General features: G+C 43.9%; 4 protein-coding genes across 11 annotated transcripts in view; all 4 read right to left on the minus strand.

Moving 5' to 3' along the window:
- Positions 1-3,781: 3,781 nt before the first annotated feature.
- Positions 3,782-6,504, minus strand: LRRC15 (leucine rich repeat containing 15). Its single transcript, XM_034990254.1, has one exon. The coding sequence runs from the start codon at positions 6,477-6,479 to the stop codon at positions 4,737-4,739; it is 1,743 nt and encodes a 580-aa protein (XP_034846145.1). The 5' UTR covers positions 6,480-6,504; the 3' UTR covers positions 3,782-4,736.
- A 37,389-nt stretch (positions 6,505-43,893) lies between these two features.
- Positions 43,894-48,572, minus strand: GP5 (glycoprotein V platelet). Its single transcript, XM_034999844.1, has one exon. It carries the CDS (start codon positions 48,233-48,235, stop codon positions 46,535-46,537), a length of 1,701 nt encoding a protein of 566 aa, XP_034855735.1. The 5' UTR covers positions 48,236-48,572; the 3' UTR covers positions 43,894-46,534.
- A 3,820-nt stretch (positions 48,573-52,392) lies between these two features.
- ATP13A3 (ATPase 13A3) lies at positions 52,393-147,190 on the minus strand. Of its 4 annotated transcripts, XM_034999845.1 has the most exons (34): positions 146,998-147,189; positions 146,197-146,240; positions 120,695-120,793; positions 119,466-119,639; positions 116,721-116,903; positions 116,141-116,211; positions 114,012-114,092; positions 112,523-112,592; positions 111,063-111,197; positions 110,514-110,586; positions 107,471-107,602; positions 106,146-106,325; positions 105,870-106,027; positions 104,947-105,135; positions 103,154-103,215; positions 99,559-99,709; positions 89,051-89,167; positions 88,411-88,428; positions 88,169-88,322; positions 87,952-88,072; positions 82,957-83,081; positions 80,795-80,970; positions 79,716-79,838; positions 79,553-79,632; positions 78,959-79,001; positions 78,762-78,871; positions 78,361-78,457; positions 77,385-77,457; positions 75,761-75,938; positions 73,871-74,058; positions 68,832-68,920; positions 65,329-65,409; positions 63,710-63,799; positions 52,393-55,852 (listed from the first exon to the last, which is right to left on the minus strand). In XM_034999845.1, the coding sequence occupies exons 3-34, from the start codon at positions 120,743-120,745 to the stop codon at positions 55,655-55,657; spliced, it is 3,771 nt and encodes a 1,256-aa protein (XP_034855736.1). In that variant the 5' UTR covers positions 120,746-120,793; positions 146,197-146,240; positions 146,998-147,189; the 3' UTR covers positions 52,393-55,654. The 4 variants fall into 4 exon arrangements, with proteins under 4 accessions (XP_034855736.1, XP_034855739.1, XP_034855738.1 ...); XM_034999848.1 differs by lacking the exon at positions 119,466-119,639 and having other exon boundaries at positions 146,998-147,190; XM_034999847.1 differs by lacking the exon at positions 63,710-63,799.
- A 75,190-nt stretch (positions 147,191-222,380) lies between these two features.
- Positions 222,381-251,359, minus strand: part of TMEM44 (transmembrane protein 44) — a 33,507-nt gene continuing 4,528 nt past the window's right edge. For 2 of the 5 annotated variants that reach the window (XM_034999855.1, XM_034999850.1), the window contains exons 3-11: positions 250,314-250,407; positions 249,071-249,237; positions 248,790-248,876; positions 244,739-244,909; positions 242,827-242,955; positions 240,651-240,755; positions 235,282-235,440; positions 226,045-226,077; positions 222,381-223,347 (exon numbers count right to left, since the gene is read on the minus strand). In XM_034999855.1, coding sequence (XP_034855746.1) covers positions 223,198-223,347; positions 226,045-226,077; positions 235,282-235,440; positions 240,651-240,755; positions 242,827-242,934 — 555 coding nt within the window. In that variant the 5' untranslated portion in view covers positions 242,935-242,955; positions 244,739-244,909; positions 248,790-248,876; positions 249,071-249,237; positions 250,314-250,407 and the 3' untranslated portion in view covers positions 222,381-223,197. The remainder of the gene's footprint in view (positions 223,348-226,044; positions 226,078-235,281; positions 235,441-240,650; positions 240,756-242,826; positions 242,956-244,738; positions 244,910-248,789; positions 248,877-249,070; positions 249,238-250,313; positions 250,408-251,359) is intronic. The other 3 variants (XM_034999853.1, XM_034999851.1, XM_034999854.1) reach the window with 3 other exon arrangements.

The raw sequence follows: 251,359 nt of genomic DNA on the forward strand, positions 1-251,359 counted from the left end.
AAAGAAAGAAAGAAAGAAAGAAAGAAAGAAAGAAAGAAAGAAAGAAAGAAAGAAAGAAAGAACTCTAGGGACCTTCTGGGAAGTGGGATGAGGACCCTAAACCCTTTTCCCATTAGCCAAAACTCCTGGGACAAGCTTACCCCTGGCAGAGAGGATCTACGAGCTAAAAGAGCCCAGGAAAATACAGTTTGAAGTTCCTATCCTGGCACAGCAGTGGGATAAAGGAACCGCAGAGATCATCCCTCTCTCAAGCACTGAGCTGGCAGCTACGGCAGCCCCTGGGATCTGGAGACCTGAAAAAGTGCTGGGGACGCCTGGACACTTTGGAGGGAGTCGCCTTCACTCAGATGGGGTCTTCTGAGAGCCTGTGACACACCGAGCCCAGTGCGAGGCACACTAGGAATGCTGCGGTGTGCAGGAAGAGTCTGCCCACCTAAGACTGCGTGTGTGTGCGTGCTCACATACAGGTCAAATGAATGCCTTTCTGGTGACATAGAAGAACCCCCAGTCTGGGAGTCTGGAGACCTGCTGCATTGCGAGCTCAGGCATTAATTACACGAGGAAATTAATTTCCTGCCTTGATCTCACTTTCTTCATCTATAAAATGGGTTGAACCTATTCCTCAGGCTCCTTCCAGACACAGTGGCCTAGAGATATCATTTGTTATTGCATTTATGTTCCCCACTCACTTTTCAAAGGACTTTTCCCAGCTCAGAATCTGTTCTCCACGAGGGTCTGTCTGGCTCAGCCTCACATGCATGAACAAGAGTAGAATCAACAGGTGTGAGATTCCTTAGGCAAGACGTCCATCGAGCACATATGTGTCCTGTGTATACCGTTTATTGTTGATTCTGTACACCAAATTTGTTATAGGCAGCATCCAGCAAAGATGGACCCCCAACCCTGCCCACCAGGGCTCACACTCTATAAAACCCTGGGGGCCTAGAAATCTCTAAATGCATCACCAAGCACCTGGGACTATTTGCAATGATTCTCTAAGCGAGGCAAACATGATCTACTTTTGAAGGCATCATGAAGGCAATGGGTCGGTGAGAACGATCTCTCCTTAGGTGAAGGAGAGAGCATAGCTGGCAGAAGTTGGGCCTAGAGAAGCACCTGCCCCCTTCTCTGAACCACAGTGAGGGCTTCCTTCCCGAGCCCCCCACCCACTGCCTCCCCAACAGCCTGGGTTCAGTTCTGACTGCGAGATCCGTGGGCTGCACTCTGTGAGTGGCTTGTAGCTAAAGGCTTGGACACAGCCAGTGTCTCGTTACCAACTCTAGTGATCTAGTTATCTCCCTAGCTGTCTACTCTCCATCAGCTTCCTGAGGGTGGAAACAGATTCCTGAAACTGCTCTTTTTCTTTAGTGGATGGGTGAGCTGAATGTTCCCTGTATTGACAAAGCTTTTGATCCACACAGTAGCAAGTGAGGTTCCAATGGCTAAGACTGTAGGAAGCAGAAGGAAAGTGACTCCCATTTTCTTTACGGATGAAAGCCCAGGACAGGCCATGACGTCTTGTACAAAGTGTGAAGAGAGAGGGGCACCTGGGTGGCTCAGTCGTTAAGCATCTGCCTTCGGCTCAGGTCATGATCCCAGGGTCCTGGGATCGAGTCCCACATCGGGCTCCCTGGGGGAGCCTGCTTCTCCCTCTCCCACTCCCCCTGCTTGTTTCCCTGTCTCGCTGTGTCTCTCTCTGTTTCAAATAATTAAAATCCTTAAAAAAAAAAAAAGTGTGAAGAGAGAAAGAAAACCCACGGCCCACGGAATAATGTTGCAGAAGAAACAGTGAGTTTAGACCCATTTCCAGGGCATAACGGTAGTACTCATGCACAGAGGTGCTGTCAGGCTTAAAAAGAAAATGCTTGTTCAGTGCTTTAAAGGGTATCTACACACAGTAAGCATTTTTGAAAAACAGTGGTTCTAACTGGTTTTTATTCTCTTTTCTCCAACATTGACCCTTCACTCCAAATGGAGGCTGCTGGTACTGGCAAGGTGACCTAGGGGCCAGTGAGCAAACGGGGAAATTAAAGTGGACTCTGTACCCTACCTCAACTTGGGGGACCAAGCAGCTCACTCCAGCCCTGGAAAGTGAGCAAATGCAATGTCTTGTTGGAAAGGAAACTCCATCCAGCTTTCCCGGTAGCTCCTTGGCCAGACAACATGGTTCAGAGAGGCCAAAAGGCCTGCCATGGAAGAGGAGGCCCAATGGCTCCATCCAATCCACTCTGATGGGAGAAAGGACCAGGCAAGCTCCGAGCATCATGTAAAGAGTTCACCAGCCCCACCCGGGGGTGCTCCTGCATGGAGACATCTGAGGACAGATGCCCTCAGGCCAACCTTTGGGCTGGGGAAACATGCTGCTATCCTGGGCTCGGGAGAAAGGACCTCCAATGTCATGGCCAATGCCAGGACTACCCAAGGGTTCTGGGTCCAGAAGGGCAGGACACACTGGGTGAAAAGGACTCCTTCCTCACCTCTCTGCCATCTCTGGCCCACTTGCACCCTTGCACAATGAGACATTGGAGCCTACTCATAAGGAGCACCTTGACGAATACAGTGCTAACCCATGCTTCCTATCTGGAGGAAAGCAAGCCTCACTTCCCCCGATGGCCCCAGGATCATCAGGCAGGCCACCATCAATGGAATGATGCTCATGCCCCAAGCTCTGGGCTCACTTCCTTTTGGGCCCTGGCAAGTCTTGGTACACGTCCACCAGTTGCTACAAATCTTTGGTAAACCTTTTGGAGACCCAGATTTACCTCGGGGAGAAGATGTCTTTTGCCTTTGACAGGCCCCATCTTCCCCAGATTCTCTGGGACAGAGAAAAAAACTATACAGTGTACTAGTTCCTACACACATCCTTTCCTGGACCTGTTTTGTTGGGGACCTGTCAGCATCATGCCACTAAGGCCTAAGGCAATTTCTTATTTGTCTTGTGGGACAGAGAAAACTAGTAAGAGCCAGTCAGGATTTCCAAATCCTTACAGCACCAGCTGCAGCTCTTTCCTGGGCAGACACAGACAGCTGAAATTCTCCATTTCACTGTTTTTATTTCTGAACTGATAGACCAGTTGTCCAAAGACATGAGTTGCCATGAGCACAATTTCTTTACCAGTGTGAATACGTGTGTAGCAGAAAGGTGCTGAAGGCAGGGATTTCTGTGGCTAGCACTCAAGGAGGACGATAACCCTGCACCAAACACTTAACTCTTATAAGCAGGCCACAGGCAGAAGGAACTCCAAAGAGCCCCCAGACCCAGGGTGACTTATCTGTGCACCCTGATGTTGCCTCCCGTATGTGAGCATTCTGAATTTCAGTGTCTAGCTGACTGGAACGTTGATGGAGAATTTTACCACACTAGAAGGATTACCAGGTTCCATTACATTCAGCTGTTCAACTGAAGGATCTCATCTCCGAACTATTTTGCTTCCCCCAAATGGAAAGTGAAAATTAAAAACAGACAGAGGCAGAGCATGGCGATAAAGGCCATGTGTGCTTGCAGGGACCTCTGCTGTAGAGAGGCCTCTGACCTGGCCGTTCTGGGAGCCGCGGGTGTGGGGATTTGATTACATCTCTGGAACGTACCCACGTCGTCTCCTCTACCCCTAGCAGCTGGGCCTTGGCAAGGGCGGGCTGGCAGGGGTGGTGAGGGGCCATCCTGGCTCATGGGGACCCATCTCCTCAAGCCTGTCTTCTCCAGTAAAAGCCCACAATGGAGGATACTAGTAATAGCCTGTTTCTAGATCTGGATGCTGATTACATGGGTGTGAACTGTGAAGACCCATCAAACTCTACACGGTCACGCTCCCACATTTCTGTATGTGTTATACTTCAATAAAAAGTTAAAAGAGAAGAACCCTAAGGATGAACATAAGGACACCCCAGGTACCAGGGTGCTTTCTCCATCCAGTACTAGTAAGCTGATTTTCAAGGTTTTTAGGGGTCAGACATTCTATGTGACCTTATCCCTCAAAGGACCAACATTTTCAAAACAAAATTTGTGGTTCAGAAATCTCTACAAGGCCGACTTGTTGCACGGGTGCCGGTCTTTCTTTTCCAGATAACGATCCCATGAGAGATGCTGACAGTGGTTCTCTCTGCGGGAGCCAAGGGGCATCTTGCACAGCGACCCAAAAACCAGGTGCTTGTCAGCTCCTAGGAAGCCAGCTGAGTGGGTGGAAGCCTTCTGTGAGGAGAGAACTCACCCTGCCTTCAGGAGCAGAAAATCAAGGGAGACCTTTCAAGGGGACAGGGGAGAGCATGCCACGGACGGGGGTGGAGCGAAGGAAGGGAAATCAACTTCCATCCTACTTGGGAAAGGAGCTGTCCCCGTGGAGAACTATCCCCACAAAGTGAGCCGGCGTGGTAACTGAGTCTACAGAGGCCAGCAGGGCCGCGGGTGCAGGGAGGCTTGTTGGAGGAGAGCTGGTAAGGCTGTGGAGAAGGGCTTTCTCGAAGGAAGCCCAGGGATGTGAATTAGAAACCCCACGGGGTTTTTGCCATGGCCGGTTGGATCTCCCTGGTGGTAAGAAGCCCTGCAAGAGCTGGTTCTCCTGTAGTTCTCTAGAGGAGAACCAGACAGGTCAGGAAAAGGTGGGGGTGCCTTTCTCTTGGGGACCAGTGAGAGGGAGTGGGGGATGGCTCTGTGGACCCAGGGGTGGAGGCACAATAATGAAACTCCCAGATCCTCCAGTGCTCCCACTCTTCCCCAGCCCTGCCTCCAGCCCGCCTCTTCAACACTCATTGGGTGCCTTCATCTGCATCAGGACCGCGTGGTTCCTCTTCTTGCCACAGCAACAGCAGATGCAGGCAACCAGGGAACAGGCCAGGGCAATAATGCCAATGACAATGGCGGCAATGGCCAGCCCACTCTGGGCCTGGGTCATGCCCCACGTGCTGCGGTCATCGGTGACCTCAATGGTGGTCAGATCGGTGTAGTCCCCCACAGTGCTGGTGAAGTCAGTAGTGGAGATGGAGGTGGTGTCAGGGTAGCTGGGTGTGTCCGGGTACTGTGGTGTTTCCGGGTAGCTGGGCATCACTGGGACCTGGACGCTGGGGAGAGCAGCGTTGACGTTGATGATGATGAGGGACTGGCCTCGGACACTGGGTGGGCTGAAACATACCGGGAGAGCATCTGTCCCCAACCTGGGCTTGTTGAGCAGGAGCCAGTTGTGGAGTGGAAGGATGCCAGAGTCACACCTCCAGGGGTTGTCATAGAGCCTCAGCTCACACAGGTTCCCCAGGTGGTCAAAGATGCCCATGGGCAGGTTCTCCAGCTGGTTGTTCTGCAGCTGGATGGTCATGAGGCCATTGACATTGGCGAAGATATTCCCTGGGAGCTGTCTGAGGCGGTTATTCTGCAAGGAGATGTTCTGCAGGCTGATCAACATGCGGAAGACGCTCCCGTCCAGCTCTTGCAGCGCGTTGGTGTGTAGGGACAGCTCCCGAAGCTCCGCCAGCCCATTGAAGGCATCTGGGGAGATGTAGTTGATCCGGTTACGACTGAGGATCAGGACCTGCAGCTGGCGGAGGTCACTGAAGACGTTGTCAGGTAGAGAAGTGATGTGGTTGTCATAGAGCCAAAGCTCACGCAGGTTGTGCATCGGCCCAAAGATCCCCGGCGAGAGCTCCTTCAGGGAATTCCCAAAAAGCGTGAGACGGTTGAGCTGGGGCAGCTGCATGAAGATGCCAGGGGGCAACTGGGAGATGTGGTTGTTGGACAGATAGAGCTTCTGGAGGTTACGGTTGTTGTGGAAGAGGCCAGGGGAGAGCATACCAATCTGGTTCTGCTGTAGGGCCAGCTCCTGGAGGTTTCCACACCCATCAAAAGTGCCCATAGGGATTTCTGAGAGCCTGTTCTCATACAGCCGGAGGACCTGGAGGTTGCCCAGGTGCTGGAAGATCCTGGGCGAGAGGTGGGTGAGGCTATTCTTGCCTAGATTGAGCTTCGTGAGGCCCACCAGGTGGTCGAAGACACCGTCAGGGATGTATTCCAGGTGGTTCCCGTGCAGCTGCAGCTCTCTGAGGTTGCTGAACTGGGAGAAGTGTGCCGGCTGGATCTGCACCAGCTGGTTGCTAGACAGAAGGAGCGACTCGAGGTTGTTCAGGCCCTGGAAGAGGCCAATAGGCAGAACCTGAAGCTTGTTGTTGGCGAGGCTGAGGTAACGCAGTGAGCCTAGGTTTCGGAAGGCGCCGGGCATGATGTGGGACAGCTCATTCTTCTCAATCCTCAGGGCAATGAGGGCGGAGATGTTGAGGAATGGGGACTCGTTGAGTTCAGTGATGTGCGTGTTGAGGATCTGCAGGCTCATGGCATTCCAGGGCAGGGGAGTGGGCACCGCCACGATGCGCGCCCCGGTGCATTCCACCTGGGAGGCCCTAGAGCAGGTACACTCACTTGGGCAGCCATAGTAGGCCAGCCCCGCACTCCAGGCTTGGCAGCCCACCAGCAAAAGAAGATAATGTTTCAGTGGCATGGCCTCTGCAAAGGGAGAGAGCACACGTGATTCAGGGTTTTTATCTCACCGACACTGCAGTTATATTTAAGTCAACGTCTTTGGTGTTGAACACTGGCTTGCCTTTGAACTCCATCATCACATACCCCGACTTATGCTACCTATGATCTGGTCAGCCAGCCTCTTCCACCTTCTCCCCATGCCTTTGCCCAAGCAATTCCCCCCACCCAGAATTCTCTTTGTCCTCATCTAAATCTTTCCCATACTTCCAAGTCCAGCTCAAATGCAATCACCTCTAGGAAGCTTCCCCAGATACCGTGAGTCAGCATTAGTTGCCCTCCCATGCAGGTCGTCTTCCCAGCGTCCACTATGGCCATGCCGGCTCCGTATGGCATTTGTTGTGTTCCTGTCTGTGTCCTTCTCTAGTCAATCAGCTTTTCAAGGGCAGGGATGTTCATCTTTCATCCCTATAGGTTTCTTAAGGCAGGAACAGTATCTTGTCTGGATACAAAACCCCCGGATCAGATACATCTGTGTATCCCCCATAGCACCTGAATTTGCCGGTTGAACATGATCTCCTCAGGAGGAACAGATAGGAAATGAGACCAAATACATGGGGCCTGAGCCTGGGAGAAGATGCTGAGAGCACGCACTTGGAGGTCAGCTGGGAAAGCAGTAGCAGCCAGCAAAGTTGGGACGCACTGCCCATCTGGCAGAAAAGGCTACAAGGCAAGCTCCACTCTTCCCCCGCCTGGGCCATGCCCAGCACTGCCCTGCCCAGCCCCATCACCGTGACTGACAACCTGGCCCTTCCTGAACCCGTTCACGGGCGCTTCATGGAGGCTTAATTCAAACCACCTTCCCAATGAAAGAAAATTATCTGTGCCACTTCCTGTCTCACTGGAAGGGGCTGTTGTGGCCCTTCTGGGTCCTAGTTCCAGTTTCCACAAAGAAACATTGAGTAACCTCGAGTAAGACCCAGAAAACTTAAGATGCCCTTCGAGCTCAAAGGTGGTAGGGCCAGATGCTCCCGCAGGCATGGTGCTGATCTGGGGATGGAGCCAAATTCACGAAAGGTTCGATGTTTGAGGTCAGGGGTGGTGAGAATTATCTATCTACATAATTACAGATAATGTATACAATGTGGTGGGGACATGAGGTATGCACGGAGCCCTACCTACATGAATAGTTAAGAACCACTAGCTAGGGTCGCCTGGGTGGCTCAGTTGGTTAAGCGACTGCCTTCGGCTCAGGTCATGATCCTGGAGTCTCGGGATCGAGTCCCGCATCGGGCTCCCTGCTCGGTGGGGAGTCTGCTTCCCCCTCTCCCACTCCTGCTGCTTGTGTTCCTGCTCTCGCTATCTCTGTCTCTGTCAAATAAATAAATAAAATCTTTAAAAAAAAAGAAAAGAACCACTAGCTAGCTGTTCGACCTTGAAGGAAACTAGGAGCCTCCAAGCTCAGCTTCCTCATGTGTTAAGTTGGGATGATAACTTCTGCCGCCTCTTGAGGCCACTGAGCGGAGCAAACAGGAGAACGGTGTGAGGGTGTCCCACACAGTGCCGTTTAAATGTGTGCGAGGGTTCAAGTTCATCCGCAACACGGACTCTGTAGACTCTTGGAGGTAGGGAAGGCCTCAAAGTGTATTTTAATCTTGACATTCTTACTCCAGGGACTAAGGATTTCTGTGTGCAGAGCAGCATCTGTAACTTCCATCTGAGGTTCAAAGGAGTCTCTAACTTCCAAAGGGTTAAGAACTGCTGATCATACATTCCCACTATTTTATGGGGATGAATGAAGCAGGGAAACTGAGGCTCAGAGCTGAAGGCCTGGAGCTCCAGATTCTTGGGTGAGTACTTTGAGTGTTAATGCAATGCCTCTCCTTTTAATACACAAAAATCCTGAGTCAGAAGAAGGAATTTCAAATGATGGCATATAGGGTATAATAAACTGGCTGGGTGGAGAAGGTATTTCTCTGGCCTCTCTTCCTGAACTCAGCGTCCTAGGCCCAGCCCATAACTCAGAATAATCCAGGCTTCCCAGCCTGGCCTTAACTCAGTGCACTTTTTCCTGACACCCCATCCCCCACCGACAAGCCTGCTCTGAGGACAGAACCCAAGTTCATCCCCACCCGCCCAGACCTTGACTTTTTATTTCTTCACAGCCACCCAAGCCCTGACCAGTTGTACTTTTGCATTAAGGACTTGAGTAAGTGCATAAAATGATGGAGGAAAGAATGAATAATAACTTGGCCAACAGAGTCTAGATGCAGAGGCATGGGGCCAGATGAAGCTATGGACACATCTAGAAGGACGACCTCACGTAGACAAAAGTCCGGTTCAGAGCTTGAGAGTGGAAAATGAACAGCCTGAGCAGGGGGCACAGAAAAAGTGACTCCACACCCACCCCAGGAGAAAGACTTAGGGCTTCTTATTGCTAGTAACAGAGAAAGGAGACTGCCCAGAAAAATGACTGTGATCTTAGCTTCCACCAGTAGAAGCATGCAGTGTGGAACAAAGGAAGCGACGGTCTTCCTCTGCTCTGCCCTGATCAGGCCACACCTGTATTGCTGGGCCCAGTCTCACCCTGAACTTGAAGAAGACTAATAGCAAACCAGTCTCTTGAAGGCCTGGTAGAGAAGGGTAAGGGGACCGTCAGGGGACCAAGAAACCAGAACATCTGAGCACCCGTTGAAGGAACTGTGCATGGATAGCTAGAAGAAGAGCATCTGTGAGGGAAGCCACTAGCACTTTCCAAGGATACATGAAGGATTGCCCTGGGACTCACTGTGGCTCCAGAGGTCAAAAGTGGTGTGCCGAAGCTATGGGGCAGCATATTTCAGTTCACCACCGAAGGGAGCTTGTCTGAGTCAGAATGGACAACCCATGGAGGTAGTAAGCTCCCCATCACTGGAAGTGTTCGAGCAAAGGCTGAGCAACTGTCTAAAAAAGAAGCTGGACAGAAGATGCCTACACCTCTAAAACTAATGATGTAATGTATGGGGATTAACATAAGAATAAAAAAATAATAATAAATAAATAAAAATAAAATATGTATACCTTTTGGAAAAAAAAAAAAAAAAAAGAAGATGCCTACACCTGCTGGATACTGACCTGGATGACGGCTGATGGCCTGTCTAGCCCCAAGACTTCGGGATTCTAAGGCTGAGTCCCAGAGCCAGGGTATGAGAGCCATCTACCGAGACGATCGTGCCTGTGCTCCCAGGGGTCTGTGTGGGTAGGTGGGGGGTGTTTGCCCATCCTCCTGGTACATGCATGTGTGAGAGACTTACCCCCTGGACTGACTTTCAAAAGGTGGAGCTCTGGGGCGCCTGGTGATGTACTAGCTAGTACATGTTTATCTTTAATGTCTACTCCTATGCCCAGCATGTTTCAAGATGGTGTTGTAGCCCAAATGTCAGAGACTAAATTAAGTGTCCATAACGTGGCAAGCCCAAGGCAGTCTCTGTCAAATTGCCCCATCTGTCAGTGAGGGTGTGGGCTGAGGTGCCCTCCGATGACCCACCCCGAGCCTTCTCTGCGTCTGCACTCCCCAGCTGGGGTGGGGGCATCAAGCCAGCCCCGGGAAGGGCTCAGAGCCAGGGGAGGGTGCCTCATGGCCTGGGAGAAAGAGCGAAAAGATAATCCCCTTATTGGAACAGAGCCACTGTTGTTTAAAATGGACCACACTCAGCTTGAGAAATATTGCAAGAATTTGCAGATTTTCCTTTTTATAAATCCTTATGTCTGCAGAGTCTACCCCAGCACCACATGCGGCGGTTTCCTGTTTTCCAGCACTTGTTAGTGCCACAAGGCACTCACCGCTCCAAAGGACCTCCAAAGAGCCCACCTCAAACGCAGCTGCAGAGCCCTCAGGGGAGGGAGGGCCCGCAGAAGCGGGGCTGGATGGCCAGCCGGGCCCTGGGATCTTGAGCAAGCGAGGCAGCCCCTCAGCAGCCCGGCATACAGCAGCCTAATAGCCCACGCTGCCCAGGGCTGCTTGGCAGCCGTGACAAATGCCAGTTAAAGACCCACAAAGCTACCCTAATTATACTCTCCTCCCCCGGGGCGGCCGAACGCGTTCCCCGTCACTGCAGCAACTCAGTCCGGCCGCTGTCCTGGGAGGAGGGCCAGCCTGGGGTCTGTCGCTGGCCCAGGAATTCAGTGAGCCAAGTGGACAGACAGACAGCTCACCTGGACAGTCTGACGCGGTCCCTCCCCAGGACTAGAAGCACTTGGCCCAGGCACCTTGGCTGTGAGACTCTTCAGCGAGAACTACCTGTCATTCATGACTGAACACATAATTAGCCTGGAAGCCCTGGGCTTGGTAGGTTGGTTGGCGGGTTGGCGCTTTTTTGGTTTATTACCATCATTCACATCCCCTAAACATGACCCTCCCTGGGAGGAGATGCCTTCTTATGTCCATGCCACGGAGCAAAGCTTCTGGAAAGAGCCTGGTAGACAGATGTGCTACTCTGGTCTTGACACTAAATTGGAGGGTGAGTTTGGGTAAATTCTCCAGACCTTAATTTCCCCTCCTGTAAAGACGTCCAAAGGCCCTTGATAGCTCTGATATCTTCTGACCGGAGACAGAAAGGAAATCTGGCCTGAAGCCCCACCATTCTCTTCATCCTCCCTTCCACATAGGTCACCCCGGACGGCCGACAATGCCACCTGGCCTGGCCCCCTTCATGCCGAGCCCGGAGGAACTCAGACCCATTTACCTCGTTTCAAAGGCTTTCCAGGCAGGGCAAACCCACTTGTTAATCAGTGCATCTTCAAATAGCCAAGAGCCATTTCATGGGATTAGGGAGCGTCTGGTCCTGCCCCTGTCCAGTGCACCTGGGGAAACTGAGGCCCAGAGAGATGATCTCCCTCCCTGGCCTGTGCCCTCTCCCTAAACATGGCACCATCTGCAGTGACAGGTTGCCCCATCCAGCCGAGGGAGGTGTCAGGCTTGCAGTTGCTGATGGCTTCTGTACCACGCGCAGCAGCACCTCGGCTACTCCCTCCGGCCAGTATCCACCTCCATCAAGCTGCTCATCAGTGCTCGATCCAATGGGTCCCAAGTCACCAATTGAGAGGCTCAGTGCATCCAGACGTGTGCCCATCTCACTAAACAGGGGGTATCCACCCTATACCCCAAATCAGTAAAAAATCACCTAGAAGATCCTGGGACGCTTGTTTCATAGACCTGCCCTCACAGCATTGCAGCCATGAGGATTAAGTGAGTGCTCCCTTCGAAGCACTTAGAGTCCTTCTTGGCACAATATGACTACCCAATAAATGTCAACGACAGGGGCGCCTGGGTGGCTCAGTTGGTTAAGCGACTGCCTTCGGCTCAGGTCATGATCCTGGAGTCCCGGGATCAAGTCCCGCATCGGGCTCCCTGCTCAGGGGGAGTCTGCTTCTCCCTCTGACCCTCCCCCCTCTCATGTGCTCTCTCTCTCTCTCTCATTCTCTCTCTTTCAAATAAATAAATAAAATCTTTAAAAAGAAAAATGTCAACGACAATTCCTGTTCCTTCTGCTGTTGAGTAAAATCAGGATCTCCGGAGGCTCCACGCACAGAGATCCTGATTCCCAGGTCTGGGTGGGACCAGGACTCTGCACTGTTTAACAAATTCCCCAAGTGACTCTGATGTAGGTGCCTATGGTCTGCACTCAGAAGCACCCCTGGGAGTCTAGCCCAGCATAAATACATGCTCCTGACCTGTGTCATTTACTGCCAAGAACAAAGAGCCTGAACTCAGGATCAGGGAGGCTGAACGTCGAGCCACGACCTCGGCTAGCTCATGTGAGCTCAGTTTCACCTGAGTGGCCTGGAAGAGTCGAAGGAAGGAACAGAAGGGGTTGCCAGAAGAGGTTAATCCCGTAATCTCAACACACAGCCCCTTCAGGGATTTACCCGAATTAGGAATGCTCTACCCCAAACACAATGCATCCTGGAGCACCAAGGGAAGACTGGCCACACGGCCACACCGTCATTCCCCACCCAGCTCAGTTGCTGACCCCATCTCTCCTGGACCTTCAAAGCCAACATATTGTTCATTTGTTTAAAAAAGAAAATGAGTAAGAAAAAGCAAGTCCTTTCCAGCCCCAGGGTTTGGGGAGGTAGGGCTTCCTGCAGAGGCCAGAGCAGGGCTGTAATTAGCTTGGCAAAAGCAGCAGGAGATACGGACAAACTTGCCAGCAGAGCTGGGAGAGGCTCCCACTCAGGGCTTGAATGAAAGAAGCTACAGCTCTCTCCTCGGGCTGACACCTAGGGGACCCCAAATAGAAATGCATGAACCTCTCCACAAAGCATCTTGGAGACATTTGCTAAATCCTGTGTCCCCAAAGCCCAAGAAGCCATGAAACCAGAAGCCACAGTCGTTCCTTCGTGGTCAGGATTCTGGGAAAGAGTTTGCCTTGTGTAATCACAGCCTTGGGAGTGTTTGCTGACAGGACCGAGTTGGGACGAATTGGGACTGAGCTTCTCCCCCATCTCTCCCTATTTCTCCACATCTGGATCTACTCCCACCTGCAGCCCCCACCCCCTCCAGTTACAGAGCAAGCCCCACCGAGCATCCACCAGCCCTGGGGGAGCCTGGGGTGCCCCAAATTTCCGCGGGGCGTGTTCAGAACGCTCCCCCCGGCCCCGACCTCGCTCACAGGCTTGTCTCCTCACGGCCGAGCCCACCCGCTGACTCAAGACCACAGGCAAATGGGACTGTCTGGCCCCAAATGTACCCCAGATGTCCAATCAGTGCAGAATGAAAGACGTGACAGCCGTTAGAGGAGTTCTAAATTCTGGAGGCAATGGATGGGGGTGGAATCCCAGATAATCCCAGGGAAGCCGTAAATGATAGATGGGCATCCAGCACCTTCAGCCTGAGGGACACCTTCTCCAAGAGCACGGCAGCCTGCCCTGAGGTAACACATTTGACCCTGGCTTGCTCACACTCTGGCACAGGTGGGAAAGCTCTAGCAAAGTTCTGGTTTTCCACAGCTGGTTCCTGGGCCTTGCCCCTGCCTCCACCTTTGAGCAGAGATGCCCGTAAAGCTACCAGAATCACAATTTTAAATGCACCCCACCTTCATCACAAATCCATCTGCGGCCCTGAGCCCCGGCTCAGAACCGACAGCCCTGGCCACACCGGACACTTCCGGCTGGCGAGAGGGCAAAGCTGCCCGAATGGGGTCGCCTAAGCCACACACAAATTTAGAACCCGAAACAACTCTTGAGCCCACAGCTGAGGTCCAAACTGGAAATCCCAACCAGGCAGGGCACGTCGGCTGAATTCACTCTTGCAGCAACTCTTAAGTCCGCAAAAAGAGGACAGATCTGTCTTCTGGGAACCCCTCCAAGGGTCCTGCACAGACCCACACGCAGGGCTGGCCACCTGTGGCCACCGCAGTGAGCGCTAGCAAAAGGAGGGGTCAAAGAACCTGAATCTTTGAACAAGAGAAACTCTTCCCCCAGTGGAGCTAGTTCCCGAAAGAGGTAACCTCGAGGGGTCACTGGTGTGCTAACTTAAGTCAACTTTCAGGGCAACTTGCCCCCTGCAGAACGTCTGGGCAGCACCCCCAGATTGACCTCATGGGGCAGGAGGCTGGTCAGGGAGCCAGCCTTCGAGGGGGTGGGGGGCTGGTGGCCCCAGGCTGGGTGGGCGGTGGGAGGCCCGGCCCGGCACCCCTCCAGCGCCGCTCCACTTGGCCCCCTCCTGAGAGCATCCCGGTCCCCACCAGCCCTGGCAGCGGGGTCCGCGGGCAGCGGGGTGGAGGGGCGAGCCAGCGCTGGCGGGCCGATGGGAGGCAGGGAGGGCGGAGGCGGAGGCCGGCCTCCCCACTTACCAGCAGCTGGGCGCCCGCCCGCCGTGGACCAGAGGGAGCGCGAGAGCTGGACGCGGCCGGCTCACGGCTGCAGCATGAGTGCGGCGGGCCGGCGCTCGCCGTATTTAACCGGGGCGGGCGTGAGTCAGCGCCGGGGGCCGAGCCGGCGGCGGCGGGAGGGGCGGCCGAGCGGCCGGGCGGGGGGCCACAGCTTGCCCCGCTCGCATGCCCGGCTGCTCTTCCGCCGCGGGGTGTTCCAACGACACATTTTCCTCTTTCCCCCTTTCCTCCAGTGCAGTCCCAAAGGCGCTGCGCGGGCCATCCCGGCTCTAGGAAAGCGCCGTGGCTTGTGGAAAAGCACTGACTCTATCCTTTTTCGTTCAAACTTTTTATTGGGATGTAATTGCCGGAAATTTGACAACAGTGATACAAGGAAGGCTCTTGTTTGCCTAACCCAATTTACCTATTGTTAACATTTTGGCAAAAAGCACTTATTTTAAGTTCCAAAGAAAGATAAAGTTACCCGCCCCCCCCCCCCCCCAAGCAAGTTCTGCCTAAAAACAATGTTTCAATTCCCTCCGACATGGTCCTCTGTTCCCTCGCCTCCCCCTCCCACGGGTGGATGCAGTCATGGGGCATATTTAAGAATGAGAGGCTCCCGGTGTCTTTCACCTCTGCATTGGAGCCCATTCCCTGCCGCCCTAGTGGGGGACAAGAAACCATTTCTGTTCTTGGTATCACCAAGGGGCCCTGGGGAAGAAGAGGAAGAAGTGGTAGTTGGTTGGGTGAGGAGGCTGCCAAACCCCAGCTTGTCCTCCAAGAGGCAGCCTCAGTAAGGCAAGAGCTGCACTGGGCTGAGCCACCTGCCCTTCCCTGGCTCAGTTTACCCTCTCAGCCAAGTGGGGAGAGTGATATTTACACACCATGCCTCATGGAATGCCAAGAGCTTTAATTAATGTTTGCACTGTGCTTTGAGATCTGCGATGAAAGGCAGACATAAAAGTGCGTAGTGTTATTACTGAAATAGTCACTTGGGTGGCTTGCAGTGGTCAAGCCCTACCGCCTGAATCATGGCACATTCTTCCTCATAGGAGGCACCACGATACAGAGCCAGCAACAAAATGCACCCAGTCCATTAAGTGACATGATCCCAAGAGGGGCAAGCACTGCTTGGAGGGGTCTCCACACAATGCCCAGCCCCAGCTCTTCAACCACCAGCCTCCCTTCCAAATAATATTCTAAGTGGAGCACTCCCTCCCTCTTACTACCCTGGCACCTCTGCATCTGCACAATGGGGGTGTCAGTTGCCTTTCCATAGAACCTGCTCAAATAAGAATACCACACACACCCCCTTTACCTTCTTTCCTTCCTTCCTGATTCTAACATTCAGCCACCCTGCACTGGGAGTTGTGGACAGCAGGTATGAATCATACTTTCTTTGGCCCATGAGGAGCTGATACTCAGGGTGGAGAGAGGAAGAATGGACATTTATGAAGCACCTGCTGTGAATCAGAGAGCCCACAATCACCTTGTTACATCTATACAGTATTCTATCTATACCAAGTTTCTCAACCTCACCACTATTGATACTTGGGGCCAGAGGATTCTTGGTTGCGGGGAGCTGTCCTAGGTACAGGCATTCCTTGAAGATAATGCGGGTTCAGTTTCAGACCACCACAATAAAGCAAGTCTCACAATAAAGCCAGGCAAATGAATTTTCTTTTGTCTCCCAGTGCATATAAAAGTTGTGTTTACACTATACTGTAGTCTATTAAGTGTGCAATAGCATTATGCCTAAAACAGTGTACAGACCTTAATTAAAAATACTTTATTGCTAAAAAATACTAACCATCATCTGAGCTCTCAGCAAGTCACGATCTTTTTGCTGGTGGAAGGTCTAGCTTCGGGGTGTTGGTGGCTGTTGACTGATGAGGTGGTGACTGCTGCAGGTTGGGGCTGGCTATGGCAATTTCTTCAAATAAAGCAACAATGAAGTCTGCCGCATTGATTGACTCTTCCTTTTAGGGACAATTCCTCTGCAGCATGCAGTGCTGTTTGATAGCATTTTACCAACAGCAGAACTTCATTCAAAATTGGAGCCAATTCTCTCAAACCCTGCCTCTGCTTTATCAACTAAGCTTATGTCATATTCTGAATCCTTTGTTGTCCTTTCAACAATCCTCACAGCATCTGCACAAGGAGTAGTTTCCATCTCAAGAAACAACTCTCTGTGCTCATCCATAAGAAGCAACTCCTCATCCATTCAAGTTTTATGAGGAGATTGCAGCAATTCAGCCACATCTTCAGGCTCCACTTCTAATTCTAGTTCTCTTGCTATTTCCCCCACATCTGCACCTACTTCCTCCCCTAGAGTCTTGGACCCTCAAAGTCATCCATGAGGGTTGGAATCAACTTCTTCCAAACTCCTGTGAATGTGGAATCACGAATGTTATTAATAGCACCTAGAATGGTGAATCCGTTCCAGAAGGTTTTCAATTTACTTTGCCTGGGGGTACCTGGCTGGCTCAGTCAGTAGAGCACGTGTCTCTTAATCTCAAGGTCATGAGTTCAAGCCCCACATTGGGCATGGAGCCTACTTAAAAAATTTTCTTTCTACTTTGCCCAGAGCCATCAGAGGAATTACTATCTATAGCAGCTATAGCCTTATGAAATATATTGCTTAAATAATAAGGCTTGAAAGTAGAAATGACTCTTTGATCCATGAGCTGTGGAATAGATGTTATGCTAGCAGGCAGGAAAACCTCATTGTCCATCCCCATCAGAGCTCTTGGGGGACCAGGTCCTTTGTCAGTGATCAGTAATATTTTTAAAGGAATCATTTTTTCTGAGCAGTAGATCTCAACCGTGGGCTTAAAATATTCAGTAAACATGTTGTAAATGGATGGGCTGTCATCCAGGTGTTGTTATTCCATTTATAGAGCACTGGCAGAGTAGATTTAGCATAATTCTTAAAGGTCCTAGGATTTTCAGAATGGTAAATGAGCATTGGCTTCAACTTCAGGTCACCAGGTGCCTTAGCTCCTACCAAGATAGTCAGCCTGTCCTTGGAACCTTTGAAGCCAGGCACTGGCTTCTCCTCTCTAGCTATGAATTTCCTAGATGCCATCTTCTTCCAACAGAAGGTGGCTTTGTCTACATTGAAAGTCTGTTATTTAGTGTAGCCACCTTCATGAATTACGTGAGCTAGATCTTCTGGAGGACTTGCTGCAGCTTCTCCATCAGCACCTGCTGTTTCCCCTTAAACTTTTATGTTGCAGAGATGGCTTCTTTCCTTAAACCTCATGAACTCACCTCTGCTAGCTTCCAACTCTTCTTCTGCAGCTTCCTCACCTCTCTCAGCCTTCATAAAATTGAAGAGAGTTAGGGCCTTGCTGTGGATTAGGCTCTGGTTTGAGGGAGTGTTGTGTCTGGTTTGACCTTCTATCCTGAGCACTAACACTTACTCGGTATCAGTGGTAAGGCTGCTTCACTGTCTTATTCATGTGTTCACTGGAGTAGCGCTTTTTATTTCCTTCAAGAACTCTTCCTTTGCATTCACAACTTGGCTAACTGTTTGGTACAAGAGGCCTAGCTTTTGGCTTGTCTTAGCTTTTGACATGCCTTCCTCATGAAGCTTAATCATTTCTAGCTTTTGATTTAAAGAGAGACATGTAACTCTTCCTTTCACTTGGACACTTAGAGGCATTGTGGAGGCTATTAGTTGACCTAATTTCAATATTGCTGTGCCAGGGAATAGGGAGGACCCAGGAGAGGGAGAGAGACGGGGGAATAGCTGGTCAGTGGAGCATTCAGGACACTTAATGGATCAAGACCATTGATCTATGGTCTTACATGGGTGTGGTTTGTGGTGTTCCAAAGCGCTCCACAGCAGGTAATTGCTTTGGAGTGTCACAAACGCCACAGCGACAGCGATGTTACCATAGTAACATCAAAGATCACTGATTACAGATCTCCTTAACAAATGTAATCATAATGAAAAAATTTGAGATATTGTGAGAATTACCAAAACGTGACGCAGAGACATGACGTGAGCAAATGCTGTTGGGAAAATGGTGCCGATAGACTTGCTCAACGCAGGGTTGCCATAAACCTTCAATTTGTAAGAAATGCAGTATCTGTGAAGTGCAGTAAAGCAAAGTGCAAAAAAGTGACGTGTGCCTGTATTGTAGGATGCTTAAAGCATCCCTGGGCTCTACCCACTAGATACCACTGGCATCTCTCCCAAGTTGTGACAACCAAAAATGTCTCTACAAGTTGTGAACACACACACACACACACACATACACAGTTGAGAACTACTGATCTACCAATAATCCTGTGAATGGAGTAATTGCCCCCATTTTACAAATAGGAAAACTAAGGCCCAGAGCAGTTAACTAATTTCCTCAAGATCACATGCTAAGTGACAGAAACAAAATTCAAACCCTGGACTGTGGGTTGTGTGCTCTTCCCAGCACTGTGTGCTCATACGCACCTAACTGCTACAGATAGAAGTGTGGCTGTGTTTAAATTGGTGTAGAGTAGGGATTTTGAGAAGTCCACGGGAGTGAAGTCCTCAGAATAAGGTGGATAAATGTGGGTGCATTTGAAGGGATGGGGCTTGAGTTTCATGCAGAAGGTGGCCTTAAATGATGAGCAGGATCTGGAAGGGTGGGGGCAGTGAGTTAAGGAAAATCATCGAATCAGACCAAAGAGAGAAGGTTTTCCACCAACACGGAGTTTGGCAGGAGCCCAGGGGGTGGGGCAGGTCTCTCTGGAGAGAGCTGGGATGCCTCCCTGAGGGGCGTGATGTCCCTTGCCGGCAATAGGGAGACACTGAGGGTTTGGAGGAGAGTAGAGGTACAGTCAGAGTCACAGCACAGGAAACACAGTGTGGCAGGAGTTTCAGGTTTCATGTCGGACCCTTGGCTGTCCACAAGGCATCCGGTTCTCAAAGCACTCCTACCATCCTCTTTGGTCTTCATGACGGGACATGGGCTTCAATACAGCCACCCAGTCCATGCAGGAAGGACCAGTTCCCCAGCGACAGAACCTCTGAGCTTTAGCTCTCTGAGGCCCCCTCTTTCATAGGGAAGCACACTCTCTGCTACAGAGAAAACAAGATGGCCCCAGTAAGTCCCCGGAAGTGAGATCTGGTGGTGAAAGTAAAAGCTTGATTCACCAACCACAGGCCCTGTAAACTTCAGGGCTCACTTTCCAGCCCCCCTGGGAGAACCAGAAGGGCCAGGTTGCCCCCGGGCTTCAGAGAAGTCCAGTCTTTCTCACCCATGCATGTTTCTTGAGTTTAGTTAATAAGCATAGAGTCCAGGGAATTGGAGGTCATGTAATCCCTCCCCGGCACCCTTGAGAGACAGAGCTGTGGCCCTGCTTGATTCACTTCAGGGATGGGGAAGCCAGGATCACACAGGGAAATCCCCTGGGTAGATTGGCAGGATAAAGAAGATGGGCTGCTAAGGATGTGGGTGGTCTCACGCACTGCTGATGGGAATATAAACTGGTAGAGCAATAACTATCAAAATTCAAAATGTGTAAACCCATTCACCAGGGTCTGTGCCACATACACAGACATGATTGTGTGTGTGCACAAAGCTATATGCCCAAGAATCCTCGGTGCAGCGTTGTTTGTAACAACGGATTGTTGTAAACAATACAAATATCCATCCATAAGACAATAATTCCCATGCATCGTGAAAACCCACACCAAGTAGCCAATTTTAAAAGATGGGTTACATTGGTGCAGTTGGTTGAGCGTCTGACTCTTTGTTTCAGCTCAGGTCATGGTCTCAGGGTCATGAGATTGAGCCCTGTGTGGGGCTCCATGCTCAGCGCTGAGTCTGCTTAAGAATCTCTCTCCCTCTCCATCTGCCTCTCCCCATCTCTAAAATAAATAAATAAATCTTTTTAAAAAAAGATGGAATATAGCTTTTTCTGAAGAAGAAAAATATACCTGATGTATTAAGCAGTTATATATGTATACGTGTGTGTGTGTGTGTGTGTGTATGATTGCCCTTACTGGTTTTAGGGGGAAAACATACATGTATAACTCCTCAGTTTTATTTCAACGTATGGGAAACGTAGTAAGGAAAACAATCTCACTATTTGTCCATCATGATCACACAAAACACTAGAAGATGGTATAAAACATCAATTTTCCAACTGAATGGCTCACAGGGTCAGCCTCAGATGAGCACCCAAGGCTCTTGTCCCAGCCTGTCCCCCCACCACTCTCCTTCCCCAGGTCACTCTGCTCTGCTCCCACCCCCTGCTCCCCAGGCAGTGGCCCGGCTCTGTGGGAGGCAGAGAAACCACGAAGTCTCCACGTGGTTCCCAGCTCTTTCCCAAGGCTCTGGTTGTTCTCTGAGGGAGGAATTTTAGGTTGTTCCTCAGAGCAGTGACTCTCAAAGACCAACCGATAGCCATCCCTTTCACTCATGTGGACAGCCTCTCATAACAGGACCAAGAAAATTGGTCACCATCCAAGTCTCTGTCAATTTTCTCAGTTTTATTGAAAAATGTCCAGAACACAGATGAGGAGGAACAAGAAAGAACAGTGTAGGTGAGAGAAAATTTCCCCCAGTTATATCTCTGTATGTACGTGTGTGTTTCTATTTAAACACATGTATGCATCCACACACGTGTGTATGCAGACACATGCATATATATGATCTCTGTAGCTATGTATAAATGCTTAGGAAAGGGACAGAAGGGCACGCTCAGATCTGCTGCAGTGTGGGGTGGGAGGGAACAGTGATGAATGCGGATTTTTTATCACTGTGTGTTGGCTTATGTTCCATTTAAATAAAAATGCATTCCTGAGCTGCATCTCGTGGATCATTAAAACAACTATTTTCACAGACAAAAAAACAAAGTTCTACTCTTTCAAACATGTTTTTTTATTACACTGAGACCTGCCTCCCTGGAACCTCCACCCTCCGGTTCTCTTCCCCTCTTCACACCCCAGTATACCTCCCCTCTCCCGGGGCCCATCGCCTCAGATGTTTGGGACCCACAAACAGGCTCACTCCCTTCCATCTGCCCCTTTAGACACACCACACACAGTCCCTTCCCTCAACCGTCCTGGTTGCTCCCCATGGGGCCCCACATTCACTCTGCAAATGGAGCATTCAGTAAGTGGCAGGCCCTGGGTGAGGTGCCAGGAAACAGAAGTGAATTCGTCCTGAGAGGCACCCAAATACATGAATAGTCTTATTCAAGTATAAGGCATATGTGCGATGGGGCCACACAAGGGAACCACCCAGACTTCCTGGGCCATGAGAGGAAGGCTTCCCCAAGAAGGTGGTCCTGGGATGAAGCCTGGGAGAATGAATGGGCGTTCAGCCTCTGAGAAGAACAAATAGCATTTGCAAAGATTCGAAGGCACAAAAGACCATGGCACCTTCAGCATGTGGCAAATTGTTCAAGATAACTGGAGAGCAGGGTGCGAATGAGGGCTTAGGAGAAACCATCCTGGGACGAGGGCAAGATGCAAGGTAGGAAGGGCCTCACCAACTGGGATTCATTCTGTAGGTCACGGAGGACCACAGAAGTATGTGACCAGAGACAGACACAATCAGATTGGTGTAGGGTAGTTGTTTAGCAACTAGACATGATTCTGCCCCCCTCCCAGGGACATTTGTCAATGTCCAGAGGCATTTTTGGTTGTCACTACTTGGAGAATGCAAATGGCATCTAGTGAGTACAGCCAAGAGATGCTGCTAGACATCCTCCAGGACACAGGCAGCCCCCTGCAGGAAAGAATTATGTGGACTGAGATGTTAATGGTGCTGAGGGTGAGAAACACAGGTATGGAGGATGGATAGCTCTGGCAGCAGCATAGAGGATGGATCACTGCGGGGTGCAGGTGGGAGAGGGCAGGAAAAGCTGATAAAACATTATAGTAATAGCTCAGATGGGAGACACGATGGCCTGAGCTAAGACAGGGCAGTGAGAATGGACAGGAGACTGAATCAGAAGGTTCTAACAAGGAGTGAAACTGGTACAACATGACAATGGATTGGTCATGGTGGGAAGTGGCGTGATACAGTGGGACCATTACAATACACGTTAGGCCACCATAACAAAGTGAGCCCAAAATAGCAAGAGCTTAAATAAGGTGGATGTTTATTTCCCATCAAGCCTGGAATGGTGACTTGACTATATCAGGAACCAAGACCCCATCTATCCAATTGCTCAGCCATCCTCAGTCCATGCCCAAAATTGCTGCTCTAGCTCCTGCCTTCACTTTCATATTCCAGCCAAAGGAAAGGCAAGAAAGAGGAAGGGGCTCAGTCCTTCTTTTTAAAGGCATGACCTTAAAGCTATACACATCACTTCCACTCATAACCCACTGGCCAGGACGTAGTCATGTGGCTGCCCCTATCTACAAGGGAAATGTAGTCTTGAGTTGAGCACCGTATATAAATTAAAACTTTTGTAACAGTAGAAGTAGTGGGAAGCAGCCTTGGGAGGCTATTAGCAATCCATACCATGGGTGAAAGAGAAAAAGCCATGAAAGGAACAGCCGGGTTTTCAGCATGGGTGACCCAGTGGATGGTGGGTACCATTAAGAGGACCAGAGGGGCGCCTGGTGGCTCAATCGGTTAAAGCTTCCAACTCTTGGTTTCAGCTCTGGTCATGATCTCAGGCTGGTGAGACTGAGGCCCACATTGAACTCCATGCTGGGCATGGAGCTTGCTTAAGCTCTCTCCCTCTGCTGCTCCCCATGCAAATGCTCTCTCTCTCTAAAAAAAAAAAAAAAAGAGAGAGAGAGAGAGAGACCAGAGAACATGGAAATGGAGGTGGTAAGAAGCAAGGCGGCAGACTCATTTTGGACAGGCTGTGTTTGAGTCCTGTGAGACCATAATATGGAGTGGCCAGTGGAGCCTGAAATCAGGGTCTGAGCTCAGGGGAAGGGTCTGGGTGGGGATAGAGGTCTAAGAAACCCTAGATAAAGGGGAGATTGGCCAGCAACTGGGCTTAATCTGGAGTCCATAAGCCCCACCCATTAAAGCAGCCTCTCTAGACCTAAAGTACTGAAGGTACAGCCTATGAATTCCCTGAAATTGTATGTAAGATATGTGGAAATGTGCTGTACACTTTTCCAAGGAGACAGCTTGACCTTCATGACTTTCATTAGACTCTCAAAGGGTCTGGGTGCAGAGTGAGGTAAGAAGAGGGTTCAGAATGGCAGCCTGGGTATTTCTCCCCCCCTCCCTTATTACTGAGGGAGACAGAGGAAGAAGAGTCCACCAGAGGGACCGAGAAAGAGCAATGAGGGTGGCCTTAGGAGCAGCACGACAGACTGTTTGGGGGGCTGCAGGGAGCAGGACTTAAAAAGATTGAGTGGTCAATGGGTGAGATCCATGGGTCTCGGGAAGCCAGTGACAAGGACAGTTAGTGCTTTAGAGAGGAGTAGAAGGAGCAGGTGTAGGAGGCAGGTTCCCAGAAGGAAAGATTGGAGGGAAGGTGAGTCTTGGCTTTTTAGGATGGCAGAAGATTAAATACGTCAGAGATTGAATGGAAATGTCCAGCAGAGAAGAAGAGATTGAGAAGAGCAGAAATAGAGCAAATGATATCTTCTCGAAACAGGCTCCTGGCACCAACTTTAGCACTCGGGTGTAGTCCCAGCAGCAGGAGCAGAATTGCTCAGTCACAGAAAGGGCTGACTCATAGGGTACTTTCCACCTCTGTCTATCCCTGGTTGGGACCTTGGCAAGTGAATCCACCTCTCTGGGCAACTGAATCCACCTCTCTGAGCCTCTTTGTCCCCTGTGCGAACTCAGATAACAACCTGCCTGATGTGAATGATGAAAGGATTAGAAGAAAGATCATGTGTGAAATGCCCAGCTCAGGTCCTGATCACAGTCGATGCTCAGTAAGTGGGAGGGCCCTTCTCCCCTGCCCATTCTTCCCTTCTCTGTTGCTTTTTCACCCACATGAAAAGGGCAGTCTTTGAGGAAAGGACTTTATAGTCTTCCTACTTGTTCCAAAGGGGCAGAATTTGGTCCATTTGAAGTTCTGCACACCATCCTCTTGTGGGAAGAATGAAGCCAGAAACACTGACAATATATAGAATAATAACAATGAGACAAACAGGCAGTCACCTTCTTAAAATCCCCAGTGACAGCTGCCACACTCATCTCCAACCATACCCAGCTATTAGTGGTGTTTCTCCAAGGACAAGTGTCATGAGACTGTACTTGGTCCCCAGCGTTCTGTTCCTGATGATGATGATGGTGTGTTCAGAGTCATGAGTGTTCCAAGGAGGCTATTTGGTCAGAAGTTGTCAAGCCTGGGAGCAGTGGGTGGAGGAGAGAGGATTTCACACGTGAAAAAGCAATCTTCAAACAAACAACTCAATTAAAACACCAGCAAACGACTTGAGTAGACATTTCAACAAGGAAGATGTACCAATGGTCAATAAGCACATGAGAAGATGCTAGACGTCACTAGGCATCAGAGAAACGCAAATCCAAACCACAGTAAGATACCACTTCACACCCATTAGGATGGCTAGTATCCAAAAAAATAGGAAATAATAAGTGTTGGCGAGGGTGTGGAGAAACTGGAACCCCCACATGTCGCTGATAGGAACGTAGAAGTTGCCACTGCTCTGGGAAAACGGTATGGCAGTTCCTCCAAAAGTTAAACGCAGAATTAGCCCAGGATCCAGCAATCCCACTTTGAGGTGTATACCCCAAAGAATTAAAAGCAGGGATGAAACAGATATTTGCACACCTGTGTTCATAGCAGCATTATTCACAATACCCCAAAAGGTGGAAGCAACCCGGGGGTCTAAAAGCACAAACACGGTAAGATACCATTTCTATGGAGTGCCCACAGTAGTCAAAGTCAGAGAGGCAGGAAGCAGAACTTGGTCACCAGGAGGCCAGGGAGGCGGAAGTGGGGAGGTGACGCTTCATGGGGACAGAGTTTCGGTTGAGGATGACGAGAAAGTTCTGCAGATGGATGGTGGTGGTGGCACATTATTAATGCTACTGTGCTGGACACGGAACATGGTTAACATGGTAAATTCTATGGTAGGCATATTCTCTCTCTCTCTCTCTCTCTCTCTCTCTCTCTCTCTCTCTCTCTCTCTCTCTCACACACACACACACACACACACACACACACACACACACAGCAGTCCTCGGAGTGAATAATGCTGGACAGAGTTGAAAACCATTGTTTAACTCATGAAAAGTTTTCCTATGAAGTTAAAAACGAGGCCTTTCTGAAAACATGATCAAAAATAAAGAACACACCAACCCAATCTAGGTGGGCTGGGCCCTGGTTGCCCTGGCCATGTCCGGGTCGCAGAGCCCACCCTCCTGCTCTGGGCTGCATTCAGCTCCCCCTCGCCCAGCAGATGTGCCTGAGCCTTAGAGGAAGGCGGACTTGCCTCTGGGTGATGAGAATATGAGCCATCATTCCCTCCTCTATAATTTTGTCTTTTATATTTTTTTCACATTTTCTCTATATGACTTGGCACATTCTATAAGGAAGAAAACATTCCTTAAATTCTCCATGTTTCAAAGACCTCATCCTCCATGCCAGTCCCCCGTGAGCAAGGGCTCAGTGTTTCTCAGGAGGGACCCGCACTGCCCAGGATTAGCCCCCCTCCATGCGAAATGCTCTTTTCCTGGGTGAATCATGCAGGACAGAAGAGGGAAAGGTTTGCTCAGCCAGGATAGAGCCAGAAATGAGTGGTGGGTGGACACAGGCCTTTGGGGGATGAATGGGACTCTGAAAGGGTCTGAAGGGGTGGGGGGCATTCCAGGTGAGGGCCATCGGGTAAGCCAATGCCCAAAGGTAAGAACAGGTGCTGTGTTTGTGGGGAGTGGGCTTTTACAGAACTGGATTATGAAGCCCTTATATTCTGGCCTGGGAAACTTAAACTTTTTTCCATAGGTGGCTGGGAACCAGGAAGGGTGGTGGTCATTATTGTTTCTTTTTTTTTTTAAGATTTTATTTATTTATTTATTTAGAGAGAGAGGGCACATGCCAGCAGGGGGAGGGGCAGAGGGAAAGGAGAGAGTCCTAAAGCAGACTTCCTGCTGAGCAGGGAGCCCAAAATTGGGCTCAATCCCACGACCCTAAGATCATGGCCTGAGCTGAAATCAGGAGGCCGACGCTTAACCGACTGTGCCCCCCAGGCGCCCCTGTTTCATTTATTTTATCAAGAGACCAGGCTGCCTGGACCAAGAGGCCGCAGGGTCCGCCTTCTTGTCCCACCAGCATCCAGAACCATCTAAGCCCAACCAGTAGGTGTCCTGGGACCTACAGACTGACTCAGGTAAGTCTGCCAAATGTTTTCTTAAGAGCCCATCCATGCCTTTTCCTCAAAGGGATTCGGAGAGTTTGAAACTAGACAGTTAACAGAGGAGGTTAACAGAGGAGGAGTCAGGGCTGGTTGCAGGAGGAAGGGAAAAGTTCTCTTTGGCCTAAAGCAATTTATTCAAGTTACATTTAATTGCACATTTTAATCTGAGACTTCCAAATTTTATGCCACAATAAACAGGGCAGGCTTTGAAATGATTAAACTAGCAACTTCGCAGTCCTCATGGCTGAAACAGCTTCCAGCGCGTCACCACACCTAATTAAAGGTCAGGGACGGGTGCTGGAAGAGCTGATGTGTTTCCTTAATTATTACATGAATGGACAAGTCTGTTTTGAATGCCCTACATGACTGAAGTTCACACAGAAACACAGGGGCACGTGGGCTCAAGCCAGGGAGCCCTGTCCTTTCCCTGCTCCATCTCACTTCGAGAAGCCCGCCTTGCTCCTCATCTCTCTACAAATTCCTCACTGTGTACAATCCAAGAAGGAATAGGAAAATGTCACTTAGCCAGATAAACAAGTTCAAGAAAGACATGGAAACCTAGGAGCTCAGAACATGGACCACAGCAAGTCACCCTCCCCCAATTGGGTGTCAGTTTTCCTATCCATAAACTAGGAACAGGCATTACACTAGATGCCCAGTTATGGCAGCCTATTATTCTATGGGGAAAAAAATCCTCTTTTCTGCTCACCTCATCTGATAAAGGAAAGGGAAGGGAGTGAGGGAAGGAAGGAGAGAGAGAGGGAGGGAGGGAGGAAAGGAGGCAGAAATTAGAGTTCATATTTCCATCCATCTTGACTAATTCCAGACCTTCTTGACTCCTTGTACTGCCCACCACACACAGTCAGTGCCCAGACCAAATAGCTGTTTAATAAACGCTAATTGAGACCCTCTTTCCATCCTTTTCCCATGGCGCAGGCACAGAGAGTGAACCAAGATGGTGGCCCCTAAAGATCTGGAGTTGAAGAAGGTTAGAAAGGGTCTTAAGCACGGGAGATACTTCCATTAGGAAGCTGAGGGGATTGTGGACAAGAATTTCAAGTGAGGCCCGAGTCCTGGGGAAGGAAAGAGTCTCCAGGGGCCTGGGAAATGGCTGCACAGAGTCCTAGGATGGCCCTGGTCTCATCAGGCTGGGCGGGCGTTGGGGGCGAGCGGCTCTTGAGGGGTAGGAGGTGGTTTGCCTGGGTCCAGTTAAGACTCAGCTAATCAGGGACACCTGGGTGGCTCAGTCAGTTAAGCGTCTGCCTTCAGCTCAGGTCATGATCTCAGGGTCCTGGGATCGAGCCCCACATCGGGCTCCCTGCTCCGCGGGAAGCCTGCTTCTCCCTCTCCCACTCCCCCTGCTTGTGTTCCCTTTCTCGCTGTCTCTCTCTGTCAAATAAATAAATAAAATCTTAAAAAAAGACTCAGCTAATCGCTGGCCTGTCCTCTTGTTCTGAGCCTCACAGACTTCAGGGACTCAGTTCCAGAGTAAGACCTGAAGAAAGTATTTCAAAGTAGAGCCTCTTTGGAGGGCTTGCCCAAGCTAAGGCCTCTGTAATTCTGCCTCCTCTTTTGCTTTGAAAATCTCTAAGTCCAACCTACGTTTTCAGGCCATTTATCCGATCACATACTCTGAAAGGTCGCAGTAGCTACAGTTCAGAAAGTCAGACATTCTCATAGCCATGCTCATCTCAGACCTTTGCCCCACCCCCACACCCCACACCCCCTTTTCTGAAGAACTTGTCAAGAAAAGAAATAAGTCCACTAGAGTTTTCCAAATTAAATCAGTGTCAGAAGGAGTTGAGCTTCTCCCTTTGCTCAAACAATTGCTTAAAAATGTGTTAGCATCCAGAAACATTTTTGCCACCTTAGAGTGGTCAGGATTCTCGCACCACTACCGACCCCAAACCATATGTTTTTGGGAAGGGGAAGAAGAGGACAGGGATTGAAAGGGCCCTAGACTTTATCTAGTTTAAATATGTACTTTTCTCGGAGAAGAAACTGAATTCCAGAAAAGTATCAGTGGTTGGGATTAGCATCCAGTATTGTCTGTCTTACCCCACACTTTTTGACTCTCTTCTTCAGAAGACCAACATGGTACTTCTTAAGACTTCTGGTCAACCTTTGCATATGAACTAAGCTGAAATTGCTGTTGTTCCAACTAAGTGAAGTTGTTTGTTATTGCTCTGAAGGGGAGAGCAGGGCTGCATGACAGGAATGCATGTAGGTCCCATGGGAGAGCTGTCACCTGGATCCTTGGAATGACAGATAGTCATTCTGGCATTCTCTGGCATTGGCCATTTCCCTACTGGCAAATTAAGGGAGATGACTGAGCTTTATTTCTGACATCAGAGTATTCTGAAGACAGGAATGCCATGATGATGCTTATTACAGCTGGGAACCTAGAATGAGGGAGGAAGTGGTTAACAGTATGGATGGAGGCCCCATGATGAGTGACGACCCACTCACCCCATCTCTCCTGGGGGGCATTTCGTCACATCTAGGACGGAGTCTTGGTCCTCGGACTGGTGACTCTGGGTACAGGAGCTTCCTGGTCACGTCAGAGAACTGTGTGTCCATCCATCTACCCATCCATCTACTGGTGTATTCTTTCTTAGCTTATCCTGCCCGGTTCCAGAAAGGATTTGAGGTAGCTCAAATAAAATGTAACAAAATAAGTTAACAGCAGGAAGGAAAGGAAAAAGAAAAGCCAAAGTGAATGAAGGACTAAAAGGGACCTAGGAATAAGACCAAATGTCAATATCTCAAAATTCCTTTCACAATAGTTCATCCAGCTGCACACGTGTGATTTAGGTACTTGTCTGTGTGACTATATGGAGGGCAATTTTTTAAATTTATTTTTAATTTTTTTTTAAAGAGGCACACTAGCCTGACATGCAGTTTTGTCCTCCTCTTCTCTCTTCCCCCCACCTGCAATGCACACGTGAGGCTGGAAGGGCCACAGCCACGGGGCCAAACGCCACAGGCCACAGCTGGTGGAGTGGAACAGCCCACGGAAACAGGGACGTGGGGGCCACTGGCGTGGCCACCCTGCCCCCGGACGGTCCGCCTCTGCAGACCTCTGACGCGGCCAGACCGGTGTCCGTGGCGAGCCTGTCACTTGCGGTCCGCGTGGGTCTGAAACAGAAGGCAACTGGAAGAAGCCAAGGCCTGAGAAGAGAGGAGGGTGCAGACAGATGCTGTGGGGGCTCCCTGCATTTAATGGCTGGAGGGAGGAGGCTCAGCCTTTGGGGGAAACTGAGGTAAGGCAACCAGAGAGGTAGGAAGTGGGAGGGGAACCTTGCCAAGGTGGGCCAGATATTTGCCTCCAAACTTTTTAGCAGGCAGTGACAAGAAGGAAACCAAGTCCGTTTATCCCCCAGATATGAAGATCTGTGGCTGAGGAGGAGTGTAAGTAACCCTGGGACGCAGACCAGAGGAACCTTTCTCCCAAGGGTCTGTGCGCAGTGGCCACTTGGTACTCACACTAAGCATCCTCACAACACACAGAGCCATGAGTTCCGTGGGGTTGCTTCTTTTTTTATTTAAAGATTTTATTTATTTATTTGAGAGAGAGCACACACAAGCAGTGGGGAGGGGCAGAGGGAGAGGGAGAAGCAGGCTGCCTGCCGAGCAGGGAGCCCAATGTGGGGCTCAATCCCAGGACCCTGGGATCACGACCTGAGCCAAAGGTAGACGCTTAACCCACTGAGCCACCCAGGCGCCCCCCATGGGGTGCTTCTTACCACGTTCCTCCATGGGCCAATGGGAATTACCATAAAATAGGAATGGCCATAAAAACTCTGCAGAGGGCCCAGTACATGTGGTCTGGACCCCAGCTCTCTGCATCTCTGGCCTGTCCAAGGGACCGATCGTAGGCTCTCAGGAGGAGTGCACAGGCCACATCACATGTCTCCTTCTACCAACTCTCCCCTAAATGTCGTTCCCCTCATCGGAGCTTTTAAACAACATCAGGTGGCTAGGGGGCCACCCCTGCTCCTCAGCCCAGGATCGGGATGCTGGCTTCTCTCCAGAAAATACAAATCCACCCACACTGGAGTTGCCCTCTTAAGAAATTCAGTTGCCTAAAAAGAGAGAGTCTTTAAGTGCCTGACAAAGGAACCACCTGCTTAATCTGAGCAAAAACAGGAATTTCTCAAGAAGAAAGGAAGATGCAGGAAATGGTTTTCAACTGGGCCTTTAAGAGATACCCCATAACTCAATCTATAAACCGAGTCCCAAGGGCTGGGCTCTGTTTAAGAGTCTGGCACTGCGGGCCCATCAGGAGGATGACATGCTCCAGAAGCTGTGACATCTCAGGGGCCTGTGACTCAGCCCCACTTTCCTCACAGACACCTCCTCCTCGGGAAGGGAGGCGGGGGGGGGGGGGCAGCCTGAGCAGGAAGATCCACCTGTCCACTGCCCTGCTGGCCCCCTCATCGGATCACCGAGCCACTCAGACCACCCCAGGCTCCCTGCTGCCTCGCCGCCGCCACCTGTCCAGGGCAGCGTGGTCCAGGAGTCCCAGGGAGGCGGAGAAGATCCTTGAGCTCACAGAGCCTCACCCACACGAGGGATGTGTGGATGGCTTTGCCATCAAAAGGAACCTTCTCAATTTCAGGAAACTGAGTCCAGAGGGGAGGACTTGCCCAGGGTCATAGAGCGAGGGGCGCAGCCAAGGCGGGCGTCCACACGCTCGCGCTCTCTTTCTCAATCTCTCTCTCTCTCTTGCTCACTGTCTCTCCAGGAAGCACCTGACCTCAGCAGGTCCAACCCTAGTGCCACCAGCGAGTGACCACGTCCCGGGGAGGATCTGCCTCACTAACCATGGGTGCCCAGTGGACTTTGCGATGCAGTAATTCCTCCCACAGAGCCTGGCAGCTCACAGAGCACTTTCTCACCTGTGTCTCACCATGATTGTTGCAAGAACGCCCATTCCCGGCCATCTGTGGGGGTAGGAGCAGGACGTCTCTCGCTGTCGCACTAGGAAAAGTGAGACTCCATGCTTGATGCCGGAGGATGAGCTTACCTTGATTTCCCACCTGCTCTGGGAAAGGCCCTTTCCCACTTACATGTTAGGTGAGCAGAGAAAGTGCTCTGTGAGCTGCCAAGCTCTGTGGGAGGAATTACTGCATTGGAAAGTCCACTGGGCACCCATGGTTAGTGAGGCAGGTCCTCCCCGGGACGTGGTCGCTCGCTGGTGGCACTAGGGTTGGACATGCTGAGGTCTTTGTGAGCTGCGACTGGTCAGCAGGTAGCTGGGGACACACAGACAGTGACCCCAGTCAGCGAGGAGCCTTGGGCCCAGCCACAGCACAGACTGAAGGAGGGACTCCGACAGAACCTCTCCAGGGTTCCCTCAAACCAGGAGTCATGAGAACCACCAGGCAACGTGCGTTTCTGCAAAGCATGGTGTGGGCCGTGGGAACGCACATGGGGACAGGGACAGGCGCTTACCCTGATTTCCCACCTGCTCTGGGAAAGGCCATTTCCCACTTACATGTTAGGTGAGCAGGATCAGCCATTCAAGTGCCGCCTGGGGGTGGGAGGGAGCGTCAGGTGACAGGGATGTGTCTTTGAAGGGACAGAGGTGGATGGACAGACATGGGAGGGAAAGTGATTCCATTCAAGACCTAGACTCAGGGTTCCAGCAGCATCAGAATGGGAAGGACCTTCCGGTCCAGACCCCACCCCCCCCCATTTTATAGATGGGGATCTGAGGCCCAGCGAGGGGAAAGAATTGACTCAAGGTCACACAAGCTGGTCAGTAGCAGATGGAACATTTGGGTGTGAGAAAACCAGACATACACTTTGGCTAGGGGCCAGCCCTGTCGGGACCATGTGGGAACCTAGGACTGAGCCTTTCAAAGAAATCTGGGACTATAAAACCCAAGGAGGCCTCTGCAGGCCAGTGAGAGCCCCCCCCCACCCCCCAACCCCAGAACAGCAAGCTGCAGCTGGTTTTATGCGTGTTTGAGAACATGGACTGATTCCAGAGCACTAAGCACCCACGCCAACACAATGCCTGCAAACTGGTCCTCCACTCGGCACAGGTCAGCCCAACAAGGCCGCGACCAACGTCTCCAGTGGCCAGAGCCTAGGCCGTGGGTTACACCCATATCCACCCACTTCAACCCAGGGCTAGGTCGATTAATCACAGACCATGTGAGGGAAAAAGGATCTTAATGAGCATTCACCAGCCTCACACTTATCTCCATCAAACACTGGAATTCCTTCTATCTTGGGGTTGCCCAGTCACCGGCTGAATTCCTCCAGAGACAGACAGCTCACAGCCCCAGGTGGCCAGCCATTCCAACCCTGGATGGTGCTGACTGAGTTCTTCCTTGGACTCAGGCAAAATCTCTTCCCCTGCTCACCCTGTACTTCCTACCAACTAGTCCTCATTCTATCCCTTGAAACCTTGGGGAACGCATCCCTTCCTCTTCCCCGTACCAACCCTTTAACTGGTTATACACAGTGACCAGCACCCCCAAATCCTTGCCGTTCTGGGCTGAACACGACTGGCTCTCTAAACCAGTTTCCATGGGACTGGGTTGAGTCCTTCCCCCAGCCCCTCTCCATCCTAGTTATTTTCTACTACATGTTCTCTGCTCAGCTGCTGTGGATCCCCAGGATCGAACATGACATTCAAGTTGAAGGCTAGCATCTCAAATCATTACGCACATGCCCCTTCTCCTTTCTGTCATCTCGTGCTTAAACTCCCTGATCCGAGCTTCAGAGACCCACACAGGAAGGCCATACTTGCTCAGAGAAAGCAGAGCTATGGGCACCCTGTGGCTCACAACTAAACATGTGTGGCAAATCCTGATTTTCCCAAACATTAGTAAGGAAGTATATTTAATTCTGTAAAAGGCAATAGGGTCAAGGGTGAGACCCCCCAATGACACAGTGTGCATTGAAGCTAATGTGTCAGGTCCCACTGCGGAGGCTAGCTTGTGGGTCACATAAGCATTCAGGTGAGAGCTGACTCTCAACACCCGCTATGCACCAAGCCCTGTAGCTCCATGATAGAAAAACTACTTAATGGTTAGCTTTTATCCCAAGGAGCCCAGTTAGGGAGATCAGTACACATAGAATTACAGCAAAATGTGCCGGATGCTATGATGGAGGCAAGAAAATGGGAAAGGTTAGTTTCCTATTACTGCAGTAACAAATTAGCACAAACCCCACATGGGTCTCACCAAGCTAACATCAAGGCGTCAGCAGGACTGGGTTCTTTCTGGAGCCACTGGGAGACGATCCTCTTTTCCAGCTTCTAGCAGCTGCCTGCCTCCCTTGGCTGATGGCCCTTTCTCCGTGTTCAAAGCCAGCAGTGTTCCTCTCCAACCTCCTGCCTCCTCCTTTCACTTAGGAGGACTCGTGTGATTACACTGGGCTCCCCTGGATAATTCACGATAACCTTCCCATCTCAAGGGTCTTAGCCCAATCACTTCTGCAAAGTCCCTTTTGCCCTGTCAGGTAAATTGTGTTCCTGGGCTCTGGGGACTGGGACAGGGACATCTTTGGCAGGCACAGGAATCAACTAACTGCCCGTAAGAAGATACATTACATTTGAATGGATCCTTCGAGGCTCTACAAGGAGAGCCCTGGCACAGACAGGAAAAGGGATCCACACAAAGAACGTGCTTGTACAAGGCCTGGAGACCAGAAAGTGTGACTAGTATTTTCCTTTTATTGATGGCTTGCTTTTCTTTGTTTCTGGAAAGACCCAACTTCTGCCTGATTGCCGCTAGCATTTAGAGGCTTACTACCCTTCACGGCCGCTCATTTCCTCCTATGGATGGCTCTGAACAGAGAAGAATCTTCCTTAAATTGAACTCCGCTATCTTCATCATCACTGGAAACGTTAATAGATCTCACGGTGCCCAGGAGTTACTTTAGTTGGACCAGAAGGTGTACTGGGTAACGGGAGGGTCACGGCACACAGGGGTCTGATACATCCGGAAGGTTCTCCGAGGTTCAACCTTGGACAGACTGTTCCCACTAAATGCGTCAGAACAGGTCACCAGGCCAATGACTTATTAGAACAACACCACTCCCAAAGCTGATGGCCTGCAGAATTTCACTGACACCACATCCTCTACTCCTGTGCTACAAATCAACTGAAAAAAATTTGAGCTGAGGCTGAATTTGAACTTGAGCTTGAAGGGACAAAAACTCAGTAATGCTGACATTTTCCGTTTCTCTTTTGATGTTAGAGCAAACATAAATTGCTAGAAGTTTGGAGCCAGGGAGGAGGCCCAGCTCTCTGCCCTCTGCCCGAGACAAGCTGGGGGTCTGGCAGCCTCAATCCAGGTGGTAGCTGCTGTGGCCCTCGGGGCGTTGGAGGGAGCAGTACCGGAACTCTGGGGTTGTGGACCGTGGAAGGAGGACAGTGCCACAGAGAGGCTGGCCGAGAAGACACACCCAGCATCCCTGATCCCTCTGCATCCTCCGTTGACAATCGTTGCCCCTGGGTCTCCTCTGGGCCAGGCAGGACTCTTCCCAGTGATTTCTGGGATGTGAGACAATGGAGCAGATACCACCCTGCCCTCAGTGCTGAACAGTTTAGTTACAGTGCATTTTTATATCCATTACCTTCTTTAACTCTTACAACACCCTGGTGAGGGAAACTGAGTCAGTGGCAGAGCTGAGACCCGCATCTGAGACCAACTCTCCGCTGTTCCCACCACGCGTGGACGCCGCCCATGGGCTCTGGATCATTCTTGCGGGGTCAGGGCCGGGCCTGCAGCAAGTGCCAATGAGGGCCTGCACTTAAGATTTCCAGCTCCAGGAGAGACTCTTAACTCTAGGGGGCAAACTGAGGGCTCCTGGAGGGGAGGTGGGTGGGGGATGGGGTAACTGGGTGATGGGCATTAAGGAGGGCACGTGATGTGATGAGCATTGGGTGTTATATGCAACTGGTGAATCACTAAATTCTACCCCTGAAACTAATAATACACTGTATGTTAACTAAATTGAATAAAAAATTTGAAAAACAAAGATTTCCAGCTCCTTTTTCCCTTGTTTCCCCCCCTCCACCACCTCTCCCCTACCCTTTTTTCTTCTGTATCTGTATTTCTCTCTTTGTTTCCTCTTCTTTTCTCCTTCTCACCAGCCAAGAGCCCCACAAATGATGCTCAGCTCTCAGGGGCCCCCTGCTAGGCTGGAGGGACTAGAACCCCTGAATCAGGATGCCTACAACCATGACCATGAGCGTCCTCCTGGTGCCCGTGTCCCTCAGTCAACAGGTCCCAGCTTGGGCAGTTGAGCCATCCATGCCAGAAGCAGCAGTGGGGGTGGGCTCTTGGAAAGCTCTAGGCCAGAAGCCAGGAGAGGACCTCCCATGACAGACCTGCCAGTCATAACCTTAGATATGTTACTGCCCCACCCTGGACCTCAGTTCCTCATCAGTAATGTACAATAATAATACCCACCTCCCAAGGCAGTTGTGAGGGCTAGGAAAATTGGTTTCATGGTGCTGGGCACGTATTTGATGTTTAATCAAGGCTGGTTGAATGTGGCAGCCACTGGAGTACAGAAGCCTCCTGAGGGCTGGACTTGGAAATATTGATATCTGTGTCGGGGTAATAAGAACGAGGAAGCACCAAGAGAGAGGTAGAAAGGGATGGAGGAAGGGTGTCACGGGGCAGAGGCTGCTCATTGTTTTTTCCCCTAGGCATCTCAGGTTCCCGGTACTCTGGATCCAGACACTGAATGCAATTAATGCTTGTCTCTTTATGACATTGATGAGATCATCTTGTAACATTCCAAGTGCCTAATGAGGGTGTGTGCAGCTACTGGACAGAGAGTTCTGGCATCTCCCTGCCTTCGGCATGCCCTGGGAGTAATGGTGATTTTTAAAAGCTGGGAAGCCCAGAGTGACTTCTCCCCAAACAGACTTGCTCAGTCCCAATGTCAGTAGGGATTCAGAGCCCAACCTGCAATGGTTCCAGAAAGAGAAGCCAATTACAACTCTCAGTAGGTGGGGGGTGGAGTGGAGGATGGGGGAATAGGGGGATCCCAAAGTACAGGAGGAACCCAGGACCCAGGACAAGGAAGACTCAATTTTGCCCAGGGCAGTCAAAGAAACTCCTGGGCTAGAAACCTGTAAACTAGAAATGGATGGACTTTCAGTTAAACATGCAAATTGGTCACACCCAGTTGTCCCCTCTCTCTCTCTCCTTGGATTTCACTTAGATGGCAGTAAAGGCACTGAAATGGTATAAACCCACAACATCATAGGGAATGGGAGAGGAGGATCAGTGGATTGGAGACCTCAGCAAGTTTATGGACCAGAACAGTTGAATGCAGGTGAGGAAGAAGAGGAAGTGACAGCCAGCGAGCGTGAGCAGATAGAGCCCATTTTCCTAACAGAGTCATATGGAAGCCTGAAGATTGATTACATCAGGACAGATGAGATGAGCTGTGGAAGTAAAAACCAGCCAGTACATGGAACAGTTGCCTCTACATCCATCCCTTGGAAAACAAACAAAAAAGTTATTTAAAGAAATTACAAGGTCCTGGAGAAAACAACCCTCTACGAACATTCTTGCTTATAGAGATTCCTAAGATAATACTCAGCTTGCTACCCCAGAGCCCTAAAATGAAGCTTGCCAGCCCACAACACTTGCCCACATGTACAAAGTTCTCAAAGTTGGCTGCCCCTGTTGCCTCACTTTTAAAATAGGAACTGACAAACAAGGATCTAAGGGAAGCAAACAACAAACAACAGCAACAACCACAAATCCCAGAGAAAACAGATAGTTCAGAAAATAAAAGGGAACTTTAAAAACTGCAAAATTTAAACTCTAGTATCCTAAGAAAAATCCAAAAGAGACCGCATCCATAAAACAAGAATAAGTATCTAGAAAAAGGAACAATTAAAGAACAAGAACACAGAGATTAAAAATACAATTGCAAAAATTAAAATTTTAATTCAAGTGTTAGAAGACAGCGTTGAGAAGTCTCCAGAAAATACGAGAGAGAGAGATTAAAAAGAGAAGAAAAAAGAGAAGACAAGAAAGATTAAAAGAGAAGACAAAAAATGATGAAGGAAGGAAATAGTAGAAAAGAATTTCACAAAACTTAAGGACACCAGTCTCCTGAGAACCCTGGATGTTCCCAGCAGGTGTGAATGAAATAAAGAGCAACATGTGGTGCATCATATTGAAACCAGAACATAGGGGTGCCTGGGTGACTCAGTTGTTAAGCGTCTGCCTTCGGCTCAGGTCATGATCCCAGGGTCCTGAGATCGAGCCCCGCATCGGGCTCCCTGCTCTGTGGGAAGCCTGCTTCTCCCTCTCCCACTCCCCCTGCTTGTGTTCCCCTCTCTTGCTGTCTCTCTCTCTGTCAAATAAATAAATAAAATCTTAAAAAAAAAAAAAAAAAGAAACCAGAACATAAAGGACATAGAGAAGATCATAAAGTCTTCTAAAAAGAAACAATGAGTCAATTCTAAATAATAACAAATTCTCACTGACAACCTTGGTGCAAGAAGATCATTTGAATTCAGAATTCTATTCTCAGCTAAATTAGCAATCAGGTGTGAATGAAGAATAAAGAAATTTTTAGGCAAAGACTCAGAAAAGGGGATACTCTGTGTATCCCAGTTCTTAAGAAGTTATAAAATAAGGTGCCCCTAAGGTGGAATTTAAGTATAAACGTAACCTTTAGAAAAACGGCATGTGGTGCTGGGACTTTAAAGTTGAACCACATGAAACTGTTGTTTTTTACGTTAAAAATGGTTGAATATCAGAAATTTCATTTGGTTCACCCTAACCCATATAAGCAGAAATATACAATAATCAGAAGATTAAGTTCAATTACAAAAAAAGAAAAATCCTTAACCAAGTTTGAAAAGGTCAAACCTGAAGTTAAATAACGAGATACTGGGACACCTGGGTGGCTCAGTCAGTTAAGTGGCTGCCTTTGGCCCAGGTCATGATCCCAGGGTCCTGGGATTGAGTCCCACATCGAGCTCCCTGCTCGGCAGGAAGCCTGCTTCTCGCTCTTCCACTCCCCCTGCTTGTGTTCCTGCTCTTGCTATCTCTCTCTCTGTCAAATAAATAAATAAAATCTTTAAAAAATAATAAAAATAAATAAAAAAAGAACCAAACCAAATGAAACCAAACAAATAAACAAAAAAAATCCCACATAAAATAAACTTTAAAAAGAAAATGCTATAGGGATAAAGACTAACACTACATAATATAACTTTTTAAAAAACCTATAAAACCTCAGAACCTTAAAAAAAACTACATAAATAACCTTATAAAATATTAAATTTACCGGGAATTTTAAATTTCTATTTGGCGGGACGCCTGGGTGGCTCAGTCATTAGGTGTCTGCCTTCAGCTCAGGTCATGATCCCAGGGTCTTGGGATCGAGCCCCTCATCGGGCTCCCTGCTCAGCGGGGAAGCCTGCTTCTCCCTCCCCCACTCCCCCTGTTTGTGTTCCCTCTCTCGCCAACTCTCTCTCTGTCAAATAAATAACATCTTTAAAAAAATAAAATAAAATAAAAAATAAATTTTTATGTGGCTATATAAAATTATATATAATATATAATACTTATATATACATTATATATACAATATATATAAACTGATAGACTTATAATAGGAACTTAAGAAATTCACAAACTTTTTTCTGTAGGTCAGCAAACTAAAATTTAGTAAGGTTACAGAAGTCTTTTTTTTTTTTTTTTATTTGAGAGAGAGAGAGCACATGAGAGGGGGGAGGGTCAGAGGGAGAAGCAGATTCCCTGCTGAGCGGGGAACCCGATGCCGGACTCGATCCTGGGACTCCAGGATCATGACCTGAGCCGAAGGCAGTCGCTTAACTAACTGAGCCACCCAGGCGCCCCAAGGTTACAGAAGTCTTGAACAACATAGTTAACAAGCTTTATTTATTTGTTTAAAGATTTTATTTATTTATTTATTTATTTATTTATTTGAGAGAGAGAGAGCATGAGCAGGAGGAGGGGCAGAGGGAGACGAAGCAGACTCCCCGCTGAGCAGGGAGCTCAATGCGGGGCTCGATCCCAGGACCCTGAGATCATGACCTGAGCCAAAGGCAGATGCTTAACCATCTGAGCCACCCAGGTGCCCCGACAAGCTTTATTTAATGGATGTATAATAACCTGAACCCAGTTTATTTATTTATTTTTTATGTAACTTCTACACCCTGCCTAGGGCTCAAACTCAGGACCGGGAGATCAAGAGTGGCACGCTCCACAGGCTCAGCCAGCCAGGCGACCCATGAACCTGATTTAAAAGAGAATTTTTTTCTCAAGCACATAGAGGCATTTACAAAAATTGCCTATGTACTAGGCCATAAAACAAGTCTCAAAAACGTTCAAAGAATTGGGATCATACAGGGGCGGCTCAGTCAGTAGGGCATGCGACTCTTGATCTCAGGTCATGAGTTTGAGCGCCATGTTGAGTGTAAAAACTACTTAAAAATAAAATCTTTAAAAAACAACAACAAAAAAATGGAGACAAAGTATGGGATCATACAGACCACAACTGAGTTAGAAGTCAATACAGGAAAGTTTCTTAAAAATCGGAATAAAAAGCACACTTCTAAATAAGTGAGTTCAAAGGAAAACTCGTAGTGGAAATGAGAAAATACAGAAGGGCCAATATGGAGACCAAACATGAACAGCAATACCCCAGCCTGAAACAGGAGGTGTGGTAGAGCAGTACCTCGGGAAGACGGATATCCTGAAGAAGAGGAACAGACGAAAACTAATGGGCTAAGAATCCCATCTACAAAGTCACGAGGAAGAAACAACTACATAGACTCGAAGGAAACAGAAGGAGAATAAAGATGAAAGCTGCCAGCGAATGCAATGGAAAACAATCATACCAATGAGGGCTGTCCCGAAGCCTAGTCTGTTCTTAGTAAAAGCTAATAAAATAGAAAAAATAGTGCAAGATGGATCAAGTACGAGGAAGATGGGTCTGAACAATAGTGGGGACGAGAAAAGGACAACTGTGGATACAAGAGAGATTTTAAAACAAAATAGAAATAAAAAAACGTGAAAAATGTTAGACAATTTTGAAAACTTAGAGACAACATGAACAATTTCCTAAAAAAATACATAATGTAACAAAAGTGGGAAATAGAAGATTGAATAGATTACCACCAGAAGAAGTGAAATCAGTAGTTAAAAATAAGCCACACAGGGCGCCTGGGTGGCTCAGTTGGTTAAGCGACTGCCTTCGGCTCAGGTCATGATCCTGGAGTCCCTGGATCGAGTCCCGCATCGGGCTCCCTGCTCGGCGGGGAGTCTGCTTCTCCCTCTGACCCTCCTCTCCCTCTCATGCTCTCTCTCGCAAAAAAAAAAAATTAAAAAAAAAAATAATAAGCCACACAAATGTACACATACTGTAGGAGCTGGGCTCCAAAGTGGCCCCCACGCAGTTCTTGTTCCTGGGATCCCTGCTCCTGGGACAGGTGTTTCCTGCTCCAAATAGGGCGGACCCACGTAAACCAGGAGGGTGCTGTGCAGAGGAGGAACTGTGACTTCCCAAGCTAAACTAAAAAAGACATTGTGACTTCTGTCCTGATAGCTCTCTCTTGAGGGAAGAGGGATGCCCTGGGGGATACCAGGTCTCGAGACACGCAAGCAGCTCGATGAAGAGGGCCATGTGGCAAAGATCCTGCCAGCGGCCAGCAAAGGACTGCCAACCACGTGAGAAGCAGACCCTCCAGCCCCTGTCAAGATGACTATAGTCCCAGCCAACCTTCAGTGATAACCCATGAGAGATCCAGAGTCACAGCCACCCAATTCAGCTGCTCCCAGATTTCTGACCCTCAGGAACTGTTGAGAAAATAAATGGAAGCCTCTGAGGTTTGGGGTATTTTTAATGCGGTGATGATAACTGGTACACACACAATAAAACTAGACAAAGGAGTTCTGGAATACATTCAAGGAAAATGTAATCGTATTCTTTACAAACTGTTCCCAGAGAGACTGTCCCCACGCACTTTATGAGGCTGTGTGATTTGGATTATACTGTCAAAATTAGTCAAAGATATTATTTTTAAAATTTTTTCAAAGGAATCTCATTAATGAACAGATAATAAAAGTTCTAAACAAAACATTAGCAAACTGAATCCAACATGTATTTTTTAAATGTGTGATTAGGCTTGGGTTTACTTGATAGGATTGCAAGAATTAATTTATTTTTCAAAATCTATAAATTTTATTCACCACTTTAACACATTGGAGGAGAAAAATCCTACGAGCATCTGAATAGATGAAAAAAATAAAATTCAACACCTACTCACGATTAAAAAAATGCTTAGTAAACTAGAGCTAGAAAGGTCATATTTATTGATGACGCATTTGAGGTGTTCCATTTGTGATCAGGATGCTTTTAAGGATGCTCACCATGACCATTGCTATTCAACATTGTATTGGAGGTTTTAGCCAATGCTGGTTAGATTTTTTTAAAATAGTAAGATAAGTAAATAAAAGGTGTAACATTTTAATAGGAAGAAGCAAATTATTGAAATTATTGTTGGATGGAAGATAATTACATAAAGATAGATCACATTTCTATATACTGGTAATAAACCATGAGAAAATGTAATTTTTAAAAAAGATAACATCTACAACAGCCACAATTCAAAAAGGGGGGGAGGAGAGCTAGAAATAAACCTAACAAAATCTGTGCAAAAAAAATTTTTTTTTAAATTTTATTTATTTGACAGAGAGAGAGCACAAAAGCAGGGGGAGTGGCAGGCAGAGACAGAGGGAGAAGCAGGCTTCCCGCTGAGCAGGGAGCCCAGTGCGGTGCTGGATGCCAGGACCCTGAGATCATGACCTGAGCCCAAGGCAGATGTTTAACTGACTGAGCCACCCAGGTGTCCCCTGTGCAATATTCTTATGCAAAAAATTCTGATACCTCATGGAAAGATTAGAAAAGACCTAAATAAATAGAAAGATGAACCATGTTTACAGACAATTGCACTAGGTATTGTAAAGGATGCAAATTTTCCCCCAGAGTGGTTTACAAATTCACTGCAATTCCTATCAGAATTCCAGCAGGTTTCTCCATGGAGCTGGCCATGCTAATCTTAACATGTGTATGGAATTGCAAAGGGTCCAGAATAGATGAGACTTTTTCTGAGGAAGAACAAGGTGGAGTGGTGACCCTGTACCAAGAATTATGAAAGCTACAGTAATGAAGACAGTGAGTATAAGACGCAACAGGCCAGTGGTTTAAGCTACAGAACCCAGAGGCCAACCCGTGCACATAGGGAAATTTGACAAATGACAGAGGGAGCTTTGCAGACCGGGGTGTGGAAAGAATGGGCTAGGTAACAATCAGTCTGGAACAAAGGTGTGCACTTTTGGAAAACATATAGTTGGTTCCCTCCATCACACCATATAAAATAACAAATTCCATGTGGGCTAAAGCCCTAAATGTGAAAAATAAAATTTCACAACTTTTTGAAGAAAATATAGGAGACTTCTTTCATGACTTGAGAGTAGGAAGAATTTTTTTTTTTTTTTTTAAGATTTTATTTATTTGAGAGGGTGCACAAGTAAGGCAGTGGAAGGAGCAGAGGGAGAGGGACAGAGAATCTGAATCAGACTCCGCACTGAGCCTGGAGCCTGACCCTGGGCTCGATCTCACGACCCTGAGACCGTGACCTGAGCCAAAATCCAGGGTGGGACACTTAACCAAGTGAGCCACCCAGGTGCCCCGAGTAGGAAGAATTTCTTAAATGAAATTTTTTTTAAAGCACAAGCCATAAAGTTTTATTGCTAAATTTGACGAGATTAAAATTAAAGCTGCTGTTCCACACAAGACAGCATAAATAAAATGAAATAAGCCACAAACTGAAAAAGGACAGTTCCAAAGAATGCAATTTACAGAGGATTAGTGCCCAGGATATGTAAAGAATTCCTACAAATCAGGGGTGCCTGGGTGGCTCAGTCATTAAGCATCTGCTTTCGGCTTGGGTCTTCATCCCAGGGTCCTGGGATCGAGCCCAGCATCGGGCTCCCTGCTCAGCGGGAGGCCTGCTTCTCCCTCTCCCACTCCCCTTGCTTGTGTTCCCGCTCTCACTGTGTGTCTGTCAAATAAATAAATAAAATCTTTACAAAAAAAAAAAAAGAATTCCTACAAATCAATAATAATAAAAAAAAAGAAAATGCTCTGTTATAAATAGGCCCATGTATATACACAGATAATTTTCAAAAGAAGGAATCTAAAATTTAATTATAGGTTTAAACATTTAAAAATAAGTCCAATAAACATGTAAACATTTAAAAATAAGTTCAACTTCACTAGTTATCAGGGAAATGTAAGATAAAACAACAAGATACCATTTCTTACCTATCAGATTGACAAAAAATTCAAAATTATAATACTATCAAGAGTTCAGAAGGATGTGAAGTAATGGGGAATAAAAAGAATGGGAATACGCATCCTTCAATGAGAGAACAGATAAGTTGTGGAAAATTCACCCAATAGAATATTATGCAGCTATTAAAATGAATGAACTAGAGCTGAATGCTTCATATGGATAGATCTCAAAAACATGTGAGGGGCGCCTGGCTGGCCCAGTCAGAAGAGCATGAGGCTCTTGATCTCGCGGTCGTGAGTTCGAGTCCCACATTGGGTCTAGAGATTAAGTAAATAAACTTAAAAAAAAAAAAGTGAGCCCAGGGGAGAAGTTTGAAGAATGCTACATGGAGAGTCCCATCATTTATAGACAACTTAAAAACTGGCAAAGCATTATTTCAGCTTGTTCAGGGTTGTAGACTTGTGTAGTTAAGAGTCTAAAACACCACTAGGAATGTGAAACACCACAGTTATTAAGTAGTTCACAATCAAAATAATAGCCAGCTTCATTGAGTCCCCTATGCACCAGCCGCTGACTTCACTACTTGGCTTGGGTTATCTCATTTCATCCTCGCAACAACGGTATGCACCACCATCCTCCCCGCTCTCCTGGTGAGGAAACAGGCTTTGAGAGCTGCTCAGTAGCTTGCCCAAGAACACAGTGGTTAGCACTAAAGTCCACATTCCATCAAAAAGTCTGGGTTTTATTCCATCAAAAATGTGGAGCAGTGGAAATAAAGAAGACAAGGTAGGGCCAAGGAGCCTACAGTGCAGGGGGCATATATCAACACACACATACACACACCCCGCCCCCCAAGTGAAGGGTGAGCCAACCACATGGCAGTGAGGAGGGTGCTTAGTGCGAGGTAGCCTGAGGGGAGTACACAGCAGGGAACACTTGAGGCTGCCTGGGCCGTCAGGGAAGGCTTTACCAGTTGAACTTGGCTTGGAAGAAGTCCAGGTACAAATGCCAGGAACCCAGGTCTTCCTACTCTGCATCCGATTGGCGTTGTTCAGAGGACCCCCTGCTCTGGACCGTGAGCACGCGAGGCCCGACCATGCAGGGCTGGGACCAACCCCGCTGAAGACAAGCTGATTTCATGTAATCTCCCGTTTGAGAAAGTCTGCTCTCACCTTTACATGCACAGAGGAAAAGCCGACTCAAAGCTCTTCTTTTGCAATCATGACAGCAGGACTAATTGCTTGCTCTTTAATAATAAGAGCTAACATTTATTGAGCATTGACTGTCTGCAGGGCGAAGTCAGCACATGATTTATTGCCCTTAACTCTCACAAAAGCTCTGTGAGAGCAGGTACTATGTGTCCCTTTCCAGGAATGAGGACACCAAGGCTTAAAGAATTTAGGGGTCTGGCCCAAAGCCCTATGCAATTAGTAAGTGGTGGAGCTGGGATTTGACACCACGGTTGTTCTCTCTCCCGCCCACGTTTAAACCACTGCTTCTCGCAGCACAGACATACAATTAAAGCAACAAGGGCTTTATGGCTCTCAGCTGGGAGACTAAATGAGAACATGATGCCACCATAATAAACTGGAAACCAAGCTTATCATTACATTCATGAACCCCTGTCACGTGTTAGGTGCTCCATAAATGCTTTGAAATGAGGTAGCATTTAGCTCCAGGAAATGGAAACCAACCCAGTGTCACAATGACATACTTCACCCATGGAGGTAGCAAGGAGGAACTTACAGAGCACGCACACATGCAGACACAGCTGTCTCTGGCAGGCACACACAGGGACTCCGGGGACCCAACCCCCTATAGGCTCCAACCTTCCCCTGAGCTCCCCCTCCTCCCGCAAGTCTCTGCTTTCCTTCCATCCTCCTGCTCCTTGGCATTCAGCCAGGACCACTGACTCCAGGGGCTTCTGTCACTGGGTGCTGAGCTCCTGGCAGGAAGGCCTTGCGCTCTGCATGTCAGTAGGCCTCCTTCCTCCGCCAAAGAAAGGAAAAAAACCAGCACTCTCCCCAGTAGCCCACAGAGATACATAAAGTGAGAAAAAGATAGGGCGAGGGAAAGAACCGGTAGAGTTCTGCTTTTCTAAAGTAGATAAAGAGAACAATCCATCCTGCCCCCCAGGGAAAAGCCACCATCACTGGGATCCGTTGAGTTCATTTTATCCATTCATTTCATAAACATTTACCAGACACCCTGTGCAGTAGACAGGCCCTGGCGTGGAGCTGGCGGGCTCTTCTGCACCCTTCCTCCACCGGCAGGAGACCCCTCTCTGCCCTGGGGAAAGTGCAGCCCAAGGTGGCCCAGACACAATCCATGGCCCCTGGGGCACGCCGTGTAGGGGTACACAAAGGCCAAGCAGACACACACAGTTTACAAGTGTAAAAACTCCTTCTGTGGAGAGGGAGGGAGGAGGAGGGACTCTGAGAGGTGGGATTGGGGGGAGAGAGGGAGGGAAGGAGGGGAGGGGAGGGAGAAGGGAGAGGACGACAGCGGCAGCCTGGCTCGATTCTCCCCCAGAGCCACCTCTGACAATACTCTGGCCACGTTTTAATTAGTTGCAAGGTTTTCCCACTGACTCAAACAAGAGCTCTCTCTCTCTCTCTGATTAATCTTCGAAAGAGCCGGCCGAGTTTAATCATAGCAAACACGATGATCCCCGTTATGACGGCCTGGGTAGCTAAAAGCAGAAAATAAAGCCCCCAGAACAGGCTGTGGTCTTGGCGTTGGCCCCGGGCCACCAGCTGCGCGCGGCCCCAGGGCTCCGAGCCGTCGGGCACCCAGGCGGTGTGGACGGGGGCCGCGGGCAGGGTCGCCCGGGTGGGGGCTGGGGCGGGGCGGGGAGGCGGGCCGCGGGTGCCCGGGCACTGCGGGTCTTCGTGCGGCAAGGCCCAGAGCGGCAGGCCGGCGCGGGGTCCGGGCCCGCCGCACCGCGGGGGCTCGGCTCGGCCCACGAGGCCCGGGTGCCGCCGCAGCCACGCCAGGAAGGGCCGCAGGCCGCAGTCGCAGCGCCAGGGATTGTGCCCCAGCAGGACCTCCGCCAGCCGGGGCAGATCCGCAAACGCGTCGCCGGGCAGGGCCTCCAGCTGGTTGTGCTCGAGCTCGACACGCTCCAGGCTGCGGAGGTGGCGGAAGAGCGCGCGCGGCAGGGCCCGCAGCCGGTTGTGGCGCAGCGAGACGCGGCGCAGCCCGTCGAGGCCGCGCAGCAAGGCGCCGGGGAGCGCGGCCAGGCCGTTGGAGTGCAGGGCGAGCACCTGGAGCGCGGCCAGGCCCCGGAAGGCGTCCTCGGGGAGCGCGCTCAGACGCGGGCTCAGGGTCAGGCCGAACTCCCGCAGGCCGCTCAGGGCGCGGAAGGCGGCGGCGGGCAGGGTGCGCAGCCGGGTGCGGTTCAGCCACAGCTCCCGCAGGCCGGCCAGCTCCCCGAAGAGCACCTCCGGCAGCTCTTCCAGCGGGTTCTCGAACAGCGTCAGGAATGTCAAATTGTGCGAATAAAGAAAGAGTGCGGAGGGCAGAAACTCCAGGTGGTTTCTGGAGAGAGTCAAGTAGCTCAGGCTCCGGAGCGGGTCGAAGGCTCCCGGTGCGATGGAACGGATGTGATTTCGGTCCAGCTGCAGCTCCTTCAGGGCGCGCAGGCGACTCAGCAGCCCCGCATCCAGAGAGACGAGCTGGTTCGAGTGGAGCACGAGCTTCTCAAGCTTAGCCTGTGCCCCGAGCAATCCCTGGGGCAGGTGGGTCAGATTGTTTCCCGACAAATCCAGCAGTTTCAGGTTCCCCAGATTTGTGAAGAGGCGAGCGGGAAGGAAAGCGAGCTGGTTTTGGTTCAAAAAGAGCTCCTGCAGGTTAACCAGTTTCTGAAACATGTTTTGGTCGATGTCCTTCAGTTCGTTGCGGTCCAGAAACAACTGTTCCAGGAGCACCATCTTATCCAACAGCGCGGCCGGCAGATGCGTGATCTTGTTGCGCGACAGCCTCAGGGTTTTAAGTTTTATCAGGTCGTGGAAGGTGCCGGGGGCAATGGCGACAATGTGGCTGTCGGACAGCATCAGGCGCTGCAGGACCGTCATGCCGCTGAAGCTGTGGTTCTGCAAGGCGCCGTGGCCCATTCGGAAGAGCAGGATGTGCGTGAGGTTGGCGGGCAGGCCGAGCTCGGCGAGGCGCGCCACGTCGCCCCCGGAGCACTGCGCGGCGTCCCGGAACACACACTTGCAGGCCGGGGGGCAGGGGAAAGGCTGGGCGCGCAGGAGCCCCAGCGCCGCGCACAGCAGGGTGCTCCTCAGCATGTCTGAAAAGGCAACAGCGGGAGGTCTGTGGGCGCCACGCCAGGGCGAACGCTCGGATTCGATCTGGTAACCCTGCAGAGGCCAGAGCCTTTCGCCAGGATTATCAAGGACTTTGACTATTATCCCTCTTTTCCCAGGAGTGCAGATTGCCCCCGGTGGTGAAAAGACATTGGTTCTACACTTAGAGGTCTCATTCTTTTGTTCTACTGATTTTCTACTCAGGTTAAAGCACTGAAATTAAAGCGTCTTCAAGCTATAGTTAAAAGCCAGTACTTTAGGGACACCTGGGTGGCTCAGTCGGTTAAGCGTCTGCCTTCGGCTCAGGTCATGATCCCAGGGTCCTGGGATCGAGTCCCGCATCGGGCTCTCTGCTCCGCGGGGAGCCTGATTCTCCCTCTGCCTCTGTCTCTCATGAATAAATAAATCTTAAAAAAAAAAAAAAAAAAGCCAGTATTTTAAAATCTTTACATACAACTAATGAAAACAATCATTCGAGCATAGAAGCTCACAGACCTCACTGAGCAGTGCCCACGGTGAGGGGAGCCCTGCTCTTCTTGCCTCTGCCCAGCGGTGGCTATAACCAACAGTCAGGACGTTAACAGCAAAGTCTGGAAAAACAACAGCAACCACCACCTGATTCCTTTCACCACAATCATGCTATAGGCACAGTACTTACTCTACAAAAACAGTAACACCCTCAAAGAGGGAACCCCTTCTGTTAGCCACAGTGAGAAAAGCAGGGAATACCTATCACTTTTTGCCATTTGTTGTTCTCAGCGTTTTATTCACATTAATTCATTCAATCTTTTACAATAACCCTATGAGGTAGATCCTATTCTTAACCCGGGTTAATGGATGATGAAACTAAGGCACAGAAAGAGTAAGTAACTTAACCACGGCCACAGAGCTAGAATTTGAGAATAGTATTTCTGATTGTGTCATAAATAAGGAGCTATCATTTCTAAGACGCTTAACAAAAAATAACTCGTGGCATTGAATTACATATGAAATATACACAGTAATGCTAATCTGCCAAAACAAGGTTTCCCAAGTGTAATTTTACACAAATCATTTCTTGTACAAAATTTTATTATGTATGCACATACAGACTAACCAAGCTCTCAGTTGCCCATAGTAATTTTTAAAGTATTTGACCTTACCTGAAATGGTGCTGTACCCGAAAGCAACTGAACAGCTCAGGGCTTCGCGGGTGATTCAGCACTTTCTAAAGGAAGAGGGAAATGTCCTTGCATCCTGAGGATAAAGACTTTACCAGAATAAAAGTCATGGAAAGGACCCTATCTCAGAGGACATATTCTGGTTTTTAATGAAAGAAAGCTTCAAAGTGAAAAAGAGGCCCTCTGTAACTTAAATCCTACTGTCCAAGCTGAATGATAAGAGCAGAAGAGAGAGAAGTTTCTCCATAAAATGGCACACTATGACTGTGATGCCAGGATAACTTAGTGACAGTTGGATCACTGTGGCAGCCATACCCCCAGATGGACCACATTTCCTTCGAGTCTTCCTTCTCCCACCACATTGCCCCAATTCTCTATTCCAGTTCCCCTTCCCCCTTTGAGGAATAACAAGGCTAAAAACGTTCTTGAATATGTCCGGAAATGGCACCACAGGGTTGAAGGGTGTTAGGAAATGTCCCGCGGCTTTCCAAAGTAGCTGTACCAATGTATGGCGCCACCTACAGTGGATGACAGTTCCTGCGCCTCACAGCTCTGCCCATACTTGGAATTGATTTTTTAAATTTAATTTTTACCATTCACATGAAGTCATTTTGTCAGTGTGGTTTTTTCATTTCCCCCATTTCATGAACTTGAGCATCTTTTCGTTATTTTTAATGCCCACTTCTGCTTCATCTTCTCAGAAATGTTGGCTTCTTTTGCTCATTTTCCTATATGCAAAATATGTATGTCTTTTAAAAAACAACTGTAGGCATTCTTTATGTATTCTGGATGCTAATCCTTTGTCAGTTATAGGTGTCAAATATCTTCAACTAGTTTGTGGTTTGCCTTTTCATCTTCTTCATGATGTCTTTTGATGGACATAAGTCTTAATATAGTTATCAATCTTCTACGATTTGTGTTTTTTGTATCGAAATAAATCCTCCTCTCCTCCCGGGTAAAAAGAAAAAAGTTCTCCTATAATGCCTTACTGAGTTTTATAGTTTTGTCCTTTGTTTTTAGGTCCTTTAATCCATATTGAACTGATATTTGTGTATGATGTGTGTGAGTAGAGTCCAATTTTATTTTTTTCCATTAAGATCACCAGCTGTCTTAGCCCCATTTATATATATATATAATCAAATCCCTTCTTCCTGCAGAGCTAAAATGTCAGCACAGTCATGAGCCAACATCTCATGAATGTGTGGGTCTGTTTCCAGGCTATTTGATAATCCCCGCACCAACACCATACTGAAATAACCTTTTAATGTTTAAAGCCTGAAAATACCCAGCACTTTAAGAAGTGTGAAGAAACATTTTCATACTACAATGGTGGACTATACATTGGAGCAAACTTGTGGGGGAAAATTTAGCAGCATCAACCAAATTAAAAATACACATATCCTTTGTCCAGCAGGTCCACTGCTAAAAATGCATCCTATGTCTAAGCTCATTAACATTTGTTCACAAAATGGGGCACCTGGGGATTCAGTCAGTAGAGCACCCAACTCTTGATCTCAGGGTTAGGAGTTCAAGCCCATTAGGTGTGGAGCGTACTTAAAAATAACCGTGCACAAAAACACTGCAGGGTTGTGTGTAGTAGAAAAGAAAAAAGAACAAGAAAACCAAAATGGCCATCAACAGGGAAGTTGTCATCGAAATTATGAAACATTTATGCAGTGGGATGGCTTGTGGACTTTAAAAAGAATGAATGAGCTACAGATGCTGACATCTTCGATTCAGACTGATGTAAAACAAGGACAGCAGAGCATACATATATGATGGGATTCTATTTGTGTAGATTTTAAATCAGAGGAAGACTTCATGTCAGATTCTTGTACGCTCCTGTGGCCTATTTCCCCAGGAAGCACTCCGATCAGAAGGACCTCCAACTTTTATTCTTTGAAAAGAGCAGGACATTCTGAATGCCCAGAAGGGTATGGAACTTGCAGTCAGTAGAGGAACACCGTTGAGTCCATTTGCTGAAAAACTGGATGAGGTGTTGAGAAGTATTTTGAATGCAGTCGATGGCTCCCGTGTTTTTGTGTCCTTTGCATTTTGGATTCACATAGCAGGTTAGAAATCTGCTATGCTAAGAGGCAACTTCTGTATAAAAGTCACCCCGGCTTCTGAGGTTTGGCCTTTCTCAAAGCAGAGCTGAGTGCCTGGATGAGACATGCTTTTCTCTTCAGTGAGGGGGAGACTCCGAGGCCAGGGCACTGGAGGGACCTCTGTGCACTCACAGAGCAGTCACAACTCCAACTCTGAACGGTGACAGTCTCATCCAAACTCCTCCAACTCCATCCTTCCCTGCAATACATACTCGAAACACCGCACCTGGCAGTGACATGCGGGGGAGAGAGAGACACGCAGAACTGTGCCCCCGCCACTTCTGTTACACAAACCTCTGTGAATGGGAAGAACTTGGGACTCTAACACCACCCAATCCATCCCACCACAGCCAGCCACATAGGCCACAGCAGAGGAAGCACGCCTCCTGTAGGACCCATGATACCCAGAAGGACCTCTCACCCCGGCACAAAGGCAACACAAAGTCCTGCCTTCTCCGGGGTTTCTAGGACCAGTGGTTAGTTCCAGTTTTTCTCTCCTTGGGAGTGCTCCTTTTGCACCCACGGCTGCCACTTCACTTCAAACTTACAATGTGTTACATGGCATTAGCTCTGCGTTTGATCTTCCCAACTGTTAGTAGATTATAAGCCTCTAGTCTTAACATTTCACAATTTCCCTTAGACCTCCTTACACTTAACATTTGGCTCTACAGGGTATCTGACTAATGAACGGGTTTCCATGGGATGGTCACACATAGATGTGATATCTATGTGGGATGTGGTATTTATTCCCTTCAAAAACCCAAAGTTAAAAAAAGGAAGTGCAAAGTTATGAAGTAGAAAAATAAATCCAGAAGGGCAGTATTTGGCCAAAAGGCAAATAAATGTATAAGGACACAGAAAAAAAATGTTATTTCATTCATTTAAATTTTTATTTTGAATAGCTTCAATCCAAAAAAAGATTTCATAAGGTTATTTACAGTGCTGAATGTACAATTATGAATGTATGCCTTTTTGACATCAGGGTACCATTCTTGAGCAGCAATACATTTTAAAAAATATAAAGATGCAGTATCATTTCTGATATAAAGTTACTTAAAAAAAATCCAAAGTCTTAGGGAATTCACAAATCATAACAGGAAGTAACTATCTTATTAATTTAATGTGCACATAATTACCAGATTTTATTACATTAAAAATATGTGTAAATGCCCACAGACTGTACAAAAATTAACATCCCACATTTTGTCAAAAGTTCCCAACCACCTCCCACCATAAATATACAAAAACCTATTTTCAGATATGTCAAAACCGCATGCGTGAGATCTTAGAATGTTTTCTAAAGCTTGAATTTTGTTCTTTTCTGGATATTGTATCTATAGCCATTTGGGGAACAGACTACATAAACACTGATATGTTATTTACCATGCCTCTGAAACTGCAGTTATCTTCACAAACATGGGAGACAAAAGAAATACAGTTAAGACTGCAACAGTTCTGTTTAAATGCAAGTGCAATTTGGAAAGCTCTCCAATGTAAGAATTATAAAACTAATATAAAAAGTATTTCTTTTGTTGTTGGCTTAGCCACTTTTATTCAAGCATTATTTGCAGCATTGCTTTACAGCAGTTGGTGCTAGAAGATACAAAACATATAGTTACCACTATTTATATTTGAGGGAGAAAAAAAACTTTAAACAACCCTGAGGGAGACACACATTAAAAATCTTGTTATTTATTTAAAAAGTTAAAAAGTTACATATCATTATTTAACAATTACTTTCCCCGGACATTTCTGTCCTTTAAGTATGTGCATAAATAAAATTTAAATCAGCAATATTTATTAATCTTTAATACATCAAAATAAGATATGTACAGATTTTTAAATTTAGGTCTGTATACACTCAAATAATTTAATGTGAAGTTCAGAATCAAAATTACTATGTAATGGTAACCTACAGAGAGAGAACTCAGTCTATCTATGGCACTGAGTAGGACCCACACCTGGATTCACAGACATTCTTCAAATAACATTCTGGAAACCATCAATTGCAACTTGAACAACCCACCTTGTCTATGTTCAAATCCAACTTCCTACAAATGCTCTTCCACCTACCTAAAAACCTCATTCCTTTGAAAACAATAAGGACAAATGAGATATAAAACCCTTATAAAATCTAAATGTTAAAAAAAAGAAGGGTGTAAAAAATATAGCTCTTTATGGTCATGCTCTTAAAGATGTTAAATACAAACGGATAACTGGATTTTTAAGCTGCTACTTAGCAATTACTTTAATTATATGCTTCAGTATTTAAATCAAAGAATAAAATTTACAATTCTGGGAAACCACTTAAGAATAATGCTTGTACATATTGAAAATGAATGTGGAGATTAGAAAATGATCAAGAGAGTAAGTAACTATAGAAAACAGTGCTAATTCACAGCTCAAGAGGTCTAAGATGCATAGCTTCATAGAATCATTCATGGAACAACTGTTCTTATCTAATGTGTATTAATATCCTATTATACTTTTTGATGGAAAAATTCAATTATATTTTTGTAAGAATCATCAGTGGCAATAGCAGTAACAGTGATCCTGAGTGTAACTTACATTTTCCTATAGTTACCTAACACCATTCAGGTCTCTGCAGCATACAAAAAGAGAACCACGTGGTTCTATAGTTCTGGCTAACATCTGATAAACTGGTAAGTATCTATCAGGAAAATCAAGATCAGCTGGAAGTGAAAAGCACAAGCCTGCTACCAGTTAAGGAAGAACATAGGGTAATATCACATAGTTTTAGGAGTTTAGTGTCCATTTTATAGCAATATCGGTTTCCTTGTTTATTATAACTCTGGGCTTTGCCAAACTGCTGGATCTTACCTAGAAAGGCATTTTTAAAGTTACTTTAATTTTGTTTAAAATTTAAACATAACCAGACAAAAGAGAAAGGTGAAAAATACTTTTCACATTTCTTTTGGCTCAATGAATGTCTATTCTTTAACTTTATTTCAATTTTCTTCCTCCCAGAAATTTTTACAACCAAATAATGCTCCTTTGTAAACATCCTTAAATAGGTAAGCTCTGGCCTCTGGCGCCACCTAATGGCATAAAACAAACTCACCCAAGTTCATACTGCTTTGAAAAAGTAGCAGTCACTCAAAATCACTCACTCATTTTTAAGCCTCATTATTTACAGGAGACATGTATCAACCCTTAAAAACTTTAGGAGGTTAAAGTCTAACTCAAAAAACTAAAACAAAACAAAACAAAACCCAATGCACTATTATCCTATGTCATTAATTAAAAACATAGAAAATAAAAATATTTAAAATGATATAAAACCTGAGAGAAAAAAAAGATATGAAGAGATATTAGATCTAAATCTACTGCCAAAAAAAATAATCTTTTTTTCCTAGTGAAAATGGTTCTACAACATATAAGTGAAGTAAGTTATACTACTGACAGCAGACATACCACAAGATCCATTTAATAGCTTTGAGGGACATCTGAAGAAGGCAGTGAAGCACCTTGCTGATTAGAAAAATAAAACCCAGGCAGTTTGTACAGAAAATATAAAACCATAAATGGAAATTACCTGAGTTGTTCTATAAGCAACACGTAAAACTCCTAGGCTATCAAAGGGAACTGGTGTATGTATATATGGAATTCTTTGGAAGAAATTTTGGAATCAAATGAAAATGAGCTTTCTACTATTTTCACTGGAGGCGAATTAACACCCATTTTATTTACCAATCACAAATTTAGGGCCAGTATATAAACAAGGACTTTTTCTAATAAGGGGGTTGTGAAAATAAATTTAAATGGATAAAGCAAGTCTCAGAAGCTAATGTCTAAAAACCTATCAAATACCAACTTTCTTCTGTACCCTATATAAAGAGTTTCACTGAGGGTAACAAGAAAATTCTGGAAATATATATAATATGTAGTTACTGAATGAAGATATAGGACTTTACAGATTGATTATTAATTTAACTGATGGACCAATCTTTTTGTTTTGTTCCGTTTATTAAAAAAAGAAAGAAAAAGCTCTCATATCAGCTACTATATTAGAAGGGACATAAACTGAAATGGTGCCATTCTGACACACAGTATCAGAATGTCCTAAAATTACATTTTCCTGCTACTAGCATACCACCGAGAGCGATGCATTGCTATGTTATGGTGATGATTTGACATGATCCGTTCTCTTTAACTAAAGTTTTAGCTTCTGTTGTTGTTTGAGGTTTTGGTGGCCATTCTGGATCAACCAAGAGCTCCTGAGCCAGATACATGTACTTTGCCTTTGGTACCTTCTTTCTACAGCCTAGAGCCCAGGACAAGCAGCATTTTCCCCACCGATCCACTGACTCCTAAGAAAATAAGGGGAAAAAAGAACACACTAGTAGATTAAGGTCTGCTTGTTTTTAATAAGTTTTTTTTTTTTTTTAAAGCATAATACATCAACACAGAAAAGTAAGAGGAAATGACTTCTGAATACAACAAATAAATGAAAAAAAAAATCCAAGTTAAAAAAGTCAGCTTTCAATTATTTAGGAACATATTTTTTAAGATTAGATTTTTTTAAATTATCAGTGCAATTTCATTTTATTTAGTTCTTTGTACCTATCCTCTTGTGTACAGATACATTTTTAAAGTAACTTGCAGATCTGGATTCTATGACTCTACAACACAAAATATCAAATGTGTTAAGAATAACTTTAAACTATTCAGACAAAACACATTTTTAATATTTAATATGGAAACCCTCATATTCTATCCCAGATTATACCATTGCTCCTAGCAATTTAGCCAGCTGATCATTTTTGGAAGAAAGCAGTGTAAAAATATTATTATTACTATTAATGTCATCTTTCAAAAAATAAAGCATGATGAAAATATTGTTAGGTCAAAAATGGAACTTAAGATCATGTTTACTGTCAATCACTTCTTTTCACATATTTTCATTAATATAAAAAATTTTTCTTTTTATAAATGGTTTCCCCTGGTGTTCCACTATTGGAAAGAAGTACACAGAAAGGTATAAATCAAGTACTATTTCTTAGTATTATTTCATTATAAAAAGCTCTGCTGGCATTAAAATCTTTCTGGATCAATCCTGATGTTTTTAATGAATAGTAATCTTAGATAAATAATCTTTGAAGAACAAGAAGGCAGTCCCTAGTTATTATACAAAAATGTAAATTCAGTATTGTATGGTAATTAACATAATAAAATTTTTTAAAAATGTAAATTCAAACTAGGCCCTCAAGAATTTAATTGAAATTTGAGATAAATAACACTGAAATAAGATAAAACTAAAATGACTGTACTGAGACCTTAGTTATATTCACCTCTGAAGAACAGTCCATTTCTAATTATTTTGGCTGTTGCTCCTTCAAAGCAAAATTTAAATCCCATGTTTTTTTGTTGTGCCATCAACATACAACTCAAACTGAAACTAGATTTAATCTCAATTGAAGTAATCTCACAAAATGAAATGTAACATAACTGAGGTAGGCATTCTAATGATGACAGTCAAAATGGTTTCATCATCAAGGAAGGCAAATTTGCTATAACATGTTTTGAAACATGTTTCTAAATTGGCCAGCAGAGAACAACAAAAATACTTTAAAAACTCTTTAAAACGTTTAAAGGTCTTCTAGTTTATTTTGTCAACAAAACACAATAAGCTGCACTGGTAGCAGGAATTCACAGGCAAAAATAAGCTGTATGAGGTTGGGGGAGGGTGAGGGAGGGCACTGGAGATCATTTATCTAGTAGCCTCTTTACTGTCATAGCTAAAAAGAGTTATCATCACCTTAAAAGAAGTCTACAAGAAAATATCTGACATTAAGATACAAAAGAGACTAGATAATAGGATTCTTGAGGTGATTCAAATAACAAATACTATTGACCCTTGAACAATACGGGTTTGAACTGTGCAAGCCCAATTATGCAGATCTTTTTTTTTTTTTTTGATAAATATAGTACGGTGCTGAAAATGTATTTTCTCTTCCTTATGACTCTTTTTTTTTTTTAAAGATTTTATTTATTTAGGGCGCCTGGGTGGCTCAGTTGGTTAAGCGACTGCCTTCGGCTCAGGTCATGATCCTGGAGTTCCTGGATCAAGTCCCGCATCGGGCTCCCCGCTCGGCAGGGAGTCTGCTTCTCCCTCTGACCCTCCCCCCTCTCATGTGCTTGCTCTCTCTCATTCTCTCTCTCTCAAATAAATAAAATCTTTAAAAAAAAAAAGATTTTATTTATTTATTTGACAGAGAGAGCGCAAGCAGGCCAAGCGGCAGGCAGAGGGAAAGGGAGAAGCAGGCTCCCCGCTGAGCAGGGAGCCCAATGCGGGGCTGATCCCAGGACGCTGGGATCATGACCTGAGCCGAAGGGAGACGCTTAACCAACTGAGCCACCCAGGCGCTCTTCTTATGATTTTCTTAGTAACATTTTCTTTTCTCTAGCTTACTTTACTGTAAGAATATAGTATATAATACATACAACACAGAAAATATGTGTTAACTGACTGCCTACGTTATCAGTAAGGCCAACGTAGGCTATCAGTAGTTAAGGGTTTTTTTATTTTTTTTGTTTGTTTTTAAGATTTATTTACTTGAAAGGGGGCATAGAGCGCGAGTGAAGCAGGGGAGCCCAACGTAGTGCTCGATCTCACAACCCTGAGATCATGACCTGAGCTGAAATCAAGAGTCAGACAGCTTAACCGACTGAGCCACCCAGGCGCCCCAGTAGTTAAGTTTTTGAGCAGTCACAATTTATACACAGATTTGGGGCTGCGGAGGGAGGGGAGTGGTTAGCAACTCTAACACCTGTGTTGTTCAAGGGCCAACTGTAATTCCTGCCCACATACACATGTCATGTAGGCACATACACAGTACACCTTAATATTTAACCAAAGAGGAGACTCACTACTTGGATCTATCTTTTCTCCAAGGTGTTTAAATTCTTCAATGTAATTGTGGAAAAGATCATTGTTCCTAAATCAATGTGAAAGCTGTCACTTTTTATTTTACAGCCTGTAGCACTGTTAAAGGACCACAAGAAAAGGCTAATGGTGAATGCTGACTTTAAAAAAAAAGCAAAAACATATAGGTCTTGTCTGTCCAGATTGAAGGGCAATGCAACAATGCACAGCAGGCTGAGTTAAGGAAAGTCACAGCCCAGTGTCTTCAAACTTAAGACACACACGCCCAAGTCCACTGTTTCCTACCTGTAGAAAGTGAGGCAAACAATAAAATTAAAACTGATTTCATTGTGAACAGAATCACAATAGAAATCTTTTAACATTAAGGTGCATGTTTTTTTAAAAATTCCTCATTTCCTCATTAAAAAGAAGTACACTTGCTGTAATTTAGAAAAAATAAATTAAGTCACAAGAAACACTAGGGAATCCCCCTTCCACTATAATTAGAAACATCCTGTTCCTGTACCTTACCTTCCCCAAGTATCATACACATAAAATACACTATAGGCAAGCATAGGTTTGTTAGATTACAAACACAAACATACCACATACATCCTCAAATACAATAAAATTCATTGGTAGAGAAAAGAAAAGGGGCTACAGGCATGCTAGAATGAGAAATGAACCTAGGGAGAGATGATGACAGTAAGAAGAGAAAGGCAAGCTCTGTGTCACAAGAAGGCAAAAAGGTGGAGCATCACAGGGCCTAGAATGAACACTCAGGTCTCCCCAAACATCTCGGCCTAAGTCCCCGAAGCAGGAGAACACTATAGCTATAGCAACTGGATCTTCTCATTTACTCCCAAAAGGAATGGTTAAATAACCAAGCGTATCCCTCAAAGATGGGTAAGATGCTACCACAGCCCAGCAGAGAGACCACAAAGAACTTTCAAAAAGATCTACAGCTAAAATTCTCCTGCTTCTTAGACCATTCCAAACTGTTCATTCTAGAATCCCAATGCCAGTTTACTTTTAGGAAATGTTTTCATGGGTAGCATGTAAAATATAAAGCCATGCTTTGGGGAAAATGTTGCAATGATACTGCGGTTTTCATAGTAGTCTTCTTCCATACCAATCCTGAATATAAAATAAAGACAATCAGAATTAGCGTTCTATCTAAATAAGTTCAAATAATATTCTAAGTGGCATAAAGACTACAGCTAATACTTGCTTTTCCCTGCAAAAGGAAAACATAATCAGGCACAAATCCTCAGGCAGGATTAAACTACATGATGACATGATCCTAGGTCCACATCTACCACTAAGTGGCCTCAGTTTACCAGACACAGGATACTAACAAATGCTTCTTAGTAAGATAATATGCAGCACAGATCTTCCTAAACAGGGGTAAAGCTTTATAGAAAACTCTTCCTGAAATCAGAAACCCTGAGTTTCAACTCCCAACTCTGTCATTCATTAGATGCATACCGACTTGGCAAGTCAACTGAATGTTGCTTCTTTATGTATAAAGTGAAGTTAGAGGGGCGCCTGGGTGGCTCAGTCGTTAAGCGTCTGCCTTCGGCTCAGGTCATGATCCCAGGGTCCTGGGATCAAGTCCCACATCGGGCTCCCTGATCCGCGGGAAGCCTGCTTCTCCCTCTCCCGCTCCCCCTGCTTGTGTTCCCTCTCTCACTGTGTCTCTCTCTGTCAAATAAATAAATAAAATCTTAAAAAAAAAAAAAAAAGTGAAGTTAGAAATACCTTAACATTTGGGAGGATGCCAGAGGTGTTGTACAGTGTGCCTTGTAGATCACCAGATATTTTAGAAAAAGTTATGAGAGATTTTCAGATAGGGCTCTTGACTTCCCAATCCAAATGTCTAAGACCTGGTGCTTAATCTAGGGCCTCTAGCTTTGAAACTTTCAACCCAACTCAGCGGCCCTTGAGTCTATATGGTAAGGAAGGAAAAAAAAAGAAATAGGGTTTTTCTTCCCCCCAGAATTAATATAGATGGTTGGGAGCTGCAGTCTGAGAAGATCCATGGGATTCTTGGAAGAAAAGAGCACAGAGCAGGCAGACGTGGAATGGGAGTTTGTGGCAGAGCAGAATTACAGTGGCCACGGAAGTCCTTGATGGAGCAGGTGACTCTCACCTCTACTTTCTTTTTCACCTTCAACCTTGGCACTAGTGACATCTTGGGACTAAAAATTCTTTGTGGTGAGGCTCCTGGATGGTTAAGCATCCAACCCTTGATTTCAGCTTGGGTCATGATCTCAGGAGTCTTGGGATCGAGTCCCATGTCAGGCTCCACACTGAGCATGGAGCCTGCTTGGGATTTTCTCTCTCCCTCTCCCTCTGCCCCCCCCCCCCCACACTCATGCACACTCTCTTGCTCTCTCTCCAAACAAAAAACAAACAAAATCTTTGTTGTGAGGGGTCTGTCCTGCTTACTATTGGAGGAAGTTTATTTAGCAACATCCCTGGCCTCTACCTACACTACATGCCAGTAGCAACCCCTCTCCCCTCCAATTGTGACAGCCAAATATGTCTCCAGACACCAGCAAATGTCGGGGTGGGGAGGGGCAAACAGAACTGTCTCTGACTAAGAATCATAGCCTTATGGTAATATGACTAGCTGATTGGTTCTTGAAGGGTCACAAATATGAACAGTGAAACCACATTACACATAGCAGTGTCAGAAGATGAAAGTGTATCATTCTGTGCTAAAACATTACAAGAACGCTTTTCTTTTTTTTTTTTTTTTTTTTAAGATTTTATTTATTTATTTGACAGAGAGAGAGGCAGCAAGAGAGGGAACACAAGCAAGGGGAGTGTGAGAGGGAGAAACAGGCTTCCTGCGGAGCAGGGAGTCCGATGCAGGGCTTGATCCCAGGAGGAACGCTTTTCTTTTTTTTTTTAAAGATTTTATTTATCCATTCGACAGAGAGAGAGAGCACAAGCAGGGGGATCAGCAGAGGAAGAGGGAGAAGCAGGCTGCCCACTGAGCAGGGAGCCCAACCTGAGGCTCGATCCCAGGACCCCAGCAGGATCATGACCTGAGCCAAAGACAGATGCCCAACCAACTAAGCCACCCAGGTGCCCCTACAAGAACTCTTTTCTAAAGCCAGTAATTTAAAAAGAAAAATGCTTTCTTAATCATGACTACAGAAATTGAAGACTGAAATTCTTGTCTACTCCGTGATTCTCAGAACAAAGTGGCAAACACAGCGGATGTTAGAGCTGCCTATGCTAGACCACTCTCTACTTTCTCTCTCTCCTCTGAATACTTCAGAGGTAGGACATCACATGAGAGACACAAACTCTTAAAAATGAGGACAGATACTAACAAATTTCTAGAAAAACAGGGATTTAGCAAATGACAGAATTTTCTCCCATTTAATTCTGGTTGAAAAGTGAGAAATTTCCAATTCAAATATTTTAAAGGAGGCTTATGATACCCTTTTTTTTTTAAAGATTTTATTTATTTATTTGAGAGAGAGAATGAGAGACAGAGAGCATGAGAGGGAGGAGGGTCAGAGGGAGAAGCAGACTCCCTGCTGAGCAGGGAGCCTGATGTGGGACTCGATCCCGGGACTCCAGGATCATGACTTGCTCATAGTGAGCAAGAATAGTAAGACAGTCGCTTAACCAACTGAGCCACCCAGGCGCCCATGATACCCACTTTTAACTAAATAGGGGTATAATGCCTCCTCAGAACCTGTATTTCCTGTTTAGAGATTTTTTTTTTTTAAAGTAATCTCTACACCTAACGTTGGGCTCAAACTCACAATCCCGAGATCAAGAATCAGCAGCTATGCTGACTGAGCCAGCCAGGTGCCCCTGCATTTCCTGTTTAGATCAATAGTTAGAGAACTCTTTGGAGATGCTGAAAACTCAATGTAAATGTTTCCCTTGGCCCGGGTCTTTGCCAGTACAAACATTCCATATGAGGACTGATGATATGAGCAAGAATCTACACTTTGAAGTCATGTAGTGAGGTAACCCAAAGGAAAAAAACTTGGACACAGAGGAGATTTAGCTGAAGGACACAAGCCCCTGATACAGCTGTGGCCATATCATTACACTGCTTTGAGAAAATGGAACTGAAGCTGAAGCCAGATTCATGCCATCACTACCACAAACTCTCATTCTTCATCATAAAGCAGTAGAAAAGGAAACAGCACTCCATGGGACCTCTTATAAAGAAAGCAATCTGTGACATTACTCTGGGCATCAAGCCTGCTGAATTACCAAAATAAAGCTCGGGAAGTTGCTACTTAGGTAAAAGAAGGCTAAAAATAAGTGAGAGGCACAACTCAGAAATGCCAGGGAATCCTCTTGAACTCTGAAAGCTTTCCCTGTGCCTCAGGATGAACGGAAGATTTAGAACTTATATGTGTAAAAGTGCATCACCTACCTACAAACAGCAATGGGTCAGGTAATGAGGTGGGGAGACACTGTACCCTCAAGTTCTCTATACCCAAATGGGCTGGATCAGAGCCGATTCAATGGTATCAGTTTAAAAAAATAAGACCCACCTTATATGTTACCTTGTATGTTGTATAAGTACATACATATGCTTCTACGCACACTCTATAACATGTATTAGTTCTATACTATATGACTGTATGTTATAGTATGTAACTATACTTCCAACATCCAAACACCAGGAAATGCGTCTTACTCATCTGTTTCTCTTCTTACTATGGAGCTTGAATATCTTTCAAATAACACGCTACTAATGGATCCAGAAAATCAGAAGTCCTAAGCCATGATTTCTATGAAGATATGCATGGTCTCTGAAAATTTTTCTGAAGAGAGACCTATGTTTGGAAAAGCCAAAGATCCACCCAAAATTAAGGCACAGTAATTGCTGACAAGAGATCAGAAATAATTCCTCAAACTTTTGACCTCTGAACTCTGACTCATGAACAATTCCCATTTCATAACTACGTTTACATGAATCCCATTTAGGTTCTAATGGGACTCATGAAAACCATAAACACAGAAACCAGAGAAAAATGGAAAACTTAACTCTCACCACTGAGAACAAGACCTTTATACACAGCGAAGATAAGGATTGGAATGGAAAAGAGACTTATGAAATTTCTGAAGTCCTGAAAAGCCTGTAACAAATGTTTGCCAAGAATTTTCTAGGACTCCTTACAGGGAATGAAATGCCAGGCATAGCGAAAAAGGTTGAGGCAACACACAACAGAACACCACCCTACATAAGGCAGAGCACACAACTAAAAGAGCCTAAATACACGTGAAGAATTGAGAGTAAGTGCTGATTTCCAACCTGTGGTGGCTGTGTGGTGGTGAAGCGATATTCTCCTTGTTTGTCTCGATTGAACACAACTTTCCAAAGGACCATGTCAAGGAAGAAGTTCTGAGAGATATTCCAGTGAGTTAAGAATTAAAAATGACTAAGTCATTCTTTATTACTGTGCACATTTTCAAAGGCTCATACAATGCTGCATCATTAGTGAAAAACATGACTTGGTTTTCATATAGACAATTTCAGTTAATATTTGAAAAGGGTAAGGATAACAACAGAACTTTTTTTTTTTATAAGAAAACTTTTGTAACAAATATAAATCACCATAAAATTCTTGATAAAATGGGACCCCTAAAATTTCCACAAAATATGGCTTTTATTTGAATCCTTGGGTCTTTCCCATATTAAAATAATGCTTATAATCTGAGTCTTTTTTCTTAACAATGAATTATTTTCATTGAATTAACATATTAATTCTGTATCTATAAATGAGTATGACTTCATCAGAGTCCAACACAATTCTTTTGATAGTGAGCAAGAATAGTAAATTAAAGAGATTATGAGAGGATTCCCTAAAAATTGTTTTTCTTTAAATTTTATTTTAAATAACATTTGCGTGAATAGATGTACTTATACTATAGAAAAAGGAAAGCTTTTAAAATATAATATCTTGGATGTGCTTTCTAGTGTCCATGAAATAGCAAAAATACTTTCCACTGGGCAACTTAAAAAGATATTATGTTAATATCCACGCTGCCCACTATGACCAAATTTAAATACCAAGTCATCTTTTAGAAAGATAACAAATTAAGCACAATTTCCAAGTCGAGAACTATTATCACCAAAGTATACACATTTTCCCACAAATTACCTAATTTTAATTCAAAAGCCTGCCCTATGAAGAAACCCTTCACTTAAAAATCACAACCTTAGCTCCTTCTTCCATTTCATATATTGCTACTGTAGGAGTGAATCATAACAGTTCTGAGAACAAACAAAATTTTATTAATAAGCAGCAAATGAGAAGTTACTAGCTCCTTTTATAGAAATCAACTTAAAGGCAATCCCAATAGGAGAGTAACTATATAATATACAATGGATCAAAGAGGACTTAAGACCTCCAGAGGAAACTCAGAAGTAAATACCAAGGAGGAAGTTCCAGTAATCAGTGCCATTAAGTTCACAGCGGTCATTATTTTATACTTTCAATAAACTATTATTAAAATTTACTACATTTCATGGAGAAAGCCCCCTCCTTCCTTTCCTACCTTAAATGGGAGATTTTACTGTAAATCACAGGTCTCTGGTTGTACACACCCACTCTGATTTTGTATCACTGGTTTACTAGTTTAGGGGCCACCTGAACACCAATCTTCTCCCCTTTCTATAGATCACTAATTTTTGCTATCTCACTGCTTATTTTCTCCTATCTATAAGAGTGCAGCTACATCATATCCCTTAATATGACAATTATCAGTTCATGGAAAAGGTCAGAAGACAGCTAAATCAATTTAACTAAAATGAGACTGAAACTCTTTGTGGGCTTCCATAATGTTACCTGTCCTCTTCCCCCAAGACTAAATAAATCACCAAGAATCCCACAGCAGCAACGTAGCCATTTAATTATCTGAAATGCTTACCTCCACCATGATAGATACAAGGGCATTGACAAGAACAATCATGAGCATAGTTATACGCCACTGATACGGTACACACACTATCTGTAAGACAAAATTTTAAGTTAAAATTATAGTATGCAGTTGATATTACAGCATTTTATCAAAATTTCAGTATTTACTGAATTCCTATTACATACCAAGCACCTTCACATACATTATCTACTCAATCCTTAACAATGCCACAAGGTATATCCACTTTTCAGAGGATAAAACTCAAAAGTGTAACTCAGGGTTGAAAATAGGGTAAAGTGACTGAGCTTAGAGTCAAATCCTATTTACTCAGACTGAAAAGCCGATGCTTTCTACTAGTTCACGAATTTCTAGCAATTCCCTATTTTTAAAATAAAATCCTGTCTTTAAACAATGAAGCAAATACTGATTAAATAATGAAGTATCATTCAAAACACTATATATTGTTACAAAGACAAATTCATAAAAGAACTATACAAATCGATTTAACAAATACAGCCTAAGTTTTCACTTTAAAATCTGGTTAATTTCTAAGATCTAAAAAATAAAAGAAAAAATCCCATTCATGCATTCACCTATTAGTCAACAAATATTTACTGAGTACCTAAAATACTGTGCTAGGTGCGGAGAAGTGATACCATCTAATATGTTCTAGAAAAACAACCTATGACTCCAGCAAAAAAGATTTCAGGGGTGGAGACTGCTATAGTGATCAAGACAAGAAATGATGGAAGTCAAAACTAGTGATGGGGGCACAAAATAATAAATATTTACTTGGTCTCTGTCTGACACAGAGCTCTTAAAACTCTTGTAATTTCCTGAGTGATGGTGGCAACAGGAATATCTAACCCAGAGCTTCTAAATCCACCGGAATTTCCTGGGGATGTTTTTTATTCTAATGAGGCTACTCTTGGTGGGCTCCTTGATAGCTTCAGGATGGGGGCTGGTCACCAGAAAAACTAAGCCATGATTAGAAGCTTGGAGCTTTCAGCCCCACTCTCCCATCCTCCATGGAAGGGAGAGAGGCTGGAGACTGAGTTAATAATTGACCATGACATGATGAAGCCTCCATTAAAAAAAAAAATCCCTGAACTTCAGGGTTTAGAGAGGTTCTGGTTCGGCCAACACATCCATGTGCTGGGAGGGTAGTACATCTCAACTCCACAGGGACAGAAGCTCTTATGCTCGAGACCCTTCCAGACCTTGGACTACCTGCCTCTTCATCTGGCTGTACATCTGTACCTTTATTATAAACCAATAAACATTAAGTGTTAACCTGAGTTTTACAGCAAATTATCAAACCTGAGAAGGGAGTTCTGGGAACCCTGATTTATAACTAGTCAGAAGTACAAGGGATGACCTAGGACTTGCCACTGGTCTCTGAAGTTGAGGAGCACTCTTGTGGGACAGAGCCCTTAACTTGTAGGGTCTGTGCTAATTCCAGGTAGCTGGTCTAAGAACCAAATTATAAGATACCCAGTTGGTATCCAGAGTTGGAGAACTGGTTGGTGTGGGGCACACATTTGGTGTTAAAAGTATTGTGAGTAGAGGAAACAAGAGCTTCCCTCTAGCTGGCAAATGGGATGAAGCAAAGCTAAAATAGATTCAGAGTAAGAAAACGGAGAATCTAGCAACTGACTGACTATGCAAAGAAAAGAAGACAAGGACACATATACACACTTCTGACTTGGATAAACAGTGGTACCAAAAAAACAAAGACAAAGCAGTGTTGAGGGAAAACATGATGATAAGCTTAGCTATCAAGATGCTGAATAAGAGAACTGATAGGTGAACCATGCATATAATATTCAGTATGTCAGTGGATATTCAGTTTTAAAGCTCAGTTGTGAGATCTAGGCCAACACAGAAGATACCATCCATGGGTGAAGCCGGCACCATACATGAGCTTATCCAAATACACAGAGTAACATGAGGGAGAAGAACAGAAATGTGTGGAACACTAACATTTAAGGAACAGGAGAGTCTGGAACCACCATGGAGAATAAGAACAAGGTGTCACAGAGGTAGGAAAAAATCAGAAGGGAGTACAGCATAACAAAATTGTAGAGAGAGTCTCAAGAATGATTGCCTGGCTAACCTCTCAAATACTAGTCGTCAAGTAAGGTTGGAAAAAAACTAAAAGGACAAGTCCACTGGATTTAAGAAGAAAGTTGTTAATGGCCTTGACCAGGGCAATTTCATTACACTGGCAGGGGTAGAAGCCAAACTATTTGATGAGTATGTGAGAGGTGAATTGAATGTTGCACTCTTTTAAGAAATAATTTGGCTGTGAAGCAGAAGACACATATGCCAGGAGAGAAACAAAAATGGGTTTTCTTCTGTTTTCTTCTTTTGCTTAAAGTGCTTATCTAAATCCCTCAATGGGGAAACAGACACACTCATATACACACTGCTGGTTAAGACTATAAATGGTCAACCTCTTCAAAGTTCAATAACACAACTGCTTGTACCTCAGATAAACCAACCCTGAACATGGGAAAATACTAGAAACAATCTAATTATTTTCCAACAGAGAATGGAGAAATGAATGAAAGGATACTCCTATAATGGAATACTATAGAGTGGTGAAAATGAAATGCATGTATCAACAAGGACACATCTTAAAAATAATGCTAATGGGAAAAAGCAAGTCACAGAAAAATACAAACAGTAAGATACCACCGTCATACAGGTCAAAAGCAAGCAAAACTATCTCTATGGCTTCATACAGCATGGTCTAAGTGTATACTGAAAAGCAACACAATGAAGCAAAAAATTAGAATAGTGGTTCCCTCAGAGTGTTTAGAGAAAGGTATGCTATAGTGCCTTACTGGTGTTGGTAATGTTGCCTTTTTTTTAGGTTGGATAATGAACTCCTGGGTGTTATTTTATTACTATTATGCTTAACAACTTAAATATGTGTGTGCATATTCTTCTATACAAAACAAGTATTTCATCATTCATAAAGCTTTTAATGAAAAGATGAACTCAGTGGACAGTGAAGAAAAGGCAGTAGGTACAGACTATTCCAAGAAGTAGGTTGAGAAGGGACAGATCAAGTAACAGGGTCAAAGTTTTTTATTTCTAAAGACCAAGGAACATTTGTTTGTAGATAAGGAAATGGAACCAGAAGCAAAGACTGAAGAAACAGGAAAGAGACATAAAATATCAGGAGACTCAATAAAAGCTGCTGTTTCAATTATGTTCTTTATTCTTTTTAGGGTATATTTGGGTTAATATAACTGCATCTTAGAAAATTCAGAAAGAAGAGATCCTGGGGAAAAAGACCTTGACAGCTGAATCCCTGTCCCCAGTACTATGAGAGCAAAGGAGGGGGTAGATCATAAGCCCTAGCAAACCTCCAGAAGTCCCATTTGGCTGTGTAAGTATCACGTAATACTAACGTGTCATTTTTCTATTACTGTTTTACTACCGCTATCCTACTTATTATCACCCTCAGACAACCAGTAGTAATTGATGTGCTGAACCCTTACCTGAAGAACCTGGTCAATAGAGGCAACTGGATGCAACATGATGAGTAATATGAAAACATACAAAATAATCACAGACACAACAAAAAAATCTGAAAAAGAAAGTAAAACAATTAAATTAGAAGTTCCTTTAAATAAAAATGCATATAATACAACTGGCATACTGGCAATCTTAAATTTGGCTTTGAATCTATCTATTTAGGTTGGTGAAGTATATAAAGTCTGTGTTTTATGTTATTTCCTAGAGTACAGTACATTATTTAGGCCCAAAAAATTCATTTATGTGATAAAGAAATAATCAGCATTTATAAAAATAGGAGACAGACCTTTATGGACATTTATTTCTATTTTTCCCAGATAGATAGCTACTTTATAAGATAATCAAGCCCATATATAATTCAAATACAGGAGACTAGACTATGTAGAGCAAAATGAGATTATCATTTAAAACATGTATGCTCTAATTACTGTTGACTATAAAAGTACTGAATAACATTTATTCCCAGTATTTGGTATGTTATAATCCTAAATAGAAGCATTCTAATTTGACTATATTTCTATTAAGTGAATCCCACCTTCTCAATGACTTCCTCTGTAAAAATAATTCCACAGAAAATGTTAGCTAAAACCCAGAAACTGAGTTGATTTACTGTTTTAAACATGGGCTAACCCGCATGCTGCAGTAGCTAGGAATGGTAAATTCAATCCAGCAGTACTTTGCATTACTTTCCTAACTCAAAAATAAAACTCCCCGCTTATGGCCATTTTGTTAACTGTGTACATACATGCATACATTTGCACATATACAAGCATACTCTTAGATAATGAGCCTTAAGGTTCAGAAATTTCCCCATTATAATATCCCCCAATTTTTTTCCTTTTTTTTTTGGCCTGGATATTTATTTACAAGTTCTTATTTGAGGTCATCTTGAAACTTAAATTTTACTAATACCATGTAAAACCAAAATTTTATGATAAAGCCTTCAGATTGGGTAAAGAAGTTAATATCCTATTTTATGGACTGTAAAAGAGGGATCTCATACTATTTTTAAATGTAGGAGTCAAGTCATTTATAAATATAAACACTGTTAGTATGTCAGTTCAAAACCATAGGCCAATATTTACTGTCCTGTAGAAATAACATTATATTATATATTGTTTTATATATTTAATATACATATTTATTGTTCTAACAACTTAGGCTGGAAGTTATATTAACATTCATGCCAAAGGGGGAAACTTTTATTATGAGTCACTGACCAACAGGATGAAAAATTTGGTACCCATGTTAGATTTTTAAAAACTTTTTCTTCTTAGACTTTTATTTTTTAAAACACACTACTAAACTGTAAACAGGAAATATAACATTCTGTTCAATAAATGTAGCAACCAAAGCATTATGTAAGTTAATTCAAATAGTTATTGTGGTCAGTTAAAGAAAAAGTGTTTATTTAGAAAGTGCTAGTTGGAAGTACAGAAACACACAAAAGACAAAATCAGAAAAAGGACAAGAAGAAATGGTCAGAATACAAAAGCCAGAGAATACAAATGCCAGAATACAAATAGAGAGACATGGAGACAGAAAAAGTTATTTCAAAATAGTAATAGCCCATACTGAATGTTTTCCAAATCTTACTGCATTTTTACAGCTATAAGCAAAACAGATTTGCAATCTAGTTCCTGACATGTTGCCAGAAAACATTTTTTTACTCAGGCTCACAGACCTCTTACATCCACCTCAACAGTGTTTGTCAAATTTTCCTGTCTTTCTCCTAGAGCCACTTCCTTTGATCACACCTCCAAAAACCTGCCAAGATTTCCATGTGAAGCAGAAAATAAGTAATTAAACCTCTCCTTTGTTTAGCCAGGGGAGAAAAAGGAGTCTGACAGGGACTGTGCATGGCTGGCAGATGTATATAACCACTGAAATGAAAAGATCAGTAGAGAAACCAAGAATGGGAAAATCAGGTATTCATTTTCGAAAGCTATGGAGTTTCTAGTAGACTGTGCTCTCCAATCCTAGACGGTCCTAGCAATGCTACTTAAGTACAAGCAATACTCTTCACCAGAAGACAGCAATCAAAACAAATTCTGTGTTGGTAGTGACTGGAGATCAGGGGAGAATGTTCCTGAAGTTAAAAATTTATATTCTACCACAAAGCTGTGTGAACATGAACAAGCCCTTAGGAGTCAAGGTATTTTAACTAATAAGATGGGGATATGATGAGCATACCATACAAAAGAGCAGACTTGGTCCTTAAAATGCAAAGTATTTGTAAATTCAAGTTATTATTAAATATGTCCCAGCTTATGGCATCACAGATTTGTTAATGATACCAGATGGTCTTGATGGAATATGGCATCAAAACCAGGCACCAGAAAGGATTTCCTTTATATTCCCCTTAGTATGTGACTCAAAAATAAAACCTTACATAGAATAAATAAACCTACAATACTCGTTCATGATTTTGATATATACTTCTCTTGCTGTTCCTTCCTCAAAAATATGAACTGGGGTCTTCTGACCTATAACCACAAGTTTCAAATCTTTTTATTCCTAACGCCACTTCCTAACTCAGTTTCTTGTCTTTGAAAGGCCACCTTATCCTGTAGGGCCTCTAGGTATCTGTTCCAACCAATTCAGGCATGGCAGGGGAACAGGAAAAAATGCAGAGGCCCTGTAGAGGAGGAGATACTGGCAGTTCAATAGTGGTATCTTCACAGACTGAGAAAGGACTTGGATGTCACAAGCAGGAAGTTATAGGAGGCAAGTAAGAAACTGTAGCAAAAACCGAAGCCAAATCCCAAGAGATCACATCTAGTTAAATGACAGTGTAAGAACTGAGTCCATATCTTCATGGCCCTTGAAATGATAGCATGGTCAAAGGAGAAAATATAACTGGACTAAGCTAAAGCTGAAAGTGGGTCACCGCAGACTGAAATTCAGTTTGACTCAGAATCCAACCAGTAGAAGAGAACAAAAACATTCTGACGAGAATGCCTGAAATGCCTAAGAATGAGATTAATTTTTAAAGACAATAATCTCAAGACAGGTTTAATACATTTCACTGTTTAGATACAGAGAACAGCAACCAGCAAGTCCTAACAAAGAACTGCTGTCAATTCTAAAGGAGAAAATGAAAAGCTAATGTCAGCTCTAGTAAAGCCTTAACCTTTCCCCATTCATTCCCAGCTTTATTTATACTTTATACTGTATATTACTTTATACAGTTAGACTTTATTTCTGTCACTTCTTTTTTTTTCTACCACCTTTCTTTATTCATCAGTTACTCCAAGATTAAGGGGCTCCAATGACAGACCAAGAGACAAGATGTGAAAATTAGCAAAATACGTTTGTGTTTAGTGTTCCTATTTTATTTTTCAGGAGGCATGTTTTAAGACAGCATGCACTTCTGTTTATCCACCAACAAACACACACAAGCTGCTTATATGCAGGACAAAGGTTTTGTGGCTATATATTCACTAAAACATAATTTTTTATACTACATTTAAAAAAAAAAATAGTCCAGTGATCAAAAACTGAGTTTATTATTTATTCAAGTCAATTTGAAACTAAATGCAAATATAAAATATCTTAATACAAAATTAAATGGGAATACAAAGCCTTTAATATTTTTTGAAGTTTTCCAAATAATACCAAATATACATTTTAAAAAATAGGCAATTAATAATCTCTTTTTTTAATTGGAGAAGCATGGATAGGGTAGATTTACTGAGATCTCTAAAATTAGTGACATGGCTGTCTTGCTTATTGAACAGTCTGAACCCCAGTTTTCTTATATAAAGAAAGCATTATTCTCTGACAGATGTTTTAGCTACCCTTAGGCATGCTAAATATTTCCTTGAAATTTAAAAATATGGAACTAAAAATAAAACATGTATGTCAACTTTAACTTTAGTTATGAAGTACTCTTAGAAGAAGTGATTGACCTTCTATGGAAGGCTTTTTGGCCCAAAGCATGCTTCCAATATGGCTCTCAGTAATACAGTTTCTACTTGTTAGATAATATCAGGTTTTTGGTTTTCCCCCCCAGCTCCAACATCTGTTTTTTTGGAGGGGGAGGGACAGAGGGAGAGAGAGAATCCTAAGCAGACTCCAAGCTCCGCAGAGACTGATGTGGGGCTCGATCCCATGACCCTGAGATCACAACCCACGCTGAAACCAAGAGTCAGAGGCTCAACCAACTGCACCACCCAAGCTCCCCAATATGAGTTTTTTTTTAAAAAAAGAAAAAAGTAAAAACAGATTTCAATATTATTGATACTTGTATAGTCTTACCTGTCCAAAATAGAGTAATAAAATGTGACCTACAAACCATGTAGTGTAGAATAAATAAATGTGAAAATGCTTTGTAAACTCAACTACTATTCATTCTAAGATACTGCAAAAATTGAAAGTTCTTTATGAAAATAATTAAGTTACCCCACATATTAATTAGTATATTCTCAATTTTTTAAAAATTAGCAGTTTATATATAGTAACTGACTTTTTCCCCATAAACCCTAATTTTGATCAATCAAGATGCTATCTCCTACTGCCATAGTTAGATGAGTCGACATAGGCACAAGACTCCATGCTACTGACCCTTTCAGCAGGGGATGCAAAGGTGACACAAAGAATTCCAGGTGAATAATGTCTGTACCAGTGTCAAAAATGATGAAAAAGACAGCTGGCACTGTGCAGACCACCCAGAAGCAAAGTATAATACCCACTGTTCCAACTGAAGAACCTCTGTTCCTATTTCTAATTCTAACTCTGTCTGCAATGGGCTGTAAAAATAAAAGCTGGAGCCAGAAGCAATAGGATGTGAAAACCCAGAATGTTTACAACTGGTAGCTTCAATTTCCAACTTTAGAGTGGCAGCTACCATGAGAACAAAGCAAGACTATCAACATCTAAATCACTAGGTTCGTTCTATTTGTGAAGACCTATTTCACTCTGAAAGAAGCTTCAACTCTACTCTTCTTACATTATTTTTAAAGAAAGGAAGCAGGATAAAAATCACAAATGCCAAACTTACAATTCTTGTAGCAAGGCTGCCTGAAGGGTCTTCCTTTTGAAAAGGCAATTGCCACTATGAGGTACTGAAAACTGGAGATAAAAAACACTGTGGTATTTTCATAATTTTGTATATTACGTGTATCAAGATTGGTTTCATTGTACAAATGTGAAGAATTCCAATATAGGCTTCTTGTTGTATTACAAGCACTAGAACACAAAACATTTTTATATTACTAAATACAATACTCATTTCTCAAAAGAAACCAATTTTACCTTAACTGTCTTGAATCACTTTCATTAACAGAAATAAGGTTTTTATAGGAAAAGATCCAACAATATCAAGGTAAAATACATAGAACAGCCAATGGAGTGTTGAGGGTCTCTTCTCCTTAGTCACATTCCAATCAGTTAAAAAAAAACTAGAAGAAACTTCATATTTAACAAGCCCCTCTTACTTTTTAAACTTGGGGATGAAAGTAGGGGCACCTGGGTGGCTCAGTCGTTAAGCGTCTGTCTTCGGCTCAGGTCACGATCCCAGGGTCCTGGGATCGAGCCCCGCATCAGGCTCCCTGCTCTGCGGGAAGCCTGCTTCTCCCTCTCCCACTCTCCCTGCTTGTGTTCCCTCTCTCGCTGTCAAATAAACAAAATCTTAAAAAAAAAAAAAAAAAAAAACTATTATAACACTGTATGTTGACTATACTGGAATTAAAATTTAAAGAAAAGAAACCAAATTTTGGGAGTAATTTTAACATAGTAAATGTTCACAGACCTTAGGTTTGACCTTAGCTCTACCACTTTTTAGCTTAACTGGGGAAATATTAAATTTGAGCCCCCATTTCCTGGCGTGTAGGGGTGGATACCACCTGCACCATCACAGGGTTTCTGTGGGGAATGAGCAAGATGACTCATGTAAATGAGCACTTAGCAAAGCACTTAGCACTGAGATGACCCTCAGTATTCTCTGGCTGTGGTGCTCTCTCAGCTCTACTTCCAGCTGGGCAGGACTGTCAAACATATATCACACCCATTACTAAAACATTAACTACGTAAGCACAGGCAAGTAGTAACAAAATGTTAATCTGCTACAAATGAATTCTGGAAAGCTTCTCCAGAACAATTCCATCTATTCCTTTGCATTTGCAGTGTTTACATGTACATATAGGCAAACATTAATGTTAAATTTCTCAAAGTTTCCTAAAACTTTTGAAGACAACTTTTGCTCCCTTCATCAAGCAAACTATAAATTATATTATATAATAAAAATATAATTCTACAAAATTACCTCAGTGAATAGCTTACATGTTTTTTGCGGTTTGTTGGTGGTTTGTTTTGTTTTTTTTTTAAATTTAAGTAGGCTCCACACCCAACGTGGAGCCCACTGTGGGGGCTTGAATTTGCATTGCGACCCTGATATATCAAGACCTAAGCTGAGATCAAGAGTCACTTGCTTAACTGACTGAGCCACCCAGGCACCCCGGCTTACATGTTTAATTAATTAATATTATCATAATTTGTGACTGATAGAACACTCTACCCATAAATAAGAGAAGCACTTAGTGCTTTTTTACAAGTTCTTTTAGGTTTTAAAATGTCATTTCCTAAATTTGGGGTAGAAAATTTAGATGCACAAACATTCTGGGTTTAGAAGAGACTATGGATTAATTTCAACTTTCTCGTTTTACAGATAAAGAAAGCAAGGCTCAGTAGCTAATTAAGAAATTGGTCCAATATCCGGATATCATTACTACCTTGATGCCTGACCATCTTTCCTAAAAATAAAAGGAGTTACCATGATATAAAGTCAAATACAGGCCAAATAATTTTAATTGTTTAATCAAGCTGTCTGCAAACTTTTACATAAATTCTAAAACATTTCACACAGATTTTTAAAATGTATTGACCAACTTACTCTGACTGTGGCTGCCATACTTCATACCAAGGTTGCTGCTTGACCCAAAAAAACCCCAAAGATTGAAATCCAATGCAGATGATGATCTGAGACAAAACGGAGAAGAGAAGGGCCCCAGATATAAGACCTGAAGGTGGTCTTTGTGCCACGAGTTCCTTCCAGGCAGGATTTAAACTCACTATATTGAGGAGAAAAAGAGAAGTTTTTATCTAAATTAGTTGCTATAAAATACATAATCAGATTCCTTTAGGAACTTAAATTCATTTTTGTCTAACAAATCTTTAATACGAAAAATGTCCAAAACCCAAACCAGATGTCATACATATTTAAGTCATCTATAAAAGTAAACAATTTAGGCTTTTTCAAAAGTGCCCCACAAGTACTTTTACATTAGCCTGCTGAATTTCAGAGAAATACTAGTACAAGTAAAAAGAATACTAAACATAAACATATAAACTATAACATTAATTACCATCCTTATATGTTTAAGATGTCTGAATCTTTAATTGAAAAGCTATAGTGAAAATACGTATTTCTCCCTCTTATGAAAACACACACAAAAAAAGAAGACATTAACAAAGGTTGAAAGCTATATAAACAGTAACCCAAAAAGGCTTTGATCACTTATTAAGGTGATATCCACACCAAGTTTCTCTACTATAACATTTCTGCTTTTCTATTTGTAATTAATTTGTAAAAAGATATGTAAAAAACCTGTTCTTCATTAAACTTTCACTTGCTAGTTTTAGTATCCCCTAATGATTGTCTAACTCACTGGTTCTTAACCAACATGATTTTGCCTTGTAGAGAATATCTGGCAATGTCTGGAAATATTTTTGGTTGTCAAAACTGGGGGAGTGTTACTGGCATCTAGCAGGTAGAGACCAGAGATGTTGATAAGCATCCTCTAATGCACAGAAAAGAAGTATCTGGCTTAAAAGGTCAATCAGATCAGAGTCTTTCCATGCTCTATATCCATCAAACCTTCTATATTTATTAGTTTGCACTTTACTCTAAGGAAGAGCTTTCTCTTCTCTCCCTACTGAGTTTTATTTGATTAAACGGGTCATATCCCATTACATTATTATTTATTTTGATACAATCACCAAGACCAAAATAAACCAGTGTCTTCTGTCTCCTCATATGCTCTACCTAGGACACGGTATCACTTCTGCCATATTCCTGCCAAGAATTCACAGCCTGAGTCTAATGAGACTACATCAGACCAGACAAATTCATATAACTGGTTTCTCTTCTTTCATAAATGTCAACATCAAGATGCCCCCCAAAGAGGCTGATGTAATATTCTGGATTTAAAAAGACTAAAGTGGGACGCCTGGGTGGCTCAGTTGGTTAGGCATCTGCCTTCAGCTGAGGTCATGATCCCAGGATCCTGGGATGGAGCCCTACATTGGGCCCTCTGCTCAGTGGGAGAAAAAGATGGAGAAAGAACAGTAAAACAACTAGGGCAAATAAAAACAACTAGTAGTAAAAGAATGCATTTACAGGGAATCTGAAGAAGTATGCACTGTGTTATAATTATTGATATAAATTTGCCAAAGTTTAATGAGTTACATCAGAATTTCATATGCTTTTAAATCAATAATAAAAGTGATTTACTCACTTGTAAATACCACTACCAAAATGATTGCCAGATCAATGAAGAGAAACTGGAAGTCTCCTAGGTTACTTAAGATCTACAGAAGTAATTTTTAAAACATAATTAGTTTTCAGAAACTGTTTTTATATCTTTTCCCCTGGTTGTAGATTTTTCCTCCTTCGTTTTAGTCTCCCCACGCCACTCCCCCCCACCACCAATAATGACAACTTTAAAGTGACATTTGGACCTGCTTAAAAATTAAAATACATTTGCCTTTGATATCAGTGAAATATATATTTGCAAAGATACAACTGATTAATATAAAAGGCATCTCCTAAAAATTCATTCAATAAAAATCTTTTAAGTTTTTTCACAAAAAGAAAACACAAGCTTTTACTCATAATATTCAACACTCTTAGAAATTAGTATCTCAAAGCTTCCTAACACCATCCCTCCTGATCCTTTCTACAAATGGTAGAAAAGGGATGGTTTCATAAAAACTCCCTGGGATGCCACTACTGTTTTGAGAAAATTCTAAAGTGAGATCACTTCAATTATAAACTCTGATGGAGTACCTATGGACATCACTGTTTACACTTTCTCTCCAAATGCATAAAGTCCTACAACCTACTGCTGAAACATCTTTCTCGTTCTGGCCTTTTTCTGTAAATGTACAGCAGAGTTAACTACAAATGTGAAATATGTCACAGCTTGACATTTTGAAGAGTTCTAAGAAAGATGCCCAATTTGCACTTTTATAAAAGCAAAAAAGAGAATACAATCATCTTTTATTCACAAGGCTTTAACCACAGTTGTCAGCCTTAAAGAAAAATGCTATTCCAGATTAATGAGATTTTCAATCTGCTATATAATAAACTAAAGGAAAATTTATATATGCTAGTTATGTAAGTTCCATAATTAGTGGATGCATACATACTCAACTTTTTGGTTTAAATGCCTTAACAAAAGCACCATCTCTATAAGCAATGTCGGTACTTACGGAATATAACAGAGTAACACTGAAGTACTGTATAATGCTGTACAAAGCCATAAATTTAAACACACAGAAAGAAGTCATTAAAGCAGCACGGCCTTCCCTGTGAAAACAAATGTTAGCATGTGAATAAAAGCATTTTGAGCTCCTCTTCCAAATCACAATTATATCTTGAGAGATGAACATCAACATTCAACAGCTACGACAAAGCACTTTTCTACCAAAAGAACTAAACCAAAGCAGAACTGAAAGAAATGAAGAGTAGCAACCTGTTGCTAATGAAGTTAGAGATCGAATATACTAATATATCATTACAACAAATTCATATTAATTTCTATGATAATTTTTTTCTATGTTAATAGAGCACGCCACAAAGAGATAATGGGAACATTTTCAATTTGTGCTACCTGATAAGGTTTGGCACACAGGAAATACTAGGAGTTTTGGAGGTAAAGGGAGATGCCACCGAAGCCTCGAGCTCTGATAATGAAATGCCTCCATGTGCCCTCTTCAAAGCCTAACGGTTTGAAGAAGAAAAGAGGTTAAGTTTTGTAAATGTGACTTAGGCAAAAGAAAGAACTATAAATCACAAAAACATACTTACACCACAATCATTTGCACCATCACCGCACATCCCAACGAAGTAACTGAGAAACAAAAATTACCTTAAGATTTTGATTACTTTTTAAAAACAAACAACATTTAACTTAAGATTTCTCCAATATGTTATTATGAAGAGCTAACAGACTGAGACCTCCCCACTGGAACTAATGAATCTTTTTATCACAAGGACCACAGGCATGTTGCTCTGCAAACAGCACCAGCTTGCAAGTCAAATGACCTAGGTTACTGTCCCATTTCTGTCACAAGCTGGGCAAGTCAGTTTATCATCTGGTATTTCAATTTCCTAATCTTTAGAGCAAAAGGTCTTGGGTTTGTACAGTCTTTAGTACAGAAACTATGAAGTCACTTCTACAAGCTGAGTAAATGAACTCTATCTTACAGATATTACCTGGAAGAGGAATTGTGGATATTGTACTTTAGCTAAATAAGTGAGCACATGAGCCTCTTTTAAAAAGACACTTTAGAGTTCTCACCTATCTGATAGGTGACAATTCTATATACATGAAATATTAGTTACCTTTCTGGTTTTGAAAATGAAATTAAAATCCATAAATATAAAAAAACCAATACTTACTCCACATTTTGCAATGCTTCTATTAATTGTGTCTTCTGATCAGGTGCCATACGAGCAAACACAGTGCCATGCAACATCAACTGGAAAAAATATGAATTTCTTTAAAATATTGTTCACAGTATATTTATGTGAACATACACATACATAAGCCCAAGTCACTAACCTTAGGAGCAAGGTCTTGAAAATGTTCTAATATCACTGAAAATGATTTTCCATTCATTGCAAAATGGTAACGAGTCACCTGAAGATCCTCTAAGCTATCATGAACCAGTTTCATTGGAATAGCCTGTGTATGAAACATTCAAAACAGTATTTACGAAGCCAGAACAAGTAATACAATCCTATTTTAAATATATTTGATCTGGGGCACCTGGGTGGCCTCGTTGGCTAAGCATCTGCCTTCGGCTCAGGTCATAATCCCAGCGTCCTGGGATCAAGCCCTGTATCCAGCTCCCTGCTCAGCAGGAGAGCCTGCTTCTCTCTCTCCCTCTGCCTGCTATTCCCCCTGCTTGTACTACTCTCTGTCAAATAAATAAATAAAATATTTTTAAAAAATAAATAAATATATATATTTGATCTAAAACTAAATGCTTTCATTTGATATTTTACATAAAACAATGAAAGTTTAACATTTATTAAAAGTAAAAGGAATTCAGTTTTAAGGTAATCTACCTATAGTCGTTATTTAAAAAAAAAAAAAAAGGCTAAATATCAGCTTCAGTTTGAAATAATGCATGGACTAAATATTATGGACCATCTGCATCCTTTATCATTACTTTCAAAATAGGATAGAGGCACCTGGGTGGCTCAGTCTGTTAAGCGGCCACTCTTGGTTTTGGCTCAGGTCGTGATCTCATGGGTTGTGGGATCAAGCCCTGCGTCAGGATCCTAGTTCAGCAAGGAGTCTGCTTGGGGATTCTCTCCCTCTGCCCCTCCCCCCATTCTCGCACACTCTCTCCCCTCTCTCAAATAAATAAATAAATCTTTTTAAAAAATTAAAATAGGATAAATATCTGGGATTCTCATACTTTAAAATGGTGCTTCTCAGCTTTGGCTAAATATCACAATTTGAGGTACCTGGGTCTTACCTAGTCCTAATGAATCAATCTCTGAGGAGATGACCCAGGCATCTGTTTTCATGTATTTTCTGTTGTGTTGTGTTATTTAATGCACCACCTTTTATTTTTTCAGACTAAATTCAAACAAGCAAGCTTCAAAAGGGGAAACTGTTCTTGACATTACCTCTGAGTCAATTGCTGATGAATTACTGCACTGTGTTAGGGTGTCTGCATAATGCCAGTTTATCTTGGCAACTTTCCCATCCTTCGGAGGTAATGCTTCAGCAATAATAACTTTATCCTGAGGTAGTATCATTCCACAGTCTCTGGCCACAGAAACAGCAGTCAACATATTGTCACCTAATTTTCAAAATATTGAAAATACATTACAAATAAAATGGAAACATAAATGTATTCAACAATGAATACTTATCAAGAGTATCTATTACCCCATGACTGGGCTTGGCAAAATGAAGATAATGTACAGTATTGCTCCTGGATCTTAAAAGTAACAAAAATCAAAACATACTTTTCAAAGGAAGCCTCAAATAATTCAAGCACACATATGCTGAACAGTCAGACCATTCTCAACTGTAATTTTTAAAGCCAGATACATTGTGAATCTCTTTCAGTTATGCACTAGTAATACCCACCCATCGACACCTGGCACAGTGCTACATACACACAGAATAGGTGCTCAAAAAATATTTGTTGAAATAACTCAGGAGTGACTGGTGGTCTGTACAAGAATACCTAATATCATAGGAAAAAAGGAACGGATTACAAAAGCAAAACGATTGGGCGTCTGGGTGGCTCAGTCGTTAAGCGTCTGCCTTCGGCTCAGGTCATGATCCCAGGGTCCTGGGATCGAGTCCCACATGGGGCTCTCTGCTCAGCGGGAAGCCTACTTCTCCCTCTCTCACTCCCCCTGCTTGTGTTCCTGCTCTCGCTATGTCTCTCTCTGTCAAATAAATAAATAAAAAATCTTTAAAAAAAAAAAAAAAAGCAAAACGATAAGCAAGGTAACAAGAATACAATCTTTACAAGATAGGAAGAGAAGACAGACATCCTCTCAGTCACGAGGAGGAGAGAAATGAAAAGAAGCCCTGTTAAGGGCAGGATCAAGAAAATATAAACAGGGTGCCTGGGTTGGTTAAGCGACTGCCTTCGGCTCAGGTCATGATCCTGGAGTCCCGGGATCGAGTCCCACATCGGGCTCCATACTCAGCAGGGAGTCTGTTTCTCCTTCTGACCCTCCTCCCTCTCATGCTCTCTGTCTCCCATTCTCTCTCTCGCAAATAAATAAAAATCTTTAAAAAAGAAAAAAGAAAATATAAATATATGTGAAAGGCAGGCAAAGGTCTGGGAAGTCCACCGCTGCCAGAACTGAAGGGCAATTGGATTTCTTCCCCCAATTCCCACACACTATTTCCAGCAGTGTCCTCCTGTGACCAGAGAGACCCCGTGGGACACAGGCCACAGTCTGTCATGGCAGGGAAAGAGAGGGAAAAGACAGAGATGGAAAGTGCTTTGAAGAGAAATCATTAGAACCACGGAATTGCTGGGATGCTAATAAATTTCTTTACTTGAGCTACATAGTGGTTAAGTATGCATCTAGATCTCAGACTCTGAAACAAAAAAAAAGTCAATTGCCTTTTCCATATAAGTCTTAGTGAACACAGAAGAGCCATAAAATGATTATCTTAATTCTGATTATTTACTAAGAAAAAAATACTTAGAGCTGTTCACACTAAGGAATGGGAATTATCTAATATCAACAATATAATAACACCAGGAGAATCATCTGGATATAGTCATCAGAAATCAAAAACCAATCAAACAATGGCTATTTTCACTAGTATGCATTCAGGCAATGATAATAAACATACTCTTACACATAAAAGTGTAATTCTAACAAATATCTATTAATCCTTTTCCATGCATCTAGCATAGTTCTAAAAATTGCAGAAGACCCCAAAATGAACAAAACATTCTCTTAACCCTCTAGAATCTTATGCTTTAGTAGAGAAAACAAATCTACAAATAGCTTACACAAAATAACTGCTATAAAAAATATATGATTAAAGAGGGGCAACAAAAAGGAGCAAAATCTAAATTTTTACAGTATGCCCTTCACCGTTTTTCTATAAACAGAATTTGCTAGACCTTAAAAGAGTATTTCAAAGTTATCTTATACCTTTAAAAAACATTTTGAGTTGAAATGGGCCAAGGTAGGAAGGAGCCACTATATGCTTTTACAACTAACTGGTCATTCCACAATATCCTATAACCTGAACTCTTAAGAGTCACATTCAATTTTTCCTGTGTCCTTTTATAAAGTCTAACCTGTGACCATGACAGTGCGAATGTTGGCTTTATGCAAATCTTCAAGTACTGCAGGGGTTTCTTGCTTTAATTTGTTCTGCATTACAATTAATCCCATAAAATCCATGTTGTTTTCAATGACATCTCTGCAGAAAAAGAGATTTTAACACATAATGGTTTAGTCCAGAGAACAGATACGATTCTCTTTATATTAATAAAGCCATTATAAACTGAAACATTTTATATGCTGAATAAGCCATAAATGTGTGTGTTCGATTATCTCAAAAAATTTATATCTGGAAAAATAATTCCCAAGAGGTATATTTTGAAATAAAACTTTACCCTCTGAAATGTGAGAAATAAGGATAATTTGGAAATGTTACTTTTGTAAGACACTAAACACCTGTAGTACTAAAGAATGTTCATCTTATATTCTACCCACAAAATGAATAAGCATAAATGAATCTATGCTTTAATATCCCCCCATACAATATACCCTAATATAAATGTTAAGAGAAAAGGGAAAAACTTGACAATAAGCACATTCAATACAGTTATACTGGATTCATTATTATCAAGCCTTTGATGAATTTTAGAGAAGACTCTTGATCAAAATTTTTTTTTTAAAGATTTTATTTGAGAGAGAGAGAGAGTGAGAGAACACAAGAAGGGGGAGCGTCAGAGGGAGAAGCAGACTCTCCGCTGAGTGGGGAGCCCAATATGGGGCTCAATCCTGGGACTCCAGCATCATGACCTGAGCCAAAGGCAGATGCTTAACCGATGAGCCACCCAGGCGTCCCTAGACTCTTGATCAAATTCTTGATCCTGGAAGTGTGATACAAAAACTATTTAGCAGTCTGACAATGAGATCTACATGGGTCCCAGAGATGGGGCTCTTACAATTATTTATTAATATTCAGGTACCTAGGTGGCTCAGTCATTAAACATCTGCCTTCAGCACAGGTCATGATCCCAGAGTCCTGGGATGGAGCCCTGCTTCAGGGTCCCCGCCCAGCAAGGAGCCTGCTTCTCCCTCACCCTCTGCCTGCCGGTCCTCCTACTTATGCTCGCTCTCTGTCAAATAAATAAATAAAATCTTTAAAAAAATTTCCTTAAAAAAAATTTTTATTAATATTCAACAGTTATCAAGATGCTATTCCTTCAAAAGCTGAGTATCTACTCTGCACCAAATAGTACTACTAGTCAGTGGGAGGTCAAAGCTGAAAAGGTATGATCTCTACCCTTAAGGAGCTTTTGTGGGGAAAGAGACATGCCAACAAAGAGATACACGCAGATGAATGTGAGTGGCTCAGTTGGTTGAGCATCTGACCCTTTACTTTGGCTCTAGTCATCTCTTACGGTTGTGAGATAGAGTCCCACACTTGTTCGGAATCTGCTTGAGATTCTCTCCCTCTGCCCCTCCCCCCCCCTCTCTCTCTCTCAAATAAATAAATAAATAATCTTTTAAAAAAGAGAGAGAGATGTGCATGCAAAAATAACATGTGCTTTTTTTTAAGATTTTATTTATTTATTTGACAGAGACACAGCGAGAGAGGGAACACAAGCAGGGGGAGTGGGAGAGGGAGAAGCAGGCTTCCCGCTGAGCAGGGAGCCCGATGCAGGGCTCGATCCCAGGACCCTGGGATCATGACCCAAGCAGAAGGCAGACACTTAATGACTTAGCCACCCAGGCACCCCGGAGATGGTTGCATTCTTAAGAAATCTCAAGCTACCAAAATTATATCACAGATTTTTTTTTTCTTTTTTTTAAAGTAGGCTCCACACTCAGCAAGGAACCCAATGTGAGGCTTGAACTCATGACCCAGAGATCAAGACCTCAACTGAGATCAAGAGTTGGAAAACTTAACCAACTGAGCCACCCAGGCACCCCAGAAATATTTTTTTTCAATGGAGAAAGAAGACTTGAGGGTAGGGACCAAAATTCCAGACTTGCAATAACAAGTGGTTTGTTGACATAAAATTCAATAAAGGCACTTTAAGTACATAGCTCTAAAACCTAAACAATCTTTGAAATATAATTTATAACTATGGGTGGTAATGTATTAAAGAACAGTTAGGAAACAATACAAATGACACTGCTGGTGGTGATAGGAGAAATAAGCCTTTAAGTCTGAAAATGCATTTCAAGGAACAAAGCTGTACCAATGTGAAACTCTGGGGTCCAAGCACTGTTGCCGTTTTCCCATGACTTGCTAGTTTCTGGCTGCTAATGGTTTCCTAACTTTCCAATGAATGACACAGGTCATGGAAATTTTATCCCCTAATGAATGAACAATATAATAGTCAACTCAAGATATAAAGGTTCAAGCTGTAAGAGAAATGCCAAAACCTGTCCCTATGAGATAGAATGGAAAGATGGCGAAGGTCTTGGTTTAAGGATGCCATGGAAGGGCAGTAGAGAAAGAGAGAAAAGTTGACAGGGATAGGATATTCTGGGCAGAAGGAATAGCCTATTCAACGGCACAGAAGGATGTCTGAATAGGACAGGCTCAAGAACTACAGACAAATCAGTAGTTAGTCTTTAAGGGGAAAAATGGCAAAAGGTGAAGCTGTAGAGAAAGAAGCTAATGTGCCCTTCACAAAAATTAGAACACAGTATTTTACATGTGTACCTCCCAACTATGCATATCCGTCACATCATCTGGCTACTGCTTTTCTTTTTTTTTTAAACATTCATACTTAAACCACATCCCCCAAACATTCTGTGTGAATAGGCAGAATTCCCAACATAGCTTTTCCTTTTAGTTATTTAAATAGGCTGGCTATCCACTCCACTCCTTTAGTTCTCATTCAGAAAAACAGGATTGGGGGGCGCCTGGGTGGCTCAGTCGTTAAGCATCTGCCTTCGGCTCAGGTCATGGTCCCAGGGTCCTGCCTGGGATCGAGCCCCGCATCGGGCTCCCTGCTCTGTGGGAAGCCTGCTTCTCCCTGTCCCGCTCCCCCTGCTTGTGTTCCCTCTTTCGCTGTGTCTCTCTCTGTCTCAAATAAATAAATAAAATCTTAAAGAAAAACAGTATTATACTATAAACACTGCCCTAACTCTTTACACTTAGGTATCTCCCACTTTTCAAAAGCTTGCATTAGGCCACTTCACTTTTATGAAAGACCTACATTAGTACTTGTTTTCACTAACCCAAGGAAATCTGAAGACTTTTCACTTTTAAGAAAAAAAGGTGAAAGGCAAAAATAGCATTCAGCATTTTGTTTTGTAGTGAGCCATTTCAGAAGCAGTGCACTCCCAAGCAGTGAGAGTGGCACTCCCAAGCTCCTTCCCTGGGGATTACAATCAGCATCTCAGCGTCAAGCCATATAGGTCTCAACTGTGTCCGTGAGCATCTTGCTCCATCTTGATTTATTTTGTGCCTGCATTAACAAGATGTGTCCTAAGGTATCACAGCTTAAGAGAGATTATTTTTGGGGTCTGGAAACCCTCAGAATTTTTTCTAAATAAATTAATGGTAATTGTTTCTTCACTTTAAGCCCTTCTGGCTTATGAACAGCTTCACAGGAACACTCTACTTTTGCATAGTGGGAAAAGCTGTAATTAAAAGAAGTGTTAATAGTCCATAATTTAGCCACTGCCCTATTGGTTATGCTACTGACACTATTTAAATCTGAACCTTATGCACATGTAGAAATAGCTCTTTAAGCTGGATTCCTAGAACTGCACTTGCTGGGTCAAACTGTATAAGCAATTTAAATTTTGATAGGTATTACACATGTTCATTATGAATCTACAATAGTATAGTAACAGTATGTTGTTAAAATTTTCTCAAGCCAGGCGCCTGGGTGGCTCAGTTGGTTAAGCGACTGCCTTCGGCTCAGGTCATGATCCTGGAGTCCCGGGATCGAGTCCCGCATCGGGCTCCCTGCTCGGCGGGGAGTCTGCTTCTCCCTCTCCCACTCCCCGTTTGTGTTTCCTCTCTCGCTGTGTCTTTCTCTGTCAAATAAATATATAAAATCTTTAAAAAAAAAAAAAAAAAAAAATTTTCTCAAACCTTCACTAACACTTGATATTATCAATCTTTTTAATTTCACCAACCTCACGAGAGAAGTGATGTCTCACTGTGGTTTTATTTTGTAGTTCCCCAAAAAACTAAATAAAGTGTACTACCATTTTCATGTGTTCTTTGGCCATTTGTATGCTTTTTTTTTTTTTTTTAAAGATTTTATTTATTTATTTGAGAGAGAGCACAAGCAGGGGGGAGGAGCAGAGGAAGAGGGAGAAGCAGACTCCCCACTGAGTAGGGATCCTGACTCGGGGCTTGATCCCAGGGTCCTGGACCATGACCTGAGCCAAAGGCAGACACTTGACTGACTGAGCCATTCAGGCACCCCTGTATGCCTTTTTCTGATTCTTATCTGCTTCTATCACATCAAACAAAACACATAAATAAGTGTTTGTTTTGTTTCTTTCCTGATGCATATTCCTGATGGTGAACTCTTCCAGTAGATGATGGGAAGCCATTTATTAGAATTCCAGGTAGGAGACTGGTATTAGATCTGAATGTTAAAAAGCTCTCTGGAGGCAATGTGGAACAGAAATTGGAGAGAGGAAGACTGGAGAAAAGTAAATGTGATGATGGCAATGTCATTCGACCTCTGGGAGTAGGGAAGGGGAGACTGATATAATTAGTTATTTTGACTCATGAAACTCTGACCGAAATAACACTTGGTTCCAACCACTGGGCAAAACCAAGCAGGTTATTTGAGAAAAACAAAATACGAGAGAATTATGTTTACATTTTAAAACAGAACTGTATTCCTAAAACATGCCTGACACATAGAGGGTACTAAATAAATATTTAACAAACAAACTGATATGAGTTCTGAAGAGTTGTACTTGTATCTCAATCACCTAAAACAAAACTGCATTAGGTATAGTTGCACACATTGGATAAATATTTAATAAATACAACATATAAATTGCTGTATATGACTTATATAAACAAACATTATTGGACAAATTATAGCAAAACAGATCATCAACCTTACCTGCTAATATTCTGTACTTTATGCCATGTCAGTTTTGACTCTAATTTTCTGTGTGCAAGAGCAATCACACGGAACCCCTGTTTAGTGTAATCTTCTAAAACTTTTTCAAAATCAACAGGAACTTTTAAAAAGGAAAAAATAAATGTCACTGTTAAAATTACAAATACAAGCTCACACAAATACCAGAATTTCACTCAGAGCCTAGTTGCTTCCTTACCTGTTTCAGGTTTACAAAGACTGGCAATGACCTCAGGTGCTCCTTTCATGTAGGCATCCATCTTCTTATCCCCTAGCACCCTTGCAACCACACTCATACGTTGCAAAGCAGAAGAAAATGGGAACTGGCGAACAATTCCTATCTCATAAATAGCCTATGTGATTTCAAAAGATGCATAAAGCATTTACTATTTTTTTAGAATTAAAGCAAGTATACTTAAGTAACAAACATTCTTTACTTACTGGAAGTTCAAACAGCTCCTAAAAGTAAAACAAAGTGAAAAGAATAAAGAAGCAGTAGTACAGATTAGGTCCATTAACGTACTCAAGTTTAAAAAAAAAAAAAAAACTTGATACATCCACAAAACATTACTTAAAAAACAGCAAGGAGCTTTGATTATTTCAAAGTCAGGTTTCAAGACTGCTTCTCTACTACCTCTCATTTAATAAAAATATATCCTTGAATATTTTCAAGTATTTTGTTATCCTAAAATGTTAACATATTAAGTACTAAAATAAACTAAGGGGGAACATAATTTGATATTCACCTAAAAATAAAGCCTTTCACATACTCGTTTTACTGAATCCTAAGAATACAGTTTCAATTTAAAAGGATTAATCACCATGTATCTAAATCAGAAGGCACGAAGTTGCTCAATAAATAGGAAGGAAAAGTAATGGTAATGAGAATTAAATCTTAAGGTTTTATACACCTAGTACCTGCAATACACAAGGTGTATAGTTTTGGATAAATGCACTTAAAATATTCATATCTGCATAAGAGTTAAATAAAGGACATGTGATTTCATCTTCTAGCAACATTTCAAAATGAGGATTAAGCATGAGCATCAACAGTATTATCCAACTTAACACGATTTCGCACCATTTCTTGGTTTCCTGCAGGTGTGGATTCAGGAAGCAGCTGTTTCGCAGGACGAACCACAGTGGGCATAATTCGATTATGAAGTGCTGTTTCCTCTTCAGTTGCTTCTTCCAGAATCTGAAAGGAAAATATCCAACACATTACTTCATAAAATTCAATTCACTGGTTCTACTTTAAAAACAAAACAAAACAAAAACATTATGGCTATCTTCAGTAATAATTAAAAAAAAAGTCAGTGCCCAAGGAATAAATGAGCACTACTAGATCATTAATATAAGTACAGTAAAATTTAAGCAAACTTAAAGTCCTGGCAACCCATGGAAAATGAGAAGCAGAGGTTAGAAGTGGAATAAAGAACCAGAGAGGGGCGCCTGGGTGGCTCAGATGGTTAGGCGTCTGCCTTCGGCTCAGGTCATGATCCCAGGTTCCTAGGATCGAGCCCCGCATCGGGCTCCCTGCTCCATGAGGTGTCCGCTTCTCCCCCTCCACCCTGCTCAAGCTCTCTCACTATCTCTGTCTCTCTCAAATAAATAAATAAAAATACTAAAAAAAAAAAAAAAAAAGAACCAGAGAAACAGAAAAACTTCTCATTTTGCTTACAACCTGCTGATCTAGACGATCTCGGCAAGAAACAGAAGATTCTTGCAATACCAAAAATGTTCAGTCTAGGGCGCCTGAGTGGCTCAGTCGTTAAGCGTCTGCCTTCGGCTCAGGTCATGATCCCAGGGTCCTGGGATCGAGTCCCACATTGGGCTCCCTGCTCTGCGGGAAGCCAGCTTCTCCCCGTCCCGCTCCCCCTGCTTGTGTTCCCTCTCTCGCTGTCTCTCTGTCAAATAAATAAATAAATAATCTTTAAAAAAAAAAAAAAAAAAGTTCAGTCTATTACCCAAGGGTTCTTTTCTGCTACCAGGAAAGGATTCAAAGTATATAGAGCACAGGGGAGGAGTTAAGATGGCAGAGTAGTAGGGGGATGCTGAGCTGGCCTCGTCCCTCGAACACAGCCAGATCAACATCCAACTATTCTGAACAAGTAGGAATACGATCTAGGATTAAGAAAACAATCTGTACAGTGGCGCCTGAGTGGCTCAGCTGGTTAAGCGACTGCCTTCGGCTTGGGTCATGATCCCAGGGTCCTGGGATCGAGCCCTGCATCGGGCTCCCTGCTCGGCGGGAAGCCTGCTTCTCCCTCTCCCACTCCCCCTGCTTGTGTTCCCTCTCTCGCTGTCTCTCTCTGTCAAATAAATAAAATCTTTGGGAAAAAAAAAAGAAAACAATCTGCACAGTTGGAGGGAGAGGACATGGCAGATGTGAGGTTTGGAGCCATGAACTGGGGGAGAGGAAAGCCAAGGGGACCCAAAGGGAAGGGAATGCTTTTCATGGGGCAAAGTCAGGAAGAGGGAGAGAGTGGGAAAGGACGCAGCAGATGGGAAGCACACAATAAGCCGAGGTGAGGAGATCCCCTGGGTCACATGTGGGAGAGATCGCTCCCTTACCATTGTACATTTGGAAGAACATATTTTGCCTCTCCAAGGACAAAAGGCCAGCTGGTAGCCACTGAGCAGAGCTCAACAGCAGGGACAGAGGTGTGCGCAGAGGGCAGATAACCTTGTAGCAGCTTTTCACTGTGAGCCACAATAGACCTAAACCACCAAGTGCAGGTAACCTGGCCACTGCTTTTCACTGTCTGCCACAGTAGATTCAGCCTCTGTGCGACTGCTTTTCTGGGACAGAACAGAGTAGGGGACTGAGTTGCGGCTTTCCGCTGTACGTCACGATAAACTCTAGCCTGCATGGGTGAACTGTGTGACTACTTTTCTGTGACAGGATGGTGCTGGACACACCACGAGGTTCTCCTCTGGCATAGGGGAGTGGGTCTGCATCTTGCCAGGCCCTTTAAAACTTGGGAGTTTTGAATCCCAGCCACTGGGCAGAGATAAAATACAGAAGATCTGTGGCACCAGGCGTACCGACAGCCGGGGAACAGACAGGTCAAGAACAGGGAAATGATAAAAGCCCGGGACACAAGAGATTATCTGCTTTTTTTTTTTTTTAAAGATTTTATTTATTCATCTGTCAGAAAGAGAGAGAGAGAGAGAGAGCACACAAGCAGGGGGAGAAGCAGGCTCCCCGCGGAGCAGGGAGGCCGACAGGGAACTCGATCCCAAGCCGAAGGCAGACGCCCAACCAACTGAGCCACCCAGGCATCCGGAGATTATTTGCTTTTTTGAGAGGGCCTCCTGAATAGCGGTGGCCAGGAGTTCCCTCTCCAGGGACAAGAGGGTAGGATGATGCCATATTCTTCCTCCTTCACCATCCATCCCTCCGCGCCGCCCCCCACCCAGCTCAGTCGGACTTCAGAGAGAACCACAGCACCTCCCTGGAGGCTGGAGTCCCCTACACTAAAGATGCCCCTGGCCTGGCAGGGGCATCTTTATAAGGGCAAGTCAGCTTGTAAACCAGAACAGCAGGCCTCTCCCTCAGAAGACCAACACAGGTCTCCGCATGTACCAAGTCTACTGATAAGAGTACTCCAAAATGTCAGCTTCTGGTGGAAATAAGACCAGGCTTACTTCTTTTTTTCTCCTTAATTTTTTAAATGTTTTATTTTTCCATTTCTACGTTTTATCTTTTACTTCATATGTATATTTTTTTTCTTTTCTCTTTATCTTTTTTTGGGGGGGTATCAGGCTTATAATTTTTTGTTCATTTGTTGGTTTGTCTCGTTCTAGTTTATTTTTTGGAACAGGCTTCTTATTTTTTTTTCCTCTTTTCTTCTTTCCTTACTCTTTTTTCCTTCTTTCTTTCTTATTCTTTGGAATCAGGCTTATAGTTTGTTTTCTGTTTGCATTTCTGTTCCTTTTCTCTTGTCTTGGATCAGGCTTTTTTCTTTCTTTCTTTTCAAATTAACAAACAAATCAAAGCACACCAAGTTAAAGATCCAAACACTCCCCACTACAAGCAAAGAACTCCGCAGAGGACAGACCAGTGGGAAAGAATCAGCCAAAACACAACAGTAGAGTGCACACAGCATACACCAGAAACACTTCCTGAAGTTTTTGTTGTTATTTTTTTTTTAAGATTTTATTTATTTGAGAGAGAGAGCACAAGCAGGGGGAGGGGCAGAGAGAGGGGGGGAAGCAGACTCCCTGCTAAGCAGGGAGCCAGATGCTGGCTCAATCCCAGGACACTGAGATCTGAACCAAAGGCAGCCGCTTAACTGACTGAGCCACCCAGGCGCCCCTTCTTGTTGTTATTGTGGTTTTTTTTTTTCCTTCTTTTCTTTTCTGGACAAAATGACAAGATGGAGAAATTTACCCCAAAAGAAAGAAAAAGAGATAGTACTCATAACCACTCAGGGATTTAATCAATATGGACATAACTAAGATGTCTAACATAACTAGAAAACAATTATAAAGATACTAGCTGGGCTTGAAAAAAGCACAGAAGACACTAGAGAATCCCTTACTATACAGATAAAAGAACTAAAATCCAGTCAGGCCAAGATTAAAAATGCTATAACCAAGATGCAGTCCCAAGTGGAGGCCACAAAAATGAGGATGAACAAAGCTGTGATATATAAGATAAAATTATGGAAAATAATGAAGCTGAAGAGAAGAGGGAACTAAAACTATTAGATTACAAAGGTAGACTTAGGGAATTCATTGATTCCATAAAGCAAAATAATATCCATATTACAGGGGTCCCAGGAGAAGATGAGCAGGAGAAAGGGGCAGAAGGTTTACTTATAGTTGAGAACTTCCCTAATCTGGGGAAGGAAACAGGCATTCAAGTCCAAGAGGCACAGAGACCTCCCCTCAAAATCAACAAAAACAGATTATTAAAGTGAAACTTGCAAATTACAAAGCCATAAAGAGAAAATCCTGAAAGCAGCTCAAGACAAGAGGATGCATAAGGCTGGCAGTAGACCTGTCCACAGAGACCTGGCAGACCAGAAAGGACCGGCATGATGAATGGGAAAAATATGCAGCCAAGAATACTTTATCCAGGAAGTCTTCATTCAGAATAGAAGGAAAGATAAAAGAGTTTCCAAGACAAACAAAAACTAAAGGAATTCGTGCACACTAAACCAGCCCTGCAAGAAACATTAAAGGGGACCCTTTAAGCAGAGAGACCAAAAGTAACAAAGACTAGAAAGGAACAGACACAATCTACAGGAACAGAGACTTTACAGATAATACAAAAGTACTAAATTCATATTTTTCTTTTTTTTTTTTTTAAGAAAAAGAAAAGTTTTATTCAACCAAAAGTTAGCATTAACTGCTTTCCCCCAATAACAAATTTCTCCAATTATATATTTATAAAATTTAGCATTGTTAAAATTTATTCAAATCCTTCAATTACTGTTCTCTATTAGAGAATGTTCTGTTTCTTAGAGTTCCAAATGATGAAAGAGGTGGTAATCTGTTGAAAAAAGGTCAGACGAGTGTGATGGATATGGCAAAAGTTCTTGGCCCAGTGCAGTCATTCCCTATGGTGGTCTGGGATTTCAGTGGTCAAATGTTGTCATGGAAAAGTATAGGTCCATCCATATCTGATAACCAATGCAGAGTGCTTTTAGATCCATTTTTGATACATATAAATTCATATCTTTCAATAATTACTCTGAATGTAAATGGACTAAATGTTCCAATCAAAAGACACAGGGTATCAGAATGGATTTAAAAAACAAGACCCATCGATATGCTGCTTACAAGAGACTCATTTTAGACCCAAAGACACCTCCAGATTGAAAGTGAGCATTTCTCATGCTAATGGACATCCAAAAGAAAGCTGGAGTAGCCATCCTTATATTAGACAAACTAAATTTTAAACCAAAGACTGTAATAAGAGATGGACACTGTATCATAATAAAGGGGTCTATCCAATAAGATCTCTAACAATTGCAAACATGTATGCCCCTAACTTGGAAGCAACCAAAATATATAAATCAATTAATAACAAAATTAAAGAAATTCATTGATAATAATACAATAATAGTAGGGGACTTTAACACCCCACTCACAACAATGGACAGATCATCTAAGCACAAGATCAACAAGGAAACAAGGGCTTTGAATGATACACTGGACCTGATGGACTTCACAGATACATACAGAGCATTTCATCCTAAAGCAGAATAATTTTTTTCAAGTGCACATGGAACATTCTCCAGAACAAATCACATACTGGGTCACAAATTAGGACTCAACTGGTACAAAAAGAGTGAGCTCATACTACGTATATTTTCAGACTACAATGTTATGAAACTTGAAGTCAACCACAAGAAAAAATTTGGAAGGACCACAAATACATGGAGGTTAAAGAATATCCTACTAAAGAATGAATGGGTCAACCAGGAAATTAAAGAATTAAAAAATACATGGAAGCAAATGAAAATGAAAACACAACAGTTCAAAACCTTTGGGATGCAGCAAAGGTGGGCCTACAAGGGAAGTATATAACAATACAGGCCTTCCTCAAGAAATAAGAAAGGTCTCGGGGCGCCTGGGTGGCTCAGTCGTTGGGCGTCTGCCTTCGGCTCAGGTCATGATCCCAGGGTCCTGGGATCGAGCCCCGCATTGGGCTCTCTGCTCGGCGGGAAGCCTGCTTCTCCCTCTCCCACTCCCCCTGCTTGTGTTCCCTCTTTCGCTGTGTTTCTCTCTGTCAAATAAATAAAATCTTTAAAAAAAAAAAGAAAGAAAGAAGAAAGGTCTCAAATACACAAACTAACCTCACACCTAAAAGAGCTGGAAAAAGAACAGCAAATAAATCCAGCTAAATCCAGCAGGAGAAGAGAAATAATAAAGATTAGACCAGAAATCAATAAAACGTGTAACAGATCAACAAAACTAAGAGCTGGCTCTTTACAAGGATTAACAACATTGATAAACCCCTAGCCAGACTTATCAAGAAGAAAAGAGAAAGGACCCTATAAAATCATGAATGAAAGAGGAGAGAGCACAACCACCACCAAAGAAATACAAACAATTATAAGAGAGTATTATGAGCAATTATATGCCAACAAATTAGGCAATTTGGAAGAAATGGACAAATTCCTAGAAACATATAAACTACCAAAACTGAAACAGGAAGAAAAAACATGAACAGAACCATAACCAGCAAGGAAATTGGATCAGTAATCAAAAATCTCCCAAAAAACAAGAGTCCAGGGTCGGATAGCTTCCCAGGGGAATTCTACCAAATATTTAAAGAAGAATTAATACCTATTCTTCTGAAACGGTTCCAAAAATAGAAATGGAAGGAAAACCCAAACTCATTCTATGAAGCCAGCATTACCTTGATCCCAAAACCAGACAAAGACCCCACCAAAAAGGAGAATTATGGACTGATATCCCTAATGAACACGGAGGCAAAAATTCTCACCAAGATCCTAGCCAATAGGATTCAACAGTACATTAAAAGGATTATTCACTACAGTCAAGTGGGATTTATTCCTGGGCAAGGATGGTTCAACATCTGCAAATCAATCAACGGGATATATGACATTAATAAAAGATCAGAACCATATGATCCTCTCAATAGCTGAAGAAAAAGCATCTGACAAAGTACAGCATCCTTTCTTGATAAAACCCTCTACAATGTAGGGATAGATAGAACATACCTCAACATCATATAAGCCATATGTGAAAGACCCACAGTTAATATAGTCTTCAACAGGGAAAAACAGAGCTTTTCCCCTAAGGTCAGGAACACGACAGGGATGTCCACACTCACCACTGTTATTCAACAGAGTCCTGGAAGTCCTAGCTTCAGCAATCAGACAACAAAAAGAAATAAAAGGCATCCAAATCAGCAAAGAAGAAGTCAAACTTTCACTCTTCACAAATGACTTGATACTCTATGTAGAAAACTCGAAAGACTCCAGCAAAACATTGCTAGAACTGATACATAAATTCAGCAAAGTGGCAGGATAGAAAATCAATGCACAGAAGTCTGGTGCATTTCTATACAGTAACAATGAAGCAGCAGAAAGAGAAATCAAGGAATTAATCCCATTCAAAATTGCACCAAAAACCGTAAGATACCTAGGAATAAATCTAACCAAAGAGTTAAAAGACCTGTTCTCTGAAAACTACAGAACACTTATAAAAGAAATTGAGGAAGACGCAAAGAAATGGAAAAACATTCCATGCTCGTGGATTGGAAGAACAAATATTGTTAAAATGTCTATAGTACCCAAAGCAATCTACACATTCACTGCAATTTCTATCAAAATACCACCAGCATTTTTCATAGAGCTGGAACAAACAATCCTACAATTTGTATGGAACCAGAAAAGACCCCGAATAGCCAAAGGAATGTTGAAAAAGAAAACCAAAGCTGGAGGCATCACAATTCCAGACTTCAAGCTCTATTACAAAGATGTAATCATCAAGACAGAATAGGACTGGCACAAAAACAGACACATAAATCAATGGAACAGAATAATAGAGAACCCAGAAATGGACCCTCAACTCTACAGTCAACTAATCTTCGCCAAGCAGGAAAGAATATCCAATGGAAAAAAGACAGTCTCTTCGACAAATGGTGTTGGGAAAATTGGGCAGCCACATGCAGAAAAATGAAACTGGATCACTTTCTTACACCATACACAAAAATAAATTCAAAATGGATTAAAGACCTAAATGTGAGAGGAATCCATCAAAATCCTAGAGGAGAACACAGGCAACAACCTCTTTCACCTCGGCCACAGCAACTTCTCGCTAGACACGTCTCCAGAGGCAAGCAAAAATGAACTACTGGGACTTCATCAAGATAAAAGGCTTTTGCACAGCAAAAGAAACAGTCAACAAAACCAAAAGGCAACCTACGGAATGGGAGAAGATATTCGCAAATGTCTTATCAGATAAAGGGCTAGTATCCAAAATCTATAAAGAACTCACCAAACTCAACACCCAAATCCAATCAAGAAATGGGCAGAAGACATGAACAGACATTTCTCCAAAGACACAAATGGCTAAAAGACACTGAAAAAATGCTCGACATCACTGGGCATCAGGGAAATACATACAAATCAAAACCACAATGAGATACCACCTTCACACCAGTCAGAATGGCTAAAATTAACAACTCTGGAAACAAGAGATGTTAGCGAGGATGCCGAGAAAGGGGAACCCTCTTACACTACTGGTGGAAATGCAAACTGGTGCAGCCACTCTGGAAAACTGTATGGAGGTTCATCAAAAAATTAAAAATACAGCTATCCTACAACCTAGCAATTGCACTACTAGGTATTTATCCAAAGGATAAAAAAACAGTGGATCAAGGGGCACATGTACCCCAATGTTCACAGCAGCAATGTCCACATTAACCAAAATATGGAAAGAGCCCAGATGTCCATCAACAGATGAACAGATCAAGAAAATGTGGTACACACACACACACACACACACACCCCAGAATATTACTCAGCCATCAGAAAGAATGAAATCTTGCCATTTGCAATGACATGGATGGAACTAGAGGGTACTATGCTAAGCGAAATAAGTCAGCACTGAGTGTTATGTGCAACTGATGAATCACTAAATTCTACCCCTGAAACTAATAATACACTATATGTTAACTAAATTGGATTTAAATAAAAAAATAAAAGTACATGGAACTCAGATATGGTTAGTAGAACCGCTGGATCAAGCACACACTGAGGTACAAAGATTTGAGTTTACTGTTTCAGACTGAACATTTCTGGTTAAGATACTACTACCCTAACTGCTCGAAATTTAATTTAAAAACACTTATTTTTGGTCAAAGAATTCCAACAAAAACTTGTATTAAATACATATATGCAAGAAACAATAAACTAATTTGACTTAAAAATGAAGGAATCAGTCAATGGGAAAATGACTGGGTAGGGAACTGTGTCCAATTAACCAAATGGATACAATTCTAAGACATGTTTTAACATCTCTGAAATTAAGATACATCTTATATGGCAACGATCACAGCAGGTAACAGCAGTGTGTGGTTATGTGGAAACATTCCACTGATACTTTGTGGTAAGATCAAGCATCAAGGCATCTCAGAGTAAACAAAACATGCTATTATACAAACTTAATTATAAAACCAGTTGTTTTTTTTAAGACCCGCAAACAGAACACTAAATCTACTGAAAATATGTTCAGCTAGAGAGAAGTTTTAGAGAACATCAAAATTGATCAGACTTATTTTGCCTTACTCTTAAATTTTTCTCTGCAGGTCTTTTGGGAATTAAATTTGACAAGTATTTATTTTGGGCTATCAGAAGATGGCCAAACACTAATCTAGTCATTCATCTCCCTCCCTGTCAAAACATTAACCAAATACAAAATAAATAAATAAACCTACAGAAGTAAACAAAGTAAAAAGAGGAAAAGGATTTCAAATATATTAAAAGGCAAACTGATACATATTGATGGATATAGCAATAGCTCAGCGTAAACACAAGCAGACATACAAGAGAGGTACATTTCTTAACAGCCAGAATAGTGGAGCTAAGCAAAAAAAACAAGAAAGAAAACCAGGGGTCACTGTCTAGAGATATGAACTACCTACCTGAGAGGAAGAAGAGCTGCTAATGTGAGGGTCAGCACTCCAGAACATAACTCTGACCAGGCAAGCACTGTAGGAGCAGATGAGGAGAGCAACCTAAAAGGCTAACTCTGCAAATCTGGACTGAGGCATGCCTGCTGAAGAGACCTCACCCTCAGCAGACAGGGAGCTCCCTTGGTCAGCCTTCCCTCTCAGGGGAGACACATCTCAAGAAAACAGACTTAACACACTATAGGCAAGGATAAAAACCTGACTGCAGCTACCTAGAATTATCAAACCAAACCTTCATCTTAAATATGGAAGTACCATCTAGATGTATAATGAAAACCAAAAGCATGAAGGAAAAAGACCAAGTATAGGGAGGGAAAAAGAAAACTGACCCAGAGAAAATAATTAATTCAGAAGCCAGGAGAGAACTTTAAAAACAAACTTATTATTGCATCTGTAAAAGAACTCAATGCTGTGAAATGGTAACCAGAAAACATAGCAAGCACTAAATTAAAATGATCAATGACAACAAATAGAAAGCTATAAACAAATAAACGTGTGTGTGTAAACACAGAAAGTAGAAAATGGGGACAAAAGAACATGAAGACACACGGCTGGCTATACTTTCCACCTACGGTCAACAACTGTTGCTGCTGAAGATCATCTTACTGACTCGAGCCCACTACCCCATGTTGGTGATAGCCAGTTTCTGTTATAAACATAAAACAGGCGCCTCAGCAGGTCATCCTCTATTAAAGGTGTTTAAGTGAGTTAATGTAACTAAAACAGACACTTTTTTAGAGAATTATATATCTTTTTCCAGTAATGTATCTTTAGAAATTACACCGTTCCTTTAACGGTACGAGATAGACTTGTCATCAAAACAACTAGCAGAAACAATATCCTTCTGCAAGGTAATTTTTACTATTATTTTCCTTAAAGTTACTTGTGCTTTAAAATATTGAACTTACCCAACCAATGGCTTCAAACATTTTCAAATCAAGTGGATCACCAGAAAGCATTCCTTCAATCTTCGTGAGTGAATGACAAGTAGCCATACAAGCAACAAACTGAGACTTTACCAATATCTCATTGCAAACATTTTCTTCTGGCAAAAGGAAACTAAATAGAAAATGCACTGAATTAGATTCATAAATCCCAAGACAATAAATACTCTATACATACTCAGGTTTTATAAAATTAAAAAATGGAAATAAAATGTTTGCATTTCTGCATGTATTAATTTTCTCTATGGTTTTTGGCATTCAAAACATTTTCTTCCATGTAAATTATACGTAACTAAAATACCATATTACCTAAGATTCTGAATAACTACTCTAGACAAACCAACACAGAACATACTAGATACCAAATAATAATTAAAACTCCTCCTATAGGTATATGACAGATAATACATAAAAATCTCTTTTGTAAAAACACAAAATGAATGTGTAACACATAATCTTTTCAATGGGAAACCAAGCTCATAATCAAGAAAAGGAAATGTTCAAGTGCCAGAAATGGAAGGAAAGGAAAACCAAAGGAGTCTGAACCTGAGTGATGCTGACTGCCTGAAGGAGAAGGAAGAAGGGAAAGGAGCCGGTCAGTCCCCTAAGGCCCCGGGGCTTTAATATCCACACAGAAACAGAAGACAAAGTCCTGGCCAGGTACAAAGTGGGGAATTCACACTGAGAGGATCTCTTTCACCAAAAATAGCCAGTGCCCTTGAAGAGCATCCTTGGAAAAAAGGATATACTAAATAAAAGAATGGAGCATCTTGCAAAAAGAATATATGAAAAATAATTTACCTACAGACCCAAAGGCATAACTAAGAATAAGCTTATCTTTTCCCCCCACCCAAAGTTCAAGAAAATAGTTAATATCTGTACAATACTTACTAAGCGCTAGGCACTGTTCTACTAACTTTAAACATATCTGATTCATGTCCTCCTCACACCATAGGAAGATGTTTTACTGTCCCCATCTTATAGATGAGGAAACTGAAACAGAAGGTGAAGTAAGTTTCCAAGGTTACACAGCGCCATTAAGTGGCAGAGCAAGGATTCAAACACAGAAGGTCTGGCTTTAGGGCCTCGACTCTGAACCACTACACCACTCAGGATAGGATCTGGGTTTGAATACATGCTACTGCAGGTCCAGAAATCCTCAGGTTATGAAAGTAACATTAAAGCTCATCTGGCACCACTGATACCACTCTTGGCCAAGCACAGTCAAAACTCTCCATAAAGGAGCTCCCACAACACAACCACAAAGAAATCTCACAGAAAAATCCTGCTAAGTCTAAGTCCATAATTTAAAAATGCACTGGGAAACATTCCCATGGCTCAGCAGAAACAACAAAGACAGAATTAGAATCCCATAAATTTGAGATAATAGAATGGCAATCTGAAAGAATGCAATTAAAAAGGCACCTTTAAATTAAAGACTTAGAAAGGAACTAACAACAAAGGAAACAAGAGGAAGACTTTTAGGAACCAAATGCAGTTTCCTGTTTGACCTATGGTTAGGATTCCCAGATGGAAAAAACAAAGAATGAAGGAAAGGTCATTAAAAAAAAAAAAAAAAGGGAAAAAAGCTGCAATTCTTCCGGAATTTATGAAAAGCATGAATCTTTGGAGTCAAGAAGCAAATGAGTCCTACACAAATAAAAAGAAACTGCAAAAATCAAGGATAAGGAAGTACTCTTAAAACAACAATAAGAAAAGGAGTAAGGAGAAATGGAATCACACCATCAAAGCGCTGAGAGACAGCTGACACCCTGGAAAGCTATGCAGCTATGCCGTCCTTCAAAAGTGAAAATGGAAATAAAACTAACAAATGTAGCTACAGAAGAGGGCAGTGCAGTCCAGGGGAGTGGGACAGAAGCAGCAGTGCTTGGCAAAGATAGTCCTGAACCTAGGGAATCTCAGCATGCAGACAGTATAAAACCTAAGTCTTAATCATAAAATGCTGTGCAACAAATACATATAAATAAGGGAGGGGAATAATAAAAAAAGTACTCTACAGTCCATGGGTTTCCTGGGGGGTTTAGAAACCCAATAAAGACACCCATGAACTTTACACTCTAATTACGACCGTTAATAATTTAAAGTGGACAAGCAGTAAAAGATTAAAATGTATAAATTCTGAGAAAATGTACGAAAATATGAGAAATTTGAGAAAATGTGTGTGTGAACTGGGGCGAGGAATTACAGAAATAAGTTCCAATATATCTGAAATTACAAATGTGAATACAATGGCACAGAAAGATTAAAAAGTAAAGCAATGGAAAAGAAAACACACTCGGCAAACATTAGACCAAAGAAAGCTGGTATGTGTAACCGTAGAAATATCAGATGAAATGGAATTGAAGGCAGAATGCATTAGGGAGAAATAAGGTCACAATGTCACAATACTATTTATCAAGAAGATGTAACAACTCTGAAATTACATGAACCAAACAATATTCTCTCCAACTATAAACCTAAAACCCACAGACTTCTAAGGGGGGCAAAAAAATGACATAAACACAACTACTAAGCCATCAAAAGACAACAGAAACAAAAGTAAAAAGACCAGACTGTTGGAATATTTTTGCAGTGCATAGTACTGAAAAAGATTACCACCCAAAAATACAAAGGCCTTCTAATAAATTAGTAAGATAAAGACTAGGAACACAAAAGAAAAACGGTGCCAAGGTATAAACTGACAATACACAGAAGAATGCTAAATGACCATCCTTCCAAAAAGGTGAAAATAAGATCAGCTTATTAAGTACTGAGGAAACTGCAAAGAGCCACAATGAAAGACCATTTTGTATCTATCCATGTGGCAATAATGAGAAGTCTGACAATATCAAGTTTGGCAAGGCCTGGAGCAACAGGATATCATTCCTACTGAAGGAGAGAGTGTGAGCAGCATCACTTAGTAACTAGGCAGTCCCTACTAAACCTGTAGCCATGCAGATGCTATTATAACCCAGCACTGACATCTTTAAGAAGCTAGTTTACTGAAACTCAACCACATGCTCACCAGGAGTTGTGTAGAAGAACTGCAATTGCAGCCCTAGTTGTGAAAGAGGAAAGGGAGAAAACAATGAAATTGCCCCTTCGTAGAAGAGATACTATGGTTTAATCCTATCATGGAATATTAAACAATAGTTATGATTAATAAATTAGATTTATACATACCAACCTGGATGAATCTTGAAAACAATGTTAAAGAGGCAAAGAAAGCAGCAAAAACATGTACAGTATATCAGTTACGAATGTTTATTTACAGATAGGTCTTGTTTAGAGACAGATGTATATGTAGAGAAAATATAAAAACATGCAAAGATAATAGAACACAACTTCAGAATGACCATAGGGATAGATTAAGACTTTAGCAGTATCTGCGATATTTTAAATCTTTTAAAAGAGATCTGAAGCCAATATGCAAAATGTCAACTGTTTAATCTTGGTGTTGGTTACATAGCTGTCCTATTACTCTGTGTTTGAATGTTTCATATATTAAGATACTTATTAATAAGTAACTAATAAATGATCAAATCTAGCTAATATTTACCGTGTATTTTCCACTCGTTGAATCCCCCAAAGATCTAAACCATCTTCAGTAAGAGTTCCAGTCTTTAAAAAAAAAAAAAAAAGCACACATGTACAAAGTATGAATAATGCCTCCAAAAACAGAAATCACAAAAAGTTACACTACATATACATAATAAAATAAAATACAGCTGTCAACAAAGGAAACTAGTAAGATCTCTGTATATTGATAAAGAAGAACCTCCAGGAAATAACTAAAGTTAGGGAAGGGTGCAGAATATTCCTTATAGTACGGTTCCTCTGGACAGGTAGGGGGAGCATATGTGTAGAATCGTATGTTTATGTGCTTGTATTATGAAAAAAGGCAGAACAATGCACCAATCAACCTATCAATCAATAAAGGCCTACATAGGAAGGAAACATTAGGACAGAGGGAGCCAAAAAGGGAAGAGGAACAAGTTAAATGACACCAAGAGGAAGCAATTGGCTAAATCCAGGATGTTTTGAAGAAACCAACTTGGTTTCTTCAATAAGATGATTCAGGACAAGGGGCAAGAAAAGCAAATGTTACAGATTAATTATAATCAATGCAATCATTATTTGGATTCTGACAGAAAAAACAAATTGTAAAATTTGAGACACTTTTTGTGAAAGACAAGGAAATCTGAATGAGAACTGGATATTAGATAACACCAAGAATTACTACTTTTGTTAACTGGGGTAAGATAATGGTACTGCAATAATTTTTTTTTTTTTTTTTTACATCTTCTAGAGATAAAACTGAGATAATACTGGGTGAAAGAATGTCTGATGCTGCCACCTTCAAAATGAGGGGACAGATGAAGTAAGATTGACAACATACTGATTAACTGTTAAAGCTGGGCAATGGGTAAATGAAGGCATTTTATACTTGTATCTTCTCCACTTTCGCGACTGTTTAAAAATTTTAATAGTAATGTTCCCCAAAAAGGCGTAAGTGAAATTTTCCAAACAAACAAATATGAAATGTAGTCATGGGATAGGATTTTTTTTTAAGTAATCTGTATGCCCAAAGTGGGGCTCAAACTCAAACCTGGAGGTCAAGAGTCGCATGCTCCACCGACGGAGTCAACCAGGTGCCCCAGGATATGACTTTTTAAAAAAAAACCAAATGTCTCACATTTTTTCCTTCAATAATGAACATGCACAAAAATCATATACTTATCATATCAGTTACCAAGAAGAGCTTGATGGGAGGTTTCTTGGTCAATGTTTAATTCTCAAAATAAAAGTTTTAAGAAAACTAATTTCAGCAGAGGAAAGAAAAACCCTTTGTAAGAGGCAAGTAATATTTCACACAGGTACATAATTTGTCACTTTCACATAAAACCGTAAAATCAGTGACCTTCATAATTTTGAAACATATTCAATAAAATCATAGAGCAAACTTTAACTAAACATATATACATTATAGCAATACAATTCCAGTAAATATATCTGTATGGAGCTTACTCTGTTAAAAACAAAAGATCATATGGTTTTCAAGACTACTATAAGGTATAATTCTGGATGTGAATGATTAGAAAATTGCAGATGTGGGCAAATAAGCAATATCCAAGGTATTAAAAATTGAAAAAGAAAAAAAAAAGAAAAAGCAGTGAAAAGAAATATACAAAAATGATGCATGTGCCAAGAAAGTTGAAAAAGAGGAGTATCAGAAGAACACTAAACAATGAGTGTAAATTGGTTGATAGAGAATACATACAGAAAACCTTAATCTAAGTATTTAAAAGTTCTGACAGTAACTTCTGAGAATGATTACAACACTGAACCAACCTTGTCAAAGCAAACAAGATTCAGCTGTCCACAGATATTTATCCTTTGGGGACTGATACAGAAAATACCAATCTTTTTCAGTCTTCGTTGGGCATACACAATACCGGCTGTCATCGCAGCAGGCAGTGCAGGTGGCACCGTAATGGTAATGATATCCAGAGACTCGATAATTATTACCCCAATATCTACCTACAATTAACACAAAAATAAATGTTAGGACCACCCCCATATCAAATATTTACTAATCTAATGTGGGTATTTCTTTAGTGAAGAATCCATAAACCATTTTCAATTGTATATATAAAGGTGTATATAGTTATATTCATCAACCATTTACAATTCTTTTCCCTTTAGAGGCTGCAAAATAGGTGGCTCAGTGAACTGTCAGTGGACTGTGGAATGAAAGCTATTTTTAAAGGAAATTTTCATTTTAAGAGCTCTACATGCATCACACGCTACACACTTCAAAGTTCAATACACATTTATCAGATATTGACTCTTACTATCAGCACCGTACTATGCCCATCTCTAAAGGGGATGGAAAAGAAAATTTGACGAGGTCTCTTAGAAGTACCTTCAATTAAGTAATCACAAGTAACTTTAATGCTGTATATCCCAGAAGTTAAAAAAATGAGAGAGAGAAAATAAAGCTTTTGGTGAATATGTGGTCACCCCTCCCTTTTTTAAGTCATAAGAGAACAAGAAAAAGACCTAAACCAGAGCGGTCCAAAGAACTTTCTGCTATGATGAAAATGTTCTATATCTGTACTTGATTCTAAAATAACATCTACTAGTTTCATATGGTTAATTTAAATTAAATCAAAAGTTTAGTTCTTCATTTTCATTAGCCACATTTCAAACCCTCAGCAGCCACATGCCATCATTAAAAATCAAACCCTGTTAAATGTTTACCATTTACATACCTTATTTAAAACGCTATTGATAATAGTGTAGATAAACCCAATACCAGCCACTGCCACAAGACACAGTAGAAACAAGAAGGCATCTCTGTAGAGTTTAAAATCAGTTGGTTTGGGATATAATATAGAATGAACAAGCTGTCCTTTGGAAGTACTAAATCCTTAAAAAAAATTGAAAGAAGAAAATGAGAATTATCTCCCAAAACAGAATCTCTTTTTAAACATTCAGTAGGCATCAAATACGCTAAACCATGCAAGAAGAGATGACATGTTTTCTACCTGTTCTAACTACTACAGCTTTGACAAGTTCTCCAGTGTAGAAACGAGTTTGAATTACAGTAGTCCCACAAAACAAAGTGTGTCGTTTATGTATTTCTGGACTATAGAATTCATCTCCCATTCCTTTGATGTCCACTGAAGGATTTGGCAAATTAGTCTTTGTCACTGGAACACTCTCTCCTTTAAAAAAAAAAAACAAAAACCATAAATTAAAGCACAGAAATCAGTATCAAACACACAAACCTTGAATTGTTAAAATAACCTAAATGTTATTATACTATTTCAATAGTTACTAAGAGTTCTCATATGTGGATAACAAAGCTTACTCAATTAGCTTTCTGTCTACCAATTTCCTTGCCCAAAAATATCAAGTCTTGTCTCTCACAATAAGTCCTGAAAGTGAGTTATGAGTCAAAGTTATAATCTGGAAATGATTTTGTCAAGTTTCAGATAAAAAGACCAGGTAACTGCCACAGCCCCAGCATCTGTTCACTTATCCCCAAAAACTGAACTGGAAAGTACTCCACAACCTCAAGCACAGAGATGTGAAGAAATACTCCTAACCCCCATTATCCACACGCGCGCGCGCGCGCAAGCGCACACACACGGAAGGAAGAGAAAAGGCATCTAGGAAAGGGAGTGGAGAAAAATACGTAGTATAGTAGTTCTCTCAACAACAAACGGCCAAACTCTTTTCAACATTAAATTTTAATTCTCTGTAGCATTCACATTTCTTGTTTCAAAGGTGGCAAGTATGTGGGGATATTTGTGTGACTGTGTTTTGAGAAGACTCTTAACAGTTTAAAAACATAGCAATCACTTCTTTCCAGATTGACTCTGACAAAAAATAAAGAAAACGTGATAAAAAGGTATCAAACTCTACCTTCAGATTATGAATTTCCAAAGGGAAGTCATTTCAAAGTCTACTTCCCCCCAGTTTAAGTAAAGTATAAAATCTTTATTCCCACTTTTTACACATCAAATAGGGAAGTAAATATGCTGCCATTCTCTGCAGGCAAAAGACTTATTTCCTCTTCTCTTACTATAAAATATTTCCTCATGTCAAAAGAAGTATGTCACAAAATGTAGTGAACACCAGCATAATGATTTAGTATCACAACTGGGTATAATGCAGAATTTGGTCCCCTCAAAATGAAAAAAAAAATCTTCATTATCAATCACATTCATAACATTCATGAGTAAATATAAGCAATACAGTTTTATAGTTATAGATACAAGATAGTTTTTAAATAGTTTAATCGGTAACTATTTAGATCTTAGTATCATTAAAAACAACTGATCTGATTTTTACTCATTTACTTTACCTGTTAACATGCTTTCATTTACAATGCAAGTACCATTAATAAGAACAGCATCACAAGGCATGACTGTCCCATTCAATGGAATGACCATAACATCTCCTGGCACAAGGTCTGTAGAAAAGATCTCTTCTATTTCTGGATTTAAAGAAAGAAAAAGAGAAGTCTGAATATTCTTTAACTTGAAATAAAAATACAGTAAATAAAATATCTGCCTGAAGGTCACCTGACCTCAATACTAAGTCAGAAATATAATGTAGTTAAATAGGACAATCTCAATACATGAAAATGAAACAAATAAGATTATTATGCCTTAGGGTAACAAAGCATGGTGTTTAAGTATATCAGGCAGTTTGTCCCTGATAGGATGCCAACTACACACAGGTGATGCCAAGTCCCTTCTGACCAAACAGGCGGCTGGACTTCAATACTCAGTACAACAGCCCTCTTAGGAAACAGTAAGTCCACACATGAGATCCCCTGCAATAGGTAAATAAGCTCAGATTTCTAGAACTCCTTGGAAACAGAGAAAGCATTGAAAATTTTAGTGTATTTTCTTTTTTTATTATTATTTTATTTACTTACTTGAGAAAGAGAGCATGAATGGTGGGGGGAGGAGCAGAGGGAAAGGGAGAAGCAGGCTCCCTGCCGAGCAGGAAGCCCAACACGGGGCTCGATCCCAGGACTCCAAGATCATGATCTGAGCCGAAGGCAGACACTTAACCAATGGAGCCACCCAGGAACCCCAGTGTATTTTCTTTTTTAACAGCAATTTTTTTACACCATCCTTTTTCTCACTGGCACTATTTATAACTCATAACATTTCAATCCTTCTCAGTATTCCTAAGATAAGTCCTAATATTTTAGATCTATTTTAAATAAATTTACAAAATATACACTGCAATATTTTATCTGGTTCATTATTTCCTTAGAAATTTGTACACTGAGCTAAAATTTGTACAATTTAGCTAAAAATCTGTACAACTTAGCTAGAAATTTGTACAATTTAGCTAAACACTTTTTAAAAAGATTTTCCCAAAAGGAGGTTTTTCTTTAAGACTACCTTACATTTAGACTCTCATTCTTTCCCTCCCTTAGGTTTAATACTATGCTCAGAAAAAAGTTCTGGTAGTTGGTAAGTAAAGAGAAAACTATTATTTGTGATGTTAATCCATAGGACAAAAACTCTTTCCCTTTCTTCTCCTTTAACTAAGCTATGAGGAAACAACTTCTAAAGAATTCTAATGATATTAAGCACATACTAGGCATAATACTTTTCATTTTAAATAAACTTGACTCTTTCAAAACTTTAATGCCACTTGAAAGTCTACTCCTCTCAGGTATACCAGGAAACAAAATACCAATGACTTGTTAGACTTTACAAAGGGGTAAGGAAGGGGCGCCTGGGTGGCTTAGATGGTTAAGTGTCTGCCTTCAGCTCAGGTCATGATCTCAGGGTCCTGGGATCAAGCCCCGCATCGGGCTCCCTGCTTGGCGGGGAGCCTGCTTCTCCCTCTCCCTCTACTGTTCCCTCTGCTTGTGCTCTCTTGCTCTGTCAAATAAATAAATAAAATCTTTAAAAAAAAAACCCAAAGGGGTAAGGAAGACACGAGTTGAATGCAATGTCCTGGCATCCCCAGTGCCTTCAGCAACGGCAGATCAGTAAGAGGATGAGCACCAATAGAGAAGAGAGATACTCCCAACTAAAGCAGCAAGTGACCAGGAAGCACAGGGAAGGAAGCACCTGCAAGGCCAAACTGTGTTTATGCTCGGATATAGTGTACTGAGCCAAGAGAATGGAGACTGATTTGGTATTCTCAATCAATCAAAATGGCTATTGCCTCCAAGGCCCATGCTGTTGTGTTGTCTCTCCTTTATGTCCTTTACACCTCTTCAATACCACACCAGACAAACTAACATGTCCAAAACATTATCCTTTCCTACAATACTGCTTCTCCTCCAGCGTTCCTTATTTAATTAAATGGCACTGATGCCCATCCCTCAGGCCTGACACTGCTCTATCACCCCACATCCAATGAATTATTAAATCCTGTTCAATGCCCACATTTAAGTATCTTTCAGCCCCATCTAATTTCTCTCCATCTCCACAACCTTCACCTTGATCCATTTCATGCCTTCAACATTAATCTCCTCTAAACCCATCTGAACACAACAGCCAGAATGATTTTTGCAAAAAGGCAAACATCAGATCACTCCCCTGTTTAAAAACCCTTCAATGGCTTTCCATTGCCTTTTGGAATGAGGTCAAATTCCTTAACATGCCTTAGACGGCTGTCCATCATCTAGTTGCTGCGCCTGGCACACTGAGTTCCTTTCAGTTATTACAATGACCAAGCTCCCTCTCATTTCCAGAAGACTGGGCACTTAAAACCCTCTTCTCTCCCTCTCTCACCGCCCCCCTCACCTACCTCTTATCTGACTAATTCAACCACTTAAAAATACTTTCTCCAAGAAGCCATCTCTGACACCTACAGTAAATGAGCTCTATTATCTAAATTCCCTGACCTCTCCTAATCATAGCATTTGTCACACTTTGTTACTATGCCTTTCTAACTAGACTGAAGTTCAATGATGACAAGCACTGTGTCCATCTTGTAACCACTCCATCTCCAGAGCCAACCACAGTACCTGTCACATAGTAAGAAATAAAAATACCATTTTACAGAAATGAATCAGATAAAATCTCAGAAAGTAGTATAATCCAAATACTTATTTTTACTTCTTAAAAAATGAATGTATAGGGGTGCAAGGGCGCCTGGGTGGCTCAGTCAGTTGCGTATGACTTTGGCTCAAGTCATTATCTCGGGATCCTGGGATCCAGCCCCACATGGGGCTGCCCACTCAGCGAGTCTCTTTCCCTCTTCCTCTGCCCCTCCCCCAACTCGTGCATGCACACACGCTCTCAAATAAATAAAACCTTTAAAAAAAATGAATGTATATGTATAATATATTAGTCTTGCTTTAGTTATTAGTGCTTAATGGGTATCTTACTTGGTTTATTTTTCCAAGAGTTACCTTAAGTACTTACCTTCATTCACTCTGCAAACCGAAACTCTCACAGTACTGTGAGCTGCCACCATGTCATGCAACATAATATATTGCTGAAATAGAAAAAAAAAAAAAATGTAAAAACTAGCTAATATAAACCCACTCTTCAAGACATTAAAAAGCAAGGGTGCCATAAAATAAGGTAAGTTAATATGGTAAATGCATATTACTCTGCCATTAAAAAGGTCAAGACTAAAAGATTCAAAGATTATTCAATGATTAGCTCAAAACAAAATAAGAAGCACTTTAATGACACAGTCCTGAAAACAGTAAAATAAACCCTCCAGCATTCCAGTCTGTGATAAGCACCTACAGATCCCTATGGCCTCTAAGCAGTCAAGTGGTATTTTAACTCTAAAAAGCATCCACCTTCCCCCACCTCGAAAACAGAGGGAAAGGAATACATATGCATATAACCCAAAAGAATAACTATATTGAGTATTACTTTATACCAAGTACTATTCTACACACTTTACACTCTGCTACTACAAAATACACAGTTGTGAAAGCCATAATAAATTGGACTTACCTTCCTAATGGAATACAGAGAGCTTACAATTGACACTATAGACATAATCACAATGGCTAGAGCATAATAATAGTATTCATCAGTGCTCCACAGTACAACACTGAACAGCTGGAAAATGTAAAATGGGTTGAGAACCTAAAAAACAAGATTGTTAAGTCAAATTTATAACCATACAGATGTTCCACCTTTTCATTTAAGAAATAAACAACAAGACATTTAGAGGATAAGCTCTGTAGCTTATCTGTAGGACCCCAGGGCAACATGTACTACTGAAACAGTAGGGCAAGATGTTAGCATAGTACTTTTTTTACCACTAACCTACCAGAATTTGGCTAAATAAGCTTGATTTAAATTATTTGCATCCATTCAGTTACATACTAAACCCAATACAGACTCAGCTAGAAATAGCTAAAATGTGTGTATTTAGCTGTTCTTCATTCTGCTTTAGCAATAAAGTACATTTACTTCCAATAATTACTGGGCTACTAAAGGATATAAAATTCTTAATTAAATGGAACAAATGTTTACTTATTATGAACTCCAAATACCAATTTTCCTATAAGCCAAAGGTTCACTGGAGTCTACAGAGAAGACAAATATGAGATAATAAGTTACACTGTTTTGCATTCTCTATGGAAATAATTAAGGATTAAAACCTAAACGAGAGGGCGCCTGGACGGCTCAGTCGTTAAGCGTCTGCCTTAATTTGCCCAGGGTCCTGGGATCAGCCCACATCGGGCTCCCCTCCTCGGGGGGAAGCCTGCTTCTCCCTCTCCCACTCCCGCTGCTTGTGCTCCTGCTCTCGCTATCTCTGTCTCTGTCAAATAAATAAATAAAATCTTTAAAAAAAAAAAAAAAACCTAAATGAGAAAAAGAGATAAGGGAATCCTGGCAATGGACTTTGTTTAGCCAAATTTCATAGTATTCTATCAATTTCAGTAACTTCCCCCAAATGTCTTAAACTTGATGCTTGTATGCTTTTCAAAGCATTTTCACATATATAGTCCCCATTTTACTTCAAAATTAAACAAGATAATTTGAAAGGACTTACTCCAATTTTAAAGATAAAGGAGCAGCAGAAAGGTTTTCTAATGATCAAAGATAGTTACTGATGAAAACCAGACTTTCTAAGAATAAATATGATAAACTGTTTAAAAATTGAAGAAAAAAGACAGATGTATACATCTGTAAGATAGGGCAAGATTTACATGTGCAACATACTGAGAGTAAAAAAAAATTTACAGACAAGAAAAGCAAAACAAATAATAAGGTAATTAATAAAAAGGTAATTTAAGCCCCCAAATTATTTCTCTACCAGAGTTACTACCTTTACATTTCAATTTAAAAAAAAAAAAAAGAGTGAGGCAGAAACTAAGAAAAAGAAAACCAAGAATATCTTATCACTTAAATCATGGCTCTTTTCAAATTGACAACTCAATTGATCACAAATGTTGTCTTACCTCCTTAATTAAAAGCTTAAAAACAGAAGGCACTTTCACAGTAATTTCATTTACTCCATAAAGCAATTTTCTATAACAGGAAAACATAATAATAGTGTTACATTATATTATATAATAACAGTATAATTTAGGGATGGCATTTCATTCGATAAGGTTTAAACCACAGATTGCTCTTAAATCTGGAACTTAAACATTCATGTTTCTATATACTTGTCTTCTACAATTCAATTCTCCACCTACAGTATTTAAATCAAAGTAGTCAATACTGTATAACTACACTGTTGTTTCATTCTGCCTCATATCTCTTTGTGTGACAAGTATCTTTCCCACTAGTCTATAATAACCATGTCTGCAAACGCTTTCTTTTTCACCCTTGAACACAGCAGGAATAAAAAATTTTGAACTGCAATTAATTTTTGCAAGAGACTAAAATATATTTGAGGGGTCCTGTACTATTTTTCTAATGAGAATACCACACTAAGAATATTTCTTTCAAAAACAACTGTACATTTGACTTTTTAAAAAAGTGCTTTCAGGGCGCCTGGGTGGCTCAGTCGGTTAAGTGACTGCCTTCGGCTCAGGTCATGATCCTGGAGTCCCGGGATCAAGTCCCGCATCAGGCTCCCTGCTCAGCAGGGGGTCTGCTTCTCCCTCTGACCCTCCCCCTTCTCATGCTCTCTCTATCTCATTCTCTCTCTCAAATAAATAAATAAAATCCTTTAAAAATAAATAAATAAATAAAATTTAAAAATTAAAAAATGCTTTCAAAAACTTGTTTAAATCCTTCCAACTTAAACTCCTGGTAGTACTTTCAATATGAAAGAGTAATGAGTAATTCTTGCCTTTTATGACATATAAGTCTGAATGAATTAATTTTTTAATATCCTAACCTGTTGAAAAAGCATGCTACAGGAGTATAAAAAAACTGCCAATTTAATTTGAAAATAACATTTATTCTCAAAATATGCAACACACTGGTAGCATATTATACTGTAGCAAAGAATAACATGATAAAAAAGATTATGCATTCCAATTTACAAATACTCATTGTGGTAAATTTTTAGCTCAGGCTTACAATTCCCAATACATTTCAGAAAATCTAAGATGCTATCAATTATAAGACACTCATTATTTTATACACCATCAAGATAAAAATGCTCTCAAGTAAAGGATAACACTCCACCCAATATGACACATCCCTCCTTTAAATATGTTAAAATGTGGGAAAATGTGCACCTTAGAATTGATGAAATATGGTATATTTTCAGGGATATCACCTTCAAAATTCCAGCTTTAACATTTTAACATTTCATAATTCTTAAACTAAGAGACAGTCTTACCCAAATAAAACATCAGTAAGTTGTCAACTACTATGTCTATAATAAATACCTGTTAATATGTACAACTATATGGTAAAAGGGTGGACTATATATACTACTTTATTTAGGAATTTTGATAACAGATCTAACTTTAGTTGGATAAAAATTACCTGTAGGCATGCATCCCCTTTGTCAGTCCTGCACTATGCTTTTCATAAATTGACGTACAAGAAACACCTTCATCCAGTCCCCTAAATAAATCCAAAGTTTTTACTTTAAACAAAGTTTAAAATATCCAAATGTCTTAATGCCTCATTTTTCTATATTCCTGATTTTAAAGCGTGACTTCCTTACAAATAGAAACCCTTAACAAAAACTGAGATAATGAATGAGAATTTTTAAATCTCAAATTTCTAAGATAAACAATAATGAAAGTTCTAAGTCTCAAATGTGCCAAATTCTAAATTATCCAATGTATCTACCACATGATAAGATGGCTCTAAATACTCAAGTTTAAATAATATTATTATCCTTTAAGTCTGTACCAAAGCTGTAAGAGCTAATAATTAAACTAATAAAACTAAAGTATGACTAACTTGAGAATTCCAAACTAAAAATAAATTTTTTTTTACTTTTTATCTATATAGTTTTCCCTCTTCAATTTTTTAAGCATCATGCTAAGAAATGCTATTCACTGACTTTTCTTTCTACAAAAGCATCAATCTAAATCTGTCCCTGTTCTAATACAAATCTAGAAGAGAAGTACAGAATTTATGAGTCACAGGCATTGCCTAAAATCTGTAACAATTCTAACTGGATTCAACCAACAGATCTACTTTTCCCCCCAAAATGTCTTAATTATGCTTATTTTAACTGAGATCCTGGTCATAGAACTCTAAAGAGTCTTGTACATCACTGAACTCCAATCCTTTTCTACTTTCTTCAGTTAGAAAAACTAAGCTCCATAATTAACAGCTGTCATTGGGATAAGTTTAAATTCTGTAAGTTTCTACAGTTGGCAAACACCACATGGCAAATAGGTTTCACATTTTTTTCCCACTTTAGTTGGTAACTTCTCCAAAAGCAGCAAGGAACAGCTCCAAGTCTTTTTTTAAAAAACAAAATGGTCTGGGCGCCTGGGTGGCTCAGATGGTTAAGCGTCTGCCTTCGGCTCAGGTCATGATCCCAGGGTTCCGGGATCGAGTCCCGCATCGGGCTCCCTGCTCCTTGGGAGCCTGCTTCTCCCTCTGCCTCTCTCTCTCTCTTTGTCATGAATAAATAAATAAAATCTTTAAAAAAAAAAAAAAAATGGTCACTGGCAGTGTTCTATAAGGCAACAGTTCTTAATTAGGAATGGTCTTCAGAACTAGGCATGGAGAAATGCCTGGGGCTATTCCAGAATATTCCAATTCTTTAGTGTCTGAGGAAGAAAGTCCAGGCATGAATATTTTAAATGTTCATAAGGTGATTCTCTTTGTATTGCTAATATTAAGAATTCTTTCAGCATTCAAGTAATGATACTTAGTGTTTATAATAATCACTTTAACAATAGCAATAAAAATAGAATCCTAATTAATCTAGTGCTTACATAACTTGAAGCCTCCACAAAAAATAAAGTTTAAAGGATTCCTCCAGGGCGCCTGGGTGGCTCAGATGGTTAAGCGTCTGCCTTCGGCTCAGGGTCCTGGGATCGAGTCCCGCATCGGGCTCCCTGCTCCTTGGGAGCCTGCTTCTCTCTCTCTCTCTCTCTCTCTCTCTCTCTCTCTCTCTGTCTCTGTCTCTCATGAATAAATAAATAAAATCTTTAAAAAAAAAAAAAAAGGATTCCTCCAATTTGTCCTACTCAAGGCTTAACACATTTGACAATGTCTGAATCTTAATCCACATAGTAAAGTTAAATTTCTATTTGTCTATTACTCCATCCCTCAAGGATAAATAGATGGAACTGTCAGCAAGTTTGGAAATGAGAATTCAGATATTCTGACAGGCTATAAAGTGTACTTGAAATTCACTTTGAGATGAACCCATAAGAAAGAAAAGAACTCAGACTCAGAGTGGATTTGGAGAATCATACTGTTTCAAACTTTAAATGTAAATATTGCCAAGGTACAAGTTATAAGTAGGATTTATCTTAAAATGGTTAGTAAGTATTCAAGTAACACTAGAGAGCTGTTAATAAGTGAATAAAAGTTATGCAATAAATACCTCTGATTTTATGTAACACTACAATGAATTCTTTTTTATCTAGAACATTTTCAAGACATTCATAATATAATCCAAACAAAAGAAAAATACTTACTTTAAAAAATCAAAATTGTGAAGGGTATCATTCCAGAAGTATTTTACACTGTGGTGCGTGAAATAACGGACCTGTAGAAGACACATAAATGTTACATCAAAAAGCATTATCATCACTTGTTTATGATTAAGTTTACTAACACAGGGCACCTGGGTGGCTCAGTTGGTTAAGCGACTGCCTTCGGCTCAGGTCATGATCCTGGAGTCACAGGATCCAGTCCCATTGGGCTCCCTGCTTGGCAGGGAGTCTGCTTCTCCCTCTGACCCTCCCCCCTCTCATGCTCTCTCTCTCTCTCATTCTCTCTCTCAAATAAATAAATAAAATCTTTAAAAAAAAAAATTTTTTTTTAAAGTTTACTAACACAAATCTACTATCTATTAAAATTAAAGTGATCACTACAAATGCAATCTGTTTCTTCTAGTGTACCTCAACTGTGTTATATATAGTAATAAATATTTTATATGTATATGAATTTATCCCAAACAAAAATAACTGCATGCACAAAATTATCGCTATGATGGCATAAAATGTAACAATTCTAATGGTTTTCAAAGAAACTTTGACATTAAGATCACAATACCTGCTGTGGTTGAGTCTGTGAATATTTACTCATTTCATGCCTATTCTCTTCAGCCAAATTTTCAGTTAGATGAACAGCATGGCCATTTGAAACTTTATTAGTCACAGATTTGGAGTTCAAAAATGGGTGAGTTTCCAGAGAAAGAAAGCGAATTTTTGCACAAAACCATATTCTGAATTCATCCTTACAAGAGAGAAAGGGATAAAAAGTTAATTATGTATATTGCATAACTGCCTATATACATTTTTAATTCCCATTCGTTACATATTATTGATTTGTCTCTGAGAAAGCATCACTTCCTACTCACTAAACGTTAAACCATTTCATGAAGATGTATAAATTCTATACATGAAGATGTATAAATGCTTTCCATTGCTCACCATTTTATGACATACTTCACTAATACAATATCCCATGCAAGATCATGAGTAATTTCTTAATTTAACCATCAACATACTGAGACTAGAAATCAAAGCCTCTGAGGAAACCATCAGCACAATGAAAAGGCAACCTATTGAATGGGAGAAGATACATGCAAAAGATATATCTGATAAGGGGCTAATATCTAGAATATATAAAGAATTCATATAATTCAGTAACAACAACAAAAACCCAATTAAAAAATGGGCAGAGGATGGACTAGGCCTGTTTCCAAAGAAGACATAAAGATGGCAAAGTGAAAAAAAATGCTCAATACCATGAATCATCAGGGAAATGCAAATCAAAACCGTGAGTGAGGTATCACCTTGCATCAGTCAGAATGGCTAGTATCAAAAAAGACAAGAAATAACTAGTGTTGGTAAAGGTGTGGAGAAAAGAGAACCCTGGTACACTGTTGGTAGGAATGGAAACTGGTGCAACCACTAAGGAAAACAATATGGAGGTTCCTCAAAAAATTAAAAATAGAAATACTGAGACCCAGTAATCCACTTGCAGGTATTCACCCAAAGAAAGCAAAAATACAAATTGAGAAAGATATATGCACCCCTATGTTTACTGCAGCATGATTTACAAGAGCCAAGAATATAGGGAAGCAAGCTAAGTGCCCACTGATACATAGATAAAGAAGATGTGGTATAGGGCGCCTGGGTGGCTCAGTCGTTAAGCGTCTGCCTTCGGCTCAGGTCATGATCTCAGGGTCCTGGGATCGAGCCCCGCATCGGGCTCCCTGCTCCACGGGAAGCCTGCTTCTCCCTCTCCCCCCTGCTTGTGTTCCCTCTCTCGCTGTCTCTCTCTCTCTCAAATAAATAAATAAAATCTTAAAAAAAAAAAAAAAAGATGTGGTATATATATTTACAATGGAATACCACTCATTCACGAAAAACAATAAAATCTTGGGGCGCCTGGGTGGCTCAGTTGGTTAAGCAACTGCGTTTGGCTCGGGTCATGATCCTGGAGTCCCAGGACTAAGTCCCGCATCAGGCTCCCTGCTCAGCAGGGAGTCTGCTTCTCCCTCTGACCCTCCTCCCTCTCATGTGCTCGCGCTCTCTCTCTCTCTCTCAAATAAATAAAAACTCTCAAAAAAAAAAAAAAAAGAATAAAATCTTGCCATTTGGGACAACTGGATGGACCTAGATGGTATTATGCTAAGTGAAATAAGTCAAAAGGAAAAAGACAAATACTACAAAACAAAAACCAAAACAAATACCAAAAACAAAACAAACAAAAACAGAAACAGACTCATAAATACAGAAAACAAACTGGTAGTGTCAAAAGGGAGGGGGAAGGAGGAATGGGTGAAATAGGTGAAAGGGAAAAAAAGGTACAAACTTCCAGCATAACAGAATTAGGTCATGGGGATGAAGAGTACAGCACAGGGAATATAGTAATATAATAACTTTGAATGGTGACAGATGGTCACTACACTTACTGTGGTGAGCATTTCATAATATATATAAATGTCAAGTCATTATGTTGTCTACCTGAAACTAATATAATATTTTATGTCAACTCTACTTCAATTAAAATATATATGCAACAAAAAAAAACCCAAAACGAACTCATAGATACAGACAACAGATTAAGTGGTTGCCAGAGGTAAGGGTTGAGGGAGGGTAAAATGGGTAAAGGTCAAAAGATATAAACTTCCTGGGGATCTAACATACAGCATGGTGACTAGTTAACAATACTGTAGGGTATATTTGAAAGTTCTAAGAGAATAGATCTTAAAAGTTCTCATCACATGAAAAAAAAACTTCTGTTAACTGTGTATGGTAACAGATGTTAACTGCAGTTATTGTGGTGATTATTTTGCAATCTACACAAATACTGAATCATTATGTTGTATACCTGAAATTAATATAATGTCATATGCCAATCATACCTCAATAAAAAACAATTTCTTTAACTAAAAAAAAGGGAAAAAAATTAAAGCCTCTGATAAAATGCTTCCAATTAAGATAAAAAAAAAAAAACAGGGAAGCAGCAACATCACATAGTAGAAAGGCAGCTGGTCTAGTGAGTAACAGATCTGATACAGTCCTCAAACTTGCTGGTGACCTTGACAGACAAGCATCTAATCTCTCAGTGCATCAAGAATTATAAAAGGAAGGGGTTGATACAATCATCCTTAGGATTCTTTTATATTCTAATCACTATCACTTAGAACACAAATGCTTTTAGGATTAGTATTCCTGATTATATCCATCAGTGATATTCTCCTCATATATTATTCTGAACCAAGTGCACACAAAAGCATTATATTACTTTTTGAATAATCAGCTCCCAGTAAATACAAGGACTTACAGTAGTCCTCAGCAGCACCACTTCACAGTCTCTAATTGCAGCTCTAATACAGGTCGCCTTCACCCGCCATTCGGGCATCCAGTAGAGGAGGAGGAGGAGAAAGCCACCAGTGCAAACCACTCCTAGAGAAACTATGGCAAGCTTCCAGCGACACAAATTATAGCCATAAATCTCCTGCATGGACAGGTGATCACACAATTGAATATCAAATGATAGGAGAGGTAACTGCCAAAATTTTTTGTTTTCCCAATAAGTATTAACAGTCTTATCATATAAAAGGTAGGCTTTTTTTTTTTTAAATAAACTTTTAATTTTGGAATGATTTTAGATTTGCAGAAAGTTCTCTGTATACCCTTCCTCTGGTTTACCTCTGGTTTACTTCCTCTGCTAACTTGGTACATTTGTCAAAATCAAGAGATTGACACTGGTACATTACTATTAACTAAACCTAGTCTCTATTAGAATTTCACTAGTTTTTCCACTGTCTTATTTCTGTTCCAGGACATAAGCCATAATATAACACTGCATTTATACGAAGTAAGTTTTAACTTTTTCTCCCGAATGATTAGCTAATTGTCTCAATACCACTGTGACTGATCAATTTGACTTCTTGAGGCCAATTATTTCAATTGTTTCAGTTTACTGCACCCCCCCACCATAACCCAACAAGGGTCGCCAAATTTAGCAAATGAAAATGCAGAGGGCCTAAATTTAAATTTCCATAAAAAATTAATTTTGCTTGCCCTATGCTATATTTGGGGACATGCTTATATAAAAAAATTTATTCCTTGATTATCTGAAATTCATATTTAATGGGGTGTCATACATTATACCTGACAGCCTTATCTCCCCCCTTCTACACACAAAGAGCTGAAAAGTTGGTTTTTTTATTAAGCTGACTTTTAAACATTTTTTATAAATCAAAATTAGAAATCTTACATTTGGGATTGTATTTAAAACATTAGCTAATGTAACTTCTTAAATTATCAAATAAAAATAAAGTATACTACTCTCCTCTAAGTATTACAGTTCACAGTCAAACAGGAATTATACTAAAACCAACAAATAGAGATGTTACATAATCCCAATTAAAAAATGCAGTTGGGATGAGGAAAGCACACTGATTTAGTGTTTTGTTCTTGTTTCGTGTACTTTTCTACTTCCCTGGAATAATAAATTACAAAGATAAATTCTTCACACTTCACAAATAAGTTATAAAAACCGGTTACCATTTCATCTTCTTGACCCTGGTTGATAATCTTCCTTTCTTCTTTGTCCATATCTACAGTGGTTTGATAGGTCTTGTGCTTCAGAACAGCTGAAGACAACTGAGGGGAAAGAAGAACAATTAGGGAATTCTGTTGTATTTTAGTAGACTATATAACTTCATACTGTAAGACTTTGTTGTGATATGTGTATCAAAGTTTAACTGATAATTTAAGTACTCACTAAAGTGCTGACTGGTTTTCATTACACTTTCAATAGTGTGCTAGTTCTTCTGACACATACTATCACAAAACCTGGCATATTTCATCAATTAACTTATACTAGCAATAGCCTTGGTACAAAACAATTTAAGTTCTGCGAGAAACTACTACATAATCTTCCCTTTTCATTCCCCAGACTCAGATAACAAATCTAGTTTAACCATCTTGAAGTAAAAGTGCTTCACACAACTCAATTTATTCCTTGAAGTATAGTGAAAAGGTAAAGCACCAGCAGTGAAACCAACCCCAAAACCTCTCCATGATTATTAAATTAATCATCCAACAAATATTTACTGAGCACCTTTTACATGAATGGTAATCCCTCACCAAGAGTCAATTCCTAAAGCAGGTGTACCCTTATTAGAGATCACTCCCCCATTCTCATTCCAAGTCCACTAAGCAATCTTCTAATTGTCTGACTACCCATGATGCTTGTCTAGGAGAAAATTCATTGAGCTCATTGACAATTTTTTTTCCTGTATTAAAAAAGGAGACTGGGGGCGCCTGAGTGGCTCAGTCAGTTAAGCGGCTGCCTTTGGCTCAGGTCATGATCCCAGAGTCCTGGGATCGAGCCCCACGTCCGGCTTCTTCCTCAGCAGGGAGCCTGCCTCTTCCTCTCCCTCTGCCTGCCACTCCCCCTGCTTGTGCTCTCCCTCTCTCTATCAAATAAATAAATAAAATCTTAAAAAAAAAAAAAAAAGGAGACTGGAGGGGCACCTGGGTGACTCAGTTCGTTAAGCGTCTACCTTCAGCTCAGGTCACGATCCCAGGGTCCTGGGATCAAGCCCCACATCAGGCTCCCTGCTCAGCAGGGAGTCTGCTTTTCCCTCTGCCTCTCCCCACCCTGGCTTGTGCACTCTCTCACTCACTCTGTCTCTCTCTCTCAAATAAATAAATAAAATCTTTTTAAAAAGATACTAGCTTCAAATATTAGACATTCAGCCACACATTAAAGAGATTTGCAAAATATAAAACAATGTCAGTTTCCTTGTGATCTTTGTTGTTTTTGGAAAATAGATATTTTTCAGAAAAGTATTTAATCTGTAATAAGCTTATTACTGTTATGGTTTATTAATATTGAGTTAATATGCTTAAAGATATATCAGTTTTAATTAATATGGTATCAACAGATATAATTCACATAAACAAAAGCTCTTCAGAGGTCACAATAATTTTCAAGAATATAAAAATGTCTGAGACCAAATAACCACTGCTGTAGGCTAGGCTGATCTCTGCAGAACACAGTGGGAATATTACACCTCTCTCATTCCAGATGCCAGCCATCCTTCTACTTGTCTATCCAGTGTGTAGCACATGTCTGACACATGACAGACACTCAGAAAGTAGTTGTTGAATAAATGAAGTAAGGAAGATTTTGTGCTAAGACAGCCAAAGTTATTTAATGTTTACATGAAATGAGTTAAATAGCCAAGTAAAACCAACTGCAGAATTTTAAACAAATCCATATATGAGTACTGAAATCTCTTGATTTATATCATCAACAAAATGACCAGTAAAAAATACTGATGCTTCCTGCACCAGCACTCAAAGCTTCTGTACCTTCTGGTAGCCCTGGAGATGGGGATCAGGGCTGAGTGGCATTTCTACAGAAATAAAACACAAAACTTTGCTTACATATACGTGTGTGTGTGTGTGTGTAATATGTAAGTTATGTTACATATATTACATATATTAGTATTATATGTAACATATCTCTCACACACACGCACACACACACACGCCATCTTGGAAATGAAGTCTTACAGGTATCTGGTCCAACATCTCCAAAACAAGCCACATCATCATACAAAACCCTGTGAGGAATTTAGTAAAAACTGCTTCTCAGTCTAGGGTAGTATTACAGCTATGAAGCATATTACTGGAGTCATTCCACCATGGTAAGCCTGATTCATCAAATCAATATGACTTGAGGTGTCAGTTATTCTCAAGGGCCATAACCTACTGCTATAGACTACTGGGAAAATGGGCAAGCCCAACCTCTTTCCCTGCAGAAAAGATCAGCTATTGTTGACTGAGTCTGGGGAGACACCAAAGTAGGCAGGTCTGCAAGGCAGATTATCAGTAAAGAGATCTGTACAGAGAAAGAACATCGAAAATACCCAAGATGGTCCCCCTCAAGTCTTCAGCTGAGTACTGATCAGCGCACATGTGTGAGGAAACTATTGAAGGCCAGAGAAAGCACCAACCAAAAGGATTAAGAGGAAAAACTCATCAGGGCTTACACAGAGCTGAGAAGAATGCCTGTTCCTACCAACCCACAGTGGAAAACCTCATTAATCACAAGGATTCAGGAAGAGCACTCAGAGGGGTATTGCTTCAGTAGTGGGATCAAATTAGCCCTAAACTAAAAGCTACTCTGGTCCTACCTAACAAAACTCTTAAGACATGAAATAACAGGGGTGCCTGGGTGGCTCTGTAGGTTAAGCAGCTGCCTCTGGCTCAGGTCACGATCCCAGGGTTCTGGGATCCAGTCCTGTGTCGGGCTCCCTGCTCCATGGGGGATCTGCTTCTCGCTCTCCTTTTGCCTCTCCCCCAGAATGTGTGCTCCCTCTCCTCTCAAATAAATAAAATCTTTTTTTTTTTTAAGATTTTATTAATTTGTCAGAGGGCGGGGAAGCACAACCAGGGGGAGTGGGAGGGCAGAGGGAGAAGCAGGCTCCCTGCTGAGCAAGGAGACCGATGCGGGACTCAATCCTAGGACCCTGGGATCATGACCTGAGCCGAAGGCAGATGCTTAACCAACTGAGCCACCCAGGTGTCCCAATAAATAAAATCTTTAAAAAAAAAAAAAAATGAAATAATAAATTGTTCCCAAATAACAGCTTCACAAAATAAAGCTCAAGGAATTTATAAGAACACAAAATATCTAGTCCCAATTAAGGAACAATATCTGACATCCAATTAAAACTTAAAAGGTACGCAAAGAAAACCCAAAATGAGAAAAATTAATCAGTAGAAAAAGACCAAAAAATGACACAAATAATAGAACTGGTAAACAAGGACATTAAAACAGCTGTTCTGGGGCACCTGGGTGGCTCAGTTGGTTAAGCGACTGCCTTCGGCTCAGGTCATGATCCTGGAGTCCCAGGATCAAGTCCCACATCCGGCTCCCTGCTCAGCAGGGAGTCTGCTTCTCCCTCTGACCCTACCCACTCTCATGTGCTCTCTCTCTCATTCTCTCTCTCAAATAAATAAATAAAATCTTAAAAAAAAAAAAAAAAGCTGTTGTAACTGTAGTCCATATGTTCAAAAAGCAAGAGGAACGACTGAACACATTAAGTACAGACATGAAAGATATAAAAAAAACCAACTTGACTATAAAAGTACAGTATCTGAGAAGAAAAATTTACTAGATGAGATTAACAGCAGATTAAATATGGCAGAAGAAAAATTAATGAACCTGAAGACAAAATAATAGAAATATTCAAAATGAAAAATGAACAGAAAAAAAGACTAGGGGGAGAAAAGCACATAACAACATCAGTACACCATGAGACAACTTCAAGCACCCTAATATACATGTAAGGTAGGAAGGACCAAAAATATGTGATGATATAATGGCCAAAATTTTTCCAAATAAGATGAAAAACTATAAGCCTACAGATCCAAAGCATCCAATACTAAGCAAATGAACAATGAAAAATTACACCAAGGCATGTCATTATCAAACTGCTCAAAAGCAGTGATGAGGGGTGCCTAGGTGGCTCAATCGGTTACGCATCTGCCTTTGGCTCAGGTCATGATCCCAGAGTCCTGGGATGGAGTTCCACGCTGGGCTCTCTGCTCAGCAGCGAGCCTGCTTCTCCCTCTCCCTCTGCTTGCAGTTCCCCCTGCTTGTGCTCTCTCTGTCAAATAAATAAAATCTTTCAAAAAAAAAAAAAAAAAGAGCAGTGATGAAAAATATCTTAAAAGGATCCAGAGGAAAATGATGTGTTACATATACAAACGAAGATAGATAAGAATGACATCAGATTTCTTGCTAAAAATAATGCAGGTGAGAACAGCTGAGCAACATCTTTGAAGTACTGAGAAAAAAATATTCAGAGAATTCTATACCCAGCAAAAATATCTTCCAAAATCAAAGGTGGAATAAAGACTTTTTTAGACACAAAACCTGAAAAAAATCATCATGAGCAAACCTACACCATTAAAAAAAAAAATGTTAAAGGAAGTCCTCAGGTAGAAAAATGGAAATGGAAATATGGATCTCCACGAAGGAATGAAAAGCATCAGACATGGTATATATGTGGGTAAATATACATAACAATAGTACAAACAGCAGGAAGAAATGGAACTATACTCTTTTAAGGTTCTTATACTATATGTGAATGAGTTTAGTATTACTTGCAGGTAAACTTTAGTAAGTTAGAGATGTACACTATTAACTCTAAAGTAACCATTCAAATAAAACAGAGTCACAATTTAAAAAATCAACAAAGATGATTAAATGGAACCATAAAAAATACTAAACTGATGTAACAGGCGAAAAAAAAAAGGAGGAAAATGGAAACTAGAGATGAGACAAAGAGAAAACAAATAGCAAGATGGCTGATTTAAACCTAACAATATCAATAATCACATTAAATATGAACGGTCTAAACAGTAATTAAAAGGCAGAGATTGTGGTTTTATTTTTCAAAAGCAAGGCTGCAGGGGCACCTGGGTGGCTCAGTTGGTTAAGTGTCTGACTCTTGATTTCAGCTCAGGTCATGATCTCAAGGTCATAAGATTCAGCCCTGCTTTGGGCTCCATGCTCATTAGGGAGTCTGCTTGAGATTCTCTCCCTTTCCCTTTGCCCCCCCTCTGCTCTCTCTCTCTAAAATAATAAATAAAATCTTTAAAAAAAAAAAAAGGTAAGGCTACAATTACATGTTGCCCATAAGGAATGCAACCTAAAATAAAGGCACAGTAGGCTAAATGTTAAAACAAAATATACCATGCAAGTACTATTCAAATTAAAGCTGGAATAACTGTACTAATATCAGGCAAAATAGATTTCAAAGCAAAGAATATTACCAGGGATTTAAAAAAAAAAAAAGAATATTACCAGGGATAAAGTCATTTCATAAAGACAAAGGGGTCAACTGATAGACATAAAACAATAATCCTACACATGTCTATATTTAACAGATCTTCAAAATACACAAAGGACATAGAAGATCTGAACATTATCAATCAAATTGGTCCCAATTGATATTTACAGAACACTCTATTCAACTGCAGCAAAATATACATTCTTTTAACATGTGCACAGAACATTTACCAAGAAAGACCACATTCCGGGGCATAAAACAGATTCAAGTCATATAAAGTTAAGTTCTAAAAACAATGGAATTAAATTAGAAACCAGTAACAAAAAGATAAGTAGAAAAGCCTTAATATCTGGAAACAAAATACACTTCTAAAAAAATCCATGAGTCAGAAATCAACAGGGAAATTATGAAATATTCTGAACCGAATAAAAAATGAAGATATATCAAAATTTGTGGGATGCAGCTAAAACAGTATTTAGAAATTATTTATAGCACTAAATTCCAAAATCTGAAGAAATGCCTAAAATCGTGACCTCAGCATTAACCTTAAGAAAGTGGAAAAAGAACAGCAAATTACACCCACAGTAAGCCCCAAAGAGAAATTCACAGTAGACATCAATAAAATAAAAAACAGTAAAATGGAGTAAAATCAATGAAACCAAAGGCTGGTTTTTTTTTTGAGATCAACAAAAGTGATTATTTCTAGTCAGATTCAAAGTGTGGGGTGGGGGGGAGAAGGCACAGATTACCAATATCAGGAATAAGAGAGGAGACATTACTACAGATTCTGCAGATATCAGAAGTATAATCAAGGAACTTAATGAACACCTTACACCAATACATCAACTTTTCTGCAGGTTTGAACTTACTTCCAAATAAAAAAATTTAAAAATTAAAAAACCTCTATCTTTGTCAGTCATGGGATGGCCACAAGTTAGTAACTGCCACAGCTGAGTTAAAAGCTGAGTGTAGTAGGTACATGAGAGTTCGTTATACTAATCTTCCTACTGTTTTTTAACATGTAAAAATTGTAATAGAAAATGTTTTTAAATAAAAGTCACCCATCTGAAGATTTTAGACAGAAAAACATTTTCAGAAGATATTCATTACTGGCACCAAAGTCCATAAATCTTGAGAACTCTGCCTCTATAAATCCCAAATCCACTGACCCAACTATCATATACCAGGCATTATCCATAGTCCTTTACTGCTGAGTTTTGACTCTCACTCTTCTTCACTTTTGTCTTTTATCCATTGCCTAGAAATAGAGATGTACTTCCCCACTTTTGTAAATCCTAATTTTTCAATGAAGAATGTATTAGATGAATAAGCATGTTTTTATAATTTTAGAAAAATTATCATTAATATTCAATGTGTTAACTTCATGTACTTACAACTATTTAAAACCTTTTCCCCAAATAGATCTTGACAGAGCTCACCTCAGTCTAACACAGCTATATTATCAACTCATCTACCAGAGTTAAAAAGTGACCACAGCAAAAAAATACTGCAGTAATTTTTAAAGAAGCTTATACATTGCCTAAACAATCTATTTTTCATACTCTTATAAATTCAATTCTTGACCATTTTATCTCATTACTCTTTTTATAAGTGTTATTGCTCTAAAATTTAGCTTACTTTTTAAGGCAAATTATTGTCTTACCAAATTTTACCAAAGTTGAGGCATTAAAAATAATTTAAATAATTTAAATAAAAAGTTGCTCTAAAAACCATCAGTTATTATTCTCTTTAAGCATACTATACCACACAGGAAATTATCAAGACTTCACCAAGACTTTCACATAAGCTTTTAATAAAATCCAATGAGACAGTAATTCCAACAGCTTACATTTAAAATAAATATATATTCCAAATGTATATTTAAATTTTAAAAACTTGTACATAATAGAAAATCTCTAATATTTCTATGACTCTATAAGGATAAAAATCTATAAATATATTTTAAATTATATTGCCTATTAAAGATAAAAACACATATTAAGCTATACTACCATATACCTAATTAGAACATTTGAAGCATTAATATCAAACTTCTAAAACCCATTTAACTTTCAGAATATAACTACCATAGCTTGCAGGAGTGTATGTTTTTTAATCAAGTCAATTTCTAGTTAGGAAACAAATTAAAGAAATTTTTCTTACCAAAAGCACTATATCATCATTCTTCCCAACTGCTGTATCAGCAGCACTTTCAAAAACTGGCTATTAATAAAAATAAAACTAAGCATAAAAATCCATTCAGATGAGAATTTTCGGCCAAATATTGTTTTGAGTCTTTTTGAACTGCTTTCAAAATGATTAAGATATTAAAATTTAGGATTTTTAAATTCACTGACTTTAAATGGGTTCTCAGAAGATACACCCTTGTGCCACTGGTAGAGTGAATAAGTCACATCTAGTGAGCACACTCAAGTCCCAATTCCACAGTGCATGCCTCAGCCTTGATGTTATCTAAATAGCAAGGAGCTCATAGGCTATTGTGCTTAACCAAACCCTTCCTTGCATTTACAATGAACATGATTTTTTGTGTGAGTAAAAACAGCAGCACAAGACAAAGTCAAGCTATCAGGAATAAATCTCACTAAATCAAATGCGAATTCTTGAAAGTTTATTTTTTTTCACATTATATAATTACTAAGAATCATCTGTAGTGCTCTAGGATAAGAGTTAGTCATATCTCATTTCCTAAAACAAGAGGAGCTGGCCTCAACAGGCACAGAAATCCCCAAACCTCTAATCCATCTTTGCTTCAAACCTGAATTTCTTATTAGTTGGAACAAGAGTTTTATAATAGTATGTATGTGGGAGGTTTTAAGGATATTCCATATATGTACCCAGAATTACAAAGTTGGTAATTTCACAAAACTCGAGTAAAACTTCAAGGAAAGCTATTTTGAATAACACATTTTTAGTTTTTTACTTCAGTATTTGCCAAGTTCAGAGAGATGGAAGTAAAAAAACTAAAATTAAAAATGTATTATTCAAAATTCACAAAACTAAGTTATTCTAAAAGAAATTCTTAAATAATGTTTTTTATAAGTTTGGAACATATACTCTGCAGTTTTAGAAATTAAAACTGCATTAGGTTTGGGGGCCACTTTGGGGTGCGCGGGTGGGCGCAGTCAAGTGTCCAACTCTTGGTTTCAGTTCAGGTCCTGATCTCAAGGTCATGGGATGGAGCCCAACATCCAGCTGGCTCAGCGCAGAATCGCCTTAAGACCTTCTACCCCCGCCCCTCCCCGCTGCTCGCTAAGGCATGCGTGCACTTTCTTTTTTTTCCCCTCTCTCTCTGAAATAAATAAAAATAAATCTTTTTAAAAAAGAAGAAGACTTGGGCGCCTGGGTGGCTCAGTTGTTTGGGCGACTGCCTTCGGCTCAGGTCATGATCCTGGAGTCCCGGGATCGAGTCCCGCATCGGGCTCCCTGCTCGGCGGGGAGTCTGCTTCTCCCTCTGACCCTCCCCCCTCTCATGTGCTCTCTCTCTCTCTCTCATTCTATCTCAAATAAATAAATAAAATCTTAAAAAAAAAAAATTAAAAATTAAAAAAAAAAAAAGAAGACTTTTTAGGATACCCTGCACTGTTGAAAAACAGAATGAATCATCCTACTTGGCTCTGTAGTTCTAGATTTTTTACCTGAGACTTAAACATGCCTACCCGTGTTAAATAAAAATTTGACGAACCCATCTTTAAGGACCACTTAGCAAAGGGTTTTTTAAAGATCCTGAAGTATAAACAGTTCAGCCAGCACTCTGAATATTATTTCATTGTCAAATCTGTAGCATCCACAGCAACTAAGATAACCTTCTGCAATTCAAAAGCAGTTCTCCCGGGGCGCCTGGGTGGCTCAGTCCTTAAGCATCTACCTTACGCTCAGGTCATGATCCCAGGGTCCTGGGATCCAACCTCACATCAGGCTCCCTGCTCAGCAGGAAGCCTGCTTCTCCCTCTCCCACTCCCCCTGCTTGTGTTCCCTCTCTCGTGTCTCTCTCCATCAAATAAATTTTTAAACATCTTAAAAAGAAAAAAAAAAGCAAGTTCTCCCTTTGAAATAAAAAGTACCCTCATACATCTAAAATCCTTAATCTACTCACTGAACAACCTCAATTTTAATAGCTATACAGATACTTGTGTAAAAGAAGTTTTTAAAAAACTCAATCTCCTAACTACAGAAACCAAACTGTCACAACTCTTTATGAGGGCAAAACTTAACACTTCAAGTCAGCTCCTAACAATAAGAATGACATAATATAATTTAATGAATACATGGAAATTTTACAAGGATACCAGCTAAATTTTAACAAAGCTCTAGTGAATACCCATTTTATCACTTCCCATCTTGAACTTTCTCTTATAATACATGCTTTTGTTTCTGTGTTTAGGCTTAAGGAAGACCATTGTATCCAATATACACCAAACCAAGACTATTTACATTTGTAAAGTGCAGTCTTTGTATAATTACACTTTTTTGTATGTTACAAAACAATGCGATAGCTAAAACAAAATAAGTTATAATTAGGAAAAATAATGTAATTATCTGTCTTAGGATCAATATTAGAAACATTAAGAGCTCAACTTAGCCCATACTACAGCGTACTTATTTATATACGTTTTTATCACTTTTACTAAATACACTATTTAACAAATCAACCCTCTTTTATTCAGAGAAACCTCCATGTGGTAAGAGTGTCATCATTAGGCAAAACAGTGGCTTTGAGGTATTAATCAATTGCAAAGTATTTAATTAATAAAAATGGGAAAAAGGAGCTCTGAACTGACAACTGGTATCTATGTTTTAACTTTTGCTCTGTAAATATGGAAATGTGTAAAAACGCTTTTATATACAACATAATAAAGTGTTTGCATTTTTAAAATATCTACTTACATGAATGAGAGATTTTCATTTATTGAAGCTACTTTGATCTTAAAACTTCTAAATTTCCTCTTAAATCTTCCTCATGTATATAACTTTTCAAAACTTCATATTCAAGGACTGGGAGTTACAAAAGTGTTATAACTGCTAAACCGATTTCAAAATCTTAGCATCTATTATGAAAAGTGCTGCAGCAGGCAATAGGAAATAATAGACAGGATCACTGCGATAAGACCAGTCCTACAGACTGAATATTCAAAACAGGCAGAATCAAAAAGGCCTAGAAAGAAAACTGGCATCTACCCCTAAGATAATCAAAAACCAAAAAAAATGGAGACAGTGGCTACTAGTGGTGGCAGTGTATTGCAGAGTGAGAGTGAAGGGAAAGACTTTAGTGCTTTCTGAATGTTTTTTACCATCTACATGTGAATAATATCTTAAAATAGTTAAAGAAAGAAGGTAGGCTGAGCATATGTATAAACTTCTAATTTTACAATGCATGGCCAACCTTGGGTGTGAAACTTGTAGGAACCTGCAAAACACTTCATGGTGCTCTATCAAACCATTCTCCAGATTCTCTGGATCTGTCTTATTTAGGTTTTTTTTACCCCAGGCAAGATAAAGTGGTCATTTTGAAGGCCCCATTAACAAATACATTTCTAGTAAGTGACAATGTGATTATATTTATTTTTACATCCCCTCTACATTTTGGCTCCACTGAGGAAAAGTAGTAGCCATTGACACAGCATAAAATAGCAGCAAATCCTAAGTTATTTAATCAAATTAATCCATCTAAAAAAAATTAACCCATCTTCAAGCGTTAAGTAAGCATATATTCCATGTTCATTACGATATTAGGAACTGTAGGAGATAAACAACTTTATCCCCAAACACACACACACACACACACACACACACAAAAGAACGAGCACACAACTCAAGAGTCAGCTTTAACTTGTTTTTAAAAGACAATTCAACATGAACTATTTTGCATGTTCCTTCACCTGTCATGGTTTCAATTTCTTCTCCACTGAAATGAGACAGTTCTAATAGTCTGTATGATTCATTCCAACCATGAAAGTTTTTACCTACATTAAGTATTGCCTCTGTAGGCATCTTGCTGTTGCACTCTTTCACCACTAGGTGATGTTCCAACATTGGTAAGGAAAACGGCTGACAGTTTTCAGTAGTTTTTTTTTTTTTTCTTTTTAAGATTTTATTTATTTATTTGATAGAGAAAGACACAGCGAGAGCAGGAACACAAGCAGGGGGAGTGGGAGAGGGAGAAGCAGGCTTCCCGTGGAGCAGAGAGCCCGATGTGGGACTCGATCCCAGGACTCTGGGATCATGACCTGAGCCGAAGGCAGACGCTTAACGACTGAGCCAGCCAGGCGCCCCAGTTTTCAGTAGCCTTAATAGAAAAGCTGATGATCAAAAGTGATTATGGGAAGTTTTAAGATTTTCTGTTTAGTATGACTGGAGGTACTTATCTGGGAAAGCAGGAGTTGGCTAAATAATACAGCCTCTGTTTCAGGTGTCTCAATAGAAAAATAAGACACAAACACAAAACAAATGATAATGGTGATGGAGGGGAGAGAAGGCAGGTATGTTATTATTGCCTTTACAAAGATTACTCCCAAGTTCACAATCGTCTGAAATTAGAATTTAGGGATCTTATAATGTTGTGAAGCAAGGGAGGGGAGAAGAGTAACAATTAAAGAGCACATGAACCTATTAGAGAACAAGATGAGGTAAAGTATAAAATTATGTGGTAAAACACTACTTGCCCATTAAACTGCAAAAAAAAAAAAAGGAGCACCCTTATACACTGCTGTTAAGAGTGAGTCTGGGGGCACATGTGTGGTTCAGCTGGTTAAGCGTCCGACTCTTGATTTAGGCTCAGGTTATGATCTCAGGGTCAGTCATGAGATTGAACCCCACATCAAACTCTATGCTGGATGTGGAGCCTGCTTAAGATTGTCTCTCTTTCCCCCACTGCCCCCTCCAAAAGAAAAGGAAAAAAAAAAAGAGAGAGAGAGTGAATCTGTACTACTTTTTCGGAAAACCAACAGTATATTAGAATTTAATACTCCCACACTTTGATCCAACAATCCCAATTAGAAAGCCACGTCACATGTACATATACATACATGTTACCATTAACTGTTTCTTCAAACTCATGAAATAGAGAATATGATTTTTGTGCTTTGGGGCTAGAGAGGAGTACTTACAAGCAGAAAAACCTAACTGAAACAAGTTTTAAAGCAAGCACTAAAGAAAGTGTTTGGCATTTAATACAGTAAGGAATTGACAAATCTAGAGTTCTAACAACAGCTTGTATAAACAACCCAAATTAGTAAGTGAGCTTAACTGCCCAAATAAAAGCTACACTTTTAAATTTAGAAGATAAGGATTTTTGTTAAGTAATATATGAATGATTCTTCCATTTTAATGCAAATTAGTGATTATTTTTTCTAAAATGTAATACTGTTAATCCAAATCCCTAATAACTTGTTTGACATTTCAATCAGCAATTTAAAATTAAAATTTAGGGGAGGGATGGGGTAACTGGGTGATGGGCATTAAGGAGGGCACATGACGTGATGAGCAATGGGTATTATACACAACTAATAAATCACTGAACACTACACCAAAAACTAATGATGTACTGTATGTTGGCTAACTGAATTTAAATTAAAAATAAATAAATAAAATTTAAATTTAAACATTCAGGGGCACCTGGCTGGCTTAGTTCGTAGAGCATGCCTGGAGCATGTGGCTCTTGAACTTGGGGGCTTAAGTTCAAGCCCCACACTGGGTGTAGGGCTTACTGTAAAAACTAATAATAAATAAAATTTCAAGTCATCAATTCTGAGACTCATACTATCCATATGTTTGCACAGAAACCAGTTCAGATAAAACCTTATAGTTGCTATTGGCAGATGACCATCATTATGCAGTGGTCCTTGCATGTGCTGCTTGAAGTTGGTCTCATTTTTCATAGTACTGTGTCATTTCAGCTGAGCAGAGTACTTTGTTGGTAGTACAGTGCTGAGTTGAAATTGTTGATTAAAGGTATTCAAAAAGATTACACTGTAGCTGCATTTTGAAACAAAAATTAATCGTGTGCACAGAAGGTACCCAAACAGAGCAGCAAGGTGCAGAAGAAGGGCTTGGAGGAGAAGGGGTGGGGGTGGGTAGGAAATAGTCAAGAAGGGGGGGAGCAGGAAGAAAACATTACAGAAAATTATATTCTAAGTCTTAAGTAGTATGTTAAGAAGTTACACACAGAATCCAGAGATGTTCATTTTACTTATTAACAGCAAAACCCAAAATAATTTTTCTTTATTAACTCAGCATGGTTCACTTCAGGATTTACTGTATTGTGCTGGCAAGAAAGCAAAATTAGTTTTACTCATCATCTGTACTACACTATGGTTCACATTTTATTCTTCCAGACATTATGAAGACCTGAACCTGACCACAAAGGAAGCACAAAATCACTAGGAAGCTATTCTGTACAAAAAGTGCAATCCTGGGCACCTGGGTGGCTCAGTTGGTTAAGCGACTGCCTTCAGCTCAGGTCATGATCCTGGAGTCCTGGGATCGAGTCCCACATCGGGCTCCCTGCTCGGCGAGGAGTCTGCTTCTCCCTCTGACCCTCCTCCCTCTCACGCTCTCTCTGTCTCATTCTTTCTCTCTCAAATAAATAAATAAAATCTTTAAAAAAAAAAAAGTGCAATCCTGCTAATTTACAATTATAATTGATAGGCACTTCGATCACTTTTTTAAAATTATGTGAATTTGTCTCTTTCCACTTTTACTCCTCTTCCCCAATTTGAAACCTACCCATGTTGACTCAGCATAGAAAGGAAGTGCAAAGCCCTTAACATCTGCATTCAACAAATATTTCAAAAACACAATTTAAATTGCTGTTGAAGAGGATAATGGCCTTACTCATGGTACAATCATCATAGAAATCTGAGCTTTCTCATTTCCTATGGTCATTCTGTAATCCACTATCCAGGATTTAAAAAAAAAAAAAAACAATGCATTTGGGTACTATGCCAAACATGACAAAAGTAACTGACATTTATACAGGGATTTTTAGTTTACAAAACACTTTCACAGGCCTTTCCTACTTTACTTACCAGTTTTCAATCAATATCATCTTTTAAAAACAGGAAAAAAAATAATCTTCACTTGACCAAAATTAGCATTTTTTACTTTCCCACAAAGTCAAGCATGGGGTGACTTTATATCAAAAAGCCTTACCAACAAATTAAGGAATTAGCACGCAGACAGCACCATCTTTCAAGGGTCTATTTCTCAAAAATTCATTTGAAAGTCAAATGTAGTTGAAGTACTGACTAGGTTCCCAAGATGGCCCACAATGACCTTTTTACCTCCCACAATTCTGCTAAATTATACTTCATATTACAGTAGCCTGGGTCATGGGGCAGGCAGCCAGGTAATCAAGTTTTTACTTCCTCTGCCCACTTCTTAATTATTAATATTCCCCAAGCCTCCACATCCTCTGCCCACTACTTAATTATTAATATTCTCTGGCCTTCTCTCTTTATAACAACACAAAGGGCCAAGAGGGGCTCCACTGACCCATCTATGGTGAAAGCTACCAATAGCTGTCAATCAGTATTTTTGGCACTAATCTCTCTCCAGCTTTAGACCCACAGATTTAAACATCAAACATACATGTTTACATACAACTAAAATTCAATAGATTCATTTTATCTTTCTTCCAAACCCACCCCCTAACACGAACAATTCCCTCTACTCCTTAAATGAATTATGATTTGCTAAAATTACATGCCAGGATTTTGGAAGTCATCCTAGACTCCTTCGTATCCACAAGGAGGCACTTAGTCATCATTTCTACCTTTCTCACATCCACTTCACCAAGCCCTATCTCCACTGGCACTGCCCATCAGGGTCCTGATGCCCTCTCTAGTCTCCCTCATTCATATCATTATATAATCCATACATGATCATTTCTCTGCCTGAAATTTAAATAGCTTCCCATTGTCTGCAGCAGCATTTCCCAAACTGGTAAGAGCCCCTCCAAAATAAAAATTTTAAAAAGGCATCCCCTGCTCATATAAATTGAAGAAATACACTGGATTAAGCAAATTGAACAATCCTCTTACTAGCAAGACACTGCAAAGTCTAGGGGCACCTGCATGGCTCAGTCAGTTGAGCATTTGACTTCGGCTCAGGTCGTGATCCCTGGGTCCTGGGATCGAGCCCTACATCGGGCTCCCTGCTCCGCAGGAAGCCTGCTTCTCCCTCTCCCACTCCCCCTGCTTGTGTTCCCTCTCTCGCTGTCTCTCCCTCTGTCAATTAAATAAATAAATAAAATCTTTAAAAAAAAATACATAAATAAATTATAACTTCTCAAAGCTGAGAAATAGAAGATAAATCTCCAAATAACAAAACAAAACAAGTACGGAGGAGATGTGGCGAGTGGGCATCATGGAACAGTCCCGGAGTATTCCTGCCCGGGCTGCCCTCAAGGGCTCTCACCGCAGCAGCACTGGGCACTACCGGCACAAACAGCGCTGGAACTCGTGCTACTGCCATCCTCTGGGTCACCCATTCTTGGACTGAAAAGCTCGGTTCAGCTGAGAGACCATTTATGACCAATTTTTCATTATTCTGGAACGTCTCACTAACATGTTCTCCAATGAACTTAAAACGGTCCTTATCCTAGCCAGGTAGGATCTTCAAATATACTCTACACCATTGCTTGATTTAGGAAAAGGCAAATTAGTTGAAAAAAACCAATGTTGCCCAAGTGTCCTAATAATTCAGGATAAATCTGTAAATATTAAATTAGCACTTAGCAAAAATCATTATGGCTTATCACCATTTCTGATTTCATAAAAAGTCATGTTTTAGAAAGTCAATGTCTGGGGCACCTGGGTGACTCAGTTAAGTGTCTGCCTTCGGCTCACGTCATGATTTCAGGGTCCTGGAATCGAGCCCCACATTGGGCTCTGTGCTCAGTGGGGAGCCTGCTTCTCCCTCTCCCTCGGCCCCTCCCTCCCCCCACTTGTGCGCTCTCTCTCTCAAATAAATAAATAAAATCTTTAAAAAAAAAAATGTCACTGTCTACATGTGCCAAGTACTGTGCTAAATGCTGGAGATTATATCCCTTGATCTAAGACCTGAAAGGTGTGAAGTTCATCAGGCAAACAGGCAGCAAAAAGAAAATAACAGAGGGATGGAATCCAAGCAGAGGAATTACCACACGCCAAAGTACTGAGGTGAGAGGAAGAGGCTGGGGGGATGGGTTAAAGAGGTGATGGGCATGAAGGAGTGTACTTGCCAAGAGGAACACCAAATGATGTATGGAACTGTTGAATCACTATATTGTACACCTGAAACTAATATAACACTGTATGTTAACTAACCAGAATTAAAATAAAAACTAAAAAAAAAAAAAAGAAGTACTAAGGTGAGAAATCCTAGAAAATGTCACGAATACAAGTTAAACCAGCTAGAGCACAGGGTAGCCTCTAGGGAACAGCTAGAAATGGAGCTAAAAACATGGGACAGGATCAGATTATGATGAAGGGCCTTGCCTGATAAGATAAAGATATGGATTAACTTGCATGGGATAGAGATTCTGAACTTTTTTCAACTGAGACACTAAAGCCCACACCACAGGGCCACATTCCAAAGAATACAGTGTGAATGCTGTCTTCAGGACTTGTACAGTGCAGGAGCACTGTGTTCACCTGCTAGACTGTTTACCTTCAAGATGGCAAAACTCGTTCATCAACATATATCCAACATCTAGCCCTGTGCTTGGCACATACAGGAACTAAAAAAATACTGAATAGTTAAATTTGCCACCACAGTCCTGAGGGCATAACCAAGAGGCCCTAACCAAGCTTCCTTCCTTCTTGCCTATAAAAATCACAACTCTTATGTACCAAAATAATTGGTAATTACCGCAACTTTTAAGGGAACATGAGAAAAGGTCATTCACCATGGGCTGTATCAGAGGTAAGAAAGGATTCAGGGAAAAAAAAACACATTAAGATGTTTCTGAACCTAACTAAATTAAACACTTTATTCTGTTCTCACCAAAAACTGAACAGAAAACAACCATGGGTTAGCTAAAATTTATTCATCAATGAACTCTAAGGCAGTGGTAATAACTATAAAAAGCTTATTTTCATATCAAAAGGATCCATGAAATAAAAATCTATCTTAACTGAGAATTTAAGTTTCAAATTTTTTTAAAGATTTTATTTATTTTTGTGTGCACACCAGTGGGGTGGGGAGGTAGGGGTAGAGGGAGAAGCAGACTCCCCGCTGAGCAGGGAGCCCGATACGGGGGTGGATCCCAGGATCCTGGGATCATGACCTGAGCCGAAGGCAGACGCTTAACTGACTGAGCCACCCAGGTGCCCCTAGTCTATTCTTTCAAATAATTTAAGTGCTCCATACAAAATTAGGCAACTTGCCTGCACTACCTTACATTTAACTTAGCAAACTGAATAACATTATTATAATTGACATGTAAATAAGGATTCCATCTCTTATGCTTGGTGAAACAGTAAAGCAAAAATTTTGAAGAGAAACTTCAGGAAATCACAGCTGAAACTAAATTATAAATGAGCTTAGAAAATTGATGGCTTAAGAAGTTAAGGCACTGGGGCGCCTGGGTGGCTCAGTGAGTTAAGCGTCTGCCTTAGGCTCAGGTCATGATCCCAGAGTTCTAGGATGGAGCCCCACGTCAGTCCAGTCGGGCTCTCTGCTCAGCAAGGACTCTGCTTCTCCCTCTCCCTCTGTGCGCACACTCGCTCACACGTGCTCACGTGCACGCTCTCTCTCTCAAATAAATAAAATCTTACAAAAAAAAAAAAGAAGTTGTTAAGGCATAATCTCTTTGGTCTTTGAAGAACCAGTGACCAACATTTAAAGAAATCAATCCAGGGGCGCCTGGGTGGCTCAGTCGTTAAGGGTCTGTCTTCGGCTCAGGTCATGATCCCAGGGTCCTGGGATCGAGTCCTGCATTGGGCTCCCTGCTCAGCGGGGAGTCTGCTTCTCCCTTTCCCACTCCCCCTGCTTGTGTTCCCTCTCTGTCAAATAAATAAATCAAATCTTAAAAAAAAAAAGTACCCTGTGTTTAAAGTCTATTTGTGTATGTGTATGAACTGAGGTATAATCAATCTCTTAATTGAAATTTCTCTGTTTTGCTGACTCTCACTTACTCCCTGTGGATCTAGCTTTTAAATGATCTGCTGATACTCAGTTACCAGCTAGGTAAGAAACTGAATTGCTGAGAAAAGTGAGTTAACTATGTAAAGTAGAATTTACCGATTACATGATATGGAACTTGATGATTTATGCAGACCTTCTCAGAAGTTTTAAATAAAAATATTTGAGGTTGCCTGTCTGGCTCAGTTGGTGGAGTATGTGACTCTTGATCTTGGGGTTGTAAGTCTGAGCTCCGGGTTGGGTGTAGAGATTACTTAAAAATAAAATCTTGAAGGGGCACCTGGGTGGCACAGTCAGTTAAGCGTCTGCCTTCGGCTTGGGTCATGATCCCAGAGTCCCAGGATCGAGCCCCACATCGGGCTCCCCCTCAGTGGGGTGTCTGCTTCTCCCCTTGGCCCTCCCCCCTTTCATGCGCTCTCTCTCTCTCTCAAATAAATAAATACAATCTTTAAAAAAAATAAAATCTTGAAAAAAAATAAAAATATTTGTTAACTGTTTTTGGGTGGTGATATGAAAGACAGTTCTACCTCTGATAGCAAGCTAGATTAATTGACTCCTATTTTATTTAGTTTTTACCTATTTTCCTCACAAGGAATTTGTGAGTTGAACACTGAAATAATGGAAGTGTGAGACTGGAAAACAATAATGGTGAATTGTCACAGGTGATAGATTAGTCCCTTCTTTTTACAGAAAAGGACACGTGTGGAGAGTAAGCAACAGCATGCCAGTAAAGGATCTGGGGTTAGACAGTTTTTGTCGGTAGGGTATTCTTTCCACTCTTGCCTTTGTTTTGTACTCTGGTAATGGCTCATCTCAGAACTCACTGTTTTTTTCTTTTTTCTACTGAGAACCAATGTTAAGGATTGCTTTTGATTACATGACAGACTTTTTTTTTTAAGATTTTATTTATTTGAGAGAGAGAGAGCTCGAATAGGGGGAGGGGCAAAGGGAGAGGGAGAAGCAGGCTCCCCACTGAGCAGGGTGCCTGATGTGGGGCTCTATCCCAGGACCCAGGGATCATGACCTGGGCCAAAGGCAGATGCTTAACCAACTGAGCCACCCAGGCGCCCCACATGACAGACTTTTATTACATTTTTAATAAGTCATGGAACAGTTCCCATATGTGTCTAGCATGCCTTCTTTTTTAAAAAGATTTTATTTATTTGAGAGAGAGAGTGATCGAGAGAGAGAGAGGGAGCATGGGGGCGGGGAGGAGCAGAGAGAGAGGGAGAAGCAGACTCCCCTCTGAGCAGGGAGCCCGATGTGGGGCTCGATCCCAGGACTCCAGAACCATGGCCTGAGCCAAAGGCAGACGCATAACTGACTGAGCCACCCAGGCGCCCCAAGCGTGCCTTCTTCTAACAGCATCCCTGTTGCTCTGCTTTTTCCCATTTGTGAAATAGGATGAATATGCATTACTAATTAACTTATTTTAATATACAAGACAAATGTTTGAGTTCCTAATTCTTCATAATCTAAAGAGCTGGGTAAAGTGAAATTACCTTTTATGTGGGGGCTTTGGGCCTAAATTCTCATTTAAGGTAGAAATCCTGTATAGGGAAAATTACTGTTGAAAAGATCCTTTAGGAAGATACCAGTTTGAAAACTGGTTCTTAACTGACATACTGTTTTTCAATTCCAACAGCCTAGTTTTTCCTCCAGCTTTAAGAATAGGTTACTTTTGTGCGCCTGGGTGGCTCAGTCAGTTAAGCGACTGCCTTCAGCTCAGGTCATGATCCTGGAGTCCCGGGATCGAGTCCCACATCGGGCTCCCTGCTCGGCGGGGAGTCTGCTTCTCCCTCTGACCCTCCTCCCTCTCATGCTCTCTGTCTCTCATTCTCTCTCACATAAATAAATAAATAAATAAATAAATAAATAAATAAATAAATAAATAAGAATAGGTTACTTTTTTGGTGAGCTGGATCATAATTGGCGATGCAAGATACTTTTTGACAGGTGAATGGGACTTTAGACTAGCTGAGGAACAGCAAATTTATAGTCTTCATTGCATTCTCTGGGACACGGATGTAAAGGCAGGCATCCTGCCATCATTATTTAAAGTATTTTTTTGTTTTTCTTTTTTCGTGTAGCACAAATAGTTGAATGGGTATAGTTAAATGCATGTATGATGAGAGTCCACAATGTGAATAATGGAGAAAGAAATTAGATATCTATGAAAATCCGTTATCTCTCCAGGGTTACACTGGGTATTTTATACCACACAAAGAACCTAGCATAATTAAAAGGCTAGGTAATGAAGTTGGGAGTACTGGGGAACCATTTGTACTTTGTATAATTCTGGATTGATACTCGGCTGTATTCAGTGTTAGTTAATGTCTTCCTTACTGCTAGTAAAATCTGCATTATTTTAAAAGAGCTATAGGGGCACCTGGCTGGCTCAGTCACTAGAGCATGAGACTTGATCTTGGGGTTGTGAGTTTGAGCCCCACCTTGGGTGCAGGGTTTACTTAAAAATAAAAGAAACAGATAAATTATATAAACTTATATAAAACTATATAAGTTGTTGATGTTTTTCATGAAATGTAAAGTATCTGAACCTTAACATTACTCTTGGGATAGCACAGTAAAAAACACCAGTCTTCAAAAAAAAAAAAAGTAATGGTGGCCAAAGATGCCTCGGGAGTGGGCATGGTACAGTGGTTAAAATGTGGGCTTCAGAGCCATATACAAGTGACTGTGAGCTCCAGCCTCATCACTTATTAGCTCTGTAGTCGGGTTCAAGTCACTTAACCTTTCTTAGTTTCTTCATTTGACGAATGGAGGGAATAAAAGCTACCTTAGAGAATTGTGAGGATAAGAGGCTCAATAAATGGTAACATACAATTATTGGTTTAATAACATTTAACATATTCAAAACAAGTATCGTGTGTGTGTGTGTGTGTGTGTGTGTGTGTGTGTGTGTGTGTGTGGAGAGAGAGAGAGAGAGAGAATGTGTGGGGGCAGGACTGAGGATTGCCGCCTGTTTTATTTTAACTAGAGCAGCAGGCAGTAAGGACATAATGTTGTATTCAGGCTTTTCATAGAAAGATACCATGATTTTGCACCTTTGGGAACAGCGTCCTAAAAGGCTCAAGCTGTTAATCTCATGTATCTCTAATGTACATCTTATTTGTATTTTTGTCTTTCCCTCTCTGTCTCTGGGTGTGTCATTCCCCCCATCCTCTGTGTTACTGTTATCCATTCTCTTTCTCCCTGGTCACATTATAAAATGTAAAAATATGTGTAATTAGGTTGATTTAATGGAATTTTATGTGCCTTATTTTCATTTAAAAATACTAGTTAGTAAAAAATAATAAATGATAAAAAATTAAAAATAAAACAATAGAAAATACTGGTTAGTGAAATGTGTCTACATCTTTAAGAGGAAGATTTGAGATTTTATTTTACTTCTCTGGCCTTTGGACTGATTTCTTTATTTTTATTATTTTTTTAATTTATTTGACAGAGAGAGACACAGCGAGAGAGGGAACACAAGCAGGGGGAGTGGGAGAAGCAGGCTCCCCGCTAAGCAGGGAGGGGCTCAATCCCAGGACCCTGGGATCATGACCTGAGCTGAAGGCAGACACTTAACAACTGAGCCACCCAGGCGCCCCAAACACAGGGTTACTTTTTACTGCATTCTCAGTTCATACTAGTGTTAGTTGTCTTGGGTGATAGGAATGTAAAAGATGTATCTTCACCTGTACCTTCAAAGAAACATGTCTCTGTGAGCTCTGTTCTCAAAGGTCTATATGGCCTCTTTCCCTGGGGAGATGCCTTGTGGTACATAACTCCTTTTTTTAATTTGGCAGTCTTAAAGTTTGCTATTTGAGTTAATGTTTTACTACTCAGACCTAACAAAGGCCCCATTATGAGCCTTTGGGTCTAAGATGTTACCAGATCCGGTGTTGGGACAGTTCTCTCTGGAGAACTGTTCTATGGAAACTCTTCAGCAATCCACACCCTCAATTTTCCTTATTCTCAGACATTTGATTATCTGATCAACTCTCCCTTTCCTTCATTCCATTTTTCTCCCTCCTTACTAATGCCATTTTTTAACTCACGATTACAAAAGTGATTATTTTTTATTACCATTCATTCATGACATTTCACATCACCTCTATTTTTAATCTTACTAATACAAATCTTTTGTGTTCTTTTATTACTTTTTTTTTTTTATTAGAGAGCCCAACAAAGGGCTCAACCTGAGCCAAAATCAAGAGTTGGATGCCTAACCAACTGAGCCACCCAGGCACCCCACTAATACAAATGTTTCATAGCTTATATAATCACTAGTTACCATTAAGTCCAGGACACTGTACCATACAGATATCACCTACTTTTCTCCAGATTAAATAAACCCAGAACCTTTTACTTTTTTACATAAATCTTAAAAGATGTGTTCTAATTCCAATGCCCTCTTATTTCTCTATCTCAAAATATGAAGTCAACAAAATTCAAGTAAGACTCTAACAATTATCTCCTTGCTTCTTGCATGTTTCCTGGACTAGTTAGATGGGTTAATAATTAGAAGATGGTTTTAGTGACTACAGATTTATTCTCTCCATAGTCCACTTACCTTCATTTCACACAACTATGTCCCAAAACCAAAGATTAAATCCCATCAGCTATCTCTGGGTTGGGGATTTAACTAGATGGCTATACAGCACATTCAGAATGTATTTCATCACTGGAACAAACCTTCTGCTGATGTATCAGGTAGATGTCAAGCACTAGATTTATCTTCTTTTAGCATACCACTATAAATTGTTTTAAGGGTGTTATCTTTCATAAGTGATAAGCTGCTAACTCCTATTCAACTTATGTTCCATTCACAAAGTCTTCCACTTACTAAGTATATAGTTAGTTTAGGTTACCAAGTATAGCAGTGGACAGAATCCAGCGTTAGATAAACCAAGTAATCAAGATCATTTTAAAATTCTACTTCTGTCTTCCCAGATGTTTAGTAATTACAACCATCACATTGTCATTCAAGTATAAAGTTCTTATTTCCACCATCACCCAAACCACTGGGAAAAAATACAGAATAAAGACAAAGTTTCACAGGATGCCCCCATATCACTGATCATGGCCCATCTCCTAGGACTATTAATCTTGGGAATAAAATATACTCACATTTTAAAACCTCATGTTCACAGTGGTTCCAAGACCACCATATTATACAAGCAGAGCTTGACTTAGTATATGGAATAGATGGGGGAAAGGGAGGACGTAAGTTCTCAGCTAATCCTCAAAACTCTCTGAGATAAGTATTAGTATTCATTTTCAATAAAAAAGAATTAGAAGATGATGACGCTGATGATCAGGGAAGTTAAGCAACTTACAATATAAGGGACTTAGAAGACAGCCCGAATCTTAGTTCTCTGTTACTGTATGTGACAAGCAGTTTCTATTTCTAGGTTTACCGAGTCAGCTGTGTGTGACTCTGGGCAACTTAACATCTCTGAACCTCAAGTTTCCTCATCTGTAAAATATGGCTTAAATGAAATAATGCATGTTAAATGTTTAATCCAAAGCCTACTATGCAATAAGCTTACTCAATAACTATTAGCACTGGTCAAAGTCAAACAGCTAGTTACGAAAAGTCAAAAATCAACCTCCAGTCTAATTTCCCAAGTCCATGCTTTTTCTAATACATTATGTTGTAGCTACCAACACACAATTATTATCCATATAAGAATCCATATTTGAAATATGACATAGGTGGGAAACTGATGTTACCTAAATAAGAGAACTATTAAGGGCTAACTAAACGAAGAGAAGTATTTTAGCTCTAAAATCTAATAAGCAAAACCACATAGAAACTTATCAGAAGACAATGTTTAAGACATTCAGGCTTAACAAAGTTTTGTTCTAATTACTATAAAACTATTTTCCTATCTATGTAGGAATTTATTGTATTTATCTCAAATCAGTTATAAATTAAAATTTTAATTACCAAGCATACACCAAATAAAGCATTCTGGTTGACCTGGGCAAAGAAATCAGCCCTCCTACTACATAATTTGAACACTGCATCAAATTGAAGCCTGTCAACTGTATTTTCAAAATAAACGGCTACTTCATATTTTCATTTATAACTATACTACTTATAAATGGAGGTAACCAGCATCATCACTTTTCCTACCCGATGTCCTGAACAAATACAAGTTTTGTTGTTCTTCTAACAATGTTCAAAAATCTCACTTAGCTGTCTCAGGCTCACCTGATCTAGCAGTGGATAATGCAAAAGGACAGTAGCAAATGTAAACTTCCATAACAATTATTAATAATAGGTACTATTTGGAACTTCCAGGAACTGATTTGCATTTAAGGAAGGGTTGCTAGGGGCACCTGGGTGGCTCAGTCGTTAAGCGTCTGCCTTCGGCTCAGGTCATGATCCCAGAGTCCTGGGATCCAGCCCCGCATCGGGCTCCCTGCTCCGCGGGAAGCCTGCTTCTCCCTCTCCCACTCCCCCTGCTTGTGTTCCCCTCTCTCGCTGTGTCTCTCTCTGTCAAATAAATAATAAAAAAAAAAGAAAGGGTTGCTAAACCAGAATGGGATACCCACATACACTTACTTATTCTGGCAACTGTAGCCTTCTGGGCAAAGCAACAATCCTCTTGAGAAAAGAATTCCACGCATACTCCTGTGTAACAAAATGTATGTGCCCTGGTAGGGAGGCTGAGATCTAACCTAAGGCAGAGCACTTTGAACTCTGAAATCACCCCTTAAAAGACAAGGAAATCAGAACACCTTCACTTTAGCAACAAAGCCTTTAGAAAACAGTATTCATTTTGCAATCATCTTTAACGTTCCTGTATTTCTTGGGTTTAAAAAAAAAATTCTAACTTCCTGACTCATAGAGCTAAAATAGTCATTACACAAATGTTCTACTTATTTAGTTCAGAATCATATGTAGGGAACCTAAGTTTCTGTTTCTAGTTTTACGACTCCATACCCATTCATTTTGCACTAATATAACCACTAAATATAGCTCTAAGACACTGACGATTAAAAAGAGTTAATTGCGTGAGTGATTCATACCTCCTATGTCCAGACACCAAGATCCAAGGATGTTTCTGTCAGATCTATGGGAAGAGGAAATGATAAACACCTGTCACAAAAGCTTTCCAAATTGGGAAGCCCCGAACTGAGTTACTGTCAATCCCCAATCCATTCCCCCGGCCACAACCCCGCTAAATATACATCCACAAAACCTGTGAAGGCAATGGGGAGAAGTAAAGGCCATAAAGAGAGTGGCCACTCAAGTACTGGAGGAGAGGACCCCGGGGTTTTCCTAGTCCTCACTTACAGAGTCAAAGTGAGAGGCCTTAACCAATTAAGAAGTGACTTTTCCTCTCTGGGCCTCACTTAGTCATCCATAAAATGCGGTGACGGCAATAAGCTCTTACTACTCCGAGGTTAAGGACGAACTCAAGATGCCTTTAAGCAGCATCCGCAGAAACACATCAAGCGTCCTGCCCTTCGACCACACCATCTCCCGGACTTTCCAAAAGGGCTGGACCACCATCCCACTCCCCAGTCCCAATGCAAGCAGTGTGTCCAAACCAGGCCTTCGCACCCACAACGTGGATCCCTTTTTCTCGCCTCACCTGTCCCAGGCAGACATTCCGCGGTCTTAGCTTAGCGCTCCCCTCCCCACTCCACTCACCTCCCCCGGGAAGTGATGCGGGATTCTGGCCCAAGGAGCCGACCAGAAGCTCACCTGGTACCCGACAACACCCTTCACCTCCTTCAACCCCCCACCATCACCACCACGACCCACCTACTCCGCGCCCCGCTCACCCTGTCCCCCCGGCGCCCCGGGAAAACCCAACCACTCACCCGCCGCCGCTGCGCCGTCTCCTCCGCGGCCTCCGGGCCGGAGCAGCCGAGGGACCGCGGGGGGCCGGGGCCCGGGCCCGCCGCTGTCGCCGCCGCCGCCTCGCCTCAGCCCAGCCCCATCGCCCTTGGCGGGCGCCAGCGGCCGCGGGTCGCTCGGATTCGAGGCGCCGCCGCCGCCGCCGCCGCCGCCGCGCGCTGCGCTCGGGGTGAGGGGAGGGAGGCGCCGCGGCCAGGCCCCGGCCGAGCCGGGCACAGGGGCGTCCGCGCTCTCCTCCTCAGCGCCCGCGGCGGCGGCGGCGGCGTGCAGCCGGGACAGAGCGAGAACAAGGGAGGGTGGCGGGGGTAGGCGGGCAGGGGAGGGGGGCGGTCTGCTCTCCGAAACGGCCTCCAGCCGCCAGCGACGAAGCGAACCCCCCTCCCCTCCGCCGTGGCGCCCAGATCACGCTGCGGGGAGAGCCGGCGGGCGGGGGAGCGCGCGCCGCAAGCTCGGGACTCCCGCGCCCGGATGTGAGGTCACGTGGTTGCCTCATCCCAGCGCCGAGCGCGAAGGGGCGCAGAGGGGACGTCGGGGGCGGGGCCAGCGGAGATGGGCGGGGCCATGAGGCAGGCCCTGCCCACCTCGCCTTAAGCCCCTTAGACCCGCGAAGGAAAGAAAGGGGAGGAGAGGACCTTTCAAAATAGCTGGGTGCTGGGGAGGGGAGGTTACCAACAGAGCACGGGTTTTTTTTGGCCTGGAGGAGGTGGAATTTGCCACCCTGGCCGTGCAAAAACAAGATCATAGTACAAATCCCCATTTAATGAACAGGGAAACTGAGGACCAGTGAGGGACCTAGAATAGACTTGCCCAGAGTCAAGGTCAAGGAGGAAACTTATGCTACAACGGAGAGGAAGCCAGATCCCAGCTTTAATCCAGGTCTCCATTCCTTAACAGCAGCACCACCCCCCATCCAAAAACAAACAAAAAACTAATTGGCCTTTGACAACAAGCTCAGCGCACCCGGCCTCGGCCTCGGGCGGAGGACTGGGATGCATACGCAAGAGAAAGCTTCCAGGCGCCCACCCCACTGTCTCCGGCCTAAAGGAGTTTCTTCCGATGGCGCTGGAGGCAAATTAAATACTTCCCTCCGCAGAAGCTTTATCTCGGCGCAGGGCCCCGGCCGGATATACAAATCGCGCGTTTGGTTTTCGTGGTGTCCCTTCGGCGACGGGCACAGGAGGCGCCACCTGCTGCCTCGTGCTCTGGCAAAGCCTGCCGCGCCCGCGCCCTTGAAGCTCGGCCATCGGGGTTATTATTGTTACACCTTGCGGCTAACAGAACTCTTAGCTGCTTAAACATGAGAAAAGGAAAGTAGCACCCCTGCCCCACCCCGGTCCACCTCACTTAGGAGACACCTCCCAGGAAGCGGGAAAGCATTTAGGCTCTGGTTCTAGCACATGGTGACACTTTCCTGGGGCTACTACCCCGGGTCCGGGACATATGCTGACACCTCATCTGGTCCATGGCGCAGATGTCACCTCCCTGGGAGCCAGGAACACGCTGCTTCTGGTCCCCTAAGCTGTGTGGAGCTGGACAGTTTCCACGCATATTTCCTCACGTGGTGTAGACAGCACACTGCACCTAGTGAGTCCACATCTCTCTTCACAACCCCTGGGCACAGTCTCACCGTTTGTTTCAAGCCTCACAGTATTCAAATGATTACGGGACATAAGGGGTGTGGAAGGGTTGGCAAATTCTAAGAAGCTCACTTGGTGGGATTGAGCCCTCAATGCCTCCTCCCCCCACCTCTCCTGGCTCTTTGGCTCCAGGCTTTTTCCCCTCGGCCTTTAGTATATGTGCTGCCGAAGAGAGCACTTCCCTCGGCCTTTAAACAAGTTCAGGTCTCTCAAGTCTAAAAACCAAACTCTGGTGCCAGCCCTCCACTCCTGCCCTCTCCTGTTAGCTTCCAAGTGCTTCTCTCCCTCTCATGCAGGTTGCAGGCCTCTCCAAAGGTGTGTGTGTGCCCTCCTGTCCCATCGCACCCCTCCCCCCACCTCCCCCATGTCCTCATTTCTCAACACTTGGCAGTCTGGCTTCTTTTCTCCCCCCGACACACACACCCTTCCCTAACCCTGCTCAGGCAAGAGTAACCTCTGAACTTCATTTTCCCAAAGTGGGCAAGTACTCCTCTGGCCTATCTCTCTGGATCTCTCTGCTACTTTTGACACCTCCAGATCACTCTCACCTTCTGGAATCTCAATACTGTCTTGTATTCCAAAGCAGTGCACTCTCCCAATTCTTCATGTCTCCGTAAGTAAGGCCCGTGCCTCCTCTGGTGACATCCTTAAGTGACACCAACCATGAGTCTGCACCTTACATGCAAGCCTCCCTGTAAGCCCCATAGCTCCTCTCACTCCACTCTCCTGGGAAATCCTCACGGTTTCAACTACCGGGTCAGCCATCTCCAGCCCAGACCTCTTTCACAAAAATTAGACCCAAATCCCCGCCTGCCTGCCTGCCTGGCAGCTCTATCTAGATAACATCACACAGGTACCCCAGACTCAGCATTTTGGAGAGACTGAGCCCATCCACTAGCTCCATAGTGGCCTCTCCCTCAGCTATCCCCACCACCACCTACTGTCATCAGAATGAGAAAGTTGGAATCTTGATTCAGCCCTTTGCCTTATCCAGTAACCCAGTCCTATCTATTTCACCTCCTTAATAAGCCTCGAATCCCTACCTCCATTCCCACTGGTGCGGTTCCAGCCATCCTTTGTAGCAGCCTCCTGACAGCAGGCTTCAGACAAACTCACCCTGCACTCAGCCTCCAGAGTGAACTACCTGAAATGTGCTCTCATTGAAAATGCTGTAGAAGTTCCCCTGGCTTCTGGCTGCCTGTATACCTCCAAGGCATCCGGCATGAACCTGTAAATGCATTGAGGCTTTTCAAAGACCCCATCAAGGACTTCAAGAAGCAGCCAAAATCCCCGGGGCAAGGCAACACACAGCCGGGCAAGGGAAAACTGTAAGAAGACAAAAAGCAATTGAACATTTCAAGAAATTCTCTGCTACATAGGTCCTGGGGGTGAAAGAAGAGAATTTGGACACTGACTGGAGGAGATGCTGAGTCACTAGGAAAGGCTTGAGCATGTTTATAGGCTGAGGGAAAAGACAGAGCCAGGAAAGGAGGAGAAGGCCAAGTAGAGTAGAAAAAGAGTGGAGCAACTCCTGAGAAGTACTGGGAGGCTTGCTGATTCTCCACGCATGATGATTCTGGGCCCAGCAACTGCTCACACAGGGCCCAGCCCCTCCCTCCTCTGATCCTGCTCTCTCTAAGACCCAGCCCACAATCACAGCACCAAATAGACAACAGTCCTCCCGGTAAGCTCTAACTTCACCTTCCACAAGGACTATGTGGCATCTCCTCCACCCTCCAAACCCGATCCTGCTTGCCTCCCCCAATTACCGTTACCTCACCACTCAGACCACCAAGAGGAAACACCCACACGTTAACCGCATCCAGTGGCTCTCCCTCACTCCAGTTTTGGCAGAGGGTCAGTGCCTGCTCCCAAGGGAGCTCACCCTTCACACGTACAGTCCTGTTGCCAACTCTAGCTGACACTTTTCAGATTTATCTCCTATTCTTGAAATATTTTTCTCTTAGTTTCCATAACTCCCTTCTGGAATCGCCCCTCCCTTTTGGTTACCCCCTCTCAACCTATAGTGAGTGGGTGCTTCCTCTATCCTACCTCTAAACGGTGCTGGTCCCCAGGGCTCAGTCCAGGTGCATGTCTCTACACAAGTTTTATCATCTCTTTGTTTAATTTGTCATCTATCAACTTCACAAGAGTTGTTGATGGGCTTCAAGGAGTCTATAAATTCCTTAAACTTCAATGCAAAAACTTTTAAAGGAAGAAGTAAGTATAGCTTTCATCAGCTTCTTAAAGGTGTCTGGGACCCCAAAGAAGGAAAAGAACACTGATCCACATGCAACTTCCTTTGTCACCTCTCCCTCATGGCTGTAGCTAACATCTGCGTGCACATTAATAATTCTCAACCATATACCTGTAACCCATGGCTCTCTTCAGAGTCCCTGGGCTATACGTCCTATCATCCTCACATGATGTCTCACTCCTACCTCATAAACCCACTTACCCAAAACTCAACTCTTGCCCTTATTCCCCAAACCAGCCCTTTTCCCAGGTTTCTCAACCGTAGCAAAAGACAGTTACCCATCCAGTGCTCAAACCAGAAACCTGGGAGTCATTCTTTCCAATCCAATACCAAGTCCATTTCAAATTCTTCCACATCTCTCCATTTCTACTGCTCTTAGAATAACCCGAGCCACCTCCATCTCTCACCTGGGATACTGCCTTAGCCCCCAGCCAATTTCCCTACTTTCACCCTTCACTCCTTTCCAACCCTTTCTCACACAGCAGCCAGAGTTTATTACTGTGTGTGACTCGGAGCACAGCTCTTGATGAAGGCTTCCAATTGCTTCCTGTTTCACAGAGAATAAAATGTGAATTTCCTTGACCTACAAGGTCCAATGTTGCATGTGGTCTGCCTATTGCTCGGCCTCCACTGGCACTCCTCTACCCTCCTCTTATCCCACATCTGCTTCCCCACCTTACCTCATTCCAACCCCAGTATGCCTTCTTTCAGTTCCCCAAACACACCAAACTCTTTCCTGCCTCAGGGCCTTTGCAAAACCTGTTCTTTCTGTCTCTTCCCTTTTTCCCTCACCCGGCTAGCTCTTACAAATTCAGCTCTTGGCTTAGATGAGTATACATCAGTTCTTGAAAAAGGTCTTCCCTGGCCACTCATTCTTTATTTTCTGATGACCTCCATTTATTTTCTTTATAACCATTATCACAATGTTAATTAATAGTGTTAATTACACAGTGTAATTACATGTGAGTTTATGTATGTATTTAACACCATCTCTCTTACCAGACTTCAAGTTCTGTGAAGATGAGGACCAGCTGTAGCTCCAGAATTTTTCTAGAAGGAGCTTAGAAGTGGCAATCTTTTTGGAAGAGGAAATGAGGGTTTGTCCCAAGACTATGTTTGTGCGGCACTTAATTAAGAGTGACAGAGTGTTAGTTGTCCATTTTTGTAAATGGAGGAGAGGACATTGGGAATTATGGGGAAGAGGTACATAAAATATCCCTCCCAAGCCATCTCTTGGTGCTGCTACTGGTGAAGACTGAGTTGATTTCATTTATCACTACATACCCGCAGTAGATGAAGCCTGGCATATGGTAGTCAAATTTTATAGTCAGATGAATGAATGAATGAATGAATGAATGAATGAATGAATGAATGAGTGGATGAATTCACAATCTCAAAAATCATCTCTCTCGGGGCGCCTGGGTGGCTCAGTTGGTTGGGCGACTGCCTTCGGCTCAGGTCATGATCCTGGAGTCCCGGGATCGAGTCCCGCATCGGGCTCCCTGCTCAGCAGGGAGCCTGCTACTCCCTCTGACCCTCCCCCCTCTTGTGTACTCTCTCTCTCTCATTCTCGCTCTCTCAAATAAATAAATAAATAAATAAATCTTTAAAAAAAAAATCATCTCTCTCAAATGCCTTTCCTGAATCCCAGGCTAAGAATCCCTCTTCTGTGCATCTTTTTTCTTTTTTCTTCTTTTTTTTAATCACATTTACAACCTTAAATAAGTATCTGTTCAGTGTTTCTATCTTCTATTTGTTTATGTTGTATTCATATTTTTGTTTCTATATTTCTAAACGTTTTCATGTGTGATTTGATCATAACATTGCCAATACCAAAAGTCGTAGTTACTATTATCTGTATTTTTTATAGGTGAAGGAACTGGGGAAATTTTACATGGATTATTTCATTTAATCTTTAGACCAATCCCAGGAAGCAGGTACTATTATCATCTCTATGGTTACAAATGAAATTGATGAAAGCGTAAAATCACATTTTACAGAATAGGAAAAGGTGTGAAATAACTCACTCAGGTTCACCGAGCTAGGAAACAACAGCACAGCCAGGATTCAAACCAGGCAACTTGGCTCCCGATACAGGCCAAACTTTTCGCCAATATGACCAAATGAAACCGTAGTGATTCGTCCTCTAAGATCCAAACACTTTGGATTATCTGATTAAGCACCCAGACCCTGACTTCCTTGTAAGCAAGGACTTAACTAACCCATCTCCGGATCCTCAGCCCTTAGCCGAGGCCCCAGCACATGATGGTATTCAGTAACAAATATTCCAGGTAATGGATAGCAAATGATTCTTGATTTTCACAACCACTATGTCAGACTAGCAGTGGAATGGTTATGATTCCCATTTTATAGAGACGAAAAATCAGCTTCACAACTTCATAAGAGGAAGTGACTTGTCTAATTGTCCTTCTGACTGACTCCAGCTCTTTTTTGTATCTCCTCTGATGCTTCCCTAAAAGGTTAGAGGACACATGTTTAGATTAGGAAGACTGTACCTTAAGAAAGACTGAAAAAGGGCACCTGGGTGGCTCAGTTGGTTAAGCAACTGCCTTCGGCTCAGGTTATGATCCTGGAGTCCCGGCATCGAGTCCCGCATCGGGCTCCCTGCTCAGCGGGGAGTCTGCTTCTCCCTCTGACCCTTCCCCCTCTCATGTACTTTCTCTCTCTCAAATAAATAAACAAAATCTTTTTAAAAAAAAAAAAAAAGAAAGACTGAAAAAAAATACCACAGTACTCACTGCCTTTCCTAGTAAAAGTGTCCATTAAAAGTTCTTCAATGGGGTGCCTGAGTGGTTCAGTCAATTGAGCGTCTGACACTTGATCTTAGCTCAGGTCTTAATCTTAGGGTCCTGAGTTTAGGCCCTGGCATTGAGTTCCATGCTGGGCATGGAGCCTACTTTAAAAAAAAAAAAGTTATTTGATTATGATGTTTGCCTAACAAGCTCCACCTAAGCTATTCTGTCCCCATTTAGCTGGAACCGTGCAGGCCTCTGTGTGTGTGTGTGTGTGTGTGTGTGTGTTGGAACAGGAACAGGGAACAGAGCTGTGAGTCAAGTGTCTAGAAATCAGAGTCCAGGGGCTACCACTGACTTGTTTCTTTTTTTTTTTTTTTAAGATTTTATTTATTCAGGGGAAGAATGAAGTGGGGGAAATCGGAGGGGTAGACGAACCATGAGAGACGATGGACTCTGAAAAACAAACTGAGGGTTCTAGAGGGGAGGGGGTGGGAGGATGGGTTAGCCTGGTGGTGGGTATTGAGGAGGGCACATTTTGCATGGAGCACAGGGTGTTATGCACAAACAATGAATCATGGAACACTATATCTAAAACAAATGATGTAATGTATGGGGATTAACATAAGAATAAAAAACAAAATAAAATATTTTTAAAAAGATTTTATTTATTCGTCAGAGAGAGAAAGAGAGAGAGAGAGCACAAGCAGGGGGAGCAGCAGGCAGAGGGAGAAGCAGGCTCCCCGCTGAGCAGGGAGCCCAATGTGGAACTTGATCTCAGGACCCTGAGATCATGACCTGAGCCAAAGACAGACGCTTAACCCACTGAGCCATCCAGGCGTCCCTACTGACATTACTGTTGCTAAGCAAAGTATATAATCTTTTTTGCCTCTGCCACGAAGCAAAAGCCAGGGGCCCCACATTCTTCTCAGGCCATGTTGCCCTAGGATCTAGTGAGTCACCATGACACTGAATATTATTTACTAACTCGCTGTTTGGAACATAGGGCCCTTGCTGGAGAGTGCCCACTGATGGCATATAACCAGTCATGTGCTAGCAAACCGGTCCTCCAAGAGGAAAAAAGCCCGGATTTGTAGCACCTGCCAATTTCCTGGTGTAAATACTCCCACTATGGCCAGTTTCAGGCTACCAACAGTTTAAGCTGCTCACAAAATTCCTGAAAACTTAGCAATCTGCTCTAATGAGCCAACACAAACCAGCTCTAGCACATTGCTGTTTACAGGAACTTCTCATGTGGATGGGGAGAGAGGAAAAATACAAACAGCCCTTTAGGGACAAGACCTGCCTTATCTGCTATTACAGGGAATTTCCCTGTGTTTAGATGTAACAATCTCATCTCTGATGACAAAAGAGCAATTGAATTGGAGATGGGAAAACTGTGTTCAAGCCTTAGCCTTCTTAGCAGTAATGTATTTATTTCTTGGAATTTCTTTTTTTTTTTTTTTAAAGATTTTATTTTTATTTATTTGAGAGAGAGAAAGAATGAGATAGAGCATGAGGGGGGGAGGGTCAGAGGGAGAAGCAGACCCCCCGCCGAGCAGGGAGCCCGATGCAGGACTCGATCCCGGGACTCCAGGATCATGACTTGAGCCGAAGGCAGTCGCTTAACCAACTGAGCCACCCAGGCGCCCTATTTCTTGGAATTTCAATTTTAATGGGAATAATATTACCCACCTCACAGGATGGTTGATTATCTAACAAACATTTAAACAGCATTTACTATCTGCTAGACACTGTTTAGTACTTTAAATACACTCATTTAATCTTTATAATAACACTGTGGGGTAAATACTATGATGAATTTAGAGATGAAAAGACCAAAGTACAGAGAAGTTAACTAAGTTCTCTAAGGTCACAGAACTAGCAAGTAATAGAGTTGGGATTTGAATCTGCTCCAGAGTCCGTGCTTTTACCCTCTAGAACCCCAAGTCAAAGCCAGCCTGTTTTTATAAATAGTTTTATTGGAACATAGCCATGCTCATTCATTTACACATTATCTGTGGCTGCTTTTGTGATACAATAGGAGAGTTGACTAGTCATGACAAATCCCATATGACCTGCAAAGCCCAAAATATTTACTATCTGGCCCTTTACAAAAAAAGTTGTCTGACCTCGATGGACTCTGAAAAACAAACTGAAGGTTCTAGAGGGGAAGGGGTTGGGAGGATGGGTTAGCCTGGTGATGGGTATTAAAGAGGGCATGTACTGCATGGAGCATTGGGTTTTATATACAAATAATGAATCATGGAACACTACATCAAAAACTAATGATGTAATGTATGGTGATTAACATAACATAATAATTAAAAAAAAAAAAAAGTTGTCTGACCCCTGCTCTATAGTATCCTGCCTGTTTGAATGGGGTGAGACTGTGGTCCCCGGAGTCAAGCTTGTTCTGAAATTGTGTTCTGGGCCAATAAGACAAGTAGAAAAATCATGTCAAGACTGTAACTGCACCCAAACATTTGTACTATAACAATTGTATCAGTGAAGTCCCATTAAAATGTAAGCTTCAGTAACAAATGATCCCTGAAAATGTGTATTATAAAAACATGTATCTGATTTCATGAGATCCCAGCATCTCAGGGTTGGAATTATTTCACAGATTGTTCATCCCAACCCCAACTCTTCACTTGGGGATGTTGTTTCAGGTTTCCAAAGTTAATGCTGGAAATCCCTCATGATCATCCCTTGAGTCTTGCAAGATGATTCCCCTCTATAGACATGGGCTTTGGGCGGGGGGGGGGGGGTTGTTTTGTTTTTTAAAGATTTTATTTATTTATTTGACAGAGAGAGAGAGAGAGCACAAGCAGGGGGAGCAGCAGGCAGAGGGAGAGGAGGGAGAAGCAGGTTCCCCGTCAAGCAGGAAGCCCGATGTGGGGTTCAATCCCAGGACCCTAGGATCATGACCTGAGCCAGAGGCAGACGCGTAACCATCTGAGCCACCCAGGTGCCCCGACCTGGGGTTTTTGTACAGAAGAGCAAAGGGACCTCTTTTACAGGATCCAACCTCAGGCTCACATCTCCACACCTGTTGTACTGTCTCCAAGGAGCTCCACCACATGGCCCTTTCCAAATGCCAGGCAGAGAAGCTTCTCAAAGCCTATCACACCGGCCTCCTGGATAGTCATTAAAAACTTCCCCTGACCTTTGCAGCTACTTCCTATGAGTCTCTCAGGGACTGCTAGTGACTTGTGACCTATTTTGGGCTAACAGTTCTGGCTACCAGAGTAAATGAGGAACAAGCCCAGCTAAATTTGGTCGACTGTTTCCTTTGGGCTCCTGGCACCAAAAAAGAATTGTTCAGTGAAAGGACTGTAGGTCAGACGGGCGCCTGATGGCCCCACTCAGGTCGGTAGATTTTCATTTCACTATAAACCTTGGGTCAATACCTCAAGATCACCAGAAGGCTGTTTGTTACCTTTAGTCTGCTGAGAAAACAGTTGCTTCCTTATAGTCAGAGAGAAAAAGAACCCATGTGCTCATCTGGTTGAGGTTTTTTTTTTTTTCCTGAAAGCAGAGATGCGTCACTGGAATGGGTAAATTAAGGAGACACTGGTTGAGCTCCTGTGTGAAAATCCCACTGCCAAAGAATTTCTTTCATAAACATTTCCAAAAGTGAGTTGATCCAAAACACGCCTCCCCCATGAGGTCACCTGTAATCTAATCCAGCCTAGGAAGCACAGTCCAGACAGCTCGAGGTTCTGCAAACTCCACACAGCTGCACAAAATGAGAGAGAGGAAGACTCAAGGTGGAGAACACCAGAAATGTGTCGCTATTTCCACACTGTTCTTTGTCACTACACTCCTTAAATACATTTAAGTTGCTCATTATTACCAGTAAAGACAACCAAAGCAAAACCTCTTGGGGCTTTACTAAACATTCCCTTTATAATTTTGTAAGCTGTGTGATTTCTTTAAGGTATATTTAAATAAATTTATAAACTTAATTTCATTTTTTTTATATATACACACATTTAAAGAAGACTCAGGGGGCACCTGGGTGGCTCAGTCAATCGAACGTCCGAGTCTTGATTTCAGCTCAGGTCTTGAGATCAGCTCAGGGTCCTAAGATCAAGCCCCACGTCGGGCTCCACACTCAGCTCGATGTCTGCTTGAGACTCTCTCTCTCCCTCTCCGTCTGCCCCTCCCCCACCAAAATAAATAAATTAATTTAAAAAAAAGAAAGTATGTGTTCCTACAAATAAAAGTCATGCCCAGCTCCACCTTCCTCCATACCAATCTAAATATTCACAGACTAATTTACAAGCTCCAAGAGAGAAGGCAAAGTCATATACACCTTTTTATCACCGACAACATGTGGCCAGAGCAGTAGATGCACAGTAATTGCTATTGTTGATATGTAACCTTCTTGAAGATAGGAAATTTCTTGATCCTATTCATTCCCATAGCCCCAGAAACTAGAACAATAACCAACAGGTAGTACCACTCAATAAATATCGAATAAATTAGCCTATACCCTTAAATGCAGGAAAAGGAGGTTTAGAATTCTGAACAGATTTTTCAATAAATTCAGACCTCCTAGTAGGAGTCAGGAATCAATCAGAGAATTAGAGTCAGTAGAAGATATATATTGACATATATTGAAAGATTTATTGCAAGCATTTCACTGACATGATTGTGGGGGCTGGCTAGCAAGGCTGAAATCTGCAGGGCTAGTCCCCAGCACCAGCAGATCGGCTCTCTTAGATGGAATTTCTTCCATAGGGAAGCCTCAGCTCTACTCTTAAGGCCTTTCAAATGGCTGAATTAGGCCCACCCATATTCTTTAGGATAAACTCCTTTACTTAAAGTCAATGGATCCTGGAATTAATAACATCTACAAAATGCCTTCATAGCAATACCTAGATTAGTGTTTTATTGAATAACTGGAGCTATAGCTTAGCCAAGTTGTCACTCAAAAAAAAAAAAAAAAAAAAGGGCGCCTGCGTGGCTCAGTTGGTTGAGCGACTGCCTTCGGCTCAGGTCATGATCCTGGAGTCCCTGGATCGAGTCCCGCGTCGGGCTTCCTGCTTGGCAGGGAGTCTGCTTCGTCCTCAGACCCCATCCCCTCTCAGGTGTTCTCTCTCTCTCAAATAAATAAATAAAATCTTAAAAAAAAAAAAATAGGAAAATCAGAAAATGTAATATACCATGTTAGTAGGATAAAGGACAAAAACCACATGATCACAATAGATGCAGAGAAAATATTTGACAAAATTCAATACCCTTTCATGATAAAAACATTCATGCCAAAGTTCATAGCAGCATTATTTATAATAACCAAAAAGTGAAAACAATCCAAATGTTCATCAACTAATAAATAAAATATATTATATCCATACAATGGATTATTATTTGGCAATTAAAAAAATGAAATATGGATACATATTACAACGTGGATGAACCTTGAAAACATTATGCTAAGTAAAAGAAGTCAGTCACAAAAGGCCACATATTATGTGATTCCTTTTCTTTTTTTTTTTTTAAACATTGTATTTATTTAAGAGAGAGAGTGCTTTGGGGTGGCAGGGTGGGGAGCAACGGTGGGGGAGGGAGGGAAAGATAATCTCCAGCAGACTCTGCCCTGAGCACAGAGCCCAGAGCCCTACCCAGGGCTCATCCCACAACCCTGAGATCACTACCTGAGCCAAAACCAAGAGTCAGTCACTTAACAGACTGAGCCATCTAGATGCCCCCAATTCCTTGTCTATGATATATCCAGTGCAAGCAAGTCCATAGAGATAAAAAGTAGACAAACGGTGGGTTGCCAGGACTGAGGGAAAGGGTAAATAGGGAGTGACTGCTGATGCCTACAGGGTTTCCTTTGGGGATCATAAAAATATTCCGTGGTCATATAGTGGTGATGGCTTTACCACTCTGAATATGCTATAAACCACTGGCCTGTATACTTTAAAAGGGTGATTTTTATGGCATGTGAGTAATATCTTAATAAAGATGTTGTGTCAAAAGAAAAAGTATATTTACAAAGAGTTTTAAATAACATAATAAGGGCTACAGGCCATGGTTCAGTAGCACTTTACATAAAGCTTATATTCCTCCAGGTAGCATAATTCAATTCTTTCATTGAATTAGACCATCAGAAGGCTCCAGATGGAATCATATTAATTTACTGCCCGCAATCACCCTCACAAAGCTTCATCTGAATCTTTTGCCCGTAGTTTATAATAGCCACATGGAACTTACTTCTGCACTTTTTTGCACAAATAATGAGAACATTGCCCTTCCCATCATCACACCACTGTTTTTCCTTGTGTTATAGAATACTTCATGAAAATTTGATGTTATAGCTTATTTTAGGAAAAGCAATGTCCCTTAGGAACTATCTTTTCTAATAATCAAAACTACACAACTGATTTTAATTTCTTTTTAGCTTGGGAGGAAACTCAGTTGAACCATAGCAATTATGTTGATTGAAATAATTAACATTTTTATCTCCATTTTTTTCTGTTTTTCTTCTTCTATTCATAATTTGCTATTTGATTGCATGGAATTTTGGTGTAAGTCACGTCAAATCCCAATATTTATTTGAAGGATTGGTCCAGGATTTTGGACTAAGGTTCAATTGTGCCTCACATTAAATCAAGGTTTTTCTATATTGGCATTATTGACATTTTGAGCTAGATAATTTGGAAGTGGGGGTTGGGTGGGAGGTTGCTCTGTGCATTATAGGATATGTAGGGTCACCTTCGGCCTCCAACCACTAAATGTCAGCAGCCAAAATGTATTGACACATTGCCAGATGTCCTCTGGAGGGCAAAATTGCTCTCAACTGAGAACTACTGCCATTAAACCATCATTGGAAAAAACTGACCCCACCACTCTTTCCAGTAACTCTTGAGAAGTATCAGAAATTCACCACTCCAGATGGATAGATGATAAATAGACAGGTACATAGATACATAGATACATACACAGATATATACATAGATTCATACTTTGATCACTTACTTGCGATAAATCCAGGACATCTCTTCACTTGGGGTAAATTCCTAAAGCAGATCTGCTTCCATGTAGATTTTCTCATTTTACAAGGAAATAATTTTCTGATCTATTATGTCATTTGAGCCCAATGATCCATTAAAAAGGAAATTATTATTATTCCAATTTTTTGAGGAGGAAACTAAAGGGCCAAACTCCAAATTTGTGCTGCTCCCCTCACTGCTAGGAAAAGGTGCCCTTCTCTCTCTTTCTGTCCACATGTCACCGCGATCCTGCTCTAGGTGGATAAACGTCAGGGATGGAGTTCTATAAGGCTAAGGATGGGTTTACAAAGCGCCAACAATTAAAGTAACGTTTAATCCAGTCAATGCCGAGAAAACAGATTACCCCTTCCCAGATGACATCATACTTTAATTAAAACTCACAAATTTCCATTAGATCCAACTTTCTGTTTACAGAGAACGCAGGGGATGGAGGAATGAGTTAGACACTGGTAGGGAACTATCAATCAAATCCAGAAGTGGGAACATTCTATAAGGCAACTGGTCTGAACTCTTTCAAAAAGTTGGTATCTTGAAAACAAACAATCAAAAAACAAAACCATGGAGGGAGTGTTTTAGAATAAAATAGACCGGGGCGCCTGGGTGGCTCAGTCAGTTAAGTGGCTGCCTTCGGCTCGGGTCATGATCCCAGGGTCCTGGGATCGAGCCCCACATCGGGCTCCCTGCTCCGCGGGAAGCCTGCTTCTCCCTCTGCCACTCCCCCTGCTTGTGTTCCCTCTCTCGCTGTGTCTCTCTGTCAAATAAATAAAATCTTTTAAAAAAACAAAAAAAAGAATAAAATAGACCAACAAAACATAACAATCCAATGCAATGTGTGAACTTTGATTGGAATCCTGGTAATATATAAAAGGAATTCTTAGAATGAAGAGAATTTTGAGTTTGGACTAGATATAAGATTGTGGAATCAGTTTTAGTTTTCTTAGATGCGATAATGGTGTTGTTCTTATTCTTAAGAGATACATGTGGAAAGTATTTCGGGATAAAGTGCCATGATATCTGCAATTTTCAAATGGGTTGATGACAGCACAACAAGATAGATGATAGATAGATAAATACAGTAAAATATTAACATTTTAAAAATGTAAGTAGAAGCTACGAAGGAGTCTGTTGTACTATTCTTTCCATTTCTCTGAATGTATGAAATATTCTCATAATAGAAAGTCAAAGGGACATTAACAAGGCTCCTTGATGCACTGATTTTAGAGTAACCCACACATGACTTTGGGTGGGGTGCACATGATGATGCTTTAAGAGCCCCATGAACCCCCTATAGCTGTGAACAACATTCTTTGTACAGATGGGGCTCTACCTTTCTCTGGGGAGACATTCTATAGCTCCTATATGATCTTTTTCAAAGGGGACCCATGACTCCAGAAAGGCTGAGGCCTTGAGGCTTGTCTGGGGATTTTAGGTCTCGTGGCTACAGTGTGAGATTCTTGGACTTGGAGACATTTTCTGGCTGCTTAAGGCACATGTTGGAAATGGCTGCCCAAAGGCATGGGATCTTAGAACTGAAAGGAGCCTTAGGGATGATCTAATTCAACCCTGGTGAGAACAGCTCTGAAAGAGGCCTTGCCCAAGCTGAATTAACTTAGTGGTAGAAAGAGAAGCAAAGTCTAAGTCTGAGCCCCAGGTTTCCACTCTGCTTGCTCCAAGAACCAGCGTTTGTTCAATCACTTGACCTCTTCCATTCTCTGTGTAGACTAGAAAAGCCAACAAACATCCGTGGACAGGCCTTCCTGACCTGCTTCCGCCCACCCTCCTTCTCTGCTATCCTACCCTGGCTCATTCCTCACCGGCCACATGGTCTTTTTGGGGTTCTTCCGACACAAGAGGCACACATGGCGTTAGGGCTTTGCTCTGGCTGGTCCTTCTTGCAGCTCATCCTCCAAATGTTTGATTGCCTAACAGTCTCACCTTCTCCACCTCTGCTCAGACCGCTCCATGTGACTAACCACCTGTTTAATACTGCAGCCCCTCCTCCCACACCACTCCCAACAATACTTGGACCAACTGCTTATGTTTTCCATAGCACTCGTCTCCTAACACCTATTCACTTTTCTTATTTATTATGCTTTTGGTTTATGGTCCATTTTCCTCATTAGAAAATAAGCTCCACAGGAGCAGAGACCTTTGTTTTATCTGCTGATAAATCCCAAGTGCTTAGAGCAGGGCACAGTACAGAGAAGCACTCAATACTGGAAACATGGGCTGAATGAATGTTCTCCCTCTGCAAATCAGGATTTAATTTCCACTTAGAAGGGACCACAAAGAGGCAAGGGGAAAAAAAGGTAGGAGATATGGAGGACAGGGGTTATATTGAATGTTTTCATTATTTAAAAGATGGGCTGTAGGCTTTGGGGTTGATGAAATACATGAAGGGGTAATGGAGCAGGAGCTCAGTGCTGTCTTGCACAATGTCAGCTAGCTGTGTACGGGAAAGAGATTAGCAGCATCTCTTCCTGCCTGAGGGCTTACATGTTGCAATTCTCTTGTAATAAATTCCTAAATATTTAATACTTGAATGACTTCCTAATAGGGTGTTGATTTACTACATCATAGGCATAATTAAGAGGCATCAATTCAGGTCTGTTGGGATTAAATTTAAAGTCTGAAAGCTTAGCTTTCAGAGCCAAGCAAATCAGAGAAGAGCATGTGTATGATGCAGGGAAACATTGACACACAAGCTCAGACTTGCAGCTGTATTTTTCTAAGATCCTCACCTTTGCTTCGGGCCCCCTGGGCTTCACCTTCTTCTGAGTCTGTGAGCAAAACTCAGATGAACCCCAAGTGCTGCTCTCATGATGGGACTCTGCGGTGGGTCCCACAAATAGTCACGGCAGTTTTCAAGCATTGGGAGGAGACCCTGACCTAACATTTATGGAGACAGTTTCCCTCTCATCTGCAAGTGCAGATGGATGTAGGTGTCCATTGCTAAATTTCACCAGAAGTTGAGGCTCGACATCAGAGGAAAAAGTATTTGCTTGTAGCACCTAAACACTCCATATATTTTGCTAGTAACTTTTCATTGCAAACATGTATGTGTTATCTGACCAAGACCTCAAGTTACAGATGAGCAAATGGACCAGTTGGTAAGGGATTTTGAAAAGCTCTGACAAAATGGGGACAAAATGGGTTTTCTTTCCCCACCCTCAGCATATTGTACACCTGGGCCTCTCAGCTTTCCCAAATCACAAAATCCTTCTCTTCCCTATGGACCATTCTTTTTTAAAATAATTTTTATTTATTTATTTGAGAGAGAGAGAGAAAGTGAGCGCATACAGAGGCAGAGGGAGAGGGAGAAGCATACTCCTCACTGAGCAGGTAGCCCAACATGGGACTCGATCTCAGGACTCTGAGATCATAATCTGAGCCAAGGCTTAACCGACTGAGCCACCCAGGCACCCCTCATCCCTTTTTTTTCATGCAAGATTACCTAAACCATTATTGGCCTTCATTCACAGTGACAAACCATCGCCTCTGCTCACTTATTTCTGGACTATGAGACACAGGGAAAAGAGGTTTAATGAGAACTTAAAAAAAAAAAAAAAAAAAAAACCTTCTGTTTGTGGTGGTTGTTGCCATCATTCGTTGAAAAATTATTTCATGAATGACTACCATGTGTTTTAGAATGTACCAAGCCCTGGAGAAACAATAGTACAAAACAGTGCTCCCATCCCTAGGGGTTGGTAGTCTAAGTTAGTAAATCAGAGAAATAAGAAACCAGGAAATTGAAACACAGAAAGAGAGATGCAGCAAAGAAGCTAAGTACAGATGGTTGTGGAAACTTCCTGGTTATATACGGGAGACTTTCGGTAAGAAACAGCATGGTACAAATCTCTGAAATAGGAAGTAAGAATGAAGACAAACATCTATAATGGCATGACCCAGGTGAGGCATGTACATATTGTGCACATTTCCTTTCAGCCACTTTCACTTGTTTTCATATGGTTCTGCTTATCCTGAAGATGTAATCTTTCATCTGACTTTTTTTCCACTTAATACAAGAGTATGAACATTTCGGGACACCTGGGTGGTTTAGTGTGTTTAAACATCTGCTTTCAGGGGCACCTGGGTGGCTCAGTTGATTAAGGGTCTGCCTTTCAGCTCAGGTCATGGTTCCAGGGTCCTGGGATCGAGTCCCACCTTGGGCTCCCTGCTTGGCGGGGAGCCTGCTGCCCTCTTTGCCTCTACAACTCCCCCTGCTTGTGCTCTCTCATGCTCTTGCTCTGCACTCTCTCTCTCAAATAAATAAATAAAATCTTTTAAAGAAAGACATGAACATTTCCCCACATTAGTAAAAATTGGTTGTGAGCATTGTTTTAGCCATATCAATATGCTGTAATCGCCTTATCCAGTCCCCCATTGCTCATCGTTTACATTGCACGTTGTTTTCATTCATATTAATTCATTCTGCATTTATTGAACTCTTGCCTTTCAAGAATTGGGCACTGGGTTTGACCATACAGAAATGAGTACGTCTGGGCCTCTAGGAGCTCCCAAGGTGGAAGCAAAGTGACTGGCAGGCAGACATCTACAATTAATATGACAAAAGGAGGCACAAGGAGTTTCAGTAATCTAAAGAGGAAACAGCTTACAAAGTAGCACAGGCTGAATGGCTCAAAGAACAGATGTGTAGATGGGTGGCTCAGTCGGTTAAGCATCCGACTCCTGATTTCCTCTTAGGTCATGATCTCAGGGTTGTGAGATTGAGCCCTGCATCCAACTCCACGCTGGGTGTGGAGCCTGCTTAAGATTCTCCCTCTTCCTCTGCCCCTCCCCCCTCAAAAAAAAAAAGAGAGAGAGAGAGAGAGAGAACGGATGTGTATTTTCTTCTTTTTTATTTAAAGATTTTATTTATTTATTCATGAGAGACAGAGAGAGAGAGAGAGGCAGAGGGAGAAGCAGGCTCCCAAGGAGCAGGGAGCCCGATGCGGGACTCGATCCCAGGACCCTGGGATCATGACCTGAGCCGAAGGCAGACGCTTAACCATCTGAGCCATCCAGGCGCCCCAGATGTGTATTTTCTCATAGTTCTGGAGTCTGGAAGATGAAGGTGTCAGCAGGTCTGTTTCTTCTGAGGTCTCTCTTGCTGACTCATAGATGGTCACCTTCTGGCTGTGTCCTCAGACAGTCCCTCCTCTTTGTGCTCGCATCCCTGGTGTCTGTGCATCCAAATGTCTTCTTCTTACAAGGACACCACCCCCAGAATGGATTAGGGCCCACCTTAACCATCTCATCTTAACTCACCTTAAATCATCACTTTAAAGGCCCGAGCTCCCCAGGGGTGCCTGGCTGGCTCAGTCCGGAGAGCATGTGACTCTTGATCTCGGGATCATGAGTTCGAGCCCCACGTTGGGTGTAGAGATTACTTAAATAAATACACAATTTAAAAAATAAAATAAAAAATAAAGGCCTGATCTCCAAACACAGTGACATTCCAAGGCCTTGGGTTCAGGGCCTCAACATATAATGCAATTCACATAAATTCAATTCAGCCCAAAACATTTAGTGACAAAAAATGCTTCATGAAGGAGGGGACACTTAGCTGATTCTAGAAGGATGGTGAAGAATGGAAAATGAAAGGAGATAGAAGGATGCAGCCTATATATAAAGGTCTAGCAACAAGAGAGAGGCTATAGCACATTTAGGGGAAGCACAAATATTATAGTATGACCAGGACAAGGGGTGGAGAGAGAAATGGGGGAGAACAGAGGCTGTTATAAATCATTCTGGAGTGTGGAGTGTATAAACCTTAGTACATACTTTTTTTTTTTTTTTAGGATATCTTTATTTGAGAGAGAGAAAGAGAGAGAGCACGGCAGGGGAGGGGTAGAGGGAAAAGGAGAGAGAGAGAATCTCAAGCAGACTCCCCACTGAGTGCAGAGCCCGAGGTAGGGTTCAATCTCATGACCCTGAGATCACAACCTGAGCCAAAATCAAGGGTCCGACGCCCAGCTCACTGATTCACCCAGGCACCCCCCCTTTTGTCCATACTTCGGATAATTTCCCTGAGATTGACCTCAATGGAACAGCTTGGCCAAAGGAGGGTTCTCACCACACCCCCTTCCCCCTTCCCCTGTGTTTTCCAGGTTGACACTTAGCAGATCATAGAAGTCCCTGCAGGTGCTGGTTAAAATAGATTCCCCGGGCTGTCCCCTAGAGACCTGGCACTCATGTCAGGTGTCCATCACCGTCATCTGCAGCACCACTCTCTCTCCAGGGAGCCGTGGATAGGCTTCCATATCCAGTCACTTCTATGCCCGCTTCTCTTTTCGGTTTCTCTACTGTCTCTCCAACCTTGTTTGGAAGACTTGGGCTCCCCGTTGGCCCATTCGCCCCCAGAGGAACGAGGGTGAACCATTCGAATGAAGTACAAAAGAGGAATCGAACACTGTGGGTTGAATTTCTCAGTGTCCTCTCTCTTGAGCTGGATCATCAATTATTTGCATGTCTTGTCTCTTTGACTCATGAGAGCCTGGTGCTATCACTTAAAACAGAGAAAGGTGTTCAGTGATTCTTTTCGCTTCCTAGGACCTCTGGTTCCCTACGTGTAAGACATAGGGCATGATATTTTTGGAGTCTGTGAATCCGCTAAATACACTAGCATCTTTGCACAGTGCTTTAAACTGTATAAAATACTTTTGACAGACAGGATTTTTTTTTAAGATTTTATTTATTTATTTGACAGAGAGAGACACAGCGGGAGAGGGAACACAAGCAGGAGGAGTGGGGGAGGGAGAAGTAGGCTTCCCGCCGAGCAGGGAGCCTGATGCGGGGCTCGATCCCAGAACCCTGGGATCATAACCTGAGCCGAAGGCAGATGCCTAACGACTGAGCCACCCAAGTGCCCCAGGATTTTTTTAAATACAAATATGCCCAGTAAATATTTGCCGACACAAATGACAGTGATGATTCTGGGTGACCTGAAAGAAGCCTACTTAATGTCAAAATTCCCTCTAATTACTAAGTTTGAGAGCCAATTTAAGGTTTCAAGTGACTATCAATCACCAGATGTTAGAATTAATTTTAATTCCTAAGTTTAATTCCTAAATATTGTCACAACCTGAGGAAAGAGATCTAGGCACAGTTGCCAGCTAAAAAACGGGGGGCACCTTTGTTGGGTTAAATGGTACTTTACTGGGGAAAAAAAAGTCTCCCCGGGTGTTTGTTTCTATCTGAGTGGATTGACACGCATTCAACATTTCCATTATTCAGCATTGGTTTTGTCATTCTGTTTTATGTGAAACTCTTATTTCAAAATGCAGCTTTTCTCAGAAGAGTGCTGTCCATTTTCCCGTGGCCATCCTGAATGGAAGTCGCTCTGCGCGCACCTGCCGGAGACCAGCTGCAGGCACGAGTTGGGCAGGTGGTGCTCCGCCCCCTCAGGGGCGCCCTCTCATAAACACAAGCTCCTGGTCAGCCGCTGCCACCAAGGGTTCAGTTTCACTGTGGCTGTGAGTCTGACGCCAGTGCTAAGGACAGTGAACTTTTAAAAACAACCTCCTGGGTGGCTCAGTTGGTTGAGCGACTGCCTTTGGCTCAGGTCATGATCCTGGAGTCCCGGGATCGAGTCCCATATCGGGCTCCTTGCTCGGCGGGGGGTCTGCTTCTCCCTCTGACCCTCCTCCCTCTCATGCTCTCTGTCTCTCATTCTCTCTCTCTCGAATAAATAAAATAAAATCTTTAAAAAAAAAAAACAAACACACCTCCCCTTTCTTCTCTAATCTGGTAGATAAACAAAGCCCAAGTCAGGAACCAATCAAGTGGAAGAGAGTGTGGCTAAATCAAATAAACATTGAACTTCACTCTCTCTGATACCAGTGCCTAGAGTCTCTGGACGGGTGCAAGGATCTATGGGACAGGCTGTGTTGAGAGCCTGCATGAGGGGGCTATGACAGGGCCTGAGGTACAACAGTTAAGGGGGTATGAAGAAAAGGGGGGTCCTCTTATGTTACTGCCTTCCTCCTACCACCTAACCCTGAACCTCAAAGAGCCTAAGAGCCAGGCCATCAGTATCATTCTCCCGTTAGAGCATTCCCAGGTGAGGATGGAAAATACCTGAGTTGGGAGAGATTTTTGAGACCTCAGGTGCCAAAGTTTCATTTTACTGATGGGAAAACTGAGGCCCGGAGGGGGAAGGAGGCTTTTGCCAAGGTGATGGCCCAGCTGGTGGCAGAGCTAACAATGGAACCCAAGGTCCCCTTGACATCACTCCCACGCTTCCCAAATTGTGTCTTGCCTTCCAAGCACTAGTTTTCTTCCTAGTTTTTCTATTGCTCTCGGAAGTCCTTTTTCTCCCAGTTAATGAGAGTGAGAACCTGAGAGTCCTTGTTAACTATTTTTTTTTTAAGATTTTATTTATTTATTTGAGAGAGAGAGTGAGAGAGAAAAAGAGCACAAGAGGGGGGAGCGGGAGAGGGAGAAGCAGACTCCCTGCTGAGCAGGTAGCCCAATGCGGGACTCGATCCTGGGACTCCAGGATCATGACCTGAGCCGAAGGCAGTCGCTTAACCAACTGAGCCACCCAGGCGCCCTTTTTTTAAAGATTTTATTTACTTATTTGAGAGAGAGAGCGCTCATGAGCAGTGGGGAAAGGCAGATGGGGAGGGAGAGGCAGACTCCTCACTGAGCAAGGAGCCCGAACTGGGGCTCAATCCCAGGCCCCTGGCATCATGACCAGAGCCGAAGGCAGATGCCCAACCAACTGAGCCACCCAGGCACCCCTAGCTATTCTTCTTTATCCCACATTTCCAGTGAATGAATCCTACTGGATCTTACTTCAGAATATCTTGTTCTCTATTCCAGTTGCCATCACCCTTGGCAGCAATGCCTCAGTCCTGCGTCCTGCTGGCCTCCCTGCCTCTGACCTCTCCCCAGCGGTCCAGTAGACAGCTAACACATTGATAATGGCTGACAGTTGTCACACACATACGTGTTATCATTGCTCTAAGGGCTCTACTTTTACTATCTCATATGCTGTCATAAAATCCTAACACCTGGACGCTTTTATTACCCGCATTTTATAGATAAGGAAACTGAAGCACCAGGCAGTCAGATAATGTGTCTAAGATTATACAGCTAGCAACTGGCAGTACTGGGATTTTAAAAAAACCGATTGGTGTCAAAGTCCACATTCCTAACTGCTAATGCCTTCTTCTTTTTTTTTTTTTTAAACATACTGATTTTTTTTTTAAGATTTTATTTATTCATTTGAGACACAGAGATAGAGAGAGCACGAGCAGGGAGAGAAGCAGGCTCCCCGCTGAGCCAGGAGCCTGATGTGGGGCTCGATCCCAGGACCGTGGGATCATGACCTGAGCCAAAGGCAGACGCTTAACCATCTGAGCCACCCAGGCGCCCTGCTAATGCCTTCTTGCTTTTTTTGAGGCACCATGTCACTCCTCTGCTCAAGAACCTTCAGCGGCTCCCCTCTGCCACAGCCGGAATTCAGAGACCTAATTTGGCGTTCAAAGCACCAAATGACTGGGCTCTCACTAGCCTTCAGGGAAGTTAGTTAATTTCTCTGGGTCTCAGTTACCTGCTCTGTTGGTTGAGGATGATCTGGTAACCATATCCTGGGGCTGTGTGAGGACTGAGCAAGGTGAGGTAAAGCACTGACCTCGCACAAAGTGACGCTGGATCAATGTTAGCCGTCCTGAGTTATTCTGGGACCCTCTTTCTCACAACTTCTTCATGGGCCGCTCTGACCAGGATGTTGCTGCAGATTAATGGTGCTTGTTGCTGAACTGAGTGCTGGTGTAATGTTTCCAGGCTAGAAATTGTCCCCATTCCCATATGCCCACCCTGGCTGCCCTTCTTCAGCGGCCCCTGCCCCCACGTTGATCTGAATTTCTGAAACCCTTACTCCCCCCACACCCTCTCTCTCCACACCGTCCTTTGTTTACTCACTTGTTAAACATTTATCAAGTGCCTGTCTAATAATAATAATTTTATCTGACATTAGACGAAGGGCTTCAAGTCACAAGTCGGCCTCTATCAATCTTTAGGGAAGGACTGACGAGCGTCGTCAGTCCCAGGGACCGTGGGCAGCAGGGTGGTGATGCAGGTGGGAGCCCATCTTCAGGAAGCCTACAGCCTTGTTCTCTCCGCACGGGGTGACCGTCCAGGGCAGACAGTGGCCAGGCCGGGCCGGATGAGAGCTGGTGCCCTCACCTTTCAGGCGCCGCCCAGGCTTCCGGCTGCGCAGATCCACGTGCCACCGGGCGATGCTGGGGGGGCCGAAGGGGGAGCGCTCACACACCCCCGCTGAAGGGAGGCTGTCAGACACAAGAGCTCCTCGCTCTCCAGCTGTGAGGGCCCCGCCAGGAGATCCTTGATGTCACCAGCAGCCGAAAGAGCGACCCTCAAAGAAACGGGGACTGCTCTCTTCCCAGCGAGGGGAGGTGACCAGCTGGGCCCCGGGGTATCCTCTTCCAAGAGCAGGTGAAGTCCACACGGCACCATCCCCTGACCTCCGGTCGGTTTCCTTGAGAAATCTAATTGGACTTTGGTGATAATAAATTGCTACATTATCTTGAGCTTTTTAGTTGAATGGGGCCGATTTTGCTTTCACTTGTCCTCTGCCTTCCTTCCACGGGGCGGGTGGGGCAGCCGAGCAGAGGGCCCGGGACGGCAGGTGGCACGGGGTGTCTGGCAAGGGTTTGCAAGGGGCCCCCGCCTGCGAGGAGCGGCAGCGCGAACAAACCCCGAGTCACGGTGGGGTCCCTGCTGCAGAGAGCGTGGGGTCGCCCTTGGCGCTCCTCCACCTCACCATCCTGTCACTGTACTGTCCTAGCTGTAATTTGCTGCGCCATAGAAATCAGTGTCTCGGGGGCGCCTGGGTGGCTCAGTCGGTTAAGCGACTGCCTTCGGCTCAGGTCATGATCCTGGAGTCCCGGGATCGAGTCCCGCATCGGGCTCCCTGCTCGGCGGGGAGTCTGCTTCTCCCTCTGACCCTCCTCCCTCTCATGCTCTCTGTCTCTCATTCTCTCTCTCGCAAATAAATAAAAAAAATCTTAAAAAAAAAAAAGAAATCAGTGTCTCGGGGAGGCTGGCAATAGGCCTTTACTCTGACTCGGAAACATCCCTCCTCGGAATCCGTCCTAAACACAGAGAGGCAAAAATTCAGAAATTAAGTAATGCACACAGGCTACTCACTGCAGCGCTATTGGTGGTAGCAGAGGACTGACCACCCCCCACCGTGTGCAGGAGGGCCCCCCCCCACCCCCAGCATCCGCTAGGGTTCGGCAGGCCGGGAGATGAGCCGCATTCCTACCTTGCCGGGGAGGAATCGCCAGCGCGCATCGCTAGGTGGAAAACGCCAGGGGAAGAAATTTATTATGGCGTGTTGTCACCGGGGAAGGACACGTGAATATATTAGATATGCTTATTCAGTTACACGAAAAGAAAAAGACCATAACAATTTTTTTTTAAGGTTGTACGTAGGAGACGGGGACCAGAGTGAGGATTAGATGGAAGGTAGCCTTTTCTAAATGGATCTCATTTGGTAGATTTCTTTTGGATGTTTGTAAATATATGAGAAAATCATAAAAGAGAATTTGGATTTGACAAATTTGACAAAACCAAACAAGTAAACTTGTTCTATCGAATTGGTGGCATACATACACAGCGAGGAGCTCTATCAATGATCTTGAAACTCAGGAAAAGTATTCTCCCTGCTCAACGGCAGCACCAAGTACGGGCTGCTCTCCATAACCATTTGATTCACCCACGCAGTTTGGAGGTTTGGCTTCCCACTGAGAGGTGCTGTTTCTCTGGGGTTTGGGGCGTGTCTCCCAGCGCCCTGGGCTCTGACCGCCACAGTGAGGAAGGTAAATTCATTCTGCAGGATGCACGACGCACTTCCTAGTGGCTGCCCGTCCTGAGAAGCTTAGTCTTTTGTTCTTATCCATTTATTCACGGCACAATTTTTTTTTTAAGTTTTTTTATTTCATTTCCAGTATAGTTAACAGAGTGTTATATCAGTTTCAGGTATACAACATGGTGACGCAACAATTCCACACATCACTCAGTGCTCATTAGGATAAGTGTACTCTTTTTTTTTTTTTAAGATTTTATTTATTTATTTGACAGAGAGAGACACAGGGAGAGAGGGGACACAGCGGAGGGAGTGGGAGAGGGAGAAGCAGGCTTCCCATTGAGCAGGGAGCCCGATGTGGGGCTTGATCCCAGGACTCCGGGATCACGACCTGAGCCGAAGGCAGACGCTTACCGACTGAGCCACCCAGTTGCCCCAGGATAAGTGTACTCTTTAAACCCCATCACCTATTTCACCCCCCCACCTCCCCTGTGGTGACCATCAGTCTGTTCTCTGTAGGTGAGAGTGTTTGTCTCTCTCTCTCTTTTTTCTTTGCTCATTTGTTTTGCTTCTTAAATTCCACACAAGTGAGATCATATTTGTCTTTCTCTGACTTATTTTGCCTAGCATTATACTCTTTAGCTCCATCCATGTTGTTGTAAAGGCAAGATTTCATTCTTTTTTATAGCTGAGTAATATTCCTCCGTGTGTGTGTGTGTGTGTATACCACATCTTCTTTATCCATTCATCTATCAGTGAACACTTGGGCTGCTGTAATTTGGCTATTGTAAATAATGCTACCATAAACATGAGGGTGCATGTATCCCTTTGAGTTATTAGTGTTCTTGTATTTTTTGGGTAAATACCCAGTTCACTGCACAAGTATTAAGTGTCTGCTATATGTGTTTGAGTGTACCACATGACATCATAAAGCCTTTTTAAAAAAGATTTTATTTATTTGTCAGAGAGAGAGAGAGAGAGAGAGAGTGAGAGAGCACAAGCAGGGGGAGCGGCAGGCAGAGGGAGAAACAGGCTCCCCTCTGAGCAAGGAGCCCGATGCAGGACTTGATCCCAGGACCCTGGAATCATGACCTGAGCCAAAAGCAGATGCTTAACTGACTGAGCCATCCTAAAGCCTTCATACAAGCCCACAGCAGCCATGCAGCATAGAGGGAAGAAGGTAGATTTTGAAGTTAGAAGGACACAGCTTCAGGGGCTCCCTGCTCAGTGGGGAGTCTGCTTCTCCCTCTACCCTTCCCCTCTGCTTGTCGTGATCTTTCTCTCTCTCTCTCTCAAATAAATACGTAAAATCTTAAAAAAAAAAAAATGGACTCACCTTCAGTCCTGGTGTAGCCACTTTCTAGCTGTGAACTCAGGTTCCTCAGTAAAATGGAGATAATGTTCACCAGCACGTTGTTGTTATCAGAATTAGAGATGACGGTTGGAAAACATTTGGCACACATTAGCCCCTTCTATTCATTACTGAAGAGAAGGTTGTACACACTTTGACCCTTCCTCTTTTTGGAATAGCTGGTATGGAGTCCAAGTGATAAAACTAGTGGAGGTGGGGAGAGGGACCCAGGAATTCTCTCTTCCTGTGGCTAAAATGGTGGGGGGGGGGGGGAAGAAAACTTCCTTCCCATTCTTCAGGGCCCCTTTCAAGTTCTGCCTCCAGGCAAAATTAGTACCCCTCCCTTCTCCACAGCTTTCCCACAGACTGTTTTAACACATGGTTGATGTTGTTTATGAGTGAATTTTTTTTTTTTTTTTTTGATATACATCTGCTCCTCCTCCATCCTCCTTTCTTTTAGGCTACAAACTTCCTACAAGGCAGTCTTCATGATCTTTCTTTTCTCTCTCAGGTGCCCAGCTCCATGTCAGGCACATTGTAGTCCCTCAAAAAATGTGTGCTGCCTTGAAAATGTGTCCAGCAAGAGCCAGCTGTACGATAGGAGGACCAAAGTTTCCTGCAAGAAGGTGAAAATGGCAGGCCACACTTTCTTTCCTCTTAACCTCTCATTTTCTTTATTTCGGCCAACCTTGTTCAGAACTTGCACATGAGCACTCCTCTAAATTGTTGCCCTGATTTGGCTATCTCTTTTATTCCAAATTAATCACCAAACAAGATCACCTTAATCCAGTTGCTCCTCACTGAAAAAGGCAGGATGGCCCTTCTTTGCCCACAGAGATTTAAATTCAAATTCCTCGGGGCGCCTGGGTGGCTCAGTCGGTTAAGCGTCTGCCTTCGGCTCGGGTTGTGATCTCGGGGTTCTGGGATCGAGCCCTGTGTCGGGCTCCCTGCTCAGTGGGGAGCCTGCTTCTCCCTCTCCATCTGTTCCTCTCCCTGCTTGTGTTTGCTCTCTCTCTCTCTCTCAAATAAAAAAATAAAAAATCTTAAAAAATAAAAAATAAATAAATTCAAATTCCTTAGCCTTGCATGTGGGACCCTTCACAATTTGACCTAATGCACCCTTACTAAGTTTCTTTCATATTCCCTGCACGTACCCACCCTTTGGCCAGGAGGGCTTACTCAGTCTTGTCGGAATATGTCTGATAGATCCATTTATTCATGCTTGGGCTGTCCTATCCAGAAAGCTATCTCCCTTTCTCTTTCCCAAATGGTACCCATCCTTCAAGGTCCCATTCCTTTCCCCACTCTGACTATCCCTGCCTCCCCAGCCAATTGTCATTCCTGCCGCCTGTAAACTCCAGCACCGCATATGTATTCCTTGTTATATGTGGCCTTTTACCCTTGATTAGCTCCCTTATATTCACTCAGGTTTTACTTTCTCAGCTACTCTGTGAGCTCCTTAGAGGCTGTGCACATCGTTGTACCTCCCTAGGCCCCTATCTACAGGGCCTGCCTGGAGTGGATACTTGATTATTTCTTTTCTATGGATTGATTTTGTAATCACTGTGAGGTTTAAACTCCTTAACATGACCTACAGGCCCTATATGAGTTAACCTTCTTTGACCTCATTCATGTCTCCTTTCCCTTAATACTTTATAGCTAGCCACTCCAGGATTAAGCACGCCAGCCAAGACATCTCATGCCACTTCCTCTGCCTGAACACTCAGTTCCTCTTTTGTGTCTGGGTGACTCTTACCCAACCTTTGAGTCTTAACCCAGGCATCGCTTCCTAGACTCCAACAAAACCACAGATCAGTAAGGTGGGGGCAGCCAAATGCAGCATATGTGTGGTGTTGGACAAGAGGAAATGAGAAATATCCACATCCACCCATTCATGAGCTCTCTCCAGCTTCCTCTTTTCCCCTAGTCCCCTTTAGGGGGCAGCCATCTGAAATTACTCACAGGACCCCTGAATAGACCTCACTTTCTTCTGCCTCAGGGTCTTTGTGTGCACTTTTCATTCTGCCTGGATTCCATTGAATCTGTCACACCTTTCTTCACCTAGTTAACTCCTATTCATCCTTCAATGCCCAGCCTAGGAATCTATGAAATGGGAACAGTTGTAATAGTTTCTACCTCAGAGGGTTGCTGTGGGACGACTACTTCCTGGAATATAGTAAGTGCTTGATAATTTTTAGCTATTATTATAATTATTAGCACTAACATCATCTTCTCTTTCATCATCATTATTAGTACACGATACTTATATATAAGTATCATGCCATTTATCATGCTATGCAGTATTGCTTTTCATGTGGGTCTCCCCGCTAGCATATGAGCTCCTTGTTGATTGAATGGTCCTCAAGTAACTAGGTCACTCCACCAGCCCTGGCGAAGCATCAACAATCAAAACTCAGAGCTACAGAAATCCTCTGGGAGTTGTGAAAAGGTAAACATCAACTGGATGAAAAGGCTGTGGGAAAAGGAACAAATAAATAAGCTTAAAAAGACCAACCACAGGACTCTTATTCACCATTGGTGAGAGTACAAGTTGACACAACCTTATTTTGCAGGGCGATTTGATTCCTACGACTAAAATTTTAAGTGTGTATAGCCTTTGACCAAGCAATATCCCTTTTAGGAATCCATTCAATAAGACACTTACTCAAGTATGCAAAGATATATGATAAGGTTGGCCATCCCAACATTATTTGTGAAATAAAAAAATTGGAAATAGCCCAAATGCTCACCAAAAGGGAACTAATTAAATTCGTTGTGGGATTATGGGCATCCATACAATGAAATACTATGCAACTATTGTGAAAAGAAGGTAAAGCTATATGCCCTGAAGCTAGAAGTCCATAATACACAATTAAGGTGGTCAACTTTGTTGAGGTATCAGACAATAAAAGGCCTCTTGTGTTGCTCTGTTATAGCCACACTTACTTCCCTTTCCACTCTCCAGCCCCTGGCAACCACTAATTTCTTCTCCATTTCCATAATTTTGTCATTTCAATATGGTCATATAATAGAATCATATAATATATAATGTGGGGGGAATTGACTCTTTTCACACAACATAATTCTCTGGAGAACCATTCAAGTGTTTGCAAATATCAATAGTTTGTTCCTTTTTATTTACTGGAGTGTTCCATGGCGTGGGTGTACCACAGTGTATTCAGCCATTCACCTGTGGAGAGGCATCTGGTTTGTTTTCAGTTTGGGGTTACTATAAATAACATTGCTATGAATCTTTGTGTACAGGTTTTTATGTGAACATGAGCTTTCTTTTCTCTGGGATAAGTGCCCAAGAGAGCAGTTGCTGGGTTGTATGATAGTTGTGTGTTTAGTTTTTTGTTTGTTTTTGTGTGTGTGTTTAGGTTTTTTTTAAGATTTATTTATTTATTTATTTATTTGAGAGAGAGCATGAGTATGGGGGCGCAGAGAGAGGGAGAGAGAATCTTTTTTTTTAAGATTTTACTTATTGGGGTGCCTGGGTGGCTTAGTTGGTTAAACATCTGCCTTTGGTTCAGGGGGGATCGAGCCCCGCATCCGGATCTCTGCTCAAATGGGAGTCTGCTTCTCCCTCTCCCTCTGCCCCTCCCATCCACTTGTGCTCTTTCATTCTGTCTCAAATAAATAAATAAAATCTTTTTTTTAAGATTTTTTAAAAGATTTATCTTTTTTTTTTTAAGATTTTATTTATTTATTTGAGACAGAATGAGAGAGAGAGCACAAGCAGGGGGAGCGGGATAGGGAGAAGCAGGCTTCCCGGGGAGCAGAGAGGGGCTCAATCCCAGGATTCTGGGATCACGACCTGAGCTGAAGGCAGACGCTTAACTGACTGAGCCACCCAGGCGCCCCGGGAGAGAGAATCTGATGCACATTCTGCACTGAGCTTGGAGCCTGACACAGGGCTTGATCCCGCAACCTCGAGATCATCACCTTAGCCGAAACCAAGAGTCGGGGGCTTAACGTACTAAGCCACGAAGTCGCCCCATGTGTTTAGTTTTAAAAGAAACTGCCAAATTGGTTTCCAGAGCGGCTGTACCATTTTACATTCTCTCCAGCAACTTATGAGTGATTCAGTTTCTCTGCACCCTCTCTAGCATTTATTTGGTGTTGTCATTTTTATTCTGGACATTCTGCTGCGTGTGTAGTGATATCTCATTGTACTTTAATTTGTATTTCCCTAACAGCTAATGATGATGACATTTTTCATGTGCTTATTTACCATCTGTATATCCTCTTTAGGATGTCTGTTCATGTCGTTGCCCATTTTCTAATTGGATTGTTTTGTTTTGTTTTTTTTTAAGATTTTATTTATTTATTTGAGAGAGAGAGAATGAGAGAGAGAGAACACCTGAGAGGGGATAGGGTCAGAGGACGAAGCAGCTCCCTGCCGAGCAGGAAGCCTGATGCGGGACTCGATCCTGGGACTCCAGGATCATGACCTGAGCCGAAGGCAGTCGCTTAACCAACTGAGCCACCCAGGCGCCCTGGATTGTTTTAACAGTTGAGTTTTGAGAGTTCTTCATGTGTTCTAGAAACTAATTCTTTGTCAGATATGTGGTTTGTAAATAGTCTTCCATCATTAGATTGTATTTTCATCCTCTTAACAGCAACTTTCACTGAACAAATTGTTTAATTTTAAAGAAGTCCAATTTATCCATTTTTCCTTTTATAGTTTATGTATAGATTTTTAAAGTGTGGACATATGTTTTCATTTATCTTGGATAAAAATCTCCGAGTAAAATTGCTGGATCATATGGTAAATGTGTACTTAACATTATTTTTTAAACTCCTGAACCGCTTTCCAAGGTGACTACCATTTCCCATTCCTATCAGCCAAGTACAAAAGTTCCAGTTGCCCCACATCCTTGCCAACACTTGTCATGGCTAGTCTTTTAAAACTCAGCCATTCTAGTGGATGCATAGTGGTATCTCAGTGTGTTTTTATTTATTTATTTTTTATTTTTTTAAAGATTTTATTTATTTGACAGAGAGAGACACAGCGAGAGAGGGAACACAAGCAGGGGGAGAGGGAGAGGGAGAAGCAGGCTTCCCGCTGAGCAGGGAGCCTGATGTGGGACTTGATCCCAGGAATCTGGGATCAGGACCTCAACCGAAGGCAGACGCTTAACGACTGAGCCACCCAGGCACCCATCTCAGTGTGTTTTTAATTTGCATTTCCCTAATGACTGATGAGGTTGAGCATCTTCTCATGTGCTTATTTACCCCCCATATGTTTTCTTTGGTGAATTGTCTATTCAAATCTTCAGCCCACTTTTTAAACTGGTTATATTGTAACTGGTTGTTGTAAGAATTCTTTATATAGGAGCACCTGGGTGGCTCAGGTCATGGTCCCGGGGTCCTGGGATCAAGCCCCACATGGGGCTCCCTGCTCAGCGGGAAGCCTGCTTCTCCCTCCCCCACTCCCCCTGCTTGTGTTCCCTCTCTCTCGCTGTGTCTCTCTCTGTCAAATAAATAAATAAAATCTTAAAAAAAAAAAGAATTCTTTATATATTCTGGATACAAGCCCTTTGACAGATGTATGTTTTGCCAATATTGTACCCCAGTCTGTGGCTTACTTTTTCATTGTCTTAACAGTCTTTTGAAGACGAGAAGTTTTTAATTTTGATGAAGTACAATTCATCATTCTTTCCTGTTGTCTGTGATTTATTTAATATATTGATATAGGTTCAACCCAAGGTCACAAAAATTCTCACTTATTTTTTATTCTAGAAATGTTCTATTTCCAGCTCTTACATTCAGGTCTACGACCCACTTCAAGTTAATTTTTGTATATAATAAGAGGTAAGCATATCAATGATTAGAGCACCGCTTGCGGGAGAGTGCCATTTTCTAAACTCTAAGGACTTTGCCAGACTGCACGGCCAATAGGAACAGTCCCTACTGCCTTCACTTCAGACGCCAACTTCTTGTTTAGGGGTTTCCCAAAACCATCTTCAGTTTTGATACTTCACTCAAATGACTCACAGAACTCAGGAAAGCTCTATTCCTACAATTACAGATTTATTATAGTGAAAGCATACAAATTAGAACCAGCCAAAACAAGAGACACACAGGCAAATCTGGGAAGGTTTCAAATATGAAGCTTCTATCATCATCAGGAATGTGTTACCATACGGCACTGATATGCATAGAGCATTGCCAACCACGGAAACTCACCTGAGCTTTATATCCAGAGATTTTAGTTAGGTTTCATTAGGCAGGCACAATTGATGGAATCATTGTCCATGTGGTTGAACTGTCTCTAGCTCTGCCCTCCCTGGAGGTTGGCCTGATATCACAGCACCCAAAATCCCAAACCTCTAATCACATAGTTGGCCTTTCTTGCATGGCCAGCCCTTACTCCAAATCATCTTATTAGCATAAAATAGTAGGTGTAGTTCTAGGGGCTGCCATGAATAACAAAGACACCCTTATTGCTCAGAAAATTCCAAGGGTTTAGAGGTTGGTTCCCAGAACTGGGACAAAAGCCAGACCTCTTTTGTGAAGCCACATTTCTTACGACACAGCATCTTTGTCAAAAATAGATATACAACATGATTCGTATACAAACGCTTAAGCTGCATATGCATGGGTCTATTTCTGGACTCTAATCTATTCCATGATCTACTAGATGGAACTCTAGAAACCTTGTATTTTCTATGGAAAATATTTTTGTAATGGTTAATTTTTAAATAATGCACACATAATACTTTTGTAGTCAGTAAAAAAAACCCATAAGGATTTTGAAAGGAATATTATCTGCCTAGGTAGAAATAAAAAACTAACATAATGGTTGGAATATAATATTGGGGAAATTTTCCAGCAAATAGAGCAAGAGGTAGAAAATAGGAGAGAAAAGGTAAGAAATTGGAGTATTAGTTTAGAAGGTCTTGCATCCAAATTGCAGTGTTTTCAGAAAGAGAGAAGAGGAAAAAGGGGGTGGGGGGAGGACTATCAATGGTATAATTCAAAAACAGAATGAAGGACTGCCAGACTGAAGGACTCCCAAGTAGCCAGTACCATTTTAGGGACCAAGAGATTTCACTGCTTCCAGAGAGGATAAAAAAAGTGGGTTGTATACAAAGTTTAGGAACCAGAATGGCTTCTGATTTCTCATCAGCAACACTAGAAACCAAAATACAATGAAGCCTTTGAAATTCTGAAGGATGTCATTTCCAGTCTAGAAATCTATACACAGCCACACTCTCAGTCAAGTATGAAGTCAACAAAACCAAAAGACAACTAACAGAATGGGAGAAGATATTTGCAAATGACATATCAGATAAAGGGGTAGTACCCAAAATCTATGAAGAACTTATCAAATTCAACACCCAAAGAACAAATAATCCAATCAAGAAATGGGCAGAAGACATGAACAGACATTTCTGCAAAGAAGACATCCAAATGGCCAACAGACACATGAAAAATTGCTCCACATCAATTGGCATCAGGGAAATACAAATCAAAACCACAATGAGATACCACCTCACACAAGTCAGAAGGGCTAAAATTAATAAGCTAGGAAATGACAGTTGTTGATGAGGGTGCGGAGAAAGGGGAACCCTCCCACACTGTTGGTGGGAATGCAAACCGGTGCAGCCACTCTGAAAAACATTATGGAGGTTGCTCAAAAAGTTGAAAGTAGAGCTACCCTATGACCCAGCAGTTGCACTACTGGATATCTACCCCAAAGATTCAAAAGTAGGGATCTGAAGGGGCAACTGCACCCCAATGTTTATAGCAACAATGTCCACAATAGCCAAACTATGGAAAGAGCCCAGATGCCCATCGACAGATGAATGGGTAAAGAAGATGTGGTGTATATATATATATATATATTGGAATACTATGCAATCATCAAAAAAAATATGAAATCTTGCCATTTGCAATGACGTGGATGGAACTAGAGGGTATTATGCTAAGCGAAATAAGTCAATCAGAGAAAGACAATTATCGTATGATCTCACTGATATGTGGAATTTAAGATACAAGGCAGAGGATCATAGGGGAAGAGAGGAAAAAATGAAACAAGATGAAACCAGAGAGGGAGACAAGCCATAAGAGACTCTTAATCTTAGGAAACAAACTGAGGGTTGCTGGAGGGGAGGGAAGTGGGGGGATGGGGTAACTGGGTGATGGACATTGGGGAGGGTATGTGTTGTAATGAGCACTGGGTATTATATAAGAATGATGAATCACAGACCTATACCCCTGAAACAAATAATATATTATATGTTAATGAATTGAATTTAAATTTTAAAAAAATACTACCCAAACTGTAAAAAATAAAAAAAGAAAGGAAAATGAGGCTGAATTTGCAACAGAAAAAAAAAATCAAGTATGAGAGTAAAAAACAATATTTTCAGGTATATAAAGTCCAAATTTTTCCTATTGTGCACCCTTTCTCAAAAAGCTACTGGATAACAATAGCCAAACTGTGGAAAGAGCCAAGATGTCCATCGACAGATGAATGGATAAAGAAGATGTGGTATATATACAATGGAATATTATGCAGCCATCAAAAGGAATGAGATCTTGCCATTTGCAACGACGTGGATGGAACTGGAGGGTATTATGTTGAGCGAAATAAGTCAAACAGAGAAAGACATGTATCATATGACCTCACTGATATGAGGAATTCTTAATCTCAGGAAATGAACTGAGGGTTGCTGGAGTGGGGGGTGGGGTGGGAGGGATGGGGTGACTGGGTGATAGACACTGGGGAGGGTATGTACTCTGGTAAGCGCTGTGAATTGTGCAAGACTGTTGAATCTCAGATCTGTACCTCTGAAACAAATAATGCAATATATGTTAAGAAAAAAAAAAGAAGAAGAAGAAGAAGGTAGCAGGAGGGGAAGAATGAAGGGGGGGAAATCGGAGGGGTAGACGAATCATGAGAGACGATGGACTCTGAAAAACAAACTGAGGGTTCTAGAGGGGAGGGGGGGAGGATGGGTTAGCCTGGTGATGGGTATTGAGGAGGGCACATTCTGCATGGAGCACTGGGTGTTATGCACAAACAATGAATCATGGAACACTACATCTAAAACTAATGATGTAATGTATGGGGATTAACATAAGAATAAAAAATTAAAAAAAAAAAAAGCTACTGGACAAAAAATAAAGTAAATCAAGGAGAAAGATCCAAAACAGGAGAGAGAAAAAGAGATTTCCCAGGAGGATGGTGAAGGGAAATCCCATAATAGCTGTGTACCAGATGTGGAGAGCAACCAGTTCCATTTGGAGAAGTGTGGCTCAAGAAACAAATCTTATAGGAACTCTCACCACCAAAATCCCCACTAACATTATACCCTCATTTAAACGTGAGGACAGGTTTATCTGTGTTTATCATGCCTTCACCATGTATTAAGGAAATTCCTGCCCATCTCCTTACGCCTCGCTGCTAGTATTAGCTGAGAACATTAATTTTCAAAAAAATTCCCACTTCTGAAGTGTTCTGCTTTGACCTACCCTTGAGAGCTGCACATAGTCTATGGTACGCTTAGAAGCAGATAATACAAAGCATCGCTCTCCCTCTGCCTCTATTTCTATAAGGTGTTCAGCACCTGGCCCATACTGCAGATCTCCCAGATGCCCAGACAGGTGAGCTCTCATTGCTAGAGACTGACTTACCTTAAAAACTCAAGTTCCTGGGCGCCTGGGTGGCTCAGTCATTAAGCGTCTGCCTTCGGCTCAGGTCATGATCCCAGGGTCCTGGGATCGAGCCCCGCATCAGGCTCCCTGCTCCGCGGGAAGCCTGTTTCTCCCTCTCCCTCTCCCCCTGCTTGTGATCTGCTCTCACTGTGTCTCTCTCTGTCAAATAAATAAATAAAATCTTAAAAAAAAAAACCCTCAAGTTCCTTACTTATAATTGCCCCACCCAAGGCCCTGTACCCAGTTCAGTACTTGTAATTTTGAACTCGTAACTTTTTTTTTAAGTAGTCTCCACACCCAACGTGGGGCTCGAATTCATGACCCTGAGATCAAGAGTCGCATGCTCCACTGACCGAGCCAGCCAGGTGCCCCTGAACTCATAATGTTCTTAAAGAGTCCCCCCAGTTACATAATGGTTAGGCCCTGCAAATCCTAGATCTGCCTCTACTCATAACTTTGCCTTCTCATTTCCCCAGAAGAGGCTTTTGAAAACTCAGGAAAGCTGCAGCTTAACCCAGTGGCTCTCTTCAGCTTGTTTTTCTGGGACCATCTCATCTCACACTGGCAAGCGTGCTTGTTCCTTACACAGCTGGCTTTGTGTTATTCAGATCTGAGAGACAGATAGTTTAGGGCCATGTAACCTGGGGAGCAGAACTGTAAAGGAAACTAGAATGATTAACATAAACAACGGGACAGTGCTTCCCAGGACAATGGGGGTGGTCAGAAGAAGCAGAGACTGGGGAGAGGCGCACATCTGGGCTTCAGACATTAGTGGGTAACAGGTGCTTATTTTATTATTTATCTTTGAACTGTGCATACACTTTTCTGTAAAGGTGATGCATTTCATGATGTAAAAGGAGGCAGAGGTGCTTCCAGGACATTGTTTCTTTCCTTAAGGGTGGGAGCTGGAGACAACAAGTGACTATATGCAGAGTCACTGTCAATAGCAAGTTAAGTACAAAAGGAAACGATTATTTTCCAACATTCTGAAAAATCTATGCCTGGCTAGAGACGAAAGCAGTTTCTGCAACAAAGTCCACTGACCGAGCAGAGAAAAAACAAAATACAGCTGGCTTTCCAGGCCCTCCTGGCAGGACAGCACCTTGCTGGGGTCCAAGTGTGTTGAGGTTCTTGAGATAGGGACACTGAAGGGACCCCATGAAGGGCTGCTTTTTTGCTGCCTCTATCTTTGCTGGGACCTGCAGCCCCGCCTTACACGTGCCTTAAAGTGTGTCCTCCTCATAAAAGGTGAAGGAGTTAATGATTTCTTTGGAGCCTTCCAGCACAATAGATGATAAGGAGTGACTTGGTGTGTTTGCGGGCAGGTGTCATGATGTACATTTTCCAGACCACTGACTCACCAAGACCCCTGGCTCCAGGGCATACGGGCCTTGTGGAGGACACTTAAATACTCATCTTTGTTTTAACCAGTTCCCAGCTAGAGGAATAGCTCCCTTCCCAGTGGTGAGGGAGCAGAAGGCAAGCTGAGGACAAAGCACAAGGTGACATCCTGCAAACCCCCCTCCGCCACCCCCATCCCCACCCCCACCCCATGGGATATGTGTGACATTCCTCAGGAAACTTCCAACTATCTTTTTTGCTTAAGACTTTATCTATTTGAGAGAGAGAGCATGAGCAGGGCAGAGGGAGAGGGAGAAGCAGACACCCTGCTACGCAGGGAGCCCGTCGCAGGGCTCGATCCCAGGACTCTGAGATCATAACCTGTGCCGAAGGCAGAGGCTTAACTGATTGAGCCACCCAGGCACCCAACTTCCTACTATCTTAATGCTTTGCTAGAGGGGAAAAACAACCTTAGCCTGATAATAGTAAGGCCTCCAGTATCCTGAGGGTCTTCTTTAGCATATGAAAGTCCTTTTGGACACCTCCCTTTTTCCTTACCTCTCCCCACCCACCCCATACTATATAATCAACAGCTCTTTCTGCCTACAGGTCCTTTTTTTTTTTTTTTTAAGACTTTATTTATTTATTTGAGAGAGAATGAGATAGAGAGCATGAGAGGGGGAAGGGTCAGAGGGAGAAGCAGACTCTGCCAGGCAGTCGCTTAACCAACTGAGCCACCCAGGCGCCCCTCTGCCTACAGGTCCTGTCCCTGTGCTTTAAGAAAATCACTTTTCTGCAAAGACATCCCCAGAATTCTTTTTTTTTTTTTTAAGATTTTATTTATTTATTTGACAGAAAGAGACACAACGAGAGAGGGAACACAAGCAGGGGGAGTGGGAGAGAGAGAAGCAGGCTTCCCGCTGAGCAGGGAGCCCGATGTGGGGCTCGATCCCAGGACCCCGGGATCAGGGCCTGAGCCGAAGGCAGACGCTTAACGACTGAGCCACCCAGGCAACCCCATCCCAAGAATTCTTTCTTGGCTGTCGGCTCCAGACCTCACCAGCATTCAAAAACTCCATCACCAGGACCTGGTGGCCTGATCCTCTGCTGAGGACAGGAAGCACCCACCATACTGCAAGCTCCTTGTGTTCTCATTCATCCTGCCTGGGCCTGAATACTCAGCCCTGGGACAGTCTCTTGCTCATAGTAAGGGCTTAGGAGTTCCAGAAACAGCTCAAGCCACAGGCACATTTTTTTTTCCCAGTCAGGTCACTTTCTGGTCTCTGCCAGCCTTATCCACACATACATAATCCTCTAGTCAGGCCTATAGATAAGCTCAAACCAGAAGTTTCTGGACCAGACTCAGCCCTTGAGAGTCTGGCACGAGTGATGAGACCAGCAGGACCATGCTCCTCACATTCACTGAGAAGTGCTCGCTGCCCCAGGGACAAGCAGCTGGTGGTTGTGCCTGAAGGGACAAGCAAAGCGGTGTAAGGCCTAGCCCACAGCCAGAAATAGTTTAGATTCCAGAAGTTCTTGCTGTGTCAGAGCTGCTAGAACCCTTCCTTGTATCTAGTCCATCAAGAAGCAGACTCGGAAGAAATGTGGTTTAGCAATAAAGTAGTAAGACGAAGCCTAGAACAGAGTTCTCCTAATAGCCACATCTTCGTTGTTCTCGCCATTACACTGTGCGTCTTTGATCCCACGATCTGAGTATCCCATAGTCAAGGGCCTGCCACCCACCACGACAAGGTTATGGGTCCTCTGTTGGCATTTATATAGGGTTACATCTTTGTAACTGCAAAAACCATTTATCGGCTCAGCTAGCCTGTTGAGTGCATAAATGGTGACGACCCCTTCCTGATTCTATCTTCATAAGATGGCAAGTTTTCGGGGTAGGAATTCTAATTTGCCATCTATTTTGCATTCATATACATAAATGGGTTCCCAAGCCCCTGAGGAAATACCATGAATTAATTAGTGGAATCTGTAATAGCCAAATCCCGTTACGTGGTGCATTGGGACATCTGCAATAAACTGAAGGATTTATACTTTTTAGTGAATGGACTGATACACCCTAGAGGTATGAATTCCTTTCTAGAACAAAGTGGGGTATGTATGAATAAATATATTATCCATGTCCCAATTTAGGGAAAGAGCTACTGTAGGAATTGATGGCTGTTACTCTAAATGCTAAGGAGATTGGGCGCCCTTTTTCTGTTCTATCCTTAGCTTATTCGGAAATAGAGGTGTAGGGTTAAGTGGGGAATTACGTAAAAGGTAGACTTCCCTCTAAGGTAGAGTGAGACAGAAGAAGGATGGCCTGATTGTCTATTATTCACTTACTGAGAAAATATTCCTTCTCTATGCAAGATTTTGTGTGAGGGGGTGACGGAGCATCTAGTAAGACCCAGGAGACCATCCTTTGCAAAGAGCCTGACGTAACTACAAACTATACGCGACAGAGAGCGGAGAGAAAACTGAGAAAATGTCGGCTGCCTTGTGATGGAAGTGCCCTCCCAGAAGCCCAGCCATCTGATGCCAGCCAAAGCTTTGCCATTCGCTCTGGGCAAATCACATCCCCTCTCTGGGTCTCAGTGTCCTCGGCTGTGGAATTAGAGGTGGGGAAGAATTACAGGTGGGGGAGAAGGACCCCCACCTGTATAAGGACCTCACAGTCCATCTGTAGCTTTTGGTCTATGGCCGTCCTGCTCTCCACAGAGACCATTTCAAACCTTCTCCACTTCGCTCAGCTCCCCAGTCCCTACTGATTCTCCCCAGTCTTAGCAAATGGTCTGGCTCCCTCGTGCACAAAGAAAAGACAAGTCTCTACCAGGGATTGGGGATTGCCTCAGCCTCCCACTGCCACATCTGCACCCATGCTCTTCCCTGTCACTCATGGGCATGAAGGAAGCATCCTCTCTCATCGGTGTTTAAATTATACATGTCTTGGGATGCCTGGGTGGCTCAGTCGGTTAAGCATCTACCTCCAGCTCAGGTCATGATCCCAGGGTCCTGGGATCGAGTCCCACATTGGGCTCCTTGTCCATCGGGGAGCCTGCTTCTCCCTCTGCCTGCTGCTCCCCCTGCTTGTGCTCTCTCTCTGACATATAAAGAAAATCTTTAATAAATAAATTAATTAATTAATTAAACATGTCCCAGTCATTCCCTTCATAAAAACAAAGCACCTAGATATTCTCTTATGTTACCATCTAAGAGTTTTATAGTTATGTGTTTTACATTGAGGTCTATGATTCATTTTGAGTTAATTTTTATGAAGGGTATAAGGTCAGTGCCTCAATTTGTATTCTTGCATGTGGATGTCCAGCTGGTCCAGCATCATGTGTTTTTTTTTTTTTAAGATTTTATTTATTTGACAGAGAGAGAGAGAGAGCACAAGCAGGGGGAGCGCAGGCAGAGGGAGAGGGAGAAGAAGACTCCCAGCTGAGCAGGGAGCCCGATGTGGGGCTCGATCCCAGGACCCTGGGATCATGACCTGAGCTGAAGGCAGACGCTTGAAGACTGAGCCACCCAGGCACCCTGCAGCACCATGTGTTTAAAAGACTGGTTTTTCCCCCATTTCTCCAATTCTCTAAAAATTGCCCTAGATACTGTTGTTATACACATTTTGCAGAAGAAAAGAAGTTAAGGAACTTCTTATAGGATCACACAGCAACTTAGTGGTAGATGAAATCCAACTCAGGGAACTTAACGCTCTTACGCAGGGCTCTCTGTGGTTCCTCTGTTTCATGCCTATCTATGTATTAATGAAGAAACACATGTTCATTGTAGAAGTAAACAAATAGGCTAAAAAAATAACTCTATTACCCAGAGATAACCACTGTTAATATTTCCACATATACCCTTCCAACCTTTATCCTCTGCATTTATCTATGGTAGGTTTTTACTGTAAAAACCGTATTCTGTAAAAATAATGTATTCTGTTTTATAACCTGAATTTTTTTTTACTAACAATAAGTCATGGGCAGTTTTCAAATCAGTAAACATACCTTTAAAACATAGTTTTTATTGAGGTACAATACATCCTCACACAGATCCCCATTTTTCAGCCTATCTGTTCTAGTGGGCATGTAATTTGCTCTTATTTTTCCCTTGCGTTTAAATTTTATTCCTCAGGCTAAATTCCTAGCAAAATAATTGCTGGGTCAAAGAGGCACTCACCTTTCTAAGCCTGTGTTCAGGTAGCTGCCTCCATCGAATGTCTGGCCACAACCTTCTTGGAACCATAATCGGAAGGTATTTGGTGTGCCCAAGTCCCAGGCTATGTGCCAGGTTTTCTTTGTTTTTGAAGACGTCAAGTTTCATCTTTTTTTGGAATCCTCATACAGGAAATTAACAGAAAGTACAACGGCAGCTGTTAGGCTGGTACCATTTTGAAATAGCAAAGTCTCCTTTATTTTGGTTCTGTAAAGTGCCTGAGCCCCTGCCATGTGCCTGTTACTGCTGCTAATCTGCCCTCAAAGAGCTCAACCTATTGTGTGCATGGGTGTGAAGCTGGGGGGTGGGGGAGGAGGAGACGGGGACGGGGACAAGGACATTGGGACAGGAACCCACACAGCTAGTGAGTGCCATGCAGACTGTGGGAAGTCATATTATAAATTCCTCCGACAGCCCAGAGAGGAGAACGAGGTAATATAGGGTTTAGGAAGGTGGATTTGAGAGCCAAGAGACGAGGGCAAGACTTGGACAAAGGCCCAGAGATGTGGGAAGACTTTGGGGTAAAGACCTTGTGGCCATAGTGGATAGAATGTTAGAGTGTGTGTGTGTGTGTGTGTGTGTGTGTGTGTGTGTGAGTCCCGTACAGGAAATAGTGAAAAGGATATGATTTACTATTGTTAAGGGTCTAAATGGTATGAGGCTTTGAATGAGGAGCATTCAAAGGACCACAAGGTTAGTCCTTGTACTATAGGTACCAGGAAACTAAGGAAGGACTTTTAAAAATAATATGTACTCTGTTCAGGGTAGTACAGCCAGGAACAAAACCCGACTTTCTGTGAGGCTATATGTTGGCCCCACCCTCCCTCCACCCGGGTGGTTAGGAGAGGAGCGCTTCCCTCAGCCCCGCAAGTACCTCTCAGAAGGCTGAAGAATATTCAACACGTCTTCCTTTTTGATTCAGACAATATTTAACTACACCGAGTCTCTTGGGTGGTGAGCCTCCAAATTCACCTTGTCTTGAGGGCCAGGGTTAATGATTTCAGGAGTTTGGGGCTCTAAGGGCCAAAGGGGTAAAAAAGGAGGATGAAGGCCCAGGGTACAGTTCTGGAATGCACGAGGTCCTGGCTTGGGTGCCAGAGAAGTCACCGTAGAAGCAGAGAATTGGTTGCTAGGGGAAGGAAAGAGGTCCAGCCAGCAGAGGACAATGGTGGTGGGGGGAGGCAGTTTAGGAAGTTTTCCTGGGGTGCAAAAATTACTAGGTCCGTTTGTGGCTGCTCCTAATATAGCATCTGCTCTCCCCTCTAATCTCGGTGTGGCCACCACAGCCTTCCAGCGGCTGCGTCCCGGTGACCAACCGAAATTGCAGTTGAAATCAGGCATGGAGAGAAAGACAAGCCCTGCACCCCTACACGCTTTGCGGAACATTGCAGTTTGGAATCCTTTTTTCCAGAAGACAAGTTTTCATAAGCCGCGGGTTGTAGTCAATCCTCCTCAACTTGAAAATCCTTCTGCTCCTGGCTGGAGAGCTAGTCCTGAAGCCTGAGAAACCAGTGAAGATGTGTGTGCTGAGGGCTTCAGGCTGGCCTTCCTGGTAAGAAAGGAGCAATTCCTAGGCTCGGGACCCGGTCCCTGCAATCATACTGCAGGAGGGCGCTCATGTGGACTGGAGCAGAGTTGGGGGGGGGTCCAGTCTGCAGGGGCCCTCCAGGCCCGGGGGCTGCTGGGGCAACCCCTGGGGGCTCAGTTTCATCCGGTCTGAGTGGATGGCTGAAAGCAAATATGTTGCCATTTATCCACTTTTTTCACAACACCAAGAAACTAGAAGAAACTCTGAGTCAATCCCTATGTATTTCCACTTAACCCGCCAGGAATCTTCTGCCTCGCTTTATGCAAGAAGCTATCATCGTGGTAATCAGGAATGATAATTTTAGCAAGGATGGGTAGGAAAAGCATGCTAATTATGTCAAAACAAAACCCACATTTTTCAGATTTTCCTCTTCTCATTCAGCAACCTCTTCTAAAAAGAATCAGAGAGTCAAATAACATTAGCTGGTTCTTTCTCATTTTTCAGGACCCCTCTACAGTTGGGGGGCCCTGAGGATCAGTGGGGGGGGGGGCTCTTCTAATCACCACGTAGCTGCTCCCAAGGGCTGCAGATCCAGCCCCCGGCTTTCTGTCTCATCCTGTGCTGATTATTCCCAAATGCCTCTCTCCAGATCCAGACTGCCAAGTGCCACTGACATCCATCACCACGGGCATATCCAAGAAGCAAGTCCTCCCTCACATTTCCCTCGCCCTCCCTTCCTCAAAGCCTTTCCTCCTAGCCTCTTCATTACCCTAAATTCATCCTACATCCCTTCCTCCCTCACTTCCTATCTAAACCATCAGCCAATCTTAACTTGCTCTATTTCCAAAATATCTATCCCTCTCTACCATGCTGGGGCAAGACGTCATTATCTCGCTTCTGGAGGATTCTAGGAGCCTCTGAGCTTACCTCCTCAAGTCTATGGGGATTCTTTTGCAACATGAGTCAGATCAGGTGGGAGCACTCCACTGGCTTCCGTTCCCCTGGCCCAGGCCTTCTGCCTCTGCCCTGCCTGCCGGCCCCTACCCCTGGCTCCGCTCCAGCCACTCTGGCCTCTTCCTCGAACAAGGCAGGCACTTTTGAGCCTTGGCAGATAGCTGCTGGTCTTGATCCCTTCATTTTCCCTCCCAGTGTCTCCACTGATTTATCACCTTACCAGAGAGGCCTCCTTGTAAATGGCACCCACGCCCTTCAGACATCTCTTTATCCTTATCCTCTCTTCATCTCTTAGCATTTTATCTATTCCTTTGTTTGTTGACTGTCTGTCAACCAACCCCCCTCAGCCCCACCCCCAGCCCCAGGATATAAACTCAGTGAGAGTGAGGTCTTTGTTTGCTGCTAAATCCCCAGAGCTTGGCACCTAGTAGGTGCTCAGTAAATGTGTATTAGAAGGGGGATGGAAAGGCTCTTGGGGTTCATTGGGTCCAAACGGATCACTTTGCGCATGAAGATACCAAGGCCAGAGAGGATAAGTGCCTAGAGGAGGCCGCTTAGGAGATTAATAGCTGTGTTGGAACAAGGGCCCAAGTGCCCTGACACAGAGCCAACTCTAGTAAACTGAGGCCTGCAGCCAAGAGGCATTCCTACATGGATAGCCCACACACGTTTGTCTGTGTGTGTTATCCACTAGTTAACTTTACTGTGTAATATACTCTGATGCTCACATTCCGTTCTTACTCCATTTTATGAAAAATGCTGACCATACTCCATTAAATGAACTCCATGAGCTATTCCTGGGTTTTGACCCAGAGTTTGGAAATTACAGTACTCTATACTACAGGGTGGAAAACAAACAAACAAACAAACAAACCTTTCTATACCCTCTCCCATTTTTATAATACTAAAAGACATGGCCAATGCACGAACACATTTGTTTTAAAACTTTTAAATTAAAAGTGCCGTAGGAAAACTACCTACTGACAGTAATTCCATAGTCAATGTGGCCATGCAAAGCCATTAAGAAAACACCTAAGGTCTAGTGTCTTGGCTCTCTGATCTCATGTATACTAATCTCAAAATGTCATCTGATTCCTGCTTCCATCCCTGTCTGTTTACAGTTCTGAATGGCATGCTATGCCGTGTCATACTCATTTTCTTGGTTTTGTGTCTTGTTTTCTGCACCAGCTCATACTTATAAATCGCTGCTTTGTATTTGCAGTCGGAACAGTGCATTCCAAAAGGAGGCAGGCGGAACGGCAAGGGGTTCACATAGCTGACTTCGTTTTGACAGTGATGGTATCCGACAAGAGTGGGAACTGATTATTCAGCCCGACACCCAGTCGCCTTGTACACACCGACTATTCATAGCTGCTGGGGGCGGGAGGTACATAGGAGTGTGGGGGCAAGAGACTGAGAAGCTGGTCAAGCCGAGGACAGGGAATATGCAGTTATGCACGCCATAAAGGTCAAGGTCATGTTAAAAATCAAGTATTTAAAATAAGTGGCTCCAGCATAATAACCCTCTAGTCTAAATTTATCCCCCTCCTCCAGCTCCCAGGGGACTGACAGCAGCGAGTGTCACCACTCAGGAAAAAGGCAGAACAGGGTCCAAATCTGTGTTGAAAGGAAATCTCAAATGCAAGATGGAGAAGATTTGACCTGGTTCCTTCCCATGCTGTGAAAGATGCTCCCTGTCACGGGGTATTATTTCAGGAGAACATGGTTATATAAACTCAAGATAAAGTCACCGTCTTCATATTTATTGCTGACGTCACCCACATGGCTGGGAATTTCCCTGGGAGTGTGCCACCCGGTGCAGGCTGTTCAGACTCCTCTCACATTATTGGGGGGAAAGACCGGGGGAGACCCGAGCGGGGAGTCCTGGTTATTCTCCACGTGTCTCCCCATCCGTTCCCTGCCCTGCTCTGTGCCCTCTGCTTTCTATAATGGTCACACCGGGCTCCCTGGTCCTCTGGCTTCCTGTTGGGCTCAACCAATGGGAGCCACTGACAAGACATTCCAGGTTGACGCACTGCCTCCCCACTCAGTCTCGCCACATCCACACTGCCTTGCTCCCCGCTTTACCGCTCTTCCAGCAATGGTCATGTCCTCTGCTGGCTTCTGTGGGGAGGCCCTGCTCTCATGGCTGAAGCTCTCAAGGCCTCCGGGCACGCCACCTGCTCCCTGGTCTTTCGGGTCCGGGCCTCGTTTTGGGGTGCTTTGCCATTCTGTGTTGGTTCCTTCACTCTAGCCATACCTTGGTAAACAGTTCCTTCATGAAGCCCACCGCGCCCCCTCCTCCAGTTAAGCCCTTCTGAGTATCCACCTGCTGCCTCCGGGAACCCTGACTGACGGACTCGCTCTCATATCCATGGATGCTCTGGGCCTCGCTCATGCTCTGGCTCTCACCGAGGTCCAAGCAGGCAGAACACTTTGCCAAGCCACAAGAAACAACACAGTTGGGCGCCTGGGTGGCTCAGTTGGTTAAGCGACTGCCTTCGGCTCAGGTCATGATCCTGGAGTCCCGGGATCGAGTCCCGCATCGGGCTCCCTGCTCGGCGGGGAGTCTGCTTCTCCCTCTGACCCTCCCCCGTCTCATGTGCTTGCTCTCTCTCATTCTCTCTCTCTCAAATAAATAAATAAAATCTTAAAAAAAAAAAAAAAAAGAACACAGTTAGGGCTCTGCTGGTTGCAAGAGGGGACCGCCAGAGCCCCGGTGGCCCCGGCGGCCTCCCAGCCTGTCCCTAACCAAGGACAGTCCAGACGTTGCGCCAGGGTGTGAGCTGGAGTGAGGACACACCTACCATCTCCCCTCTGCTCTCAGGGCAAGCTGGGGCCATGGATCGCATCCTCACCCACAGAAGCAAGTGCGAGCCATGGCTCACCGCCATTCGCCGTGGTGGAGACAAAGCTGCACTTTCTCTTCCGTCCATCTGGCTGGAAACAAAGGATTCCAAGATGGTGAAGTGGGCAGAGGGGTCCAGCCAGGATGCCGAGTCTCTGGAAGAGAGCTGTGTGGGAGCCCCTGCCCCACCAGCGCCACCCACATCTTACTGTTAGGAGTGGGGAATAAATAAGGCTTTGTCGCGCCTAAGATTGAGATGAGGGGCTGAAGGAGGGGGCCGGCAGCTAGTGTCAACAGCCGAGGCTAATACAGAAATTGGATGGCTTTCCCGGGAACCCACAAACCCCTCAATCCCTCAGGCTTGGTCTTTGAGAGACATCTTCAAGCCCTCCTGTCTGCCCCTCATGGAAGTCTCACTCGCAGTGTCTCCCTCCCAGCCGCCCTCTCCCCCGCTTCTCCTCTCCCCTGCTGCTACCACCTGGATGGCTCAAAGGGCCTTCTAGAGGGTGATTTGCTTCCCTTGGAAGCACCCTTGACTCTGCCAGAACCATTTCTTTATGGGGCCCTCTACCTTCTTCGGTCCTCAAACAACACACCTAGTTTTGCTCCAGGAATTGCCTGGATCCCAATGGTCATCTCTGGGCCAAATTTCTTAAAGCAAAGCTGCTGGTGAACAGCAATATTCTCTTTGCAATGCACACAGAAGCTCCGTTATCTCCTTTATTGTTTTAAGGGGACAATCATTTAAGAGCACTATTTACAAGTTTTTGATAACAACAACAATAATAGCAGTGACAGAGATGATAACCCCGCCTTTTTTTTTTCCATTGTAGAAACTTCCAGTCATTCACCGTATCAATCCCTTAAAATAGTCCTTCCTATCTCCACTCTTCCCTTTTGGGACATGACCTGGGTTTCTATGTCTAATCTCCAAGATCCTAGGGTGGTACCCACATAGAGATTTTTTTTTTTAACTGCTTCAGGCCATAGGGGAATTTTCTGCTGAGAAGACAATGATATTTGTGCTTTTTCCCACCCTTCTGGAGGAAGAAACATTTCAGGGGGCACCCCACCTAAACATCCTGGGCATTTCCAGCAAATCTCAGCAGATGATGAGATGGGGCGGGGGGGAAAAATAGGGCAGCTGAAACCTGTAATACGATAGGGTTTTTTTCAATCATTGTAGGTGGTCAATTACATTAGATTAGCCTAGTCTTTTATCAGTTTCTCTTGACTTGCTCTTGAGTTCTTAAAAGGGTAAAAATCCTTAGCGAGATGATTGTAAATGATTATGGGATGGTGCCTTAGTGATGAGGGAGGGCAGGAGGGACTGAATTATTGACCGAGTATCCACTGGCCTCAGGGTCATGTGAGGGCCACAGAAAGCAGGCTCGCCGGAGTCAACAGACCTGGGCCTGAGCCTCGGCCCTGTTATGAGCTCAACCCTGTGACCATGGGCAAGTCATTTCTGCGGACTGACACTTGATGTCATACCTTGTAAAATTAGGAGGTTGGTCTATACCAGTGCTTCGGACATAGATGGCCTGGGGATCTTGTTTTATTTGTTTTTAAGATTTTATTTATTTATTTGACAGAAAGAGAGAGAGAGACAGCAAGAGAGGGAACACAAGCAAGGGGAGGGCAGAGGGAGAGGGAGAAGCAGACTCCCTGCTCACTGAACAAGGAGCCCAATGTGGGACTCTATCCCAGGACGCTGGGATCATGACCTGAGCCGAAGGCAGACGCTTAACTGACTGAGCCACCCAGGCTCCCCGGGATCTTGTTTTAAATGCAGATTCTGATCCAGGAAGTCTGGGGTGAGGTCCAGGTTTCTTCACGTCTAACAAGCTCCAAACGATGCTAGTTCTTCTGGCCTGCAGGCCACACTTTGAGCAGCAGAGATCTCAATCCTTTTCCTAATGTTCAGCGGCTCTGTTTCTGACACATTAATCAGTTTGTTCACCAATCAGCAGCCAAACTTCTTATAAAAGGTAAGTTTGTTTGACCCTTTGGTTGCTTCCCATATAATTCAGAATAAAATCCAATTTTTGCCATGTAAGTCTGCAAAGCCCTAGATGATCTGATTCCCCACTCCATGACTTCTCTGACCCCATTTCCTACCACATCTTCCCCTTGTATATATATATATATATATATATATATTCCAGCCACACTGGCCTCTTTGCTGTCCCAGGTCTGCTCTAGACTCAGAGCCTTTGCATGTGCTATTCCCTCCACCTGGAATACATTTCCCCCAGATATCTGTGTAGTTTGGTCTTTGCTCACATGTCACCTTATTAGAAAGACCTTCCTGATCACCTTATAGAAATTATTCCCCCCCATCATCCATCATTCTGTAACTCCTTACCTCACTTAATTTTTGTTAGTAGCAAATATCACCATCTAATATCTTGCATATAGGTTTTGCAGTTAGTGATTGTCTTATTTATTTATTGGTGTATTTGTTTTGGTTTTTGTGTATTTATTAGACTATATGTCTATTGTTTCCCTCCCCTACTGGAATGTGAACTCCATGAGAGCAGGAATTTTATCTATTTTGCTCACTGCTGTCCCCCAGGACCTGAACAGCACCGAACAATCACTTTTAAACGAGTAAGTAAATGAATAGATGAAGAGAAAGGTGAGATATGGATAGGCTATTAAAAAAATACAGGGCCCTGTGCTGTCATTTGATCCATCTGCACCCTCTCTGTTTGCAAGAAAAGCTGTGAGTCCCCAAGCGCCTCGAGTCTGCCTGATAGAAGACAGACGGCTATCAGGAGAATGGCTTGGAGTTCACCTTAGCCACAGAGCAGTTTCGTACTTGTGACTCACCTGAGTTCCCTTTGCAACCACTGTCACCTGAAAGGGGTTCATCACCCTGGTGAGGGAGTGACTGCAGTGGGTCCCCATTCAGGTCACTAAACTAACTCTCCTTACTCTATTCTAGGGCCACCATTAGCCTCCTGATTACGACTTGGCTTTGCAAGCTGACTTCCCACAGCGAGGAAGAACAGGCTGGTCAGGCTGACCCAAATGCCCGCTTCACCTGGCATTTATACATCCCATTATAAATTAATCATTTGGCATTCTGCTTCATCCCCTCCAGTCTCCTCTGAGTGAGTCAGCTTTCCGAGTCCCATTAACTTTGGGGCCCTGATGAGATCAAGTTTCTGAACCTTCAAGGCCAGACCCTGGACAGCAGCGACTTCTACACCAGGTTTCTACCCCGTGGAGGTGCTCAGCGGTGGGCCAGTTGGTCCCTCCCAGGCACCACCCACTATTACTGCAAGATTTGTTTAGCATTCTGCCACAGACCGGGCAACGCCACCTAGAGGAGTTGGTGCCGAGGAGAGAGCTGGCTGAGCATGTAAAGACATATGCAGAAAAATTGCATTGTCATCAGCCTTCTTCCTCAGCTAGAAGTGGTGGGGGTGGGGCGCCTGGGTGGCTCAGTTGTTAAGCATCTGCCTTCGGCTCAGGTCATGATCCCAGGGTCCTGGGATCGAGCCCCGCATCGGGCTTCCCACTCCGCGGGAAGCCTGCTTCTCCCTCTCCCACTCCCCCTGCTTGTGTTCCCTCTCTCGCTGTATCTCTCTCTGTCAAATAAATAAAATCTTTAAAAAAAAAAAAAAAAGAAGTGGTGGGGGTGGTACTCTTGTATCCAACGCTGTCCCCAGAGTGTGGGTGGGTGCTAGAGCCCCCCAGTGCCTGCCTCACAGAGCACCCGTGGGACTTAGAGGATGGTATCTCGTACTAGAGTTGCAAGGGGAATAGCTGGTGACAGAGTCGCAGTTGTTTACGTAATCCGTAACCAAAGCCCAGAAGTGAATGAAGCTTTGGCCTCCTTTACTGAATTAAGGAACAAGGCAGCCCCCTCCCCTGCTGGGGCCAGGAGCAGAGCCCCGATCATGCAGCAACAGCTAGCCTGGCTGAGCTGAGCCCGGTCCTCGGTTCTGGCTGTGGCTCTGGCCATGGCGGGGGTGGGTTTGCAGGGTCAGATGGGCTCGGGCACTGCCTTCTCCTCGAGGCCTCCACCTGGAGCACAGCAGCTTCTCCAGCAAACCAAAGGCCCCTTTCTACTCCCTTCCCCGGGGGAGACAGCAGCACCTCCCACCACCCCCTCGCTCTCCAGGGAGCCTTAGCCCCACACTCACTCCCCTCACCACTTGAGAGCAAGCAAGCTACTTTTAGGTTCCAGAGATGATTCACCCTCCCAAGGTGACCAAGATGACCTCTCTCCCTGAAGTAGGAAATAACCCCCAAGTTAGCAAAAAACGAACTAATCCCTCAGCCAGGGTCTGACTCACTGTATTAAGGTTTATTCATACAGCATATTAAGGTTTATCATGAAACCATTCAAGTGAAAATATAGATCTATACAGATCGTGAGAAAAAAGAATGTGACAAAACTGCACATTCTTAGACTCTCGTCCTAATTTTACAAAAACCCATAGATGTGCAAGTGTAAAGAGACGTGCCTGGAGAAATAACTGAATGATACTCATCAAAATGCTAACAATGGTTATTTCTGGGTGGTGAGATTTCTGGTAAGTCTTTTTTTATTCTTCTCTGTATTATTTAAAATTTCACAATGAGCATGTTTATTTTATAAATAGGAAAAAAACCGACTTTCAGTTTGAAAGAAGAAGCTTCCGTTCAATTTGGAATACTGTAACGTTCAAAGTGCTGGAGCAGCGACTGGTACAAGGTACCCTGGAAACGGAGTTGAGGGTGGCATTTGCCCTGCCCCATATTTGCAGGATCAGCGTGCCCTGGTCAGATGACCTCTATGGTAGGTCTTCCTATTTCAGGAATCTATGATTTGAAGACGCCAAACAGTATCTCTAGATCAAAACTATTTATAAGAATCATTTCCTTCATAATGAGCTGGAGCTTCCACTAACTGCTTGTATGTTTAGATGACATCATCTCTGAGATTTATGTGAAATGATTCCTTTTCCTTGATGTTATCAAGGAGCTTCGGCAGTTGAGCTCCTTATATTTCTTTGTGTTTAAATGATATCTGAAGAAGCTGTCATTTGTCAAGGTTTAATTGTTTCCATTATTATTTTTTTTTCCTGGTAAGTCTCCAGATATTGCTGGGCAGATCTGATGATGAGACCAGCAAAGATGTTGAGAGATGGAACTGCCTCCAAGCTCCAGGTTCCAGCCCAAATCTTCCACTTTTTAGCTGTATGACCTTGAGCTAGTCACTTCTCTCTGAGCCTAACCTTTTTTCATTGATACAAAAGAGGAGGAGGAGGGAAGTTAGACAAGACGATTTTAAAGATCTTATCCCGCTCTGGCTCTCTACGATGAGTTTTAACACTGAGTTTATAATACAGCATCTCATAGTCCTGGCCCCAAATATTCTTAAAGTTATCTCAGTATCTAAGTCTCCCAGTAACTAGAAAATTCTGTTGTTGAATAGTGCCTCAGAGTCTACACTTGAATCCCTCCTGCACCACCCCTACTCGGTGGCACCCTGTACCTACTAACACCTACAGAGACAAGAAGCTCACTTCTTCCCCAGGCAGCCCCTTTCCCTTTAGTCAGAAAGAGCATTTAAAAGACGTTTCTTGGCAGAAGTAAATCTGTCACCCTGTAATTTCCACCCCATGTTCCACGCTCTGAGTCACTTTGCAAAGGGTGTACAAAAGGCGCTATTCTCTTGTTCCCTTCAGGTCCCCCTTGGCAGCCTCAATGAAAGTGTTTCCAATTCTTGACACTGATCTTGGAGGGGAGAGTCTCCCTCATCCTATTTTAGATCTTAGAACCCAAAACAGGGTGGATACTTCTTTACTCAAAGCTCCAGTGATGAATGCAATCTTTCAATGGGTTATGGGAATACTTCATATTCCTTTTGTCAACATAATTTTAATCTTTCATTTTGTAGAGCAACAGAAGTCCCTCCGCTTTTCAAATCCTAGAGTTTCAATACAAGGTGCTTTTCCATTAACTTCAGAAAATATTGCCTGCATGCTCCCTAACTCTTGGGTTTCTCTGCTGGATGGGAAGGTGGGAAAAGGGAGGGGCTTTGGAGAAGGGTTTCTAATGTCTCTATCAGTCAGGATTCAACTAGAGAAGAACAAGTAAGAGATATATATGAATATATTAAGACATTCATTGCAAGGAATTGGTTTATGCAATTGTGGGGGTTGACTAGGTAAGCCTGAAATTATAGGGCAAACCATCAGGAAAGGTGGGCTGGAACTCTCAGGTGAATTTCTTCTCCAGGGAAGCCTCAGCTCTGCTCTTAAGACCTTTCAACTGATTAAACCAACTGATTTTCTAGGATAATGTCCCTTACATAAGTCAATTAATTAAAGACTTTAATCATATCTACAAAATACCTTCACACACAACATCTAGATTAATGGTTTTGTTTTTTGTTTTTGTTTTTTTTTAAGTGGGCTCCATGCCCAATGTGGGGCTTGAACTCACAACCCTGAGGTTGAGAGTCGCATGATACTGACGGAGCCAGCCAGGTGCCCTATCTAGATTAGTGTTTGATTGAAAAACTGGGGACTGTAGTCTAGCCAAGTGGACACAATCCTCAATACCTATATTGGAACTTCAAAAGTGGCTCGTTCCATATATGTGCTTCTTTCCTTTTTCTATTTCTTATAAGAAGAATGGATAGAAAATGTGCCTGTATGTATTAAGTTTCTTTAGATGTGTTCACATCCTTTGCCTAGGACAGTAACCCCCTTTTTTCCCTGTTAATAAAGAGGCATGAGGAGCCCAAAGTGGCTGGGTGGCAGTTTAAACATCCAGTTCAATGGAATCATTGTGTTTCCTGGTAAAAGCATTCCTCTTTTTGGAACTAAGATGTCTAGACCAGCGGAGCCTAAAGCCACAAGGAAAGAAAGCAGATCATGACCTGAGCTGAAGGCAAACGCTTAGCCGACTGAGCCACCCAGGCGCCCCGTGCACCAAATCCTTAAAACAAATTATATATCTCAATAACTGACTCTTGAACAAACACAGGTTTGAACCGTGCAGGTTCACTTCTATGCGGGTTTTTTTTTTCAATAAATACACTACAGTACTGTAATTGTAAATGTATTCCTCAGGATTTTCTTCATACCATTTCCTGTTCTCTGGCTTACTTTATTATAAGAATACTGTATATAGTACATATCAAATACAAAATATGTGTTTATCAATGTTTTATGTTATTGATAAGACTTCAGTCAACAGTAGGCTATTAGCAGTTAAGTTTTGGGAGAGTCAAAAGTTATATGTGATTTTTGGCTATGTGGGAGGTTGGTGCCCCTAAGCCCCACAATGTTCAAAGGTCAACTATATATATATTTCTGTTTCTCTCAAGAACCCTGACTAATACAGAGGGGAAGAAAGAGAAGAACATGAAGGAGAAAGAAGAGATAAGTCTTGGCAACTGATAAAATATAGATTTGAAGGACAGGGAAAAGAGACAAGAATGATTCTAAGGTTTTACCTTGGAGACCCAACCAGAGGGTAGTGTGCTTAATTGAGATAAGGAAGTCAGGAGGATGAGTAGGTTTGGAGTAAATGAGGGTGTATTTGATTTAGCCAGCCTAAGTTTGAGAGACTTGGGCTATATCTAAGGGCAGCTGTATAGTTTCCTGGATCAAACTTGGAACTAGCTCTTGGAAAATAGGCCTAGTCATGAAAAAACAATGGGATTTAGCTCTTTAGAGAGAGTTGAAATTTTAGATTGAATGAGACCATTGTAGATGCTTTCAAAGATCCTGTCCAGCTTTGACTCTTTAGGATGAGTTTGAATTCTGGGAATAATAGTCCTGGTTCCAAATATCTTTAAAGGTATCTTGGTATCTAGGTCTTTCAGTAATTACACATATTGTCGAGTAGCACCTCAGAGACCCCTGCTGGAATTCTTCCCATAGCATCCCTGCTAGATGGTCACCTGTATCTACTAACACCTTCAGGGGCAGGAAGCTCACTGCATCCCAAGGCAGCCCATGTCTCTTTAGTCAGAAAGAGAAAATGGCTGATTCTTGAGAGAAGTCCATGATGAAAAAGGTTTGAGGGGGAAGATTCGTCAGTAAAATAGAGGAAGGAGTAGGTAGACCAAAGAGGAACAAAGGGTGGTTGGTATCAGGGAAGTCAAAGTGGGGGTAGACCAAGAAGGTACAGGAGAATTAGAACTTGGGCTCTTGGAGTTGTAGATGAGGAGGCCCTTGATGACTGAGGAGAGGATGACTCCAAGGGAGTGGTAGAGACCAAGGTGAGACTCCCAGGGGCTAAGACAGGTTTATTGGGAGGAGTGGTGAGTGTTGATTGCTCATTCAAGTGAGGGCTCCTTTAGCGGACTCATATTGTCCCTCCACCAGCAAAGTGCATTTGAGCCTTCCTTGGTACTTGTAGGTGGAGGACCCACCGCTATTATGAATATGTAAGACTATATAATACGATTTAGAAGGTAGGTTTTTAAGAATCCAACTTTAAATGATTCCTTTATAAAGTGGGCCGGGTTTTGCAGATACAGTTTTGTGATGGCCCGTATCCATACACAATTAGGCTGGAGTCATCTCCTCTTGCCTTACAAATCATCCCTGCAAATTAATGGCAGAAAACAACAAACTTATCATCCCATTATATTTGTGGGTCAGGAGTTCAGACAGGGCAAAATGTGATCAGCTGAATTCTGTTCCATGCTGTCTGGAGACTCAGCTGAAGACTCAAACACTGAGGACCGAGCATTGTATGAAGACCTCACTGAGACTGGAGGGTCCACTTCCAGACACAGCTCATTCATGCACCCGGCAAGCTCATGCCGGAAGTCGATTCCTCCTGACATGGTCTCTCCACAGTGTTGTTTGAACATCCTCACAATGTGGCGGCTGTCTTCCCCAAGTGAGAAATTCAGTGGCCCAAGATGGAAGCTGCAATTTTTGTTAATGACCTCGCCTGGGAAGGTAGACCTGATACACCCTCAGGTCTGCAATATCCTATTGGTGACATGGATCAGCCCTCTTCATTATTCAAGGGGACCACTGAGGGAGTCAATACCAAGAGATGAGGATCATTAGGGGCCATCTTGGAGACTGGCTGCCATGCACGGTACGGCAGAGGTCAGTCAAAGCCAGACCAGAGTCGTATGGCAGAATGCTAGAGCGAAGACAGCTGACAGGGACCCAAACTGACAGGTGTTTCAGTGTCCTGGCTCTTGCAGCCAAAGCATCTATAGATAGTGTTCTTGGTCTATCAGATTTTTCATCAGCCCAAATAACCTTGCACTGGTGGAGATTTTGTCGTTTCCTGAAAGGGAAGCATCAGCTGAGAGCTACAAAGCCACTTCGCCGGGCTGGCCAGACTCTTTGCTTGCTACATGTCTATGGCATGCACAGTTGCCGGAGGTACTCTGTGACTTTAAATGGATTTTGAGCTGAGTGGGAAGGGGTAGTGAAATAACAGCAGGGCTTCAACAATGACTCCTCCACTGAGCAAAGCTGAAAAGAAATCTACATAGCTTCATGGACTGGGATGGAAATAGTCTTCTCCCTCTTTGTAAACAGCCACAAATATGCATGTGTGGTGATATGCAGCACTCCACAGGAGCCAGCAAGACTTTGCACATTGGCAGGCTACAGTTTAATGCCAGGGCACCTCGCAGCTGTTCTGCTGACCCAGAGGACAACGGAAAGCCTTACAGTTTTCCTGCTCATCCCCTCCTATGCAGGCCCCCTGCCCCCCCAGGGGTAGCTTCCCTGCCATCTCGCCTTTCCAGATGGAATGATGTGGTTGGGGGCAGCCGAGATAGCTCGGGTCTGAACACAGGGCAGGGAAACCGGCGAACATGGGAAAGGGTTTGGTAACATGTGAGAGATACCGGGGTACCCAAAGCACTGCCGCAGAGCTGCCCTGCCAGAGACGCGGTGCCTGGGGGCGCTCTCTCTTCTTCCTGGGACATCCAGGGGGCGGGAGCACCCCACACAGGCATGCCCCTGTTCTCAGTGGAGCTCGCTGCACCTGAGCCCTGCTGCTTCTCAACAGCTAAGTCAAGGTGAAAAGGAAGGGAAGCAAGGGCTTCTGTTTCATTTACACAGCCTTTGTCATCATGGTGCCGTGTGACCAAGTCGGCTTTCCCCTTGTAGCTTCTTCCTCTGTGATGGGAACAACCAGCTTCTCTGGGGCTTGGAAACACACTTATTAAGTGCAGAAGTCTGTGGGCAAAAGTGTTACTTTGAAAGTGATACCCCTGGCTTCCTCCAGCATCGTGTGGCATTAAGACAGGGCCACTGGCTTGGGGGCTGGACGCCTGGACACCTGCTTGCTCGGCCTGGCTGTGTGCCTGGACCCATTGCTCCCCAGGGCCTCTGCCCTTTAATATAAGGGACTTGACCAGTGCCCACCCCCCCCACCCCCCGTGTAGTGCGTCTGCTCTAAAGGCTGGAGTGGCCACAGGCTGCATTGCGGAATGTGGACCAGATGGACACCTGAGTTTTTACTCAGTTCTTCAGAAGAGCTCAGAGATGAACCCATCCTGCTTCTTGACTATACACTAGATCTCCTGGGAGATCTTGTAAACCACACCACTCCTCAGCCCCATGCGGCCCAACTGATTAAGAATCTGAGGGTGAGGGGTGCCTGGGTGTCTCAGTCATTAAGTGTCTGCCTTCAGCCCAGGTGATAATCCCAGGGTCCTGGGTTCGAGCCCCGCATCGGGCTCCCTGCTAGGCAGGAAGCCTGCTTCTCCCTCTCCCACTCCCCCTGCTTGTGTTCCGTCTCTCACTGTGTCTCTCTCTGTCAAATAAATAAAATCTGAAAAAAAAAAAAAAAAAAAAAAAAGAATCCGAGGGTGAGGTCCCTGCTTAGGTATTGTTTAAAAAATTTCCCCAGGTGATTTGAATGTGCACTGGAGCCCGAAACCACTTAACCCTGCATGACGACAGCCCTCAGCAGGGAGGCCCAGTTCCCGGCTCTGGCCTGTTGGCAGCAGAGCTGGGACTGGAGCTCGAAGCTTGTGAACCCCAATCCTTGAAAAGTACCGAGAAGTGATTGATGGAAATTTTTATATTCCCCATATACGGAAACTTGGGTTTCCTCAACAAAAATCACCCCTAATCCTAAAGGTAGCGACGGAGGGACATCTTCCCAGGGGGAGGGCAGCTGGACTTATTTTCTGAGAGTCACCTTACCTTTGGTGATCTCACTAATCACAGGTGCTACTATCACGCTGGACAGAGGACCCCTGATTCCCAGCTAAATACGGCCTGGCTAAAAGCTGAGGGACAGCTGATAGGAATCAGCCACGAGAAGTTGTATCTATTAAGAAAATCTGCTCCTGCTTCCACGCACTTGCCTTCTGAGAGGGAGGTTGCTTGCCTCCCTGCTTTAGGTGCAGGTGGAGGACCAACAAGTTCCTGAGGCCCTGGGCAGCTGGTGGAGCTCAGAATCAGAGAGAAAGGCCAGCAGGCAGTGTTTTTTTTTTTTAAGATTTTATTTATTTATTCATGAGAGACAGAGAGACAGAGGCAGAGGGAGAAGCAGGCTCCCCGCGGAGCAGGGAGCCCGATGCGGGACTCGATTCCAGGACCCTGGGATCATGACCTGAGCCGAAGGCAGACGCTTAACCGACTGAGCCACCCAGGCGTCCCAAAAGGCCAGCAGGCAGTGTTAAGGCCCATCCTCTACATTCAAGCTTCTTCTCCGGCTAATCGACACATGGAAGGGCCACCCTGCCTCCAGCACCACACCTCCCACAGCTGTGAGACCTCACCTGGGCCCCTCCTCCCTTTCAGGAATACAGAGCAGAGGGGTGGTTTTGATAGCCTGCTTCAACTTTTCCTAGCTAAGAGGCCCAGGATCCTGTCACAACAGAAAGAACCGCTGGACCTACAGTCAGCAGGTCTGGTTTTGGGTTTTAATTTTTTTTTTTTTTTAAGATTTTATTTATTTGCGAGAGAGAGAATGAGAGAGAGCATGAGAGGGAGGAGGGTCAGAGGGTGAAGCAGACTCCCTGCTGAGCAGGGAGCCCGATGCGGGACTCGATCCGGGGACTCCAGGATCATGACCTGAGCCGAAGGCAGTCGCTTAACCAACTGAGCCACCCAGGCGCCCTGGTTTTGGGTTTTGAGTGTTTGCTTTACTTGCTACAAGACCTTGGGTTGACCCCTTCATTCCTCTGAACTTGTGGCACCGCAACTTAAAAATAGGGATCTAGGGACGCCGAGGTGGCTCAGTTGGTTAAGCGTCTGCCTTTGGCTCAGGGCCTCAGGTCATGATCCTGGGGTCCTGGGATCAAGCTCCGCGGTGGGCTTCCTGCTCAGCGGGGAGTCTGCTTCTCCCTCTCTCTCTGCTCCTCCCCTCTGCTCTTCCCCGCTGTGCGTGCCCTCTCTCTCTCTCTCTCTCTCAAATAAATAGATAAGTAAATAAATAATCTTTAAAAAAAATGGGGAGGGGTGCCTGGGTGGCTCAGTCGGTTAAGCGGCTGCCTTCGGCTCAGGTCATGATCCCGGGGTCCTGGGATCGAGCCCCGCATCGGGTTCCCCGCTCGGCGGGAAGCCTGCTTCTCCCTCCCCCACTCCCCCTGCTTGTGTTCTCTCTCTGTCAAATAAATAAATTAAAATACTAAAAAAAAAAAGGGGGGGGATCTAGAACTCTTCCCTGCTTACCTCTCAGAATCAAGACAAAGATCAGCAACATCTTTAAGTTGTGAAGACTGGTTGGGTGGGAGCCTTTATTTTGGGGGGAATTGAGCCTTGGATGGGAGCACAAATACTCAGAAGGACTGATTTTGCAGAGAATTACGCTAATCTGCCCAAACAACTCTGCAGTTGGAAAATGGCTTCAGGGGATCCTTGTTTAGGTCTAGGGCAGATCATCCCTGGTATTTAGGGCTCCCTGAGGGCACACCATGGGGCTGACAGAGGGAGGCCCAGCACAGGCCCTGTTCTCTCCTGAGTGGGAGAAGCTGGCCTAGGGCCCATGCCTCCAAAAGGAAGGCTACACACGCCTGTGTTGTTGCTAAGCAAATGTGATGGTCTTCACCACTATCATTTATTGCGCCTGGTAAGTGGAAGATGCCCACACATATTCATTGAGTGAACTGATTCCAATATAAGGTAATGCCCATGCTAATCCAATACTCTCTTGAGATCTGCAGCTTGTCAGGGCAGAAGTAATAGATATTACTGAGGATTAAATTAATCGGGGGGAAAAAAGAAATAACTAAGCAAACCTCTCCAATTATAGGATAATACATATATATGTATTGTGGCTAAGGAGTAGGTATTACAGGCATGTATTACACGTGCACAACCAAAAGAAATAAGAACATGATTCAATTGCATAAGACTTTACTAGTGACAATGATTTTTTTTTTAAAAATTTTATTTATTTATTTGTCAGAGAGAAAGAGAGAGAGAGCACAAGCAGGGGGAGCGGCAGGCAGAGGGAGAAGCCGGCTACCCGCTGAGCAAGGAGCCTGATGTGGGGCTTGATCCCAGGACCCTGGGATCATGACCTGAGCTGAAGGCAGACGCTTAACCGACTGAGCCACCCAGGAGTCCCACTAGTGACAATTATTAATATGTGCCTCGAACCATGCTGGCCACGGCTGCGGGTAGGATAGAGAAAGAAATCACCCACAGTGTGACAATTGGAGTGAAAGACAGGATGGTACCTGGGGGATCAGAAAGGATTGGAGGAGGAGGTGGCATTTGATGCAGGCAGACAAGGGGAACTGGGAGAACAATCCAAGCAGGGAATCACGTGTCAAATGGAAACTCTAGGGCACGTATGATGAAGCCACAAGGGCTCCTGCTTAGCGAGCATTTGCTGTGTAAGTGCTGGGCTAAATGCTCTGCCTACACTACCTCATTTGCTCCTCACGGTTACTCCACGAGGAAGGTATTTTTATTCCCATTGCACATGTGCATTCAGACTGGTCTGACTCCCCCCAGTCCTTGCTCTTCTGTAATCCAGCGCGAATTGAATGAATTGCTCCGAACAAAGATAGGATGAAGATAAATCATGGAACGTTTTGTTTATGGGTTCTCGGGGGCCATTATTTAACATAGAAGCTCGGGTGGGGGGAACAGAAGGAGGAAGAATGAGATTAGAACTGTGTCACTCTGGTGGCCATCGGGAGGGTGGACAAGAGATCAGTTAGGAGGCTGTGGCCATGATCCGGGCTTGGAGGGAGAGACTCAGTGCTGGCCCTCAGGCCTTGCTACTCAGTCATGTGGTCCGGGGGCCAGCAGACTCTGAGTCACGTAGAGATGGTCAGAAATGCACACTGTGAGCCCCGCCCAGACCTACTGAATCAGAGTCTGTGTTTTAACCTGATACCCAGCCAGTTCTAACGCCACTGAAATCTGACCAGCATTTGCCGTAAAGGACAGGAGCTCTGCCTGGCCGTCACACCCCTCCTAGAGGTGCACATCTGTTTTGGATGGTAGATCCCTTTGAGAATCAGAGGAAAGTCAAGGACCCTCACCCCTGAAAAAAGTGCTGATGCATACCAACAGTCGCCTACAACTTCAGGGGAGTTGCAGAGCCCCGAAGAGCAAGAGGACTGCTGCTGGTCTGTAAGGAATCCCTGAATCTTAATTCATTAATAATTTAGTTGGGGAGCCATGGTGAGGAGTTTGCAGTTAAAAAAACTCAAGTCTGAAGTCATGGATTGTCATTTTAGAGACCTCTTCGGAGCCTGGACCAGACTTCCGGCTCCGTGGCCCAGGCCAAGACTCTGTTCCCATCGTCCCCACCCCCCCCTTGCATTGTTCTCCAAATCCCCTGGTGATCTGAGCAGATACCCTGGAGCAATGAAACCAGGCCCACCCCGGCTTCCTTGAGCTGGATGGGGCCTGCCTGCCTCCTTTTCTTTAGTCCCAGAAAAGCCAAAATTAGCCTCACTTTTGTTTCTTTTCTCAGGGGCCTCTACATTGTATCTCAGGAAAGGATTATTGTGCTCTGGGGACCCTATCTTATCGTGGGGTGTGGGGGAGGTGATGAGTGAGAGGAAAATGGTCTTTGAAAAATTGGTTCGCTGTGGACAATCACGTGACTTTCCAGCACTTGCCCACCACCGCTTCAGTGAGGCATTGTCTCAGCTCCCAGATATTTAGCCAAACAGGAGCCCGGGAAGGTTGGGGAGCGGTCAGAGGCTTGAGAGCCTGATCACGTGGGGAAAAGACTGATTTTGGTGATCCTCTGGCATTATGTTGGGAATGATGATACCCAGGAGGCTCTGGTCCCACAGCTTGAGTTCCTTCTCACTACCTGAGTTCTTTGGAAGGTCACTTAGGGTCACTGCCTGAAGGCAGAGAGGTGGGGTGGGGGAGACCCCTTCCGAGGTATATTCTTTTACCTCTCACAACGAACCCTGCTCAGAAAAACAAAACCATGCCCAGCAAGGCAAGGAGCAAATGTGACTTGAGCTGTCGGAGCTATAAAGGTTTCACACAGAGAGTTCAAGGCCTGACCAGGCATTTGCCCTTGCACGACTTTCCAAACAATTCCTGTGTGTCCAGGGAGAGAGGGTTCCCGCGGACCTCACTCGGGCTTGCTCAGCCTGACATCACGGGACTTTCAGGAGATGAGGCAGTAGCGCGTGACGATGTGTGTTATCGATGGGGAACACTTTTCCCCTGCGCTCATGTGGTCATCTGTTTGATATGCCTGTGGGTGGAGGTGGGCAGACGGGAAGGGAGTGTCCGGTCACCGGCCACAGAAAAGAGCCATGAGGTCATCGGAGCCTGAGGCTTTCCTCGCTGACGGTTGGCAGCAATTGTCCTCCCAGCTTGCGTTCCCAGGGGCTCACCTCCGCTCCCATGGAGGGTTCTGATACTGGGGTTCCTGCTTTGGACATACATATTTCTTCCATCTGAGAATACGCTCCAAAAGCCAGATAGGGGATATATTATTTGGCAAGCGATTTAAAATTGAACTTTGAGAATCCCACTCTTGTTTCCAGCTTCTGATGCCCACATCCTCACTGCCGGATTCTCCCTGGGATGCCACCTGGGCCTCGCACAACTTCCTGCTCAGGCACGACTGAGTAGGCAGCCTTCCACCCACTTTGTCCACACCCTCCTCACGGGTGTGAGTGGCATCTCAATACTCTGCCACTCCCAGACCCACTGAGGCAGCAGGACGTGAGAATGTGTATGGTAAGCAGAACCCCCACCCCCAGATGATTCTGCTGTGCACTGAGTTTGGCGATCAGTGAGTCGGCTGATCTCCAAGGACGGATTTAGCTCCAATATTTTAGGATCAAAGTGTTCTGAGGAATGGCAGCCTCCAGGGAATAAGCACACCGCCATGAGCACAGATGAGTTTTAATAACCATCAGGTGTCGGTCTTCCTATTTCAGTGATTCTCTACCTTGGCTGCATATTAGAATCACATATTAGAATCGTGGGGTTTTTAAAAATTACACATGATGTGATTTCTTTTTTTCTTTTTTAAACATGACATGATTTCGAAGCAGAGATTTTTGCCTCTTTAAGAAGCAAAAGAGTGTCTTAGGCTCCCTGGCAGTATCTCCAGCAGAAAGGTACCTGTTGGACACCTGGTGATCTCTTGGGGAATCTCCCTAATGAGGGTGAATCGCTTGGTGCCACAGAGAACAGACAGCCTTCTGAACAAAATGGGGTGTGGGGACCCCAGGACTCCCCCGGGTAACTTCCTTTGAAAGAGTAGCCTCGAGGCACCTGGGTGGCACAGTCAGTTAAGCAACAGACTCTTGATTTCAGCTCAGGTCGTGATCTCAGGGCGATGAGATCAAGCCCCACGTTGGGCTCCACGCTCAGCACGGAGTCTGCTTAAGATTCTCTCCCTCTGCCCCTCCTGCTCGTGCTCTCTCTCTAATAAATAAATAAATCTTTATATATTTTTTAAAGATTTTATTTTATTTACTTGTTGGAGAGAGAGGGAGAGAGAGCACAAGCAGGGGGGAGCCTCAGGCAGAGGGAGAACAGGCTCCCTGCTTAGCAGGGAGCCCGATGCGGGGCTCGATCCTAGGACCCTGGGATCATGACCTGAGCTGAAGGTAGACGCCCAGCCAACTGAGCCACCCAGGTGCCCCTAAATAAATCTTTAAAAAAAAAAAAAAAAAACAAAACAAGAAAAAAAGAGTAGCCTCATTGGGGAAGGGGATAGGCTCAGACCGTTAGAGTCCAGGTGGGTCACAGGAAAGCTATGGGTGCAGGGTGGGTCCCCGCGGGGAAGAGGGTGGGAGAATGGGGAATCTGGTTTCGCCAGCTGGAGGGGCTGGATCCGGGTCTGACTCGGCTCTGCGCAGCCAGCCGGTCTCCTGGGAGGAGGCTATGTGGTGAACTGCTACACTGGGAGACCAAGTCAGGGTACCCTCAGCCACGGGCAGCAGAGGGGGAGGCAGCTGTCCCCCCTAGAAGGGCCACAGTTGGACCTGAAAGGCTGCTGGGAGTCGGGGGGGGGGGGGGCGAGCACCGGCTGAGAAGTGAGAGGATCGGTGTCCAACAGTGACACCACGAGGCTGTGAGAGGTCACGGCAGAAGTCACGGTAACTGCTAACGTTTCTTTGGTGGTGTTTGCCCCGCGTTGATCTCAGAGGCTTGCGCTTATTCATTCATTTAATAATATCCAGTAACAGTTCCGGGAGGGAGTCACGACCACCCCTATTGTACAGAGAAAGAAACTGAGGCACGGTGGTTCTACGGAGAGTAGCTGCCAGGCTGCCAACCAGAGAATCTGGCTCCAGAGCCCACTGCCCTAACTGCAGGGCAGCGATCATCACTGAGCACTCACCGTGTGCTTCTTACGTTCTCTGAGCTCCTTTAGCCTAGCTTATGAGGGAAGAACTGTTTTTATTCCCATTTCACAGATGAGGAAAGTGAGGCATAGGGAAGATAAGTAGTGGACAGTTCATCGCCCATCCTCTCCCCTCCGGGAATGGAGGCCGGACTAGTGCCCCCTGACCCCATCACAGCCCCTTCACTTTTTGGACCAGCGAAGGCTTCGGGGTTCTCAGCAACCCCAAGCGAGGTGGAAATCTTTCCTAAGGTTTGCTGGGCTTCCCGCAAGAAAACGTGTGCAGTCTTCAGGGAGAGACTGGAAAAACAAAGTGGGTGTGACAGTATTTCCACCTCAGATTTGTGAGAGCGGACCGTACCAATCCCAGGGGGCCTGAATCAGAAGATATGAAAGGTGGGGCCAGGAAACCTGAATTAAAAAAACCAAAACCAAACCCCAGGTGATTCTGGTGCGTGGCCAGGGTTGAGAATTCCTGCCTTGATTTCATAGTAATATTTTACAGCCCCCAGGAACAGCCACCAGTGATTCCAAGACCTGTTGCCAGCTTTCAGATCGTCTTGCTTAGAAAGAAGCTGCCTGTAGAAGCAGACCAGAGGAAGGAGCTGGTGAAGGCCTGGGGAGCAGGGAAGCAAAGTCCATGGTGCTCGAGATGCATCCACACGCTTGTTCATGTTTACCCCTTGTCTTCTCTGTGTGGAAAATCATTATGTGTCCTTCAAACACAGGCTCAAATGTCTGATTCTTGGTGAACACTTCCCCTGTCTGGCCTCCACTCTTCCAGCCTTGCCCCGGCCAAAGGACTGCCACCCTGTGAGCCCACAGCACAAACCTCCCTGAGACCCCTGCTCACCTCATCCTGTCCCGGCTCTAGGTTCTCCAGCACCAGGCAGGACACCCAGTCTCCAGTGCATGGAATTCGAGCACTCCCCCCAGCCCAGCAGGTTATCTGGGACATAGAACCTCTCAGAAAGTGCTAGCTGAGGGAACACAAGGGAAGGAAGAAGGGCAGAGTAAAGACAGGAGATAGGGAAGACTAAAAGAGCCATAGGGGTCACCATGTAGGAACGACAGCTAGTGAAATCTGATATAGTGCTGATCCCTTGAGCACATGTGACCTTTGCTCTGACCCATGGGACAGCCACTCCAGGCACTTACCTGGTCACCCCAGAACTGGGAACAGAGTACACAGACAGAGGGGAGTACATTTATGATTTCACCAGGAATCTCATCCTACGTCTGTGGATGCTTATAACAACTCTATGCGGTAAGTAGGGTAAATGTTAATAATGTCACTTTACAGCTGAGAAGAGCTAAGAAACATGTCCAAGGTCGCATGGCTAGTGAGCAGAGGACAAGTTAATGCAAATTCATTGCTAGACAAAAGTAGCTCAGATTCTGAAGTTTGGAAGAACCCTGGCTTATCACCTGATCTTTCTTGCCCAAAGCCTCTTCGAGAGCGGGGTGGTGGAGCTGGGCTGGAGTCACTCCGGTGTCCGGGAGCTCGGCGCTTACACCTCCTCACTCAGCTCAGTCCTCTCCCCCCTGAAGACCAGTCCGAGGCACTGTTCCCCTTCCGCTCTCCCAGTTCTGCCCTACCGCACCTGAGAAGCCAAAGCCCACATCTCGGACTGAGAGGAGGCCCCGCTTGCCCTCCCGGGCAGCACCCCGACCCAGTGTCAGCTCCGAGGCTCTCTTGCTCCTCACTTGGCACAACACTTGTCTGTGGGGATCTATTTTCTGGTGAAGGTGTATCAAAGGGGTGACATCTTCTGCCATTCTTGGTTTGCTCAGGAGAGAGGGAGCATCTCAAAGTATCTCAATTCGGCCTCCTCAGCAGTTTAAAGGTGCTTTACTCATACAATCTCACAATAAAAATGCAGTCAAGGCTTAAAAGACATCCAGGTGAGTTGGACCCGGAAAGGGGGGAGAGCTACAAAACAAATTGCTTCACGCCTACAAAGTCATGATGATAACGGATACTTCACTGGCCCGGAGGGGCTGAAAAGGCCATTCACGGTTGGTTTTCAGTGTTGGCAGCCCACCCATGAGGCAGGTGGGAGAGGAGTGAACTTTCTTAGGGACAAGAAAATCGGGAATCAGTCTCACAGCTGGGGAGTGGTGGGACCAGGACGTGCCCGCAGGCCTTCTGCGTCCAAGGTCAATGACTTTGCCCCGTGGCAGGCCAGGGCGAGCCCTCTTGGCGACCTCCCAGGCGCCGCCAGCGCCGGGCGCTCAGGACCTCGAGCAGGCTGCTCCCGCTGGGAGCCGTGGCAGCACTTCTGAGCCTGGCCCTTTATTGTGTACTATCTTATCTCAATAGGAAAAGGCAATTCAGGGGAAGAATTTCCTCGTCATGGTGCTCAGGGCTTTCCATTGTCCAGCTTTCTTAGCCCCGGTTCATCCCCTGGGGCTGACCATTACTCATATCCCTGGAGGCGCCTTATCAGGGCTGTCGAAGATACAGGACCTATTTTTTTCTCAGGACCAGACAAACTGGAATCTGTCCATCCTTTGTGTCCTGACATCATCCCACAGTTGGCCGGCTCTGACTCTAGCCACACCGGGAAGCTGCTTGAAAAGCAGTCCCTAGTAATCTGGTTGGTTGCTTCGAAAAGCCTTGAGGCTTCAGGATCCTCCACTGGCAAGTGGGCCGGACAGCTGGACAGGCGGACAGCCGGACAGCCGGACAGCCGTCTCTTGGTGGGGGTGACTGTGAGAGGCTTTACTCCTGTGTCCTCCCCAACACCCGCCCAACTTTTGATGCGGGAAGACTTCAAACCTACAGAAAAGTTGAAAAAATCATACAACGAACATACATACTGTTCACCTCTATTCACTCGTTGTTCATTTTGTCTCATTTACTTTAGCTCTTTCTTTCCATATACATGTACACCTTAAAAATAAATACTCCTCAGCCCCCTCAAGCCATTGAAAAGTTGCTGAATCATGATGCTTCTCTCCTAAAGAGTTTGGCATGTATATCCTAAGACTAGGGCATTCTCCTATACAACCAGAACGGTATTATCCCTCTCAAAAAATGAAACAATGTTAGTTAATATCCCGTACACATTGAAATTTCAATTATCCCAATAATGCCACATCGCAGCCTATCCCTCCCTTTAGATTCCTTCATACCAGAACAGTTCTCTAGTGTTTATTTTTTTGTCTTTCATGACGCTGACATTTCAAAAAATCCAAGCTAGTTGTTTTGTAGCATGCCCCACAATTGGGATTTGTCCAATTGTTTCCTCAAAAGTAGATTCCAATCACAATATTTGGCAAGAATATTTTATAGGTGGTGTTGTATCCTGCTCAGGATATTACATCAGGAGGGACGTGATGTCAATTTGTCTCATTCTGGTGATGTGAATGTGATTATTCTGTCAAGGCGATATCCTCCAGATTTCACTATTGTAAAGAAACCCATTTCCGTTTGTAATTAACAAAGTAATTTGGGGGGTGATATTTGAGACCCTGTGAATATTCCCAATAACCTTCAACCCGGTGCTTTTAGCAACTATTGAAGTCCTTGCCTAACAATTATTATTATGGTGGATCACTTTGTTTTTACCTAAATAAAAAAAAAAACCAAACATACTATAGAAAAGGCATAAAATACTGAAAAGTAAAAAGGAAATAGAATTTCTACATACACACAGAGAGCAAGATAAAAACGCATGCACAATACACAGTGCAGTTACGTATGAATTTCCTCCTTTTCTAATGTTTATGCAGAATTTATTTGGGGGAGCAGATATTTATAACTTTCTTTACTTTGTCTAATTATATAATAGATATATACTAACTGAAAAAGTGTAGAAAGCATTAAAAGTATAAAATTCATAAACATACCCATGACAAGGTTACTTATACATTTTTTAAAGATTTTATTCATTTATCAGACAGAGAGAGCACAAGCAAGGGGAGCGGCAGACAGAAGCAGAAGCAGGCTCCCTGCTGAGCAAGGAGCCCGATGCAGGGACTCAATCCCAGGACCCCGGGATCATGACCTGAGCCAAAGGCAGAGGCTTAACAGGCTGAGCCACCCAGGCATCCCTACTTTTTTTTTTTTCCATATGCCTCTTTTCTTATTTATATTAAGAACTCTAAAAACGTTCTGTCCTTTTAATTTTCCTGTCCTGCTTTTAAATAACAACGTGGCTGTCATATTCTCCCAGGGGCTCTCTCCTGCTTATTTTCCCCGTTTGGGAGTCGTTATCTGGTCTCCCATTACCTTTATCTGGTCTTGGAGGATGTACTTGGCAATGAACTGGAACTGCATCATCTGCTTGAGCCATGGGGTTTCTCTTGAAACAAAGGTGTTTATGCTGCAAACTTCAAAGGAAAGGGAATTTAGGGGGAGATATTTTTTAGTTGGGGGGATGTATTTAACAGCTTCCACAGTCAAGTAGCTACTACTTGAATCCACATAATCCCTTTATAACGGAAAGACAGAATGACTGATAAGGCTCTTCTGATCCTATTAGTAAACAATGTTCTTAAAATAATGGCTAAAAAAATAAAATGAAATAATCGCTAATAGTGGCACACTCTCTGGTGTTCTACTTTTGTTACTTGAAATTGTCTTTTGTAGATTTTTTTAAACCATGTTAGAACTGGGAATTCATGTTGTGAGAATGAGCAAGCCACTGAACTAGATGATTTCAAGGTAATTCAGGTCTAATACTCCAGCTATGGTTCTATAATCTTTTAGGTTTTTTTTTTAAAAAATCTTTTAGATTTAATGGTAAAATATCATTGCTTCCTTAAAGTATAATGTCTAATCTTTCCCAACAGTGGGGTATGGGGACTTAACCACATTTTTTTTTTTCCTGTTCTAAAAAGTTTTATGAGAACACCTCATGCAGATAGATCAGTTGTTTTTTTTTTTTAAGGCTCTGATTGTCTTTTTTTTTTTTAAAGATTTTATTTATTTATTTGAGAGAGAGAGAGAAACAGCATGAGAGGGGAGAGGGTCAGAGGGAGAAGCAGGCTCCCCGCTGAGCTGGGAGCCTCATGTGAGACTCGATCCCAGGACTCTGGGATCATGACCCGAGCTGAAGGCAGTCACTTAACCCACTGAGCCACCCAGGAGCCCAGATAGATCAGTTTTAAAGCAATTTCCTTAGGGCAGTGTTTCTCAAAGGGTGGTCCTGGGTCATCTGTAACAGAATCAATCACTTGAGGAGCTTGGTAAAGATTGCTAGGCCTTGCCCAGATCTAGGAAATCACCGAGGGGTCGAGCCCAAGAGCCTATATTTGAACAGGTATCACACAAATCAGAGCTTTGGGATAGACATATTCACAAAGTGCAATTACTAGTCAGAGGGAAAGGCCTATGGAATAGCTCTTTTATGGCCAGGCTATCTCTGGTAAAGGCTGCAGTGGATGAGGGCCCTTTGTCCAGTTGTGGGTGTCCAAAATCCCTCAAACTTGCACTGGAGATGCTCCAAGTACTAAGACACCCGCCGGAAGAAAGGTTAACAGGGGCGCCTGGGTGGCTCACTCGGTTAAGCGTCTGCCTTCAGCTCAGGTCATGATCCCAGGGCCCTGGGATCAAGTCCCACCTCGGCTCCCTGCCCAGTGGGGAACCTGCTTCTCCCTCTCACTCTGCCTGCCGCTCCCCCTGCTTGTGCTTGTGCTCTTTGTCAAACCAATAAATTAAAAAAATCTTAAAAAAAAAAAAAAAAGGTTAACAGGATGAAGGGTAAGGTCAAGTCCAGAGTAGAGGAGTGGAACTTGCCAGGCTGCCTTGAAGGAATATGTGAATTGGACCAGGCTGGATTCAGAAGCTGCAAGCTAGTTTAGGAATCACCATGTAACCAACGGGGCTCTGGCACTGGAAGATCCCACAGCAACCCGCAGGATGTGAAGACAGTTCTTTTTTTTTTTTTTTTAAGATTTTATTTATTTATTTGACAGAGAGAGAGAGAGTACAAGCAGGCAGAGAGGCAGGCAGAGAGGCAGGCAGAGGGAAAGGGAGAAGCAGGCTTCCCCAGAGCAGAGAGCCCAATGCAGGGCTCGATCGCAGAACCCTGGGATCATGACCTGAGCCAAAGACAGACGCTTAACGACTGAGCCACCCAGGCGCCCCGTGAAGACGGTTCTTAATACATAGTTCTCAACACACAGGTGGAGCTGTTCTGCCTCACTAGCCCGTACTTCAGGGAAGCTGGAGATAGTCCAGCTAAGAGAAAAAAGTATACTCTTAGAACTTGAGAGCCAAAAAGCATGTTTGAAATCAAACCTAGTGAGAAAACTACTAGAACAAGCAAGTTAAAACTGGTAGAAAGAGGAAGGAAGGGGGGAGGGAGAGAAAGAGAGAGAGAGAGGAGAGAAGGAAAAAGAAGAGAGAGAAAAAAAGGATGGTTGCTTGAGAAGCAGGGCTGTTGAGGGCGGAGGGGAGGAGCAGGGCACTGCTGTTTTTCTTCATAAACGTTTTGCTACAACCTGATTCCTAAAAAACCCAAAAAACAAACCATTACCCTCACTATCTTTATTTTTTAAAAATGTGTATTTAAAAGCAAAGACGAGAGTGATTTACAGTACACCACAGAGGAGGTCAAGTGGTCTAACTACGTCAGGCAAGGGAACATCACTCAGCACGACCCCCGCGGCACACCAGCAGCCCAGGCTCGGCCGCTCTCCTGACCCCCGCGCGCCCGCGGCGAGGCGGGAACGCGCGCGCGGCGGGACTCGCGGGAGGCGGTGGCTGTGGAGTGCGCACGCGCTGAGCCGCGCGGCGCCGCTCTTCCCGGAAGTGTCCGGGCGGCGGTTTGAGCGGACCGCGGGACTGCGGGGCTCGGCAGCTTCTCGGGAGAGAGGTCGGCCGGATTCAGTTCTGATCGGGCCAGCAGGGCTTGAAGGGGGGCAAGCGCCCCTGACCCCCACAGGGACTGAGCCCTGCTGCAATCGCAGCTGCAGACCCTGAGGACCCCGGGAGAGAGGAGCAGGGCCCTCTGCCGCCAGTGCCGGCGGCTGGTGAAAATTTCCGGTGGAATCGGGAGAGTATGACGCGTGCTCCAAGCAACAGATTAGTTTGGAGTGAATCTGAAGGCACTTAAAAGTTAACGCGCTGTTGAGGTGTCCAACCCAGAAGCAGCAGCCCAGGATGCCTGGTGCCTTGTTTAGCTTTATGAGTTTGGTAAGGAAAAAGCAAAGCAGATGTTCTCCAAATCATTCGACTTAGCACCATTTCTTGAACTTCTTTCTTGTTTAAGAACGCCCCTCTCACCTGATGGTGACCTTTGGATCAATACCAGATAGGAGTGTAAACTTGAAGAGATCTTTGTCAGCATTGCGCTGTATCTTGGCTTGTTTCAGGGCAGAGCCTGCTCTGCCAAAGCATCGACCTGAACGTTGGGGGAAAAAAAGCAATGTAAAGTCGGAGAGAGTAGAGCAATGCCCGCATAGTTGGAAAATGCGGAGAATGATCAAGTAGGCACAGAAAAAGAAGTGGAGACAATCTTGAAAGTATTCTGAAGTCAGTCTTGAGACACTCCTAGGACATCTCTATCCTTTTCCTCAGTCGATACAGATCCTTTTTCTCGCACTGTGGAAAATATTTTTCATGTATCCTTCAATATAAGAGATGGTTAAGCAAGAATGAGACTTGACCAAAATAAACTGCCAATAATAGAGCCTCTTAATAAACTAAATGAATTCACCAAAATGCCCAAGTTTGGAAAGAAGGTGGTGTATAGTTTTTGGTTTTTCAGTACTGGAAGGAATCTGCAAAATTTTTAAAGGTCAAATGCTATGATCCCTTCTTGTTACAAAGACAAATTTTATCTTAATTGGATAGCAAAATCCAAACAGAAGTATATATGATATATTGAATCCTATTTTCAAAGTAAATCTGAAATGTCTTAATAGAGTTTATAAAGATGTCCGTCTTCTCTGGAAAACAAATTCACCGGCACATTCATAAAAGGGAAGAAAGAAATCTGGCCTAACTTTCATTTTACAGATGAGGAAACTGTGACCCAGAAAGCAAAATGACTTGACGAGGATCACACTGAATCAGATCTGGGAGCTAGAGCCCAGCCATGCGCCTTGGCTGAGTACCTCTTCTTACTCTGTAGGAGCTCATACCCCATGGTAACAAACATGATGTTGAGTGTGGCATCAGGTGCTGCTCACAGATCTCTTCAGCATACTGAAGTGCTGGCAGGAGTTACGGAGATCGTGGTTCTTCTGGATCTAGACAGGATTTTAAGAAAGTCTTAGTGATCAGAACTCTCCCTAAAGGATACAGACTTTGGAATATAAAAGAGTGAAATCTTTTTTTTTTTTGGAAGAGCTTAAGTGGGGGCTAATCATTTATAAGGATTGTCGAGGGGATTCAAACCTCTGAAGACCGTTCTATTTGTGGGTCTGATATTTTTGGTTACTAACAGACTTTCAGCACATAAGCGCCCAGGAAGTATAGAGAGAAAGGAAACTAAATCCCTTTCAAGGTCTACTTTGAGAGTCAGGCGTTGTGTGTTACGCAGTTCATGGCTGTTGATTTACTTAGTCTTCACAACAAGCTCTGTAGATAGGGATTCTGTTTACCTCGGTTCACAAAGGTTAGGTAACATGCTCCAAGCCATGCAGATAATAGGCAGCACAACTGAGGCCCTAGTATGCCGTCACTCACATCCAGATGAGCAGGCAGGAGATGGTTACAGTTTGTTTCCCAGCCTCTCCCCTTAAGGTAACCCCCTTCACTGTGAGTCTTCAGGGCTAATAGCTCCCGTTATCCTCCTGGTCTGACAGGGATGAAGCTGCAATGGAGGCCCAGGACAGGGACTCTCCGACTAGGAGAAAGGCATTTTGATTGGCACCTCTTTACAAAGGCTCCAGGGTTCCAGAGCTTTGCATAACAGGCAGATTCTTATTGAACAAGGAGGCCAAAGTTGGCTTCCAGAATTTTCAGTTTAATAGTTCACTCTGGCTGAAGAGACTGGGATTCAGCTTTGAGACAAGACTGGACCACAACATGGGGAACTGGTTTGTGAAGGAAGGCTGGGACGATGGGAGCTAGGGAGTCAGACAACCTCTGGGACTCAGGTAGTTTGTGCTGCTCAAATCAGTGAGACTGTTTGATGTTCTTGGGTCAATGGCCATTTCCATCAGGACCCAGCCAATTTCTGGTGCCCTCGGGAGCATGGGCCAGCCTCCCCTTGAGAGAGGGAGGATATGCAAAAGGTAAACTCCAGAGATGGTATCCTATCCCAGTGCCTTCTTGCCTTTCTAAAGATGAGCCCTCCTGCCCTGCCGTTATCACTCCAATTAAATACGTTCTCCATATTTATACTGCGCCCATGACTACATTTCTGCTTCCTGAAAAGCCGTGGCCTACCAGTCATGTCAGTCACCTTCCTACTCTGGTATCGGTCATGGCTGCCAAGTATTAAGTGCCCACTCCCTTGCCTCCACGGTCTGATGCCTTGCCAGCCTCTTTACCGTCTAGCCCAGCCTGCACCATCCATCCCGGCCACATCGGAGTCCTCCTTCCTGGACTGGATTCCATCCTTCCCTGTGTCCAATCCTCTGTATGATTTCATCTGGAATGTGCTCTCTACCCCATCCCCCACTCAACTCTTCATCTTTTCTCTAAGAACAGCTTCCGTGGTTAAGATCACAAAGCAAAACTGGCTTGGGGCACCTGGGTGGCTCAGTCATTAAGCGTCTGCCTTCGGCTCAGGTCATGGTCCCAGGGTCCTGGGATCGAGCCCGGCATCAGACTCCCTGCTCCACGGGAAGCCTGCTTCTCCCTCTCCCACTGTGTGTCTCTCTCTGTCAAATAAATAAATAAAATCTTTAAAAAAAAAAAAGCAAAACTGACTTTAGCAAACTCCATTACAAGACACCCAGGGATCAAAGCAATTGGATAAAGGGGATAAATAGGGTGGCTTTAAGTTCACTTCTAGCTCAGAGGCACTCAAAAGATTAAGATCTCCACAGAGATCTGTGGAACCCACCTGCTTCCCTGAGGCTCCCCCTTCTTCATGCTGCTGGGATTTGCACTACCCCTTTGGAGAAACTGGGCAATTGCAACTGAGTCACACAGGCTCCAAGCGGCCAGCCAGGAGCAGAGCTGTGTGTCCTCATGTCTCTCAGTTGCCCTCAGGGCTGGCTTTTGTGGCTGTGCTGGGATTCAGACATCTCTGTGCTCCACAGTGAGATGCTTCAACTCAATCATGATTTATTCACTCCAGTGTTCCTCCCACCTCGGCCCCATTCCCTCCACCCTTCCCCTCTCCCGTGATCACAGTATCAAAATAATCCTAAAATGAGATGGCTGTGCTTGAACTTAACACCTCCCACGGTGCCTCTTACCCTCTGCCTGCTTTCATGTTAGCTCCTGAAGCAGACCGTCCCCGTCACCTGCAAATCCTGCCCAGCACATACCCTGGCGGGTTGGAGCAAGTCCTGATACCTAGAGCAATTAACTTTTCTTGCCCTTTCAACACCTGTGATCTCACAAATTTCTGGTTGACCAAGCAGTCCCACCTCCAACTTCTAGCAGAAAACTCAAGTGGCTGATTGGGAGGGCAGGAGCCAGGTCCCATGAGTACTGGTGACCGTGTCCTGTATCTCCCGCATATGGGCCCACCCCTCTCATCTCCTGGGCTTATCCAGGTCTTGCAGAATGGGGCTCTACGGAGATCCAAACACATGAGCTACTTGTTAGATGAACTCCTTCCTGGCACCTAGCAGATATTCAGGGTATGGTTGAATCTGAAGGGAAAAGGAAGAGAGGGCCCAATGCCCTTTAGATGAAGGTTTCTACTTCAAAGCAAGAGTGCTCTGGGAACTTCTGATCAGAATAAACTCTGCGCATGTCCAGGTCTGTCCACGGGACCCAGAGTCTTCACTCCGTTCTGAGCCACGATGCAGAGCAGCCAAGCTCAGTGACAGCACCTGGTTCCTCACTTTCATGCGCCGCCCCTGCGGCAGCTGAGATTCCTGCCATGCATGTCACTGCAGGATGATCCCTGCTCAGTGCCTGACAAATGCTCGACTGGGGGCTCTGAGGTGTTCCTCATCAGACGTCAGGGCCACTGGGCCCATGGAGCTCCTATGCACCTGGGATCTGAGCATCTCCATGTTGTCTTTGTTCCCTTCAAGGTTTATGTCTTCAGGGTCCCACTGTGGAGAAAAGACACAAATGGTACCTGGATGGAACAGACACTTCCCATCTCTTACAAAGCCACCCCTCCCCTCCCCGCCGCTAACAACAGCTTCCAGTCCTGGTTCTCATGACCCAGGCACAGACCAAGAGAAACAGTAAGGGCAGGTTAATCAGGCCTGCATTTCTAGGACCTCATGAGACACGTTTAACTTTAGAGCAAGGAGTTAATGGACAACGACCTGGAACGGGCCAGCCCCACTTCCCACCCCCCTTTTCCATCTTTACTCTAGTGAGAACGAGTCATTTTATCCCGAGAATGCCCACCTCCATGCCTAAGTCATTCCTGGAATAGACCAGGCAAATTCAACCCATTCTTTATGGCCCAGGTAAGTACCTCCTCTTCCAGGAAGCCTACTCTGACTGCTTTCACTCATTGAGCTCTCACACCCTTCTTTCTTTGTTCTGCCCATATCGTTCATTTACAGCTGAACATGGGCACCGCCTTGTCCTTTCAGGTAGACACTGAGCTCCTTAAGAGCAGGGCACCGGCCTGCCCCTCCTCCCCACCATGCCATTTCCTCTAAACTCGAGGCACAGCAGACTTGTCCAAAACAAACAGTTAAAACTTAATTGAGAATGGTGGTCACTGCGGTGAATATTTTATTATTCTGACTCATACAAGTATGGGAAAGGTTAGGTGTAAAAGGTTGAAAAAAGAGAAGCAGTCACATACGCATTGATGACACCATTTGCGAAGCCCTCCTATTGTTCTCATATGACCAGTGAGAGAGAGAACTTTGCACATGGCCAAGAGCAGGGACTTCTTGGTGAGTCCAGCCACGGAGGCAAGTGGGGGTTGGACTCAAGTCCTCCTTCTGCCACTAACTTGCTTTCTCTTCTTTGGCCCTCAGTTTCTCCAGGGGTAAGCTAGGGTGTTGGATCAGCAACTAAATATGACCTCTTTAAATTCTGAGTTTCTATGACTGATAACTCGGATGACAAGGTGACATTTAACAGTATCAAGAGACCCAGGAAATAACAGGAAAAGACGTGTCCACCTGGGCCAGATGACCTATCCAGGCAAGGAGACAGGCAGTCGTGGTATGAACTCCAACAAAAACACGCCGCTGGCGGCTCAAACTTAAGCTCAATCCAACAGTCCAGTCTTAGGGGTTCCAGATAAGGTCTGCAGGGCTCCCTGAGCCACTGAGAGAAATGCCCACACCATGCCAGTTATAAAATACAAAATGTGGCTTTGTTTTGAATAGAAAGGAAGAGCCCAATTCAATTAGTGATTTACCGATAACGGAGTTGTACTACTTGGTGACTAAAAAGAGCGTCATGTTAAAAATGCCACCCCCTCCCCAGTAACCCTGCAGGCCAGGGACTAAGCTGATCCGGTTGGTGCAGCTTGGCCCCCCGCACCTTTTGGGGGCTGTGGCAGCCCCTTCCAATGCTAACTTATCTACATGTGGTTGCAGACTTGGCGGGGATAACAAGCAAAGCCCCAGTCAAAGAACTCCCCGGCCCTTCAGCCTCCATGGCCCAGCTGCCCAGTAGTGGAAGTAGGGGCCGGTTCCATTTTTTGAGGATGGACAGTATACTTTTCGATGAATGCTGATTTCAGGCTGAGGCCCATGTTCCAGATCACAGCTCTCAGAGTGGGCTGTGGATCAACCTCACCCGAAGCGCCCAAGGTGCTCATTAAAAAAGACGGATGCCGGGCGCCTGGGTGGCTCAGTTGGTTAAGCGACTGCCTTCGGCTCAGGTCATGATCCTGGAGTCCCGGGATCGAGTCCCGCATCGGGCTCCCTGCTCGGCAGGGAGTCTGCTTCTCCCTCTGACCCTCCTCCCTCTCATGTTCTCTGTCTCTCATTCTCTGTCTCAAATAAATAAATAAAATCTCTGGAAAAAAAAAAAGACGGATGCCGAGCACCCACCCTCGACCCTCTCTGGTTTGGGAACCTAAGGTTTGACGTTTTAACAAGCGCCTAGGGTGATTTCTAGCCGCCGCGATATTTCAGAATCACTGCTCCAGCTCCCGAAAGCGCTTCTTAAGAGTTGTTCTTGCTACTCCTGACCAACTCAGCTGCTGCCAAACAGCCGGCATCTTCGATCGAGTGCGCTCTTTGAAGTGGGTTAAGCTTATGAAAACATTTTAAATCTCTTCCTTCTGAATCCCCAGAATACTGCGTTTTGAAACCTCATCTTAAGCAACAAAAACATTGCTGGAATCCAGGCATAAAGTAAATCTGAGCAAAAGATGATCTCCGCTCTTACCAGAAAGAATCCTGGGAGATGACAGGCACAGGTGGTTGGCATAAAGCAAGCTCAGCTCTCCCCTGCAGGCCAGTGGCCCAGGGTCCCAGAATGACAGTGTGGGGGGGATACAGCTACCCCCAGCACCATCACCACCGCCAACCTGCAGCTACTTGGCTTGTCCCTGGGCTTTTGCTCCAAACCATGCTTCTCCTTGGGTTACACATCTTCTGAGTCCCTACCAGATGGTTGGGCAGAGCAGAAAGAACTCTGAACTGAGAGAGGGTGGAAAATCCCGAGCCTCAGACTCCCCTCTCATTTTCATTCTTTTTTTTTTTTTACCGAAAGGAATGTAGCATGGGCCCGGCCATCCAAGGAGGGCTCACAAAAACAGCAAATGGAATCAAGCCACAGGGACGTCCCTTCTGGAATAGAGAGAGTATGATTGTCCATACCTGCTCCGAGTTTAGGGCTTCCCAATACTTCTGCTGCAGAATAAAAAGAGAGATGGAAACAAGTGTTGGCTAGATTTTGCCGGCATCACAGAGCAGAGCGGAGCAGAGCTTAGCGCCAGCCCAGTGAGCGAGGCGGCAGGGCCCTTCAGTGATCTGGGGGCAGAGGAGAAGCTGACTTCGGCAAGCAGAAAGGCAGCAGCCACTGGTGGCTACAATTTAGCTAAATGATCAATAGGATAATTGTGATAATTAGGAAAGGCTGCAGGTCCTTGGAAAAATTACAATCTATGCAAGATTTTAAAATTACTATTATCAGAAATTATTATTATTATTATCAGGCATAATAATAAATCTTCCATTTATTAACCACATGGCTGAGATGAGTCAACTCAAACCCATAAAACTAGGAGAGATGCAAATAAAATCCCCTTGAAAATACAGGGTATTTGCTACCAGACAAGATTCATTTTTAATTAGCCTTTACTGCATGGGTGGTTCCACCCTAAGGCTCAAATATGTCGGATTCAGGTTCTTGAAGGGTGCATGATGGTCTGCTCTTGTTTGTTTGGCAGCTCACGCAGTGCCTGGGAGATGTGTGTTTCTGACATAGAGCTGTGAATCTACAGATGTCTGGTACACTGATCTGTCAGGGTCTGTCGAATTGAATAACTGCTGATCCACACAGTCCACAGGATTTGGTGTTGTCACATTAGAACAAAGCCTCTACTGTTCAATTCTTTTAAATTTACATTAAAAAAAACTTTTTAGGGGTGACTGGGTGGCTCAGTCGTTAAGTGTCTGTCTTCAGCTCAGGTCATGATCCCAGGGTCCTGGGATCGAGCCCCGCATCGGGCTCCCTGCTCAGCGGGGGAACCTGCTTCTCCCTCTGCCTGCCGCTCCCCCCGCTTGTGCTCTCTCTCTCTCTGACAAATAAAATCTTAAAAAAATTTTTTTTAATTTAAATTATTTTTAAAATTATTATTTTTTAAATTAAAGGTCCTACGCTTTTTAAAAAAGTAATCTCTATGCCCAATGCGGGGCTCCAACTCACAACTCGGAGATCAAGAGTTGTGTGCTCTATTGACTGAGCCAGCCAGGCGCCCCTTAAATTTCCATTTTAAACAACTTTTTAATTGTAGATTTTCAACCATACACCAATAAAAGAACATCTAATGAACACCCATGGACACACCCTGTTTTATTTATTTATTTATTTTTTAAGATTTTATTTATTGAGAGAGAGAATGAGAGAGAGCATGAGGGGGGGAGGGTCAGAGGGAGAAGCAGACTCCTTGCCGAGCAGGGAGCCCGATGCGGGACTCGATCTCGGGACTCCAGGATCATGACCTGAGCTGAAGGCAGCTGCCCAACCAACTGAGCCACCCAGGCGCCCCCCTGTTTTATTTGATCTAGCTCCCTCAATTTTTTTATTTGTTTAAATATTTTAAAATAAATAATCTCATCTGTAAATATTTCAGCACGCCTCTCATAAATAAGGGCATTAAAAAAAAAAACCAACTAAGAACAGTGCATTATTAGACCCAACAAAATTAGTGATAATTCCATAGTATTCATCTTTTAATGACATCCTGCTGTGGGAGGGAGACATAAACTGGAAAAAAAACCCCCACAGAATTGAAAATAAAAACAGAATTAATTGGAAAAGATATGAAATTACTGAAATGATAGTTCTACACACTGCAAATGACAGAGATGTTGGGAGGACGTAGGGGTTGAAAAGTGAAACAACTTTTACAAATGAAACAGAAATAAAAAGAGAGATGAAAGAAAAGTTGCTTAAATTTTACCTTTCTTTAGAAAATACAGATGGTCATGCAAAATAGCAGTAGTAATCTGATGTTACCACAGTGAGTGGCTGTATTTGTTAAAAAAAATTATTAAATGCAGTGTGACATACTGGAAGAGAAAAAGAATATTAATGGAAAAACTGGTGACATCCAAATAAAGTCTATAGTTTAGTTAATAGTAATGTACTAGTGTTAATTTCTCAGTTTTGCCAGAAGCATTCTCGTGTAAGATGTTAACATTACAAGAAACTGGGCAAAGGCACACAGGAACTTTCTGTACTACTTTTGCAACTTTTCTGTAAATCTCAAATTATTCCAAAATTTAAAAAGTTTATTTAAAACCGAGCAAACAAACAGGCCCAAGAGTCCTCCAACTGGATTGATAAGAAAGCTTGAAACTTCCTTTCCCAATCTTCAACATCACAGTCTAAAATTTAAGAAGAGTGCCCTCTAGTGGCAGTAGTAGTCAGGATTTCTTTTTAAAGTTACTTCTTAAGCCAAAAATGACAATGTGCCCAAGGAGTGCAATGAACCCAAATGTCTCTGAGATCTCTCTCCATGTCCCCAAAAGTGAAAATAAATAACATTTTCTGGTGCTTTTCTGGGCTTCAAAAGGCACAGGAACAGTTTCAACACTGGAGGAAAGCATCTGCCTTCGGCTTTCCCTATTTCAAGAGCAAAATGTGTTAATTTCTGTGCAGAAATTTTTTCAAAAACAAAATAAATTCTATCCCATAATTCTCCTCCAAGAAAGAGCCTCCATGAACAGTTACTGAATAGCCCTCTGAAATACACATAAACACACACACACAAACCACAATGTGCAAATGGCTTTTCTCCCTTAACATCTGTGAGCATTACCTCGTGTCTTCTTTTTTTTAAAGATTTTATTTATTTGACAGAGAGAGACACGGCGAGAGAGGGGAACACAAGCAGGGGGAGTGGGAGAGGGAGAAGCAGGCTTCCCGCCGAGCAGGGAGCCCGATGCGGGGCTCGATCCCAGGACCCTGGGATCAGGGCCTGAGCCGAAGGCAGACGCTTAATGGGTGAGCCACCCAGGTGCCCCATTACCTCGTATCTTGAAATTGTCTTTAGGACCATGATTCTGTCACCGACATGAACCACAGCATGTAATATGTCAGTTCAGCTCCTTTCTAAAAGCACACTTCTTTGTGCTTCTGAAATCAAAGAAGCAACATGTAGCTTCCCGTCTACAAAGCATGGGGTAACTTTTCCTTTTTTTCTGAAGGCTTTTGAGGTATGTCCTAGCCATTGAGGAAACAGGGTCACTTTCCAGGCTTACATTTTAGATTTCGTCCTCTTACATTTAGGGAGAAGCGACTTTTCCCAATACTGGGGAGGTGACACAGTATTGGACTCAGGACCAATTACAGAGTTTTTTGTTTCTTCTAATTATAAAGTGTTCAAGACTGGCCAGGTACAGACCAGCTATGATTCTCTCCCAGAATTCATTAAGTAGATTTCCTTTACCTGGAGCCTTACAGACTTTAAAAAATTATACCATATGCTTCCAAATGGCACCCTTTCTATTTCTCTAGTTCATTAAGCTATTCTATAGCACTTACCCTAGACGGAGCAAGCTTTCATCTCCCCACGCACTCCTTCCTCCTCTCCGCCTGCCCGAACTCCACAATACACTTTTACACTTAAGGTCATGGTGTTAGGCCGGACCTTAAAGGCAGCCCAGTCCAAAGCCGGGGTTTCAGAGTGAGCATCTGTGGGAACAGTGCTCTTCACATCCCGACCTTGGCGGAGCCTCACCGCCCTCCCTGAAATCATCGTCTCTACTTTCAGAGCAGGTCCAGAGAAAGGATGAGTGCAGCCCGACTGATACCATGGCCAGAAGGCCCAGAGTGCGTATCCAAGCCCACCTCCAGCCTGCTTTCCATGACCCTATGTGCAACACACCAGCTGCCCCTACCTGATCCTCCCAGTCACCCTGTAATACAGGTATAGGACAACTCTCAAGATTCCTATGTACAGAAGGAGAAGCTAAAATTCAAGAAGTCCAGTGGGGGCCCGAGGTTGCCTGGCAGGTCAGCGAGAGCCCAGAGAAGCCCGAGTCTGTGCTGTGTCCTGCATGGCGCATTTCCCTCTGGGGCCCAGGGGAGCCTCTCTGCTCACCCCGGGGGAACCAGCTGACTGAACACACATTTCAGGAAGTATTCTTTCTCATGGTCTCACTGCAAGTGGCGCCAGCTGTCTGGGAAGGACACAGATCCGTGGAGGGCAGAATCCATGTCCTGAACTTGATTTTGACCTTTGGACTTATTGGAATGTTCTGGCCTCCTTCTTTATACTTATATGATTTTCTTCTAAAATTAGCACTTTTATAGCCTATTAATATAAATATATATTTTAAAAATATATGTAATAAATTTATACACAAATATAAATTTATATATAATAAATCTACATTTAATTTTATAAAACACTTAAACATGTTTTGTTATATATATGTGTATATATATATATACACACATACATGTAATTTTTTTCCTTAAAAGAATGATTTGGCCTTAAAAATGGCAAACATCCAAAGGAATCTGTCCTGGTCTGCTGGTGCTGGAAGCAGGGTTTAGAGAGGGAACAAGCAGTCTTGGTTGTCAACAGGCTTAGGCACAGAATTAGCAGGGACATACAGGGACCTGACCCTCTTCAAATAGAGCAATCTGGTGTTCGGTTCTGTTCTTATGCCCCACACATGTACACACAAGAGACTTTGTTCCAACGACAGAAACAGCCTCTTTGCAAAATTTCTACAAAGCTTCTTCCACCAGGTCTATGGCATTTTGAGGGAGCACAGAGGGAAAAATGACTAAATACTCTTTCATCACAAAGCTGGACTTAAATCTTTTCTTGCATTCCGGTGGGGGGGATTGGAGAAAAGGAAAAGAAAGGAAAGGAAAGGAAAAAGAAAAAAGGAAAGGGAAAAGGAAGAGGAAAGGAAAGGAAAGGGAAAAGAAAAGAGGAGAGGAAAGGAAAGGAAAGGAAAAAGAAAAGAAAAAGGCAAAGAAAAGAGGAAAGGGAAGGGAAGGGGAGGGGAGGGAAAGGAAGGGAAGGGCTTTAAAAGGCACAGGAACAGTTTCAACACTGGAGGAAAGTCAGGGGCTGGCTGCCCCAGAAAGGGAAAAGGGCACTCCCGAAAGCCCTGTCCTTCTGGGCCGCGGCCCCCACTGTGGACACTCAGCATCCACTCAGTCTGCCCTCAGGTGGCTCTGCAGGAGCGGGGCTGCCTTGTGCTGAGTGGGTGAATGAGTGAGCGAATAAACGAGTGGATCCTGTCTCTGTGGAGCGTGCCGTCTCCTGTGCAGACGTCCAGAATCCCACACAGTCCAAACACATGGCCTCCCTACAGGGTCACAGGTCACACTGAAGGCTCTGGCATCATTCATCTGGTGCCCTGACCAACCCAGCCCTGCACACTTGAGGAAAGGTGAAAATAATCCAAAGTCTCCCTCCAGGTGAGGTCACCTGGCCTCCTCGGTCTCTGTCTCGGCCCTTCTCCTGTTCTGCCGTCAGTGCATTTACTTGCCAACCCCAGTGTTTTCTCCTATTAGGGCATGCCCTGACCACCCAGGGGAGTACAGGGGGGCGGCAAGAGTCCTGGACAGAGAGTCGGGTTTCTCATCTGTAAAATGGGAATGCAGGATAAGCCTGGGCCTGCATACCTCCCTGGGTAGGAGTCCCTGCCAAGGCAGTGCGGTGCAGCGGTTAACAACAGGGCTTTCAGAGCCAGACAGAGTTGGGGTCAAACCCCACGTCTGCCCCCTATTATTATTATTATTACTACTATTATTATTAACGTTTTCTTGGGCAAGTTACTTAACCTCACTGAGTTCTAGTCCCCTCTTCAGGAAAACAAGAATAACAAAGGTAGGGGTGCCTGGGTGGCTCAGTCGGTTAAGCATCTGCCTTCGGCTCAGGTCATGATCCCAGGGTCCTGGGATCAAGCCCCGCATCGGGCTCCCTGCTTGGCGGGAAGCCTGCTTCTCCCTCTGCCTCTGCCCCTCCTCCACAAGCTCTCTCTCATGTGTTTTTTCTCTCAAATAAAGAAATAAAATCTTAAAAAAAAAAAAGAATAACAAAGGTACCTGCCTCGGGGCTGTTGGGAGGATTACACGGAGCACCGTTTGTAAAGTACAGAGCATGCAGTGTCTGGCATGTGTCAGCGATGACAACCATCATCCTGACTGATGGATGTGCAGGCACGGAGTGAACTAGGTGCTGCGGGGACCCTCCCCCCCACTCCCCTCCTCCCCAGCACTGCAGGAAGCAGTATTCACCCCAGTTGCTGTGTGCCCAGCACAAGGACATAAAGCCACCATCTGAGAGTTACAACATCATAAAAGACCACAGGAGAGAGAAACACATCACCTCAATGACGCAGAGGGGCTCCCAGGCCTCCACGGGCCTGGGGGGGGGGAGCTGGAATGCATTCACTTAGGGGTCTGAGGGGACAAGCAGAAGCCGTCAAGACAGACAGCCAAGGCCACCTCAGGGGAGTCCAGGGGAGACAGGCAGGGTGGCGCAGCCCGAGAGTGGAGACAGATGCCACGCTGTCTCAGCCTAACGCCAGCAAAGATTTAAACTGTGCAAGCCTCAGAGCAAGAAGTCATAAGCCAGAGGCAGTGCCGGACTGAGGCTCTCTGACCATCGGTCCTCAGGCTTCATCGGTCCCCAGGCTTCAGTCCCTCGGGAGTGTGGTCTGGGGGAGTAACACTCTCATCTGTGACCAAGTTACCAAGTTACCAGGTGCCTGCCACCCTGTGAGGTGGGCTCAGGCCAGCCTTCAGGCATTTTTCTTTCCAATTCCCATGCTCAGAAAATAGGTGCCAAGTAAGTGACCAAACGGGCAGGTGAAGTGCTACGTTACCCACCTGCCAAGAGACACCTTCTTGCTCATATTCTGCCATTAATGAACTGGGATCTTTAGTGAATATTGCTTCAAACACCAGGGGACACTGTCAAGCTTGGACAGTCCCACCACCCAGAGGCAGCCGCCGGTTGGTAGGCTTGTAGGGTAATTTCAATTTTGTTCTTTGCGTTTTCCAAATGTTTCCAAATGTTCCACAACAAACATGTATTACTTTTAAGAGCAGAACATGCAGACAACCAGCAGGCCCAGCGGATCCCCCAGCGGACAAAAGCTCCGCTGTCTCCTGCTCATCCACTGAGCCATCTGTAGTGGGAGTTTTCCAATTCCGTTTGATGCGTTAGCGTTCATATCTAGCGGAAGTCTAAGTTATTTCTTTGCAGGTCTCAGTAGCTTGTCATTTGTGGTGTGTGTGCTTTTGGGAGCGAAGCCGGAGGACTGTGCCATGGGCCGGGCTGGGGCAGGTGAGCCTCAAAAACTGTATTCCTTTCAACATGGGCAATGCCTTCCGTTTGCCTAATTTAAAAGTGTGACCCTGTCCCCTTTGTACTTAGTTTTAAAAAATCAATGTCTAGAAAGACAGAGGTTGTAAAGAATGGGGGGAAGGACAAGGACCACAAATCACAGAATAGCCCAAACCTGCCACGGAGACAAATGTCTCAATTTTTCAAGGTCACTGTCCAATCCTTACCTCAACTCTGGCTGCCCCTGTTTCCACAGAGCAAATACTGCTCCTGGGTCTCCCCAGCTCCTCCCTGACTCATTGACTTAACTGTCTTTCCTCCTCACTGAACCCACTTGGCCATCAGGCTCATTCTGCACCCTCCCCCGGAGCCTTAGATTTCTGCCAAGACTGCTGGATGCAGGCTGCCAAGCCATGTGCTGTGGGTGTCCTACAAATTCTGAGACTGGATCCAGGAAATAAACAACACCAAATGACATGGGGATACATGGGCCCCAAATGGTCCTTGGTCTGGTGCAGAATCCTTCACTCAAAACCCAGCTTTCAATGGCCTCTGTGTTCTGGAATCAAGGAGCAGAGAAAGGTAAAAGTGGCTCAGGCCCTACTCCTAAAAGGTTCATGCCCATCCTGGTGGGGAGACACGCCCCTACAGCTCATCAGATGACAAGGCGAACAATGGAAGTTGTGTAAGAGAGGTGTATGTTCTGGCACCCAAGGGAAGGAGCCATTAATCTCATGTGTGTGTGTGTGTGTTGTCGGCATGAAAGTAACGCCACCCAGCAGGTGGCATCTGGGTAGGATTCTGACACACGGGCCAGGGAGAACCCCAGGGAGAAAGGCCCAGAGGCCTGGGTACAGGGAACAGTCCATTGCCAAGGTGGACATAGAGGTAATAAGGGTGGGGGGCGATCCCATGAGGCTAAGGTAGCGGTGAAAGGTCTAGAACGTCACACTGAAGAATCTGGACTGTATCCCACAGATCAGTGGCTCTGAGTCTTTCGGATTTTGGAGTTCACAAGTTCGACTCATCCAAGATGGCTGACGGACTATTTTGCTAGATAAGGCCATTACAAAAACCAAAACCAAAACCTCAACACCAACTACCCCTTGCTATTATCATTTTATAAAAGGGCATTTTAACTCCAAGAGTGTAGAAAACAAACCCAGGGGGAAGGAGAGTCCTCCTTTCCCCACCCAAGCCCTGCCAGAGACAGCGGACACTCTCCTGTTGCCACCACACACCCACAACACTGTCCTTGTTGTCACTGTCCACAGGCAAAGGGAAACTTCCTCCTAGAACCGGGCCGGGAGCCACAGTGGGGGGAGTGACAGTGACCTAACAGCTCGACCCGAGAGTTAGAGCCCGTTGTGGCATCCAAAATACGACCTGTGTTTTCTTCACAGATCTGAGGTGGAGTCTGCCGAAGTGCCGTGCACGGTGCCCAGCACAGGGCTCCTGGGTACGAGACCCTGAGAGCTCCAGGCCGGTAGCTGGTGCTCCTCCCGGAGGAGAGATGCTCCACGGTCAAATGGGTTCGGGGAACACTCCGACTGTGACAGTTAATCACGCACGCATGCATTTAATTCTGTAAGGCTTGAACATGCAAGTGACTCTAAGAGGGCACCGAACCATGCCCTGTGGCCCTGACTCATTTGACCATGGGAAGCTCTTCTCAGCCCCACCCCGCGTGCGCGCCTCCGGGGGCGGGAGCACCACGCATGCTCGTTCACCGCCCAGCGGGCGTGCGCGCCTCCGGGGGCGGGAGTACCATGCATGGTCGTTCACCGCCCGGCTGGCGTGCGCGCCTCCGGGGGCGGGAGCACCACGCATGCTCGTTCACCGCCCAGCGGGCGTGCGCGCCTCTTGGGGCGGGAGCCCCACGCATGCTCCATCACCGACCAGCGGGCGTGCGCGCCTCCGGGAGCGGGAGCATCATGCATGCTCGTTTACCGCCCGGCGGGCGTGAGCTTAGCGTGGGCAGCCGGGAGCACAGCAGTGCAAGCGCCGCGGAGGCACCGGCAAGCGGCAGTGAGTGACAGCCATGCACCTGGCAGGCGGCAGCGTGTACCTCGAGGTCCGAGTTGATGGAGGAGACCTCGCAGGAGCTGCTGGAAGACACGCGGGCCCGGATGACCTGAACGGGAGGGTACGAGGGGGGCTCCTGCAGCGTGGCGTCTCCAGGGCTCATCTGTCCATCGCCGGGCAGCCTGGTGGTGCTGCAACTTGCCTGCAAGGTGTGTGGGGAAGGGCAGGCAGGGAGACTTAGCTTGCTTTATTTTTGAATTGTCAAAGCATTCAAATACTCCAGTATTGAAAGGGTACAAGGGGCGTCTGGGTGGCTCAGTTGGTTAAGATCCGCCTTCAGCTCAGGTCATGATCTCAGGGTCCTGGGGTCGAACCCCACATGGGGCTCCCTAATCAGCCGGGAGTCTGCTTTTCCCTCTGCCCTTCCCCCCACTCATGCTCTCTCTCTCTCTCAAATAAATAAATAAAATCTTTTTTTAAAAAGGTACAAAAGGGTGTAGAATGCAAAGTCAGCCCCCACCCAAATCCCGCAGCCACCCAGGTCTCCCCAGGGGCAGCCAGGGCTCAGGTTCCTGTGTATCCATCCAGATAGTCCATCCATATCCAGTCAAATGCAAATATACAGCTCCCCTAGTTCCACACACGGTGGTAGCACATCTACACTCTCCTAGGCACCTTGCTTTTTCTCACTTCACAATATGTTCTGGAGATAGTTCTATAGCAGAGGCTTTGTTGCTCTTTCTGTTCCTTTCGTGGCATCGTGTAGGTGTTCCCGATCTGCAAAACCTGTCCTCTACTGACGGACGTTGAGGGCGTTCCCAGTCTATTGCTTTTACAACACTGGCTGCAGGAAATTCTACTGTACATCCAAGGTTTCAGGGTACTTAAAGGATACATTTCTAGAAGCGGAATTGCTGGATCAGAGGGTATGTAAATTTGTAATTTGTAATTTGGAGAGCTTCTGCCAAAATGTACTGCATGGCCTCATACCCACCAGCAGCTCGGGAGGGTAAAGGGAGGAAGAAACTTGCAAGATTTTCATCCATCCATCCACCCACCCATCCACCCATCCACCCATCCACCCATCCATCCACCCACCCATCCATCCATCCGTCTCAGAAGAGAGCTTCCCCAGAGATCCTGAAGCCCTGCTGGCCAGGGCTTCAGAACCAGGCAGGATTTTGGTCCTTCCACTGACACACCACAGGGGAACAGCCTGCCTTCTAGAGCCGCATCTTCCACAACAAACCGCACACCTCGGCAAGAAATGCATCTTCCTTGAGTCTCAGTTTCCTAATCTAGCAAAGGGGGTAGTAGTCCCTGCCTTGCCTCCTTTGAAGGGGGTCAGAGGGCTCAGGTGTAAATGCCCCGGACACATGAGAATGGCTACTCGTACTGGACCCCAAATCACGCAGGCTCCAGCCCTGGGTGCATCAGGCGCAGGGTTTCACGCGAGACCTGGCTAGATAGGCTGGGGGGTGGGGGGCACAGGTCCCCAGGCAACAACAATAGAGTCCTCAAATGCTCCAAGCCATGATCCCCATAACCCCATGGCCCTCAGCCTCTGAGTTTAGCCTGAACCGGGTGCGTCTCCTGAAAAACCTCTCCTTAGGACCAGCGCCCAGGAGGGACTGCTTGAAAGACAAGTGAGCATCCCTGTGGCCCCTGTTGTCTACTTCCAGGTGGCTGGGCAGACAGGACACACAGCGATGCACATGGCAGCAGGGGACCTATTTCACCACAGCCTTGTCCCCTGGGACATTGCCATGAAAAACAGAAAAAATTGGCTAACTGATCAGGCATGAAATGAACACAGAGAACATGTTCTCTTTAAAAAAAAGCTCGGGGGCGCCTGGGTGGCTCAGTCGTTAAGCATCTGCCTTCGGCTCAGGTCATGATCCCAGGGTCGTGGGATTGAGTCCGGAATTGGGTTCCCTGCTTAGCGGAGAGCCTGCTTCTCTCTCTCCAACTCCCCCTGCTATGATCCCTCTCTCACGGTCTCTCTCTCTCTGTCAAATAAATAAATAAATAAATAAATAAATAAAAAATAGAGCTCAGGTCCCAGGATCAGACAGGCTTCATTTGAAACACATTCCTGTGCTTTTCTAACTATGAGATCTTGGGCAAGCTACTTAACCCTCCCTGCGCCTCAATTTAAAATCATAATACAATGGGTAATTATTCAATAACAATAGAAATAATAATACTTATGAGAATTTACATTAAGAATAATTTAAAAGCCAACCATTTATCAAGTGCTTACTTGGTGTCAGACATTATGCCAAGTAAGAGGCAGTGTTGCCTAGTGGTCAAGTGCACAGACTCGGGTAGAGACTGGTCTGAATCCTGGTTCTGCCACTGACAAGCTGTGTGACCTTGAGCAAGTTGCTTAACCTCTCTGTGCCCCGTATTCCTTATCTGTAAAATGAGGTTAGGGGTCGGCTGTGAGGTTTACATGAGTTCATGTACACAAAGCGCTTAGCCCAGAGGGAGCATTTCTATGGTTGGTTACAAAGCACTTAGTCCAGTACTCTAAGCACCATCTGTGACCAGCGTAAGAAGCATCACGGAAGCGATGGCTGTTATTACTGTCTCAAAGACTGGCAAGTAGTCAGCCCTTAACAAACACACTCCTGTGGGAGTGGTGGCCCTGGAGCCCAGAGAAGCGGCTTCCTGCCCCGCAGGGACCGGGGCTGCAGGCTGGCGGCTGGGAGCTGTCTCAGCGACACCACTGCCCTCTGGTGGACACAGAAGGAAGAAGCCAAATGGGACTATTTGCTCAAAAATGTGCTGCAGGCGGCCTCAATGGAAGAGAATGAAGGAGGGACACACTTTTCTTTCCCGGAGTCAGTTCCGCAGCATGAATCCACTCAAGATTCAGGTACTGGGAGGGTTAGAGTGAATGCAAGTTTTTTTTTTTTTTTTTTTAAGATTTTATCTATTTATTTGAGACAGAGAGAATGAGAGAGACAGAGAGCACATGAGAGGGGGAGGGTCAGAGGGAGAAGCAGGCTCCCTGCCGAGCAGGGAGCCCGATGCGGGACTCGATCCAAGGACTCCAGGATCATGACCTGAGCCGAAGGCAGTCGCTTAACCAACTGAGCCATCCAGGCGCCCCGTGAATGCAAGTTTTGCACTAGTATTTTTCAGAAGTCCTATGATTTAAAAATTTCTAGTGCAAAACGTTGCCAGATGCTGCTGGGGTTCCCTGTGCTCTCTCCCCAGACATCCCATTCTAACAAGGGTTTCATGGCCCAAGTGGGCTCTTAGCTGTGAAAGCGTGCTCTCAATCTCTCTCAATGCCACTGACATCCTGGGGTTACTTGTGCCTCCTTTCCAGGGAACCACAACAAAGAGTAAAACCTATCTTTTTTTTTTTTTTTTTTAAAGATTTATTTATTTATTTGAGAGAGCGAGAATGAGAGAGAGCACATGAGAGGGGGGAGGGTCAGAGGGAGAAGCAGGCTCCTCGCTGAGCAGGGAGCCCGATGCGGGACTCGATCCCGGGACTCCAGGATCATGACCTGAGCCGAAGGCAGTCGCTCAACCAACTGAGCCACCCAGGCGCCCCAAAACCTATCTTTCAGGCCCAAACTCTGAGCACCAGCCCGTCTCTTGGGCAGCTGAACAGGGCTGCTACCACTGAGCTCCGCGCCACGCTCCAAACATCCAAACAGCCTTTACCGAGGGCCTCACACACCAGGGTCTAGGCAAACAGGAGAGAAGGAGGCAAAGTTTACATCCCAGCAGGAGACAGACAACCAAAGTAAAAGATAGTGAGAAGTGCTTTGTAGAGTATTTAAAAAGGCAGTAAAATAGAGACATATGATAGAAAGGTAGAGGCTACTTTTGAGTGTGTAGTCAGGGATGGCCTTTGAGAAGGTGACATTTATTTTATTAAGATTTTATTTATTTTGGGGGGAGAGGGAGAAAAAGATCAAGAGCAGGGGGGAGGGGTAGAGGGAGAAGCAGACTCCCCGCTGAGTAGGGAGCTCATGGGGTGGTTTGATCCAGGGACTCTGGGATCATGACCTGAGCCGAAGGCAGATGCTTAACTGACTGAGCCACCCAGAGAAGGTGACGTTTAAACTGAAGTCCGGAAGACTGGAAGGAGGCAGCCATATAAAAGCAATTAGGAGGAAGAGCATTCTAGGCACAGGAATGGAGAGAGAAATCCCAGGCAGCTGGGAGGAGTGAAGAGGGAAGAGAATAGGGGAGAGAAGCGGGGAGGGAGCGAGTGCTGGGCTCTGGGGTCTCGCAAGTCTGTGGAACTTTAGATTTTTTTCTGTATGAGATGGGAAGCCAGGGGGCTTCACACCAAGGAGGAACACGATGTAGTTGCCCCTTCTGGCTGCTGGCTGCAGGTGGAGGGGGGGGCAAGGTTAACTCCCGAGAAGGGGATGAGGGAATGAGGTAGGAGGCTGCTGGCTCTATTATAAAAGCAGTATGTAGGAGACTCACAGCTGGAGTGGACGTGCAGTGAGGAGGAGAGAAGAATTTGAGGATGGGGGATGGGGAGGGCATGGCAATCCCAAGTTCTGTTCCGTCACGGCAAGGGTGGGGTGCCGTGTGGTGACCCCGCCGGGAGGGGAGCTGGCCCCGAGCGCTCTGGGACTGCGGGCCCGGGCGGGCAAGCATGCCAAGAGGAGGGAGCCCTGCAGGGACAGAGCTGGGGTGCTGCAGCCTCGGGGGCCAGCCCGCCCTCAGGGGCCTGCACAAGGTGCAGAGAAGCTGGGAGCGCCGGCGCTCCATAAATCCGAAGCAGCCAGTGGCCAAGTGTGTTCAATCCCAACAAGGAGAGGGCCGACCCAGGATTTACGGACTTGGAGGTCGCTGGAAGTCTTAGTGGGTGTGGGATGAGGGGGTGGACTTCCTGTCACCTCTTCCCATCTCTTTTCTAAACCTCTTCCTCCTGGGGACCCTCTGTGCACAGGCTTAGGACCTCGGGAGTCATCGGGAGCGCTCAGCCTCCCTCAGCCTCCCAAGCCTCCACTCAGTCTCCGCCTCTCCCCCTGCCCCAGCCTTGGTTCAGGCCACACCACCTCTCTCCTGGACTTATAGCTGTCCCTCACTGACTGCCTTGCTTCTATCTCCTCTTGCCTCCTCTGCCCTCCAACACTGCCTGAGTGACGCCTCTAAAAGGCACATCTGCCCCTGAGTCTCTAGTCCTGATGCCTCCTGGACTCCTGCCCCTCAGGAGGATAGGCTCCACAGCGGGACGATCTCTCCCTTGCCTCCTCTCCAGCCTTTCACCCGTCCCCCACTGAGGCCTTGGACAGCTCCTTCCTCCTTTTACATGCTTTCTTGCCTCATCTTGCCCATCCTGCAGCTAAAGTGTCACCTCCTCCAGGAAGCCTTCCATGACTACTTCCCACCCTTCTGGACCCTTGGCTGTAGCCCACCACCACTTACCTGCTGCACCGGCTCGATGGTCAGCTCCAAGTAGTGACTGATGGCTGCCATTGTCCTGAGTGATTTGCAGGGTGGTAGTGTAGTGAGAGGCACCCAATCTGAATTCTTTCAAGCAGAGATGGGGAGACAAAAACAGAATTCTTAGTCAGGAGACAGTTTCCAAAAACAAAGTCCCATTTTCTTCAAAACAATCCCTAATTATTTTTTTCTGTTGTTTCATGGTACATTTCACTTTCTGCTTCCTATGTTATCTCTCTCTCTCTCTTTTTACGATTTATTTGTTTGAGAGAGTGAAGGAGGAGAGAGCACAACAGGGGAGAGGGTCAGAGGGACAAGCAGACTCCCTGCTAAGCAGGGAGCCCGATGCGGCGCTCGATCCCAGAACCCCAGGATCATGACCTGAGCTGAAAGCAGATGCTTAACTGACTGAGCCACCCAGGTGCCCCTCTTATCTCTTTGAGGTCACAGTAGGCCAGTGGTTCCCAAATTTTGCTGCATAGTGGAGTCACCCGGCATGTTAAAAACAAAACAAAACAAAACCCTGATGCTTAGCTTTGCCCACCACCCCCTAGCAGACATTCTGATTCACTGGTAGGGATGTGACCTGGAGTTTCAAAGCCCCCCAGATGATTCTAAAGCGTGGCAAAGTCTGGGAACCACTGCAGTAGGCACTAAATAAATGCTTTTGTAAAGCAATCGTTCTCAGATGTTAGTGTGCATCAGAAGCACCCAATGGACTTATTAGAACACCCTCAGCTTCAGAGTTGGTAGAGCTGGTGGAACCCCAGAATTGCATCCCCAATAAGTTTGCGGCCGATGCTGGTCCAGGGACCACACACTGAGAACCATCGCTGTAAAGAACTATGGAAGAGGGGCACCTGGGTGGCTCAGTCGGTGAAGCGTCTGCCTTTGGCTCAGGTCATGATCCCAGGGCCCTGGCATCGAGCCCCACATTGGGCTCTCTGCTCAGCGGGAAGCCTGCTTCTCCCTCTGCCCCTCCCCCTGCTCATGCTCTCTCTCTCTCTCTCGTTCTTAAATATATAAATAAAATCTTAAGGAAAAAAAAAGCCCTGTGGAAGACATTGCAAAGGCTCCCCTTCCTCTCTTCAGAACACCAAGACACACAAGCCTCTCTTTAAATACTTTAGCTCCCTGTGGGGACCTAATTTCCTAAGTTTCTGGAATGGAATGAAAATAACCTCCCATTAGAGCCTTGATGGGAACATGGAGCTCTGGTCCAAGCACTTGCGTAAACCCCTCTCCCTTGGCCATGTCCACCACTATCTTCTGTTTCATTGACTCAGTCAGATTCCACTGTATCAAACGAGAACGTTGGAAGGAGTGGACCAGCTTGCTCACAGAGTCTCACTCATGCTCTCTGAGAGAAAAACGAGGACAGTGAGGAGCCCAGGCAATAGGCGAGATTTTTCTCCTCAAGAAATTATCTTAGAAAAGAGGGACCTGCTTTATGTTCTAGTCCTGATAAGCACTGTTGTATTATGAAGTAATTTCTCAATTACTGGGAACCGAGGACTTTTGACAAAGGTAAACTGCCTCAGTTAGAAGCTCTGCTTACTCACAGGGGTCACCTCCTCAAGTCAGTAAAAGGAGACAAACACGCGTGCTGGCAGGACGGAACTGTAAATGGTGGACACTATGCAAACAAACCTTGAAAGACCAGCTTTTAGCTGTATCAACTGAAAAAAGGCTGTGTTAGTGATGGCCATGATGCGGACGTCACAGATGCACGTGAAAGTGGGAATACATGTTTTCCTAAACTATGTGGGCAAAATCATATTATTTCTAAATTAACCTATTAATTTATGTAGTACGGGAACATATATATATATATATATACACACACACATATATATATGAGGAGGTAAATTGCCAAAGAGCATACATGGACATTTGACTCTTCCATCTATGTTGCTAAAAATATATTAAAGTTTATTAAAAGATCAAAAAAACTTAAAAAAATACGTTGTAATTGGAAAAGTAGAGGATCCTATTTATTCCAGGTATGCTTGGTATTGGGCAAAAACGGTCATTTTTTTCTTTTTTTCCATAAACAGTAGTTTTTTAAAGTGACCAACTGTCCTAGTTCAAGGGAGCCCCAGGGTTCCGCACGCAGCCCCCCGTGGGACCAGCAGTTTTCCAGCTGGCGAGACCTTGCCTCCTGGCTTTCTTCCTCTTTCTCCACGCAGGTCAAGAGGGCTTGGGTGTCAGGGCTCTCTCCGGCTTCAGGGGCAAATCCCAAGGCCCGTCTCATCTTGCTCTTCATCACCCAGGAGAGGAATATGATCTGAGAGGGAGAGTTAAGGTCCAAGGAAGCAGAGCATTTCGGCCACCCACGGCTACCTTCACCTCTACACCCCGAGGGCCCCCCGACTGGGCTCTCTCCCTCCCGCGGATGATCCTGCCTGGGTTGGCCCCAGAACAGACATGTTCATTTAAGAATGGAACCGGGTCTGACATTTCCCCCACAAGGGCCCAGCAGCCAGCAAGACCCTGCCTCTAAGAATTTAGTAAATACTTAGTAAATACTTGTTAAACAAAAGCATTTTGAAAAACATCTTCCTTGAAGCGCTTGGCTCACAGGGACAGTACACGGAGTGGGTTGAATAGTGCCCCTCCACCCCCACCCAAATTCCTATCTATCTGGAAGCTCAGAAAGTGACTTTATTTAAAAACAGGGTCTTGGAGCCCGTGGCTGGCTCAGTCGGTGGAGCAAACAACTCTTGATCTGGGGATTGTGAGTTCAAGCCCCATCGCTTCTCGGCCTTTTGGCTAAGATCAAGTGTGAGTTCAAGCCCCACGTTGGGTGTAGAGATGACTTAAAAATAAAATCTTTTTTTTTCTTTAAAGGGTCTGTGCTGATATAGTTAAGATGAGGTCATGTGGATTAGGATGGACCCTTAATCCCATGACTGGAGTCCTTATAAGAGCAGAGGATGGGCAGAGATACACGAAGGGAAGAGGTGTTTTTTTTTTTTTTTTTTAAGGTTTTATTTATTTATCTGAGAGAGAGAATGAGAGACAGAGAGCATGAGAGGGAGGAGGATCAGAGGGAGAAGCAGACTCCCCACTGAGCAGGGAGCCCGATGCCGGACTCGATCCCGGGACTCCAGGATCATGACCTGAGCCGAAGGCAGTCGCTTAACCGACTGAGCCACCCAGGCGCCCCACGAAGGGAAGAGGTTTTGTGAAGACTGAGGCAGGAGATAAAATTACGCTACCAGAGCCAAGGAGCACAAGGGGCCATCAGAAGCTGGAAGAGACAAGGGAGGGTTCTCCCCCAGAGCCTCCAGGAGAGTGTGGCCCTGCGTGGACTTTGGACTTGTAGCCCGTGGACCTGTGAGAATACATTTCTTTTGTCTCAAGCCACCTACTTCTGGTAACTTAATATGGCAGCTAATGAGAAAAACCACCGTTTTTAACTATTTCTAAACTATTTTTGATAAATCCACAGGTTTTTCATACACAAATTACCCACTGTCTGAGCTTAGCTTGCCCTTGAGGCTGTCATGTCAAGGTCACTGGGGTGTCCGCGCATCAGGCAACACCCACTGGGGAACCGGAAAGGCGCTCAGCAGTCACTGACAAAGGGCAGCCCTTGTCAGCTTTTATCTGTGTCCCCAGCCCAGGCTCCAGTGCCAAAGACAGGAGAACGGGGATGCTTAGCCCTGCATGGCAGGTCGGCTCGCAAAGCCCGTTCCTAGCCTTGTGAGAAAGACAGGGCAAAGATGAGGGCAACAGGTTCCCGGGAGGGTGGGGGCCGGCCCAGGGGAGAAGCAGCAGTGAGACTGGTGCCCGGGTCTCCTGCTCCCAGGGCCAGGAACCTGCACACTCCCCCCTGCTGCTCCACAGAGGTCCAGCCAAGAGATCATTCTTTCTTTTATATGTACATAAAGGAAACAAAATACAAAATTGCAAATAACTCAATTGCATCTGTCGGCCCCAGGCCTCAAACCTTGGCCCTAGCCCCTGGGAGACAGCTCCATCTAGCAAGAGGGAGGGAGGGCACCACAGGGGCAGGGAGGACATGAGACACAAGCAGTCAAGGCCCCTAGGCCCCAGGTGGATACAGAGAGGTCCAGTGCAGCTCGGCCCAGGGAGGTCAGGAACCAGGGCGTGGCCCGAAGCAGGTACTCAGGCCGCTGGTCATGGGCCACAATGGCCGAGGCATAGAGGAGGCCAGCCAGAGCCGACAGGAGCCGGGTCCACAGGTGGATGGAGGGAAACGCCTTACCCTGGCACTGGACAGAGAGAGAGGAGGGAGCTGGGCAGGGAGGAGCACTGCCCTCCCCCAGCTTCCTCAGAGCTGGATTCTAAGACCTAGGCTCTTGGTGGCATGCAGGCTGGAGGGCAAGCCCTCTCTTTGCCCATGGCCAGTCCCCAAAGGTACTGCTTCGGCTTTTGCTTAAACTGCTTCTTTTGCCTATTCATGCCTCAGAACCTGGCTTAAACTCAGCTCTGAGAAACCTCCCATACCATCTCCACCCAAACAGGGGCGAGTCACTCCCACTTCCAGGCCCCAGGACACATGACACATCCCAGCAGACAGAGTGCTCCTGAGAGCGTCCTCCCCATCTCAGCATCCCTGACACCGCGCACTGGGTAGGGGCACATGAATGTCAGCTGGGAGAATGGGAGGGAATTAGGACAAATTATGAACAGCCAAGAATAGCCAAGAAGCCAAGGACTTCTCTTCCTGGGACCACCAATGCTGAATCTGGCCAGCCGGGAAAGGTCAAGAACATTAGAGATAACATTCTGGAAGTTTTGAAGCCCGGGGATATTTTTGGAGAATGAATAATGACAATACTGGTTAAAAAAACCAAAACCAAAACCAAACAAAAGCCAAAAAACCCACTTTCAATATTTATATGTTAAGTACCCTTTACAGGTGTGATGTCACTTTATGTATATATTTATATGTATATACACAAATACTATATATTTTCAATTATATATAATCACACGGCATATTTAAATTGATATAAATATAAATTATATGTAATTCATTTTACTTATTAAATAATTATATTTAGAGATATACAGGCCTTGGCTAGAGAATGAAAAAAATTCAGAGGAAAAAGCAAGGTTTGGTTGATTTTCCCCATTTTTATTTTAACTCTCAAAAAGAGTCCTTGGGAGTGTTTTGTTTCCCTCTGCATGTCTTCAAGTTTTGTTCCCAGGGCTCCCTGTTTTGTTCTTGGCCATGCCCTGAAGAATGGTTCATAAAGACACCCAGCACCTGGGCTGGGGAGGGTGGTCCCTGACCTGCCGGCCGCACCTGACTCAGCCCAGGAAGGAGCTCTGTCCCAGCCAGCACTGCTGTGATGGGAAATCCTCGGGGATCCCCCAGCCTGCCCACCCCCATTTACTGTGGACACTGATGGCCCGAGAGGGGAGGTGACTTGCAGGGCCAGGGCTGGGACCTGCCTTCTGCCTCTTGAATTTGCACCTGCAGTTGCTCTGGATCAGCTCAACCTGGGTGAGCTCTGTGCTGTCACTCACGTGCCAACCCATTCCCGATGCGCACTGACTTTAAAACTCAATCTCCCTTCAGGGTCAGTACTAGGGCCTATGGGGCTCTATTTGCCTGCACACTGGACACACCGTAGGTGCTGAGCAACTGCTATAGGCTGGGGTTGGCTCAGTGACTCGAGATAAGGCAGGTCCAGCACATGCGGGCTTCGTCTGGCTGGTCACACAGAACCCAGGGGGGGATGTTCAGCCAGGAGGCTGCCTGGCAAATCTGCGCTGGGGGCTGGAAGCAAGCCGTGCCTCAGCTTCTGCAACAGCACTCCATCCCAGTGCTGCCAGCCTAGGCCCTCCTGGTCAGCGGGCGCGTCCCTCCTGGAAGAACGGGGACTTCTTCCACCAAAGCCACCCAACCATTCTGCTCCGCAGCGCCTCCACCAGGGGTAAATTAGAAGTAGCTTCTGCGCGGGTATCTAGGCTTCACAGCAGTGCTGGCTAGGCTTCCCAGAACACCCCAAACCCTGCTGAGTTTCTCCCTAGTAAGGGGATCCTAGCTCTGGGCTCTTCTTCATGGGACCAGAGACAGCACCTCAGAGATTGCCCAATGTAATCCCTAACATGATCTAACTCTATCTGCCTGCCAAGGGGCCATCAGGCTTGAATGCCTTTAGTGATGGGGAGCCCACTACCTCCTAAGACAGGAATAACAGGAATACTGATCGCTTTCAACATTCCAGAAACTATGCAAAACATCTAACCTATAAATGGGAGGTGGCGCCCCCCCCCCCCCATAACCTCTTTCCAGTCTTGGTTTTGGTTCTCTTCCCCTAGACCACAGAGAACAGGGCTGCTCTTTCTGCCCCGAGAAAGCCCTTCTAATTCCTGCATCCATGAGCTTCCTTTGTCCCAGACCAGATTAAGTCTTTAAAAAGTGTCTGCTGGCACCTGCCATGGGCAGGCTCCAAGCACCTGCAATACAGAGGGGAACAGAACAGACGAGACCACTGCCCTCAGGGCGCTCACGTTCTACTGGGGACCAACAACTTGGTCAATAACTGAAGGAGCTAGTTTCAGGCTGTGACAAACGCTGTGAATAAAACGAAGCGGAAGGAAGGACACAGTCATGGGGCTATGTTAGGTGCGTGGCGTTAGGGGCTGACTTGTTTTCCCCTCTCACAAAAGATGCTGAAGTCCCAGCCTCCAGAGCCGGTGAATGTGGCCTTCTCTGGAAACAGGGTCCTTGCAAATGACCTCATTAAGATGAGGTCATTAGGGTGGACCCTCACCCAATATGACCGTGTCTTTATAAAAGGGAAAGCTAGGCCTGGACACGTACAGAAGGAAGGCCACATGAGGACACACACACGGAGAAAGAACGCCGTGTGAACCCTGGAGTTACGTAGCCATCGGCCAAGGAACTTCCAGGAACTGGGAAAGAGGCCTGAAAGAGCTCCTTCCCTAGCGCCTTCAGGGGGAGCATGGCCCGGCTGACACCTTGGTACTGGTCTGCCGGCCTCTAGTACTTTCAGACAATCCGTTTCTGTTGTCCCAAGTTTGTGAACCTTTCTTACGGCAGCCCCAGGGAACTAATAGAGCCAGGCACTGCACCAGTCCCTCTGAAGGTCTTCGAGCCCCACGTCCCAGGGGCTCCCCACGCTCCCCTCGCTCGGTCTGGGGGCAGCATGCCCAGGGGGGTTCCCGGCCAGCACGGCACAGACTTCCACTTCCCACAAATGACCAATGAAGCAGCTGCCGTCCCCGAATCTGTTCTCCTGGAACTGCTATGAAATGATGCTCTGGGGCAAGTGATGTTTTTTTTAGCCCCAGCGAGGAGCCCGTCACGTTTCCGGTGTTAGGCCTGGCCGTTATTCCTGCCAGCGAGGCCCGCCAGGCACAGCAGAGCGGGTTTGCACACCCACGATATCCTGCTCTTCCACAGCGGCTCTCCGGCCTCGGTGGCTTTTCCCGGGGGCTCCCCGCTTCCCCTCACCTCTGCCTCCTCCAGGCCCACCATCCCTTCGGAGACAAGCTGAGCGGCCTCCCCCCACCTGGCGGTGTGATGATTTCACCCTCACTCATTTGAATAGCTTAGAACCCTCTTCTCCCTCCTCCGAAACCCCAGACATCTGATTCTATCCTTCTCAGAGCATTAAAATATCCTGCTTTGCATTTCCGTGTCTTTCCAGGAGACTGTGAGTTTCCCAAGGGCAAGCACAGCATCTCAAGTCACGGCTGCGTCCCCTCTGGAACCAGCCAACACAGGGCTTCCCTCAGCCTGGATGCCAGGGAAGTTTCTGTGGGGAGATGCTCCCGAATACACAGAAGCCCGGCCGCGGTCAGAGGAGATGCTCTCCTCTGAAACCGTCTCACTTCCTGGTGGGATGTTCGTTTACTGAACCCCAGGGCCTTTTTCCTGAGAGCCTGCTTTTCTTTGCTATGGAGAGAACACAATGGGCTGTCCCGGGAAAGGCTCTAGCAGGCCCCATGAGCTCCCGTGCATTGGCTGCCCAGCCCTGTGCGCGCGCGCACACAAACGTGATACACGTGTGACACAACTCTCCACCCCAGGACCCGGAGCTTGGAAGATGCTCCCGGGTGCCCTAAGACCTGCCATGGTGACCCACAGTCCCAGCCCCGACCCAGCCTCACGATTCTGGAGAGCGGGGGGATCCGGGAAGCCCAGGAGCCAAAGGCGGCGATGCCACCCAACAGGTAGCCGAGGATCTCAGTATTGTCCTGCGGGAGTAGGTGACACGCTCAGGGCCCTGAGGAGAGAGCCCAGGCATCCCACACCCATCCTTTCCCAATTTTAGTAGTTTCCTCCCAACCATGGCAAGCCCGAACCCTATCCCCTACCCAGGGCATTTGCTGGGACCGTGAGGGGGGAAGGGACATGCACACCCCCCACATCCTCCTGGGCTCAGCCTCACCTGCAGCAGGCTTTCCAGCAGCCTCCGCTGGGGCCCTCGGATGGGGCCCGAAGCCTTTGGGATGGCGGCCCAGAGCGCCCAGCCTGGCCCCAGGCTCAGCGGCAGGGCCAGAGCAAATACACTGGCCCTGAGCCGCCGCCCCCTCTTCCTCTCCCGGGAGCCCCGACCTGCAACAAACACCACAATGCCACAGCCTTCTGGGATCTAGAATTTGACGGACCGCGGCCTGTGAAAAACAGCTGTCAACCCAGCCCTGATGCCAGAACCAGTTCCCAAGTTGTTCTACAGGCCACATCCTCCCCACCCCTCAAGGCCCCGTGGCTGTGCCTTGTCTCTGGAGAAGTCCTTCCTCCCCACCACCCCATCCCATCCCCCCTCACGACTGGTGCTCTTCTCCTTCCTCGGCCCTCTGATAGCGTTTTGTGTTTCTCATGTATCTGTGCACAGAGTAGCCTCTGCGAGAGCGGAGCCCCCCGAGGGCAGGCAGCACGGCCCGGCAGCTTCTGTAAGCTCCGCAGAGCCTGGCACAGAGCAGAGCCAGCGCGACCTTGGGGAATGCATCAAAGTGTTTGTGCTGGGGCCCGAAAACCGTGAGCAAAAAAGGAGCACGGTCTTGGAAGTCTCCTTGAAATATAAGACAGATAATCCTCTGAAAATTCTAGTAAGAACATGGCTCCTCTGGGCAGTGCTGAGCAGCTGGGGGCATCTTACCTTACCCCACTGGTGCAAGCACTTCCTTTCTGGACAAGGGTCTGGGCACACTGCTGACCCTTCTCAGGAAGGCCCGGTCCCACAGAGTCAGGGTGACCCATCCCAGCTCAGGGACTCTCTGCCCGAGGTGGCCCACACCCACTTCTGGCATCCATTTCCAGAAGTTACGGGGCTTTGTTTGGCCATCCTGGACTCGCACACTGAGATATCACTGTTCCTTCGCACAGCCCGTACTACCCCACCTCCTGGCCTTTGCTCACACTGTTCTTTTCACCTGGAGTACCCTTCCCTGCGGTCCCCATTCCACGGTCACATCCTTCCCTCTGGTTGCGCATGGTGTGCGTGCACCGCTTCACTAGCAGAACAGATGACTCTTCAGGGCCCTGCCTCTCTTCTCTGGCTGGGGTCAGGGAGCCAATTCCTTTGTCTGCACCTGGCAGGGGCCCGGCTCAGGCGCGACAAGGAGCAGGCACTGAGCACGCTGATGAAAGAGTGGGTGAACGCACACAGGAACAGAAGGCCACACACTCACCCACGTGAGACTTCAGTCTGCAGCCACAGATGGGGAAGAGGATGAAGACAAAGTTCACCAAGTCAACAGCCGCTAGGTAGGCACCCGTGAATACCTGGGAGCAAAGGAGATAGAGTCTTGGTGTTTGAGCGTTCTCCAGTGACCACAGCACCTCTCATCCTGGGTCTCCTCTCCCACTGATGTTGTGCTCCCGGCAAAGCTGCCTGCTGGCCCCAGGAAAGGCTGGTTATCAACTCCGTTTGACTGACGAGGAGGTGGGGCGCCTGAATGACCAATCCCTTAGGCAGAGGCCCACCAGCAGAACCAGCCCTCCACTTCTCACTCTGCACTCTTCCCAGTGCACGGCCAGCCTCTTCTGTGTGACTTTGGCCCAACCACTGACCTTTTCTGGGCCTCACTTTCCTCCTCCGTAGAACAGGGATAGTAACAGCGCCTCCCTCCTCTAAGCCGATTGCATGAACCGATACATGGAAAGTGCTCAAACCAGCACCTGGAGGAACGGACAAGGCTCCTACCTACCAGAGCACCAGCTACTATGCCAGGCGAGTCACTGGTCAACAGCAGTCTCTGGAGGGGCGCCTGGGTGGCTCAGTTAGTTAAGGGTCCGACTCTTGATTTCGGCTCAGGTCCTGACCTTAGGGTCATGAGATCGAGTCCCGAGTGGGGCTCCATGTTCAGCGTGGAGTCTGCTTGGGATTTTTTCCCTCTTTCTCTCCCTTTGCCCTGCCCACATGCCCCCCCTCCAATCCCCCTCCCCGCCAGCTCATGAGCATGTTCTCTCTCAAAATAAATAAAATTAAAAAAAAAAAGAGCAGTTTGATTCCTGGCACTGCTGCTTACTGGACCTTATAAAAGTTATAAGGGCGCCTCAGTGGCTCAGTCGGTTAAGCATCTGCCTTCGGGGGCGCCTGGGTGGTTCAGTCGTTAAGCGTCTGCCTTCGGCTCAGGTCATGATCCCAGGGTCCTAGGATCGAGCCCCACATCGGGCTCTCTGCTCAACGGGAAGCCTGCTTCTCCCTCTCCCACTCCCCCTGCTTGTGTTCCCT

The sequence above is a fragment of the Mirounga leonina genome, unplaced genomic scaffold (assembly GCF_011800145.1).
Source record: "Mirounga leonina isolate KUSES-001 unplaced genomic scaffold, KU_Mleo_1.0 Mir_115, whole genome shotgun sequence".
NCBI classification, from domain to species: Eukaryota; Metazoa; Chordata; class Mammalia; order Carnivora; family Phocidae; genus Mirounga; species Mirounga leonina.

What these genes read in the sequence shown, in the direction of transcription:
- LRRC15 (XM_034990254.1), bottom strand. Translation starts at nt 6,479, where the DNA reads ATGCCACTGAAACATTATCTTCTTTTGCTGGTGGGCTGCCAAGCCTGG.
- GP5 (XM_034999844.1), bottom strand. Translation starts at nt 48,235, where the DNA reads ATGCTGAGGAGCACCCTGCTGTGCGCGGCGCTGGGGCTCCTGCGCGCC.
- ATP13A3 (XM_034999845.1), bottom strand. Translation starts at nt 120,745, where the DNA reads ATGGACAAAGAAGAAAGGAAGATTATCAACCAGGGTCAAGAAGATGAA. An exon ending in CACAGACTCAACCACAGCAG is followed by an intron (nt 116,212 to 116,720) that starts GTATTGTGATCT and finishes TGTCTTCTACAG; the next exon opens with GTCCGTTATTTCACGCACCA. An exon ending in GCAGCCTTGCTACAAGAATT is followed by an intron (nt 68,921 to 73,870) that starts GTAAGTTTGGCA and finishes TTTCTTTTTCAG; the next exon opens with ATTTTTTTGTTGTGTCTGTG.